The sequence below is a fragment of the Palaemon carinicauda genome, chromosome 17 (genome assembly GCF_036898095.1).
Source record: "Palaemon carinicauda isolate YSFRI2023 chromosome 17, ASM3689809v2, whole genome shotgun sequence".
Lineage (NCBI taxonomy): Eukaryota > Metazoa > Arthropoda > Malacostraca > Decapoda > Palaemonidae > Palaemon > Palaemon carinicauda.
This window is the reverse complement of record NC_090741.1, coordinates 41,978,068-42,193,067: the sequence shown is the minus strand read 5'-3', so window position 1 is coordinate 42,193,067 and position 215,000 is coordinate 41,978,068. Positions and strand designations below refer to the sequence as shown.

The following is a 215,000-nucleotide window of genomic DNA, read 5'->3' as shown; positions in this document are numbered from 1 at the left end:
ATATATACATATATATATATGTGTATATATATATATATATATATATATATATATATATATATATATATATATATATATATATATATATATATATATTTATAACAAGGATTAATGAGGTAGAATCATTTAAGTATTTATGAACTATGATCTCCAATACAGGGTCTTTAGAATTAGTTTAGTGAAAGATTGAAAAAAGCAAATCAGACAATGGCTATGTTAATTAAAATTTGGAAATCAAATCACCTGAAATTACATATAAAAATCAGACTATATATCAGTTTAGTGATATCGATGTTACTCTATGGATATGAGTTATGGTATGAAATAATCTCCAATAGATTTAGTAGATTTGAAAACAAAGCACTCAGAAGTATATTGGGAGATAAAGAGCAGTAGAAATGAAACTATAAGAGAGATTACTCGAGTGCCATATGTTGATGAGATCATGATGAGGGGTAGATGGAGTTGGTTTGGCCATGCTCTTTGCACTCCCCAAGAGATTAGCTCACCAAATGTTCAGTTGGGCTCCACAAGGCACTAGAGGAGTTGAAAGACCCAGGTCTACATGGTTGAGGATTATGAAGCGCGAAGTAGGAGATGATGAATGGAGAAGTATTCAATTAAAAGCTCAAGAGAGAGACAACTGGCGAAATCTAACCGAGGCCCTTTGCGTCAATAGGACTAGTCCAGCTTTGCTGATCATAGCGATGCGCAAATCCTTTCACCATTATTATTATTATTATTATTATTATTATTATTATTATTATTATTATTATTATTTGCTATGCTACAACCCTAGTTTGAAAAGCAGGATGCTATAAGCCCAAGGGCTCCAACAGGAAAAATAGCCCAGTGAGGAAAGGAAATGAGGAAAAACTACATGAAAGGTTTAAGAACAATAAAAATATTAAAATAAATCTTTCATATATAAACTATAAAAACTTGAAAATAACAAGAGGATAAAAACTTCGAAATAATGAGAGGAAGAGAAACAAGATAGAATATAGAATAGTGTGCCCGAGTGTTATAATATAGGGACATATATAGGTACATACATATATATACAGTATATATATATATATATATATATATATATATATATATATATATATATATATATATATACATGAATTATATACATATACATACACATACTGTACATATGTATATATATATATATATATACATATATATATATATATATATATATATACAGTATATATATATATATATATATATATATATATATATATACATATATAAAAATATATATATATATATATATATATATATATATATATATACATATACATATACATAAATATACTGTACATATGTATATATATAGATATGTATATATATGTATATATATATAAATTATATATATATATATATATATATATATATATATATATATATATATATATATATATATATATATGTATATATACATATGATTATATATATACAGTATATATATATATATATATATATATATATATATATATATATATACATATTTATACTGTCAGACATCTTTATCCGCAGTAATTACTGTTCAAGCATAACCAATATTACGGAATTCTGCGGATATTAGACAATTATAGACTTTGTATATTTTCACTTAAGAAATGTATTATCATTTTCATTATTACTACTAATTAAGCTACAACCCAAGTTGAAAAAGCAGGATGCTGTACAGGGGTGTGGTGGCGTTTTGTTTTTTTTCGGGTGAGGGGGTGGGTGGGTGGGGGGGGGGGGCGGGGCTGAAGTTTGAAAAGGCTCTGCCTATCATTAATGTTGACCAGATTATCATTAAGAAGAACAACAGGCTCAACGCTTTTATATTAATATAACCAGTTTAAAAAAAAAAAAAAAAAAAAAAAAAAACAATAGAGCAGTGGATGTTCTCTACTGTAATAATAATGATAATAATAATAATAATAATAATAATAATAATAATAATAATAATAATAATATAGTTCAGTGCACTAGAATATTATACTGGCAATATTATTATCCCCTCTCTCTCTCTCTCTCTCTCTCTCTCTCTCTCTCTCTCTCTCTCTCTCTCTCTCTCTCTCTCTCTCTCTCTTCCAGCGGTCTGTTATATCACATATAATCAGTGCTGTATAGGCCTACCCATGGTAGAACCCCTAGGTTTGGAGCTTCTTTAGGCCTCTCAACTTACCCCAAGTACCTCCAGCATATTTCACACTCTCTTTCGTACGATTTATTACAATGATATTACAAATGAATTAGATAATCCATAGTTTTCCCATTTAACACAACTAAAATAGTTGCATAGGTCTCTGCTCTTGCTAGAACCTAGGTTTAAGCATATAGTCAGCCTTATAGATAATGCGGCCCTAAATATATATAATCTTTTTAAAAGATAAAACTTTCAGTTATGTTTTATGATTAGCCCACACTCCCTTGTCTTGTATACAGATCATGCTTTGGATATTAGCTATCAATTTTCGTATTCACCTTCTTTAGATTTCACTATCTTAACATGTGATTTCCTATTGATAGGTGGTCTAGACTCTAGTAGGTTAACTTCTATAGTTTAAGACCTGACCAAATTTCCTTCCTCCCAATCTTCCGTATTTTCCATAAGTGAAGAAACTTGCGATTAAATAAGTTGATACTGTAACTCCTGAAATATCCCAGAGAGGAAAGGAAAATAATATATTTTAAGAAGGGTCACAATGGTTTGATTTTGGAGTTTCCTTCTCATAGAAAAGCTGCTTACTATAACTAAAGATTCTTTTCTACCCTTACCATGATGAAAGTAGCCACTGAACACTTACAGTGCAGTAGTTAACCCATTGGCAATCTCTGTGTTGTCAGGTGTATGAGGACAGAGGAGAATGTAGACAGAATATGCCAGATTGTTCGGTGTATGTGTAGGCAAATGAAAAATGAGTCGTAACCAGAGAGAAGGGTCTGATGTAGTACTGTCTGGCCAGTCAAAGGACCCAAGTCCCAATAACTCTAGTGGTAGGCTATTATCTCAACGGGTGGCTGTTGTCCTGGCCAACCCACTACCTACTCTTTGTTATCTGCTACCTACCTACTACCTACTACTGAGACTTTCAAGAAGAAACTGAAGACTTTTTTTCTAACAGTTTTAATAATGTGAATTTGACAATTAACATGGAATACTATGATACTCTTAAATACCTAAAAATAAATAGGCTTACCACAAACATCTCGTTAGTCCTGTCTGAAATGCATTTGGTTTCATTGTGTGTTAGGACCAGAAAAAGTCATTAAACATATAGTAAGTAAAAAGCACAATCTATTGTAATCTATTGGAGATATCAATGGTGAGATTTTGTCAGCAACTTTGCCTTAATAGAACATTATTATTATTATTATTATTATTATTATTATTATTATTATTATTATTATTATTATTATTATTATTATTATTATTATCCAAGCTACAACCTTAGTTAGAAAAGCAAGATGCTATAAGCCCAGGGGCTCCAACAGGGAAAAATAGCCCAGTGAGGAAAGGAAATAAGGAAATAAATAAATGAAGAGAACAAATTAACAATAAATCATTCTAAAATAAGTAACAACGTCAAATCAGACATGTCATATATAAACTATTAACAACACCAAAAACAAATATGTCATAAATAAACTATAAAAAGACTCCTGTCCGCCTGGTCAACAAAAAAGCATTTGCTCCAACTTTGAACTTTTGAAGTTCTACTGATTCAACCACCCGATTAGTCCTCGCAGAAAGAGTCTCCTATGAAAAAATATATACAAATATGCCATTTGTTCTAGCTCCATGGAAAAAAAAAAATAAATGACAAGGAATCGATGCGCGACAGCGTCACAGTCGTAGTTACAGTACTATGACAATGCGATCTTACAATATCAAGGTCTGAACAGTTATATGTTTAAGCAAGAGTAAATATCTCAAAATGATACTATATTGTACTTATTCCAAGGACCTGCGATGTAATTCAGCTGTACTATCAGTCTTATGACTTTATTTATCATATAATGATCTGGCAATGATGAATAATAATTTATAAAATTCTATATTAAGAACTACTGGTTTTGAGATTATCTTGTTTCTGCACTATAAAAAAGTAGCAAAACTAGCATTCTAAAGCTATTTATCCATTATAGATAAACTTGCAAACCAGCATGAAAATAAAGTGAAAACTTAAATGGTTAACTTACGTGCATTTAGAACTATTTAGGTGTTCGTGTTATTACGTAAATGACCACATGAAATAGTTTTTTCTTCACTTGAGAATGTCAAGTTTTGATGAGTATAAGAGGAGAAGGCTGAAAAGATGAATCCCTTTTATTAAACTAAATAGGATGAAGATCCTTTATAGAATACCAAAGGAGAGCTCTTCTCTACATGGGCTTGGACTGAATCTTTATTATTAATTATTATTAATATCTTGTATGTAAAATTTTCTCCAATAAACATTAGAATTATCATTATAAATAATTATAATTATTATTATCAGTATCACGTAGAGTTCGATCCTCCTTTCATATGGCCTTCACAACCCTTATAGACACTGCCATTGTAAACAACCCGAAGAAGAATCGTCAGAAAACACCCGATTTGTCCTGAGTTTAACTTTTATAATCGCCATCGCTCGCGTCTGTTGGTACCAAGGTGAGGTGGTGATTCTGGAAATTAAATGCCAAGTACTTGAAGTGAACCATAATGATCTTTAAGACCCTATTTAAGTGTTCTCTTGTTTACCATAAGTGTATTTGTGTGTGGGCGATATTGTGTCAAAGCCTCCCCTGTCTAGTCTAGCCTACGTCATTGTTTTTCTTAGATAATCTGTTTATATATTCACCCCATTTGTTATTGACGTCACTTTCATTAGCCAGGAACATTGTGTTTGCTTATTGTTTTATGATATTGCGACCATAATTTGCATAAGGCCTCCCACAACCAAGATTTAGCATTTCATAGGTTAGGTTAGTCGTAGATTATGATATTGGTTCTCTCGTCTCATTGGGTCTGTTAAAGGTGGATTTTAAAGTCTTAAGTATATACCTGTGTATTTTTATTGACTCTTGGAACCATTAAACCCTCACTACTTCTTTAACTCGATTTTATAATGATTTATTGTTAATTTGTTCTCATCATTTATTTCCTTTTCTCACTGGGCTATTTTCCCTATTGGAGCCCTTGGTCTTATACCATCTTGCTTTTCCAACTAGGGTTGTAGCTTGGTTAATAATAAGAATAACAATAGGACGAAGTATGTATAATGACAGATGGGGCATGTAACTATGTCGAGCAGAGTTAATTCATGGGGTTGCATGTATGATAGCGGCCAACAGTATGTATGACGATTGACTAAGAGTACAGCTGTGTAAGGGGGCCGCAGGGGGTGTTAGGTAAGTAGGTAAGGTCACGGCTTGCAGGTTAGGTTAGGGGGCGAAGTTTAGTTTAGTTGGTGTCCATATTTTATGCTCGCTGGAGGAACTGGCCGCTGAAATACAAAGGCTCCAAATCATAATATGTAAATCTTATAAATAGCTTTATATGTTATATCATATCAATACAAATGATGTTTTCCATATAAAGAAAATATATTTGACAAGTAATAAGAAAGAAATAGCCTGTCCAATGATCTACATTCACCCCAATGGACCTATGAGGAAAGGAAATTAAGAAATAAACTTTATGAGAAGTAAGAAATAGAGTATAAAATGTCTTTAAGGTCAGTAACAACGGTAAAATATATGTCATCTATGAACTATGAATAAAGAATTATGTCACCCCATTCAACATGAAATGTCAGCTGCAAGTTTGAATTTCACAAAGTTCCACAGATTCAATTTAGGTTATGACATATCTTTTTGATTAAGTTAAATGTAATTAAACTTTCTTTTCGGTATATATTGACACATCACCAACCACTCTCACGACAAAATTTTTATTCTCATTCTCTCAACGCTCTTCTTGTCGAATCTCTTTTCTATATGTCACTTTTATTAAGATGGTTATTTAAGCCACCCATTTTCTCATGTTTGACTCTTTGGGCTGGTAAATCTCCCTCCCTTTAATAATGATCATATTAGAACTGGGCTGGAAATGCAGGCATCTTCTAAATGACCAATTAAGTGTTTTTCTTTATCACATGGCCTTCCATCATTGTGGCACGTACTCTATTTTCTTAGTTTTTATTATTATTAATATTATTATTATTATTATTATTATTATTATTATTATTATTACTTGCTAAGCTACAACCCTAGTTGGAAAAGCAGGATGCTATAAGCCAAGGGGCCCCAACAGGGAAAATAGCCCAGTGAGGAAAAGAAAAAAGGAAAAATTAAATATTTTAAGAACAGTAACATTAAAATAAATATTTCCTATATAAACTATAAAAAACTTTAACAAAACAAGAAGAGAAATTAGATAGAAGTGTTTGGTAATATCAGTGTTGTCAGGTGTAAGAGGAAAGACGAGAATGTGTAAAGAATACGCCAGACTATTTTGTGTATGTGTCGGTAAATAAAAAATGAGCCGTAACTAGAGAGAGGGATCCAATGTATTACTGTCTGAGCAGTCAAAGGATCCAATAACTCTCTAGCGGTAGTGTCTCAACGGGTGGCCCTCTATTGATGCACTTGTTTAGGTATGAAGTAATTGTGCCCTGATTGCCAATAAAACTATTCCTAATACTGTATATGCTCATTTCCATTTGATTTAAATATGAAGAAGCCACTGATGAATTGTGTAGCCATAAATTATGGCAAATGGCCAAACTGCAGTAGCTACTATACTCTATGTAAAGGGAAAAATATGCAGTATTTGGAGGTGACAGGAATTTTCTTATTCAAAGACCAAGAAATGGTGCTATTGTTTCTACGGTTTCTGTATTAAGGTATTTTTTACCGAAAAGAAAATTTTCAGCCACAAAAAAATATTCCGTTTTATTAATCACTTCCTTTTCCATAACTGGGAGCATCGGACTATAGTGGATAACCTTGTGTTCACACCTTAGTAAGGCAAGACACTTGAGTTAAGATATGAAAAGAGCATCCTTGGGGTCATAGCCCCTCCCCCATGGTGTGTAAGGACACAATGCCCAGTATTAGGTTAGGTGGGGATTCTAAGGATAGGTCATATTCCTACTTTTGATTCCCTGGCTAAATATGATTTTTCAGGCATGAAAATATGTCTGGATTTCCAAATGCCAATCATGTTTTAATCCTAAGGGAAAATGGAAAATAAAAATAGAATGGTTTTAAAGGGAAAACAACAAAGTTATGACAAAAACTTTATAAGAAAGTAATTTGGCAAGAACATCGAGAGGATGTGAATAAATGTCCCATCGTGGATGCGGGCAATATTAATGTTAGTATTTCCCTCTTTTTCTATACTGTACTATCTGCCGTACATAACAGTGGGTAGGGCATGGGGATTACTTTCCCTCGTCTAAACTACAGGGTAGGCTACAACATAGCATGTGTAGGACCTCGATTTAGTATGTATGGTAGGTTTGCGGATAGGTCATACATTTCATCTTATATCCCAATATAAAATTTTTTATAGAATTAAAGTTTCTTATTATAACTCCAAACCACAATACATGATTTTACAAGACTTACAGTATTTTTTAATTTGATATAAAGATTATTGAAACTCCTTTAATTTCTTCCATACAGTATTGTAATATTTGCCTTGAGCAGCAGGCAAAGCCTAAGATGTACTTTATTGCATTTTAAAATGTTACAATGTGAAGAAATAGTGGTTGCAGAAGTGTGAAGCCCTCCCAGTTTATTAAGTAAGGACACACTGATTGAAGTCATGTTAGGTGGAGGTACCTTAGGCTAGGACATATAGATTTCATTACAACTAAAGCACAACGGTGGATGTAGATGACTGTCATAGAAAACAGGATTAAAATTCCCATTAGTTCCTACACAGATACAAACTCTAGTCCTTTAGGAGTATGATTTCAGTGGAGCTTAAACTTGGCGGTTAAAAGTTTTAATGATGTTTCAATGCAGTAGTTGCTGCCGTATAATGGAGGATGCCTTGTCCCTTGTCAGCTCACTGTGAAGATGCTTTGATTTCAGCCACGGAGTATGCCCTAAACTTGGCCTATTAATTTTTCCTTTTTCTTTTAAAAATTGTCTCTTGGTGTGTGTGCCTTGAAATGGATAAACCACAAATAGGCATGCAGTCTTGCTCTGAAGTTTCCGGACAGCGGTGTGGGACTTTTATGAGGAAGATGAACATCTTTCTTGCAGGGTGCATGACTGCTTGCCCTGTGAAAAGTGTAGGGAGAGGTCATCCTCCCAGTAGCAAGAGTTTGGCAGGAAGAGGAAGAAGATAAACAAGTGAGATTCATCACCTTTGGGGTCTTCCTTGAAGTCAAAGAAATCTGCTGGTTGTCTTCTTTCTCCTCTGGGAAATCAAGCTTCTGATCCTTCTCTGTCCCCCTCTTCTGGACGGAATTTCAAGTAGGAAGACATCACTGAATTAACCCTTGGGTAAGGCCCGAGCGAGACCAGTATCCGTTGGTGTTGTTATTTCAGGTGATGTCTCAAGTCAGTAACAACATCCTAAGGTTACTGTGGCCTTCCTCATGGCTGGAATGTATTCTGTCCAAGGAAAGACTTTTAATAGCGTTAGCTTCCTCTGAAACAAAGTCTTCTCCTCCTGACCTTGTTTTGTTTGCTGCACCAGTGGATAAAGTCCTTGGGGTGACCCGCTCCGTTCTGCTACCCCCTGTAGATGCAGTTGATCAACAATCCTTGCCTTCAGGGTCACTATCATCTACCTTTGAACAGGAAAGGAAGCTCTTGAAACCTTCTGCGCCTCTGTGCCCCTTTCCAGCTACCTCTTTGCCTGCTAGACCTACGGCCAGGTCATCCTACTGTTCAGAAGCACAACAAGGATGTCACTGCTACTTCAAGGGATCCTCCTCCTGCTGTCAAGATGTGTATTATTACATCTTCAGAGGAAGAGATCTTTCCTACGGGAAATTACAGGGGCAGGTGCGCTCATTTTCAAGAGCATTCATCGGTTAGCCCTAGCCCTCCTGGTGGAGTGCACTCACCTGAATGTGTGTGCACAGTCTTCACTTAACACACATTTGTCAGCCTAGCATTCACCTGCTCATGTGTGTCCCTTTGTGCATGCTCATGATGATGAGTAATCTTCTGTTCATGCGTTCTTTCCTGCTAGAGAGCACTCTCTTGTTCTCGTACGTGCGCTCGTGATGATGAGCAATCCTCTGTTTGTGCACGCTCGCCTGTTTGCTCCCGCAATCAACTTAGTGTAAATTATTCAAACTTAGAGGACTCCCCTGCACATGTGCTCACGGCGATGGATATTTACCTATTCACGCTTGCCACTTGGTGCGCATTAGTCAGAAGACAAACTAACATTTGTGGGCCTGAGCATGCTCATCTATCCATGTGCAAGCGTGCTCACCTATTAATGCGCACTATGGGGTTAGCATTTCCGCCCCTTTTGGAGCACAAATGCGTTCACTTGGCAACAAATAAACACGCCTTGCTATTCAAGTGCTTAAACCACCTAACACGCTTTTTTCAAATCAGGAGGATATGCAAGTCAGAGTATGCTGTTATGTTAGCGATAAATTGGCTAGTAACACAAGTGCTCACTCTCTTATTGACTCATGATCTTTTGAATATGAGCGATTACTTACGATTGTGCACTCTTCTAATAAGGTGAACTCTGGTGGATGTCCTCGTGCGCATTCTTCTTTAGACATTTATGTGCATCCTGTGTGTGCTTGAGCCATCCAGTTAAAGAATACACACCAGTTCCTGTGGCTTTGTCTGTTCGCCTGCTCTAGCAATCACCTCTTGACACAACTATCTCCTAGAAATATAGGGAGTATGATGCTTATATACTCTTAAAGGTTTAAAGGCTGCTCATGAATGACAGGGGCAAGGGACAGTGCCATTGCTCTATCGAGCAGGACAATGCCCTAGAGACTGAACATATATACATATTATCAGCATATAAGCCCCCCTCTCCTCCCAAGCTAGGACCAAGGAAGGCCAGGCAATGACTGCTGATGACTCATCAGATAGACCTTTAGGCTCCCTCAAACCTCCCATCCTTAGCTCACAAGGATGGTAAGGTTCCAGCGACCAAAGAAACTCTCGATTTTGAGCGGGACTCGAACCCCAGTTTGGATTTCACCAGTCAGGGATGTTACTACATCGACCACCACAGTTCCAGAAAATCTTAACGCTCGTGTGCTCTTCAAATAGCTCTCGGTATTTTGCCTGGTTTTCTACATACATGCCCTCTCATTATGGAGACATAACCCTGTGCAAGCGCTCTCTTCACGCCCTCATGTGCGCTCACCTTAACCTTATGCATTCCCCTGTATGCTTGTATTCACCTTATTGGAGGCGCTTACTTGTTGACGCTATCTCCCCAGTTCAGGTACACGCATCCACACATGCTTCTGTATACGATAAGTTGTCATCGCATGTAAATTCCCCCATTACAGGGTCCTTAGAAGAAGAAACTTCACACTCGGTTTGTAAGACTGACCTCACCCAGAGATACAAGGCTAGAGAACAATCCTCCTTTGGAGAGCTTTCATTATATAGCAAGGTCTCTGCTTCTTTCTCCTCTTTCTGACAGCACTCATGGTCAGAGGAAGTGTTCCAGAGTTTGCAGGAAGAACACAGATTGCTCTCCACAAGTTTTTAGAGACGAGGAGACCAGGCATGAGGGAGATGTCTATAAAAACTTATATAACGAGCCTGTCAAGACTTAACTCCTTGAGGTTGTCCTCGAGGGAGAGGTCTCCTTGAAACTATAAAAGAAAACTTCGGCACCAGGAGTTTGGTAACTCTAGGACTCGTCGGTCCACAATTCAAGGTAGCACAGGAACAAGGGTTCTAGGTCCACAAAAGATGACCCTTTTGAAGATTGGTCCCTAAGGAGATCAAGATTTCACCAACCCCCTCAAAATCACAAGGATTTTCACCCTCTTTTGAGAGGTAAGAAGCCTCTTGAGACTACTGAATAGACCTTTCAGCTCCTGATCCAGGCCCTGCCCCAGCGTAGTCAGAAGACTAGGAGTCTTAGTCAACCTTTATAAGAGTCTTGGTCCTCATCAGGAAGATTAACTGCTCAGGAGAGCTAACCAAAGTGCCAAAGAAGGGCAGGAAGACTTCAGTTGAGAAGCTCTTTGGGGCTCCTCAGGGAACTAAAACAGCTTTGGAACTTCCTTGGTCAGATCTGGCCAGGAAAGCTATATACAAAATGAATTTGCAAGACTCCTCCTGAAGAAACCTTCTTAGGATGAGTCACTCCACAAAGATTTTGCCACAGGCACTCTCCAGGCAGAAACAGAGACAATTTTACATCATGGAGGAATCTACTTCTCTTCTGTTATTGGACATAGGTGTCACTACCTTGACACCTGGAACTTTGATAAAGAGATTGTGGGCACAGTCAACTATCTTTTCAGTTCTGGGGATGGCCTTGGTACCTCCCAATTGTCCAAATGCTAAATGATTTCCATATCTGCTGATACTCGATGAGGTAGTGAAAGAACTACTTAATGGTCTACCCTCTTTTGTTAGTTCCACCTTCGGAGGTACCACAGCTCAGTGGCATTCCATCTACTTTATGATTGGTGACTGTCCATGATCTCCTCTAAGCAATAGCCTTTTTGTTAGGCACTTCATAGGAGATGTTTGGATACCTTTGAAGGTCGTCTGCAGCTGTCCACCATGGGAAGTGTGTTATTTTCTGCAATTGTTGTCTTAGAAGCGATACTTCTCTGGTCAGAGACTATGCAGTCCTACCCTCTCCAGGATTTTAGGGACGTGGAGTGAGATGTCAGCCTAGTCCTCAGGTTTCTAATGCGTGCTCAATATAAGCCCTTGAGGCAGGCATCAGACACAGATCTGACCCTCAAGACTGCCTTCATACTAGCTTTAGTCATGGTGAAAGCCAGGATCCAAGAACCAGCTACTCATGAATCCAGTTCTAGTCCTTCTCTGTCCTTTCTGTTTGAGAGAATATAGCGCTACAGGCCGGAACACTAGAGACTTATCATCACTGGAAGGGTATAAAGAAGATACCGGTACCCAAGAACACTGGTGTGTTCTTTCTTCTTGAGACCCTCAGAAATGATTAATCTGCAACCAGCAAGGGGATGGAAGGACCATCTTGGGCTTGAGCTCAAAATCTGGTATTGGCTCCACCCTATTATTCAAGAAGAACCTGTCAGTGGTGCAAGTCTTGAAGGCAGGAATCTGGAAACATCAGATAACCTTTACTGCCCACTACCCTCTGAACTATACCCACAAGTCCTTGGATATCTTTACTGTTGATCTGGTGGTAGCTGCTCAACAGACTGCAGTAAACCTCGCTCCCCCGTTGGACAAGAAGTTTCTTTTGACCAAGATGGTGGTCTAGATACAGCCGTAGAATGAAAGATAGGAGGACTGGCCAACCTCTTTCTTTCTTCCCCTCTGGGTTGCAGCAGTTATGCTATTATTGGTTAAACCTATATGCTCCCCCAAACCCCCCAGCGACCAAAGGAACTAACGAGTTTGAGCAGGTCTCGAACCCCAGTCTGGTGATCACCAGTCAGGGATGTTACCACATCGGCCACCACAACCCAGGTAATCCTCATATTTGAACAAATTTTCTTTCCAGACAAGTTTGGTTAAGAAGTATCCCTCCTTTCCACCCATACAAGGGTAGGGGTGGATAAAATGCATGTAAACCCATTTATCATAGTTACCATATACCATACATTCAAACAACATTTAAACCTCATGGATAGGTTTTCCTGTGACCAATCATCATTTGTACGTAGTATGGGCATAACCTCCACCCATCTGTAACTATTATTACTTTATTGATATTTAACAGCCATACCAGCCAAGCCAAAATCATGCTCCTATTAAAGGACTCAAGTTTATTCAGTTAGGAAAAATAAAGATAAAAATTTTTGATTGTTTTATACAAATGAATATAGGAATTTATGAGACATATGTTGGTTAGCTCATTAGTGGCAGCTAAATCTCTTGACTAAAAACAGTGATTGGTAGTGAGTTCGATGGTCATGAACTGAGCTCTTCGGCAACCCCAATCTCAAAATGCATCATGTTTGCATCTAGATGATCTAAATTTTAATAACTAATGAAAAGCAATTTAGAACTAAACTATTTAATGTTATTAACAGTTCTCTTCTTTTCCAGGCTTATAAACTAAAAAAAAAATGCATTAGTTTATTGTTGTGAGAAGACACTGCATCGTGCTCCAACATGGGAGCTGTAATTGTAAACTTCCCATGGGACGACAGCTCTCCCGAGCCACTCCTGGATGCCTGTGGAAAGTTCGTCATCCAACATCCAGAAACCTTTTGCGAACTGGAGCCTGAAACGGGATTGTGGCGTCTACGCTCTGGATTGGCCCTGCCAATGGAAATATGCGAAAAGCTCATCACCTTGTGGCAAGAGATGGCCCCGGAGGGTCTCGATGACAAATTTATTAATATATTCAAAGATGTGGTTTTGACGAGACTAAAGAGAGTGACGGTGAGAAATTCTTCCATCTCGGACGAAGGTCTGAATCACCTACTCTCTCATCACTTAATAGAACTAGACATCAGTAACTGTAGCAAGTTGACTAAAAGAACTTTAAAAAATGTTAATAGAGAGGGTGTGGGGGAATGTTTGACTTCTTTGGTGATTGGTAAGACAAGAAATATTCTGCCAGACACAGTGTTTTCAAATCCTTTACCAGATTCCAGTGATAGTTCAGACTCTAGTCCAGTCAGTGAAATAGAACAACGGGGTTACATCTTACGAACTCCAAACCTCAGGCGACTTGTTGTGCGAGAACTCTATATTCCAATGGAGCCCCAGTACTTTGCTTTGCTCTTGAAACCATTGTCTAAACTAACTCACTTAGACTTGTCCGGATGTTTCTTTTTAAACGATGTGAAATATATCCTCGATATGAAATGTCTGGTGTCACTGATCCTGCATAGCGTGCAAAGAATCCAGGACACCGTTTCTACGATAATGATGATGAAGTCCCTAAGGTAAGAGTTGTTTTGTTTGGTATTTTCTAACATTTTGTAATTGCAGTGCTGAGTAATTTCATTTATTGCCATCTATATATGTATTCCTTAAATGTAACTTTGTTAATTTCATATTGGTTTGGATCTGCTTGAAGAAAATAAAATTGCATATTAAAGAGACATGAATTGTGCAAGGTACAGTACAGTGTTGAAAACATTGCTTTTTGAACATCTGACTTACCTGGTAGTTATATATATGGCTTAGTTCCTGACGTCACGGCAGAAATTTCAAAACTCGCGGCAATCGCCGATTGGGTAGCCAGGTGTACCACCAGTGTGCCCTCTCCCCAGGAACCTGGAACCATTCCAACTATTTCTCAGATCTTCCCTGCCGCCTTAACGGGGACATCGTTGGAATTTCGCTCGCTTTGGCCTGTGTTTTTTGCAGTTTATTTTGTGAAGTACAACGGTGACATCGTTGGAATTTCGCTCGGTTTGGCCTGTGTTTTTTTGCAGTTAATTTGGTGAAGTACACTTTGGCTTTGGCTTTCGCTCGTGTGGTTTTTTTTACTGAGAGTGAGTGGTTGGAATATGATCGCTATGTTCGTAAGCTTGAAAGGGATAGGATCAGGAGTTTTTCCCCCTACTGTAAAAACTAACGAACCAACTCTTAAAGACATGATGGTGGAAGGAAATCATTCCGCCAGAACTATGATGTCACAAGTCATGTGACGTAAACTCTACGAAGAATGACTTGCAAAATATGTAAATTCATTTCTTTTTCTTGCAAGGAATGTAAAGAAAATACTAACTTACAAAGCAAAAGTATTTAATTTTTATAATGTAAAAGGAAATATATTATTTTTAAGAAAATATTTGTCCTCTTAGTATACTTTCTTTAGATAATCATCGATCTATTATCAGAGATTAAATAAAACTAGCGTACAGTCAAATTTACGCTACGTAGTACTCATGACGATCGATACAGTCCCACAAAATACTATGTATCGTTATTTAATATTTCGATATTGGGAATACTAATATTAATCGTTAGCCTGTTGGATTCTTATTCAAGCCCTTAGCGAAAGAGTAGAATCTCTCGTAGCTGGCAGGTCTAGATTATGGTCTGATGTGAGAGTTAAAAAGTGCAAGTTTCAGTGCTAAAATCAGTGCAGTGGAGGGTGCGGCTGCTCAGATATGTCGTTCTCTTAGCCCTGGACCTCTTCCAAGCTCCCCAACCCCTGGGAGAAGGAATGTCGACAGGCGAAGGAAGGCGAGAGGCGTTAGCTCCCGAGCAGTCGTCCCCTTGAGCGTACCTGTTGATGCTTCCCAGGACGTTCGCCCTCGCCATGGGAAAGCTGAAGTAAAAGTGTTATCTTCGCCGTTGGTTAACGCAGCTCACAGACGGGGCTGGCGTCTTATGTATTTCCCTTCCTGCTCAGATGGAAGTCCTCCGGCCAAGCGGCCATCTACTTCGGTAGGAACCAAAAGAGCAGCCTGCAGACTATAAGAGAGTTGCTCGTCATGACGTCGAGCGTCAAGATTCTAAACGCCATGACACCAAGCGTCAAGAGGGTCATGACGCTGAGCGTCAAGGAATTGGACTCTATCACGCCAAGCGTCGAGTAGTTGGAAGTCATGACACTGAGCGTCAAGAAGTTGGACGTCGTGACGCCGAGCATCAGAACCTTGGATGTCATGACGCCGAGCGTCAAGAACTTGGACGTCGTAACGCCGAGCGTCAGAGCCTTGGATGTCAAGCTTCTAACGCTGCTGTAAGAGTTAGACATGATGTTGACCCATAATAACTATTCAAAATTAGTGTGAATCATGCAATATGAGGAAGAACATTTTGTTATGCTGCACAGAGACTCTTCAACCACCTTCCACTTGATGTCAAGAATAGCGAAAATGAGGCAGCTTTCACGAGAAACCTGAAGCCTTATCTCTTTGGAAAGTGTTATACAGTAATAGTGATCTGAAAACTATTAAGCCTGAATACAAATGCTACCGAATAACTGTAAAGATACAAAGCAAAATATAAAACTGGAAAGAAATTATTTTCACACATCAAGGTCCGCCTGAACAGACTCTTTAGTTTCTGATGGAGGGCGAGAAATAAACCTCTAAAAGTAAAAGTAAATCATGAAGCCGAGCGTCAAAAAACGCGGACGTCATGGCTCCGAGCGTCATGTTTTTGGACACCATGACGCCAGGCGTCAAGATTTTGGATGTCATGACTCCAGGAGTCACGAAAAGACGCTCGGGAAATCTTCGAAGGAGTCTTATGCTACGAAGATGGTTTTGTCTCGTTCATCCAAGAGAGCCTTAAAGGTTATGGGAGACTGGATGCAATCTAAGAAAGACCAGGGGAAAAACAATCCGGCCAGATTAGTATCCAGTTCGAGTATTAGGTACGAAGCTCTCAGCCTGGGAGTCCCTGCCTCTGCCCAAGGGGACTGCTCGAGTCTGGTGGACGCCCCTCGTTGGATGGCCATGAAAAGGACTTAAGTCTTTTGGTCAACTTCTGAATTGGACCACCAGCTCAAAGGCATTTTCAGAGCCTTCGAAGTTCTTAATTTCCTCGATTGATTTCTGGGAGTCTTCGGGAAAAGGTTGGATTCTTTGAAGGATGTTGACACAGAAGGTCTCGTCCATATTATGTCATGTATGGGCAAGGCGTTGAGAAATGGGGCCAATGAGTTAGCGGCACTTTTCTCAGCAGGTGTCATTAAGAAAAAGGGCCTAAATGTGCTCTTTTCTGGCGAATTGGGTTACGCCCATGCAGAAATCTGAGCTGCTTTATGCACCTCTTTCTTCGCTCCTTTTCCTGCAAGATCTGTTAGGAGAAGTCATTTCCGCGTTAGCCCAAAAGGCTACACTGGACTTAGTGTCCAAAACAGCAAGGAAGGTTCTACCTACATCCTTCTCAAGCTGCAAACCTAACGAGGAAACACCATCTCATCAGTTTTCTCAGCCCTTTTGAGGGAAAACTTTCAGCAGGGGTAGTACCAGACCCGAGGGAAGGAGAGCAAAGAAGAGAGGCTCGACACCAGGGCGAAGCAGGGTCTGACTGCTTTCGCCTTCAGACAGCAGTAGGAGCCAGGCTAACCAACTTCTGGAAAGTGTGGGAGAGGAGAGGAGCAGACCTTTGGTCCGTTTAGTTGCTCAAGGAGGGATACAAAATCCCTTTCATTGGAAAACCTCCTTTAGTAGTGACTCCCTTAGATCTCTTGGCCAGATACAGAGAGGACACAAAGATACAGGCGATGCAACATCAAATGTGTCTATTATTAGAGAAGGTGCGAGATTTACGGTCACCAGGATTTTACAACCGCTGGTTCCTGGTTCCCAAGAACTCGGGGGGGATGGAGACCAGTCCTAGATGTAAGTGCACTCAACGTCTTCGTTCAGAAGACAAAGTTCACTATGGAGACAACAAAATCAGTCCTAGCAGCAGTCAGAAAGGACAACTGTATGGTCTCTTTAGACCTCCAGGATGCTTATTTTCACATCCCCATCCATCCAAAGTTCAGGAAATTCCTAAGGTTCATGTACAAGGAGGAAGTTTTCCAGTTTCGGGCTCTTTGTTTCGGCCTAAGCACCGCGCCTCAAACCTTTACGAAGTTAATGTCAAATGTAGCGGGAATGCAGCATTTAAGAGGTATCAAAGCCTCTCTGTATCTGGACGACTGGCTACTCAGAGCTCATTCCTACGATCGCTGTCTGGTGGATCTGCAGATGACGTTGAAGTTATCAGAAGAACTGGGTCTTCTGGTAAACAGAGACAAGTCTCAACTGACTCCCTCCCAAGAGATTCTGTATTTGAGGATGGAGATTCGGAGTAGAGTTTTTCGGGCTTTTCCGTCTGCCTCAAGGACGGAACAAACCCTGGTGAAGCTTCAATGCTTTCTAGAGAAGCAAAAGTGTTCGGTGAGGGATTGGATGAGTCTTCTGGGAACCCTTTCCTCATTGGAGCAGTTTGTCTCCCTGGGAAGACCGAATCTTCGCCCTTTTCAGTTCCACCTCAATCTACATTGGGACAAGGGAAAGGAGCTGGAGACAAAATGTATCCCCATTTCAGAATCCACAAAGCGATGCCTTCAGTGGTGGAACGACCCCATCAAACTGCAAGAGGGTCTTTCTCTGGAACAGAGGAACCCAGACCTTGTGTTGGGTTCCGACGCCTCGGACTCGGGGTGGGGAGCAACACTGGGAAAGTTGGAGATCTCGAGTTCCTGTACAAAAGATCAGGAGATCCTCCACATAAACCAGAAGGAACAGTTGGCAGTCCTGTTTGCCCTCAAAGGCTTCGAAGGGTCAGTCCTGAACAGAGTGGTACAGGTCAACTCAGACAACACTACAGCATTGGCCTACATAGCCAAGCAAGGCGGAACCCTCTTGAGGTCCCTTTACGAGACTGTGAGAGAACACTGTTATTGGGCAAGAGAAAAGAATGTAACCTTAGTAACAAGATTCATTCAAGGGGAAAGAAACGTGATGGCAGACAATCTCAGCAGAAGAGGTCAAGTCCTGTCTACAGAGTGGACGCTTCATCAGGAAGTCTGCAAGAGCCTTTGGCGGACTTTGTGTCGTCCTTGTATAGACCTGTTCGCAACCACGAAGAGACTGGAGACTTACTGTTCCCCAATGCCAGGTCCCGAAGCAGTTCACATCGATGCTTTCCTCATGCACTGGTCCCACCTGGACGTGTACGCGTTTCCTCCGTTCAAGATTGTGCACAAAGTAATGCAAAAATTTGTGTCACACGAGGAAACCAGAATGACTCTAGTGGCCCCCTTTTAGCCCACAAGAGAGTGGTTCACAGAAGTACTGGAATGGATGGTGGACACACCGAGAAGCCTCCCATTGAGAGTAGATCTACTCAAACAACCCCACTTGGAAAGGTACCATCAAAACCTCCAAGCTCTACATCTAACTGCCTTCAAACTATAGAAAAACTCACGAGAGCTAGAGGTTTTTCGAAGGAGGCAGTTAAGGCGATTGCGAGAGCAAGGAGGTCTTCCACCATCAAGGTTTACCAATCCAAGTGGGAGGTTTTTAGAGAATGGTGCAGAGTCAACTCTGTTTCCTCTTCCAGTACCTCTTTGACTCAGATTGCTGACTTCCTTCTATACCCTAGAAGGAAATGTAACTTTTCGACCTCAACCGTCAAGGGTTACAGGAGCATGTTAGCGGCCGTCTTCAGACATAGGAATTTGGACCTATCCAATAACAAAGATCTCCAGGACCTTCTCAAATCCTTTGAAACGACTAAGGAACGACATCAGGAATTGCCAGCTTGGAATCTGGACATAGTCTTGAAGTTCCTTATGAGTAACAGGTTTGAGCCTTTACATTCAGCCTCGTTTAAGGACCTCACCATGAAGACACTCTTTTTGGTCAGTTTGGCGACAGCAAAAAGGGTCAGTGAGATTCATGCCTTCAACAAAAATGTAGGCTTTAGAGATAGCAAGGCTATCTGCTCCTTACAGCTAGGCTTTCTTGCTAAGAACGAACGCCCTTCACAACCCTGGCCCAAGGCTGTTGGAATTCCGAACCTTTCGGATTTGGTTGGAGAGGAATCAGAGAAGGTCCTGTGTCCAATAAGAGCCCTGAAGTTCTACCTGGAAAGAACGAAGAATTTACGGGGTAAGTCTGAAACACTTTGGTGCTCAGTCAAGAAACCTTCGTTACAGAGATCTAAGAATGCACTATCCTTCTTCATCAGGCTCTTAATAAGGGAGGCTCATTCACATTGTAGTGAGTCAGACCTCAAGCTTTTGAAGGTCAAGGCACATGAAGTTAGAGCTGTGGCAACTTCTGTAACCTTCAAGCAGAATAGGTCTTTGCAAAGCATTATGGACACAACATTCTGGAGGAGTAAATCTGTGTTCGCCTCACACTATTTGAAACATGTCCAGATTCTTCATGAGGACTGCTACACCCTGGGACCATTCGTAGCAGCGAGTGCAGTAGAGGGGGGGAAGGATCTATCACTACATTCCTGTGATCTAATACCTTTTTCTTCTCTTGGAACTATTGTATTTTTATGGTTGTTTGTGGAGATTGGACGCAGTCTTCCACAATCATTGATTTTAGTCAGGTGGTCAGTTTGTTCCTTGGGAGCGCCCGGAACAAGGGTATTGGAGGAGGTCCTGTCGCATAGAGGTTATACACCGGTTTGACAGCTCCTAGAGGTCTTCAGCCCCCTGGGTGGATCGCTGGATCTCGTAAGGAAAGCGGACATGATGAGGCAGGAATTCTTTGAAGTCAGCTTCCTTAACAGGTACGAACCCTTAAGCTTGTTTATTAACTCTTAGGTAAATTCCAACAATGTTGGCTGTGTCTCACCCTCCACCAAAGGTGCCAATTAGCTATATATATATAACTACCAGGTAAGTCAGATGTTTAAAAATTATATTTTCATAATGAAATAAATTTTTGAACATACTTACCTGGTAGTTATATATAATTTAATTCCCACCCGCCTCCCCTCTCGAGACCTAAGGGCATGGAAGATCTGAGGAATAGTTGGAATGGTTCCAGGTACCTGGGTAGAGGGCGCACTAGTGGTACACCTGGCTACCCAATCAGCGATTGCCGCGAGTTTTGAAATTTCTGCCGTGACGTCAGGAACTAAGCCATATACTGTATATAACTACCAGGTAAGTATGTTCAAAAATTTATTTTATTATGAAAATATCATTTTTCATGTTATAAGTGCACCTGAGTCATCTGATATTTGTTCATGCACATAACATAAACCCTTGTCCTTTAATAAGTTTTAATGTTGAAGCTAAAACGGCCGTTAGACTTTTAATAATGTAAACATAGTTGGTCACGGGGTGGCTGGTAAGCCCCACCCACAAAACAGACAGGGCAACCCTCACTTTGACTTTGGCTGCAGCTGAGAACAGACATACACTGCTGTGCTCATTGACTTCTTATTTCAGTATGTGTGTGATTGGTTTGTAATGTCCACTCCTATGCCAGACATGGGGTTTTGCCTTAGAAAAGAAGGCTGCAAGTGTGTCTGCTACACGAGTAAGCTGTAGGTTGAACCCCCATGTGCTTTGTGCATTTTGTAATGGGGCAAGACTTTGCAGTCATCACCCTGTGAGGAGTATAGGGAGTGGCCTCCTGTGCAGTGGGCAGAATTTTCAAAGAAGAAAAAGAAGTCTTAAGAGGGACTTTAGTATTAGCGGGTATGCCTAAGCTGATGCCAAAGAAGCTCTTTAGCTCCTTATTCCCCTCTTCTGAAATGAAGCTGGCTGTTTCCCCTAGTTTCTTCCAAAGCCTTGTGCTCTTGGGGAAAAGAGACATCTCCCCACCCTTCAGGAGTGGTTCAAGGAAGGTAGTTGTATGGTCCTCCCCTAGTGGGAACAAGACACTCCTCCCTCTCACTGTCTTCTCCCACCACTGTGATTACTATTGATGACCCTGGAGAGAAATTGGATTTGTGTGAGTTGTGGCCTTTGTTTTGAAGAAACTTCTAGGGTCACGGAATTCCACAAGAGCCTAGAAGTCTTTTGCTGCTGCTCCGGTTAGCTGGTTCCCCCTACAGAGGATGTATTTGAAGAGTCCCGTGTTGATGACCCTGTTCCTATTGACATATCCCCTGTGAAGGTGCTGTCTCCAGTGGTGAATCCCTTGACTGCTGGGAAGAATGACAAAGCACAGATTTTTGTCGTGTCCTTGTCAAACCAAGATCGCGACACTCTTGACGTCTTTAACGATAGGCCTTAGTTGCCGAGAATTCACTATGATTTAGTAGTTTGTCCAAATGAGTTCCTTTGGTCCTTTCTCGCTTGAGAAAGTTTTATGTTGATTCAGAGTTGCACCCTAGCCCTCTACCCATTAACCCCGATGTAGCTGCCCTCATTCTGGGTGTACCTAACGATAAGCTAGCGACCCCCCCCCCCCAACACCTTTTTAGCTTCTGAAATGCAGAATATGGATAGCCGATATGTTAGCCATTCAGGCCTGCTCCTGGCTGGAGCACTGGTCTGGAGCAGTGTCGCACTTTGCAGTTTCAGATAATGTGAAGAATCCAGACGTAATTAAACAATTCGAGGACTTGTCCTGATCTGGGGCCTTTGAATTCCTTCTGCACCAGACAGTCTTTCTGAAGGGAAACTGTGTACTGAAGCTCTGAGATGCTGTCTTAACCAAATGTTCTTAACAGTTGTCTCCTAGAGGTGCACTCTAACTGTAAAACTCTAATGTTGTAGACTTTCCATCACCTTCCCCCTACAAAAGTTGCTATGACAATTGAGAAAACACAGAAAGCCAACCAATCTTCATTTATGAAAAAAGCATGGGGCCTTAGAATGCCCACTCCTTAACAGCCTCCAAAACCCTCTCCATTCAAAAAGGCTTAGCAGTGTTGGCTCCTGCCACCTACAGACTTCTAACATCCAAAGAAATTGGACCTGACTCCCAACTCATGCCCAAGAGGTCACTTCTCCATACAGAAGGGCAGAGGTCGTCGTGGCTCCTGCTAGAGAGGGCAGATTCCCCTACTTACTACTAGTAGGGGAATGCCTGCAGAGTCATTGGGACAGGTGGTGTTTTTTTGGGGCTGTCGGATGGTAGAGGTTCTCCGTTTAGGGTATTGCCTCCCCTTCACTGACTGTCATCTTCATTAACTCGAACTCGATGATCCCATTATACTATTTGAGAGGATGTTAAAGAGATCTTCTCCTAGCTGTGGATGTGTCTCAGATGCTGTCCAAGAGGCAGTAGAGGTGGTTTCAGACATCCCCAGGGTTTTGTAGCCAACTCTTCAAGGCAGATATTAGATCTTTCAAAGACCTCTCCCAATTGAACCAGTTTGTGCTCCAAATGAGGTTCAACACCGTTCTTCATGCCATCAGGAAGACTGACTTCTTGTTGACCATAGACCTAGAAGATGCTTTTTTTCATATCCCCATCCATCCTAGATCCAGGAAGTATCTCTAGATTCCCTTTGAGACAAATCTATCTCTTCAAGATGCTGTGCGGTATAGTACAGTACTACCAAAATAAAATGTAGTGTTCTTCTTTTCCCACTTCTATGTGGGGTCGATGTTTCTGGCCAGCGTTTTCCATCTACCTGTGTCCTTCACCTCATCACCGGTTAATCCCTTTGATCGAAGGTCATCCTTGATACAGTCCATCCACCTTCGCTTTGGTCTCCCTCTCCTTCTCATTCCCTGTACCTCCATTTCCATCACTCCCAATATACTGTTCATCTCTTCTCATGACATGACCATACCACCTCAGTCTACTTTCTTGGATCTTATCTGATAGTTTTCTAACTCGTGTGGTACTCCTAATTACCTCATTTCTTATCTTATCTCTTCTTGTCACCCCACACATCCATCTCAACATTCTCATCTCTGCCACATCCATCTTCTTCTCTTCTGTCTTCTTTATTGCCCACTCTATCTCCCCCATCATTTCTCTCACCCACACCCCAACCTCCATGCACTCTCTCTATCCTTTCCCTACTAATTCCCGAGTTGCCGTTCGGATCTCCTCCTATAATTACCCTTTCCATTGCAGGAATTATTCCAAGCTCCTGGTCCATCTCCTCCCAGAATGTATCCTTCTCCTCCTCTGTACATTCAGTTTGTGGGGCATAGGCACACACCACATTGACTATTGTTGCTCCCAGTCCTAGCTTTAAACTCATAATTCTGTCATTTTTCCTATTCACCCAATCAAATTTTCCTTCAACTCTTTCGATAATATTATTCCTACTCCATTTCTTCTTTCCATATTTGCTCCACTGTAATATAGTTTACAACCTTCGCCTAGTTCTCTTGCGTTATTTCCCTTCCACCTGGTCTCCTGCGCACACAGCACTCCAATCTTCCTTCTCTCCATGAGGTCAACCAGCTCTCGCACTTTTCCAGTCATTCTCCCTACATTCAGAGTTGCTACTTTCATCCTCTCCTCAGATATTTTCCTCTGACCTTGCCTCTTTAACCCAGCCCGCCCATGACTGGGTAGCCCTTGCCGATTTTTCGGAGGGATCAGGTGAGGTCCCAACGCGTTGCCTAAGGGGAACGCCCTAGCATTAATTTCATTCTGATTATAGTCACTGACCATAGTTGTTTGGGCTAATTTTTCATGGCCGGATGCCTTTCCTGCCGCCAACCCTCCCCATTTACCCGTGTTTGGGACCGGCACCAAGTTGAGGCTGGCTTTCCCCCCCTCAGTGGTTGGGTTACCAAAATAAAACGTAGTATGGAATATTAAAAGATGAATGGCTATAATGTCATGTGCCCTGAATGGAAAACAAGAAAAGATAATATTGGGTATCTATCTTGATACAGAAAGAAATTAAAGTATAATTAAAGATAGATTTAACAGATAGGAAAATCGAGGTAAACCCTGTTGGTATGGTACATTACAGAATCATAGTTGGCAACACTATGAAATACAGTAATCCTAATTAAAGAAAAATACACTGGAATAGTACAATCCAAAACTTTTTTTATCACAGTGAAAATTAACTAAACCACCAGATAAATTGAGATAGTCAAAACCAGTACCTTAAAACATAGTATTCTAATGACCGGAATTTTGTAAATTGCTAAATGAATTCAAAACTCATTTTGATTGCACTTAAAAGCCTAAAGCCTCCTACAAGACTTTAAAAATGCTAGTGGGAAAATAGGCAAGTCTAAAAGAATATGGTAAAGAGACTGTGCTGCCAATTTATGCTGATTTCATCACCCGTTATCTTGAGAGTTTTTTTGCTAATAAGGGTGGGTCACAGGTTATTTTGTAATATCAGTACTGTATGTTATGACTTTTTTTTTGTATTTTTAACTTAATTCTGGTCATCCTGCAGTGAGTAGAGCACTACTTCTCTCAGAAATAAGACATCATTAGATTTATTGGGTACATTTTCTAATTGGGATGGGGGCATAAAATCAAAGGAAATATGAAATATTTTTTCAATACAGACTCTATTATTATAACGGGGTCCTAGAGGTGTCAGGTAGTAATCTGATATAGAATTATACCACCATCAAAATGTCTCTGAGAGGACTCTTTGAAAGCTGACAAGACTTAACATAAGGCACATAAATTGATGGGGCTGCGAAAGATCCTGCGAAAAACCAAGAACTATTGAATTTTTTATTTGGCTGCTATATCCCATAAAAGGCAGTGGTACTGTTAAAGTTGTAAGATTATTGTTAGAGTATTGTGGCACCATTTGGTATGAGTTGACTAAGTGTGGTATCTGAGGTGACTCAGGGAACACAGATATCAGCACAAATAATTTTAATTTCAACTTTAAAATGTAATTAAAAGAAATAGGCTTGTTGTTGAATACACCATAATAAATTCATGCCAGGTACTTATTTTTGTGCAATATTCCATATTTCATGAAATTACCATGATTGAAGCAGGTTTATTTATATGTATATAGTTATTGAGTGACCAAGCATTAATTTATTGATAGGGTACATGAAATTAAGAATGTAGTTTCTCATTTTTAAGGCCTTGTGTATTTTATTGAATTGATCCATTTAATTTAGTCTTTCCTTGAATGTTTCTTTCAGGTTTCTAGATATTTCCCAAGCCAACAAAAAGTATGGGATGTTCGAATCACCAGATACAGTCCTAGCAGATATAGTGTCCAGCTTACCCAACTTGACTGGTCTCGATATCTCGGGCACAAATTTAGCTGGAGATGGAACCTTCGATGAGTACAGAGATTGTGACGAAGTGAGTAATATTTACGGAAGATTCATTTCTGCACCAATACTAACCATCTTCCTTTAATAGGTGTATGATTTTAGCAAAGCTGGAAAACTCGGATAAAACTTTTAACCCTTTTACCCCCAAAGGACGTACTGGTACGTTTCACAAAACTCATCCCTTTACCTCCATGGATGTACCGGTACGTCCTTGCAAAAAAATGCTATAACATTTTTTTTTTCATATTTTTGATAATTTTTTGAAGAAATTCAGGCATTTTCCTAGAGAATGAGACCAACCTGACCTCTCTATGACAAAAATTAAGGTTGTTAGAGCAATTTAAAAAAAAATATACTGCAAAATGTGCTGGGGAAAAAATAACCCCTTGGGGGTTAAGGGTTGGAAATTTCCAAAGAGCCTGGGGGTAAAAGGGTTAACGAGGTGGTGGTAGTAGATGGTGGGTGGTGGGTAAGCCCCAACCACCATACAGGCCACTGAGTTGCCACTTTTGATTTTTGCTGCAGCGTAGTAAAGACATACTGTACTTCTTTGCTGCCTCATAAACTGGCTATGGTAATCTTTTCTTCTTTTCTTCCAGAATTGTATTTGCTGTGATGCAGGTTTTCCTTAGGAAGCCTGGCCATAACTACAGTGGGTTATTGAGCAAGCTCTCCGTGGATCCTCATCAACTCAGTACTTTTTGCAGGGGGCCTGACTGTTTATAGTTATCCCCTTGTGTCGAGTGCAAGTTGAGATCTCTGCAGTGGGTAGAATTCATTAAGAAGAGGAATTAGGCTAAGATATTTTTTGCCTTGGACGTGGCAACATCCAAGTTGTTGCCAAAGAAATTCTTTAGCTCCTCTCTTCCTGCTACGTGACCTAGGAAGACGGGTGACAGTCAAGCAGATGGATTGTGGTCGACCGTATGATAAATGAGTTCTTCCCTCAAGCTCATGCTGCTCACATGATGTATCAGCAGACCTCTCCACCATCATCAAGACCAGTCTCCGCATGTATGGGCTCTGTGCACACCATTTCTTCATGATCCTTCTCCACACATACTTGGATACCATATGATTGTACTCGTGACATTCGATTACAGGACACCTGTTACCTGTTTCTTCTTATCTCTCTAAGTCAATTTATCATGATCCTTCCATGCACTGAGGTCCTCCTGTTTGCCAAGACCGGTCCACATCACAAGATTTTTCCGTGCTGCGAGACTGGTCAACGACATAAGAACTTGCAATTTACCAAGACCTTCCAATACGTCCACGCGATGATTCAATGCAAGTGACTTCTTAAGACCACTCTGATTGCTCGTACAAGCATCCAGAAGCCGTGGCACAAATGTGCGATTGTTGGCAAGGCTCTTCACCTTCCAGCAACAAGCAAATAGGCCTTTATGCCATGCTATGCTCTCCTGTTTGCCTTTCAGAGGCTGAAGCACCTAGTGCTTTATCAACCTCTAAGGGCACAGAGGCTAGGGTAACCTCAGCCTCCTAAGAGTTAGACCTTCATGCTATTGTCTCTTCTTCTAGAGGGTACCACCCCATTACCCTTCTCAGTCCAGTGTGCAAATATGCAAAGGAGAACACTACTTTTTGGGTACATGTCAAGACATATCTCATTAGATATGAGTTTTTATAATGGTACCCGATTCCGGGCCATCACCAGTGGAAGCGGAGAGTACCGAGACGGAATCTACATTTGTCAAGTTATTGGGATTCATTTGTGAGTACAGTAAAATGTCTTTGAGGGTGGCAAACGTGGCTCCCATCAAGGGAGGAATGACAAGCAACGATCAATAGATGTCATTCCTCCTCAAGGATCAAAGTCAGCCCTTGAATGTCCATGGTTGGAATTTCCTTTTGCAGCTTTATGTAGATTCAAAATATAGACCAAGTCCACAGAACTTACTACACTAGCTGATCGAAGAAGATTCTCCTTCCCTTGCTCTCGACAACAACAATTCTACCTATTGGAAGATGAAGACCCTTTTCCTCTACTGATTAATCCAACAGTGTCTATGCTGACAGTATGGATCCCTGTGAAGAGGCTTAAGCACAAGGGTATAACGTTCTCAGCTCTTTGAGTTTGCTCCTATTGAAGTAGCTTCCATGGCCAGCCTCCAAGCAACATATGAAAATCTGCCTGCTGATCACTAGACTGGGGTTCAAGTCCCGTTCAAAGTTGTTAGTTTCCATGGTGTCTACAACCTCGCCATCCTTGTGAGCTCAGGATTGGTGGTTTGGGAGAATCTGTAGGGGTACCTGCTGAGTCATCAGCAGCCATTGCCTGGCCCTCCCTGGTCCTAGCTTGGATGCAATGGGGACGTGGACACTGATCACTCCTGCTTGTTAGGGCAATGTCACTGTCCCTTGCATCTGCCATTCATGAGGTGCCTATAAGCCTATAAGCATGTTTTGCCATGACCCAGGATTTGTTCTGTCAGGTTCAAAGGGGGAGACCTTCTTGGCACAATAATCAGCTAACCAGTAGGCAAACTGGGTCTTGAAGAGAAGGAATGCCATAGCTTCCAGCTCCACCAAGGAGGTGGAACAAGAGGAGGAACTTTCCCTTTTGAACATACTGTTCTTGGAAACTGCAGCCATGTTCCCACAGTAAGAAGTCGATATAGTAATGGAGAGGTGGAGAAAGGTGAGCCAGGACTTCCTTATTCATCTACCAACTGCACCAAGAACACCAAACTGTTGTTCACATGAATTTGGCTCTGGAGAAGACTCCTGTAATGTCTAGAGCCAGATCTGCATCTCCAGTCCCTTTCTCTTCTAAGAAAGACATGGCCAGTGCTCTGTCGTTTCAACCTCAACCTGGCCAACTGGAAGTGAGGGAGGAAGGGAACAATGCAGGCAGTATTCTCCTCCTACATCTGCTGAAAATGGTCAGCAAGGAGCAGAGAGTTGTTTCCAGTACAGATTCTACCTGCTATTCATCAACTCTTGTCCTCTCTTCCCTCCAATACCAATGATGTTAAAGAACTACTATCTTGGATCCTCGAAAGCCGTGGCCCCAGAGAAAGTGGTACAGGCAAGGGAACGGAAGAATGTGATAGAAGTTGTATGGGATAATTTTTAAGGCTTTTACAGTCTTCTTTACCTGGTTGAAAAGTCAATCTTTCTCCACTGAACGAGTTTATTCTTCAAACACCCTTTAAGAGAGAGACAGCAGCCACCATAAGGCAAGAGTGAAAGCTTTTGAAGGACTTGTCCAACAAATTTAAGATGAGAATCAGCAGCTGAAGCCCAGAGAGAAGTACAATACTCGAAACAAGGTAGAATAAAAGAATTAAAACATTTCTTCAGAATAGATTGATCACCAAAAATCTTAAAAGACTCTCAATTAGTAAATTTTTCATGCAATTGAAGAAGACAGACCTAATGTGTTCCTGAAAATTAAATTTTATGTCCAGAATTACACCTAAAGTTTTAAAAGAGTCACACAGAGTTGAAGAAACATTATCAATACTGAGATCTGGTTGTTGAGGAGCCACTGTCCTAGACCTACTTACAATCATACTTTGAGTTTTGTTAGGATTTATCTTCCTGCCCCATAATTTGCACCATGCACTAATACTAGCTAGATCTCTATTAAGGGATTCAGCCACCCCAGATCTACATTCAGGAGATGGAACTGATGCAAAGAGTGTAGCATCATCTGCATATGCAACAAGTTTGTTTTCTAGGCCGAACCACGTGCCATGTGTATATAGTATGAAAAGTAATGGGCCAAGAACACTACTCGGAGGAACACCAGATATCGCATTCCTATGCTCACTACGGGGCCCATTAACAACAACTCTTTGCAATCCATTTCTTAAAAATTCAATGATAATGTTTAGAAATGACCCACCCACTCCTAACTGTTTGAGTTTGAAAACTAGGGCCTCATTATTAATCTGGTCAAAGGCAGCAATAAAATCAAGGCCAATCATGCGACCTTCCTGACCACAATCAAGGGATTTCTGTACAGCATTGTAGATTGTATGAAGGGCATCACATGCTCCAAGTCCTTTACGAAAACCAAATTGCAGACCAGGAAACATGATTACCTTCAGCAAACCTATTAAGATGCCTTGCCAAAAGACGCTCAAAAACTTTTAATGATACAGGAGTTATTGAAATTGGGCTGTAACCAGTTGAACTTAAGCTACCACAAACATATTACATTGCGGAGTAATATTACCAATTCTCCAGCAAGTGCTAAAAGCTCCTCTTCTTGCTAACTTGCGCAAAATAACAGATAACTTTGGAGCTAAGAAATCTGCAGTTTTTATAAAAAAAAATGATAAATACCATTTGGGTCCACACCTCCATAAGCATCAAGGTCCATCAAGAGGGCTTTAATTTCATGAGAATGAAAAGCTAAATTAGATAGTTTAGTCTCAGGAAAACAAGAATGAGGAAGATCAAGTTTCTCATTACTGTACTCTGCTTACTGTCAAACACATCAGCCAAAAGGGTTTCCTTTTTTTTTTTCGGACAGTGAGTGACAGAGCCATCTGGTTCAAGTAAAGGAGGAATTGTTGCATCTACACCAAAGAATGCAGATTCAAGTGTAGTCCACTGCTTATGTTTCTGGGTTGTACCAAAAAGGGTTTCTTTTATGGTTAAATTGTATTAATTTTTCAGTTGAAGCATAAACTCTCTAAGCTGAGTATAGTTATTCCAAGTCAAATCTGATCTGTTACCCTTGCAAAGATTATAGGCCACCTACTTCTCCAAATAAGCAAGTTTTCAGTCATCATTGAACTGTGGTTTGTGATGATTTTAGACGTGCTTATTGGGAGGAAGAGGATGTGGAAATGCAAGTGTTAATGGAACATTATTTGTTCAGCCGGTGAATAATCTTCATACTCGAGGACAGATTATGCCTTTACTAATCTAGGGTGGGCAGAGGTCAGGATAATAAAAAATACAAAGGATAACCTGGGTCAATGGGCTTGGCTTTTTGTTGAATGAGATTAGCCTCTCGAAGAGGATAGGAATTTGATTTACGTATCAGCGTGGAGTATGAATACAGTGTATGTCGGCCTAACAATGGACGTAATATTTTTAGAGGGAAATGGATTTATCTCAAGGGATGTCTGTTAAGGGTCTAGATAAATGTCAGCTGAGTGGTAAGTAGGGATATGCTAGGAGCTAAACACCTGGACAAATTAAGAAAAATTCAAGTTAATGCTGGGACAAACAGAAATTTCCCGTGTGCAGGATGAAAAGTAATCAAAGCGCCCAAACTTCCTCCAGGTGCACAAAGTGTCAAGATAAGTAAAAGGTCAGTTTACAAGACAATGAGCACAGCAAGCTGTAGGGCACAGTAATATCCGGAATTTCAAGGGTTGGGAAAGCAATCTATATGAACATGGGTGGTGGATTAATCAGACAATGAACATTGATTTTTCAATATTAATCTTACCCGATAATCATGTAGCTGTCAACTCTGTTGCCGACAGAAATCTACGGTCGGGATACGCCAGCGATCGCTATACAGGTGGGGGTGAACACAACAGCGCCATCTGTGGTCAGGTACTCCAGTACTTCTTGTCAACACCACCTCAATTTTTCCTCTGTCGTGCCTCCGGCTAGACCTACATGGATACGCTGTTGATTCTGGAGTTATTGCTCACGATTTGGTGATGTATTTGCTCTAGAGTTTAGCCTTCGCTATTCAGGAAGCTTTATCATTAGCTTAGCAAGTTTTTGGAATTAATTTGATTTAATTTTTGATTTAATTTTGGTGACGAAGAGAGTATGAACTCTCTTTCACTTTTAATGGCCGACCCTTCCCTTAGACGGAAGTGTTGGTGTCGAAGAGAGTATAGACTCTCTTTCTTAATTTTGCTTAACAAAAGTTATAGATTTATTTTATATCTCTCCGCCTTTTATAGGCCTCTTCGATTAACTTCCTTTTATTATAAACTTATTAAAATTAATTTTTATATTTGTTTATATTCGACCTTTCCTAATAGTAGGCGGTCTTTTCTTGGAACCGAAGTTAATTAACATTGAGCCCGTCATTTCGTTTTTACCTGTTAACATATTATGCTATTTTAATGTTTTTGAAAGAATTTCTTTGATAGTCTCGTACTGTTTTCAAAGTTGAACTAACGTTTTGTTTTGTCTCTGCAGTTGTTGACGTTCAGAACGTTCAACTTGCGCTCTATCGTTACGATAGAGAGAGAGTATTCACGGTGTCACGTTGCAGTAAGAGTAAACCGATTCTAGCGTTTTGTTCATTCTTTCTTAGCTTAAATGGTTTTAATTCTAATAAAGGAACTTTTTATTTGGGAAATCTTTCAGTTTTTTTTTTTTCCTTTAACAATAATATGTTTTAACGATATATATAATTGGGCTCATCTCTCAGGTTCTAAGTCAAGAGAGAGAGAGGGAGAGATAGAGACGGAGGGAGAGAGAGGAGGATAAACGTTTCGTTCAAGCGGGTAACGTTGTTATCGTTTTTGCTCTTCTCCCTAGTCTCTTTAGGGGAAGAAGGTAAACGTTTCTAGAGTTTTATTCTTGTTCTCAGGCTTTATGCGGTGAGAGATTTTAAACGTAGTTTATTTGATCTAGTGTTTAGTCTCTTTTCCAGCCACTGAATTATTTATCTTTCATTATGTTTTTCTGTTACATTGTAATACTGTTTTCGCAATTACTAACTTTTAATGAAGGATAGAATTGCGTGTTTCAGGTACAAACCACTTAAAGTTTCGAGTTCAGTGAAATAAGTGCAAACAGAAAATCAAAAGTGATAAAGTGATAAGCGCAAAGTGTTACAGTGTTGCGTTCGAGGGTTCGTCTGTTCGTGCCAGTTGTTCGCCTAGTCTGGGACCTCTTACAAGCTCCCAAGCCAGGGGAGAAGTAACGTCGAAGGACTTATGGGTTCATCAGGCCTTGATCGACGAACAGACGTTTCCCTCCGTGGTTTCGGGTGTAACCAACTCACGTAGCCGACGTGATCACCCCACCCACACAAAGACGAGAGAGCCCATTTATTCCTCGTCTGCGGAAGAGGTTTCTCGCAGAAACCATGGACCAAATCTTGCAGCTTTTAAGTGCAAGTCGGTCCCTTCCGCGCAAGTCCAACTCCTAGGTGGAGCCATTAGCACTGGGTCAGTTCGGACTTGCTGCAGTACGACAACTGCACACCTCCCAGAGAGGCAAGGTGGTACCGCAACAGGCAGTAACTCCGTCTGTTGCCGCACCAGCTGTTTTAGACCCTCAGTCTCAACGGACAGTAGCTCCGTTTGTTGTTGTCTTTCTTAGACTCTAGTGGTCTATGCTGCAGACAATGCAGTCTCAGCTTGCGGTGTTGATGCAGGAGTTTCAGGCAGAGAAGGTTAGCACACCTCCTCCTGCGAGCGCTCCTCCACCTCTGCGCAGTCCACCCTGCCAGACGTATGATGTTGAGGCTCCTCCTGCCTCCATGCGTGAGCTGCCGCATTGGGAGTTGCCAGGTACCAGCGCTATGCGGCAACCTCCTCAACCCTTGAGGCAGGAGCCTCAACTCTTGAGGCAAGAGCCTCAACTCTTGAGGCAAGAACCTCAACTCTTGAGGCAAGAACCTCAACTCTTGAGGCAAGAGCCTCAACTCTTGAGGCAAGAGCCTCAACTCACCTCCTCTTCCCTTGAGGCAGGAGCCTCATGCGTTGCGGCAACCTCCTCAACCCTTGAGGCAGGAGCCTCAACTCTTGAGGCAAGAGCCTCAACTCTTGAGGCAAGAACCTCAACTCTTGAGGCAAGAGCCTCAACTCTTGAGGCAAGAGCCTCAACTCTTGAGGCAAGAACCTCAACTCTTGAGGCAAGAGCCTCAACTCACCTCCCCTTCCCTTGAGGCAGGAGCCTCATGCGTTGCGGCAACCTCCTCCATCCTTGAGGCAGCAGCCTCATGCGTTGCAGCAACCTCCACCATCCTTGAGGCAGCAGCCTCAGGCTATGCGGCATCCTCCTCAACCCATGAGGCAGGAGCCTCATGCTATGCGGCATCCTCCTCAACCCATGAGGCAGGGACCTCATGCTATGAGGAGCCTCATGCTATGCGGCATCCTCCTCAACCCATGAGGCAGGAGCCTCATGCTATGCGGCAACCTCCTCTACCCATGAGGCAGGAGCCTCATGCTATGCGGCATCCTCCTCAACCCATGAGGCAGGAGCCTCATGCTATGCGGCATCCTCCTCAACCCATGAGGCAGGAGTCTCATGCTATGAGGAGCCTCATGCTATGCGGCATCCTCCTCAAACCATGAGGCAGGAGCCTCATGCTATGCGGCAACCGCCTCAACCCATGAGGCAGAAGCCTCATACTATGCGGCATCCTCCTCAACGCATGCGGCATGAGCCTCATCCCTTGCAGCATGAGCCTCATCCCATGCAGCATGAGCCTCATACCATGCAGCATGAGCCTCATCCCATGCAGCATGAGCCTCTTCCCATGCAGCATAAGCCGCACGCCATGCAACATGCTCTGCTTACCTTACAGCATGCTCTACATACAGCATGCTCTGCATACAGCATGCTCTGCATACCTTACCGCATGCTCCTCAGTCACACATCTTTGGTTGTTGCCAACTCACTAGACTGTCAAGCAGTTTCATAACGTTGCCTTCTAGTCTGCTGCTTTTGCACCAGTGAAACCCTCACTGAGAGAACTTAGCTTTTCTCGGATATGGTTCCTGTAGATGAGAAAGTGCTATTCTCCCTCCTTCTGATATTCCCTTGAGGACTCTGTCATTTGGAGAGGAGCCTTTAGCTGCTTAGCCTCCTATGGACTTTTATTTAAGCATAACATGCTTCCAGGGAGGGTAATGGTTCCACTTCAGTCGCTAACCCCGTCTGTTACCACACCTGCTCCCATAGACCTTGAGCTTTGTTGCAAGACATGCAGTCCAAGCTTAGTCCTTGTTAGAGGATTTTTTTTTGTTTACGGAGTCAGTGTGTCACTGGGAAGACGTTCAACAACCAGCAGAAGTGACTTGTTGTGACGCAGTGCGGCAACCTCAGCAACCCGATAAGGAGTTGTCTGTACGACCCAGACAGTCTAGACAGCTTCGGGTTGTCGCTGTACTTCCTCGCTTCCCCATGGTTGACAGTTCACAGACTGTGCAGCAGTACCATGATCTTGTGTCCGGCTCCGTCAGACGACTAGCTTTTAAGAGCTCCCACAAGTCGTCGCTGTCTGGAGATTCTCAGATGGACTATGGATCTGACCAAGGAACTGGGCCTCCTGGTCAATTTTGAGGAGTCCCAGCTCGTCCCATCCCAGACCATTGTCTACCTGGGTATGGATCTTCAGAGTCGAGCTTTTCGGGCTTTTCCGTCGGCCCCAAGGATCTACTAAGCCCTAGAATGCATCCAGAGCATGCTGAGAAGGAACCGATGCTCAGTCAGGTAGTGGATGAGTCTAACAGGGACACTTTCATCGCTGGCCCTGTTCATCGAGTTAGGGAGACGCCACCTCCTCCCCCTTCAGTATCATCTAGCGGCTCACTGGATAAAGGACATGACGCTAGAGACGGTCTCAGTTCCTGTTTCCGAAGAGAGGAGGTCTACTCTCACGTGGTGAAAGAACAGCTTTCTTCTCAAGGAAGTCTACCTTTGGCTGTTCAGAAACCCGACCGCCGTCTCTTCTCTGACGCATCAGACACGGGCTGGGGTGCGACTTTGGACGGACAGGAATGCTCGGGAACATGGAATCAGGAGCTAAGGACACTTCACATCTATTGCAAGGAGCTGTTGGCAGTTCATCTGGCCTTGATAAACTTCAAGTCCCTCCAGCTTAACAAGGTGGTGGAGGTGGACTCTGACAACACCACAGCCTTGGCTTACATCTCCAAGCAGGGAGGGACTCATTCGTGGAAGTTGTTCTAGATCGCAAGGGACCTCCTCATCTGGTCAAAAGATCGAAAGCTCACGCTGGTAACGAGGTTCATTCAGGGCGATATGAATGTCATGGCAGATCGCCTTAGCCGGAAGGGTCAGGTCATCCCCACAGAGTGGACCCTTCACAAGAATGTTTGCAGCAGACTTTGGGCCCTGTGGGGTCAGCCAACCATAGATCTGTTCGCTACCTCGATAACCTAGAGGCTCCCGTTGTATTGTTCTCCGATTCCAGACCCAGCAGCAGTTCACGTGGATGCTTTTCTGCTGGATTGGTCCCATCTCGACCTGTATGCATTCCCGCCGTTCAAGATTGTCAACAGGGTACTTCAGAAGTTCGCCTCTCGCAAAGGGACACAGCTGACGTTGGTTGGCTCCGCTCTGGCCCGCGAGAGAATGGTTCATAGAGGTACTGCAATGGCTGGTCGACATTCCCAGGACTCTTCCTCTAGGAGTGGACCTTCTACGTCTACCTCACGTAAAGAAGGTACACCCAAACCTCCACGCTCTTCGTCTGACTGCCTTCAGACTTTCGAAAGACTCTCAAGGGCTAGGGGCTTTTCGAAGGAGGCAGCCAGAGCGATTGCCAGAGCAAGGAGGACATCCACTCTCAGAGTCTATCAGTCTAAAGGGGAAGTCTTCCGAAGCTGGTACAAGGCCAATGCAGTTTCCTCAACCAGTACCACTGTAACCCAGATTGCTGACTTCCTGTTACATCTAAGGAACGTAAGATCCCTTTCAGCTCCTACGATTAAGGGTTACAGAAGTATGTTGGCAGCGGTTTTCCGCCACACAGGCTTGGATCTTTCCACCAACAAAGATCTACAGGACCTCCTTAGGTCTTTTGAGACCTCAAAGGAACGTCGGTTGTCCACTCCAGGCTGGAATCTAGACGTGGTCCTAAGGTTCCTTATGTCATCAAGATTTGAACCTCTCCAATCAGCCTCTTTTAAGGACCTCACATTAAAAACTCTTTTCCTCGTGTGCTTGACAACAGCTAAAAGAGTAAGTGAGATCCACGCCTTCAGCAGGAACATAGTTTTCACATCTGAAACGGCTACATGTTCCTTGCAGCTCGGTTTTTTGCTAAACGAGCTTCCTTCACGTCCTTGGCCTAAGTCGTTCGAGATCCCAAGCCTGTCCAACTTGGTGGAGGACGAACTGGAGAGAGTACTTTGCCCAGTTAGAGCTCTTAGGTACTATCTAAAAAGGTCATAACCTTTACGAGGACAATCAGAAGCCTTATGGTGTGATATCAAGAAGCCTTCTCTTCCAAGGTCTAAGAACTCAGTTTCTTACCTATTCAGGCTCCTGATTAGGGAAGCACATTCTCATCTGAAGGAAGAAGACCTTGCTTTGCTGAAGGTAAGGACACATGAAGTGAGAGCTGTGGCTACTTCAGTGGCCTTCAAACAGAACCGTTCTCTGCAGAGTGTTATGGATGCAACCTATTGGAGAAGCAAGTCAGTGTTCGCATCATTCTATCTCAAAGATGTCCAGTCTCTTTACGAGAACTGCTACACCCTGGGACCATTCGTAGCAACGAATGCAGTAGTAGGCGGGGGCTCAGCCACTACATTCCCATAATCCCATAACCCTTTTAACCTTTCTCTTGAATACTTTTTATGGGTTGTACGGTCGGCTAAGAAGCCTTCCACATTCTTGTTGATTTGGCAGGTGGTCAATTCTTTCTTGAGAAGCGCCGAGGTTAAAGGTTGTGATGAGGTCCTTTAGTATGGGTTGCAGCCCTTTATACTTCAGCACCTAAGAGTCGTTCAGCATCCTAAGAGGACCGCTACGCTCAGTAAGGAAGACGTACTTAATAAAGGCAGAGTAATGGTTCAAGTCGTCTTCCTTACCAGGTACTTATTTATTTTATGTTATTTTTGAATAACTAATAAAATAAAATACGGGATACTTAGCTTCTTTGTTAACATGTATGCTGGTCTCCACCCACCACCCTGGGTGTGAATCAGCTACATGATTATCGGGTAAGATTAATATTGAAAAATTTTATTTTCATTAGTAAAATAAATTTTTGAATATACTTACCCGATAATCATGATTTAATTGACCCACCCTTCCTCCCCATAGAGAACCAGTGGACCGAGGAAAAAATTGAGGTGGTGTTGACAAGAAGTACTGGAGTACCTGACCACAGATGGCGCTGTTGTGTTCACCCCCACCTGTATAGCGATCGCTGGCGTATCCCGACCGTAGATTTCTGTCGGCAACAGAGTTGACAGCTACATGATTATCGGGTAAGTATATTCAAAAATTTATTTTACCAATGAAAATAACATATTAAAGAGCAACATGACCAAGAAGAGAGGGATTGAGAAATTATGCATTTTGTTATTAGACTCGGGTATGTAGGTCTAAAAGTTATAGAGTTGTAAGAAATTGAACATTGCAAAGAGTCTTGCCTGCAATAAAGAGGAGACAATGAATTGTAATAGAAAAAATGTTAGTTCATTTCGAAAGGATAATTATGATATGCACTTCAGCATAGTATATATTAATATGAAACAGGTAATATTCATAATGTTCTGTTTTGATATCTTCACACCTAATTGTCCATCTTAACTAGATTTGCGTTGCATCTTTAAAGAGTAAATTGTGAAAATCAAGTTGCTCAATGCAAATCAGTACCCTTATTCAATTTCTTGACAATTTATTGTCTTTTTAAACTGCCTGTCAAATATATTCACCTTCAACCCTATCTCTACAGTTCCCATCCATCATTCAAGTATAAATTCTTAGTAGCAGGCAAAACTGTTTTGACAAAATGATGGAAATTTTCTGTACATTAATCAGTTTCAATGTATACACTATAAGCCTTTTTCAATATTAATCTTACCCGATAATCATGTAGCTGTCAACTCTGTTGCCGACAGAAATCTACGGTCGGGATACGCCAGCGATCGCTATACAGGTGGGGGTGAACACCACAGCGCCATCTGTGGTCAGGTACTCCAGTACTTCTTGTCAACACCACCTCAATTTTTCCTCTGTCGTGCCTCCGGCTAGACCTACATGGATACGCTGTTGATTCTGGAGTTATTGCTCACGATTTGGTGATGTATTTGCTCTAGAGTTTAGCCTTCGCTATTCAGGAAGCTATATCATTAGCTTAGCAAGTTTTTGGAATTAATTTGATTTAATTTTGGTGACGAAGAGAGTATGAACTCTCTTTCACTTTTAAATGGCCGACCCTTCCCTTAGACGGAAGTGTTGGTGTCGAAGAGAGTATAGACTCTCTTAATTTTGCTTAACAAAGTTATAGATTTATTTTATATCTCTCCGCCTTTTATAGGCCTCTTTGATTAACTTCCTTTTATTATAAACTTATTAAAATTAATTTTTATATTTGTTTATATTCGACCTTTCCTAATAGTAGGCGGTCTTTTCTTGGAACCAAAGTTAATTAACATTGAGCCCGTCATTTCGTTTTTACCTGTTAACATATTATGCTATTTTAATGTTTTTGAAAGAATTTCTTTGATAGTCTTGTACTGTTTTCAAAGTTGAACTAACGTTTTGTTTTGTCTCTGCAGTTGTTGACGTTCAGAACGTTCAACTTGCGCTCTATCGTTACGATAGAGAGAGAGTCTATCACGGTGTCACGTTGCAGTAAGAGTAAACCGATTCTAGCGTTTTGTTCATTCTTTCTTAGCTTAAATGGTTTTAATTCTAATAAAGGAACTTTTTATTTGGGAAACCTTTCAGTTTTTTTCCTTTAACAATAATATGTTTTAACGATATATATAATTGGGCTCTTCTCTCAGGTGCTAAGTCAAGAGAGAGAGAGAGAGAGAGATAGAGACGGAGGGAGAGAGAGGAGGATAAACGTTTCGTTCAAGCGGGTAACGTTGTTATCGTTTTTGCTCTTCTCCCTAGTCTCTTTAGGGGAAGAAGGTAAACGTTTCTAGAGTTTTATTCTTGTTCTCAGGCTTTATGCGGTGAGAGATTTTAAACGTAGTTTATTTGATCTAGTGTTTAGTCTCTTTTCCAGCCACTGAATTATTTATCTTTCATTATGTTTTTCTGTTACATTGTAATACTGTTTTCGCAATTACTAACTTTTAATGAAGGATAGAATTGCGTGTTTCAGGTACAAACCACTTAAAGTTTCGAGTTCAGTGAAATAAGTGCAAACAGAAAATCAAAAGTGATAAAGTGTTAAGCGCAAAGTGTTACAGTGTTGCGTTCGAGGGTTCGTCTGTTCGTGCCAGTTGTTCGCCTAGTCTGGGACCTCTTACAAGCTCCCAAGCCCAGGGGAGAAGTAATGTCGAAGGACTTATGGGTTCAGCAGGCCTTGATCGACGAACAGACGTTTCCCTCCGTGGTTTCGGGTGTAACCAACTCACGTAGCCGACATGATCACCCCACCCACACAAAGACAAGAGAGCCCATTTATTCCTCGTCTGCGGAAGAGGTTTCTCGCAGAAACCATGGACCAAATCTTGCAGCTTTTAAGTGCAAGTCGGTCCCTTCCGCGCAAGTCCAACTCCTAGGTGGTGCCATTAGCACTGGGTCAGTTCGGACTTGCTGCAGTACGACAACTGCACACCTCCCAGAGAGGCAAGGTGGTATTGCAACAGACAGTAACTCCGTCTGTTGCCGCACCAGCTGTTTTAGACCCTCAGTTTCAACGGACAGTAGCTCCGTTTGTTGTTGTCTTTCTTAAACTCTAGTGGTCTATGCTGCTGACAATGCAGTCTCAGCTTGCGATGTTGATGCAGGAGTTTCAGGCAGAGAAGGTTAACACACCTCCTCCTGCGAGCGCTCCTCCACCTCTACGCAGTCCAGCCTGCCAGACGTATGATGTTGAGGTTCCTCAAGCTACCTCCATGCGTGAGCTGCCGCATTGGGAGTTGCCAGATACCACCTCTGTGCAGCAACCTCCACTTTCCTTGAGGCAGGAGCCTCTTGCCACGCGGCAACCTCCTCAACACTTGAGGCAGGAGCCTTATGCTTTGCAGCAACCTCCTCTACCCTTGAGGTAGGAGCCTCATGCGTTGCGACTACCTCCTCCATCCTCGAGGCAGCAACCTCTTGCGGTGCGACAACCTCCACCATCCTCGAGGCAGCAACCTCAACTCCACCTCTGCGCAGTCCACCCTGCCAGACGTATGATGTTGAGGTTCCTCAACCTACCTCCACGCGTGAGCTGCCGCATTGGGAGTTGCCAGATACCAGCGCTATGCAGCAACCTCTTGCGTTGCGGCAACCTCCACCATCCTTGAGGCAGCAACCTCAACTCTTGCGGCAGCCACCTCCACTCTTGAGGCAAGAACCTCAACTCTTGAGGCAAGAGCCTCAACTCTTGAGGAACCTCATGCTATGAGGCAGCCGCCTCAATGCATGCAGCAACCGCATTCTTCACAGCATGAGCCTCTCTCTGCGCAGCTACCTCCTCAACCCTTGAGGCAGACGCAACTCTTGAGGCAGGAACCTCACAGGAGCCTCATGCTATGCGGCATCCTCCTCAAACCATGAGGCAGGAGCCTCATGCTATGCGGCATCCTCCTCAACCCATGAGGCAGGAGCCTCATGCTATGCGACATCCTCCTCTACCCATGAGGCAGCCTCATGCTTATGAGGAGCCTCATGCTATGCGGCATCCTCCTCAAACCATGAGGCAGGAGCCTCATGCTATGCGGCAACCGCCTCAACCCATGAGGCAGGAGCCTCATACTATGCGGCATCCTCCTCAACGCATGCGGCATAAGCCTCATCCCTTGCAGCTTGAGCCTCATCCCATGCAGCATGAGTCTCATACCATGCAGCATGAGCCTCATCCCATGCAGCATGAGCCTCATCCCATGCAGCATAAGCCGCACGCCATGCAACATGCTCTGCTTACCTTACAGCATGCTCTACATACAGCATGCTCTGCATACAGCATGCTCTGCATACCTTACCGCATGCTTCTCAGTCACACATCTTTGGTTGTTGCCAACTCACTAGACTGTCAAGCAGTTTCATAACGTTGCCTTCTAGTCTGCTGCTTTTGCACCAGTGAAACCCTCACTGAGAGAACTTAGCTTTTCTCGGATATGGTTCCTGTAGATGAGAAAGTGCTATTCTCCCTCCTTCTGATTTTCCCTTGAGGACTCTGTCATTTGGAGAGGAGCCTTTAGCTGCTTAGCCTCCTATGGACTTTTATTTAAGCATAGCATGCTTCCAGGGAGGGTAATGGTTCCACTTCAGTCGCTAACCCCGTCTGTTACCACACCTGCTCCCATAGACCTTGAGCTGTGTTGCAAGACATGCAGTCCAAGCTTAGTCCTTGTTAGAGGATTTTTTGTTTACGGAGTCAGTGTGTCACTGGGAAGACGTTCAACAACCAGCAGAAGTGACTTGTTGTGACGCAGTGCGGCAACCTCAGCAACCCGATAAGGAGTTGTCTGTACGACCCAGACAGTCTAGACAGCTTCGGGTTGTCACTGTACTTCCTCGCTTCCCCATGGTTGACAGTTCACAGACTGTGCAGCAGTACCATGATCTTGTGTCCGGCTCCGTCAGACGACTAGCTTTTAAGAGCTCCCACAAGTCGTCGCTGTCTGGAGATTCTCAGATGGACTGGATCTGACCAAGGAACTGGGCCTCCTGGTCAATTTTGAGGAGTCCCAGCTCGTCCCATCCCAGACCATTGTCTACCTGGGTATGGATCTTCAGAGTCGAGCTTTTCGGGCTTTTCCGTCGGCCCCAAAGATATACTAAGCCCTAGATTGCATCCAGAGCATGCTGAGAAGGAACCGATGCTCAGTCAGGTAGTGGATGAGTCTAACAGGGACACTTTCATCGCTGGCCCTGTTCATCGAGTTAGGGAGACCCCACCTCCCCCCCTTCAGTATCATCTAGCGGCTCACTGGATAAAGGACATGACGCTAGAGACGATCTCAGTTCCTGTTTCCGAAGAGAGGAGGTCTACTCTCACGTGGTGAAAGAACAGCTTTCTTCTCAAGGAAGTCTACCTTTGGCTGTTCAGAAACCCGACCGCCGTCTCTTCTCTGACGCATCAGACACGGGCTGGGGTGCGACTTTGGACGGACAGGAATGCTCGGGAACATGGAATCAGGAGCTAAGGACACTTCACATCTATTGCAAGGAGCTGTTGGCGGTTCATCTGGCCTTGATAAACTTCAAGTCCCTCCAGCTTAACAAGGTGGTGGAGGTGGACTCTGACAACACCACAGCCTTGGCTTACATCTCCAAGCAGGGAGGGACTCATTCGTGGAAGTTGTTCTAGATCGCAAGGGACCTCCTCATCTGGTTAAAAGATCGAAAGCTCACGCTGGTAACGAGGTTCATTCAGGGCGATATGAATGTCATGGCAGATCGCCTTAGCCGGAAGGGTCAGGTCATCCCCACAGAGTGGACCCTTCACAAGAATGTTTGCAGCAGACTTTGGGCCCTGTGGGGTCAGCCAACCATAGATCTGTTCGCTACCTCGATAACCTAAAGGCTCCCGTTGTATTGTTCTCCGATTCCAGACCCAGCAGCAGTTCATGTGGATGCTTTTCTGCTGGATTGGTCCCATCTCGACCTGTATGCATTCCCGCCGTTCAAGATTGTCAACAGGGTACTTCAGAAGTTCGCCTCTCGCAAAGGGACACGGCTGACGTTGGTTGGCTCCGCTCTGGCCCGCGAGAGAATGGTTCATAGAGGTACTGCAATGGCTGGTCGACATTCCCAGGACTCTTCCTCTAGGAGTGGACCTTCTACGTCTACCTCACGTAAAGAAGGTACATCCAAACCTCCACGCTCTTCGTCTGACTGCCTTCAGACTTTCGAAAGACTCTCAAGAGCTAGGGGCTTTTCGAAGGAGGCAGCCAGAGCGATTGCCAGAGCAAGGAGGACATCCACTCTCAGAGTCTATCAGTCTAAAGGGGAAGTCTTCCGAAGCTGGTACAAGGCCAATGCAGTTTCCTCATCCAGTACCACTGTAACCCAGATTGCTGACTTCCTGTTACATCTAAGGAACGTAAGATCCCTTTCAGCTCCTACGATTAAGGGTTACAGAAGTATGTTGGCAGCGGTTTTCCGCCACAGAGGCTTGGATCTTTCCACCAACAAAGATCTACAGGACCTCCTTAGGTCTTTTAAGACCTCAAAGGAACGTCGGTTGTCCACTCCAGGCTGGAATCTAGACGTGGTCCTAAGGTTCCTTATGTCATCAAGATTTGAACCTCTCCAATCAGCCTCTTTTAAGGACCTCACATTAAAAACTCTTTTCCTCGTGTGCTTGACAACAGCTAAAAGAGTAAGTGAGATCCACGCCTTCAGCAGGAACATAGTTTTCACATCTGAAACGGCTACATGTTCCTTGCAGCTCGGTTTTTTGCTAAAACGAGCTTCCTTCACGTCCTTGGCCTAAGTCGTTCGAGATCCCAAGCCTGTCCAACTTGGTGGGGGACGAACTGGAGAGAGTACTTTGCCCAGTTAGAGCTCTTAGGTACTATCTAAAAAGGTCATAACCTTTACGAGGACAATCAGAAGCCTTATGGTGTGCTATCAAGAAGCCTTCTCTTCCAAGGTCTAAGAACTCAGTTTCTTACCTATTCAGGCTCCTGATTAGGGAAGCACATTCTCATCTGAAGGAAGAAGACCTTGCTTTGCTGAAGGTAAGGACACATGAAGTGAGAGCTGTGGCTATTTCAGTGGCCCTCAAACAGAACCGTTCTCTGCAGAGTGTTATGGATGCAACCTATTGGAGAAGCAAGTCAGTGTTCGCATCATTCTATCTCAAAGATGTCCAGTCTCTTTACGAGAACTGCTACACCCTGGGACCATTCGTAGCAACGAATGCAGTAGTAGGCGGGGGCTCAGCCACTACATTCCCATAATCCCATAACCTTTTTAACCTTTCTCTTGAATACTTTTTATGGGTTGTACGGTCGGCTAAGAAGCCTTCCACATCCTTGTTGATTTGGCGGGTGGTCAATTCTTTCTTGAGAAGCGCCGAGGTTAAAGGTTGTGATGAGGTCCTTTAGTATGGGTTGCAGCCCTTTATACTTCAGCACCTAAGAGTCGTTCAGCATCCTAAGAGGACCGCTACGCTCAGTAAGAAAGACGTACTTAATAAAGGCAGAGTAATGGTTCAAGTCGTCTTCCTTACCAGGTACTTATTTATTTTATGTTATTTTTGAATAACTAATAAAATAAAATACGGGATACTTAGCTTCTTTGTTAACATGTATGCTGGTCTCCACCCACCACCCTGGGTGTGAATCAGCTACATGATTATCGGGTAAGATTAATATTGAAAAATGTTATTTTCATTAGTAAAATAAATTTTTGAATATACTTACCCGATAATCATGATTTAATTGACCCACCCTTCCTCCCCATAGAGAACCAGTGGACCGAGGAAAAAATTGAGGTGGTGTTGACAAGAAGTACTGGAGTACCTGACCACAGATGGCGCTGTGGTGTTCACCCCCACCTGTATAGCGATCGCTGGCGTATCCCGACCGTAGATTTCTGTCGGCAACAGAGTTGACAGCTACATGATTATCGGGTAAGTATATTCAAAAATTTATTTTACTAATGAAAATAACATTTTTCCAGAAACCTAAGGAATTCAATGGTATGACGGACACGGAAGACTTGTGTGACATCCCAGGGTTGAAGAGCCGAACAACCAACCCTTTCGAATTTCTAGGATTATATAACACTGCGTATGACGCTTGCCATAGAAATCACATCCCTGCAAAAGTGGTAAGTTTTATTATGCCATTTGAAATACAGCCAGTTTCAGTTTAGCTATATTTTGAATTGAAATGTTAATCTTTTGTGTTTAAATCTATGTTCTTGGTGCTTTTCATGTTTATTATTATGTTGATAATATTCTGCTATACAGTATTGCATCATTAATTAACATATGAAAACTATGCATATAAAAAAAACATTCTTTTTACCTTAGACATGCATAATTTGAATGGTCCACATCAACTTTTTTTGGTTTTTGTTGATGAGTCATATTGTTGGTGGGGGCCAGGTAATATTTTAAGTTTTATTTTGAGGGAACAGCCTGATACAATGGTAATTATAATTAGCCAGCAGTGTAAATTTCCACATACTCTACTATATTTCTGATATAAAAAGATAGTAATTAGGTAATGTTGGTCTGCTCTGATATTAATGATAACCCTTTTACCCCCAAAGGACGTACTAGTACGTTTCACAAAACATATCCCTTTACCCCCATGGACGTACCGGTACGTCCTTGCAAAAAACTGCTATTTACAATTTTTTTTTTTTTTTTTTTTTGATAATTTTTTGAGAAATTTCAGGCATTTTCCAAGAGAACGACACCAACCTGACCTCTCTGTGACGAAAATTAAGGCTGTTAGAGCAATTTGAAAAATATATACTGCAAAATGTGCTTGAATAAAAAATAACCCCTGTGGGTAAGGGTTGGAAAATTCCAAATAGCCAGTAAAAGGGTTAACTTCAAAAGAGTTTCTGGATAGTTTGATATGGATTTTTGAAGTTACATTTAATCTTTGTAGATGATTGATTATTTTTCAATATTAAACTTAGCCGGTGATTATAATAGCTGCAACTCTGTTGCTCGACAGAAAACTCTAAGGTAAAATTCGCCAGCGATCGCTACACAGGTTGCGGGTGTGCCCAACAGCGCCATCTGTCGTCCAGATACCCAGTACTCAATGTAAACAAAGAACTCAATTTTCTCTCTGTCGTGCTACCGACAAGACGTACTTATTCGCTGTTGCTAACTGGATTTGTTTTCACAACTAGTTGGTGAAGTACACTATTCTAGTTTTGAGCTTTCGCTGTGCAGGCTTTTTCTTCGCAATTCCTTGAACTCTTTTTGATTACGGATTCTTTGTTGATGACTTTTTGATAGTTTTTGAATTCCCCTTTGACCAATTCAAAATGGCTGACCCTTCACAAGTCCCGAAATTTAGGAAGTGCAATGCTAGGGACTGTTCAAGGCGTCTTCCGAAGGCCTCTATCGACCCTCACACTGTTTGTTCCAATTGTCGGGATAAATCCTGTCAATTGGAAGATCGATGTGAGGAGTGCGTTGGGCTTTCGGAATTCGATTTTATCGAATTCCAAAAGTATACACGTAGGCTAGAGAGAGATAGAGTTAGGAGAAGTTCCTCTCGTTCTGTTGACATTTCCTCTCCTCATGCCCCACAACCTATTCCTTCCCCTGTAGTGGTTGCTCCTAATCCCCCTTCTGGCACTCAGGAACCTTCGATGGCTGATATGATGCGTGCCATCCAAGCTCTGGGTGAGAGAGTTGAGTCCCTGGCTAGTGACCGTAATCAGCTCATGGCGGATGTGAAGGAGCTGAAGTGTAAAAGTGCAGTGGGAAGTGTTAAAGTGAGTGATAGTGTTGTGGATAGTGTTGCGCTTGAGGGTTCGTCTGTTCGTGCCTGTCGTCCTCCTAGTCCGGGACCTCTTGCAAGCTCCCAAGTCCAGGGGAGAAGCAATGTCGTACGACAAATGGGTTCGAGAGGCTTTAATCAGCGAACAGACGTTCCCTCCGTGGTATCGGGCGTATCTACCCAAGATCGCCCCTGCCTAACAAAGACGAGAGAGCCCATTTATACCTCGTCTTCGGAAGGTGTTTCTCGAAAGAAACCATGGACCAAGGTCTCACGACCGTTAAAGCGCAAGTCGGTCCCTTCCGTGCAAGTCCAACGGCCCAGTTGTAGCCACTGGGTCAGTTCGGACTCGCTGCAGTCATCCGATGACTGCTCACCTCCTAAGAGAGGCAAAGCGGTACCGCTTCAGACTGTTACACCGTCTGTCGCCGCACCTGCTCCTGTAGACCCTAAGTGGTCTTTACTGCAAGACATGCAGTCTCAACTAACGTCTCTTATGCAGGACTTTCGTGCGGAGAAGGTTGCTGCCGCACCTGCTAGTGCAGCTCCTTGCCTACAACCACCCACACGATCGGTTGTGCGTCCTGGGGACGCTGAGGTAACCTTCTCACGCACTCCAGTTGAGAGAGTTCCGCCACCCATGCGTTCCAGTGTGATCTGCCAGCCGCATGTTGACGTTCAGCGACGCACGGAGGTATCCGTAGACGTTCGGGAGGTTCAACAACCGTCAGAGTTGTTGTGTTTTGACGCGGTGCGTCAACCTCCGCAACCCAGTGTGGTTGCCACTGCTCACCCACATCGGTCTAGACAGTCTGGAGTAGACGCTGTGCGTCCCCGCGCTGCTATGGTTGTTGCCAGCTCACAGACTGGGCAACAGTTCCATGACGTTGCGTCCGGCTCAGTCATGCATGCACCCGTGCGGCCGGACTCAGCCAACCAGCCGTTACCCACTCCGTTGCCATTCCCTCATCAGTTATCGGATGAGGGACTTTCTGATGATGATGGTGCTGCACATGAAGATGAACCGCACTCAGAACTGGACGAGCCTAAGTCTTCGCAACCCTCTTTGGACTTTAGGAAAGTTTTGGCCCTGTTCAAAGAGATGTTTCCGGACCAGTTTGTGTCTGTAGCTCCGCGTTCGCCTCCGTCAGAGTTTGTGTTAGGCATGCCGTCAACCACTCCTGCCTTTACTAGACTTGTCCTCGCACGCTCGTCCAAGAGAGCTTTGCGAGTGATTGGAGAATGGCTGCAGTCCAAAAAGAGTTTAGGGAAGACAGTTTTTACGTTTCCCCCTGCTAGACTCTCTTCTAGATCGAGCGTCTGGTATGCCACGGGAGAAGTTCTCGGCTTGGGAGTTCCTGCCTCTGCCCAGGGCGACTTCTCAAGTCTTGTAGACTCTCCCCGCCGCCTAGCCATGAGACGCTCGAAGATATGTTGGTCATCTTCGGACCTGGATCACCTTTTGAAAGGGATATTTAGAGCCTTCGAGGTATTTAACTTCTTAGACTGGTGTCTAGGAGCTCTAAGCAGAAAGATCTCTCCGACAGAGAAGGAGACTTCCTTGCTCATTATGTCTGCATGGACAAGGCCGTACGTGATGGGTCTAATGAGCTTGCTGCATCCTTTGTGTCCGGAGTCCTTAAGAAGCGTGAAAACCTGTGTTCATTCCTTTCAGCTGGAGTTACACCATGCCAGAGATCCGAACTTCTGTTTGCTCCTCTTTCTAAGTGCCTTTTTCCAGAGGACCTAATTAAGGAGATTGCCGCTTCTTTGATACAGAAGGATACTCACGATCTTGTTGCGTCCTCTGCTCGCAAAGCCACCCCTTTGCCTACCTTGTCAGCTAGACCAAGGATGGACACTCCAGCGTCCCGTTTTATTCCGCCCTTTCGTGGCAGAGCCTCCAGCAGAGGAGGTGCTCGTGCCGAAGGGAGACGTGGAAAGAAGAAAGGAACCAAGTCCTTTAAGGGCAGAGTCTGACTGCCAGCTTCTTCAGACAGCAGTGGGAGCCAGACTCAAGAACTTCTGGCAGACCTGGGAAGAGAGAGGCGCAGATGCACAATCTGTGAAGTTGCTCAGAGAGGGGTACAAGATCCCGTTTGTACGAAAACCCCCTCTAGCAACGTCCCCCATCGATCTCTCTCCCAGGTACAGAGAGGAAGACAAGAGACGAGCATTGAAACAGGAAGTGTCTCTCTTACTAGAGAAGGGAGCGGTAGTCAAAGTCCTGGACCATCAAACCCCAGGATTCTACAACCGTCTCTTCTTGGTGTCCAAGAAGACAGGAGGGTGGAGGCCGGTGCTAGACGTCAGTGCGCTGAATGTCTTTGTCACAAAGCAGACGTTCTCCATGGAGACCACAAAGTCGGTTCTAGCAGCGGTCAGAAGGGAAGACTGGATGGTCTCGTTAGACCTAAGGGACGCCTACTTCCACATCCCCATCCACCCGGACTCCCAACCTTTTCTGAGATTCGTTTTCGAAAAGGTTGTCTACCAGTTTCAAGCCCTGTGCTTTGGCCTAAGCACAGCTCCTCTTGTGTTTACGAGGCTGATGAGGAATGTAGCCAAATTCCTTCATTTAGCGGACATCCGAGCCTCCCTCTATTTGGACGACTGGCTTCTCAGAGCTTCTTCCAGTCGTCGCTGTCTGAAGGATCTAAAGTGGACTCTAGATCTGACCAAGGAATTGGGTCTCCTTGTCAATATGGAAAAGTCACAAGTGGTCCCATCCCAAACTATTGTGTATTTAGGGATGGAGATTCACAGTCTAGCTTTTCGGGCTTTTCCGTCGGCCCCCAGAACAAGCCAAGCCCAGTTATGCATCCAGAACATGCTGAAGAAGGAACGATGTTCAGTCAGGAAGTGGATGAGTCTGATAGGGACGCTATCATCCCTGGAACAGTTCGTAGCATTAGGAAGACTACACCTCCGTCCTCTTCAATATCACCTAGCATTTCACTGGAAAAAGGACAAGACGCTAGAAGCGGTCTCGATCCCCATTTCCGAGAAGATGAAGTCTTGCCTGACATGGTGGAAGGACAGTATCAGCCTCAGAGAGGGTCTGCCCCTGGCTGTTCAGACTCCCAACCACGTTCTCTTCTCGGACGCATCGGACGTAGGCTGGGGCGCGACATTAGACGGTCGGGAATGCTCGGGAATATGGAACTCGAGTCAAAGGACAATGCATATCAACTGCAAGGAGCTACTGGCAGTACATCTGGCCTTGAAAAGCTTCAGGTCTCTCCTTCAAGGCAAAGTGGTGGAGGTGAACTCGGACAACACCACGGCTTTGGCGTAAATCTCCAAGCAAGGAGGGACCCACTCACTGACGTTGTACGAGATCGCAAGGGACCTCCTCACCTGGTCAAAAGTTCTAAACATATCACTAGTTACGAGGTTCATCCAAGGCAACTTGAATGTCATGGCAGATTGTCTCAGTCGGAAGGGACAAATTCTTCCAACAGAATGGACCCTCCACAAGGATGTATGCAAGAGTCTTTGGGCCACCTGGGGCCAGCCGACCATAGATCTCTTCGCAACCTCGATGACCAAGAGGCTCCCAATATATTGCTCACCAATCCCGGACCCAGCAGCAGTTCACATAGATGCCTTTCTCCTAGATTGGTCACATCTAGATCTATATGCATTCCCTCCGTTCAAGATTGTCAACAAGGTACTGCAGAAGTTCGCCTCTCACGAAGGGACAAGGTTGACGCTAGTTGCTCCCCTCTGGCCCGCGAGAGAATGGTTCACCGAGGTACTTCGATGGCTAGTAGACGTTCCCAGAAGTCTTCCCCTAAGGGTGGACCTTCTACGTCAGCCACACGTAAAGAAGGTACACCAAGGCCTCCACGCTCTTCGTCTGACTGCCTTCAGACTATCGAAAGACTCTCGAGAGCTAGAGGCTTTTCGAAGGAGGCAGCCAGAGCGATTGCTAGAGCAAGGAGAACATCCACCCTTAGAGTCTACCAATCGAAGTGGGAAGTCTTCCGAAACTGGTGCAAGTCAGTACAGTGAACCCTCGTTTATCGCGGTAGATAGGTTCCAGACGCGGGCGCGATAGGTGAAAATCCGCGAAGTAGTGACATCATATTTACCTATTTATTTAACATGTATATTCGGACTTTTAAAACCTCCCCTTGTACGTAGTACTGTTAACAAACCACCCTTTAATGTACAGAACACTTAATGCATGTACTACAGCACCCTAAACTAAAACAGGCACAAATATTAAAGGCGATTTTATATCATGCGTTTCCTAAACACCTAAAAAGCACGATAAAAAATGGCAACCAATGTTTTGTTTACGTTCATCTCTGATCATAATGAAGAAACAAACTCATTTAGTGTACACATATATGTATAGGTTAGTTTTTGCATCGATTATATTGATTATACAGTACTGTATGTTGATTTTTTTATTACCAATGTTTTAGTTTACGTATTTTTCTTAGGACTTCCAAATGAAATCTTTTTCTTTATGACGCCGCCTGAAACGACGGCGTGTACGCTCAGTAAACAACCACGCTCAGAACAAACAAGGCATTTAACGCGCATGATGATAGTGATAAATAATGATACAGTACATACAGTATTTACAGTAAAAGCATTTACAAAATATGTTACCTTACAAATATAAATTATACAGTACTTGTACGTAGCAAAGCAGGAAAACAATTTACGAGAGAGAGAGAGAGAGAGAGAGAGAGAGAGAGAGAGAGAGAGAGAGAGAGAGAGAGAGAGAGAGAGAGAGAGAGAGAGAGAGATTGTTTTACGTACGTAAATGTAAATTTTAAACAAAAAAAATATGATAGGTTACAACATATAGACTTTTAAAACCTTCCCTTTAACTTAATGCATACAGTACGTACATTACTAAACTATAAAACAGGCAGTAAGAATATTAAAGTAAAAAATAAAGATTGTTACTGTACTCACCACGAAAGAAGTTGAAGAAAAACTTGAATGGTGATGGCGATGAATTTGCTGCACAGTAGAAATGATGATGATGAAGCTGATGATGTGTTCTACTGTGCAGTCAATGATAGTATTTTACGTCTCTTCAGACGGAGGTGTCTTTTCCTGGGACACCTCTTCAACTTCTTCCTGGGAAACTTCTTCAATTTCTTCCGAAGGCGTACTAGCAGGAGGAACTGGCTCTTTTTTGCGAGGCTGGAAGAACATTGTGATCGGAAGTTGTTGCCGCTGCTTCTTTTTTCGATCCAAGAGCATCCTGTAGGGAGTCATGATGTCATCGACCTTGTTGGAGAATTGTATCGAGCGAACCATATCCTCGTCCCACTCTTGTAACATTTCTTTCGCCTCCTTGATATGGTTGCAGAACTTGGCAAGCCGTTCTAATGTTAAGCCCGTTTCTTCGACATTTTCTTGGGTCTCTTCCTGGGTACCCTCACTCTCTTCCTCACTTGCCGATTTCGTCAGGTCTTCGAGGTCTGCGTCAGTTAGGGGCTGGGAATGGCAGTCCAACAACTCGTCGACGTCTTCAGTCGTCATGTCGCCAAACCCGTCACCTCCAATTATGGCAGCCAACTGCACAGATTTCCGTATTGCAGAGTGTTGGATTTCCGACGGAGTAAATCCCTTGTCGTCGTAAACAATATCGGGCCACAGCTTCTTCCAGCTCGCATTCACGGTTGCAGGTTTCATCTCTTGAAGTGCCTTCTGAATATTCTGCAGGCACGTGGCTATGGTGTACTGCCGCCAGTACGCCTTCAAGTTGAAATCTTCATCCTCGTCATCTTGGGCAGCATCCACACACGCAACGAGGTCCGCCAAGGTATTCTTCGTGTAGAGGGCCTTGAACGCCCTGATAACCCCCTGGTCCATCGGTTGAATTAATGACGTGGTGTTGGGTGGCAGGAACTCAACCTGAACGCCCTCACGCGACAGGTCAGTTGCGTGTCCACCAGCGTTATCCATAAGGAGAAGGATCTTGAATGGCAAGCCCTTCTCTAAGAGATATTCATGGACTTGCGGGATGAAACACTGGTGGAACCAGTTGGAGGTCAGCATCTTCGTAATCCATGCTTTTTGATTATGCATCCAGTACACGGGAAGGAGATTCTTATTTTTATTTTTCAAAGCGCGAGGATTTTTCGACTTATAAATAAGCCCCGGCTTTAACAAAAATCCAGCAGCATTGCCACACATCACGAGGGTAACGCGATCCTTGAATGCCTTAAAGCCAGAGGCTTTGGCTTCCTCTTTGAACAGGAAAGTTCGCGACGGCATTCTCTTCCAAAACAAGCCAGTCTCATCCATATTAAAGACTTGTTCCGGCTTGTATCCACCTTCGGCGATAATATTCTTGAACGTCTGGTTCACGTAAGTTTCAGCAGCGGCAGTGTCAGCGGAAGCAGACTCCCCATGCAGGGAAACGCTTTTCAGGGCGAAGCGTTTCTGAAACTTCGCGAACCATCCTTTGCTTGCGGAAAAACGTTTCTGAGGCTGGGAATCAGTGGATGTCCCTGGTTGAGGATCATCTGCATCATCATCATCTTCAGCATGGTTGCCGTCGTCGTCTTTAGGTTCCTTTGCAGCAAAATTCTCATATAAACTCAAAGCCTTTGTTTGGATGGTGTTCGTATCCAAGGCTATGTTCTTCTTCCGGCAGTCGGCAATCCACACAGCTAAAGCACCTTCCATGCGTACGATCGTTTTATTACGCGTTGTAACGACTCGCTTCGCTGATCTGCTAAAGGTGATTGCAGCCGTCTTTCTAATGTTCGCCTCGTCCTTTTTGATATAGCGAACGGTGGATTCGTTGATGCCAAAATGGCGGCCGGCGGCCGCGTAACTTCTACCATCTTTTAACATGTCGAGAAGCGTAACCTTCTCAGCTATCGTCATCATCCTTCGGTGGCGTTTAGGCTCACTACCAGCCTTACTAGAAGCAGAACGCTTGGGAGGCATTGTACAGTAGGATTTAACAGAAAGTTCAACAAAAAGTTCAACTTAAAACAGTCGCACACAGCACAGATTAAACTTCACAAACTTAAGAACGTCTACTCAGCGATACGCGGAAAGAGAAAGTGAACGATCCAGCCCCGCGAGAACTTTGATGCTGCGGGTAGAAGATGCGGGCAAAACACCAATCACAGGCTAGATAACAAAACTTGAGTTCTGATTCGTCATCTATCAGCGCTTGAACCAATCACAACCCGTCTTACAGTACTATGATGCGTTGGTTACTCATAGAAGATGCCCCGCGCATACTGAACGTACGTAGATTAAGTACAATACCGTAATAATAATAAATAATGATAATAATACTGTACAGTAATAATAATAATAATAATGATAATAATAATAACAATACTGTAATAATTTTATTAACAACAACAACAATAATAATAATAATAACAATAATAATAAAAATTTACGTACGCTATTTTACGCCTCTCTCTCTCTCTCTCTCTCTCTCTCTCTCTCTCTCTCTCTCTCTCTCTCTCTCTCTCTCTCTCTCGTACGCTTATTCGAAATGTGATTTTTGCAACAAAGAATATTATTGGATGCAGTACTGTACTACGTACGTATACATACAAAAGATTCATGGAAAAGAAGCACATCCATTACAGTACACACCATTCTAATATGGTATGACTGCATCTGATTTGCGTTTCATGTTCGATTTAATTTTACTACGTACTGAATTATCGTATGATCACATTCTCTTTTCGTGTTTTATTTCTTTCTGTGCTGAATTATATATCATATGTAATGCAATGAACAATCAGTAAGAGCAGATATTACTAATTACAGTATTAATGGAATTACAGGTAACAAAATATCGTATTTGGTTGTCTTCAGATTTCGCGGTATTTTCGAATTTTCCGGAAAATCCGCGATATGTATATATATATGGGTTATGGGAAAACCCCGCGAAGTGGTGAATCCGCGATTGTCGAACCGCGAAGTAGCGAGGGTTCACTGTATCCGTATCCTCGACCAGTACCTCTGTAACTCAAATAGCTGACTTCCTCTTATATCTGAGGAAAGAACGATCTCTTTCAGCTCCCACTATCAAGGGTTACAGAAGCATGTTGGCATCAGTCTTCCGTCACAGAGGCTTAGATCTTTCCAACAATAAAGATCTACATGACCTCCTTAAGTCTTTTGAGACCACGAAGGAGCGTCGTTTGGTTACACCTGGTTGGAATTTAGACGTGGTACTAAGATTCCTCATGTCAGACAGGTTCGAGCCGCTACAATCAGCCTCCCTGAAAGATCTCACCTTAAAGACTCTTTTCCTGGTTTGCTTAGCCACAGCTAAAAGAGTCAGTGAGATTCATGTCTTCAGCAAGAACATCGGTTTCTCATCTGAAACGGCTACATGTTCTCTACAACTTGGTTTTCTGGCCAAAAACGAGCTGCCTTCTCGACCTTGGCCAAAATCGTTCGATATTCCAAGCTTATCGAATATGGTTGGAAATGAACTAGAAAGAGTCTTATGCCCTGTGAGAGCTCTTAAGTTCTATTTAAAACGAACTAAACCTTTACGAGGCCCGTCTGAAGCTTTATGGTGTTCAGTTAAGAGACCATCTTTGCCTATGTCAAAGAATGCTTTATCCTATTTTATCAGACTGTTAATACGAGAAGCTCATTCCCATCTGAATGAGGAAGACCAAGCTTTGCTGAGGGTAAGGACACACGAAGTTAGAGCTGTCGCAACTTCCGTGGCCTTTAAACAAAATAGATCTCTGCGAAGTATAATGGACGCTACCTATTGGAGAAGCAAGTCAGTGTTCGCGTCTTTTTATCTTAAGGATGTCCAGTCTCTTTACGAGGACTGCTACACTCTGGGACCATTCGTAGCAGCGAGTGCAGTAGTGGGTGAGGGCTCAACCACTACAATTCCCTAATTCCATAACCTTTTTAATCTTTCTCTTGAAATGTTTTTTTTTTTTTTATTGTTGTTTTTGGGTTGTACGGAAGGCTAAGAAGCCTTTCGCATCCTGGTTGATTTGGCGGGTGGTCAAAGTCATTTCTTGAGAAGCGCCTAGATTAGGGGTTTTGATGAGGTCCTGTTGTATGGGTTGCTACCCTTGATACTTCAGATCCTAGGGGTCGATCAGCATCCTGAGAGGATCGCGAGGCTCCGTAAGGAAGACGTACTTAAAAAGGCAGAGTAATTGTTCAAGTCGACTTCCTTACCAGGTACCTATTTATTTTGTTTTGGTTATTTTGATAACTTCTAAAATGAAATAAAAATTCTTAGCTCATAATAATGTAAACATATAATGCTGGTCTCTACCCACCCCCCTGGGTGTGAATCAGCTATTATAATCACCGGCTAAGTTTAATATTGAAAAATGTTATTTTTATAATAAAATAAATTTTTGAATATACTTACCCGGTGATTATAAATTAAAGGACCCTCCCTTCCTCCCCAATAGAGACGCAGTGGAACGAGGAGAAAATTGAGTTCTTTGTTTACATTGAGTACTGGGTATCTGGACGACAGATGGCGCTGTTGGGCACACCCGCAACCTGTGTAGCGATCGCTGGCGAATTTTACCTTAGAGTTTTCTGTCGAGCAACAGAGTTGCAGCTATTATAATCACCGGGTAAGTATATTCAAAAATTTATTTTATTATAAAAATAACATTTTTTAACTTTCCAGGTTACAGGTGAAGCAAACGAAGAGCAAATTCTGGCGGCAACTGCTGCGTACCTTGACAGACCTGAGGTCCTTGTCAAAGCTCTGAATGAGCTCTTTCATATATTCCGATTTGAGACGTGCAATGATCAACCAAGAGCTCTAAATCTAATTCTTCTTTCTATGATTAGACATAGGCATGAAAAACACATCCAGATATCTGGAAGGTAAGTGGTTTGAAAGCACTGTTTTCCAGCTTCTATTTATAGTTGCTGTCCTGAGTCAGTTATTGTCTTTAAAGAGATACCGTTATTAATGATAGAAAAATGTTGATTTTTCTTTGTACATGAAGTACAGTAATTCTTTAGTGTGTAATTATGTAGATCACTAATATGTTCTGACTTATTCTTGAAATGATATCATTGCCGAGATCAGCATTTGGATCGCGGTTAGTCGGGAATATTTTTACACCGTTTCATGAGAGTCATTGTGTAGGTGATATAATATTCTTCATTAGATGAAGTCTATATTTCAAGGCACATAAAAAGCTGTAACTATTTTCGCTTATATAGGGAAGTAAGTACTGGGACTCAATTCCCCTTATATACTAGAGAGTGCAGCAATTGCATCATGAATAGAATGGAGAGAAATTTTGTACTACAGGTAGTCAACGATACCTCCCAACAACAGAGAGATCATAGACATGTGACTGGTACAGAAATTTTGTGTTACTTGATGCAGCATTAAACAAAATTGCTGACAATGGACACAAGGAAAAGTGTAAATTCTGATAGGGTAATGACTATAATGTTTGACATATGGCCAGATTACAGCGAGTTTGTGTTATGAATTAGGAAGGGGCGTAGAGAAGTAGTGGCCAGAAATCTCAAATACCAAGTAGGATTGGACATATGAGAATAGATGAGGAACATTTGAACTGAAAAGGAATAGATGTGGAAGTAACAGGATGCAAACCTATGGGGGAAGGCTTAGGTAATCATGCAAAAAGGCCTTAAATGAGATTCTAGACCTCCTGGGGATTCAGACGGAAAGAGCAGTGTGCAGTATATAGGAAGATCTCATTTTGTTTAAGAGAAAAGCCACATAAAATTGTTTGAAAGGTGATGGTTATGTGAGAGGACAATTAAGCTTCCAAGAGGAGAGTAAGATATACACCATAAAGAAAGGCAAAGTAAAGTTTGTAGGGCTTAAACAAATGAAGGAAAAGATTTGGTTATATCGTACTCTCGTGGTTTTCAGGGCAGAGTAACTTATTGTGTTAGTAGTTTGGTTTTAGTTATCACTGTCACATTTATTCAAATTATTTATGAAGCTGTTGTATTTGCAGTGCATCACTGTTTTACATAGCAAAGAGTGAAGAGAAAAATAGCCTAAGTGTGCGAGCCAGGCAGAAAATGATAACCGTTTTGCTTGATGCAATGGAGACTCACATCGACGACTCTACAATGATGCGTAACGGCTGCCTCACACTCTGTCAGTTTAAGATACCCCAGCATGTGGTGAGTAAGGATATTGTCACTTATTCTCAACTTTCTCAATTATGGAGGAAGTTGGAAAATTTTATACTATAAACTTGATATCATCATTAATTCTGTTTCATGCACTATAATCTTTTGTTTTTTCTAATTCTGTTTCATGCGCTATAATCTTTTGTTTTTCCCTGCCTTTAAGCAGTTGTTCGAGTATCGTCGCTTAGTTCAGTTGCTTCTACGTTTGATACGGGGCAGAGGCGATGGAGACGATTTTGTTCGGCGCATTGCCATATATCTTTTAAACTCGTTGGCGTGTCAGGTTGACGGAGAGCAGAAGGAGTTAGTTGGAGACCTGGGTGCTATTGAGGTAAGATAAATGGAATATATTTTGTAGTTACTATAGGTTGCAATTTGATTCTGCATGGATAAAAATCTTCATCATCTTAATAGGAGTTTGATTTCAGCAAAGCTGAAAACTGCTGTTAACTTTTATAATAAGGTGTCAGTAATTACTGGCTTATCAGTTCCTCCTTTTCTTAAACCAGATGGCTTTGTCACACACTGTCCAAAGGAATAGGCAACCTTTTAGCTGTTGTTTGACAGTAGGTATAGTAATGAGACACTAGATCTTCCTCATTCCTGTTTTCCTGGGCTAAAGTAACTAGTTTAACTTTTCTGTCGTGTGAAATTAAAACACTTGTTGGACCTTGATACTTTTGTAGGTGTAGACCCAAATGGTATTTTTCTTTCGTGTTTTGTAAAGACAGCTGATTTCTTTGTTCCTATGTTCTCTGTTATTTTATTAAGTTGTAAAAAGAGGTTCTTTTTCACCTCTTGGAGAGTTGTTAATGCTACTCCATTAAGTAAATGTATTTATGGTAGGTCTAGCTTTGCTGAGTACAGTACAGTGGTACCTCTACATACGATCTTAATTCGTTCCAGAAACTGCTTCATATGTTAAAACAATCGTATGTTGGAGCAAATATGCCCATAAGAATACACTGTAATTTGTATAATTCGTTCCACACCCCAAAAATCTATATTAACTCCTTAATAAATTACTACATTGTCACTTTACCTTAGAGACAGGCCAACGCAGGTGTAGGATTTGCTACGCCAGGAGGAGACGGACGATCGGCGAGAAGGTAGACATGGTGTTAACATGTTCTTTAAATAAATACTCTCTCTCTCTCTCTCTCTCTCTCTCTCTCTCTCTCTCTCTCTCTCTCTCTCTCTCTCTCTCTCCCTCTCTCTCTCTCTCTCTCTCTCTCTCTCTCTCTCTCTCTCTCTCTCTCTTTTGTTCTTCTTCACTGTTAGTGTTAGAGACGTCTATTAATTTTTTCTGAGAGAGAGAGAGAGAGAGAGAGAGAGAGAGAGAGAGAGATTAAACAAAAATGTGTTGTGTACATATGATTTTTAACAGCGTCGAGTTGAAAGACAATTAAATGTAACTAAAAAAAACAATATCAGCGAATCTGAATTCCTTTATTAACTAAAACAAAAATGGATACAAACACACTCGTGTGCGTATGCGCAAACACACACACACAGGAGACACGATCGGCGAGGAGGTAGAGATGGTGACTGCGATAACGTACCGTAACTTACACTACGGAAACTTTAATGCAACTTAGCTTATTTATTTTTTTTATTTTTATATTTCATATTTTTTAAATTTTTTTTCTTTTGATTTTTAATTTTCATCACTTTCAGTGAAGAGTTACGGTACGTTATCGCAGTCACCATCTCTACCTCCTCCCCGACCGTCTGTCTCTTACTGCGTAGCAATTCTTGCACCTGTGTGTGTGTGTTTGTGCATACGCACACGAGCGTGTTTGTATCAATATTTGTTTTAATTAATAAAGGAATTCAGATTAGCTGTTATTACTTTCTTAGTCACATTTAATTGTTTTTCAACTCGTTGACGCTGTTAAAAATCATATGTACTCTAAATGCATTTTTGTTTAATCTCTCTCTCTCTCGGAAAAAAAAATAATAGACGTCTCTAACACTATAACAGCGAAGAACGAGAGAGAGAGAGAGAGAAAGAGAGAGAGAGAGAGAGAGAGAAAGAGAGAGAGAGAGAGAGAAAGAGAGAGAGAGAGAGAGATTTTATTTAAAGAACATGTTAATGCTATGTTTAGAGAGAAACAGAAAAAGAGAGAAGACTTTTTTTAAAAGAGCTTGTTAATGCTATCTTGGTTTTCTTTGCTTCACTTTTTTCTTTCTTTCTGTTCATCACGCTGGCCCTTCTCACAAATGATCGTTGCCAACAATCTCTTTGTCCTTTATCCCTATCAACAAAAGGCGTTCTATCTCTTCCAGGGTATTGCTACGATGTCTTGTAATAATGGTGATCCCCTTCGATGGTTTATCTGCTTTAATGGCTGCCTTCTGCTTGATGATCGTCGAGATCATAGGCCTATTCCGGCCATATTGTTTAGCCATATCACTCACATGCACACTGCTCTCATGTTTTTCTATAATTTCTTGCTTCAATTCTAATGAAAGAATTGCCTTCTTCCTTTTCTCACCACTACCTGTACTGAAACATAGCTTCTTAGGCACCATGATTATACGTAAAATCAAAAAGGAAATGTGATAAAAGGAAGAAAATAAGCACTGTTGATAACAGACCAAACAGAGGACAACCACACGATATACACAAGAACAGAGAAACAGAGCACTCGACGCTCAATGGTGTCCCTCTTACGTGCTGCCATCTACCGGCGTAAACAAGATCTACATCGGATGTTGGAGCATTACTTCGGGTGTCTAGACAGAAATTTGGTCGAATTTTACCTCGGATGTTGGAAAATTCCTATGTTAGGACAATTGTATGTAGAGGGTCTACTCTACTGCTCATTTTCATAACTTTCATATTATCTAAATTTTTTTTAAGGCCTTTTGGATAAACATCTAAATAGGTATGTTGAAGGTAATTGTTCCCTAGTTTGCAGTTTGGCTATTCCAAAGGCCTTGGAGCATGTGTTGCCTTCGTAAAATTTCCAGTGTTGTACAGAAATACCTTGATTGTGGTTTAAAGGTATAAAGGCCACTCATGAATGGCAGAGGCAAGGGGTAGTGACAATGCCTTAGCTAGCAGGACACTGCCCTAAAGACTGACCATATATACATATGATCAGTGCTCAAGGCCCTCTCCACCCCAGATAGGACCAAGGAGGGCCAGGGAACGGCTGCTGATGATTCAGCAGTTAGACCTTTAGACTCCTGCAAACTCCCCATCTTTAGCTCACATGGGTGGGTGAATTTGCTGTGACTACAAAAAACTATTGAACTTGAGCAGGACTCAAACTGCAATACAGCAGATAAAAAGGCAGGGACATTTCCAATAGGTCACCACATCCCGGTCAGGAAGTTCATATGATTGGCCTAGATTTTAGTGGTGCATTTTACAGTGTTAATCATGAAGCCTTTGTTTTCCAACTCAAAATAGTTTGGTAGGGTTATGGTTTCTTTACATAATTATTGAAATTTTAGGTAATAGATTGCAAAGATTAGTTGTTGATGGGCACCATGATGAGTATAGGAATGTAATATACAGTACTGTATATGCGCATATGTGGTTTTGCCTAGAAAACAAGCTTGTAGCATATACAGATGGTGCTACTCTCTTTGCATCAATTCCTTCTCCTGAATGCAGAATTATGGTTTCTGAATCCCATAATAGAGATCTGGCTAAAATTAGTGCATGGTGTAAATTATGGGACATGAAATTAACCCTTAACAAAACTCAAAGTATGATTGTAAGTAGGTCAAGGACAGTAACTGCTCGACATCCATATCTATGGTTTGATAAGGTGTTTTAAGTACACTACAAAAAAAAGTTATTTTGGAAAATCGGTCCATCTTTCTGGGTTTTTATATAGTGAATTTTGCCATTTTTTAATGTTAGGAAATGAAACCCTATTTTTCAATATTAATCTTACCCGATGATCATGTAGCTGTCAACTCTGTTGCCCGACAGAAATCTAAGGTCGGGATACGCCAGCGATCGCTATACAGGTGGGGGTGTACACAACAGCGCCATCTGTCGAGTAGGTACTCAGGTACTTCTTGTCAACAAGAACTCAATTTTTCCTCTGTCGTGCCACCGGCAAGACCTACTTGGATACGCTGTTGTTTCTGGAGTTGTTTTTCACGATTTTGGTGATGTATTCGCTCTAGATTTTAGCCTTCGCTATTCAGGAACCTTTATCATTAGCTTATCAAGCTTTTTGATTAAATTTGGATTAATTGTTAATGAACTTTGCTAGATTTTGGAATTCCCCCTTGACTATTTCTACAATTCAAGATGTCTGACCATTCTCAAGTCCCTAAGTACAGGCAGTGTAGCGTTAGGGCTTGTTCTAGGCGTCTTCCGAAGGCCTCCATAGATCCTCACACCGTTTGTTCCAATTGTAGGGGTAAATCCTGTCAATTGGAAGATCGATGTGAGGAATGCGCTGGGCTTTCGGAATTCGATTTTAACGAATTCCTAAAAAATGCACGTAGGCTAGAGAAGGATAGGATCAGGAGGAGTTCTTCTCGCTCTTTTGATTTTTCCTCTCCCCATGCCCCTCAACCTATTCCTTCCCCTATAGTGGTGACTCCCGACCCTGCTACTAGTGCTCAACCCTCCATGGCGGATATGATGCGTGCCATTCAGGCTCTTGGTGACAGAGTGGAGTCATTAGCTAATGACCGGAATCAACTTTTGGCAGATGTCAAAGAGTTGAAAGCGCAAAGTGCAGTGGGAAGTGTAGTGAGTGCAAGTGAAGTGAAAAGTGTCAGTGTCAGTGTTGCGCATGAGGGTACATCTGTTCGTGCCAGTCGTCCTCCCAGTCCGGGACCTCTTGCAAGCTCCCAAGCCCAGGGGAGAAGCAATGTCGAAGGACCAAAGGGTTCGGCAGGCCTTGATCAGCGTACGGATGTACCCTCAGTGGTTGCGGACGTATCTGTCAGAGATCGTCCCATCCACAAACAGACGAATGAGCCCTATCATTCCTCGTCTGTGGAAGAAGTTTCGAGGAAGAAACGTTGGACCAAGGTCTCACGACCTCTCAAGCGTAAGGTCCCTTCCGAGCGAGTCCAACGGCCCAGGTGTAGCCACTGGGTCAGTTCGGACTCGCCGCAGTCTTCCGAAGACTGCACACCTCCCAAGAGAGGTAGAGTGGTTCCGCAGCAGGCAACTACTCCGTCTGTTGCCGCACCAACCACGGTAGATCCTAAGTGGTCCATGCTGCAGACTATGCAGTCTCAGCTTGCTTCCTTTATGCAGGAGTATCGTGCTGAGAAGGTTGACACTGCACCAGTTAACCTACAACCTGCCACGGTTGTGCGCTCAGCAGATACTGCGGCTGCCTGCTCCCACACTCCACCTGTGAGAGCTCCACCACCGATGCGCAGTCCACCCTGCCAGACGCATGTTCATGCTGCACCCTCCGTTGACATGCGTGAGCTACCGCATCAGCAGTGGGAAGGTGCTGTCGAGCTGCCGTGTTTTGACACAATGCGGCATGCTCCGCAACCCATGCGGCATGCTCCGCAACCCATGCGGCATGCTCCGCAACCCATGCGGCATGCTCCGCAACCCATGCGGCATGCTCCGCAACCCACGGCAGTCCCTCCCACGCACCAGCACTCTGCTTTTGTTGTTGCCAGCTCGCAGACTGACCAGCAGCGGCATGATGTTGGATCCGCAGCAGCTACGCATGCACCCGTGCTGCCGGATTCAGCCGTTCAGCTTTCTGCTCCACCTTTGCCACTTCCTCCTCAGCTTTCGGATGATGGAGTATCTGATGACGAAGCTGCGCATTTGGACGATCCGCACTCCGACTTAGAAGAACCCAAGTCTACGCCTCCCTCCTTAGACTTTCGGAAAGTCCTTGCCTTGTTCAGGGACTTGTATCCGGAACAGTTTGTGTCTGCAACCCCTCGCTCTCCTCCCTCCGAGTTTGCTCTGGGCATGCAGTCAGCAGCTCCTGCCTTCACCAAACTTGTACTCGCTCGCTCATCCAAGAGAGCTTTGAGGGTTATGGGAGAGTGGTTGCAGTCCAAGAAGCAGCTGGGAAAGACTGCTTTCATCTTTCCGCCTACCAAGCTTGCTTCCAAATCTAGCGTCTGGTATGCCACGGGAGAGGAACCCGGCTTGGGAGTTCCTGCCTCTGCCCAGGGCGACTTCTCAAGTCTGGTTGACTCTCCCCGCAGGCTGGCTATGAGACGATCTAAGATTTGCTGGTCCTTTTCTGACATGGATCATCTGTTGAAGGGAGTCTTTCGTGCTTTTGAGATCTTCAACTTCCTCGATTGGTGTTTGGGAGCGTTAAGCAGAAAGACTTCCCCTTCGGATAAGGACTCTGCCATGCTTATCATGTCTAGCATGGACAAAGCCATTCGGGATGGGTCTGGTGAACTTGCGGCTTCGTACGTGTCGGGAGTGCTTAAGAAGAGAGAACATCTTTGCTCCTTCTTGTCGGCTGGGGTCACTCCTTGCCATAAGTCGGAGTTGTTGTTTGCTCCGCTCTCCAAGTGTCTCTTTCCGGAAGAGCTGATCAAGGGGATGGCTGCCTCGTTGATCCAGAAGGATACCCATGACCTGGTGGCGTCCTCCGCACGTAAGGCTAAAGCTTTACCTTCCGTGCCTAGACCTAGGATGGACACACCAGCGTCTAGGTTCATCCCGCCCTTTCGTGGCAGAACCTCCAGCAGAGGAGGTACCCGTGCCGACAGTCACCGTGGCAAATCAAAGAAGGGTTCCAAGTCCTCAAAAGGCAGAATCTGACTGCCTACCTCTCCAGACAGCAGTGGGAGCCAGGCTCAAGAACTTCTGGCAAGCTTGGGAGAGCAGAGGTGCAGACGCTCAGTCTGTGAAGTTGCTAAGGGAGGGATACAGGATTCTGTTCTGCCGCAGTCCCCCTCTAGCAACGTCTCCCATCAACCTCTCTCCCAACTACAAGGAGAAGGACAAGAGGCTAGCGTTGCAACAAGAGGTGTCGCTCTTGCTACAAAAGGGAGCGGTAGTCATAGTCCGGGACCATCAATCCCCGGGCTTCTACAACCGTCTCTTCCTGGTAGCGAAGAAGACAGGAGGTTGGAGACCGGTGCTGGACGTCAGTGCTCTCAATGCTTTTGTCACCAAGCAGACGTTCACAATGGAGACGACGAAGTCGGTCCTAGCAGCGGTCAGGAAGGAAGACTGGATGGTCTCGTTAGACCTGAAAGACGCGTACTTTCATGTCCCCGTCCATCCAGACTCCCAACCTTTCCTAAGGTTCGTCTTTGGAAAGGTCGTGTACCAGTTCCAAGCCCTGTGCTTTGGCCTAAGCACGGCACCTCTTGTGTTTACCAAACTGATGAGGAATATTGCCAAATTCCTTCACTTGGCAGACATCAGAGCCTCCCTCTATTTGGACGACTGGCTTTTAAGAGCTCCGTCAAGTCGTCGCTGTCTGGAGAATCTCAGATGGACTATGGATCTGACCAAGGAATTGGGTCTCCTGGTCAATATAGAGAAGTCCCAACTCGTCCCATCCCAAACCATTGTCTATCTAGGTATGGAGATTCACAGTCTAGCTTTTCGGGCTTTTCCGTCGGCCCCAAGGATCAGTCAAGCCCTAGAATGCATCCAGAGCATGCTGAGAAGGAACCGATGTTCAGTCAGGCAGTGGATGAGTCTAACAGGGACACTTTCATCGCTGGCCCAGTTCATCGAGTTAGGGAGACTCCACCTCCGCCCCCTTCAGTATCATCTAGCTGCTCACTGGAGAAAGGACATGACGCTAGAGGCGGTCTCAGTGCCTATTTCCGAAGAGATGAGGTCTACACTGACGTGGTGGAAGAACAGCATTCTTCTCAAGGAAGGTCTACCATTGGCTGTTCAGACCCCCGACCACCGTCTCTTCTCGGACGCATCGGACACGGGCTGGGGTGCGACACTGGACGGACAGGAATGCTCGGGCACGTGGAATCAGGAGCAAAGAACACTTCACATCAACTGCAAGGAGCTTTTGGCAGTTCATCTGGCCTTGATAAACTTCAAGTCCCTCCATCTAAGCAAGGTGGTGGAGGTGAACTCCGACAACACCACAGCCTTGGCGTACATCTCCAAGCAAGGAGGGACTCATTCGAGGAAGTTGTTCGAGATCGCAAGGGACCTCCTCATTTGGTCAAAAGATCGAAAGATTTCGCTGGTAACGAGGTTCATTCAGGGCGACATGAATGTCATGGCAGATCGCCTCAGCCGGAAGGGTCAGGTCATCCCCACAGAGTGGACCCTTCACAAGAATGTTTGCAGCAGACTATGGGCCCTGTGGGGTCAGCCCACTATAGATCTATTCGCTACCTCGATGACCAAGGGGCTCCCGATGTATTGTTCTCCGATTCCAGACCCAGCAGCAGTTCACGTGGATGCCTTTCTTCTGGATTGGTCCCATCTAGACCTGTATGCGTTCCCTCCGTTCAAGATTGTCAACAGGGTACTACAGAAGTTCGCCTCTCACGAAGGGACACGGTTGACGTTGGTTGCTCCCCTCTGGCCCGCGAGAGAATGGTTCACCGAGGTACTGCAATGGCTAGTGGACGTTCCCAGGACTCTTCCTCTAAGAGTGGACCTTCTGCGTCAGCCGCACGTAAAGAAGGTACACCCAAGCCTCCACGCTCTTCGTCTGACTGCCTTCAGACTATCGAAAGACTCTCAAGAGCTAGAGGCTTTTCGAAGGAGGCAGCCAGAGCGATTGCCAGAGCAAGGAGGACATCCACTCTCAAAGTCTATCAGTCAAAATGGGAAGTCTTCCGAAGCTGGTGCAAGGCGAATGCAGTTTCCTCAACCAGTACCTCTGTAACGCAGATAGCTGACTTCCTTTTACATCTAAGGAATGTAAGATCCCTATCAGCTCCTACGATCAAAGGTTACAGAAGCATGTTGGCAGCGGTCTTCCGCCACAGAGGCTTAGATCTTTCCACCAACAAAGATCTACAGGACCTCCTTAAGTCTTTTGAGACCTCAAAGGAACGTCGGTTGACCACACCAGGCTGGAACCTAGACGTGGTTTTAAGGTTCCTGATGTCAGCAAGGTTCGAACCGCTTCAATCAGCCTCTTTTAAGGATCTCACATTAAAGACTTTTCCTCGTTTGCTTAGCAACAGCTAAAAGAGTCAGTGAGATTCACGCCTTCAGCAGGAACATAGGTTTTACATCTGAAACGGCTACATGTTCCTTGCAGCTTGGTTTTTTAACTAAAAACGAGCTTCCTTCTCGTCCTTGGCCCAAGTCGTTCAAGATCCCAAGCCTGTCCAACTTGGTGGGGAACGAACTAGAGAGAGTACTTTGCCCAGTAAGAGCTCTTAAGTACTATTTAAGACGTACAAAGCCATTACGAGGACAATCAGAAGCTTTATGGTGTTCTATCAAGAAACCTGCTTTACCGATGTCTAAGAACGCAGTTTCTTATTACATCAGGCTTTTGATTAGAGAGGCCCATTCTCATCTGAAGGAAGAAGACCTTGCTTTGCTGAAGGTAAGGACACATGAAGTTAGGGCTGTCGCTACTTCAGTGGCCTTCAAACAGAACCGTTCTCTGCAGAGTGTTATGGATGCAACCTATTGGAGAAGCAAGTCAGTGTTCGCATCATTTTACCTCAAAGATGTCCAGTCTCTTTACGAGAACTGCTACACCCTGGGACCATTCGTAGCAGCGAGTGCAGTAGTAGGTGAGGGCTCAACCACTACATTCCCATAATCCCATAACCTTTTTTAATCTTTCTCTTGAAATGCTTTTTATTGTTGTTTTTTGGGTTTTACGGAAGGCTAAGAAGCCTTCCGCATCCTGGTTGATTTGGCGGGTGGTCAAATTCTTTCTTGAGAAGCGCCTAGATTAGAGGTTGTGATGAGGTTCTTTAGTATGGGTTGCAGCCCTTCATACTTCAGCACCTAGGAGTCGCTCAGCATCCTAAGAGGATCGCTAGGCTCAGTAAGGAAGACGTACTTTAAAAGGCAGAGTAATGGTTCAAGTCGACTTCCTTACCAGGTACTTATTTATTTTATGTTTGTTATTTTGAATAACTGCTAAAATGAAATACGGGATACTTAGCTTCTAATGTTAACATGTATGCTGGTCTCCACCCAACCCCCTGGGTGTGAATCAGCTACATGATCATCGGGTAAGATTAATATTGAAAAATGTTATTTTCCTTAGTAAAATAAATTTTTGAATATACTTACCCGATGATCATGAATTTAAGGACCCTCCCTTCCTCCCCATAGAGAACCAGTGGACCGAGGAGAAAATTGAGTTCTTGTTGACAAGAAGTACCTGAGTACCTACTCGACAGATGGCGCTGTTGTGTACACCCCCACCTGTATAGCGATCGCTGGCGTATCCCGACCTTAGATTTCTGTCGGGCAACAGAGTTGACAGCTACATGATCATCGGGTAAGTATATTCAAAAATTTATTTTACTAAGGAAAATAACATTTTAATGACCAGGCGTAGTCTTATTTGAAATTTTAGCCACAAGAAACAGGGACCTTAGGAAAGTGTCCAAACGAGAAAATGTTCTCATGCGGAAAAGTGTGTTCACACACTTCATACTTTAATCCAGCCCATATTATTATTATTATTATTATTATTATTATTATTATTATTATTATTATTATTACTACTATCCAAGCTACAACCCTAGTTGGAAAAGCAAGATGCTATAAGCCCAGGGGCTCCAACAGGGAAAAATAGCCCAGTGAGGAAAGGAAATAAGGAAATAAATAAATGAAGAGAACAAATTAACAATAAATCATTCTAAAAACAGTAACAACGTCAAAACAGACATGTCATATATAAACTATTAACAACATAAAAAACAAATATGTCATAAATAAACTATAAAAGACTCATGTCCGCCTGGTCAACAAAAAAGCATTTGCTCCAACTTTGAACTTTTGAAGTTCTACTGATTCAACCACCCGATTAGGAAGATCACTCCACAACTTGGTAACAGCTGAAATAAAACTTCTAGAGTACTGCGTAGTATTGAGCCTCGTGATGGAGAAGGCCTGGCTATTAGAATTAACTGCCTGCCTAGTATTAGGAACAGGATAGAATTGTCCAGGGAGATCTGAATGTAAAGGATGGTCAGAGTTATGAAAAATCTTATGCAACATACATAATGAACTAATTGAACGACGGGGCCAGAGATTAATATCTAGATCAGGAATAAGAAATTTAATAGACCGTAAGTTTCTGTCCAACAAATTAAGATGAGAATCAGCAGCTGAAGACCAGACAGGAGAACAATACTCAAAACAAGGTAGAATGAAAGAATTAAAACACTTCTTCAGAATAGATTGATCACCGAAAATCTTGAAAGACTTTCTCAATAAGCCTATTTTTTGTGCAATTGAAGAAGACACAGACCTTATATGTTTCTCAAAAGTAAATTTACTGTCGAGAATCACACCTAAAATTTTGAAAGAGTCATACATATTTAAAGAAACATTATCAATACTGAGATCCGGATGTTGAGGAGCCACCGTCCTTGACCTACTTACAATCATACTTTGAGTTTTGTTAGGATTCAACTTCATACCCCATAATTTGCATCATGCACTAATTCTAGCTAAATCTCTATTAAGGGATTCACCAACCCTAGCTCTACATTCAGGGGATGGAATTGATGCAAAGAGAGTAGCATCATCTGCATATGCAACAAGCTTGTTTTCTAGGCCAAACCACATGTCATGTGTATATAGTATGAAAAGTAATGGGCCAAGAACACTACCCTGTGGAACACCAGATATCACATTCCTATAATCACTATGGTGCCCATCAACAACAACTCTTTGAGATCTATTACTTAAAAAATCAATAATAATGCTAAGAAACGACCCACCCACTCCCAACTGTTTCAGTTTGAAAACAAGGGCCTCATGATTAACACGGTCAAAGGCAGCACTAAAATCAAGGCCAATCATACGAACTTCCCGACCACAATCAAGGGATTTCTGTACAGCATCGGAGATTGTAAGAAGGGCATCACATGCTCCAAGGCCTTTACGAAAACCAAATTGCAAACTAGGGAGTAGATGATTACCTATTAGCTCGTGTTACCTCCTCTGGCTTGAATATACGCAGGTTACCTCCTTTGGCTTGAATGTACTCAGGTTACCTCCTTTGGCTTGAATATAAGCGCACGACGCCAACTTGCGATACTCAGGATTAAATGGTCAATGGCCTCCTGGTCCAGTCTTTGTCACTCCTCAGTGAGGGCAGCTATGAGCTTATTTCCATTGGTTGGTGGGGGAAGATGTCTGCACGACTATCCCGAGCTGATCCTAAAGGTGTTAATTTGGATAGAGATTCTGGAAGTAGGCAGACTGGCCAGTCCATATGACAGATTCCTTCTGTATCCAGACAGTCCTGCACCACCCTTGCTCGATGGATTGGTGCGTTTTCATCAATTGACATAAAATCCAGGTTTACAGCACCAGCATAGGCACGAACAATAGGGAGAATAATGTCATTTTGGTACATCTGGGCATTAATCGGCCCTTGCTGAAACACATGAAGGTCTGTGTGACCCCCGACACTGATCCCAGCCCACACCGTAACAGGGATCACCAAAATAATTGTGCTCCACAATGGCACACTGTGCAAAATGTACCCCACGGGCCCTCTACACTCTGGCGTCTGTCGTTTATGGTGACAAAATCTGGACTCGTCAGAGAATACACATGACCAGGCCTCGATCTTCCAGTCCACGTGTGCATGACCAAATGCCAACCTCGTCTGACGGTGTCTAGGGGTCAGTCTTGGGGTCACAGCCAGATGTCTGGCATTCAGACCATCGGCATGCAGTCAGTTTCTCATAGTTTGAACTGTGACATGAACACTGGTGGCATTTTGGAGATTGTTTCGCAGTTCTTGTTGAGTTCAAGCAGTTTTATTGAGCGGTTGTCCTCAGATATTGATGCTTACGGGCAGTTAAAGTATGGGGCCGGCCTAAATTTGGTCCGTCATGATACAGGGCTGATTTTATAATGATCAGGTTGACATAAATCTTGATTCATAGTTTATATTATTATAATTATTGTTATTATTATCATTATTATTATTATTATTATTATTATTATTATTATTATTATTAATACTTGCCAAGCTACAACCCTAAGTGGAAAAACAGGGTACTATAAGCTATATGACATCTATTATACTGTAATATTATTACCGATCTTGAAATATTTTATATTTTTACTTAATACTTCTCGTATATAGTTTATTTCCTTATTTCCTTTCCTTGCTGGGGTTTTCCCTGTAGGAGCCCTTGGACATGTAGCATCCTTCTTTTCCAACTTGGATTGTAGCTTAGTAATAATAATGATAATAATACCAACACCTTTGCTAACATCATATTGAAATCATACTCCTATTAAAGAACTCAAAGTTTGTTTAAATTTGGTTAGGAAAAATAAAAAATTCTTAAAAAATTGGGATATTTATTTCCAAACTGAATGGATGAATGGCTCAATTGAACATTTATGCTCATGGTGCACATGTTCAGCAAGATTGAAATTAAAGACCTGCACCAAGAAGTTTTGTTGCACGCACCTGAGCAAGACCTTTGGAGATTAACCATCAGGGTTATCCAGTTTCAAAGTCAAAGTCAAAATCTTTATTTCCATTATTACAATGGTTATTCTTTTGTTAAAACATAAACAAAAACTATGATGAAAGTACGTACTTCATTACCAAGATGAATAATGAAAAGAAGTTTGATTATTCTTGCCTTAAATTGATAATACAGTATTATTACTTTTTTGAAGCAAGAGCTTCTCATTAGTAAAGCTAAATGGAAGAGAAGTTTCTGATATTGAAGTATCTTGCAATATGATTAGACAGGACTTTGTGTGAAGAGGTGTGATAGATGGCATAATTTTCTTAATAAAGCCATTAGTTCTTTTATTCATTCTTATGTGATACATATTTATACTAGAGGTTCCATTTGCTATTTTACCTTTCAACTGTTTAACCTTTCTCTTTCTTCATAACAGACAATGTTGAAACTAATAAATGATCGCCTTCAACACCAATTGCACGATGATGTGCTTGAAATAGCTTGGTCAGCAATGTGGAATGTGACTGATGAAACTCCCATTAATTGCCAGCGTTTTCTCGATGGCCAGGGCATGACTTACTTCCAAAAGTGTCTTAAGGTACGAAGATGAGATGTCAGGGCTTTGAAAGCCAGATCTTGAATTAGTTTATTATTGTTATATATTATCTCATTTATGATGTGTATTGTGTAAATTACTTTTTTGCTAAATTAGACCATGATAGGCGGACCAAATTTTTTGTCATTTCATTCCATGAGCTGACTCTTGCCTTCCTCTTACTCATATCAAGGATATGTGCATTTATAAATACAGAAGAAAATGTTTTAAAAAGTTTCTTTCAAGAAATAGATACTTAATTTTGTATATTCAAGATTCATGCCTCATAAATATAAAGGATTTTATTTCTCCATAAATACGAACCATTGTCTTTAATAGGAGTATGATTTCAGCGAAGTTGAAGATTCCCATTAAAACTTCTAATGAGGGGTTGGTTGTGGGTGGCTGGTGGAGGGTAGGCCCCACCCACCTGACAAGCAAATATGCCCTCACTTTGATTTTGGCCATAGTGCACAACAGATGTACTTTAATCCCTTATAATCTAGCTGTTTCAATGTTTTGCTTTTTCTTTTAGATTGAGTAAATGTACTGGCAGATTGATATGTTTGAAGGATATTAAAGGAAGAAGACAAGGTACTGACATTGTTGTCTGAGGGATATTAAAGGAAGAAGACAAGGATATGCAATTGGTTCCAGATAAACTGTGACCGTTTTCTTTCCAAATCTGCTTTCAGCCACAACATACTTGTTTCTATTGGCCATCAAGATTGTTGCTGTTAATTCCCTCGCTAATGTAGCTTTACGACAGCGTAAAACTAATGAAGTTAGCATTTGTTTAAACATCTCTATTACTCTTTTGGAGGAATGAGGTTTTGGTACTGCCAAGTGGTGAGGGCAGGGGCACCGCCCTTCTTCCCTGCTGTGTCTTACCAACCCATAAGGGGTGCTAAGGGTGTATCACCTGGTAGTGGTGTCTTTCCCAGGTGGGAGCATCATCATTGGCCTGCTCGATCCCAGAAGAAGGCAAATTTGAAAATTCTCCTTCTCTTCTAACTCATCTTTATAAGATTCTTTATGCTGCAACCTCTAGATGAAAAGCAATTAGAAAACATCATAGAAGAATTTTAGGAAGACTGATCGATAGGGGTCGCGTATGTATGACACTGACCGATCTCTCACCACGTGCACTTGGGAGATAGTATTGTACTGAGAACCAACCCTTTCTAGTATAATGTTGTTACACGGTGCAAGTACTCACGCCTGCTCGCACTCAAAAGGTAGGTCAGGATGAAGGGCACCCCGCTCTTCCTCCTCTCTTCTCCTGCAGATTCGAGGAACCCTTCAAGATCTCCATGAAGAATAGGACAACCCTGAATAAAGTCAGCAGTGGTGGAAGTGGAACCTACATCGATCCTCTCACCTGAAAAATCAATGAGTTCTTCCCTCTTACAAGTAGAGTGAGTGTGACAATGATACGAGATTGTCTTATCATAGATTGTTTTGTCACCTATCTCTGTGTAACCAACCCCACAGGGATCAGTCACCGTGAGATAGGCTTCCATGCGCCTGAGCTCCTCACACTCTGTCTTCATGCACTCGGTCTCCATGCACTCCATCAATGCATGATCATTCTTCCACTCAATGTGGACACCTCACAGCTGTTCTTTAGTGTCACAAAACACCTATCATTTACTTCATCCCAATGGTCCAGTCTTTGTATTTAGATCTTACAACAAGCAGAGATCCACCTCTGCATCAAGATCTTTAGACACACCGAGACCAGTCCACGATACAAAATCTTCCCTCGCACTGAGATCGTCTCCCATATTTCAAGACCTTCCAATGCTTCCACACAATAGGGATTAGAGACAGGTAACTTTCCAGGACTGCTCTGGGCACATTTACAAACACAGAGGTGCCACATCCCATTCATGAGATTGTCGGCATGACTGCTCTCCACCAGGTAACTTGCACTCAAGCGATACACCAGCGCTCCATTTAAAGCCATGCTCCCCATGCTATTTAAAGGCTAACCAAATAGTGTTTCCTCAGCCACTGAAAGCATGAGAGCTAGGGACACTTCAGCCTCTGAAGGGTAGTTTAATCTTTAAACGATCATTCCTTCTTCCTCATCTGAATATTGTTCAGGTTCCGTGCTTTGTCTGATATGCAAATTCTCCTAAGGAGAATGAGGAATCTACTGAGATACACGTTGACAAAAAACAGACTCCCAAAAGAAAAATAGTCTTAGCATCACATCATCTACCCAACGGCTCCTAATTCCGGCCAGTGTTAGCTGAGAAACCGGAGACTGAATTTATGTTTGTAAAATAACCTCAGGGAGACTGCTGTATTAATTGTCATGAAAGGGATGACATCCATTGATTGGTGCCTCAACACCCCCTCAAATGACAAATTCTGCCCTTGAATTGCTTCATTTAATCAAAGTCTTGAACAAGAAACTGCACCACATAAACCAACGTTCTCCTCACGAAAGGAAAAGATTTGTGCCAAACTATTTTAGGTTTTGATGACTGGTAAGTGTGCATTGAGAAGAATTCAAATGAAATTTCAGGCTAAATATCGGAGCAAAAATTATGTGTCCGGGGGAAACATCAATAAGAAAATTATCCCTAGACTTTTGCCTCAGTGTTGGTGTGTAAAAAGAGTCAGAGAGAGACAGAGAGGGGGAAGGAGGGGTTGTGAAGCACGCCAGTGATCTGTGATCTGGTAACAGTGGAGTAATCCCAGTAAATCCATGTGCCTTTCTGCATCATCCATTTCTTCCAAATACTATATCTTTTCTGGTTGAAAGATTGATTTTAGAGGCACACCAGGAGTTGCATTCAAATTGGAGAAAAGACTTGAAGGTTAGAGTGCTTGATATTAGAACTGCAGCTACATCATTGAAATTTGTAAGGACCTTTCTTTGAAAGGAGTTTTAGCTGTAGCTCAGGGCGTACCTATTGGTATTTGCTAAACATCATTTTAAAGAATCTTGGTTCTCTTATCGAGATTACTAGCTTTAGGTACCTAAGCAACTATTGGGGATGTGGTTTAAAATAGTTTAGTTTCCTTTAGTTTATTAATACATACATACATATACCAAGGTACTCCAATTTTGGTGGGTAGCCGACATCAAACAAATGAAACAGAAAAGGGGACGTCTCCTCTCTATGTTCCTCCCAGCCTGACAAGGGACTCAACCGAGTTCGGCTGGTACTGCTAGGGTGGCACAGCCCACCCTCCCACATTATTAATGAATGAACTTGATTACTCTTGCAGGTATTTAAAAGAACAATCTAAGAGTGTCAAGTTATAATCTTAGTTATAACAGTTTGGTATTGAGGCACTATACTAAGAGGAGTCTGGTGTATTAGTATTTTTTAGGGTTTTAAATTTCCTTAGTTCTGACGAAATACAAACCTCCTTTACAAAGGAGTATGACTTCATTGAAGCTGGAAGCACTGCTGTTAAACTTTAAACAAGGTGTCAGCTGTTACCAGTTGATATGTGGGGAAGAAACCCCTGCTCATTCGCTAGGACTCCACTTTGATTTCAGCAGTCTCAGGAGTCAGACCTCTCCCCATTGGCTAGACACTGGAAAAAATATTTTTTGATTGACACTATAGCATCTCGGTGATATTCTGTTTATTAGCTGCTTAGCTATTATATATCTTTAAGAGGTGGAGATGGGATCTGGGTAAACCACATTGTTTATATTCACAAACCTTTTGTTTCTATTTTCCCTAGACAGTATCACTGAGAACTCTACACTCACTTCCCACTGTTGACCCGCTGGCATTATCAAGCCACTGGTTAACGAGGTGTCATGATGTTTATCTGACACATTTCAGGCTCAGATGTAGCAATTTTGGTTGTTAAACTTCCAGCCAGTTGGAAATGGGACTTCGACCAATTGTAAGGCGAGTCCCATGGGAAAAATGATGGTTTGTATTTATGTCGGAACAAATGACAAATTTGGAAGTAATTTTTATTTTCCCTAACTCTACAAATGTGAATTCTTTACACAAGTTTTATCCCCCATCGCCTACCCCAGGAAGTATGTCTGCAATCAAAGTGGGGTAGTAGTCTGTTGGGAGGCGGTAGTTCTCTGCTATCGACTTGTAACAATCTCTATTGTTGTTGACACCTCATTTAAAGTTTTAACCCTACTTTGTTCCAACACGAAGTACTTACCTCGAAGTACTTTCTTAAGGATCTCCTCCCATCCGACCAGAGTTTTGTGTAGTATACCCTAAACCCATTTTCTATGAGGGGTAACCTCAGGCGGAGTGATACGCGCCCTGAGGCTAACCCCGGGTCAGAGAGCATGCCTGCTCAGGTCTCAACCTCCAGTAAGTTCTCTGGTCGCGTCGCGATATCATCTCGCCGCTCTCCTAATCCCATTGTGACTGTGTGTCCCCGACCCTTTGTGTCTCACGCGGTACCCACGTGGTCCCCTTGTGCTTTCCCTGTGCGTGCTTGTGTCTTGTAGTGCTTTCTCCTACATCATGGAGCATTCTCACAGTTGTCCTGGGCCTATGGCCGGTAAATCGTGTGGAGCGTTCCTCTCGAAACCTGAAGTTGACCCGCACTCCTTGTGTTCCTCATGCAGGGGCAGCGTTTGTTCCCCTTCCGCCACGTTTCCGGAGTGCGAGTCGTGGAATGAGGTGCAGTGGGTGCGGTATAGCACCAAAAAGAAGAAGGCGACGAAGAAGTCGCCTAAGAAGCCAAGCGTCCCTTCCTCCCTTGCTTCGCCGGGCGTCTCGTCGGACCGAGCTTCCCTTGCAACCTTCCCTACCCAGAGTAATGGACGAGGTAAGTCCGTTGCGGGGAAGAGGCTCGCGGCCCTTCCCCAAGAGTCTGACCTTCAAGACAGTGGAGTTGTGGCGTCGTTCCAGGCGAGTGAGGGGCCTGAGGGAGGGGCTGGAGTGTGTTCGGGAGACGGAGTCCTGGTGCTACCAGGTCACGTCTCCTCAGATGACGCCATGTGGGGGAAAAATTTAACTAATTCTTCTCCAGCCTCTTGGGCGTGTTTTTCAGGTGCTTCAGCAGCCGAGGGCGATGTCGAGAAGGAGCTTTACCCGCCGTCGGACCCCACTGCGTGGGTTCCCCCTAAGACGCCCTTCAGGTCACCGATGAGGATGGAGGAAGACTTCGGGACCTGGTCCCCCACGGGAGAGCCTCCTCTCCCCCCCCCCCCCCCCAGCGCCATCGGCCATATTCCCGGAGGTGTTTTTGCAGGCGTCGTCTTCCACGGAGCGTCGCAGGAATCCTCCTACACCAGCGAGGGAGGCGAGGTCTTCGAAGAGGGCCTACAAGTCGTCGGTCTCCTCAGTGGAGGAACTTTCCTGCTCTTCGGAGGACGAGGCGCTGAGGAAGCTCAGTCTCGCAGGAAGATGTCGCGCCACGAGAGTCGGCGCCTAGGATCCCCCAAGAGCAGTGAGTGGGTGATGGTCCACCGCGACATGCTGCTGGAGCTAGCTGCGGTGCCGTTCCCTTCAAGTTGGTGTCCGAGGACGAGCTCCCCGGATAGATACTCCTCCGGCAGCAGTGGCACCCGACGGAGGGACTCATCATGGCAGGTTCCAGTCGACAGGCGTAAGACCGCGAAGGTTCCAGCTCCATCCGCCCAGCGGAGAGAGTCGCCCCTTCAGTCTGGCAGGTGAGTCCTGACCTCCAAAGGCCACCTAGCTCGTCATGAGCGCGGCCCTCGGCTTTCCTCGACGGGCAGGCCCGCAGATACGAGAACCTCCGGAAGAGATGATGGACCTAGGACGGAGGTCCCCGTCCCGACGGCGATGCCCGTCCTTCAACGTGAACCCCAACGAGACCGTCGGTCCAGGACTCCGCCACGTGTGAGGTCCTCCGTCGGAGTACCCCCGCCACATGCGTCGGCTCGCCCTTCGGAGGATCTCGACGACCATGGAGAGGGGTCGGCAGCGGAGGTATCGGCCTATCGGAGGGTGATAGGCCTCATCAGGAGCCACCACAGGCTGGACGTGTCGGAACCCTCCTGCGAAGATGCATGGCGTTCCAGCCTCAACAGGATAGTGGACGCTCCGGTCCAGCAGGGGCCCTCCTTGGCTCTTCCTTTAGCGCGGGACGTTAAGTTGGGTAGAGCCCACTTGGATAGGATCGTGGCCAACCACGCCGAGGCACCCAAGAACCAGAGCACTTCCAAGCTGCTCCAGGGCCTGAAGTCCCAGAGCAAGTTTTACCTCCCAGAGGGACAGCGAGCAGGTGCCTGTGCACTGAAGCCAGCACTCACCGTGTTGGGGCAGGGAGCCTCAGAAGAAAGGGCGTCCACGGTTCCGATCTGCTTCTCTCCTTCGGAGGCGGTCATAATGGAGGAGATTTCGAAGGACTTAGTCAACGTCTCCTCTTGGCTGGACTGGTGGGTGTACGGTCCTCTTACGATCTGACGGTACCGGAAACCCTGGCCTTACTCAAGGAACTTATCAGTTCGGGAGGTAAGGCCCTGAAATTCCTCTCCTTCCAGTCGCTAGCTTTGGCCGCCAACTGGGTCCTACGGAGGAGGGACACCGTATTAAGCAAGCTTACTAGGAGGCTTCCAGACAGAGAGGCGAGGTCTCTGAGGAACCTGACCCTGTGGGACGACGCGATCTTTTCCCCGAAGGCAGCGGAGGAGTCAATGGAGAGAGTTAGAAGGTTGAAGGAACCGTACGAGGCCAGGCCCCACCCGGTCAGAAGGCCGGCGTACAGAAGGTCCTCCGTCGACGCGCCTCACCCTCCTCAGGTCTCTCCTAGCCAGCCCAGGAGAGACAACTCGGCTACGGCCTGGTCCCAGTTGTCTCAGCCCTCCCGTAAGGGATCAGCCTTGACCCAAGCCGCCTATAGGCCGTCGTTCGCAGCGTCCAGAAGAGGGCGTTCAGGCCGCTCCTCAAGGAGAAGATAGGGAGGGAGGCCCTCTACTCCTGCCGAAGCCTCAGGTGGGGGGATGCCTCAAACATTCTTGGCAAGCATGGGAAGACCATGGGGCAGACCCGTGGACCATGACAGTACTGAAGGAAGGGTACAGGTTGCCCTTCCTAGTGGACCCTCCACCTCTGATGCCAGACCAGCAGGCGGAGTGGCTAGCCCCCAAGGATCCCTTGAAACAGACAGCTCTGCAGGGAGAGGTCTCAGCGATGTTGGCAAAAGGGGCATTGGAACTTGTCCAGGACCCAGGTCTGGGGTTCTACAGCAGGCTGTTCCTGGTGGAGAAAGCGACAGGAGGGTGGAGACCGGTCATAGACCTCTTAGCCCTCAACAAGTTCGTCTGCAAGACCGACTTCAAAATGGATACTCCGAAGTCAGTCTTGGCGTCCTTGAAAGAAGGGGACTTCATGATGTCAGTAGATCTCAAGCATGCTTACTTCCAAATCCCGGTTCATCCCTCCAGCAGGAAGTACCTACGGGTAAAATGGGATACCCAAACGTTGCAGTTCAAGACCCTCTGCTTCGGGCTGTCCGCTGCCCCCCAAGTTTTCACGAGGGTCTTCACAATGGTCTCAGTCTGGGCACACGAACAGGGCATTCGCCTGATTCGTTACCTAGACGACTGGTTGTTACTTTCAGCCTCAGAGGAAGTACTGAAGGAGCAAGGCGCGATGTTGTTGTGGTTCTGCAACGTTCTGGGGATCACCAACCTAAAGAAGTCCCAACTGATACCCTCCACCAGGATGACCTACCTCGGAATGGTTCTGGATTCCCGGTTAGTGAAAGCCTTCCCCTCCGCGGACAGGCTGGACAACTTAGACCAGGTCCTCCGCCCCTTCCTGACGGACCAACCTAGGAGAGCGAAGGACTGGCAGAGGCTGATAGGCCACCTTGTGTCGTTGGAGAAACTGGTCCCCCAGGGCAGGCTAAAGCTCAGGGAGGTCCAATGGAACCTGAAGGAAAGCTGGAACCAAACGGACTCCCCCCACAGAGTGGTCCCGGTGTTCCCGAAGATGAAACGGGTCCTAGAATGGTGGAGTTGCAGGACGAACACCCTCAAAGGGATGCCCTTTACAGCCGACCCTCCGGAGATGCTACTGTTCACGGACGCATCGAAGGAGGGGTGGGGTGCCCATCTCCTAGGGAAGTCACCAAGAGGGAACTGGACAGCCCTAGAGAAGACCCAGCACATAAACGTACTAGAGATGAGGGCAGTACGAAGAGCGTGCCAGGAGTTTGTACACCTACTCTGGGGAAACACCGTGGCGTTGATGTGCGACAACGCCACGGTGGTAGCTTACATAAAGAAACAGGGAGGCCTAAGGTCGAAGGAGCTGTGCATCCTCACGTTACAACTTCTGGAGTGGAGCAGATCAGAATCTGAGCAAGGTTCATTCCAGGGAAAAGGAACGTCCTCGCCGACGGCCTCAGCAGGATGGGGCAAGTGGTAGGGTCCGGATGGTGTCTGCACCCGGAAGTACCCAGGACTGTCATTCAGATATGGGGTTCTCCGGTGATGGACCTCTTCATAACAAGGCTGAACACCCAACTCCTCGTGTTCTGTTCTCCTGTACCAGACCCAAAAGCGGCGTTCGAGGACGCCTTCCAATATCCTTGGGACAATCTCGACGTGTACGCTTTTCCCCCCTTCGGGATGCTCAGGCAGGTCCTCAACAGAGTAAGAAGGGCGAACAACCTGTGGATGACTTTGGTAGCGCCCTGGTGGCCGGAGAGAGAATGGTTCGGGGACCTAAGGGAGTTAGCACAACAGCCGCCCTGGCCCCTTCCGGACAGGCCAGACCTTCTCCGGCAACCACACTTCCAAAGATTCCACGAGAATCCTCGGTCCCTTCGCCTTCACGCGTGGAGGTTATCGAGCGCCTCCTGAGGAGGGAGGGCTATTCGTCGAGTACAGCAACGAGGATGTCGGGCTACCTGAGACGGTCATCAGCAGCGGTCTACCAGGCTAAGTGGGCCACCTTTACCAAATGGCGCACCGCTAGGGACATCAGGCCCCTGAAGGCCTCCATCCCGCAGGTAGCGTACTTCCTAGTTTACCTCAGGGACGTGGTCAACATGTCCATCCCAGCCATCAAGGGAGTCCGCGCTGCTCTGGGCCAAGTTTTTCTCCTGAAAGGCATAGACCTGGGTAACTCCAGACATATCTCAATGCTCATTAAAAGTTTTGAGCAATCATGCCCCCCGCAAGCTGTGAAGGTGCCACAATGGGACGTGGCAAGGGTCCTGAAAATGTTATCCGAACCCCCGTTCGAACCCCTGAAAGACATTGTGGACAGGGATCTCATTCTCAAGACAGTTTTCTTGCTGGCGTTAGCGTCAGCTAAACGGGTAGGCGAGATACATGGTCTGTCCTACGAAGTGGCTCACTCAAAAGGTTGGCGAGAAGTCACGTTCAAGTTCGTCCCTTCCTTTGTAGCTAAGACCCAGAATCCTGCCGTGTGGGACCCCAGATTTGAGGGTTTCTCAATTCCGGCAATGCCCCGGTCGGACGACGCGAGGGATTTGCGCCTGTGCCCCGTCAGGGCGGTGAGGAAATACTTGGAAAGGACAGCCAAACTCTGGCTCGGGATCAAAAGCATTTTTGTTTCCACAGGCCTCGTGAAGAAGCCAGTCTCGAAGAATACCATCTCCTTCTGGTTGCGGCAGGTCATCATCAGGGCCTATAGTAAGGCAGGAATCCCCCTGCCGGGGAAGCCCAGGCCCCATGACATTAGGGGCCTTAGTACTACATTGGCTTTCGAGAAGAATATGGCAGTGGGCTAGATCCTAAGGGCAGGCACCTGGGCCAACCAGTCTACCTTCACGGCTCACTATTTGAAGGACTATTCAAGAAAATCCCTGGACGGGTTCTCGATAGGTACCGTCGTTTCCGCGCTCCAAACGGTTTCAAGGCATAGCCTCAGTGATAACCGGGGGTAACAAGCACAAGAGACACAGGTTCGTTCCTTAAACCCCCTTGTACTTTCTTTCCCTTTTTCCACTTCAAGTGGGCTCTGAGAGGGCCCTGAGCCAGAGACGAGTACCTCAACGGGGGGAAGACATGTCCCTTAGGATTTCTTGCACAGGCGAGTTTCTTAGACACTATGGTGGGTTTTTGTGTAGTTTCCTCTTGATCGATTTTCTATGGGGTCAACATGACCTAGCCTCCTTTCTAGGTCTCTGGATATTCCTCAGCACGGTCTCAAGAACTTTTTAGGGCCACGCCCACCTCCTAAAGTATAAGTCTCCTAAGAAAGTAGTTCGAGGTAAGTACTTCGTGTTGGAATAAATCACAAATTTTAAGTAATTTGTATTTTTCCTAACAGTACTTACTTCGAACTACTTTCGGGTAATGGCCCACCCTGCCTTCCCCGAGTGTCCCCTGTTATTCTTAGAGACCTTAGCTATCAAGAACTTACTGGAGGTCGAGACCTGAGCAGGCATGCTCTCTGACCCAGGGTTAGCCTCAGGGCGCGTATCACTCCCCCTGAGGTTACCCCCCATAGAAAATGGCTTTAGGGTGAACTACACAAAACTCTGGTTGGAGGGGAGGAGATCCCAGATACTCCTAAGAAAGTAGTTCGAGGTAAGTACTGTTAGGAAAAATACAAATTACTTAAAATTTGTGATGTTTCCAACTTTGCTGAAGCAATGCTCCTATGTAAAGAACTCAGATCTGTATAGTTAAGAAAAATATAAATTACTACCAAATTTGTCACAGTATTTCTTTCCTTCATGACATGCTTCCGTGTAATTTTAATGATAAAATTTATTTCTATATTTGATTTATATTCACATGCATATCTCCCCTCCTCTCTGTTAACTAATGATTTCAAGCGGATAGCATGTTAGTTGCAAGTTTGAGACTAACTAAAGCAGGTGAGGTCAAACCTTACTTCTAGTTACTATCTCACCAAATGTCATTTTGATGGGCAAGAGGCATGGGCTCTTGAAGGAGAGAATGGGAAATTGTAGTTTTTTTGGGGTGGTATCTCTGTTGAGTTAGCTGGAAATAACAAATTTTATAATTGATTTTCCATTTTTTCAGTAACTAATCCTGAGTCTAGAAATGTTATTTACTTACTGGTCATGTTAAAGGATTATTGTTATTATTGTTACTACCACTATCCAAATTATAACCCTTATGGGAAAAGCCAGATGTGACAATCCCAAGGGTTCCAACAGGGAAACCAGTATAGTGTGGAAAGAAAATTTAGAAGTTGCTAATTAAATATAAATGAGAAATCATAAAAAAAAAAAATATGCAATTGAAGAAGAAACAGACTGGGTGTTTCTCAAAAGTACTGTAGATTTGCAATCAAGAATCACTACTTTTTTGTTGATTTTATTTTGTTTTTCAGGAATTCCCCGATAAACATGAGTTGCTACGCAATATGATGGGCCTTCTCGGTAACGTAGCTGAAGTTAGGGAATTGAGGCCTCGTCTCATGACCCCTGACCTCATGACTACTTTTGCTGACCTCCTAGATTCAAATTCGGATGGTATCGAGGTATGTTATATTATTTTTTCTGAAATGACTTAAGCATTTTAGCTTTTATTTTAGAGGTAATGAAATTTTCTTCATTTCAGGGCACAATATCTTTGATCATAAAGGATCATAAATTTTCAGTTAAAAATTGTTATAATGATAAAGGGGACTGAGGAGGTGAATAATTTTTTTGTTAATTTTTTATTTACATAGATCATGTGAATGAAGCAAGTACTTTGTGTTTCCTATTTTGCTCTGAGTGTACAAATAGGCCTCTAGTATGAATTAGGAGCATTCAAGTCTTTGCTCTGTGGGCTCAAAAGTGGTCAGGAAAATCTATATTCCACCTCTATAAGCATAAAGATGCTGAAAATGATTACTACAGATTTTTCAATATTAAACTTACCCGATAATCATGTAGCTGTCAACTCCGTTGCCCGACAGAATTCTATGGAGGGATACGCCAGCTATCACAATACTAGAAGGGGGTGTATTTACCAGCGCCACCTGTGGCCAGGTACTCAAGTACTTCTTGTTGACACCTCCTCAATTATTCCTCTGTCGTGCTTCCGGCAAGACGTTCTGGGATACGCTTATGTTCTTGGAGTATTTTCACGACTTTGGTGAAGTATTTCTCTTTGATTTCGGCTGTCGCTTTACTGGAAAACTTCTATATTAGCTTAGTTAGCTTTTGGAATTAATTTGATTAATTTTGGTGACGAGAGAGTATGAACTCTCGTTCACCTTTCAATGGCCGACCCTTCCCTTAGACGGAAGTGTTGGTGTCTAAGAGAGTATAGACTCTCTTTCTTAATTTTGCTTAACAAAAGTTATAGATTTATTTTATATCTCTCCGCCTCTTATAGGCCTCTTCGATTAACTTCCTTTTATTATAAACTCATTAAAATTAATTTTTATATTTGTTTATATTCGACCTTCCTAATAGTAGGCGGTCTTTTACCGAAGTTAATAAACTTTGAGCCCGTCATTTCGGTTTTACCTGTTAACATATTATGCTATTTCCGCCACAGAGTTTGAAAGATTTTCTTTGACAGTCTCGTACTGTTTTCAAAGCTGAACTAACGTTTTGTTTTGTCTCTGCAGTTGTTGACGTTCAGAACGTTCAACTTGCACTCTATCGTTACGATAGAGAAAGAATGTTCACGGTTTCACGTTGCAGTAAGAGTAACCGTGTCTAGCGTTTTGTTCATTCTTTCTTAACTTAATGGTTTTGATCCTAATAAAGGAACTTTTCAGTTTTTTTTCCTTTAACAATAATATGTTTTAACGATATATATGATTGGGCTCTTCTCTCAGGTTCTAAGTCAAGAGAGAGAGAGAGAGAGAGAGATAGAGACGGAGGGAGAAAGAGGATAAACGTTTCATTCAAGCCTGCCAGGCGTACGAGTAACGTCGTTATCGTTTTTTTTTTTTTGCTCTTCTCCCTAGTCTCTTTAGGGGAAGAAACTAAACGTTTCTAGAGTGATCTAGTGTTTAGTCTCTTTCCAACCACTGATTTATCTTTCATTAGATTTTTCTGTTACATTGTAATTCTGTTTTCGCAATTACTAACTTTGAGAAAGGATAGAATTGCGTATTTCAGGTACAAACCACTTAAAGTTTCGAGTTCAGTGAAATAAGTGCAAACAGAAATCAAAGTGATAAGTGATTAGTGCGTGAGGGTACTTTTGTGCGCGCCAGTCGTCCTCCCAGTCCGGGACCTCTTGCAAGCTCCCAAGCCCAGGGGAGAAGCAATGTCGAAGGGCATAAGGGTTCAGCAGGCCTTGATCGGCGCACAGAAGTATTCTCGGTGGTTGTGGGCGTGTCTTACCGAGACCGTCACTCCCACCCGCAGACGATTGAGCCCTTATTTTGCTCGTCTGCAGAAGAGATTAGGGGAGAAAATAAAGGCAGAGTAACGCTGGTCTCAGGTCTCAAGACTTCTTAAACGTTAAGTCCAGACCTATGCCAGACGTACGAAGTTAAAGTTCACAACCCGAATGCAGTCATTGGGTTAGCTCTGACTCTCCTCAGTCATCAGTTGATTACACTCCGACTAAGAGGAGTAAGGTTCTGCCACAACAGATCTCTGCTGTTAAGGCTTTACCTCAGCAGAACTTAGTGTCTGCCGACCCCAAGTTAACTCTACTGCAGTCCATACAGTCACAACTTTCGGTCTTGATGCGTGAGTGTCGGGCTGAGAGTGTTGCACCGCCTGCACTCCCTCCACCTGTTCTCGCTGCACCTGTGCTCGCCCAGCCTGCACCTGCTCCGCCTGTGCTCGCCCAGCCTGCACCTGCTCCGCCTGGTCGCAGCACCATCTGCCAGGCGTACGATGTTGTGAACTCTACTACAGTCCATGCAAGCACAGCTTTCGGACTTGATGAGTGAGTGTCGGGCTGAGAGTGTTGCTCCTCCGCCTCCGCCTACACTCCCTCCTCCTACACTCGCTCCGCCTGATCACAGTACCATCTGCCAGGCGTACGATGTTGTGGACTCTACTACAGTCCATGCAAGCACAGCTTTCGGACTTGATGAGTGAGTGTCGGGCTGAGAGTGTTGCTCCTCCGCCTCCGCCTACACTCCCTCCTCCTACACTCGCTCCGCCTAATCACAGTACCATCTGCCAGGCGTATGATGTTGTGGACTCTACTACAGTCCATGCAAGCACAGCTTTTGGACTTGATGCGTGAGTGTCGGGCTGAGAGTGTTGCACCTCCTGCACTCCCTCCACCTGTTCTCGCTGCACCTGTGCTCGCCCAGCCTGCACCTGCTCCGCCTGTGCTCGCCCAGCCTGCACCTGCTCCGCCTGGTCGCAGCACCATCTGCCAGGCGTACGATGTTGAACCACTTTCGGAGTTTGCTGTTCACAGTGTTGTTCAGCCTCAGCCTTCTTTAAGGCAACCCTTGCTTTGGGATCAGGAGAGTTACACTCTTCCTCCTCCTCCCCTTGCTGCTCCACCAGTGGTGCAACTCTCGGTTGGGGTACAACAACCTCTCCCCTCCGTGAGTCTGTCTGCTCAACCAGCGCTGCACCGAGTTCAACCCTCATCTAGGCAAGCTCATCTACACCATGCACTTGCGCCTCAGGAGCCTCAGCTTGCTAGAACTTTACCTTGTTCTGCGCAGCCTCAACCTTCTCATGCTCCACTCATCTCTCAGGAACAGGAACGGACTACTCCGCCTCCGTCCTCCGCTCAGCTGGTGCAATCCTTGGGTGCAACTCTTGCTAGGAGTCAACCTCCTTCACCCTTGCACCTGCCTTCTGCTCCGTCTGTTGTTCAGCCTATGCAGTCTGAACCTCAGGTTTTCCCTCAAGTTGAGGAAACCTCTGTTGTTGTTCCAGCTCGTTCTGACTCTGCTGTTCAGCATACCATGGTTTAACCCCATGCAAGCATGCATAAAGCACTCTAGCACTGGTCATGGAATTTCTGAGAAATGTTAAACGCCATGCACACGCTCTGCTTTCCTTTCAGCAGGCTCTGCTTACAGCAGGCTCTACTTACTACATGCTCAGCATTCAGCATGCTCTGCATTCAGCATGCTCTGCATACAACATGCTCTGCATACAGCATGCTCTGCATTCAGCATGCTCTGCATACAACATGCTCTACATACAGCATGCTCTGCATACAGCATACTCTGCATACATCATGCTCTGCATACCTTACCGCATGCTTCTCAACACATCTTGGGTTGTTGCCAACTCACTAGACTGTCAAGCAGTTTCATAACGTTGCCTTCTAGTCTGCTGCTTTGCACCAGTGAACCCTCACTCAGAGAACTTAGCTTTTCTAGGATAAGGTCCCTGTAGATGAGAAAGTTCTTTTCTCCCTCCTTCTGATATTCCCTTGAGGACTCTGTCATTTGGAGGGAGCCTTTTGCTGCATAACCTCTTATGGACTTTTATTTAAGCATAACATGCTTACAGGGAAGGTAATGGTTACACTTCAGCCGCTAATCCCGTCTGTTACCACACCTGCTCCCATAGACCTTGAGCTGTGTTGCATGACATGCAGTCCAAGCTTAGTCCTTGTTAGAGGATTTTTTGTTTACGGAGTCAATGTGTCACGGGGAAGACGTTCAACAACCAACAGAAGGGACTTGTTGTGACGCAGTGGGCAACCTCAGCAACCCGTTAAGGAGTTGTCTGTACGACCCAGACAGTCTAGACAAATTCGGGTTGTCACTGTACTTCCTCGCTTGCCCATGATTGACAGTTTACAGACTGTGCAGCAGTATCATGATCTTGTGTCCGGCTCCGTCAGACGACTGGCTTTTAAGAGCTCCCTCAAGTCGTCGCTGTCTGGAGATTTTCAAATGGACTATGGATCTGACCAAGGAACTGGGCCTCCTGGTCAATTTTGAGGAGTCTCAGCTCGTTCCATCCCAGACCATTGTCTCCTTGGGTATGGATCTTCAGAGTCGAGCTTTTCCGACTTGTCCGTCGGCCCCAAGGATCTTCCAAGCCCTAGAATGCATCCAGAGCATGCTGAGAAGGAACCGATGCTTAGTCAGGCAGTGGATGAGTCTAACAGGGACACTTTCATCGCTGGCCCTGTTCATCGAGTTAGGGAGACTCCACCTCCGCCCCCTTCAGTATCATCTAGCTGCTCACTGGATAAAGGACATGACGCTAGAGACGGGCTCAGTTCCTGTTTCCGAAGAGATGAGGTCTACTCTAACGTGGTGGAAGAACAGCATTCTTCTCAAGGAAGGTCTACCATTGGCTGTTCAGTCCTCCGACCACCGTCTCTTCTCGGACGCATCGGACACGGGCTGGGGTGCGACACTGGACGGACAGGAATGCTCGGGAACATGGAATCAGGAGCAAAGGACACTTCACATCTATTGCAAGGAGTTGTTGGCAGTTCATTTGGCCTTGATAAACTTCAAGTCCCTCCAGCTTAACAAGGTGGTGGAGGTGAACTCCGACTACACCACAGCCTTGGCTTACATCTCCAAGCAGGGAGGGACTCATTCGAGGAAGTTGTTCTAGATCGCAAGGGACCTCCTCATTTGGTCAAAAGATCGAAAGCTCACGCTGGTAACGAGGCTCATTCAGGGCGATATGAATGTCATGGCAGATCGCCTCAGCCGGAAGGGTCAGGTCTTCCCCACAGAGTGGACCCTTCACAAGAATGTTTGCAGCAGACTTTGGGCCCTGTGGGGTCAGCCAACCATAGATCTATTCGCTACCTCGATGACCAAGAGGCTCCTCTTGTATTGTTCTCCGATTCCAGACCCAGCAGCAGTTCGCGTGGATGCCTTTCTGCTGGATTGGTCCCATCTCAACCTGTATGCATTCCCGCCGTTCAAGATTGTCAACAGGGTACTTCAGAAGTTCGCCTCTCACAAAGGGACACGGCTGACGTTGGTTGCTCCCCTCTGGCCCGCGAGAGAATGGTTCACTGAGGTACTGCAATGGCTGGTCGACGTTCCCAGGACTCTTCCTCCTAGAGTGGACCTTCTGCGTCAACCTCACGTAAAGAAGGTACACCCAACCTCTACGCTCTTCGTCTGACTGCCTTCAGACTATCGAAAGACTCTCAAGAGCTAGAGGCTTTTCGAAGGAGGCAGCCAGAGCGATTGCCAGAGCAAGGACGACATCCACTCTCAGAGTCTATCAGTCTTTATGGGAAGTCTTCCGAAGCTGGTGCAAGGCCAATGCAGTTTTCCTCAACCAGTACCAATGTAACCCAGATTGCTGACTTCCTGTTACATCTAAGGAACGTAAGCTCCCTATCAGCTCCTACGATCAAGGGTTACAGAAGTTTGTTGGCAGCGGTTTTCCGCCACAGAGGCTTGGATCTTTCCTCCAACAAAGATCTACAGGACCTCCTTAGGTCTTTTGAGACCTCAAAGGAACGTCGGTTGTCCACTCCAGGCTGGAATCTAGACGTGGTCCTAAGGTTCCTAATGTCATCAGGATTTGAACCGCTCCAATCAGCCTCTTTTAAGGACCTCACATTTAAAAAACTCTTTTCCTCGTGTGCTTAGCAACAGGTAAAAGAGTAAGTGAGATCCACGCCTTCAGCAGGAACATAGGTTTCACATCTGAAACGGCTACATGTTCCTTACAGCTCGGTTTTTGGCTAAAAACGAGCTTCCTTCCCGTCCTTGGCCTAAGTCGTTCGAGATCCCAAGCCTGTCCAACATGGTGGGGAACGAACTGGAGAGAGTACTTTGCCCAGTTAGAGCTCTTAAGTACTATCTAAAGGTCAAAACCATTACGAGGACAATCAGAAGCCTTATGGTGTGCTATCAAGAAGCCTTCTCTACCAATGTCTAAGAACTCAGTTTCTTACTACATCAGGCTTCTGATTAGAGAAGCAAATTCTCATCTGAAGGAAGAAGACCTTGCTTTGCTGAAGGTAAGGACACATGAAGTGAGAGCTGTGGCTACTTCAGTGGCCTTCAAACAGAACCGTTCTCTGCAGAGTGTTATGGATGCAACCTATTGGAGAAACAAGTCAGTGTTCGCATCATTCTATCTCAAAGATGTCCAGTCTCTTTACGAGTACTGCTACACCCTGGGTCTATTCGTAGCAACGAATGCAGTAGTAGGCGAGGGCTCAGCCACTACATTCCCATAATCCCATAACTTTTTAACCTTTCTCTTGAATACTTTTTATGGGTTGTACGGTCGGCTAAGAAGCCTTCCACATCCTTGTTGATTTGGCGGGTGGTCAATTCTTTCTTGAGAAGCGCCAAGGTTAAAGGTTGTGATGAGGTCCTTTAGTATGGGTTGCAGCCCTGTATACTTTAGCACCTTTGAGTTGATTCAGCCTCCCAAGAGGAACGCTGCGCTCAGTAAGGAAGACGATCTTATTAAAGGCAGAGTAACGGTTCAAGTCGACTTCCTTACCAGGTACTTATTATTTCATTGTTATTGTGGATAACTGATTATATGAAATATGGGATACTTAGCTATCCTTTAATCTTGTACACTGGTTTTCACCCACCCCCCTGGGTGTGAATCAGCTACATGATTATCGGGTAAGTTTAATATTGAAAAATGTTATTTTTATTAATAAAATAAATTTTTGAATATACTTACCCGATAATCATGATTTAATCGACCCTCCCTTCCTCCCCATAGAGAACCAGTGGACCGAGGAATAATTGAGGAGGTGTCAACAAGAAGTACTTGAGTACCTGGCCACAGGTGGCGCTGGTAAATACACCCCCTTCTAGTATTGTGATAGCTGGCGTATCCCTCCATAGAATTCTGTCGGGCAACGGAGTTGACAGCTACATGATTATCGGGTAAGTATATTCAAAAATTTATTTTATTAATAAAAATAACATTTTTTTTGTTATAAGCTCAAACAATCTCATGTTTAGAAGGATTATTGATGTTATATGATCCTTAAAGGGTTTAAGATATGTTTGCTCCTACACTAATACAAATCTTTGTCCTTTAATATTGAAGTATGTTATCAACATAGCTTGGAGTCGCCTGTTATGATTTATAATGCGGTGTCGGTAGTTACTGTATAGTACTGGCTTGTGGCAGGGAAGCCCTTCCCCCTTGCCAGCACACTGAGTACAGTACAGGTACTCATAGAACGACCTCTTGTTCAATGTTAATTCAAAGGTAAATTTTATTGAGACAGCGATATTTATTTAGCGACCATCTTAAAATTACGAATATGCAGTAGCAGTACAGTCGTGTGTGTAAATGTGCGCAGGATGTGTTCGATATGTTGGGCGAAGGCAATTGGCAGCCAATCTATCATCTCAGTAGCTCTCCCAGTCCCAGCATCACGTGTTCTTATCTACATCTCATATTGTAGCATTCGATTGTGTATTTTTAGTCACGCTTTCGTACGTATTCTCGTATTTCTCAAGATGTCTGAGAAAAGGAAGAGTGTAACTCCTTCAGGATTTGCTAAGAAGCAAAGAAGATCAATTACTGTTTGGAACTCAATTAAAAATAATAAAATAAATTGAAGGCAGAATGAAAATGAATTTGATTGCAATTGGTATGAGCTTCGCCTGAAGAATAAGAGGTCTTCTGAAAAGACCGACCAACAAAACTTTTTGTTGCCAACGTTCTCCCTGCGTACGCCTCTCCGTAAACCTGAGAAGGGTACATACCACTCCAAGGACAGTATATTTCAAGAGGAATAGCATGTCCCATAAGCTGAGGAGGCGACGGGCTTTCTTTCCACCCGTCAGTAACTACCGACATATTGTTACACATTATAACAACAAATTTCCTATGATAACATACTGTTAAAGTATACAGATTTGTATAATAATGAGAAATACAAATTAGGCTACTTTAGAAATTTGTGATTGTTCTGACTACTGTATAATTGATACTTGAGGAGTGGGAAGAATTTTTAATTTTCCTGAAAATTATTTAATACTTGAAAATAGTCATTGATAATACTAAAAGAATTCAGATCTGTTTTCACTTTCTCTTGTATAGATTTGCATATTTTTTTAGTATTCTTGAAATTAACAATGCATTTTCTCAATTTGTACTTTGGCCAAAGTGAATCTGCAAGGATTTAGGTGATGAAATATTTAATAGCATTTTATTCCATTCATTTACCATGGTTTGACTCTTTAAGATATTTCACAGGTTAGTTATAATGCAGCAGGTGTTTTATCACACATTGCAAGTGGTGGAGTCGAAACTTGGACTATAAAAAAACCCACAAGAGCTGAAGTCTTGGAGAGAATGGTTGCAGCCATTGAAAGATGGGATTTGAAGTCGAAGAGAAACATTAATTACAGGTTTGTCAATGTACAATAGAGCTTTATGACTGTTTACAGTTATTTTAATGTTAAATTTGTGTGTTAAGAGTATGTACGTTTAAAATGTTAAGTAAATAATATGCTGTAAGATAGTGACAATAATTAGACAAAAAATACTTTATTTTATGAAAATTTACTTTTGCAAGCATATTCAAGAGAAGAATTGTAAAACATCTTGAAAAAATATATATACAAGATGATGTATCATAAAAATGAGAGGAAAAATATGTGAATATTTAACTACTTAAGAAGTGGAATACATTGTTTTCATTTAGAACATAATCTTTTGAATATCTGATGCTTTATATATATGTGAATATTCACCAAATCTGATTTTGGATAGGTGTTTAATTTTTCATTTATAATTTTGCTATTGAGGTCAAAATCATTTAACAAGTTTGATTATTGTTATATTATTAGATTACTAAACTAAATCATTCATATATAAGCTATGAAACGAGACTTACGACCTGTACAACAGAAAATAATTTGGAGTTATTTTGAACTTCTGAAGGACCACCAATTCAACAGCCAGATTAAGAATATTTCACAATCTAGCAGAGCTGGAATAAAACTTTTAGAATACTGTGCAGTATTGAGTCTTACGATAGGGAAGGCAAGACTTATAATTAACTTCATACCGCGTCTTAAACCTTGAGAAGATGGTATAGGCTTACTGTATTGAAAATATTTAGTAATCTATGTAAATAATATGTTTATGCTTTGGCAGGTCCTTTGAGCCAATTTTGAGGCTTCTGGAAGTTTACCACACACCACAGTGTCAGCATTGGGCAGCGTGGGCACTTGCAAATCTGACAAGAGTTTACCGTAAGTATGAAACACTCACTCATATGCATTTTTTCCGAAACCAGTATGCCTCTAAACTAAAGCATTTTATTATAATCATGGTTGCTATTCAATTGTTGTAAGTTGCATTTACTAAGGAGAGTAGGAGAGATGAAAAAAGATAGTTGAGTGATCAGTCCTCAATCAAAATACGCACCCTTATTTTTTAAAACAGTAGAGTTGCCAAGCTAGTCTCTCTTTCTAGACTATTTACACACTTGGTTAGTGAACTAATTGCAATGACCCTTTATTCAAGATAGTTATCTTGTTGATTGATGTTATATGTATCCTACTGACTTTTTAACTCTTATTTTCTCCTTCAGGAATGTTGGTGATTATTTCATTTTGTTTGATAAACTTTATAGATGCCTTCTCTATTGAATATTGATATACAAAATTCATGAGCATAACAAAAGAAGTACAATACATACATACATATACCAAGGCACTTCCCCCAATTTTGGGGGGTAGCCGACATCAAACAAATGAAACAAAAAAGGGGACGTCTCCTCTCTACGTTCCTCCCAGCCTGACAATAAGTAATATAAATTTGTTTTGGCCAGCCCATTTGAGGGTCAGGTACTCTGACTTGGTTAAATGATAATAATAATGAAGACAATTAACATTTTACCTCTCTTTAACCCTTTTACCCCCAGGCTATTTGGAAATTTCCAACCCTTAACCCCCAGGGGGTTATTTTTTTCCCAGCACATTTTGCAGTATATTTTTTTAAATTGCTCTAATAGCCTTAATTTTTGTCATAGAGAGGTCAGGTTGGTCTCATTCTCTTGGAAAATGCCTGAATTTTCTCAAAAACTTATCAAAAATATGAAAAAAAAATTTTTATAGCATTTTTTTGCAAGGACGTACCGGTACGTCCATGGGGGTAAAGGGATGGCTTTTGTGAAACGTACCAGTATGTCCTTTGGGGGTAAAAGGGTTAAGATAAAGTTAAATCAGCCATTTCTTGCATGATTATGGTACATTTTGATATATTGTTTGAAATAGAATCAAGGCCCTCAAATGTCACAAGAAGGATGAAATGTGTTATAAACATGATGTAAATACTGTGTTATGCGTTGCTGAAAGGTTACCATGGATAAGCACCAATCATTATGTTTCAAATGAGTTAATTAATCCACATGAGGGTCCTGTTTGATCATCTGCTCTGATGTGGTTGTTATATTGTCTAGTTTTTTGCTCACAGAAGGTTGTTATCCCAGGGTAGGGAGCATGAAGGATTGATTAATAGGAGTTGGGTTTTTGGTACTGTATTCCATCAGTCCTCTTTGGGTCCATCTATCATAATTCAGGCTTAACCCTTTTACCCCCAAAGGACGTACTGGTACGTTTCACAAAAGCCATCCCTTTACCCCCATGTACGTACCGGTAAGTCCTTGCAAAGAAATACTATAAAAAAATTTTTTTATATATTTTTGATAATTTTTTGAGAAAATTCAGGCATTTTCCAAGAGAATGAGACCAATCTGACCTCTCTCTGACAAAAATTAAGGCTGTTAGAGCAATTAAAAAAATATATACTGCAAAATGTGCTGGGAAAAAAATAACCCCCTGGGGGTTAAGGATTGGAAATTTCCAAATAGCCTGGGGGTAAGATTGTCTTATTATGGCTAGGTTATAGTAAAAGAAATAAAGTAGCGCCTTTATGAATTTACCACACATCTTACAAAGTGGTTGAATTCTGTTTCTCCTTTTAATTACCCTGGTGTAAGCTTCTGACTATTTTTTTTTTATCTAGTTGTGACCAAATGAAATACTCAGTGATTGCCTTAGTGTTATAACCAACATGGCTGGTCCTGAATTTCCGACTTTACATCATCCTGCTCTAGTGTCTTGGGGATTAATACTAAGAAGGGTATCCTTGGCTTGATTTGTTATGGGATAATCATACCCAAATAAGAGCTTTAGCTCAGAGAATTAATCCTTCAGATGAAAATTAATACGATATTGCTTCAAAACAAACCTTGTCTGATACAACTGGGGAATGTAAATGATGGACTATCTCAAATGAGATTATACCCTGCATTTATGTATTCATTAAGGTAGATTGTATAGGTTATCTATTTACCTTTCCATCTAAAGTAATTATGAATCTTTAATCTAACCTTGATACTTACGGTAGTGTGAACCCAATTTTTTTTCACCACTGCCGATCATTGATTCTTAGTTGTCTGTTAAAGTTTATAAGTTAGCTTAAAGGAGGTCTTTTTAAATAGATAATTGGTAACTTTATTATTCCATTACTCCACTGTTCTCACACTTTGCATTGGACACTTTGTACTGTATTTGTGTATGGGTGCACAAGGATACCAGCTAATTGCTTGATTTTATTACTATTATCACTTCCTTAGAATGAAAGTGTCCAGGATTCCTTTTTTCAGCAAACAGAAACAGCTAATTATGAATCATGGTTTTCCATGAAAAATTTATTGTTTTAGCAATTTATAGATTCCCGGTAATTTAGATTTAAGGAATTTTTGGTTTAGGAATTGATGAACCAATCCAGTCTTACTCTAACTAGATTTTATAAATGATTATGGTTTTAGCAATACAGTACAGTAATACCTTGGTTTATGTGTAACTTTTTTGTTTTGTTTCATTTGTTGATGTCGGCTACCCCCCAAAATTGGGGGAAGTGCCTTGGTATATGTATGTATGTATGTATGAGTAACTCGTAATACAAGCAAATCGGTATACATGCATTTTATCAGTTTTTGAGAAAAAAAATCCCCCCCCCATATATGCATTTTTTTTAACAAGTCCTGTACAAATGAGACTATCCAGCAATGCCCAGATTTTCTCTGGTGTAATGAAATACTGTCTGCAAATCTCAAATTGATATGCTTTAAATGTTTAATATAAGTTGAGATATGTTTATGAATAATGTACTATATACAGTAATCCCTCGCCATATCGCAGATCAGCTATCGCTCCCTCAGTATGTGGCAGAATTAGAAATATATATTTAAATTTATATTGCAGAGTCCTCTTTATATTGTCTATAAGTTTTTTTTTATTCATATTCTATTATTTTTTGTTGAAAATAGTAATTTTTATGCTTATAATAATGAAAAAAAATATACTGTAGCTTTCTGTATACACTTGTGGATTTTCAGCTATGGGGAGGCGCCTTAGAGCGTAACACTGGTGATAGCCAAGGGATTGATGTACAGTTTTAACTTATATGTCTATGCAATCGGTTAAAGAAAAAAAATAATCGAGAATAGGTCCTTGGTAACATCTGTTTTTATATAATTTTCTTATAAAGGAGGGTACAGACAAAAGCCAATAGGTATTAAATTTGGCAGGAATAAACCTTCTCCCTCAGATTATTCTGGGAAAATTGAATCTCCTTAGCAGATCAGTTCTGAGGGAAAAGTCATTTTCTTCCAGATGAATTGTCTCTACGTCTGTTGGTATGTCTATGAATTTAGAAATGTGGAGGTCGACCGAACTTAGACATGTTTGCAACATCACAAAATGAAAAATATAGAAATATTTTGTTCACTAGTTCCTGAACTCAGATCCCTTAGCATGTAAGATAGATTTGCTGTTAGAAGATAGGTCAAGTCTGGATTGTTCCATTTCCTCTGCTCTCCATGATTCGACAGATGGTGATAAAGTTCAAAACTTTTACAATAGCAGAATGAAGCTGGTTGTCCTTTTCTGGCCACAAATGGATTGATTCACACATCTGTAGCCTTTGTTATCTTAGTGTTCGAGAAGGTTGCCTTACAAACCAATCTTCTCAGACGACTAGTTTCTTAGCAGATTCATCCAAACCCATTTGTGCTACATATAGCCACATGGAGACTGACCACTGTATTCTCAGAAACAAAGGGTTTTCTTGACCCTCTAGATTGTCTACCATATGTTTGAAAAACATACTCTGTAGCTAAGACACTAGAATGTTTATTTTGGTTGTAAATTTAGAATTGTATCAATGACTAGAACTAATTTGGATGATAATGTTAAATTTTTACATTTCCTTCTTATATTGAAAGAAACTTTTAATTTCAGACATTAAGAGATGTAGATTCATCTTTAATTGTTTACTAAAACATTTAGGATTAGATCTATCCATTTCAGTTATTTTACTGGATGTGTTCAGGGCTTTTAGTATTGAAAGACCTCTAGTAATCAGGATTTTTTACTTTTGATGTGGTTTTGAACCTTTGGAATATCTTTTGATCAAAGCTAAAACACTCCTTTTTCTGTTGGGCACTGGCTTCAGTGAACTACAACCTCTATCTTCTGTGGAAGGCTTTAGTGAACATAATGATATCTATTTTACCTACTTCCAGAGCTGAACATTTAATTTAGGACTGATAATTTGCCATAATTCTTTCAAATCCCCCTTTTGGAAAAGAATATGAGCATTTCTTCTGAAAATATATTTCCTTGTCTTGTGAGGGCTGCTGAGTATTATTTAGAATCATAAACATTAAATGTAGTGATCCTAATTTGTTTTGGAGATTAGAATCCAAATTATCCTCTGTCCTAAAATGCAGTCTTTTCTTGTTTGGTCAATGAAGCTCGCAAAGAATCAACCGAAGTCTAATGAGAGGTTGAATGTTAGAGTATATGATATTAAAACTGCAGGTATATTCTTTATTTTTTTGCAGAAATCTTTCTTGTGGAAAAGTAATGGGCAGGCGTACCAAATCAATTTCACTAAACTTTATTGTGAGAATCTGGGTTTGTTAATCAAGATTGCTTGGCTTGGCTTTAGGCTCTATAGTGGCTGCTGGTAATGTGGCCTAATAACATTTTTGGAATTAGTTGATTCATATCTTTCTTAATTCAAAGAAGGCTAATCTTTAGTTACCAAAAATACTATTATCCACAAGTCCTCTTAAAAAAGATAAGTTTGTTTTCCCCCAAAGTCACATTAAACCAAATTCAAAATCATTTTTCCCCAAAGTCATATTAAACCAAAACTTGAATTTCCCCCCACATTCTCCACTCCAAAACCAAAATATCAATATCCATTTCCTCCCCAAATCACATAAAAAAAAGTAAAATCCATTTTCCCCAAGACACATCAAACCAAAGTCAAATTTCTTTCTTCCAAAATACATTAAACCAAAACATAAATTTCCCCCAACACTCTCCACTCCAAAACCCAAAATATTAATATCCATTTCTTCAGCAACATTCATATATCTGCATCCCAGCATCTGAAGAGAAAGAGATAGTCTCGTATTTCAAAGTGTATTTTGAGAGGGTATGTTACATATAATCTAAACTACTTGTGAGTCTAGAATGTTTATTAGTCTTATTATTTGAAAACAATGAATGACCTATCCCTTGCCTTCACTGATGACCCACCTCCATCAGTGTGTGAGAATCACCAATGTGACCATAAGTGGAATTTCATAAAATGAACAGAATTTCCATAATGAAATGTATTTTAATACTCAATGTTCATATATGGGCCCACCCTCCTCCCCACTGACTTTTAGTGTTATGAGGATAGGGAATAGTTTCGACTTTGAGGTTGAAAATATAAAGGATTTGTGGCTTGTACAAGCCATTGGTAGTTGCCATTAACTGCTAAATTTAGATTGTCTCATTACTACACTAGTGACATAAGTTTGTAGAATGGAAAGAAAAGGAGGTAAATGTAGATAAAATAAAGCTTCCAGAGAGAAACATTATGAACATCACATGAGTGTAGAAATAGAAAAAAAAAATTATTTAAAAAATTCAATACTTCTTGAAATGCCTGACTTCTCTCTCAGACAGTGAGATGAAGTTACAATTAGAGGAGGTAATAGAATGTCATTCAGAGTTGTATCAAATAAAGATATATTTCTAAAAATATTCACTTCAAAACACCACTAAATACCTTGGCAGTTACATATCAACCTGGAAATGAAATTCTGTATTATTAATGCTATTTAACCTTAAAGCTGGAAGAGTAATCAATTGCATAAAAGTGTGTTACATCTCACAGACAAATATATCAACCTGGAAATGAAGTTGTAATATTAATGCTATTTAACCTTAAAGCTGGAAGAGTAATCAACTGCATAAAAGTGTGTTATAGGTCACAGACAAATGTATTTGAATAAAAGAAGCATTAGGTGTGTACTTAAAAATAGATCTGGATTAATATTGAATTGTTTTAATATAATGTTGAAATAATGTCTTATGTATAGTTAGTGACTTTTTTTTATATGTTTTGCTGTGCTGATTTATTCATATTCTATTTGCAGCTGATAAATACTGTTCATTAGTGGAAGAAGAGGGTGGCATCCAGTTGCTGGAGGCTCTCTTGCAGTCATCAAAGCCGTACAAGAGAATCCAGAGCCTAGCGAGAATTGTTATTTTCCAGTGCCAATATTATAAGGTATTGTAATTTTTCTTAATATGCTCATCATATAGTTTGGCTTTTGGCTTTTCCTTTTCCCCAGTGCAGATAGTAAATTATTCTTTGTAGAGTACCTCCAGTCATGAGCCTTTTTAGATTCAGCCTTTTTCTTGCTCCTGAACTTGGTTTCGCTTCAAATTTTACCTTGCATTTGAGAATGAGTCAGTCCTTTGGGCAATCTTGTATGAAAGTTGAAAACTATGTTACATAGTTTCTTCATTAAACTTCTGTAAAAATGGATTAATAACAAATACCCCTCAACCATCCTCATTCCCAATTTTTTTTATGGGTGTTGAGTAAAGATTACTCATTCTTAGTAATCTTTAAGCAATTTCTTTTTGCCTTACTATCTGGAACCTTTTGTTTGTTCTGACTTACATTGGTTATTGCTCAGAGATTACGAACAAAAATTTTCTTAATTACAACTAGTTGTTAACCTGAAATCGATGGTGCTCAGTTATTTTTTATTTGGTTTTGTTATTCATATAAGTGTGTTGTAAGTTTGATTATAATAGTAATTCTGGTAGTCATGGTATTTTTATACATCATACTGAAATGCTTTATATTAGTCCTTACTTTCTTGATGTTTTTGCAATTGGCAAATTCCAGTTTGGTATTTCAACACTTCCAGGAAATTTTTAAGCCTTTGTTTCAGATATCTATTAGTGAATTTTGCACAAGTTAAAGGACAACTGTATTTAATCCTGAAGGTTTTGAATGACTAGGGAGAGTTATTTGTCATCTTTATCATCATTGTATTTTTATGTCTGGTTGAGTTAACTACATTGTCATCAGATTTGGTTTTAGTTAGGTATTAGATTTTCTTTTACAATTTTCACATGATATCTTGCAGTGTTCAGGTCTTAGGCCATGCTCTTAGGGGTCTTCCAAGTGGTTTTCTTGTTACTTCCATCTCTCCTAATTTTGCAAACAAGTACTTCGCATCCCGTCTCAATCTTTGAAGCTCCTGTAATCTTTCAAAAGTTTTAAAAGTCTGAGAAAAAAAATTTAGTTAGAAAAAAATTACTTCATCCTTTGAATTACTGGTTTATAAATAACAATATCCCCTTAAGGTACTATTTTAGTAATACATTTTGGCCTTTGTTTCAGGAAAATGGATCACTTGATGACATGGAGCTTGACACGGAGTGTTAGCACAGTACTTACACGGCTCAACCAAAGTATTTATGTTTATAAGTCAGCAGTAAATGTTGTCGGTTGGGATTTGTGACTTAGTCTGTTGTATTTATTTTATGAATTGCTGTGGATTTATATTACCAGTTTTTTTTCTGCTCTCATTTAGTTGATTATTTTCATCTTGGATGTATTTTATGTGAGGAACTGAATTCTATTTCATTCGTTTTAACTGTTGCCACGGTGTCATCACTGAGTTACCTCCCCAACTTGTTATAAGGTAAGGGTAATTTCTCTTTTGTAATGTTTTGATAATCTTGAGCAGCTTAAAGTAAGATGTGATCATTGCGCAAAGTTCTGCAAGTTCAAAAAGTTATGCAAAAAAATTAGTCTTCTCTCAAATGAGTATTCATATAGAAACATATCCTGGAGCATTATCAATTAAACGATGGTTTTCTATTCTGGGAGAATATTTGGAAATGCATTTGCGGAGAGTATCCAGAAGTTTTGAATAATGTGTAAAAGTTTGTGACATTTTCATTTTCTCAGAGCTCCACCCAAAATTTATTTATAGGTTTGTTATTTTGTTTTGAGTGAAAAAAATAGTCTAGGGGTGTTCTGGTGATTATAGGCACTAGCACAACCTCATCTTCACTTTGATTGTGAAAGGAGATATGCAAATTTGAGTTTTCTGCCAGGAGAAAATATATTGCTGGAACTGAACTCATGCTCTCTGGTTCATAACCTTCTCACACATTATTTGAGCAGTTTGTAGAGCATGTAGTCTAGCCTTCTGTACCAAGTGTGACTGCTTCAATTATATACAGAATATAAAGAAAGGATTTTGGAATTTGCCTTTTTATTGTTAGTATACTGTATATTCCTACATTTCTCAGTACAGTTTTTAAGGTGAAATATCCTCATAGATATGATCAAGTATCATATATTTCATTCTATCTTATATCGAGAGACCAGCTTCTGCAAACATGCATATTAGAACTAGTTTGAGTCTTTATTGCAAATTCACTCAAAAAGAAATGCCGTTCACTGTCCACTTGTACAATAACTGCTTAAACTTGTGATGCCATGAATTAATAACGGTTGAATATAGTTTTTTCTCTATACAGTAGAGTTATATACGGACAATTTTAGTTATATACTGTATACTAAGAGGAATTTTCCAAATTGTTCTCGGGTACTTAAGCCCTCGAGGACTTTAGGTATACCCCTTGAATTCTTACTGGGAATTTAATTTCCATTGATTAATTTTTTATTATTTTTTTTCCTTCATTACTAATGTTGCTGTGATGAATAACTAGCTTGAAGCCATTCTAAATGGTGAAGAAAATTTATAAAATGGGGTCAGTGTTTATAAGTTGAAAGATGCACGATTACGTACAACACCAAATAGGAACCGTGACACCTTACCAGATATGTTATTGAAAAGTACATTTTTGGTCACTGTCACAGAAACCCCTAAGTTTATTACCTACTTATATATGCCCAAGAGAATAAATCCAGTGCCAATATCAGGTTATGGAAAGTACATTTAAATTTTTGTGTTACGATTTTATAGTAACGATGTACGGTAGTTGCAAATAAGGCCGAATGAGTTTGACATGTTAATCATATCTGATATTTTTCATTTAGATTTAGTTAGGGGTTTGTAAGATAACCTTCACCTTTCATGATACTAGAAGTGCATTTTTATATCCATAAATAATTACCTAATTTACTTGTTTCAGTAGCCTCACTTTTATAAGTCAAGTTTACCTTTAATAAAGTTTTAAAAAACTGTACAGTACGGTATATAACAATACTACAGCACAGTAATTATATGTGTATAATAGTACATGAACATTCTAAAACACATTATACATGACAATTGTAATTTCAAATCAAACCTGTTTTTGCTATATACATAGTGAAGAGGTTTTAAGATTTAAAATTCTGCCGTGCAACTGTGTGATGCGAGTATTTTGATTACATGATTAACAAATCCTTCTTTGATCTGTTATTGTATATGAATTATTTGCTATTTGCTTCTTCTTCTTTTTCTGCATCTTTTCCCACTTTGATACAGACAAAGAAGAACCAAATAAAAAAAAATAGAAATTAAGGGTAGGCTTTAAAACCTTTATTCTAAAGGAAAAGAAAGGGTGAACATAGTACAGTATACCCTCACTAATCCAGCTCATGGGGGGAACAAATTTAGGTTGGTTTGCTGTTACGCACCACAAATCCTAACCTGGAGTAACTTTTAAATTAGATAGTTCTTCATATGACCAATATACCCCATATGAAAAGTGAATATATACTTTAATCCAATAATTCATGCACAACAGGCAACCTTAATTAGGTGTGTTATTTACCTTTACCATTAATTGCAACCTACAGTTGGAAAGCTATATGCAACAACAAACTTATTTAATGTATGGCTAAGCTATGAAATTGTCATAAATTCAACCAATGCTCTATAAGAAAAAAGAATATGCAACTAACATTTGTAGGTTTGGCTGCCATAAATAATCAATTATGAATCTTCTATAATATAAATGTGCACTTCATTTTGTCATCTTTTATCAGGCTTCACATTGCACCTGTCAAATTATTATTATTTTTTTTTTCTCAAATAACGTTACACCAAGTTACAATTTTATCAACAAGATATAGTATGAGCAATTTCCTTGTTAATCACAACTGTTCAGTATGCCCATGAGTGTTACATCAGCATTATGGTGACAGGGCATTGAGGCTTTTCCCATTACAAAGAAATGTAGATTAAGGAATCAGTTATACTGAATATTGTTTTAGGATTTTTAAGGGGTTCATTTCAAATATTTTAATTACATAGTAAATACTTGAAAGTTTTTGTAACCAAAAATTTACATTAATATTTTCAGTTGAAAGAGTAATTTTACAATCCAAAATTGTGGTGTATGATCAGCAAGGGTGTAATGGATTAGCGAGGGTGTAATGTAATATATTTTCACTATTGTTATGTATTGTTTGACTATAATTTTGTCTTTTAATAGATAGCGTAGAGCATTTGTATGTTTTCATGGAGATACAATCGATTATGAAGCAAAGATGAGCAGCAGTAAGAGAGTGGAAACAGCATGTATATAGTAGAGAGAGAGATTGCCAGACTACCGCTAAATAAGTGTCCCTTTATGAGAGAACAAATTATCCACCACTCAATTCAATATAAATATAGCATCTGACAGAAAATGGAAGGGGAGATTTTCTTAATTTATTAAGATTTATAAATTTTGTACAATGAGAAGATCATGTTACGACTGAAGAATGGGTGGAGACTTGTGCTGTCGAAAAGATGGAGACAATGATTAAGATGGTCGAGATGTGTGGTGAAAAGGGATGAAGAATGTTAGGAAATGGTAGGACTAAGGCTTGTTTGTAGAAAGACTCGTGGAAAACAGAAAGATGATGACTTAACCTGATGGGACTAAGGAAGACAGAGTTTAGGATAGAAAAATGAAGAAGTCATTTCATGTATTAACTCCATTAAAGGAAGAGCTGATGTATTATTATTACTAGCCAAGCTACAACCGCGGTTAGAAGAACCGAATGCTACGAGACCAAGGGCTCCAACAAGGAAAGCAGCCTAGTGAGGGAAGTAAATAGTAAATAAAATATATATAAATAATAAATAAACAAATATAGAATATAAAACGAAAATCATGTCGACCTGTTCAACAGAATAGTATTTGCAAAAAGTTTTAACAGAAGTTTTTGATGATGCTGTTCTTACTGTTATGCTTTTCACATTTGAAGTAATTTAAATAGATATCTTTAATCACATAATTTATTATTTTTGCTTCTGGGTTTTGTTTGAATGATATATTATTTCCCTCGTTTTTGTGGATTTTATAAATGCCTCATTTTTAAACTTGACAATCTGATTTACACTTGAATGATGATGGATATGTGCTTTTGTTCATCAATGCCAAACATAGAATTTAATTTCTTGAGAAAATGTCAAAAGATATTACCTCATGCTAACTGTACAAACAGGTAAAGATGGCCCACACAGCTTCCACAGTAGAAGAACAGTTGACAGCAGAACAGGGTGTCTCCAGGGCAGGAAGATTCTGCTGCTCTCATGTACTTAGCCTCACTCAGTATACAGTATTGAGGATGGCTTTGAGCTTGGGCACTATTTGTTGACCTAACAGCAGCAGTCTATGACACTGAACCACAGGCTGCTGCTTCTGAAACTGCCCAAAGTAATTGGCTATTTAAGGACTGTGCATATCATCTAGTTATTCCCGAGTAGCAGATGGCAAAAATAGAAAAACTGCCTCCCATAGGGGTGTTCCCCCCCACCCTCATGCTTTTCAACATCTACTGTATATCAATGATCAACCTCAGTTTAGAGATATCCGTAGATTTATTTATGCAGATGATCTGTGCCTAGCCATCCAGTCAGATTCATTTACTACCATTGAGAGCAAATTATCAGATGCTTTTGAAAGGTCTTTACTACAAGCAAAAATTCCTAAATGCCAACCCAGACAAAACACAGGTATGTGCTTTCCATCGTAAATTTACCAGACAGAAAGCGAGTTGAACATCTCTGGAAATGATGAGAAACTGGAGAATAATAGCTTCCTTGTCTATCTAGACATTACATGAGACTGAACGCTATCTTCTAGGAAACATGTAAGGAAAGTAAAAGAGAAGGTAGCTACCAGAAATAACCTCCTTAGCAAACTTTCCAATTCAAATTGCGGAACAAATTCTTAAACCCTAAGACAAACAGCGCTGGCACTCAACCATTCCACTGCTGAGTAATACTCACCAGTCTGGAAATGTCATGTCATTTCCATAAAGTTGACTCCGAGTTCAGTTAAGCATGTTGCATTATTACTGGTGCCTTAAGACCAACACCCCTTCCAGTCCTCTATAGATTGGCAGGCATTGCACTACCGAACAGCCCATTTCGAAGACACAAAAATATAAACGAGAATGATGAAAGGCACCCGCTCTATAATCACCAGGGTGTTAGACAGATTAAAAACCCCCAAGAGCTTCATAACCACCACTAGCATCAACCCCATGGAGTCAGCAACTTATCACCTAGAACGCTGGAGAGATATAGACCACTGCCCACCTGACGAGGCCATCCAGAGATCATACGATTCTCTTCCCCATGGAACATACCTCTGTAGAAAGGATCAGGTTACTCTTAATTGAGTGTTGGAAGGACTGGAGACAATCTTCATAAGTGGGGTCTCCCCCCCCCTCTACTGAGTGCCCATGTGGTCATCCCATCCAGACAATCAACCACATACTTCGTGGGAGTTAACAGGGGCTAATCTGTACACATTTGTACCTCTATGAATGTGATCAGGCTGCTATGCAGTGGATACAATGTTGGTGCTATAAAATATGATGATGATTACGATTGCCCGATGCATACCAGCGTGCATTTGCTTGCTGGTTCAGTGTTCCTTGATTCGTATATTGATCCACCCATTTGCGAGGAAAGTTTGTTACCTACCTTTAAGTTTAAGCCTACTTAATTTTAATCTCCCTTATTTTTGTCCTTATTAGGACTCTACAGATAGAGGTAAGTTGTATATCTAATTATGTTCTACTTTCCTAAAAAAAATTAACATAAATACTTGTATAATACTGTACCATGGACCCAGCTTCCTCTCTTCCATTTTGCTGTCCAACCTCTTGTAATTTGCTATATAGTGCAGCTATGGGGTTTTTACTTAGTTGCACATGTCCTCTGAATGGCATCCAAGGGCTCAGCACCAGACTATGGTCTACTGTACTTACTGGAGGGACTCCCATTACATTAGTAATGAAGTATGTTGGGGAAGATCTGCATATTTTCCATGGCACATTCAAGTTTTTACCCAGTATATAGGCAAAATTAAGCCAAGATAAATAGTGAATGTTGGACCATTTCTTAATAACTCAAATTTTCACAATAGATTATCAGAGTCTTGTTTCATGAGCATTTTGGTAATGAGGATCCTTTGCAGAGTTAGATGTAATTTTTTTACCTTTTGATATAATGCTGTCAAACTTTAACCTTATTTTCTCCTATTTTGCCATATATTCTTTTCTAAACAGAAATAGTTCGAGGGCATTTGCAAGGTTACATGTGGGGGAAAAAAGTTTAGCCTTTAAAAGTGTCACTCTAACCCAAGTTAGATCTTAACCTACTATTGTTTTATTTTTTTTAGTTTTGGGCATTTATGCTGAACCCATTTGTTATTTGTGAATTTTAATGTCATGATGGAAATCTATGATGTCTTTAATTATTATGGAAATGATGAGTTGACTGTAGTGTGTAAGCCTTATTTCCCAATGGAAAACTAATGATTAGTTTATAATAAGCTAGCATGAAATATGGTTGAGTCTGAATTTTGTTGAAATATGTGTATACCAAAACTTTTTTTATGGTTTGGTACCTATTTTTTCTTGTTAATCTCCTGAAAATGACAATTATTTTGCACTTGCATATTATTTTATAAAATTTTATACTGTACCCTTAAATATCATCAATATCTATATGCAATTATATTTTTTCTTTATGCAAAGGGGAAGTGCAAAAAAAACACATGGCATGCTATGCCCCATATAATATTAAAACTGCTTAAGTGAAGAAATCAATATAAAGTGAAAGAAAAGGTTGAATTGTGGCTATAAAAGACTCCAGAAATAAAGGATTTTTGTCTTTAGGGATCTGGAGAACCTAAAGATGTCAGATTGTATAATTTTGTTCACAACTTACAAGTTATCAATGAGCATGTAACTCCATCTACTATTCAGCACACCACCTACTTGTAATCTAGCATTTGGTATAGTAATATCTCAATTTTTAACCCTAGTAAATATCCCATTCTTGACGAGCATTTCAGAAATGATAATGAAGTTTCATTACTTACTCTAATGGTAGATTTTGACATAAGAAACATGGCTAGGGTATAGATATTTTTGCTAATTTTTTTTTTTTATCCAGTGTGAACTTATTTTGTGATGCAGGGGAAGAATTCTCCAAAATGTTTGACCTTATAAATATTGTGTAGGATTATACTTCTCAATGTGTGATTCTTTTTCTGTGGGTAATTTTACACAACTGGTGTCATTTTTCCACAATATAATTAGCAGGTTTCTGGTTGACGCATGAAGAAAATTATTTATTTAGTTTAATACTGGAAAACACAAGACTTTTACCGTAATGAAAAGCAGAATTTACATATTATGGCATTTGAAGTGCACCAATGTTATCCATTCATAATGGTCCATACTATTGCAACTCCCATGATGTCTTGTAAACAATTGCAAAGTGATTATATCTTATTTGAAGTGTATACGTCATTAACTGATGAGATATATGCATCTTCATAAGAACTTATCAAAATGTAGACACTATTCTTTATTCTTTTTGCAACTTTTATATTAGATATGATCCTAAACCACGAATAATACAGTAGTCATGTCAGAAGATTCTTTGCTGTGCTTTGGGTAACACTGAAGAATGACCAAACTGCATTGTTCTATACTGTAGATAAATAAATAGAAAGCCATGATACTCAAGATACATTTTTGTGCAACAAAGTTCTTCTATAATCATGAACTGGAAAAAGGGAGATATATGATGCTTGTCAGTAATCTTTACAATTTGTGCATTTTGTAATTCATTTCGTAATTTATTTGCTTGTGTGTGATTTTGTACTCTACAGTAATTGGATTTCCTATTTTGATCAGAAAATATCCTAGATTTCTTGTGGTTTTAACCCTTTTACCCCCAAAGGACGTACTGGTACGTTTCACAAAAGCCATCCCTTTACCCCCATGGACGTACCGGTACGTCCTTGCAAAAAATGCTATAAAAAATTTTTTTTTTCCTATTTTTGATAATTTTTTGAGAAAATTCAGACATTTTCCAAGAGAATGAGACCAACCTGACCTCTCTATGACAAAAATTAAGGCTGTTAGAGCAATTTAAAAAATATATATAGTGCAAAATGTGCTGGGAAAAAAATAACCCCCTGGGGGTTAAGGGTTGGAAATTTCCAAATAGACTGGGGGTAAAAGGGTTAAGAAGCGAGTAGGTTTATATCAAGTGCATAAACCAATTTCAATTAAGTTTTACTATTCTTATATTGGGTCCCATATTTGATCACGTCCCTCTTTTTAGACATGGAAGCTAAATTTTAGATATACAGGCACTTATGTTTTTATCTTTTTTCTTTGTAAATTACCTCTTCATTGGATTCCCATCACTGTTCTCCCAGAATTATGTTCCATTATTATATTTGCTCAGGTGAATATTTCAACACGGTAATTTCAAAATGATTGAGAGCTTAGTTTGATTGTAAATATTGTATAGTGAAAATTGACACTTGAAAGTTTTATGCATTAGAATACGCAGTGTACCAACTGATCAAGGTATGGAAGGTAAAGAAGCTTTTACAAAACAAATTGCAAAATACGTTTTTGTTCATAAGATGACCAGGAGGCACTACGTATCGTGGTTGCTCCTATTTGAATTTCCTGCAGTAGTTTATGATATTGATTTTAAACAAAGTTTTTTAATAGTAATCTGTTTTTATATTTGTCCTCACAGGAATGATGAATCATTGCCATAGTCTGTACCTAGAACCACAGAATAATATTGAATTTGGTTATCATTAGTAATACCTCAGGTTTACAAGTAACTCAGAATACAAACAAATAGATGTACTAGCATTGTATAGGTCTGCAGGCAAAAATTTCCCTCCGTATGAGCATTTTTTGTGGACAAGTACTGACGAGACAAGCACGAATTCAGTCAAGTGATGGCCATACGTCACACATGCAGTGTTCATGTGATTCTTACCCTATTTTCATGCCATTTTAAAGAAAAGGCAAAAGCAAGTCATATCTAGGTATGGTTTTTGTCAGAACTGAATTTAAAAGTGTAAAAAAACATGTTACAAAGTTTTTTAAAGTGATTCAGTTGGTGATAGTGAACGTTGTGAAAGATAGAACTCTCTTCTTTAATTTACCAGAATCTCCCTCCAAGCAGTAGCCACCTACTCAAAGGTAAGGTTCTCAGTCGGCAACAAGGGGATTAACTGGATTTTTGAGAAGGGATGCATTGGTCTCCCCATTATCAAAACAAGTTAGCTTTGGAGTCTTCTTTAGACCCTGATCAGGACTGGTCACTTCTCAGAAAGGGCCATTGTCACAGTCCTTTAAGCCACCCTACCTGTTCCCTCCTGGCAGTGGAGCAGCCCAGCAGAAGAAAGATGGGTTGTTGCCAGTGTTCCCACCAAACAGCCCATTCAAAGATGCAAAAACGCGAATGATGAAATGCACCTGCTCTATGATCACCAGGTGGTTGAACAAGGACTGAAATCCTGCAAGAGCTTCATAACCACCACTATCCTTGACCCCATGGAGTCAGCAACTTACTGCCTTGAATGGTGGAAAGAAACAACCACAACCCATCTGGTGAAACCATCCAGAGCCAATGACAGTCTCTTCTGCATGGAACAGACCTCTGTAGAAAGGATAGGGTTACTCTTATTCAAGCAAGAGCTACAGTTGGAAAGACTGGAGACTATATTCTTAGGTGTGGTCTCACCCTCCTCTGCTGAGCGCCCGTGGGGATCCCATCCAGATAATGGACCACATACTTCGTCGGTTACAGGGGGCTAATATGTACAGATTTGGACCTTGAGAATGTAATCAAGCCACTATGCATTTGAGACAACATTGGCGGGCGGGATAAGATATGATGATGATTGTTTCCCCCTTTAGTACAGCTGGTTGGGCAACTTGGCAGATATAAGGCTGATCCTTGGGTAATGGGAGTCCTTCAGGATGGTTACTTGCTACCCTCTTCAGCCTCACCCTTCTGATAGTTCTCATCCAATCCTTCAACATTGCCAAGAAACCTGTCCTTATAGACAGAGGTAGGAAGGAGCTGCCTCCGGCCCCATACAGTTGACTCTTCCTGGTGGAGGAGTCAACTGGGGGCTTGAGTCTCACCACAAAATAAGTTTGTATGTTAAGCAAAGTTCAGGATAGAAACAGTGCAGCCTGTATCAAGTTCCATCTGAGAGGAAGACCATACTTTTAGTAGCTGTATAGCAGTCCTTCTAAAAGTACCTCCACTCTCCCTCTTTGGTAAAATGTACCAGTTCAAGACTCTGTGCTCCAGACTATACTTCTACTCGGATGTTCACATTGGTACTAGCTTGGGCCCATTCGCAAGGGATACGACTGTTAGTGTATTTTAAGTGGATGATTCCGGACTCCTTCATGGAGCAGTTGCTACAGGATCGAGTTCACAATTTTGCTTTTGCCACAAACTGGGGTGTGATAATCGAGGAAAAGTCAAATATCTTGTCCAAGATCACACTAATTCAATCTGCTCAGGCTAGCTATATCAAATGTGGCTCACCCCTAATCACCTGAGGACTTTCAATGACATTCTTGAACTTTGTTATAAATCTAACAGCTAAATGCATAATAATCTACAAACACTATCTTATAAGGCGGACTTTAGGAGCTCAAGCTGATTGGTTTTTTTTTTGGCCTTCATTCAGAGCTAAATTGTTTTAAGACTAAGAGTTGGTTACAATTTCCTTTTGAAAGGAAAGAAAATGGAAATTATTTTTATAAATATGGGGAGAGGGGCTTCCATCTCATCTAGGGACTTTTTTTTTAATGTTCAGAGGAACGACAAGCAGCTCTTATTGGCGATTAGGTTTATGTTCCCTCTTATGATCAGGTACAATCAACCCTTGGAAATGGGGTTAAAGTTACTGGCTGATCACTCGGGGGTCCTTTGCTTTTAGGCCTCTTGCTCATATAGAACTTTAACAGGCATGTCTTCCACATTCCTTCTCTTACTTAGCTCGTGCTATGACTTGTGGAGGTGTCTGCTCTTGTGTGGAAAGGCAAAACTGATTATAAGTGGATGGCACATGAGCCCAAGCTCATGGCTGGTGGTCGTGCACTTCTGTCTGCTTCTCATTTATAACAGGGCCCCTGTGGTGGCACACTGCCCCAAGTTGTGGACACGTTTGGTGATGGCGCTCTTTAATCTAGCATTCTGCTGGGAGATTCGAAATCAAATCTCTTGGAACATTAGTTCTCGAAGAGATACAGGGGCACTTAGCTGGTTTAGAAGCCAAACCAGTATCCTCAATTGGGTTATGGCCCAAAAAACTCCTTATAGCACTCCCAGAGGAGTTGGCAGAAAACTCGGAGACAAAGTCTCTCATCATAGGAGTCAATGCTCATGTGTCATGTAGATGGTGAGGGTCGGGATTTCCAAAATTGAAGATTGGAGCTTAGCTCCTTCTTAGGGGGAGGTCCTCTTTTCTCTAGGGAAAGTCTACCACCTTGTGAGCTTCTGCGATCATAAGGTCGTTGGTCGTCTTCGGTTTGCCTTCAGAATAGTTAACCAGAGAAGGGCCGAAGTGCAAGTTTCGTAGTCGGAAATCAGGATGTAACCAACTTTCCCGACCTCGAGGGAAAATGAGTGCATTTGGAGCTCTTCTTAATACTACAACGAAACCTGGCCCATTGGGAGGACGACCACTCCCTACAAACATCACAAAGGGAGTGCGAAGTGCAGCTATGCCTTCTACACGACGAAGACAAAGGGCGAGGATCAACCTCAACCTTCCCCATAAAGGTGCTACAGTCTCGATCAGACAGCCCTCTACATGTCCGCATTCTGTCAGTTAGCTTCACACTCAAAATGAGAAAGAGAAAAAATTCTAAAATTTCAGGCTGGTTGGAGAGCGTTGAGAACATGTCTGTGCAGCTCGAAAGCCAGAATCTGAATAACTTCTCTGAGCGCTGTCAGACCAGTATCACCAGTGGATACTGGGTGGTGGTTGCCAGAACCTCAATAATTGTTCATTAGCCATTTCCAGCTTTCACCAGAGTCTTTCCCTAATAAAGGACGAAAGTTTGTATTTGCATAGGAACAAATATAAGAATCAAAGAAAAATTTTTAAAATATGAAAACCCTTTGTTTCAACTGGAGCTTTGGTAAATATTGTTTGTATAAACTGCATCCACTCAACCACTGCCACTTTTATTCCTCATCCATCTTTTAGCAGCAACTTTGGCTGGCTACATTAGTGGCAATTTTTTTTTCTTAAATATTCACTTCCTAGTTTGGAGTAATAGAGAAGTCTTTCAAATTTGTAAAGGTGAGATTTTGTACAGAATGCAAAGTAATTAACTTAATGTTGGCAAAAGGGGATCCTTCTTTGAAATGTATAGGCCTACCTTGTGAAGGAATTGCAAATTCCTTATTTATATAGTGTGAGACTTTACCCGATGATCTTATGAATATAATGGGTTTTAGACAATTAGAATAGTACATACATACATACATATACCAAAGGCACTTCCCCCAATTTTGGGGGGTAGCCGACAACAACAAGAAACAAAACAAAAAGGGGACCTCTACTCTCTACGTTCCTCCAGCCTAATCAGGGACTCAGCCGAGTTCAGCTGGTACTGCTAGGGTGCCACAGCCCAACCTCCCACATTTCCACCACAGATGAAGCTTCATACTGCTGAGTCCCCTACTGCTGCTACCTCCGCGGTCATCTAAGGCACCGGAGGAAGCAGCAGGGCCTACCGGAACTGCGTCACAATCGCTCGCCATTCATTCCTATTTCTAGCACGCTCTCTTGCCTCTCTCACATCTATCCTCCTATCACCCAGAGCTTTCTTCACACCATCCATCCACCCAAACCTTGGCCTTCCTCTTGTACTTCTCCCATCAACTCTTGCATTCATCACCTTCTTTAGCAGACAGCCATTTTCCATTCTCTCAACATGGCCAAACCACCTCAACACATTCATATCCACTCTAGCCGCTAACTCATTTCTTACACCCATTCTCACCCTCACCACTTCGTTCCTAACCCTATCTACTCGAGATACACCAGCCATACTCCTCAGACACTTCATCTCAAACACATTCAATTTCTGTCTCTCCATCACTTTCATTCCCCACAACTCCGATCCATACATCACAGTTGGTACAATCACTTTCTCATACAGAACTCTCTTTACATCCATGCCCAATCCTCTATTTTTTACTACTCCCTTAACTGCCCCCAACACTTTGCAACCTTCATTCACTCTCTGACGTACATCTGCTTCCACTCCCCCATTTGCTGCAACAACAGACCCCAAGTACTTAAACTGATCCACCTCCTCAAGTAACTCTCCATTCAACATGACATTCAACCTTGCACCACCTTCCCTTTTCGTACATCTCATAACCTTACTCTTACCCACATTAACTCTCAACTTCCTTCTCTCACACACCCTTCCAAATTCTGTCACTAGTCGGTCAAGCTTCTCTTCTGTGTCTGCTACCAGTACAGTATCATCCGCAAACAACAACTGATTTACCTCCCATTCATGATCATTCTCGCCTACCAGTTTTAATCCTCGTCCAAGCACTCGAGCATTCACCTCTCTCACCACTCCATCAACATACAAGTTAAACAACCACGGCGACATCACACATCCCTGTCTCAGCCCCACTCTCACCGGAAAATCAATCGCTCACTTCATTTCCTATTCTAACACATGCTTTACTACCTTTGTAGAAACCTTTCACTGCTTGCAACAACCTTCCACCAACTCCATATAACCTCATCACATTCCACATTGCTTCCCTATCAACTCTATCATATGCTTTCTCCAGATCCATAAACGCAACATACACCTCCTTACCTTTTGCTAAATATTTCTCGCATATCTGCCTAACTGTAAAAATCTGATTCATACAACCCCTACCTCTTCTAAAACCACCCTGTACTTCCAAGATTGCATTCTCTGTTTTATCCTTAATCCTATTAATCAGTATTCTACCATACACTTTTCCAACTACACTCAACAAACTAATACCTCTTGAATTACAACACTCATGCACATCTCCCTTACCCTTATATAGTGGTACAATACATGCACAGACCCAATCTACTGGTACCATTGACAACACAAAACACACATTAAACAATCTCACCAACCATTCAAGTACAGTCACACCCCCTTCCTTCAACATCTCAGCTTTCACACCATCCATACCCGATGCTTTTCCTACTCTCGTTTCATCTAGTGCTCTCCTCACTTCCTCTATTGTAATCTCTCTCTCATTCTCATCTCCCATCACTGGCACCTCAACACCTGGAACAGCAATTATATCTGCCTCCCTATCATCCTCAACATTCAGCAAACTTTCAAAATATTCCGCCCACCTTTGCCTTGCCTCCTCTCCTTTTAACAATATTACTATTGTAAAAGCTTTGCAATCTCTTCAACCCCTTATATATTAGAAGCTGCTTTATTGCCGGAAAATGTAGTTGTATATTCCCAAATACTTTGAGCTTATTTTTACTTTTGTGATGTCAAGTCACTTAAGCAGAGAATGTGCCTGTTAGAAGTTTTTTCATCGAAACGTCATTTTCATCGAAACGTCATAACAGTTAACTATTCAATGTACTGTAAAGAATTTTTTTTTTTTTCAAGAAAGTTAGTTACATTTCCTTTCATTGATACAAAGACTTTTGACCAGTCATATCACAGAAGAGGTTACTGGACAATTAGAAAAGGTTTTTAATAATTTCTTTAATAATTTACAACACTTTCTGCATGAAGTTAAATTGTATGGTACATGTCAAAGGCAACTGCAATTGACTCTTTCAAGTAGACAATATCTGCATTACAGGGAAAAACCTACAGTATATGACTTGTGCAGCACATATTGTTACTATATAAGTTGAATTAAACTTAATTTATCAATCTGTGGTACACAGAATGAAAGTACATTACATCTATTCATTTTGGCAAATGTTGATTGGACACCTTAGGTTTCCTTACTTACTAAATACCAGTGTGTAATGACTAGCTTATGTTAAACTAATTTTTGAATACAGTAAAAATAAAGACATTTCAAAATTGGGATGCAAGAAAAGCCTTTCTCCAGTATTTCCATCTCACTTTAGTCATTAATTATCAGACTCTTCACTTAATCCCATGATCGAGCCTTTTACCTTATTGTCAGTCTTTTAACTTATTGTCCGCCTTTTAACATGAGACCATGTCCGAATCAGAATAAAAATGGTTAATTCTATAAATTACATTAATATACAGTTGAGACAATATTCCAATAATGGAATACAGTACAGTACATCTTTACCCAATAAGGGACAAAAAAAAAATCTCGACTTGAAAGCAAACTAAACTAATACACTAAATTTTTAAAAAATATTCATAGCTCTCAGAATATCAAGAAAATCATGTAGTATAAAAGAATTACTTGTATGCACTGTAAAAAAATAAAATCCACTTGGCGTAAAATAATATTTGGCATTTTCCCATGATACAATTACTATAACAAAACTAGTCTCTATTTAAAGGGTGGGAGAGACATGAAATACCTACCTACAATTTCAGGTCTACAAATCAAATGGATATACAGTAAACTGTACCAGTTACTTTTATGCATGGATGGTAACATGAAATTATCATTTTCTACACATCTTTAACACTGCATACAACTAAGGAGTTTCTGAAGTAATTATAGGTATAATTTTCCTTCTACACTAATTACTTTATTGCAAAGAAGAAATATGAGTGCTTAGGGCTACAAAGAGGCTAAAGGATTACATCATGACTTGATCATGAATATCCTGTAGGAAGACTAATCCATTCTTATGCTAGAAATGTGGCAAGATACCAAGGATAGCTTGACTAATCATTCTAAGCTGAATGCCATTCAACCATTCATTAAGAAATCACAAAGTTCAAATCACCCTGACAGTGGGGCAATGTAGCCCGGATACATCATCACAAGTACAGTAATACTTTCATAACTACAACTCTTATTGCCTGCACCACAAGCCCTTACAAATGACCTTTTTGAACAAGGTCCTTTGCATCCCTTATTTGAATATCTTTTCATTTACACTCTTAATAAGGATATTGCTTTCAAGAGAAAAAAAAAATGCCAAAAACATGGTGGATTTTGATACCATTACACTTTGTGATAATCCTAATTGCTTGCAGAAACTCTTCACCCCAGGTTGAATTGCTTTCAGTCTTGTACTCTTCACCTAGTATCGTGTCACCTATCTGACCATTTCTCTTATTTTTGCCTTGCTACCATTCAAGTTCTCATTTAAAATCCACTTAAAGTTTTAAAGGCCGCTCATGAATGGAAAATGCAGGGGACAGTGACATTGGCCCTAGAGACTGACCATATATACATATGATCAGTGCCCAAGCCCCCTCTCCACCCAAGCTAAGACCAAGGAGAGCCAGGCAATGGCTGTTGATGACTCCTCAGATAGACCTACAGGCTCCCCCAAAAACTCCCCATCCTTAGCTCACAAGGATGGTAAGGTTACAGCAACCCAAGAAACTAACGAGTTTGAGTGGGACTTGAACCCCACCAGTCATGGAAGTTACCACATCGGCCACCACAACCCTATAGATAAGCCCTATAGAACTGAGAATTATTATTCAATTACCTTAAAATAATGATTATCTTTGCAAGTCCAGTTTGGACCCTAGCTGGAAAAGCAAATTGCTACACTACAATCAAGGGGCATAAACAGGTAAAGCAGCCTACTACAGTATGGAAAAGATGTAAAGAATAGAATATAAAATAAGATTACCATAAAATAAAACATTAAATATTAAATAAGCATCTGTAATAGGTTTAATAGGTAACCTATGAAATAAGACTTATGCCCATCTACTCCAAAAAAAAAAATAGGGCATGCGCCCAAAGTTTGAAAATTTTAAAATCCCGATTCTACAATTTAGTAAGATCATTCCACTAGTACCCCTACCACCCTTATAATTACCACAGCTGCTATTAACATAATAATTACCAATTTTAAAACTTCAAAAACTAAGTTAAACTTACGGAAAAGCTACTAAAAGTACCCACATTATTCCAACTTTTTTTTTCTATAGACTTAGTTGCAGTAAGACTGTTGAAAGATATTTACACATCATATGTAATGACTAAAAAAAAAAAAACATTGTTACACTAATTTGGTAAATGCTAAACTTATATGAAAAGCTGTTGAAAGATATTAATATGTTACGTTCCCTTTCTAAATGTTTAACTTTTTCTCTTCTCTTGCACTTATATACATACAACTAAATCTTTATACTCTCAAATTCCCTGCATCCTTATTCATACAAGTGTAAAATACTACTTAGGCATTTCCCCATGGTTTATAACTTTGCTAAGTGGATGTCTTTAAAGTCAGGATAGTTTTTCAGGCATTCACACTCTTGAAACATAGCTCATCTATAATAACCCTCAGATTACAGCAAAAAAACAATACTTTATATCTCTTCATGCAAACAAAATGTTGAAAAAAAAAAAAACCCAAGATCTGCTACTTGCAAACTAGATTTTAAATTGCATTTTGTTATTCCACGACTTACACAGTACGTGGAGTATGGGGAAAATATTTTCATAATGGTTCTATAAAGTGAAATAAGAATCTTTTAATACCATCAGCTCAATGGAAACACTGGACAAGAGAATATCTAACAATTGTTTCAAGAAGCCAAATGAGAATGACAATGTTTCTCAGCTTCTAGCCTACTGATATGGGAGGAAAGAGTAGAACTTACGAGGTATTTTGTACTTCTACTTGATCCTTGAAGAACTTCCTGACATGCTCTCAACACTCGAGCTTACTCATCAGGAGGAGGCTCCATTTCGTCTTTGGTTTTGGGCTTTTGGTTCCAGAATATATCTAATGACTAGAAAACTCTTGAGCTTGATACCAAATGTTAAGTTACTTTGTCTTTGGTCTGACGCTTTTAGCTCCAGTATACGTGTTCCAGTCAAGGCCATCGTAAGGTAGTGGAGATTCTACAGTAGGAAAGAGCCAAGTCATATACCATCGTTCCCCAAGGCTTACCTGTGAAATGTTTTAACATAGGATAACAATAAGTGGAAAACAATTACTTCACTATAAACATTCTGACAGCTTATGCCTTACTGTTATTCTTAAATATGGAATACAATATATAAACTAAAATTTGCATGCACACTGCTTCATAACATAACAGTAATGTTATCATGTCATTAATGTATATGGTTTACTTATTTATCATTCAAAACCCTTAATCCTTGATTAACAAAGAACAAATGGAAACTTAATACTGCCTGAAATTGGCAGCAAAACCAGGCTTACCTTAATATTATGATTTCTTCCAAGATCATACTTCTGACCTTTACGGTTGTTGTTTTCGTGAGTCGTCGTGTTTTTCATTATAAGGCCAGTATAATAATAAATAAGAACAGACATGAAGAGAAATCCTATCACATTAATGGAGAAAAGGAAGGCATATAGGGTGCTAAGTGATGGTTCCCACAGAAGCCAAACACCTGGCAGCAAGAGCCGCACCAATGCCCACATGTTGAAACCACCTGAAAAAATTTTTTATATACAGTTGAATAATTTCACAGAACCAAAATACATCTAATCTGCCTGTCAGTAAAAGAAGTGAATACTTTTAACCAGTAGTTAGTAAACTGTCTGCAGAAATATTCACTCTAAGCACAGTCTCAATACCAAAATATACATAAAACTAGTCTCCTTCTTTTACTATCTTAAATATACTTTTAGGCATACAATCTTATGGCTTCGCCTTGAATTTTTTTGCCTTGTGAAAAGGGACAAAATAAAGCAACTCAAAATTGAAAAATATAAATAATTTAAAACTTAGTATTTTTCTCAACTATACAAACCTAATCCTATTAAAATAGGGAATATGTTTCAGCAGGAGCTGGAACGGCTGTTGAACTCGTTAACGAGGTAATTAACGACAGATGGTGAGCACGGGTGAGAAGCCCTGCTCCTCCAACTGTCGGAATCATGTAACTTGACCTTTGGCTCAGGACTGAGAGGTGGTTGAGGTGGGAAGTACAACTCTAAAGGACTCAGGTTTGGATAGCTAGGATAAATACAAATTAATTCTAAAATTTATTTTCTAATACACTTATACAAACCTTTCATTCTTTAAAATAGGAAGACTCACTGATTTTGTGGGTCAGAAGCCCCTTGAACCGAACTGGTTGGTTGTTTTTCTTCGCTGTTAGAGCTAATTTACCTTGTCTTGTACGGGATCCAAGGAGATGACTAAAAATCTCGTACTGTATCTATCTATCAAATAGATTAGATGAATAGACTCATAAGGCCTGGCCTGTCCAAGAAGATTGATATGCAGTCCAATGAGGGAACATTTCTGAAGCGAATATCAGTTCAGAATACTATTATTATTACTATCCAAGCTACAACCCTAGTTGGAAAAGCAAGATGCTATAAGCCCAGGGGCTCCAACAGGGAAAAATAGCCCAGTGAGGAAAGGAAATAAGGAAATAAATAAATGAAGAGAACAAATTAACAATAAAGCATTCTAAAAACAGTAACAACGTCAAAACAGACATGTCATATATAAACTATTAACAGCATCAAAAACAAATATGTCATAAATAAACTATAAAAAGACTCATGTCCGCCTGGTCAACAAAAAAGCATTTGCTCCAACTTTGAACTTTTGAAGTTCTACTGATTCAACCACCCGATTAGGAAGATCATTCCACAACTTGGTAACAGCTGGAATAAAACTTCTGGAGTACTGCGTAGTATTGAGCCTCGTGATGGAGAAGGCCTGGCTATTAGAATTAACTGCCTGCCTAGTATTACGAACAGGATAGAATTGTCCAGGGAGATCTGAATGTAAAGGATGGTCAGAGTTATGAAAAATCTTATGCAACATGCATAATGAACTAATTAAACGACGGTGCCAGAGATTAATATCTAGATCAGGAATAAGAAATTTAATAGACCGTAAGTTTCTGTCCAACAAATTAAGATGAGAATCAGCAGCTGAAGACCAAACAGGAGAACAATACTCAAAACAAGGTAGAATGAAAGAATTAAAACACTTCTTCAGAATAGATTGATCACCGAAAATCTTGAAAGACTTTCTCAATAAGCCTATTTTTTGTGCAATTGAAGAAGACAGAGACCTTATATGTTTCTCAAAAGTAAATTTACTGTCGAGAATCACACCTAAAATTTTGAAAGAGTCATACATATTTAAAGAAACATTATCAATACTGAGATCCGGATGTTGAGGAGCCACCGTCCTTGATCTACTTACAATCATACTTTGAGTTTTGTTAGGATTCAACTTCATACCCCATAATTTGCACCATGCACTAATTCTAGCTAAATCTCTATACCTTGCGTATGATGATCAAAGGGTTGGTATAAATTCCATCATCCTCCCCTTCAGTTGAGAGGAAGCGAGAGATACTTCCTTAAAATTAGAGAATGAAACTCATAAGTGTAGCTTACCAGCATCAAATCAGATCCAAAGAGAAGGTTTTGATCACTTCGTCCCCCGGAAAAGGGGTAGAAAAATTAAGAAGAGGCCATCCTTCTACCTTTCCTTCCAGACTTGCATCTATAAGTTACCAAAAACAAGATTATTGTACTGTGTGGGAGCTGAGCTAGCTACATTACTACTTGAGCAGCCACCACAGGACCAAGCTCAAAGGACTTCAAGGTATACCCTGTATGTAAAAGGCCATAAAGGTGGTCTGGCATTTCCATACCCCAGCCTTCAATACCTGGCTGACTGAAATATTCTTCTTGAAGACTCAGGTAGGGCCTGCACCACAAACTTCGTGAGCGCTGGTCGTAGCTGGTACCTTGACCCTTTCAGCAGTTGAGGAGCATGCTTCACGGTTTGTCTTGAGAAACCAGAACGAGATTGTGTTCCTTGACACCTCTTTCTTGGTTCTGCCAATGTTACGGAAAAATGGCGGACATTCCAACCTGAGGTGTTGGGTCCTCTTCAGAATGCACCACTGAACCTTTATAGAACAAGAAAGCATCTCTGCTCGATCACCACCTGACTCTTCACAGAGAGGGAATGGGAAGGTTTCTAACTGGGAGTCACGCATTGGCAGGTTCTGAGTTTTGGCCACATAGCTAGCCACAAACTTAAAGATCATCTTCCACCTCTCAGCATAGGTGACTAGGTATGAGAGACCGTGCAACTTGCTTGCTCTCTTCAGTGATGATGATCTCAAAGGTAAGCATCAGAGCCTAAGAACGAGGGTCACTTACCACTCCAGGGACCTGATATCCAAGGGTAGGCAAGATTGGTTGAAACAAAGAGAGGAGGTTTTATACTCTTCAGTCAAATGACTGTGCACAAGGCCAAGGGGTAGTCTTTGATAACCACAACTGAGAGAGGAGGTTTTATACACTTCATTCAAATGACTGTGCACAAGGCCAAGGGGTAGTCTTTGATAACCACAACTGAGAGGCGCTTCTCTCGACAAAGGAAGACAAAGATATCCCAATCTGTGCTACAGATGCTCCAACTGGAGAAGTATCCCTTCTATGACACCAATTACACAAGATGGCCCACTTTCCCTAGTAGACAGCCAGAGAGGACCATTGCAGGTACCCAGACATCTATGCAATGCCTCGTGAAAAGCCTTTCGCTTTCAGATGCTGGGTAGCCTCTAAACGTGAAATTTTAGCAACTTCACAAATTGGTGCTACTTCTGAAGATGCAGTTGATAAAGGCCTATGGGCTTCAACAAGTAACACTAACAGATCAGGATATCACTTGGCACATGACCATCTGGAAGCCACCAGGGTCATTCTGAGTCCTAGTGTAGTCAACACTTGGTTGATTAGTGGATGGATCAGACTGAATGGACAAAAGATGTACGCATCCAGGTAATCCCATGGATGAGTAAAGGCATCTTGAAACACAGCTCATGAGTCAGGAACAGGGTAGCAAATCACGGAGAGCTTCCTGTTTAACCACGTAGTGAACAAGTCAATCCCTGGAGAACCACATATGGCAAGAAGCATCTCCACTATGCAGGGATGTAGCAACCACTCCTACCCTACAACCTACCCCTAGTGACTGAGTGTATCTACTAGTTACTATTACATTCCTCTTCCTCGTTATGTACCTAGCTGACAACTCTGCTTTCCCAGCTCCCAGAGAGGGCACTAGAACGTGTCTCCTTGCTTGTTTATGTAATCCACGACGGTGGTATTGTCGCTCATCAACACTAATTAGTGCCTCCTCAAATGCTTGCTGAGCAAGAAAAACTGCATGCATTTCCAGGATGTTGATATGCAGATGCATTTCTTCTAACTACAACCCTGAGATGACCAGGTTGTTCAGTTATTCTGCCCCACCCCTCTTTGACACATCTGAGAATTGCTGCATGTCCAGAGGCAGAGAGTCGATTGGAACTTTCTTGGCAAGGTTTTCTATGTTTAGCCACCATGTAAGCTCATCCCGAGCGTCCTGCCCCACTGGAACAGGGAGGAAAGGGAGGGTAACCAGTGATCCTTCAAATACCACTTATGAGATCTCGGGTGGAAGCACTAATGAGGTGTGAGTTTTCGCAGTGAGGAAAGGTAGCCAAGAAGACTCTGCCACAGATTTCTGTCATGAACAGAAACAATCCAGCTACCTTCCTGAGCTTGCTGATGTCATCATCTGATGGTAAGACTCTCACTTGGGTATGAGATTCTACTTCTCCCAACTTATCACAATCCCCTGATCATGACAAAATACGAGCAGCTGATCTTCATCCCATAGCAACTACCTAACAGAAGAGGCCACGAAGAGCTGACTTTTGAGATACATCAACATATGCATCCTTGCAAGTGCGCCCCAAGATACTACTAAGGTGAACACCTGAGGAGCAGTAGACGGTCCAAAGCTCAGAGTTTTGAACTGGTACACTCTGCTGTAGAGGGGGGAGCAGAGGTAACTTTGAGAGGTACTTGAAAATAGGCATCCTTCAGGTCCACTGAAAGCATAAAGTATCCATCGCTGATGGAACACGGCACAAAACGTACTGTTTCCATCCTGAACCAGGAAGAATCAAAGACTTGTCTCAAACAACTTTGAGCATATTCTTCTCCAACATCCCTTCTACCCCTATTTGCATGGACAGGGCTTTTGGTGATATTGGAGGAACGGACAAGAATACTATCAGCAAGCGAGATGGGGGGGTGGGGAATCACCAGTCTTGAAAGGGTAGTAATAACCATCTAGAAGGACACTCGCTACCCACAATTCAATCCAGTGTTTCTGCCAGGTTGCCCAATGGCATGACAGTCTTCCACTACTCTCAACAGCAGGAGAGGGGTAAGGCCGACATCAGCGTTTCCCTTTCCCTCTCTTTTTCCCACCAGCCCCATTACTGGAAGGATTAGGATGGATGGCTCGAGGAAGAAGTTGCAGGTGGTCCTGATCAAGATCTAGAAAATGCTACAGGGCCATCCTCGCACCCAATCCCACAGGCATGGCAGAACCTGAGGGTTTTGCAGTGGCTCCCGTCAAAGAGCCAGGCTCCTTGAGGAAACTCTGCGCTGGATCATGGAGTCCTGCAGAGCAGTCCACCACTTCACCACCGTCTGCATGTGACTTCTCATGCAGAGACATAGCTACCTGCATTGATGCATTCCTCGTCATCAGAGCTACCACTGACACAACTTGTTTTGAGAATTGGGAGTCCAAAGCATCCCTCCTCTTTAAAACCCAATAGGCCCACTTGACTGGTGATCCAGGAAGGTCACTGCCTTCCCACCAGAAAGCACAAGACTTCTGTACTTCTCCAGAGACTCCGCGGTTGATAACCATGTTGACTTGGCATATGACCAGCTTTGAGGGAGGCCATGGCAGATAATGCCATAGCTGTCGACTTGGATGCCAAGAAGAAGCTGCCTTGAGTCCCTCCACCGATGGGTCAACCTGCAGAGGTGATGTGAGTGAGTGATAGAATTGTCCCAACACTATGGTGGAGCACAGACTCTTGTGTTGGCAGCCTGGCAGCACGTTTTAAAGAGATAAGCAGTCATTTGTAGTGTTTTTCTATTGAAATGGTAATGATAACCATACTTGGTCGGCATCGGCACACAGAAGATGGAGAGGGGGTTTGGGTGCTGATCATATGGTATATGGTCAGTCTCTAGGGCATCATGCTGCTTGCTAGGGCAATGTTACTGTTCCTTGCCTCTACCATTCATGAGCAGCCTTTAAACCTATCATGGATTTATAGATACAGTATATGTGTACATGTAAATCTATATCCTAGAGTTTCCGAGGGCAGATAAGTTTCAAATTTTTCAGATTTTCATTCTTTGTTAAAATGTTATTTTGATTATAAAATAAATTTTTGAATATACTTACCCGGTGATTATATAGCTGCAACTCAGTTGCTCGACAGACAACTCTACGGAAAAACTCGCCAGCGATCGCTACACAGGTTGCGGGTGTGCCCAACAGCGCCATCTGTCGACCAGATACCCAGCTCTCAATGTAAACAAAGACTCAATTTTCTCCTCGTCCCACTGCGTCTCTATTGGGGAGGAAGGGAGGGTCATTTAATTTATAATCACCGGGTAAGTATATTCAAAAATTTATTTTATAATCAAAATAACATTTTTCAATATTTAACTTAGCCGGTGATTACATAGCTGATTCACACCCAGGATGGTGGGTAGAGACCAGTAATATATGTTTACACTTTTATGAGCTAAGAGTTTTTTATTTCATTTTAGAAGTTATCAAAATAACAAAAACAAAATAAATAGGTACCTGGTAAGGAAGTCGACTTGAACAAATACTCTGCCTTTTAAGTACGTCTTCCTTACGGAGCCTCGCGATCCTCTTAGGATGCTGATCGACCCCTAGGATCTGAAGTATCAAGGGTTGCAACCCATACAACAGGACCTCATCAAATCCCTAATCTAGGCGCTCTCAAGAAATGACTTTGACCACCCGCCAAATCAACCAGGATGCGAAAGGCTTCTTAGCCTTCCGGACAACCCATAAAAAAACAACATTTCAAGAGACAGATTAAAAGGATAAGGAATTAGGGAATTGTAGTGGTTGAGCCCTCACCCACTACTGCACTCGCTGCTACGAATGGTCCCAGTGTGTAGCAGTTCTTGTAAAGAGACTGGACATCTTTCAAGTAAAATGACGCGAACACTGACTTGCTTCTCCAATAGGTTGCGTCCATTATACTTTGCAGAGATATATTTTGCTTGAAGGCCACGGAAGTTGTTACAGCTCTAACTTCGTGCGTCTTCACCTTAAGCAAAGTTCGGTCTTCCTCACTCAGATGTGAATGAGCTTCTCGTATTAACAATCTGATAAAGTCTGACCAAGCATTCTTTGACATAGGCAAGGATGGTTTCTTAACTGAACACCATAAAGCTTCAGATTGGCCTTGTAAAGGTTTAGTACGCTTTAAATAGAACTTAAGAGCTCTAACAGGGCATAAGACTCTTTCTAGTTCATTGCCTACGATCTCTGATAAGCTGGGGATATCAAAAGATTTAGGCCAAGGCCGAGAAGGCAGCTCATTTTTGGCTAGAAAACCAAGTTGCAGCGAACAAGTGGCTTTTTCTGACGAAAATCCGATGTTCTTGCTGAAGGCATGAATCTCACTGACTCTTATAGCCGAGGCTAAGCATACCAGGAAAAGAGTCTTAAGAGTGAGATCTTTCAGGGAGGCTGATTGTAACGGCTCCAACCTGTCTGACATGAAGAATCTTAGTACCACGTCTAAATTCCATCCAGGGGTAGCCAAACGACGCTCCTTGGTGGTCTCAAAAGACTTAAGGAGGTCTTGCAGATCTTTATGTTTGGAAAGATCTAAGCCTCTATGCCGGAAGACCGATGCCAACGTGCTTCTGTAGCCCTTGATAGTGGGAGCTGAAAGGGATCGTCCTTTTCTCAGGTATAAGAGAAAAACAGCTATTTGAGCTACAGAGGTACTGGTCGAGGATACAGAAACTGACTTGCACCAGTCTCGGAAGACTTCCCACTTCGATTGGTAGACTCTAATGGAAGACGCTCTTCTTGCTCTAGCAATCGCACTGGCTACTTCCTTCGAAAAACCTCTAGCTCTCGAGAGTCTTTCGATAGTCTGAAGGCAGTCAGACGAAGAGCGTGGAGGCTTTGGAGTACCTTCTTTACGTGTGGCTGACGTAGAAGGTCTACCCTTAGAGGAAGACTACTGGGAACGTCTACTAACCATCGAAGTATCTCGGTGAACCATTCTCTCGCGGGCCAGAGGGAAGCAACTAACGTCAACCTTGTCCCTTCGTGAGAGGCGAACTTCTGCAGTACCTTGTTGACAATCTTGAACGGTGGGAATGCGTAGAGATCCAGATGTGACCAATCTAGGAGGAAAGCATCTATATGTATTGCTGCTGGGTCCGGGACTGGAGAGCAATAGATTGGAAGCCTCTTGGTCAGCGAGGTTGCAAAGAGATCTATGGATGGTTTTACCCCAAGTGGCCCAAAGTCTCTTGCACACATCCTTGTGGAGGGTCCATTTGGTTGGAATTACTTGCCCTTTCCGACTGAGACAATCTGCTATGACGTTCAAGTCGCCTTGGATGAACCTCGTTACTAGGGAGATGTCTTGACCTTTTGACCAGATGAGCAGGTCCCTTGCGATCTCGTACAACGTCAGTGAGTTGGTACCTCCTTGTTTGGAGATGTACGCCAAGGCCGTGGTGATGTCCGAGTTAACTTCCACCACTTTGCCTCGAAGGAGAGACTTGAAGCTTTTCAAGGCCAGATGTACTGCCAACAGCTCCTTGCAGTTGATATGCATGCTCCTCTGACTCGAGTTCCACAGTCCTGAGCATTCCCGACCGTCTAGTGTCGCGCCCCAGCCCACGTCCGATGCGTCCGAGAAGAGAACGTGGTTGGGAGTCTGAACAGCCAGGGGAAGACCCTCTCTTAGGTTGATATTGTCCTTCCACCAAGTCAGACAAGACTTTATCTTTTCGGAAACCGGGATCGAGACCGCTTCTAGCGTCTTGTCCTTTTTCCAATGAAAAGCTAGATGGTATTGAAGAGGACGGAGGTGTAGTCTTCCTAGTGACACAAATTGTTCCACGGATGACAGCGTCCCTACCAGACTCATCCACAGCCTGACTGAGCAGCGTTCCTTCTTCAGCATCTTCTGGATGGATAGCAGGGCTTGATCTATTCTGGGGGCTGATCGTCTTGTTGTTCAGCAACGTCCTCATCAGAGGGTTCCTCATCCGAAAACTGATGAGGAAACGGCAACGTCTGGCTCGCTGAGTCCGGTCGCACTGGTGCATGCGTGACGGAGCCGGACGCAACATCATGGAACTGCTGCACAGTCTGTGAACTGTCAACAACCATGGGTGCGCGAGGAAGCACAGCGTCAACCCGAGACTGTCTAGACCGTCTGGGTTGTGCAGTCAACACCCTACCGGGTTGCTGAGGTTGACGCACTGTGTCAAAACAAGTCACCTCTGCTGGTTGTTGAACGTCCTGAACGTCAACAACCACCTCCGAGCGTCGCTTAACGTCAACGTGCGGCTGGCAACCCACACTGGGTCGCATCGGTGGAGGAACCACCTCAACTGGCAGACGCGAGTAGATTACCTCAGCGTCAACAGGGCGCACAACCGACCGGTTGGAAGGTTGTTGGCCAGAAGGTTCGGTAGCAACCTTCTCCGCATTAAAGTCCTCTATCAAGGACGCAAGCTTGGACTGCATGTCTTGCAGCAAAGCCCATTTAGGGTCTACGGGAGCAGGTGCGGCAACAGACGGGGTTAGCGACTGAGGCGGTACCGCTTACCATCCCTGAAAGCCTTGTTATGCATGACATAATTGTACAGCAAAACTTCAAAAGCTCGAAAACAGCTGTGAAGTTGACCTGTAAAAAACTTGGAGCGTCTCCTGGCCAGGCGCCAGGGAGAGTCTACGAGAATTGAGAAGTCTATCTGGGCAGAGGCATGAACTCCCAAGCCGAGAACTTCTCTCGTGTCATATCAGACTCTCGCTCTATAAGCCAGTTTAAAAGAAGGGAAAGCAAAGGCTGTATCCCCCAAACTCCTCCTGGTGAAAAACCAGTCGCCTAGCCAACGTAAAGCTCTCTAGGAGAGCGAGAGAGCACTAGCTTAAAAACAACGGCTTCGAAGTAGCTAGGCCTAGTGTAAGCTCTGACGTTTAGGCGAACGAGGAGCAGCAGTTACAAAAAGATCCGGACAAAGATCCTTAAAAAAATCATCATGATTTAAATAAAGTCCATAGGGGGCTAAGCAGCTTTAGGCTCCTCTCCATCTGACAGAGTCCTCAAGGGAATATCAGTAGGAGGGGGAACAGCAACTTCCTCATCTACAGGGACCTTGTCCGATAAAAGCTGAGTCTCAAGCAAAGGAGAGACCTACCGTGGTGGCAATGCTTTACAAGCAGAGTCCACACTCACTGGTGCATTAGTAGCGGACCAGAACGCAACGTCATGTAACTGCTTGACAGTCTGTGAACTGTCAACAACTGAACTGTCAACCACAACAGGTGCGTGAGGACGCACAGCGTCCACTCGAGACTGCTTTGACTGCCTAGACTGAGCAGTCAAAACAACTCTAGAATGCGGAGGTTGACGCACAGCGTCAAAACAAGTCAACTCCGATTGTTAGTGAACGTCTTGAACGTCAACAGGAGCATCAGCAAGTGGCCTAACGTCCAAATGCGGCTGAAAAACCACACGAGACCGCATCGAGTGTGGTTCTAAACAACCTGACTGACGTGACTAAGCTACGCCAACGTCAACAGTAAGCATAAAGGAACGTTAGGTTGGCTGAAAGCCAGGATATCGATGAGATAAACGGCTAGACTCAACGGACTAATCGGCAGAATAGTCTTCCATAAGGGAGGCAAGCATATACTGCATGTCTTGCCATACAACCCATTAAGGATCAACGGAAATGGTTGTGGTAAGAGACGAGGGTAACGTCTGTGACCACAACACTTTGCCAACAAAAAAAAAGACTCTCGGAGTCTGTGTTACGCTTTTGTTAGGCGGCGAGCAGTTATCCGATGACTGCATAGGGTCAGAGCTGTCCTAATGGTTGTAACCAGGACGCTGGACCTGTCCTGAAAGGACTGACTTTTGCTTAAGGGCTTCGAAACCTTGTGACAGGTTTCTTATGCGAAAAGACTTCGGATGACGAGGAGAAACAACGTCTCTCTCGTCTTATGGTAGGGGAGATCTTGGTAAGATACACCCGATACCATAGAGGGAAAACGTCTGTTCGTTGATCAAGGCCTCTCGAACCCATAAGTCGTTTGACATTACTTCTCCCCTGGGCTTGGGAGCATGCAAGAGGTCCCGGACTAGGTGAACGACAGGCACGAACAGACGAACCCTCGGACGCAACACTGTAACACTTTGCGCATATCACTTTATCACTTCGATTTTCTGTTTTGCACTTATTTCACTGAAATCGAAACTTTTACTGATTTCTACCTGAAACACGCAATTCTACCCTTCATTAAAAGGTAGTAATTGCGAAATCAGTCGTATAATGCAAGCTCATTAATACCAGCAAAAAACAGAAAACATATTTTAAGATAAAAAAATCAGTGGCTGGGAAAGAGACTAAACACTAGTTCATATAAACTACGTTTTCAATCTCTCACCGCACATAGCCTGGGGACGAGAATAAAAAACTAAAAACGTTTTATCCTTCCTCCCCGTACAGAGACTAGGGACGAGAGTAACTCGAGAACAACGTTACCCGCTTGAACGGAACGTTTTCTCTCCTCTCTCTCCCTCCGTCTCTATCTCTCTCTCTTGATTTCGCACCTAAGAGAAGAGCCCAATTATATTTCGTCAAAAAAACATGTTATTTGACTAAAGGAAAAAACCGAAAGGTTTTTCAAATAAAAAGTTCCTTTAAAATAGAATTTAAAACATTTAAGCTAAGAAAGAATGAACAAAACGTCAGAATCGATTTACTCTTACTGCAAAGTGAAACCGTGATACACTCTCTCTCTATCGTAACGATAGAGCGCATGTTGAACGTCCTGAACGTCAACAACTGCGTAGCATAAATAAACTAAACGTTAGTTCATCTTTGAAAACAGTACGAAGACTATCAAAGAAATTCTTTCATAAAATATTACATTTAAAAAGTTTTAAATCCTTAGCTCTTTAAAAGCTAATTACGATATAAAGGGCTCAACGTTGATTAACTTCGGTTTCCAAGTTAGGACCGCCTACTCTCAGGAAAGGTCGCATATAAACAAAACATTAAAATTTATTTTTATATGTTTATAATAAATGGAAAGTTAATCGAAGAGGCCTAATAAAGGCGGAGAGATATAAAATATATAGAGGAAAATCTATAAATAAACACACTTCCGTCTAAGGGAAGGGTCGGCCATTTAAAAGTGAAAGAAAGTCCATACTCTCTTTGTCACCATAATTAAATCTATCCAAAACGAGTTCAAGATTTAAGATGAAGATAAAACACCTGCATAGCGAAAGCTCAAAACTAGAATATAGTACTTCACCAAATAGATGTGAAAAACTCCAGTTTAGCAACAGCGAGTAAAGTACGTCTTGTCGACACCTCGACAGAGAGAAAATTGAGTCTTTGTTTACATTGAGAGCTGGGTATCTGGTCGACAGATGGCGCTGTTGGGCACACCCGCAACCTGTGTAGCGATCGCTGGCGAGTTTTTCCATAGAGTTGTCTGTCGAGCAACAGAGTTGCAGCTATATAATCACCGGCTAAGTTAAATATTGAAAAAAGTAATTCTTTGGGCTTGAAAATTAAAAGTAAATTACTGTAATAAATAAAAATACAGAAATTTGGTTTGGTAGTGAGAACACAATGTATAGAGTTTGTTTACTTCGTTAGGAAGACAAAAATGTGTTGTGTGCTGTACAATGGGTGACACAAAGAATCGAGCATCCATATGAAAAACGAAACTTGAAAAATGAGGAGAGTAGCCTAGCTTGCTTAGATGATTCCATACAATGCTCTCTATTGGTTGGAAAAGGAAATAACCAATCAGAGCATGCTCATCAGCATATCCTTAGCATTAATTGGCTGTCAGACCACAGGATCACAGTAAAGTATCATACACTGTCCAGTTTGCTTATGCATATGTGCGCGACGTCGCTCTACGTCTTTATGCGCCGTGAGGTATTCTTTATCATTTATTGCTAAGATTGAGAGTTGCTTACAAGCCCTACGATGCACCTTCTACAGCTTCTGGCAGTGAATCCAAGCATCTTAGGAAAATTCTTACTAAAGCTGAGAAGATGAAACTCCATGACATGTCTAAGGAAGGGAGAAGCTATACAGATAGGCCTCCATTATGGCATCAATAAATCCACCATTCTCTACATCAAGAAGGACCAAAAGAATATAAGGACGACACCAATGTCACTTTTAACAAGACAGCGTAAAGGGTTGTAACTTCCTGCAATAGGGCCACCATAAGGATGAAATTTACGATACGTATCTTCAATGTCGAGTGTTCTGATTTTAGCTTAATTTATTTACTCATAAGGATGTGTCAAGAGTAAAAGTAAGTTTTAGCTTAAAAAGTGTTTAGTGTTTTGAGATTTCTTAAAAGCTTAGAATTATAGATAATAAAAAATATGAAAAACTAAAAACAATGAAACAAAGGGAGTTTTGACAAAGGAAAAACTTATTTTTGGGCCGGTGCTGTATTGTCTCCCAGGACTTTCCTATTAAATGCTAGAACAGGGAATACAATACCACATAAATACCAAAGAGACGTTGGCTTCCCTGCTCCTGGTCTAGGGCCAGTGTATCAATGCGTAAAGCGTGGACTCAGTGTTTATAGACCTCACAACTTCAGACTCATTTGAACTTGCCACAGCACCTCAATAATTGAAAGTCATCTGCTAAGAATGACAGCATCTTATACACCTTCCCAGAAAGGAACCATCACTCCAGTCCTCGCCATTGTACTTACGTCACAACCAACAACCGCCATTCAAGCTTATGTTGTTGAAAGAGACAAAACACTTTTTGTGTGATCATCACTTCAAGAACTTTGTTAAGTACCCATAGTCAGGTATTTTTCTCTTTTAACTGACTATTATCAATGTAAGCAAGTTTTGTTAGCGCAGGCATTACAGTGTGTTCATTTGTTTGTTTCTGCCTTTCAATCATTTGCTGTGTTTCCTATATTTCGTAGACATTTTGTCTCTTAGTGAAGTAAAGTGGGGTTGTTGATTGCCGGCACCATTTTGTTAACTTCATTCATTATTAACAAGTTTCAATTATAACATTGTTGAAATAAACTGTAGATTTCTATATCTACTTCACATTTTTTTAGCTATCGATGGGAGTCATTTAGCGTAACACCCATGATAGCAAAATGTTTACTGGTCCATCGTCCATGTAGTAAGAGTGATGGAGGGTGCCAAGGTTTCTCCATCAACCGGGTGAACAGGAAGTACAAGGGAGCATACACTCTTGTCGCTCCTGGCTAATAGGTTAGCCAGGGAAACCTGAGCCATGGCTCCGCTGAGAGATAAAACACGCAGCTGTGACTCCGGTGAACTACTTGAGTGTCCACTCCCCAATCGAAAAAGAGGTGATATTGTAAGGAGTCCATTTCTTACGACAATGACTGATCTTCCTGAACATCTTTGACCTCTTCCTGTTCTATTTTACAAGAAACGTCAGAATCAGTCAAAGTCAAAGAGGAGGACAAGGAAGAGGAAGTAGAATGCACACATTTCTTCTTCTTTCCAACCCTCATCTCTTGCTTTGCAAGCAGAGGAGTCAAGGTGTGAGTGACCAGCAACAACAATACAACCCCAAGGAGAAAACCACATGGGTTACTCTAACAGGGAGAACAACACAGGAACAGTGTCAATGGGGAAGGGGTAGGCACAGTCACAGAGACTTGTAACACAGACATATGTTGGGTCACCGGCACACGAGGGAGTATGTGTTACAGGCCACAGACCTTAAAAAAGAAGGGTCGGGGTGACGGGCACCGGGTAACCCGGTCTGACGTAATGCACGAAGTAACACCTGGCAACAGGCCACACGCTCTTTCAGGCCTGGAGAAAACTTAACGCCTAACTTTAGGCATAATACCCTCAGGTGCTGGAGCTTTTTTTGACTGGCAATGGTGACTCAAGAGGAGCCTTTACAGTCTTTTTGTGCTTAGGAGGGGTACCACTGGGGTCACTGACACTGGGGTCACACCAACTACGCATTTCACCACTGTGTCATCACGGGGGTCCTCTGGCACTGGAAGAAATGACTAATAGATGGTCTTAGTTATAAACTCCCTCAACAAAGTCATGGATGACCTATCTGAAAGACCTAAGAAGGTCCAAGCCTTCTTTCAGTCAAACTCGTTGTCAGCAGTCTGCATGGCAACGGGAGAATAGCCTCCAACTTCCGGTGGGGTGCAGCAAACACTGAAGGAACCTCACACACCACAGAACCTGAAAAGTCCACTGATCTAGCTCCGAGGGCTCCTTGCTCCTGATGCACAAGAGTGGCGATAGCAGAGGCACTCAAAGAGAGGACGGAAGAGGCGGAGAGGCACTCAAAGAGAGGACGGAAGAGGCGGAGAGGCACTCAAAGAGAGGACGGAAGAGGCGGAAGAATTCTTTGATGTCTTCTTGGGCATGGACCAGACAGAACCCATAGGAGGCTTAGCTCTCTTCCTCCCCTTCATAGCATATGCCTGCCACTGTACAGAAGGCCATGACCTATACTCAGCACATAGAGATGATTGTGAACAATCATACCCTCTACATAAAACAAAGAAATACAATAGTGTGGATCGACAGCTAGTTTAGTCCTAAACCAGTTGCAACATATACCCTTTCCCATACAAGTATGAATTTCTTGCTTCACATCCATAGTCACAATCAACAGCCAGCATAAAGGAAAAATGAAAAAGTCTGGTAAGAGAACAACCATACATCATCACTCGTTACGGCCATAAACAAAAGTGACGTGCTTCCGACAGGTGGAGGGGTGGGGCTTCTCACCCATGCTCACCACCTGTCGTTAACTTCCTTGTTAACAAATTCAAAGTCCGTTCCAGCTCCCGCTGAATATATATTCCTTATTTTAAAAGATGAAAGATTTGGATAAGCATAAGAACAAAGAACAGATAATGGCAGGAAGTCAACTGTATAATCAAGACTCCATACCTTTGATTTCAAAACCCTATTAATCATTCTTCATAAATAAAAAAAACAAATACTTAGAACTAAACCACTTTCAAAAAACATAGATGATGTGTTTGTAGGGATGAAATATATGCAAAGAATTTAGAATTATAGAAAATTAAATAAAGTTTTTTTATATCTAACATACTATCATGCACTGCAGTTGCTAGACTTCTACAGCTCACCTGAAAGATCTTTTAACAGTGCAAACTGGTGATATTAAAGACATTGGAAAAGACCAAAGAAAATAAGTGAAATGAAAAAAATCTAAAAGCAAGGTAGTCATTCGTTAATGGATTACTGATAATAACTTATAGTATTAGGAAAATTTTAAAATTGTAATTCCCTTCAGGGTGTAAAAGTGCAGTTTGCAAAAAATTATATTTTCATTATAAAATAAATTTTTGAATATACTTACCCGGTGAATATATAAATAGCTGACGTCTCCGACGGCCCGACAGATTCCAAAAAACTCGCGAGCGATCGCCATGAAGGTAGCGGGTGTGCCCACCAGCGCCGACTATCGGCCAGATACCGCATATACTTCTCAACCACTCCAGTTCTTCTCAGTCCGCAGGGTCTCTATCGGGGAGGAAGGGAGGGCCTTTAATATTATATATTCACCGGGTAAGTATATTCAAAAATTTATTTTATAATGAAAATATAATTTTTAAATATTAAACTTAGCCGGTGAATATATAAATAGCTGATTCACACCCATGGTGGTGGGTAGAGACCAGTATTATAACAATAAAGGCGTAAATGCTCAAGAGTTTTTGACAAATATTTCACAAAAAACAAACTTAAGTATAGGTACCTGGTAAGGAAGCTGACTCTGATGATTACTTTGCCTCATTAGTCCGCTTTCCTCACGAAGCCCAGCCATCCTCTCAGGATGCTGAAAGACTCCCAGGAGCTGTTATATCCAGGCCAAACACCCCTATAACAGGACCTCATCAATACCCTTAATCTGGGCGCTCTCAAGAAACAACATTTTGACTACCCACCAAATCAAAAAGATTGCGAAAGACTTCTTAGTCTCCCGTACAACCCAAAATAAGATTAAAAATTTCAAGAGTAGATTAAAAGGATATTGGGATTAAGGGAATGTAGTGGTAGAGCCTTCACCCACTACTGCACTCGCTGCTACGAATGGTCCCAGTGTGTAGCAGTCCTCATAAAGAGTCTGGACATCTTTCAAGTAATACGAAGCGATTACCGACTTGCCTCTCCAAAAGGTCGCGTTCATAATACTTTTAATGGATCTATTTTGCTTAAACGCTACTGAAGTTGCTATCGCTCTGACTTCATGAGCCTTGACTTTAAGTAAATTACGATCCTTCTCACTTAAATGAGAGTGTGCCTCCCGAATCAAAAGTCTAATAAAATAAGACCACGCATTCTTAGACATGGGCAAAGAGGGCTTTTTAACGGAGCACCATAAAGCCTCTGAACAACCTCGTAGCGGTTTAGCTCTGGATAAATAAAATTTAAGAGCTCTAACGGGGCACAGCACTCTTTCAACTTCATTCCCCACAATCTCAGAAAGACTGGGGATTTCAAATGATTTAGGCCAAGGACGAGACAGAAGTCCATTCTTGGCCAAAAAACCAAGTTGAAGAGCGCATACTGCTTTATTAGTGGAGAAGCCGATGTTCTTGCTAAAAGCATGTATCTCACTAACCCTTTTAGCCGAAGCCAAGCTCACCAAAAAAAAAAGTGTCGAGGGTAAGATCATTCAGGGAGGCTGAATTTAACGGTTCAAACCTGTCTGACATAAGGAACTGTAGGACCACGTCCAAGTTCCAAGCAGGAGTCGAAATATGACGCTCCTTGGAAGTCTCGAAAGACTTAAGCAGGTCTTGGAGATCTTTGTTATTAGAAAGATCCAAACCCCTATGCCTGAAAACAGAAGCTAACATGCTTCTGTAGCCTTTAATGGTGGATGCAGAGAGGGAGCGACCGTTTCTCAGATAAAGCAGAAAATCTGCAATCTGCGCTACAGAGGCACTTGGAAGAGGAAATAGAGGAGGACTTGCACCGGTCTCTAAATACCTCCCATTTCGACTGATAGATCCTGATGGTAGAGGATCTTCTAGCCCTCGCGATCGCTCTAGCTGCCTCCTTCGAAAACCCTCGAGCTCAAGAGAGTCTTTCGATAGTCTGAAGGCAGTTAGACGAAGCGTGGGGAGGCTTTGATGAAATCTCTTTACGTGAGGCTGTCGCAAGATATCCATCCGCAACGGCAGACTTCTTGGAACGTCTACCAGCCATAGAAGTACCTCTGTGAACCACTCTCTCGCGGGCCAGCGTGGAGCAACCAACGTCAACCTGATCCCTTCGTGAGAGGTGAACTTCTGCAGCACCTTGTTTAGGATCTTGAAAGGTGGAAAGGCATAAACGTCCAGGTGAGACCAGTCCAGCAGGAAAGCGTCTATGTGGGCTGCCTCTGGATCTGGAACTGGAAAGCAGTAAGTCGAGAGCCTCTTTGTCAGTGAAGTCGCAAAAAGATCTATGGTGGGTTGACCCCATGTCATCCATAGCTTCTCGCACACAGTCTTGTGCAACGTCCACTCCATGGAGATGACTTGTCCTCCTCTGCTGAGGCAGTCCGCCAAGACAATCATTTTTCCTTGCACAAATCTCGCCAAAGGAGAGATGTTACTTGCCTTAAATGGAGTTCCTTCTGATCCGTGGACCAAAGACCCGAGCATTCCAGACTGTCCAGTGGAGCTCCCTAACCCAAATCCGATGCATCTGAATACAACACATGGTTTGGGTTCTTGATCGCAAGAGAAAGACCTTCTCAAAGTCTGATGTTGCTGTCCCACCAAGTCAGACATGTCTAGACTGAGTTGGAGATTGGGAAAGAGATACTCTCTAAGCCCTTCTCCTTGTTCCAATGGTTTAGGTGAAATTGGAGAGGGCAAAGGTTGAGTCTCCCCAGAGAGATAAACTACTCCAGCGATGAAAGAGTTCCCACGAGGCTGGCTCAAACTCTTACAGAGCAACTGTTTTTCTCTTGCAAGTGACGGACTTTTAACAGAGCTTGTTCCATTCTTGTGGGAGACGAAAAGGCCCGAAAAATCCGACACTGTATCTCCATTCCCAAATAAAGAATAGTCTGGGATAGAGTACTGTAAGTCACGACTTCTCTACGTTCACTATGAGACCTAGCTCCTTGGTTAGGTCTAATGTCCATTAGAGGCTCTCCAGACAGCGATTTAATGACGACGCCCTGATTAGCCAGTCGTCAAAATAAAGGGAGGCTCTGAATCCTCAAAAAATGTAGAAAGCTTGCTACATTTTGCAAGGGCCTTGTAAAAACAAGAGGAGCAGGAATGAGGCCGAAGCACAGTGCTCGAAATTGGTACATTACTTTCCCGTCCATAAACCTCAGATGTTGTTGAAAGTTTGGATGAATCGGGATGTGGAAGTATGCATCCTGAAGGTCGAGAGAGACCATCCAGTCGCCTTCCCTTACTGCTGCCAAGACAGATTTGGTAGTCTTCATCGTGAAGTTTGTTTTGACAATGAACACATTGAGCGCACTTACATCTTAAGTACTCCTGCAGTGAACGTGGCTGCCAGATCATTGGAGCCATCCCTGATAGTCTTGTTCCTGCAGTGAACGTGGCTGCCAGATCATTGGAGCCATCCCTGATAGCCTTGTTCATGCATGACATAATTGTACAGCAATACATTGACAGCTGGAGAGACCTTCTTACTTAAGGCTCCCAGGGACCAATCCAACAAATAAAAACTTCAAACGCTCGAAAAAACTCCTAACAGGAGATGGTCTAGCTCTGAAGCAGACCATAAAATCTTGGAGCGTCTCATGGCTTAGACGACGAGGAGAGTCCACTAGGCTTAAGAAGTCTCCCTGGGCAGAGGCAGGTACTCCTAAGCCGAGAACTTCTCCTCGAGCTTCTCCTGTGTTACACCAGACGCCCGAGCGAGAAGCTAATTAAGAAGGAGGAAAAGCAAAAGCAGACTTTCCTAAACTTCTCCTGGATTCCAACCAGTCTCCCAGTAAGAGCATGGCTCTCTTGGAAGAACAAGAGAGAACTGACTTCGTAAATGTAGGAGTCGAAGAAAGTCATGCCAAGAGTAAACTCAGACGGCGGAGCAGCCGTTACAAAACGAGTAGGACAAAATTTCACTAAAGAAATTCATAATTAAAATACAAGGGATTGTTGGACCACCCTAGGTTACTCCTCTTCTGAATGACTCCCCAAAGGTACATTAGTTGAAAGGGGGTCATCAACTTCTTCAGAAGGCACATCATCTGATAAATCTAAAGTCTTGCGAGAAGGAGATTTATATTCAGAATGACGTGAAGGAAAAGCCTGACAGGCTACATCAACTTGTATATGAACAGAAGTTAAAGTTGGAGGGTCGATGTCACGTTGTGACTGCAGAGAATGTTATTCTACTACACGTCGTGACAGAAGTAACTGACGTTCAAACGTCCCGTAGTAACAGCGGTGACTGCTGTTCGATGCTATATCGTGACTACGATGACTGACCCTCGACGTCACGTCATGTCTACGGTGTCTACCGCTCAACGTCACGTCGTGTCTGCGGTGTCTGCAGCTCAACGTCACGCTGTGACTGCGGTGGCTGACGTTCAAAGCGATCAAAGTTACATCGAGATTTATGCTCCGCATCTCGTTTAACAGCAAAGCTGTCACTAGGGATAACGTCAGCGTGGCGTAACAAAGCTCGTCTAGAAGGTTGAAGACCCGAATCACGTATCCCAGAACCGTGACGTACAAAAAGCAAAGGATCCTTTCGCACAGGAACAGGATCGAAAGCTTCTATTGAAGAAGAAAGCTTTAACAGCATATCTTGCAAAACACTTAACTTCGGATCAACCTGTGACTGCGGTGGCTGACGTAGTAAACAGCAGTGACTGCTGATCGATGCTATATCGTGACTACGGTGACTGACACTCGACGTCACGTTGTGTCTACGGTGTCTACCGCTCAACGTCACCTCGAGTCTGTGGCAGAAACGTCTGTACATGAACATCATCGCTATGAACGGGACTCTTATTATGACTACAGCTAGGACGTTGAACTTGTTCTGAAGGAACTAATAAACGTTTCAACCGTCTCGAAACTTTACGCCCAGGCTTTTAAAGAGACGAATCATCGGAAGACGAGGAGAAACTTCGTCTCTCCTGTCTTATGGCAAGGACGTGCTTGCCGAGCAACGTCTGATACCTTTGAGGGAACGTCTGTTCGTTGGTTTACACTCCTCACTCCCTTAGGTCCTACGACATTCCTTCTCCCTGGTGCAGGGGAGCCTGAAAGAGGTCTCGGACTAGGCAAGTGACAAGCACGAACAAACGAACCCTCCGCAACACAGAACATGTTTTTTGCACTTACTTCACTGATATCGCATTTAATAATTTCACATTAGACATGAAGCACGCAATTCTCCCTTAAATCAAAAGGTTAGAATTGCGAAATGAGTCGTATAATGTAAGCACATTAGTACAAAATGAAACACACATGCAAAAATCAATAAACATATACATATATATCGAATAAAATGGAAATATACAAAGTTAAAAGGATCAGTGACTGGGGATGAGACTAAACACTAGTTCACTAAGGACTACGTTTTCAATCTCTCACCGTACAGTGCCTTGGGACGAGAATAAAAACTAAAACGTTTTATCCTCTCTCCCCGTACAGAGACTTGGGACGAGAGTAAAAAACTGAATCGAGAACAACGTTACTCGCTCCCAAACTCCTTGTACAGCGACTTGGGACGAGAATAAAGATCGGATATATATATATATATATCTCTCTCTCTCTCTCTCTCTCTCTCTCTCTCTCTCTCTCTCTCACACAAGAGAATGGCCCACTCACCCTTCGTCAATAACAGGTTATTTGACTAAAGGAAAAAATTGAAAGGACTAAGAACTTGAAAATTAACATGTTCCTTTAAATTAGTATCTAAAACACTTCAGTTTGAAAGAAGAATGAACAAAACGTCAAAATCGATTTACTCTTTCTGCAAAGTGAAACCGTGAATCTCTCTTTCTCTATCGTAACGATAGAGCGCAAACTGCGTAGCATAAATAAACCAAACGTTAGTTCATCTTTGAAAAACAGCACGAAGACTATTCAAAGAATATATTTCTTAAAATATTTTCTAAAAAATATTCATCTCATCACTCCTACAGAGCAACTGTTTTAATCTAAACAAAAATAAAAGTTCAATGGGCTCAACGTTGTTTAACTTCGTTTTCCAAGTTAGGACCGCCTACAAAGAATAGGTAAAGGCCGCATATAAACAAAAACATAAAATTTATCTCGATGTTTAGTATAAATGGAAAGCTAATCGAAGAGGCCTAATAAAGGCGGGTGAGATATAAAATATATAGAGGTAAATCTATAAATATCAACAATAATTTATAAAGTGATAAAATAATTACTAAAAGCCTTTAACACACTTCCGTACACTGAGGGAAGGGTCGGCCATCTTTTCTCTATGGAAAAACCAGAGCGAGATTAAAAAAAAAAGCAAGGGCAAAACTTTTCCTCTCCTTTCAAAAGCATTTCTTTTGAAGATAGTATTGAATAATCCAACACGGCGAAAGCAATAAAACCAAAACCAAGTACTTCACCAATTCGGTAGAAAACTCGAGGTCTAGAGCGAGCGGAACCAATGTTGTCGGTGACACCGACAGAGAAGAACTGGAGTGGTTGAGAAGTATATGCGGTATCTGGCCGATAGTCGGCGCTGGTGGGCACACCCGCTACCTTCATGGCGATCGCTCGCGAGTTTTTTGGAATCTGTCGGGCCGTCGGAGACGTCAGCTATTTATATATTCACCGGCTAAGTTTAATATTTAAAACTAGGAGAGATATGCCCTGTAGTGATACCACTAATAATGTAAGAGTGGTACAAATGGAATAGTAAGGATTTAGAGAATACAATGGCCTCTATACTCGGAGTGTCCTCAACGCTAAGCAATTCATATCTGGTATACGTGTCGCGATAAAAGACTTTTGAGCTTCAATAGAGCAGCATTAATTTATGCAAATGTCCACTGTCAGTTATATTTCAAGAACAAAAATACAAATTAAATTTTGCATGCTAACCTAACCATCAAGATATACAAATGTATAAAAGATTAACTGTAACAGCACAAACATGAATCACAGAGGATGCTCACATGTCAGAAACACATACAGTACCTGAATAATTAGATCTATTTTTCTTGCTATTATTATTATTTACTATTATTATCATTATTATGATTATTATTATTACTATTATTATTATTAATTGCTAAGCCACAACCCTTGCTGGTAAAGCAAAATGCTATAAGCCCAGGGACTCCAACAGGGAAAATAGCCCAGTGAAAAAAGGAAACTAGGAAAAATAAAATATTTTAAGAACAGTAACATTAAAATAAATATTTCGTATATAAACTATAAAAACTTTAACAAAACATGAGGAAGAGAAATTAGATAGAATAGAGTGCCCAAATGTACCCTCAAGCAAGAGAACTCTAACACAAGATAGTGGAAGACCATGGTACAAAGGCTATGGCACTACCCAAGACTTGGAGAACAATGGTTTGATTTTGGAGTGTCTTTCTCCAAGAAGAGCTGTTTACAATAGCTAAAGAGCCTCTTCTACCCTTACCAAGAGAAAAGTAGCCTCTGAATAATTACAGTGCAGTAGTTAACCCCATGAGTGAAGAAGAATTGTTCACAGAAACTACTAAATGTACGAGTATCTCCTTGTAAATTTCCTCAATTATGATATTTAACACTCCCATTCTATCTCATCAAGGTTAATTCTGATAAATACTGTTCCTTTTATAAATGTTTCTTTGATAATTACTATAGCATTGTCCATAAATGATAGAAATTCAGCTTAAAAACTGAACAATGATAGAAATTCAGTTTAAGTAAGTCTGCTATTTTAAAATCTCTACTTGCAGTTCAACTGCTAATATTTCATAAAAAGAAAACTATTAAAATATGAGCTTTGTGCTTTTTAAGAACATGGTAGCCTGCACTTACCTACATAGGGCCAGATGAAGAAAGCATTCAGAAATGAACAATAAAGAGTGGATCCCCACATGTAAAACAAGAAAATGTAAAAGTAACGGTGGTTTGCATGCCCCACGCAGCACCCCGTAAATACGCAATGGTGCTCTTTCTTTAGGATACAAACATTGCAAGTGGGGCAATGACGAGACCTTGGGGGTGCGGTGCTCTCACAGTTTGCGCAAACATGCCATCCCGGAGGTACCTGGTAAAACAAAAATCTATAGATAAATCTCAAGAGATGCTTTCCATCCAACAGTTAACTTTTTAATTAATAATTAATACCTGTATAAGTAGTCTTGGTAAACCAAAAAACATGAATATAGTTAAGAAATCTATTAAACCAAGCATCACTAATATCTAATAAGTTTAGCCAACCTTCAACAGTTTCGTTAAAGCTTCATAAAGATTATTTTCCTATACACACACATAAATAGATACTTTATTTATAATATTACAGTACAATTAATTCTCAATTATTTGGATAACTGGCTTATTTGACACATTTATGGGCATCAGATGTTTTCTATGATCAAAATTTAGCATGAACTCAGGGTATGACAATTTAAATACCTACAACTTTATTAATTAATTCTTAAAAGATTGAAAGATGGTATACACTAAAATAGGGTGGGCTGTGGCACCCTAGCAGTACCAGCTGAACTCGGTTGAGTCCCTTGTTAGGCTGGAGGAACGTAGAGAGTAGAGGTCCCCTTTTTGTTTTTGTTTCATTTGTTGATGTCGGCTACCCCCCAAAATTGGGGGAAGTGCCTCGGTATATGTATGTATGTACAATAAAAATCACATATCTTAGTCATTTGTATTTTCATAACTACAAATCTAATAAGACTATGTTTTCAGCATAGATCGAACTCGAGGTTATAATTATAACAAGGTGTCTGTAGTTACTGGTTAGTTGTGAGGAAGCCTTGCCCTTTGCCAACACACTGAGTAGCCACTTTGTCTTCCCCTAGGACTTGTGGAGTGGTTAAGATGGGAAGTAAAACTTGAAGGACTCAGGTTTGTAAAGATAAGATAAAAAGGAGGAAGGAAGTCCCTATAAACAAGCTGGTTGGTTTAAAATCCTGGGATGTCCGAACACTTTTACCTGGAGAGGTGTGAAAGTGTTGATTCCTGTCTATCTTCCACCACCTGAGAAAAGGTTTTTGGCCAGCGACAGACAGTTACCGATGAATCTCCATCTTAAAAGGACATGTCTGAAGCGTGTGTCCAATTAAAAGTAATGGGATTGTCCACATTCAGGTCCACCCTCCTTGAAAAGAGGATGGGGGATATACTACTATACCTACTTATATACAAACACTATTCAGTATGGGAGCTTACCTGCAAGAATGTCTGATCTTGTGAATAATGGCATGACCACTGCACCTTAAGAGAGAGGAAAGAATTGAGGAAAGGAGGGCAAACTTTCTTACCTTTCATCCTAGACTTACATCGCGAATGCTATCTTAGTCGCTACCTCAGGTCCTAGTGAGAATGTATTCAAGGACTTGTGGGTATACTCCTGCAGAGATTGGGCCATGAAGAATGCTGGAGTTTCCACACACTAGCCTCCAACACTCAATGCATTGACAGGTTCTTTTTGAAGGCTAGTATAGAATAAATTACTCTAACTTCTTGAGCGCAAGCTCAAGCACATTCTTCTGGAACCTTAGCCAAAGCAAGATACACTATCCTAATAATTTCTTGAAGCCAGAAGGATATAGTATCCTTGGAGATCGGCCTCTTGAGACTGCCTGTACTTACGAAAAAATTTTGTAGCCGTGGTCTAATGGGCTGTGCTCCTGTATAGTAACATAGCACCCTCAGTGGACAAAGAAGCAACTCCTCTGGATCATTGGTCGCACCTTCAAGGAAGAAATGGCAAAAAATTCAAACCTAGTATCTTGATTGGATCAGATCTTGAATTTTCAAACAAACTAAAGAACGAAGGTACTGTATGACTTGTGGCATATGAAATGCCGTGAAGTTCGCACACTCGCATCATCGAGGATAACACAAGGAGGAAGGTGGTCTTGAGAGTTGGATCTCAATCTGATGCTTGCTTTAAAGGTTCACAGTGGGCTCACTTGAGGTCCTGGAAAACTAAAAGTGACATCCCACAAAGGTGGATTAAGTTCTCTCGGAGAACAAGAATGCTTGCAGCTCCTCATGAACATAGATAACTCCCATGAATAGTAAAGCTCTACTGTTCCCTTTAAATATCTGCCTCAAGGCTAACCGATAGCCATTTCCCGCTGAAACTGAGAGGAGCTTCTCCTGGCAAAGGTAGACAAGAAAATCTTGACCTGGTAAATGTTGCCAGAGGATCTGCTCATATATCCAGTGCCTCACTAAAAGCCTTTCACTAGAGAGGAGATGTTGGATAGTCTCCATCTTTGAAGTGAAAGGGGTGTCACAGTATATTGAGGTACCTCTGCAGCTGGGACTGGAAAAGAAGATGAAGGTCACAGTGGTAGGTCTCTTGGTACCTCGACTAGGAGCAACAGCAGGTCTGGGTACCATTTGGCCTATGGCCACTTGGGAGCCATCAAGGTTATTATTAGAATTGAGGTGGTCAGCACCCTGTTGATTATCCTTTAAATCAGGCAGAATAGAAGAGAAGTATAAATGACAGTGTTGTCTCTCGGGTGTTAAAAGGCATCCCCTGGATCCAGTTCTGGGAAACAAAGCATCAGAAGTTTCTTGTTGAGGTGAGTTGTAAACATTTCAATTTATAGGGAACCCACATCGAGACCTTGAGAAAATCTTGGTGTTCGTGAAAGGAAGATCTCGTAGCATGTGAAAGCGATGAGAATGATTATAGGTTCCTCATTCTTCAGTATCCTGGACTGGGAAAGCTGGAACAAAGATGTCAGAAGTTCTGTAACCCAAGAGTCACAGAGGAACAGCCATGAGAGATGCAATCGTGAGGTCTCCAAACTCCTGGTTTATGATCAGCGATCGAAGAAAAATTCCGTAATGACCGGTCGCGTCAGAACTGCTCACAATGTTGAGACTGGTGGCAATATGAAAGGCCAGGTCTTGCTTGTCATCTCTGGAACTCTCCGAAGAGGGAACGGGAGGAAGGTACCGCTTATCCTCCTGTACGGGGCTGTGCATGTTCGGTTCCATACAAGAATGAGCAGTGATGGCAGGCTTGTGTACTGTACCTCTATACCACACACTGAAAATTATTAAACTTCCAGATATGAAACCTCTTGTCTCGTGTACGAGGTGAAAAAATAACAGGATTATATTTTCAAGTGAAAACGCTCTCAGTACGTACTAGTGGGTATCTTGACAATCTTCAAAGTCTTCCCTGAAGTGTCACAAGAATGTCTCGGCACAGGAAAGTAACAAGCAAAGCTGCCAACATCCTGACCACCAGTGATTGTGCTTGGTCTTGCTTTAGGCCTAGCACTGACAGCTGGGGCAAAAGCTCCTGTATCTCATACCAAAACACCTTCCTAAGGATGGTATGGTTTTGGTACAGCACTGCTCCTCCTACGAAATTATGTAGAGGAATAGGTCGATGTCTTATGAGACTAGGACTCTCTGAAGAAGGAGGGAAAGGGAAGCACCCCTCATCCTGACCAAAGGTGTGTGTACTCGTTCTTTTATGGGGTCAAGTATTGGATCAGGGGCGTGAAGACCTGTACCTTGTACCAACCCATTTACCTATGTTTGGTTGGAGGGTGGTACAGCACCCGCCTTTTCATGCATACATGGGGTAAGGTCAGACAAAGTCACAAGAGACTTTGAAAGATTGGTCTTCATAGGTGGTTTCTTCTTCTTTTTAGAACTGTTGGTATTGTGCCCGAAGGCTCAGCAGCTCAGGAAAATCCTTCTTGTATAATCTACTACTGGACTGAGAAGGGAATAAGAGCAAAACTCTGAAGAGAATGGGAAGACAACTTGAAGGTCTGACTCCTCAAAGGCCAAGGTACTCTTAGCTTTCAAGCTCTCAGAGACTGAAAAAGCACTAGTTACTGTACTTCAGTTTCTGACGAGCGATATAAGAGCGTGGCACTGGGTAGCAGGTAGACACATTGAGTGAGTGCCTGTTGGTATTGAGGATTCTTGCCGATAATAGTGTACGCAATGCGATGTTTTGTGGGAAAAGGCTAAAGAACAACGAGAAAGAGGGGAGAATAAAAGAATCAGCGAGTGCTAGTAACTGACTTGTGAACACCTGTACAGTATCACATATTACTCAGAGCTGGTTAAGGTCTTGGTACTGTACATACTACTCCTCCTGGTACAGAACATCCTCATTAACACGGAGAGAGATCATTGGGGACACGCAACTACTTTCACTGGACATCTTAGACAAGGTGTTCTTCTATGGATGAAGTTGCAGCACTAAGTTGAGGGCAATGCATTTGGTACGAGGCTGAACACAGGTGCAAAAGTAGCTCATACTGATGTTTGTTCCTGAAGAGACCCTCTAAGCATGCACTGCTTCCCTCACTCTCCTTAAAAAGAGATTATCCAAAGGAAGAAAGAATGGAAGAGTCCTACATTTCTACCGGCAGTGCGCATACCCGTCCTTGTAAGTAACAGAGCACAGGTCACAGGTGCGAGAGCATCTGTACCTCATACCAATACGCCTCTCTCACGATGAGAACGTTCCTGGTACATTGCCAATCGCCTCGCACACAAACCATAAATGTACTGGCATCCCTTCCTCATGTGTAATGTTCTCAGTACCACCCTGTCTCTCACATAGGGAGAGAACCAGAAGTCACACAAATGTGACTCTTATCCATCAGTCTTCTTGGGCTTCGTAAGACATCTGTTGTCTATCTAGAGTACTTCAGGAACTTTCTGAAAAATGAAAAGGAAGACAATTGTTGCCCTATTCTTGATGAAGAAGCAAGCAATACCAAATATTAAAGTGAGCTATGTACTGACACAATTCTGTGTTGGGTGCAATCCCAATAAGTACCATTCCTCCTGGTATGTACCATTCCTCTTATGTTCTGTTATTAGACAGCTATGTACCCTTCTCATGTAAGTAAGGAGAGGGCAATTGGGGAGAGCTGCAGTCGATTATACTGGAACAAGGTCTTTTTCTTCTGGGAAGTAGTTTTAACATTGATATCCTAACGCATGGAGGTTGATCATAAGTACGTACCCAGAGCATGTGGACTCCAGGTATGTAGAAGTCAGTCAGCTGAATGCAGGTGAGGACTGTCTGTCTAGATGGTCTGCCTACATCATCACACATCTCGCTGATGACATTACTCATACTTACTGTATATCAATCATGAGGACCGAGAATACATTTCATGCATATCTCGTAAACATAGCTCAAAACTCCTCTTCTGACTGCTATTTTTACTGATGTCTTTAGAAGAGCACCTAATTTTAGGTACAGTATTAACCATGGAGCAATGGATGGGAGTTTCTCTTCTTAAATATCCTAACACTGAATTATGTCGTCAGTCAGGTTTTCAAGCAGTTTGGAAGAATTTACTCCAAAATTTCTACGAGTTACATTCCCCCAATATTTTTAACATTGTGTTTATGCAGGAGTTTTTGAGTTTTATGGCATACTCCAATCCAAGCTCTTCTCTTCTGAGGTCTGAGCGGCCCTCATGATCTACATATATGCTCTTATCTGGGGAAGTTTTGAAGGCACCAGTGCAGATTCTAACTCCCATGTTATAGAAAATATAAAGTTCCTTCAGCTTTAATGAACAGGTAGAAGAGTAAATTTGACAAGCATTGTCAAGCCTGGATCTATAGACTGAGTCATATAACTTTGAAGTTTTTTTTTTATATCAGCTCCCCAATCAAAATTTATACAGTACTACTTTCAGCGTTTTTATGGTTGTTTCCCTTTTATCTTTAGATTTTCGATATGTCTAAACGAATTCAGTTTTTCATCAAAAGTCATACCAAAAAATGTTACATTTTTTTTTTCTTATGGTAAATTATTATCCAGAGTATAATTTCCTCAGTTCACCTGTATACTGAAAACCTTATCACAACAGTTTAGGAGGCAAAAATTTTTTTAACTAATTTCCAAGGGCCATTTACTAATTACATCAATGGATTTTTACATGTATTAACAGGTAGACACAGCATCATATCCCATGCAATACAATGCAAAATAATCAACAAATATTGAGCCTCTTACAGAATTCACTACTTTCATTAAACTGTTGATTGCAATAGCAAAACAGGCGAGGCTAAAAACACATGCCTGGAGAACGCTCTCCTCCAGGAGCAACGGAGGAGATACAACGACCAACCTTTACTTTTATAAGCCTAATAATTTTTCCTTTAATATCCATATCATGCATTTTCTCAATAATATCAAGACGTCAAGTGGTGTCACATGCTTTTTTCATGTCAAAGAATACCCTAATTGTCTGATACTGATTGGCAAATCCTTGCTGGATTTGGTTGGACAGCTTCTATAGTGTCAACTGTAGAAGTGTGAAAGAACTGTTTTCCCTGACTAGAGAAATTGTCCATTACATAAATCTGAGCAGGCCTTTAATGAACACACAAATTATAGTACAGCCAGAAGAAATTTGAGAGATCAAAGTAAAACTAAGGTAGGGTTCTTATTATTTATTCAAAGTTACAAAAGCAAAGACTAATTATAATTGGTCTTTGCTTTTGTAACTTTGAATAACTAATAAGAACCCTACCTTAGTTTTACTTTGATCTCTCAAATTTCTTCTGGCTGTACTATAATTTGTGTGTTCATTAAAGGCCTGCTCAGATTTATGTAATGGACAATTTCTCTAGTCAGGGAAAACAGTTCTTTCACACCTCTACAGTCATCAGATAAACTCTGGTAATTACCAGAGTTTATCTAATGACCATCCAAATTTCTTAACGGAGGCAGTTTTAACTAATCAAAACATTAGGGAATGAAACTGAGATCACAACCTCTTATAACAAAAGAAAAGATCTATTAACTAGGCCTAAGAAGGGGCAAAATATTTCTGATAACGGATTTATTAACCCCCCAAATTGGAAAAGGAGTAGGGCATTTTATCTCCAAATTTAAAGGTTTAAAGGTCGCTCATGAATGGCAGAGGCAAGGGACAGTGACAGTGCCCTAGCAATCAGGACAATGCCCTAGAGACTGACCATATATTATATGATCAGCGCCCAAGCCTCTTCTCCACCTAAGCTAGGACCAGGGAGGGCCAGGCAGTGGCTACTGATGACTCAGCAGATAGACCTATAGGCTCCCCCAAACCCCCCAACCTTAGCTTACAATGATGGTAAGGTTGCAGACACTAATGGCACTAACGAGTCTGAGTGGGACTCGAACCCCCGTCCGACAAACACCAGATAGAGACGTTACCAATCAGGCCACAACAACTTCAAATCCTGTAAATGAGACATCAAACAAATCTGAGGCCTTAGATCCATTTGAACCTCTACTCACATCACAACCTTTGAAAAAGAAGGCTGTCTTTCTCTTGTTTAGATATCAAGGAAGTTAGCAAATCCAACTCTAGAGACTTCCTAAGATTATTGTCCGAAGAAGCTCCTTAAACTGTAAACTTAACACCTTTCTGGGAACAGGAAGAGACAGGAAAAGAAGGAGAGCCCTCTTCTGCTTCACACACGGCAACAGTTAAACCCTCTTCCTCTAATGGTGCACATCGATGTCTAAGCAATATGTTGTCATTGTTATAACAAGGCCACACAAGTGAGAGAATAAGTAGCAAACAGAAGTGATCTTTAACATGAACAAGAAAGTGGACACCAGCAGAATACACAGACAACCGTCAAGTCAGCTACAGCTATCGGGAAAACTGCAAAACCTTTCTTCTTCCCTCACACACACTGGCCTGGCAACAATTATTTATAAAGAAACTAAAGATTAAAGCAGCCAGTACTCTCCGGCAAAAAACAAAGTGAGAGCTCAGTGGCCTGTTGGGTGGGTGGAACTTTCCCGCCGCCACTTTGGTTAAGTTTTAACAGCTAAATATCACTTTTCTGAAATCATACTCCTATTAAAGGACAAGGCTTTGTATTCATGTAAGAACAAATAGACTTTACTTTTCATAAATTATTTTTATTTTCAAATTTGAAAACTGTAACAAATCAGTCAAAAATGTAATTCCCACGACACAAGCAGTCAATTGGATAATATATCAATAATTTATCAACGTTGAAGATTCTGATAATGTTGCTTAGGTGACTTAATTATACAACTGTCTAAGGTATTTAGCATAATCCTACCAATTATTCTCCACACTTCTAACAGCAGTTTAAGATACGGCCACATGATAGTTAATAACAGAGCAATTGAGGCTAATATCAACAGAGTACAATCCAATACTTTAATAAAAACTAAATAAATAAATACAAATGAAATATATACCTGAGATGGTAGAACCAATCCTTGAGTTGATGTGTCAACCAAAATGATGGCAATGAAATTGCCAATGATGTTGACCACAATAAATGTACCCGCAATCGCATGAAGTACATTCAGTGTCGTGTTGTATATAGTAGGCGCTACTATAAAGACCTGAAAAATTGGACATCTAATTATTATAGGCAAAGGTCTTGAGTAGTACAAAAAATATCATTGACAAACATTCCCATTTAGGAGATAAAATCTCTGGAAAGTAAAGATCATAAATATCACAAATTTTAAGTAATATGTTATTTTCATTAGTAAAATAAAATGTTATTTTTATTAATAAAATAAATTTTTGAATATACTTACCCGATAATCATGTAGCTGTCAACTCCGTTGCCCGACAGAATTCTATGGAGGGATACGCCAGCTATCACAATACTAGAAGGGGGTGTATTTACCAGCGCCACCTGTGGCCAGGTACTCAAGTACTTCTTGTTGACACCTCCTCAATTATTCCTCGGTCCACTGGTTCTCTATGGGGAGGAAGGGAGGGTCGATTAAATCATGATTATCGGGTAAGTATATTCAAAAATTTATTTTATTAATAAAAATAACATTTTTCAATATTAAACTTACCCGATAATCATGTAGCTGATTCACACCCAGGGGGGTGGGTGAAAACCAGTGTACAAGATTAAAGGATAGCTAAGTATCCCATATTTCATATAATCAGTTATCCACAATAACAATGAAATAATAAGTACCTGGTAAGGATGTCGACTTGAACCGTTACTCTGCCTTTAATAAGATCGTCTTCCTTACTGAGCGCAGCGTTCCTCCTGGGAGGCTGAATCAACTCAAAGGTGCTAAAGTATACAGGGCTGCAACCCATACTAAAGGACCTCATCACAACCTTTAACCTTGGCGCTTCTCAAGAAAGAATTGACCACCCGCCAAATCAACAAGGATGTGGAAGGCTTCTTAGCCGACCGTACAACCCATAAAAAGTATTCAAGAGAAAGGTTAAAAAGGTTATGGGATTATGGGAATGTAGTGGCTGAGCCCTCGCCTACTACTGCATTCGTTGCTACGAATGGACCCAGGGTGTAGCAGTACTCGTAAAGAGACTGGACATCTTTGAGATAGAATGATGCGAACACTGACTTGTTTCTCCAATAGGTTGCATCCATAACACTCTGCAGAGAACGGTTCTGTTTGAAGGCCACTGAAGTAGCCACAGCTCTCACTTCATGTGTCCTTACCTTCAGCAAAGCAAGGTCTTCTTCCTTCAGATGAGAATTTGCTTCTCTAATCAGAAGCCTGATGTAGTAAGAAACTGAGTTCTTAGACATTGGTAGAGAAGGCTTCTTGATAGCACACCATAAGGCTTCTGATTGTCCTCGTAATGGTTTTGACCTTCTTAGATAGTACTTAAGAGCTCTAACTGGGCAAAGTACTCTCTCCAGTTCGTTCCCCACCATGTTGGACAGGCTTGGGATCTCGAACGACTTAGGCCAAGGACGGGAAGGAAGCTCGTTTTTAGCCAAAAAACCGAGCTGCAAGGAACATGTAGCCGTTTCAGATGTGAAACCTATGTTCCTGCTGAAGGCGTGGATCTCACTTACTCTTTTACCTGTTGCTAAGCACACGAGGAAAAGAGTTTTTAATGTGAGGTCCTTAAAAGAGGCTGATTGGAGCGGTTCAAATCCTGATGACATTAGGAACCTTAGGACCACGTCTAGATTCCAGCCTGGAGTGGACAACCGACGTTCCTTTGAGGTCTCAAAAGACCTAAGGAGGTCCTGTAGATCTTTGTTGGAGGAAAGATCCAAGCCTCTGTGGCGGAAAACCGCTGCCAACAAACTTCTGTAACCCTTGATCGTAGGAGCTGATAGGGATCTTACGTTCCTTAGATGTAACAGGAAGTCAGCAATCTGGGTTACATTGGTACTGGTTGAGGAAAACTGCATTGGCCTTGCACCAGCTTCGGAAGACTTCCCATTAAGACTGATAGACTCTGAGAGTGGATGTCGTCCTTGCTCTGGCAATCGCTCTGGCTGCCTCCTTCGAAAAGCCTCTAGCTCTTGAGAGTCTTTCGATAGTCTGAAGGCAGTCAGACGAAGAGCGTGGAGGTTGGGTGTACCTTCTTTACGTGAGGTTGACGCAGAAGGTCCACTCTAGGAGGAAGAGTCCTGGGAACGTCGACCAGCCATTGCAGTACCTCAGTGAACCATTCTCTCGCGGGCCAGAGGGGAGCAACCAACGTCAGCCGTGTCCCTTTGTGAGAGGCGAACTTCTGAAGTACCCTGTTGACAATCTTGAACGGCGGGAATGCATACAGGTTGAGATGGGACCAATCCAGCAGAAAGGCATCCACGCGAACTGCTGCTGGGTCTGGAATCGGAGAACAATACAAGAGGAGCCTCTTGGTCATCGAGGTAGCGAATAGATCTATGGTTGGCTGACCCCACAGGGCCCAAAGTCTGCTGCAAACATTCTTGTGAAGGGTCCACTCTGTGGGGAAGACCTGACCCTTCCGGCTGAGGCGATCTGCCATGACATTCATATCGCCCTGAATGAGCCTCGTTACCAGCGTGAGCTTTCGATCTTTTGACCAAATGAGGAGGTCCCTTGCGATCTCGAACAACTTCCTCGAATGAGTCCCTCCCTGCTTGGAGATGTAAGCCAAGGCTGTGGTGTAGTCGGAGTTCACCTCCACCACCTTGTTAAGCTGGAGGGACTTGAAGTTTATCAAGGCCAAATGAACTGCCAACAACTCCTTGCAATAGATGTGAAGTGTCCTTTGCTCCTGATTCCATGTTCCCGAGCATTCCTGTCCGTCCAAAGTCGCACCCCAGCCCGTGTCCGATGCGTCCGAGAAGAGACGGTGGTCGGAGGTCTGAACAGCCAATGGTAGACCTTCCTTGAGAAGAATGCTGTTCTTCCACCACGTTAGAGTAGACCTCATCTCTTCGGAAACAGGAACTGAGCCCGTCTCTAGCGTCATGTCCTTTATCCAGTGAGCAGCTAGATGATACTGAAGGGGGCGGAGGTGGAGTCTCCCTAACTCGATGAACAGGGCCAGCGATGAAAGTGTCCCTGTTAGACTCATCCACTGCCTGACTAAGCATCGGTTCCTTCTCAGCATGCTCTGGATGCATTCTAGGGCTTGGAAGATCCTTGGGGCCGACGGACAAGTCCGAAAAGCTCGACTCTGAAGATCCATACCCAAGGAGACAATGGTCTGGGATGGAACGAGCTGAGACTCCTCAAAATTGACCAGGAGGCCCAGTTCCTTGGTCAGATCCATAGTCCATTTGAAAATCTCCAGACAGCGACGACTTGAGGGAGCTCTTAAAAGCCAGTCGTCTGACGGAGCCGGACACAAGATCATGATACTGCTGCACAGTCTGTAAACTGTCAATCATGGGCAAGCGAGGAAGTACAGTGACAACCCGAATCTGTCTAGACTGTCTGGGTCGTACAGACAACTCCTTAACGGGTTGCTGAGGTTGCCGCACTGCGTCACAACAAGTCCCTTCTGTTGGTTGTTGAACGTCTTCCCCGTGACACATTGACTCCGTAAACAAAAAATCCTCTAACAAGGACTAAGCTTGGACTGCATGTCATGCAACACAGCTCAAGGTCTATGGGAGCAGGTGTGGTAACAGACGGGATTAGCGGCTGAAGTGTAACCATTACCTTCCCTGTAAGCATGTTATGCTTAAATAAAAGTCCATAAGAGGTTATGCAGCTAAAGGCTCCCTCCAAATGACAGAGTCCTCAAGGGAATATCAGAAGGAGGGAGAAAAGAACTTTCTCATCTACAGGGACCTTATCCTAGAAAAGCTAAGTTCTCTGAGTGAGGGTTCACTGGTGCAAAGCAGCAGACTAGAAGGCAACGTTATGAAACTGCTTGACAGTCTAGTGAGTTGGCAACAACCCAAGATGTGTTGAGAAGCATGCGGTAAGGTATGCAGAGCATGATGTATGCAGAGTATGCTGTATGCAGAGCATGCTGTATGTAGAGCATGTTGTATGCAGAGCATGCTGAATGCAGAGCATGCTGTATGCAGAGCATGTTGTATGCAGAGCATGCTGAATGCAGAGCATGCTGAATGCTGAGCATGTAGTAAGCAGAGCCTGCTGTAAGCAGAGCCTGCTGAAAGGAAAGCAGAGCGTGTGCATGGCGTTTAACATTTCTCAGAAATTCCATGACCAGTGCTAGAGTGCTTTATGCATGCTTGCATGGGGTTTAAACCATGGTATGCTGAACAGCAGAGTCAGAACGAGCTGGAACAACAATAGTGTGGTTTCCTCTTCAAGACTCCGATGAGGGAACACCTGAGGCTCAGTCTGCAAAGGCTGAATAAAAGACAAGCAGAAGGAAGGCGCATGGGTGGAGGAGGCTGACTCCTAGCATGAGTGGTTGAACCCAAGGGTTGCGCTTGCTGAGCGGTTGGCGGAAGCGGAGTAGCAAGTTCCAGTTCCTGTGGTGTGAGCGGAGCGCGATGAGGAAGAGGCTGCGCAGAACAAGGTAAATGTCTCGCAAGCAGGTGTTGTGGTGCTTGCCTTATGGAGGGTTGAGCTCGCTGCAGCAAGAGCTGAGGAAACTGACTCATGGACGGGAGAGGTTGTTGTACCTCAACCGAGTGTTGCATCACTGGTGGAGCAGCAAGTGGAGGCGGAGGAAGAGAGGTATAATCCTCCTGATCCCAATGTAAAGGTTGCCTTAAGAAAGGCGGAGGCTGAACACCACAGGGAACAGCAAACTCAGCACGTGTCTCAACATCGTACGCCTGGCAGGTGGAACTGCTGGCAGGTGGTACTGCGATCAGGCGGAGCGAGTGTAGGTGGAGGGAGTGTAGGCGGAGGCGGAGGAGCAACACTCTCAGCCCGACACTCACGCATCAAGTCCGAAAGCTGTGCTTGCATGGACTGTAGTAGAGTCCACAACATCGTACGCCTGGCAGATGGTACTGTGATCAGGCGGAGCGAGTGTAGGAGGAGGGAGTGTAGGCGGAGGCGGAGGAGCAACACTCTCAGCCCGACACTCACTCATCAAGTCCGAAAGCTGTGCTTGCATGGACTGTAGTAGAGTCCACAACATCGTACGCCTGGCAGATGGTACTGTGATCAGGCGGAGCGAGTGTAGGAGGAGGGAGTGTAGGCGGAGGCGGAGGAGCAACACTCTCAGCCCGACACTCACTCATCAAGTCCGAAAGCTGTGCTTGCATGGACTGTAGTAGAGTTCACAACATCGTACGCCTGGCAGGAGGTACTGTGATCAGGCGGAGCGATCATAGGCGGGGGGGAGTGTAGGCGGAGGCGGAGGCGCAACACTCTCAGCCCGACACTCACGCATCAAGACCGAAAGTTGTGACTGTATGGACTGCAGTAGAGTTAACTTGGGGTCGGCAGACACTAAGTTCTGCTGAGGTAAAGCCTTAACAGCAGAGATCTGTTGTGGCAGAACCTTACTCCTCTTAGGCGGAGTGTAATCAACTGATGACTGAGGAGAGTCAGAGCTAACCCAATGACTGCATTCGGGTTGTGAACTTTAACTTCGTACGTCTGGCATAGGTCTGGACTTAACGTTTAAGAAGTCTTGAGACCTGAGACCAGCGTTACTCTGCCTTTATTTTCTCCCCTAATCTCTTCTGCAGACGAGCAAAATAAGGGCTCAATCGTCTGCGGGTGGGAGTGACGGTCTCGGTAAGACACGCCCACAACCACCGAGAATACTTCTGTGCGCCGATCAAGGCCTGCTGAACCCTTATGCCCTTCGACATTGCTTCTCCCCTGGGCTTGGGAGCTTGCAAGAGGTCCCGGACTGGGAGGACGACTGGCGCGCACAAAAGTACCCTCACGCACTAATCACTTATCACTTTGATTTCTGTTTGCACTTATTTCACTGAACTCGAAACTTTAAGTGGTTTGTACCTGAAATACGCAATTCTATCCTTTCTCAAAGTTAGTAATTGCGAAAACAGAATTACAATGTAACAGAAAAATCTAATGAAAGATAATTCAGTGGTTGGAAAGAGACTAAACACTAGATCACTCTAGAAACGTTTAGTTTCTTCCCCTAAAGAGACTAGGGAGAAGAGCAAAAAACGATAACGACGTTACTCGTACGCCTGGCAGGCTTGAATGAAACGTTTATCCTCTTTCTCCCTCCGTCTCTATCTCTCTCTCTCTCTCTCTCTCTCTTGACTTAGACCTGAGAGAAGAGCCCAATCATATATATCGTTAAAACATATTATTGTTAAAGGAAAAAAACTGAAAAGTTCCTTTATTAGGATCAAAACCATTAAGTTAAGAAAGAATGAACAAAACGCTAGACACGGTTACTCTTACTGCAACGTGAAACCGTGAACATTCTTTCTCTATCGTAACGATAGAGTGCAAGTTGAACGTTCTGAACGTCAACAACTGCAGAGACAAAACAAAACGTTAGTTCAACTTTGAAAACAGTACGAGACTGTCAAAGAAAATCTTTCAAACTCTGTGGCGGAAATAGCATAATATGTTAACAGGTAAAACCGAAATGACGGGCTCAAAGTTTATTAACTTCGGTAAAAGACCGCCTACTATTAGGAAGGTCGAATATAAACAAATATAAAAATTAATTTTAATGAGTTTATAATAAAAGGAAGTTAATCGAAGAGGCCTATAAGAGGCGGAGAGATATAAAATAAATCTATAACTTTTGTTAAGCAAAATTAAGAAAGAGAGTCTATACTCTCTTAGACACCAACACTTCCGTCTAAGGGAAGGGTCGGCCATTGAAAGGTGAACGAGAGTTCATACTCTCTCGTCACCAAAATTAATCAAATTAATTCCAAAAGCTAACTAAGCTAATATAGAAGTTTCCAGTAAAGCGACAGCCGAAATCAAAGAGAAATACTTCACCAAAGTCGTGAAAATACTCCAAGAACATAAGCGTATCCCAGAACGTCTTGCCGGAAGCACGACAGAGGAATAATTGAGGAGGTGTCAACAAGAAGTACTTGAGTACCTGGCCACAGGTGGCGCTGGTAAATACACCCCCTTCTAGTATTGTGATAGCTGGCGTATCCCTCCATAGAATTCTGTCGGGCAACGGAGTTGACAGCTACATGATTATCGGGTAAGTTTAATATTGAAAATTTTTGAATATACTTACCCGATGATCATGTAGCTGTCAACTCCGTTGCCCGACAGAAATCTACGGACGGGATACGCCAGCGATCGCTATACAAGAGGGGGGTGTACTCACCAGCGCCATCTGTGGTCAGGTACTCCAGTACTTCTTGTCAACACCACCTCAATTTTTTCCTCGGTCCACTGGTTCTCTATGGGGAGGAAGGGTGGGTCAATTAAATCATGATCATCGGGTAAGTATATTCAAAAATTTATTTTACTAATGAAAATAACATTTTTCAATATTAATCTTACCCGATGATCATGTAGCTGATTCACACCCAGGGAGGTGGGTGAAAACCAGTATACATGTTAATCAAGAAGCTAAGTATCCCGAATTTCATTTTTATCAGTTATTCAAAATAACAAATAAAACGATAAGTACCTGGTAAGGAAGTCGACTTGAACCATTACTCTGCCTTTAATAAGTACGTCTTCCTTACTGAGCGCAGCGGTCCTCTTAGGAGGCTGAACGACTCTTAGGTGCTGAAGTATAAAGGGCTGCAACCCATACTAAAGGACCTCATCACAACCTCTAACCTAGGCGCTTCTCAAGAAAGAATTGACCACCCGCCAAATCAACTAGGATGCGGAAGGCTTCTTAGCCTACCGTACAACCCAAAACAACAATAAAAGCATTCAAGAGAAAGGTTAAAAAGGTTATGGGATTATGGGAATGTAGTGGCTGAGCCCTCACCTACTACTGCACTCGCTGCTACGAATGGTCCCAGGGTGTAGCAGTTCTCGTAAAGAGACTGGACATCTTTGAGATAGAATGATGCAAACACTGACTTGCTCCTCCAATAGGTTGCATCCATAACACTATGCAGAGAACGGTTCTGTTTGAAGGCCACTGAAGTAGCCACAGCTCTCACTTCATGTGTCCTTACCTTCAGCAAAGCAAGGTCTTCTTCCTTCATATGAGAATGAGCTTCTCTAATCAGAAGCCTTATGTAGTAAGAAACTGCGTTCTTAGACATAGGCAGTGAAGGTTTCTTAATAGCACACCATAAGGCCTCCGATTGTCCTCGCAAGGGTTTTGACCTTTTAAGATAGTACTTAAGAGCTCTGACAGGGCAAAGTACTCTCTCCCGTTCGTTACCCACCATGTTGGAAAGGCTAGGTATTTCGAACAATTTAGGCCAAGGACGTGAAGGAAGCTCGTTTTTAGCCAAAAAACCGAGCTGTAAGGAACATGTAGCCGTTTCAGATGTGAAACCTATGTTCCTGCTGAAGGCGTGAATCTCACTTACTCTTTTGGCTGTTGCAAGGCAGACGAGGAAAAGAGTTTTTAGAGTGAGGTCCTTGAAAGAGGCTGACTGGAGAGGTTCAAATCTTGATGACATAAGGAACCTTAGGACTACGTCTAGATTCCAGCCTGGAGTGGACAACCGACGTTCTTTAGAGGTCTCAAAAGACCTAAGGATGTCCTGCAGATCTTTGTTGGTGGAAAGATCCAAGCCTCTGTGGCGGAAAACCGCTGCCAACATACTTCTGTACCCCTTGATCGTAGGAGCTGATAGAGATCTAACATTCCTAAGATGCAACAGGAAGTCAGCAACTTGGGTTACAGTGGTACTGGTAGAGGAAACTGCATTGGCTCTGCACCAGCTTCGGAAGACTTCCCACTTAGATTGATAGACTCTGCGAGTGGATATCCTCCTTGCTCTGGCAATCGCTCTGGCTGCCTCCTTCGAAAAGCCTCTAGCTCTTGAGAGTCTTTCGATAGTCTGAAGGCAGTCAGACGAAGAGCGTGGAGGCTTGGGTGTACCTTCTTTACGTGAGGTTGACGCAGAAGGTCCACTCTTAGAGGGAGAGTCCTGGGAACGTCGACCAGCCATTGCAGTACCTCTGTGAACCATTCTCTTGCAGGCCAAAGGGGAGCAACCAACGTCAGCCGTGTCCCTTCGTGAGAGACGAACTTCTGAAGAACCCTGTTGATGATCTTGAACGGCGGGAATGCATACAGGTCGAGGTGGGACCAGTCCAGCAGAAAGGCATCCACGTGAACTGCTGCCGGGTCTGGAATCGGGGAACAGTACAATGGGAGCCTCTTGGTCATCGAGGTAGCGAACAGATCTATAGTTGGCTGACCCCACAGGGTCCAAAGTCTGTTGCACACGTTCTTGTGAAGGGTCCACTCTGTGGGGATGACTTGACCCTTCCGGCTGAGGCGATCTGCCGTAACATTCATATCGCCCTGAATGAACCTCGTTACCAGCGTGAGCTTTCGACTTTTTTACCAAATGAGGAGGTCCCTTGCGATCTCGAACAGCTTCCTCGAATGAGTCCCTCCCTGCTTGGAGATGTACGCCAAGGCTGTGGTGTTGTCGGAGTTCACCTCCACCACCTTGTTTAGCAGGAGGGACTTGAAGTTCATTAAGGCCAGATGAACTGCCAACAACTCCTTGCAATTGATGTGAAGCATTTCCTGTTCCTTGTTCCATGTCCCCGAGCATTCCTGTCCGTCCAATGTCGCGCCCCAGCCCGAGTCTGATGCGTCCGAGTAGAGATGAAGGTCGGGGGTCTGAACAGCTAACGAGAGACCCTCCTTGAGAAGAATGCTGTTCTTCCACCACGTTAGAGTAGCCCTCATCTCTTTGGAAACAGGAATAGAGACCGTCTCGAGCGTCATATCCTTGTTCCAGTGAGCTGCCAGATGGTACTGAAGGGGGCGGAGGTGGAGTCTCCCTAACTCGATGAACAGGGCTAGCGATGAAAGAGTCCCTGTTAGACTCATCCACTGCCTCACCGAGCATCGGTTCCTCCTCAGCATGCTCAGGATGCACTCCAGGGCTTGGTTGATTCTTGGGGCCGACGGAAAAGCCCGAAAAGCTCGACTCTGAATCTCCATCCCCAGGTAAACGATGGTTTGGGAAGGAACGAGCTGGGACTTCTCTAAATTGACCAAGAGGCCCAGTTCCTTGGTCAAATCCAAAGTCCATCTGAGACTCTCCAGACAGCGACGACTTGTGGGAGCTCTTAAAAGCCAGTCGTCTAAATAAAGGGAGGCTCTGATGTCTGCCAAGTGAAGGAATTTCGCAATATTCCTCATCAGTCACGTAAACACAAGAGGTGCCGTGGTCAGGCCAAAGCACAGGGCTTGGAACTGGTACACAACCTCTCCAAAGACGAATCTCAGAAAAGGTTGGGAGTCTGGATGGATGGGAACGTGAAAGTAGGCGTCTTTCAGATCTAACGAGACCATCCAGTCCTCCTGCCTGACCGCTGCTAGGACCGACTTCGTCGTCTCCATTGTGAACGTCTGCTTGGTGACATAAGCATTGAGCGCACTGACGTCCAGCACCGGTCTCCAACCTCCTGTCTTCTTGGCCACCAGGAAGAGACGGTTGTAAAAGCCCGGGGATTGATGGTCCCGGACTATCACCACTGCCTCCTTCTGTAACAGGAGCGACACCTCTTGATGTAACGCTAGCCTCTTGTCCTTCTCCTTGTAGTTGGGAGAGAGGTTGATGGGAGATGTGGTCAGAGGGGGATTGCGGCAGAACGGAATTCTGTAACCCTCCCTTAGCCACTTGACAGACTGAGTGTCTGCACCTCTGCTCTCCCAGGCTTGCCAGAAGGTCTTGAGTCTGGCTCCTACAGCTGTCTGGAGAGGAAGGAAGTCAAAGCTTGCTTTTCGTGGACTTGGCACCTTTCTTGGACTTGCCCCGGTGACTGTCTCCACGGGTACTTCCTCTACTGGGGGCTCTGCCACGAAAGGGCGGAATGAATCTGGTAGCAGGTGTATCAGCCACAGGGGTGCGGTAAGATCTCGGCACGGAAGGTAAGGTTTTAGCCTTACGTGCTGAAGAGGCCATGAGGTCATGCGTATCTTTCTGGATAAGAGCCGCAGCCATCTCCTTGATTAACTCCTCCGGAAACAGGAACTTGGAGAGAGGAGCAAACAGCAACTGTGACCTCTGGCAAGGGGTGATACCAGTCGATAAGAAGGAGCATAGAAGTTCCCTTTTCTTGAGGACTCCTGAGACAAAAACAGACGCAAGTTCGCCAGAACCATCGCGAATTGCTTTGTCCATACAGGACATGATCAGCATGGCCGAGTCTTTGTCAGAAGGGGCAGTCTTCCTGCTTAAGGCCCCCAGGCACCAATCGAGGAAGTTAAAAATTTCGAAGGCGCGAAAGACTCCCTTCATCAAGTGGTCCAGATCAGAAAAAGTCCAGCAGACCTTCGAGCATCTCATAGCCGACCTGCGGGGAGAGTCAACCAAACTTGAGAAGTCGGCCTGGGCAGAGGCAGGAACCCCCAAGCCAGGTTCCTCTCCCGTGGCATACCAGACGCCCGACTTAGAAGCCAGCTTAGGAGGAGGAAACACAAAAGAGGTCCTTCCCAGTTGCTGCTTGGACTGCAACCAATCCCCTAAAATCCTCAAAGCTCTCCTTGATGATCTGGCGAGGACAAGCTTGGTGTAGGCAGACGTAATAGGCTGCATGCCTAGAGAAAACTCGGATGGAGGAGAACGAGGGGTTGCAGATACGAAGTGTTCAGGGTATAACTCTCTGAACAGAGCCAGGACCTTACGAAAGTCTAAGGAAGGCGGCGAAGACTTGTGTCCCTCCACATCAGAAGTAGGATCATCCAGGTGAGCAGCTTCATCCTCAGAAACCTCATCGCCTGAGAGTTGAGTAGCAAGAGGTAACGGTAGAGCGGTATGCTGAATGGCTGAATCCTGCAGAACGGGTGCATGCGCACTTGCGGATCCATCATCATGCCTCTGCTGAAGAGACTGAGGGCTGGCAATGACAAAGTCATGAGGCTGGGGTGAGGGAGGTTCTGCGGTGGTCTGAGGAGCAAGCGTGGTCAGAAGCGAATGCTGTAAGGCATGAGGCTCATGCTGCATGGTATGCGGCTCATGCTGTATGGGAAGAGGCTCATGCTGCGAAGAATGCGGCTGCTGAATGGTAAGAGGCTCGTGCTGCATGCGTTGAGGAGGCTGCCTCATAGCATGAGGCTCCTGCCTCAAGGGTTGCGCCTGCCTCAAGGGTTGAGGAGGTAGCTGCGCAGAGTGAGGCTCCTGCCTCAAGGGTTGAGGAGGTTGCCGCATAGCATGAGGCTGCTGCCTCATGGGTAGAGGAGGTTGCCGCATAGCATGAGGCTCCTGCCTCATGGGTAGAGGAGGTTGCCGCATAGCATGAGGCTCCTGCCTCAAGGGTTGAGGAGGTTGCCGCATAGCAAGAGGTTCCTGCCTCAAGGGTAGAGGAGGTTGCTGCATAGCGCTGGAACCTGGCAACTCCCAATGCGGCAGCTCACGCATGGAAGCAGGAGGAGCCTCAAGAACATACGTCTGGCAGGGAGGACTGCGCAGAGGTGGAGGAGCGCTCGCAGGAGGAGGTGTGCTAACCTTCTCTGCCTGATACTCCTGCATCAAAGCCGCAAGCTGAGACTGCATAGTCTGCAGCATAGACAACTTGGGGTCCACAGAAGTTGGAGCAGAGGCCTGTTGAGGCACCGCTTTACCTCTCTTAGGAGGTGTGCAGTCATCAGATGACTGCGGCGAGTCCGAACTGGCCCAGTGGCTACACCTGGGCCGTTGGACTAGCTCGGACGGGACCTTACGTTTGAGAGGTCGAGAGACCTGGGTCCACCGTTTCCTCCTGGAAACTTCTTCCGCAGACGAGGAATTTAAGGGCTCAATCGTCTGGGAGTGGAAGTGACGATCTCTATCAGATACGCCCGCAACCACTGAGGATACAACTGTGCGCCGATCAAGGCCTGCCGAACCCTTTTGCCCTTCGACTTTGCTTCTCCCCTGGGCTTGGGAGCTTGCAAGAGGTCCCAGACTGGGAGGACGACTGGCACGCACAGAACTATCCTCATGCGCAACACTGACACTGACACTAGGCACAGCACTGGCACTAACACTTCCCACTGCACTTTTCACTTTAAGTTCCTTGACATCTGCCAAGAGAAGATTGTGGTCACTAACTAAAGACTCCACCTTATCACCAAGAGCCTGAATGGCACGCAACATATCCGTCATATCAGGCTGAGCACTCGTAGCAGGTTCGGGGGTCACCACCACAGGGGAAGGAAAAGGTTGAGGGTCATGGGGGGAGGAATAAACCAAAGAGCGAGAAGAACTCCTCCTAACTCTCTCCCTCTCTAACCTAGTCGTATACTTGAGGAATTCATTAAAATCGAATTCCGAAAGCCCAGCACATTCCCCACATCGATCTTCCAACTGACAGGATTTTCCCCTACAGTCGGAACAAACGGTGTGAGGATCAACAGAGGCCTTCGGAAGACGCCTATTACAAGTCCTAACACTACATCGCCTAATTTTAGGAGCTTGAGAGTGGTCGGACATCTTGAATTTAGAGAACAGTCAAGGGGGAATTCCAAAGTAAAGCAAAGATCGTTAACCAATAAATCAATTTAATTCCAAAAGCTATCTAAGCTAAGGGAAAAGCTTCCTGTACAGCGAAGGCTAAATTTTAGAGCAAATACTTCACCAAAACCGTGAACAAAGACTCCAAAATCAACAGCGTATCCATGTAGGTCTTGCCGGCGGCACGACAGAGGAAAAATTGAGGTGGTGTTGACAAGAAGTACTGGAGTACCTGACCACAGATGGCGCTGGTGAGTACACCCCCCTCTTGTATAGCGATCGCTGGCGTATCCCGTCCGTAGATTTCTGTCGGGCAACGGAGTTGACAGCTACATGATCATCGGGTAAGATTAATATTGAAAATTGTATTTTTCCTAACAGTACTTACCTCGAACTACTTTCTTAGGAGTATCTGGGATCTCCTCCCAACCGACCAGAATTTTGTGTAGTTTACCCTACTCCCGTTTTCTATGCGGGGTAACCTCTGGCGGAGTAATACGCGCCACGAGGCGACCCGGGGTAAGAGAGCGTTTTTCCTAGTTATATAAACCTGAGTCATTTGATAAGAGTATGGCCCCAGAGAAGCTGGAACTACTGTTAAAATTTAAGAAAGTATTGCAGTTATAAATCAACTACCAGCGGGTGGTGGAAAGCTTCGCTCACCTGTCAGTAAACAAGACTAACACTTTTGACCTTTGGACCTAGGACTTGTGGGGTGGTTGAGGCAGGAAGTGTAATGCAAAGGACTCAGGTTTGCATAATTACGAAAAATCACAAATTTTTAAGTAATTTGTATTTTTCCTAACATACTTACCTAGAACTACCTTCTTAGGAGTTACTGGTAACTCTACCTAACCGACCAGCTTTTTGTATAGTTTACCCTCTTTCCGTTTTCTAAGGGGTCAACCTCAGGCGGTGTGATATGTGGCCTGAGGGTTTGCATAATTACGAAAAATACTAATTACTCTTTGTGATTTGTTCCCACATGAATAAAAACCATCACCCTTCAATAAGAGACTCGTCCTTAGGAGAGAGGAAGTCCCTATGAGCCATATTACTGGCTGGTTCAAGTTTCCACGGAATTATCAAAGGACCTGATCCTGTATAGGAGCAAAAAGGACTCCTGCTAACAGTTTGTTCACAGGATGCCACAGGCAGTAGGTTAGGATCATACTGAGAATACATGGTCAGCCACAGGAGAACCTATAGTACTGTATCTTTACATGGGATTGTAGGTAGTAGGTTGGGCCAGGGCACCAGCTACCCGTTGATATACTACCGCCAGAGTTATTGGGTCCTTTGACTGGCCAGACAGTACTACATTGAATCCCTCTTTCTGGTTACAGCTCATTTTGCCCTTGCCCACACATACACAGAATAGTCTGGCCTATTCTTTCCACATTCTCCTCTGTCCTCACACACGAGACAAGAAAGAGATTACCAAACAATTCTTCTTCACTCAAGGGGGTTAACTATGGCACTGCAATTGCTGTGGCTATTTTCCTCTTGGTAAGGGTAGGAAAGACTTTTTAGCTATGGTAAGCAGCTCTTCTAGGAGAAGGACACTCCAAAATCAAACCATTGTTATCTAGTCTTGTGTAGTGTCATAGCCTCTGTACCATGGTCTTCCGCTGTCGTGGGGTCGAGTTCTCTTGCTTGAGGGTACACTCAGGCACACAATTCTATCTTTCAGTATTCCTCTTCCACTAGTTTTTTTTTAAAGTGTTTTATAACTTATATTTGAACGAGTTATTTTAATGTTGCTACTGTTCTTAAAATATTTTATTTTGATTGTTCATTACTTCTCTTGTAGTTTATATATTCCCTTATTTCCTTTCCTCACTAGGTTGTTTTCCCTGTTGTACCCTTTGGGCTTATAGCATGCTGCTTTTCCAGCTAGGGTTGTAGCTTAGCTAATAATAATAATAATAATAATAATAATAATAACAATAACTAAAGAGGCACTCAGTAGAGTGCAGACCTCCACCACAGCAGCTTATTTTTCGACCATTTGCTTGACTTTGACCTTGATAAGTATCAATTGGCGTGGATTTTCTTTCAATAAAATATGAAACAAGTTTGAAGTCTCTGTGACCAAAGATCTCCAAACTTATGGCCGATTACAGGACATGGACGTTTTGCTCGTCCGTGACCTCGACCTTCGACCTTCCAAAATTTAATCATTTCCAGTTCTTTATGCAACAGTTTAAAATCGCTGCAAGTTCCTTACTTTACAATTAAAATTGCAGCCGTATGGTTTATGTCCACAATTTGACCTTTTGCTTTACCTTGGACTCGTCCTTGAACTTTGACCTTAACATTTATCAATTGGCATGAATTTTCATACTCAAATATGAACTAAGTTTGAAGTCTCTGTGAGACCGACGTCCAAACATATGGCTAGAATATGTGAAATGTTATTTTGATAATAAAATAAATTTTTGAATATACTTACCCGGTGATTATAATAGCTGCAGCTCTGCTGCTCGACAGAAAACTCTACGTTAAAAATCCGCCAGCGATCGCTATGCAGGTAGGGGGTGTACTTCAACAGCGCCATCTGTCGTCCAAGTACCCAGTACTCATTGTAAACAAAGAACTCAATTTTCTCCTCGGTCCACTGCGTCTCTATTGGGGAGGAAGGGAGGGTCCTTTAATTTATAATCACCGGGTAAGTATATTCAAAAATTTATTTTATTATCAAAATAAAATTTTTCAATATTTAACTTAGCTGGTGATTATAATAGCTGATTCACACCCAGGGGGGTGGGTAGAGACCAGCAATATATGTTTACATTATTATGAGCTAAGGATTTTTTATTTCATTTTAGAAGTTATCAAAATAACAAAAATAAAATAAATAGGTACCTGGTAAGGAAGTCGACTTGAACAATTACTCTGCCTTTTTAAGTACGTCTTCCTTACGGAGCCTCGCGATCCTCTTAGGATGCTGAGCGACCCCTAGGATCTGAAGTATGAAGGGTTGCAACCCATACCACAGGACCTCATCAAAACCTTTAATCTAGGCGCTTCTCAAGAAAAGAATTTGACCACCCGCCAAATCAACCAGGATGCGAAAGGCTTCTTAGCCTTCCGGACAACCCAAAAACAACAATAAAAAACATTCCAAGAGAAAGATTAAAAAGGTTATGGAATTAGGGGATTGTAGTGGTTGAGCCCTCACCCACTACTGCACTCGCTGCTACGAATGGTCCCAGAGTGTAGCAGTTCTCGTAAAGAGACTGGACATCCTTAAGATAAAAAGACGCGAACACTGACTTGCTTCTCCAATAGGTTGCGTCCATTATACTTCGCAGAGATCTATTTTGTTTAAAGGCCACTGAAGTTGCGACAGCTCTAACTTCATGTGTCCTTACCTTCAGCAAAGCTTGGTCTTCCTCACTCAGATGTGAATGAGCTTCTCGTATTAACAGTCTGATAAAATAGGATAAAGCATTCTTTGACATAGGCAAAGATGGTTTCTTAACTGAACACCATAAAGCTTCTGACTGTCCTCGTAAAGGTTTAGTTCGTCTTAAATAGAACTTAAGAGCTCTCACAGGGCATAAGACTCTTTCTAGTTCATTTCCAACCATATTTGATAGGCTTGGAATATCGAACGATTTCGGCCAAGGACGAGAAGGTAGCTCGTTTTTGGCTAGAAAACCAAGTTGTAGAGAACATGTAGCCGTTTCAGATGAAAATCCGATGTTCCTGCTGAAGGCGTGAATCTCACTGACTCTTTTAGCTGTGGCTAAGCAAACCAGGAAAAGAGTCTTTAAAGTGAGATCTTTAAAGTAGGCTGATTGTAGCGGCTCGAACCTTTCTGACATGAGGAATCTTAGTACCACATCTAAATTCCAACCAGGTGTAGCCAAACGACGCTCCTTCGTGGTCTCAAAAGACTTAAGGAGGTCCTGTAGATCTTTATTGTTGGAAAGATCTAAGCCTCTGTGACGGAAGACTGATGCCAACATGCTTCTGTAACCCTTGATAGTGGGAGCTGAAAGAGATCGTTCATTCCTCAGGTATAAAAGGAAGTCAGCTATTTGAGTTACAGAGGTACTGGTCGAGGATACAGACACTGACTTGCACCAGTTTCGGAAGACTTCCCACTTCGATTGGTAGACTCTAAGGGTGGATGTCCTCCTTGCTCTAGCAATCGCCCTGGCTGCCTCCTTCGAAAAGCCTCTAGCTCTCGAGAGTCTTTCGATAGTCTGAAGGCAGTCAGACGAAGAGCGTGGAGGCCTTGGTGTACCTTCTTTACATGTGGCTGACGTAGAAGGTCCACCCTTAGAGGAAGCGTTCTGGGAATGTCCACTAGCCATCGAAGTACCTCGGTGAACCATTCTCTCGCGGGCCAGAGGGGAGCAACTAACGTCAACCTTGTCCCTTCGTGAGAGGCGAACTTCTGCAGTACCTTGTTGACAATCTTGAACGGGGGGAATGCATATAGGTCTAGATGTGACCAATCTAGGAGAAAGGCATCTATATGAACTGCTGCTGGGTCCGGGATTGGTGAGCAATATATTGGGAGCCTCTTGGTCATCGAGGTTGCGAAGAGATCTATGGTTGGCTGGCCCCATGTGGCCCAAAGTCTCTTGCACACATCCTTGTGTAGGGTCCATTCTGTTGGAATGATTTGTCCCTTTCGACTGAGGCAATCTGCCATGACATTCAAGCTGCCTTGGATGAACCTCTTTACTAGCGAAATGTTTAGACCTTTTGACCAGGTGAGGAGGTCCCTTGCGATCTCGTACAACGTCATAGAGTGGGTCCCTCCTTGCTTGGAGATGTACGCCAAAGCCGTGGTGTTGTCCGAGTTCACCTCCACCACTTTGCCTTGAAGGAGAGACTTGAAGCTTTTCAAGGCCAGATGAACTGCCAGTAGCTCCTTGCAGTTGATATGCATTGTCCTTTGACTCGAGTTCCAAGTTCCCGAGCATTCCCGACCGTCTAATGTCGCGCCCCAGCCTGTGTTCGATGCGTCCGAGAAGAGAACGTGGTTGGGAGTCTGAACAGCCAGGGGCAGACCCTCTCTGAGGCTGATACTGTCCTTCCACCAAGTCAGGCAAGACTTCATCTTCTCGGAAATGGGGATCGAGACCGCTTCTAGCGTCTTGTCCTTTTTCCAGTAAACAGCTAGGTGATATTGAAGAGGACGGAGGTGTAGTCTTCCTAACGATACGAACTGTTCCAGGGATGATAGTGTCCCTATCAGACTCATCCACTGCCTGACTGAACACCGTTCCTTCTTCAGCATGTTCTGGATGCATAACTGGGCTTGGCTCGTTCTGGGGGCCGACGGAAAAGCCCGAAAAGCTAGACTGTGAATCTCCATCCCTAAATACACAATAGTTTGGGATGGGACCACTTGAGACTTTTCCATATTGACAAGGAGACCCAATTCCTTGGTCAGATCTAGAGTCCACTTTAGATCCTTCAGACAGCGACGACTGGAAGAAGCTCTTAGAAGCCAGTCGTCCAAATAGAGGGAGGCTCGGATGTCCGCTAAATGAAGGAATTTGGCTACATTCCTCATCAGCCTCGTAAACACAAGAGGAGCTGTGCTTAGGCCAAAGCACAGGGCTTGAAACTGGTAGACAACCTTTTCGTAAACAAATCTCAGAAAAGGTTGGGAGTCTGGGTGGATGGGGACGTGGAAGTATGCGTCCCTTAGGTCTAAAGAGACCATCCAGTCTTCCCTTCTGACCGCTGCTAGAACGGACTTTGTGGTCTCCATGGAGAACGTCTGCTTTGTGACAAAGACATTCAGCGCACTGACGTCTAGCACCGGCCTCCACCCTCCTGTCTTCTTTGCCACTAAGAAGAGACGGTTGTAGAAGCCCGGGGTTTGATGGTCCAGGACTTTGACTACCGCTCCCTTTTCTAGTAAGAGAGACACCTCCTGTTTCAAAGCTCGTCTCTTGTCTTCCTCTCTGTACCTGGGAGAGAGATCGATGGGAGACGTTGCTAGAGGGGGTTTTCGTACAAACGGGATCTTGTACCCCTCTCTGAGCAACTTCCGAATGTGGTTCATCAACGTGAGCGGCACCATCATCATCCGAAAGTCCATCATCCGAGTATTGAGGAGGAAGCGGCAATGGAGTAGGTAACGGCTGGTTAGCTGAGTCCGGTCGCACGGGTGCACGCGTGACTGAACCGGACGCAACGTCATGGAACTGTTGCCCAGTCTGTGAGCTGGCAACAACCATAGCAGCGCGGGGACGCACAGCGTCTACTCCAGACTGTCTAGCCTGATGCGGGTGAGCAGTGGCAACCACACTGGGTTGCGGAGGTTGACGCACCGCGTCAAAACAAAACAACTCTGACTGTTGTTGTGTCTCGCGAACGTCAACGGAAGGCTCCGTGCGTCGCTGAACGTCAACATGCGGCTGGCAGGGTACACTGGAACGCATGGGTGGCGGAACTCTCTCAACTGGAGTGCGCAAGAAGGTCGCCTCAGCGTCCACAGGACGCACAACCGAGTGTGTGGTTGGTTGTAGGCAAGAGGCTGGTGCAGCAGCAACCTTCTCCGCACGAAAGTCCTGCATCAGTGACGTTAATTGGGACTGCATGGTCTGCAGCAAAGACCACTTAGGGTCTGCAGGAGCAGGTGCGGCGACAGACGGTGTAACAGTCTGAGGCGGTACCGCTTTGCCTCTCTTAGGAGGTGAGCAGTCATCGGAAGACTGCAGCGAGTCCGAACTGACCCAGTGGCTACAACTGGGCCGTTGGACTTACGCGGAAGGGACCGACTTGCGCTTAAGTGGTCGTGAGACCTTGGTCCATGGTTTCTTGCGAGAAACCTCTTCCGCAGACGAGGAATAAATGGGCTCTCTCGTCTTTGTGTGGGTGGGGCGATCTTGGGTAGATACGCCCGAAACCACGGAGGGAACGTCTGTTCGCTGATTAAAGCCTCTCGAACCCATTGGTCGTACGACATTGCTTCTCCCTTGGACTTAGGAGCTTGCAAGAGGTCCCGGACTAGGAGGACGACAGGCACGAACAGACGAACCCTCAAGCGCAACACTATCCACAACACTATCACTCACTTTATCACTTCCCACTGCACTTTTACACTTCAGCTCCTTGACGTCCGCCATGAGACTCAACTCTCTCACCCAGAGCTTGGATGGCACGCATCATATCAGCCATCGAAGGTTCCTGAGTGCCAGAAGGGGGATTAGGAGCAACCACTACAGGGGAAGGAATAGGTTGTGGGGCATGAGGAGAGGAAAAATCAACAGAACGAGATGAACTTCTCCTGACTCTATCTCTCTCTAGCCTACGTGTATATTTTTGGAATTCGATAAAATCGAATTCCGAAAGCCCAACGCATTCCTCACATCGATCTTCCAATTGACAGGTTTTATCCCGACAATTGGAACAAACGGTGTGAGGATCGATAGAGGCCTTCGGAAGACGCCTTGAACAGTCCCTAGCATTACACTTCCTGAATTTAGGGACTTGAGAAGGGTCAGCCATTTTGAATTGGTCAAAGGGGAATTCAAAAACTATCCAAAGTCATCAACAAATAATCCGATATAAAAAAAAAAGAATGCAAGGATTTATTGAAGAGAAAGCCTGCACAGCGAAAGCTCAAAACTAGAATAGTGTACTTCACCAAATAGTTGTGAAAACAAATCCAGTTAGCAACAGCGAATTAGTAGGTCTTGCCGGTAGCACGACAGAGAGAAAATTGAGTTCTTTGTTTACAATGAGTACTGGGTACTTGGACGACAGATGGCGCTGTTGAAGTACACCCCCTACCTGCATAGCGATCGCTGGCGGATTTTTTCCGTAGAGTTTTCTGTCGAGCAGCAGAGCTGCAGCTATTATAATCACCAGCTAAGTTAAATATTGAAAATTGGACATTTTGCTTGATTATGACCTTGAACTTCCAATTTTAATCATTTCCAGCTTTTTACATAACACTAGCTTTTTAAGGATTTATAATTTATATTTGAAAGATTTATTTTAATTGTTGCTACTGTTCTAAAAATATTTTATTTTGATTGTTCATTACTTCTCTTGTAGTTTGTTTCCTTATTTCCTTTCCTCACTGGGATGTTTTCCCTGTTGGACCCCTTGGGTTTATAGAATGCTACTTTTCCAGCTAGGGTTGTAGCTTAGCTAATAATAATAATAATAATAATAATAATAATGATAACTACTGTAGAGGGGCACTCAGTAGAGCAAAGAACTCCGCCACGGCAACTTATTTCTCGACTATTTGCTTGACCTTGACCTTTACATGTATTGATTTGCGTGGATTTTCTTTCACTCAAATATGAACCACGTTTGAAGTCTGTGTGACAATGATGTCCAAACTTATGGCTGATTACGTAACATGGACATTTTGCTTGTCCGTGACCTTGACCTTTCACCCAAACTTTAATCATTTCCAGCTCATAACATAAGTTTAAAATTGCTGCAAGTCTCATTACCTTAAAACTAAAATTGTGGCTGTATGGTTGATGACCAGAATTTGACCTTTTGCTTGACCTTGAACTCACCATTGACCTTCAATCTTAACATGTATCAAATATGTTATTTTTATTAATAAAATAAATTTTTGAATATACTTACCCGATAATCATGTAGCTGTCAACTCCGTTGCCCGACAGAATTCTATGGAGGGATACGCCAGCTATCACAATACTAGAAGGGGGTGTACTTACCAGCGCCACCTGTGGCCAGGTACTCAATCATTTGTTGTTGACACCTCCTCAATTATTCCTCGGTCCACTGGTTCTCTCTGGGGAGGAAAGGGAGGGTCGATTAAATCATGATTATCGGGTAAGTATATTCAAAAATTTATTTTATTAATAAAAATAACATTTTTCAATATTAAACTTACCCGATAATCATGTAGCTGATTCACACCCAGGGAGGTGGGTGAAAACCAGTGTACAAGATTAAAGGATAGCTAAGTATCCCATATTTCATATAACAGTTATCTCAAATAACAATGAAATAATAAGTACCTGGTAAGGAAGTCGAATAGAACCGTTACTCTGCCTCTTTATTTAAAGTTCGTCTTCCTTACTGAGCGCAGCGTTCCTCTTGGAGGCTGAATCAACCCAAAGGTGCCAAAGTACACGGGGTTGCAACCCCTACTAAAGGACCTCTACCAAACCTTTAACCCAGGCGCTTCTCAAGAATGAATAGACCACCCGCCAAATCCAAGGATGCGGAAGGCTTCTTAGCCTACCGTAACAACCATAAAAAACAACAATAAAAGTATTCAAGAGAAAGGTTAAAAAAGGTTATGGGATTAAGGGAATGTAGTGGCTGAGCCCTCACCTACTACTGCACTCGCTGCTACGAATGGTCCCAGGGTGTAGCAGTTCTCGTAAAGAGACTGGACATCTTTCAGATAAAATGATGCAAACACTGACTTGCTCCTCCAATAGGTTGCATCCATTATGCTCTGCAGAGAACGGTTTTTATTAAAGGCCAACGAAGTAGCTACAGCTCTTACTTCGTGGGTCCTTACCTTCAGCAATGCAAGGTCTTCCTCCTTTAGGTGAGAATGTGCTTCTCTGATCAGAAGCCTTATATAGTACGAAAGCCCATTCTTGGACATGGGTCTCGAGGGTTTCTTGATGGCACACCATAAAGCTTCTGACTGTCCTCGAATAGGTTTAGACCTCTTCAGGTAATATTTGAGAGCTCTGACAGGGCAAAGAACTCTCTCTAGTTCGTTACCTACCATGTTGGAGAGGCTAGGTATTTCGAACGATCTAGGCCAAGGACGTGAAGGAAGTTCGTTCTTTGCTAGGAATCCAAGCTGAAAAGAACATGTTGCAGATTCGGTTGTAAAACCAATGTTCTTGCTGAAGGCATGAACCTCACTGACTCTCTTAGCTGTTGCAAGGCAAACGAGAAAAGCAGTCTTGAGGGTAAGATCCTTGAAGGAAGCTGACTGGAGAGGTTCGAACCTAGATGTCATAAGGAACCTTAAGACTACGTCTAGATTCCAGCCTGGAGTGGAAAGACGACGTTCTTTAGACGTCTCAAAAGACTTGAGAATGTCTTGAAGGTCCTTGTTGGAAGACAGGTCCAAACCTCTGTGACGGAGAACTGAGGCCAACATGCTCCTATATCCTTTAATCGTAGGTGTAGAAAGGGATCTCTCATTCCTAAGATGTAGAAGGAAGTCAGCTATTTGGATCACAGAGGTATTGGTAGAGGATATTGAATTGGCTCTACACCAGCTTCGGAAGACCTCCCATTTAGACTGGTAGACTCTACGAGTGGAAACTCTTCTAGCTCTGGCAATCGCACTGGCTGCCTCCTTCAAAAAGCCTCTAGCTCTAGCGAATCTTTCGACAGTCTGAAGGCAGTCAGCCGAAGAGCGTGGAGGTTTGGGTGCAACCTGTCTACGTGTGGTTGACGTAGAAGGTCCACTCTTAGAGGTAGAGTCCTGGGGAAGTCGACTAGCCATTGCAGTACCTCTGTGTACCATTCTCTTGCAGGCCAAAGGGGAGCAACCAGCGACAGCCGTGTCCCTTCGTGCGAGACGAATTTCTGCAGAACTTTGTTTATTATCTTGAACGGAGGGAATGCGTACAGGTCGAGATGGGACCAGTTCAGAAGAAAAGCATCCACATGAACCGCTGCAGGGTCTGGAACAGGGGAACAATAAAGCGGAAGTCTCTTGGTTATGGAGGTGGCAAACAGATCTATGGTAGGTTGACCCCACAAGGTCCAAAGTCTGTTGCACACACTCTTGTGGAGGGTCCATTCCGTGGGAATGACCTGATTCCTTCTGCTGAGGCGATCCGCTGAAACATTCATATCGCCCTGGATGAACCTCGTGACCAGAGTGAGGTTTAGACCTCTTGACCAAATGAGGAGGTCCCTTGCGATCTCGTAAAGGCTCCTCGAATGGGTCCCTCCTTGCTTGGAGATGTAAGCCAAGGCTGTGGTGTTGTCTGAATTCACCTCCACCACTTTGCCTAGCAGGAGGGACTTGAAGTTCAACAGGGCTAAATGAACTGCTAACAGTTCCTTGCAGTTGATGTGGAGTAATCCTTGTTCCTTGTTCCATACTCCTGAGCATTCCCGTCCGTCCAAGGTCGCACCCCAGCCCGAGTCCGATGCATCTGAGAAGAGATGAAGATTGGGGGTCTGGATGGCCAATGATAGACCCTCCTTGAGAAGGAGATTGTGCTTCCACCACAGGAGAGTGGTCTTCATCTCTTGGTTGATAGGGATAGAGACTGCTTCTAGAGTCGACCCCTTGTCCCAATGAGCAGCAAGATGGAATTGAAGAGGGCGGAGGTGGAGTCTTCCTAGCTCGACAAACAGGGCCAGTGATGAGAGGGTCCCTGTGAGACTCATCCACTGTCTCACTGAGCAATTGCTCCTCTTCAGCATGCTCATGATGCACTCTAGGGCTTGGTTTATCCTGGGGGCCGATGGAAAAGCCCGAAAATCCTGACTCTGAATCTCCATTCCCAGGAACACAATGGATAGGGAGGGAATGAGTTGAGATTTCTCTATATTGACTAATAGACCTAGGTCTCTGATTAAGTCTAAAGTCCAATTGAGGTTCTCCAGACAACGACGACTCGTGGAGGCTCTCAACAGCCAGTCGTCTAGGTAGAGGGAGGCTCTGATGTTCGATAAGTGTAGGAATTTCGCTACATTCCTCATCAGATGAGTAAAGACCATAGGAGCTGTGCTTAGGCCAAAACACAGGGCTTGGAACTGATAGACAACCTTTCCGAAAACGAATCTCAGGAAAGGTTGGGAGTCTGGATGAATGGGAACGTGAAAGTATGCATCTTTCAAGTCCAACGAGACCATCCAGTCCTCCTGTCTGACCGCTGCTAAGACCGACTTGGTCGTCTCCATCGTGAACGTCTGCTTGGTGACATACTCGTTGAGAGAGCTGACGTCCAGCACCGGTCTCCAACCTCCTGTCTTCTTGGCCACAAGAAAGAGACGGTTGTAGAAGCCCGGGGATTGATGGTCCCGGACTATAACCACTGCCTTCTTCTGCACAAGAAGCGACACCTCCTGTTGCAATGCTAGCCTCTTGTCCTCTTCTTTGTAGTTGGGAGAGAGGTTGATGGGCGATGTGGTCAGAGGTGGTTTGAGGCAGAATGGAATCCTGTAACCGTACCTCAGCCAACTGACAGACTGTGCGTCTGCACCTCTCTTCTCCCAGGCTCGCCAGAAGATCTTGAGTCTGGCTCCTACTGTTGTCTGGAGAAACTGAGAGTCAGTTCTTTCCCTTAGATGTCCTGGATCCTTTCCTAGACTTGCTCCTGTGAGAGTCTGGGCGGGAGCTTCCTCGGCTGGGGGCTCTACCACGAAAGGGCGGTATGAACCTCGTAGCCGGGGTATCAGCCACTGGGGAGCGATAAGTCTTGGGGACTGAGGTGGCAACCTTAGACTTACGAGCCGATGAGGCTACAAGATCGTGCGTGTCCTTTTGTATCAGGGCAGCAGACAAGTCCTTAACTAGCTCCTCGGGAAAGAGGAACTTTGAGAGAGGAGCAAAAAGGAGTTGTGACCGTTGGCAAGGTGTAATGCTGGCGGAAAGGAAGGTACACAGTTGTTCCCTTTTCTTCAACACCCCTGATACAAATAACGACGCTAGCTCACCCGATCCATCTCTGATGGCCTTAACCATGCAGGACATTATTAGCATGGCAGAATCTTTGTCCGCAGGAGAGGTTTTCTTGCTGAGGGCCCCCAGGCACCAGTCGAGAAAGTTGAACATTTCAAATGCTCTGAACAACCCTTTCAGTAAATGATCCAGGTCTGAGAAGGTCCAACAAACCTTCGAGCGTCTCATAGCAGTTCTCCGAGGCGAGTCCACCAGACTTGAGAAGTCAGCCTGGGCAGAGGCAGGTACTCCTAAGCCTGGTGCTTCCCCTGTGGCATACCAAACGCAACCTTTCGAAGCGAGCTTCGTTGGAGGGAACATGAAGGAAGTCTTGCCAAGGTGTTGTTTAGACTGCAGCCACTCCCCTAAGATCCTTAAAGCCCTCTTGGAGGATCTAGCTAGGACAAGCTTAGTATAGTTGGACTTAGCTTGTTGTACGCCCAGCGAAAACTCAGATGGTGGAGAGCGGGGAATAGCAGAGACGAAGTGGTCTGGGTAAATCTCCCTGAGTAGAGCCAAGACCTTACGAAAATCAATCGACAGTGGAGAAAGCTTAGATTCGTCCACGTCTGATGAGGGATCAAGGTGTGCCTCCTCATCATCCGACACCTCATCAGCAGAGGGTAGCGAAGCGATCGGACCAGAATGCTGAACCGCAGAGTCAGAACGGGTAGGAACAATAACAGTGGTTTCCTCTTCCAGTAACTGTTGAGGGAAAACCAGAGGCTCAGACTGCAAAGGCTGAACAACAGACGAAGCAGAAGGCAGGCGCATGGGTGAAGGAGGTTGACTCCTAGCAAGAGAGGTTGAACCCAAGGATTGCACAAGCTGAGCGGAGGACGGAGGCGGAGTAGTCCGTTCCTGTTCCTGTGAGATGAGCGGAGCATGATGAGGTTGAGGCTGCGCAGAACAAGGTAAAGTTCTCGCAAGCTGAGGCTCCTGAGGCGCAAGTCCAGGGAGTAGAGGAGCTTGCCTTGAGGAGGGTTGAGCTCGCTGCAGCGATGGCTGAGCAGACAGACTCACGGAGGGGAGAGGTTGTTGTACCCCAACCGAGAGTTGCACCACTGGTGGAGCAGCAAGGGGAGGCGGAGGAAGAGTGGAATAACTCTCCTGATCCCAAAGCAAGGGTTGCCTTAAAGAAGGCTGAGGCTGAACACCACTGGGAACAGCGAACTCCGAAAGTGGCTCAACATCGTACGCCTGGCAGATGGTGCTGCGACCAGGCGGAGCAAGTGCAGGCGGGGCGAGCACAGGCGGAGCGAGAACAGGCGGAGGGAGTGTAGGCGGAGGAGGAGGTGCAACACTCTCAGCCCGACACTCACGCATCAAGTCCGAAAGCTGAGCTTGCATGGACTGAAGCAGGGTCCACTTGGGATCGGCAGAAACGATAACAGACTGAGGTAAAGTCACAGTCGGGCTCTGTTTTGGCAGAACCTTACTCCTCTTGGGCGGAGTACAGTCGACAGATGACTGAGGCGAGTCAGAGCTGAGCCAATGACTGCAACCTGGCTGAGCACTCGCGGACTGGACTCTACGTTTAAGCGGTCTCGAGACCTGAGACCAACGTTTCTTCCCTGCTAGTTGATCAGCGGACGAGAATAAGACGGGCTCAATCGTCTGCAGGTGGGAGTGACGGTCTAAGGAAGACACGCCCGCAACCACCGAGGATAGTTCTGTGCGCCTAACAAGGCCTGTCGAACCCTTAAGCCCTTCGACATTGCTTCTCCCCTGGGCATGGGAGCTTGCAAGAGGTCCCGGACTGGGAGGACGACTGGCTCGCACAGAAAAATCCTCACGCACCACACTGGCACCACTAGCACTTGGCACTGCACCGACACTAGCACTCGTCACAGCACTGGCACTAATTCCACCCACTGCACTCTTGACCTTCAGTTCTTTAACTTCGGCCATCAGAGACTTATGGTCACTTACCACTGATTCTACTTTATCGCCTAAAGCCTGAATAGCACGCAAAACAACTGACATATCAGGCGGAGGGCACACAGTAGGTTCGGGGGTAGCCACTACAGGGGTAGGAAAAGGTAGGGGATCATGAGGTGAGGAAAACATAGAAGAGTGAGAAGAACTTCTCCTAACTCTACCTCTCTCTAACTTAGATGAATATTTTAAAAGACGGACAAATTCCAATTCCGAAAGTCCGGCGCATTCCTCACATCGATTTTCTAATAGACAGGGCCTGTCCCTACAGTCAGAACAAGCGGTGTGAGGATCTACCGAGGCCTTCGGAATACGCCTATTGCAAGACCTACATCGTCTATGGGAGGGGGCTTGCGAAACGTCAGACATCTTGTTTCAAAGAGTTAGCCAAAGGGTGATCCAAAAACAAGCAAAATTCGTTAACCGTTATATCAGTATTATATAAAAGCTATCTAGCTAATATAAGAAGGATTCCAGTAAAGCGACAGCCGTTAATCTGAGAGAATACTTCACCAAATATCCGTGAATAAACTCGAAGACCATAAGCGTATCCCAGAACGTCTAGCCGGAAGCACGACAGAGGAATAATTGAGGAGGTGTCAACAACAAATGATTGAGTACCTGGCCACAGGTGGCGCTGGTAAGTACACCCCCTTCTAGTATTGTGATAGCTGGCGTATCCCTCCATAGAATTCTGTCGGGCAACGGAGTTGACAGCTACATGATTATCGGGTAAGTTTAATATTGAAAAAGCGTGGATTTTTATACACTCAAATATGAACCAAGTTAGAAGTCTGTGACAACGATTTCCAAACGTATGGCTTATTAAGTGAATTGGGCATTTTGCTTGACCGTGAACTACTGTAGACTTTGACCTTCCAAAATTTAATAATTTCTATCTTTTTACGTAACATTTAATCTCTTTAAGTTTCATTACTCTACAATTAAAATCGTGGCCAGGAAGATATTCACAAACAAACAAACATACAAACAGGCGGTAAAACAAAACCTCCTTCCAACTTCGTTGGCGGAGGTAATGATAATAATAATCATAATAATAATAATGATGTCCTAATGTATTTGTAGCTATCAAAAGAAATGGGTTTAAATATATTCTATCCATCCTCACTCTCATCTAGGAAGATGGTAGAGAGATACTTACTTAACAGACTATCTGTAAAGAAAGGTTGCTTGCTTATGAAGCTAACCTGCACCTGACATCCAGTGTAGCTCATAGTAGCCATGACTGCTGCACCATAATAAAGAGAGGGAAAAAAAGAAGATAAGAAGGCCGGTCAATCTACATTTCATTCTAGGCTATGTCGAAACTGCTTTCTTAGACGAGATGTGTTGTTGTCTCGTGAAAGAGCTAGGCTGGTTACAAAATCTGTTGAACTGCAATCACAGGACCAAGGGTAAAGGTACCCAGGGATTTGTAGGTATATTCCAGCAGGTAAGGGGGAGGGGTTAACGGTTGTCTGGCATTAGCAGACTCCTGTTTTAATACCTGAGCCAATGACAGGTTCTTCCTGAGTACAGTAATGCCTCACAAGACGAAATTAAATCGTTCTGAAGTGGCTTTCGTAACGTGATTTTTTCGTGTTGTTGTCATGGGTACACACAATACTTTTAAAGAAGATGCCTTAAAAATGTTATTTTTATTAGTAAAATAAATATTTGAATATACTTACCCGATAATCATGTAGCTGTCAACTCCGTTGCCCGACAGAATTCTATGGAGGGATACGCCAGCTATCACAATACTAGAAGGGGGTGTACTTACCAGTGCCACCTGTGGCCAGGTACTCAAGTACTTCTTGTTGACACCTCCTCAATTATTCCTCGGTCCACTGGTTCTCTATGGGGAGGAAGGGAGGGTCGATTAAATCATGATTATCGGGTAAGTATATTCAAAAATTTATTTTACTAATAAAAATAACATTTTTCAATATTAAACTTACCCGATAATCATGTAGCTGATTCACACCCAGGGGGGTGGGTGAAAACCAGTGTACAAGATTAAAGGATAGCTAAGTATCCCGTATTTCATATAATCAGTTATCCACAATAACAATGAAATAATAAGTACCTGGTAAGGAAGTCGACTTGAACCGTTACTCTGCCTTTAATAAGATCGTCTTCCTTACTGAGCGCAGCGTTCCTCTTGGGAGGCTGAATCAACTCAAAGGTGCTAAAGTATACAGGGCTGCAACCCATACTAAAGGACCTCATCACAACCTTTAACCTCGGCGCTTCTCAAGAAAGAATTGACCACCCGCCAAATCAACAAGGATGTGGAAGGCTTCTTAGCCGACCGTACAACCCATAAAAAGTATTCAAGAGAAAGGTTAAAAGGTTATGGGATTATGGGAATGTAGTGGCTGAGCCCTCGCCTACTACTGCATTCGTTGCTACGAATGGTCCCAGGGTGTAGCAGTACTCGTAAAGAGACTGGACATCTTTGAGATAGAATGATGCGAACACTGACTTGCTTCTCCAATAGGTTGCATCCATAACACTCTGCAGAGAATGGCTCTGTTTGAAGGCCACTGAAGTAGCCACAGCTCCCACTTCATGTGTCCTTACCTTCAGCAAAGCAAGGTCTTCTTCCTTCAGATGAGAATGTGTTTCTCTAATCAGAAGCCTGAATAGTAAGAAACTGAGTTCTTAGAACTTGGAAAAGAAGGTTTATGATAGCACACTATAAGGCTTCTGATTGTCCTTGTAAAGGTTAAGACCTTTTTAGATAGTACCTAAGAGCTCTAACTGGGCAAAGTACTCTCTTCAGATCATTCCCCACCAAGTTGGACAGGCTTGGGATCTCGAACGACTTAGGCCAAGGACGTGAAGGAAGCTCGTTTAGCAAAAACCGAGCTGCAAGGAACATGTAGCCGTTTCAGATGTGAAAACAATGATCCTGCTGAAGGCGTGGATCTCACTTACTCTTTTAGCTGTTGTCAAGCACACGAGGAAAAGAGTTTTTAATGTGAGGTCCTAAAAAGAGGCTGATTGGAGAGGTTCAAATCTTGATGACATAAGGAACCTTAGGACCACGTCTAGATTCCAGCCTGGAGTGGACAACCGACGTTCCTTTGAGGTCTCAAAAGACCTAGGGAGGTCCTGTAGATCTTTGTTGGTGGAAAGATCCAAGCCTCTGTGGCGGAAAACCGCTGCCAACATACTTCTGTAACCCTTGATCGTAGGAGCTGAAAGGGATCTTACTTTCCTTAGATATAACAGGAAGTCAGCAATCTGGGTTACAGTGGTACTGGTTGAGGAAACTGCATTGGTCTTGTACCAGCTACGGAAGACTTCCCCTATAGACTGATAGATTCTGAGAGTGGATGTTCTCCTTGCTTTGGCAATCGCTCTGGCTGCCTCCTTCGAAAAGCCCCTAGCTCTTGAGAGTCTTTCGAAAGTCTGAAGGCAGTCAGACGAAGAGCGTGGAGGATTGGGTGTACCTTCTTTACGTGAGGTAGACTTAGAAGGTTCACTCTAGAGGAAGAGTCCTGGGAATGTCGACCAGCCATTGCAGTACCTCTAAGAACCATTCTCTCGCGGGCCAGAGCGGAGCCAACCAACGTCAGCCGTGTCCCTTTGTGAGAGGAGAACTTCTGAAGTACCCTGTTGACAATCTTGAACGGCGGGAATGCATACAGGTCGAGATGGAACCAATCCAGCAGAAAAGCATCCACGTGAACTGCTGCTGGGTCTGGAATCGGAGAACAATACAACAGGAGTCTCTAGGTTATCGAGGTAGTGAACAGATCTATGGTTGGCTGACCCCACAGGGCCCAAAGTCTGCTGCAAACATTCTTGAGAAGGGTCCACTCTGTGGGGATGACCTGACCCTTCCGTCTGAGGTGATCTGCCATGACATTCATACCGCCCTGAATGAACCTCGTTACCAGTTAGCTTTCGATCTTTAGACCAGATGAGTAGGTCCCTTGCGATCTAGAACAACTTCCACGAAAGAGTCCCTCCCTGCTTGAAGATGTAAGCCAGGGCTGTGGTGTTGTCAGAGTCCACCTCCACCACTTTGTTAAGCTGGAGGGACTTGAAGTTTATCAAGGCCAGAATAACCGCCAACAACTCCTTGCAATTGATGTGAAGTGTCCTTTGCTCCTGATTCCATGTTCCCGAGCATTCTTGTCTGTCCAAAGTCGCACCCCAGCCCGTGTCTGATGCGTCCGAGAGGAGACGGCGGTCGTGTTTCTGAACAGCCAAAGGTAGACTTCCTTGAGAAGAAAGCTGTTCTTACACCACGCGAGAGAAGACCTCCTCTCTTCGGAAACAGGAACTGAGACCGTCTCTAGCGTCATGTCCTTTATCCAGTGAGCAGCTAGATGATACTGAAGGGGGGGGAGGTGGAGTCTCCCTAACACGATGAACAGGGCCAGCGATGAAAGTGTCCCTGTTAGACTCATCCACTACCTGACTGAGCATCGGTTCCTTCTCAGCATGCTCTGGATGCATTCTAGGGCTTGGAAGATCCTTGGGGCCGACGGAAAAGTCCGAAAAGCTCGACTCTGAAGATCCATACCCAAGGAGACAATGGTCTGGGGTGGGACGAGCTGAGACTCCTCAAAATTGACCAGGAGGCCCAGTTCCTTGGTCAGATCCATAGTCCATTTGAAAATCTCCAGACAGCGACGACTTGTGGGAGCTCTTAAAAGCCAGTCGTCTGACGGAGCCGGACACAAGATCATGGTACTGCTGCACAGTCTGTGAACTGTCAATCATGGGCAAGCGAGGAAGTACAGTGACAACCCGAATCTGTCTAGACTGTCTGGGTCGTACAGACAAACTCCTTATCGGGTTGCTGAGGTTGCCGCACTGCGTCACAACAAGTCACTTCTGTTGGTTGTTGAACGTCTTCCCCGTGACACATTGACTCCGTAAACAAAAAATCCTCTAACAAGGACTAAGCTTGGACTGCATGTCTTGTAACACAGCTCAAGGTCTATGGGAGCAGGTGTGGTAACAGACGGGATTAGCGACTGAAGTGGAACCATTACCTTCCCTGGAAGCAAGTTATGCTTAAATAAAAGTCCATAGGAGGCTATGCAGCTAAAGGCTCCCTCCAAATGACAGAGTCCTCAAGGGAATATCAGAAGGAGGGAGAAAAGAACTTTCTCATCTACAGGGACCATATCCTAGAAAAGCTAAGTTCTCTCAGTGAGGGTTCACTGGTGCAAAAGCAGCAGACTAGAAGGCAACGTTATGAAACTGCTTGACAGTCTAGTGAGTTGGCAACAACCAAAGATGTGTGACTGAGAAGCATGCGGTAAGGTATGCAGAGCATGTTGTATGCAGAGTATGCTGTATGCAGAGCATGCTGTATGTAGAGCATGTTGTATGCAGAGCATGCTGAATGCAGAGCATGCTGAATGCAGAGCATGCTGAATGCAGAGCATGCTGTATGCAGAGCATGTTGTATGCAGAGCATGCTGTATGCAGAGCATGCTGTATGTAGAGCATGTTGTATGCAGAGCATGCTGAATGCAGAGCATGCTGTATGCAGAGCATGTAGTATGCAGAGCATGCTGTAAGCAGAGCATGTAAGGTAAGCAGAGCGTGTGCATGGCGTTTAACATTTCTCAGAAATTCCATGACCAGTGCTAGAGTGCTTTATGCATGCTTGCATGGGGTTTTAATATCAACATAATATATACCTTACATTCATAACTCATGATTCATATTTTTGCCATATTTTGCGATATTGTTAAAAATATATTGCCAGGAATACAAATATATTTTTATAAGTAATACAAATAACCTCCATTATCATAAGGTTTGAAAATGGAGGTAAGGGATGCTGAACAGCAGAGTCAGAACGAGCTGGAACAACAATAGTTGTGGTTTCCTCTTCAAGACTCTGTTGAGGGAACACCTGAGGCTCAGTCTGCAAAGGCTGATCAAAGGAAGTAGCAGAAGGTAGGCGCATGGGTGGAGGAGGCTGACTCCTGGCATGAGTGGCTGAACTCAAGGGTTGCGCTTGCTGAGTGGTTGGCGGATGCGCAGTAGCAAGTTCCTGAGGAACGAGTTGAGGTTCCTGCGGTGTGAGCTGAGAGCGAAAAGGTAGTGGCTGCGCAGAACGCAGTAAAAAAACTCGCAAGTTGAGGCTCCTGAGGCGCAAGGCTAAGGTGTTGAGGTGCTTGCCTTGAGGAGGGTTGAGCTCGCTGCAGCGAGAGCTGAGGAGACTGACTCATGGACGGGAGAGGTTGTTGTACCTCAACCGAGTGTTGCATCACTGGTGGAGCAGCAAGTGGAGGCGGAGGAAGAGAGGTATAATCCTCCTGATCCCATTGTAAAGGTTGCCTTAAGGAAGGCGGAGGCTGAACACCACTGGGAACAGCAAACTCAGAACGTGGCTCAACATCGTACGCCTGGCAGGTGGTACTGCGATCAGGCGGAGCGAGCGCAGGCGGAGGGAGTGTAGGCGGAGGCGGAGGCGCAACACTCTCAGCCCGACACTCACGCATCAAGTCCGAAAGCTGTGCTTGCATGGACTGTAGTAGAGTCCACTTGGGGTCGGCAGAAACTACAGTAGGCTGAGGTAAAGCCTTAACAGTCGAGCTCTGTTGTGGCAGAACCTTACTCCTCTTAGGCGGAGTGTATTCAACTGATGACTGAGGAGAGTCAGAGCTAACCCAATGACTGCATCCGGGTTGTTGAACTCTAACTTCGTACGTCTGGCATAGGTCTGGACTTTACGTTTAAGAGGTCTTGAGACCTGAGACCAGCGTTTTCTCCCCTAAATTTCTTCTGCAGACGAGCAAAATAAGGGCTCAATCGTCTGCGGGTGGGAGTGACGGTCTCGGTAAGACACGCCCACAACCACCGAGGATACTTCTGTGCGCCGATCAAGGCCTGCTGAACCCTTCTGCCCTTCGACATTGCTTCTCCCCTGGGCTTGGGAGCTTGCAAGAGGTCCCGGACTGGGAGGACGACTGGCGCGCACAGAAGTACCCTCACGCACAACACTGACACACTTTGCGCTAATCACTTATCACTTTGATTTTCTGTTTGCACTTATTTCACTGAACTCGAAACTTTAAGTGGTTTGTACCTGAAACACGCAATTCTATCCTTTCTCAAAAGTTAGTAATTGCGAAAACAGAATTACAATGTAACAGAAAAATCTAATGAAAGATAAATAATTCAGTGGCTGGAAAGAGACTAAACACTAGATCACTCTAGAAACGTTTACCTTCTTCCCCTAAAGAGACTAGGGAGAAGAGCAAAAACGATAACAACGTTACTCGCTTGAATGAAACGTTTATCCTCCTCTTTCTCCCTCCGTCTCTATCTCTCTCTCTCTCTCTCTCTCTTGACTTAGAACCTGAGAGAAGAGCCCAATCATATATATCGTTAAAACATATTATTGTTAAAGGAAAAAACTGAAATATTTCCCAAAATGAAAAGTTCCTTTATTAGGATTAAAACCATTAAGTTAAGAAAGAATGAACAAAACGCTAGACACGGTTACTCTTACTGCAACGTGAAACCGTGAATATTCTCTCTCTATCGTAACGATAGAGCGCAAGTTGAACGTTCTGAACGTCAACAACTGCAGAGACAAAACAAAACGTTAGTTCAACTTTGAAAACAGTACGAGACTATCAAAGAAATTCTTTCAAAGACATTAAAATAGCATAATATGTTAACAGGTAAAACCAAAATGACGGGCTCAATGTTAATTAACTTCGGTACCAAGAAAAGACCGCCTACTATTAGGAAGGTCGAATATAAACAAATATAAAAATTAATTTTAATAAGTTTATAATAAAAGGAAGTTAATCGAAGAGGCCTATAAGAGGCGGAGAGATATAAAATAAATCTATAACTTTTGTTAAGCAAAATTAAGAAAGAGAGTCTATACTCTCTTAGACACCAACACTTCCGTCTAAGGGAAGGGTCGGCCATTAAAAAGTGAAAGAGAGTTCATACTCTCTTCGTCACCATAATTAATCAAATTAATTCCAAAAGCTAACTAAGCTAATATAGAAGTTTCCAGTAAAGCGACAGCCGAAATCAAAGAGAAATACTTCACCAAAGTCGTGAAAATACTCCAAGAACATAAGCGTATCCCAGAACGTCTTGCCGGAAGCACGACAGAGGAATAATTGAGGAGGTGTCAACAAGAAGTACTTGAGTACCTGGCCACAGGTGGCGCTGGTAAGTACACCCCCTTCTAGTATTGTGATAGCTGGCGTATCCCTCCATAGAATTCTGTCGGGCAACGGAGTTGACAGCTACATGATTATCGGGTAAGTTTAATATTGAAAAAACAAAAATATCTATTCCAAAAGTGTGAGCAGCGAGGTGAGACAAGATTCGCTTACGGCCCTGCTTGGGCAAACCTGTCATCACTTCACTGTCGTCAGTGTTTTGGAAGTAAACCAAGTCTCGCCGATGGCGCCTGCCGTGATAAGGCAACTGTCCTGTTTTGACTATGATGTCTTCGTCTTAATTAGTGGAGTCAGCATATTTTGAGAAACCGAGCCTGAGGGAAATCCTTGTTTAGGATATATGTTACGACTTAACACGTGGTCCAGACTGCATCAGAAATTTCTTCAAGAAACTTCCATAGCGTGATCAAAGTTGAAGTCATGCTAATATAGAACAATGATTTGTATTTGTGTAAGAACAAATTACCTTTAGACTTTATTTTACAGTCATAAACCTACATAGAGAACCACTACAGTACATTAATATAAGAACTATATACCGTATTATAAATCTAATTCCCATTTGCATTAATTTTCATCAAGCCCTCTTCCACAATACCTATGAAGTACTTACAGTCTTTGATTTTTAGGATGTACAAACCTCAAAACAGTACACAGCAGGTATGGCAAAGGACATAAACACCAGAGCACTGAGATCTGCAAAGGTTCGGGGCATGAGTTTCTTTCTGAACCGCATCCCATGAGTCATTTTCGGGGACCTGAAAATATTCATATCTTAAACATGGTGCCGGAACTCTCCTTATGACTTAAAACACCATGTATTTACTGGGGGGGGGGATTCCACACAGCCTAACATAAGCCAGCTATTTGACTAAGGCAAATATTTTAAGGGAACAAATAGGATGAAATACGGGAGTTATCCGCAAAACTATATACTAACTCTGTTTTCTATGACAAACCTCACCGCGACCACCGCTGTCTTAGTTGAAATAAAATCAATGGGATATGCCCTACCCTGATATATCACCACCTACCCTGACTATGATTGCCAAGTACATAATTACAAGGGAAGCTATATTCTTCTGTAACCCACCTTTTCATTCACAGAGCATAATTTAAAAAATGGTACATCATAGGCCATGTCAAACCTTTGGGTAAATATATAAAGTACCTTAATTTCTAGCAAAATTGGAATTCACAACAAGAAATAGACAAGTGCGAGCTATTTTGACATGCTGTGTTTTCGAACCACGAATCATTAGCTGGCTTTTTGAACCAATTAAGAGCTTATAAATATTCATGTTTAAGTTTCTGGATATTTTATACAACAACCATTTTTCCCCCTTCCTCTTTTAGTTAATTCCAGCATGAATGCACGACCAGAGGATATCTCCCAGACAGGAACTGAATCAGATTTAAAGAAATTTCATCTATTTCAGCAGTTGATTATATTTAAAACACTTTAACCCTTTTACCCCCAAAGGACGTACTGGTACGTTTCACAAAAGCCATCCCTTTACCACCATGGACGTACCGGTACGTCCTTGCAAAAAAATGTGATAAAAAATTTTTTTTGGATATTTTTTTGAGAAAATTCGGGCATTTTCCAAGAGAATGAGACCAACCTGACCTCTCTATGACAAAAATTAAGGCTGTTAGAGCAATTTTAAAAAAATATACTGCAAAATGTGCTGGGAAAAAAATAACCCCCTGGGGGTTAAGGGTTGGAAATTTCCAAAGGGTTACTGTAATCACTTTGCAGCTGTTGCTGCTCATCTGCAAGTAAAAATCATCATGAAAATAACGATCCACATGGCTTGAGTACACAGCACATCCATTAACTCTTGCCAATATCATATGAGACTGTTTTTTTTTTCTTTTGAGTAAAGCGAGTCACACCTGAGCAAAGACCATTTGAGGGATATGATATAAATTATAGCTAATTATGCTTTAATATCACACACATTACATGAATGTATATTCTTATAACTAATTATCTTGTATCATTTTGCTTTTCTTACTAAAGCTACAAATCACTTTTTTGGGGGTTTCCCCATCTAAATCACCCCTTTTCCACTGGACTACCACAATTATTTTTATATATAAGTAGGAAAATAAAAACAGATGGGTTGCCCCAATATTAGTGGTCAGAACTGGATAAAAAAAAAAAAAACATGATAACTAGTTAAAAAATGTTATTTTCATTAGTAAAATAAATTTTTGAATATACTTACCCGATAATCATGTAGCTGTCAACTCCGTTGATCGACAGAATTCTACGGACGGGATACGCCAGCGATTGCTATACAAGAGGGGGGTGTACTCACCAGCGCCACCTGTGGCCAGGTACTGCAGTACTTCTTGTTGACACCACCTCAATTTTTCCTCGGTCCACTGGTTCTCTATGGGGAGGAAGGGTGGGTCAATTAAATCATGATTATCGGGTAAGTATATTCAAAAATTTATTTTACTAATGAAAATAACATTTTTCAATATTAATCTTACCCGATAATCATGTAGCTGATTCACACCCAGGGAGGTGGGTGAAAACCAGTGTACATGTATATCAAGAAGCTAAGTATCCCGTATTTCATATTATTAGTTATTCAAAATAACAATGAAATTATAAGTACCTGGTAAGGAAGTCGACTTGAACCATTACTCTGCCTTTAATAAGTTCGTCTTCCTTACTGAGCGCAGCGTTCCTCTCAGGAGGCTGAACAACTCTAAGGTGCTGAAGTATAAAGGGCTGCAACCCATACTAAAGGACCTCTACACAACCTCTAACCTAGGCGCTTCTCAAGAACGAATTGACCACCCGCCAAATCAACTAGGATGCGGAAGGCTTCTTAGCCTACCGTAACAACCCAAAAACAACAATAAAAGCATTCAAGAGAAAGGTTAAAAAAGGTTATGGGATTAAGGGAATGTAGTGGCTGAGCCCTCACCTACTACTGCACTCGCTGCTACGAATGGTCCCAGGGTGTAGCAGTTCTCGTAAAGAGACTGGACATCTTTAAGATAAAATGATGCAAACACTGACTTGCTCCTCCAATAGGTTGCATCCATAATACTCTGCAGAGAACGGTTCTGTTTGAAGGCCATCGAAGTAGCTACAGCTCTCACTTCGTGGGTCCTTACCTTCAGCAAAGCAAGGTCTTCATCCTTCATGTGAGAATGAGCTTCTCTAATCAGAAGCCTTATGTAATACGAAACTGCGTTTTTGGACATAGGCATCGAAGGTTTCTTGATGGCACACCATAAGGCTTCTGATTGTCCTCGTATAGGTTTTGACCTTTTAAGATAATACTTTAGAGCTCTGACAGGGCAAAGAACTCTCTCTAGCTCGTTACCCACCATGTTGGAGAGGCTAGGAATTTCGAACGATCTAGGCCAAGGACGTGAAGGAAGTTCATTTTTTGCCAAAAACCCGAGCTGTAAGGAACATGTTGCTGTTTCGGATGTGAATCCTATGTTCCTGCTGAAGGCGTGAACCTCACTAACTCTTTTGGCTGTTGCAAGGCAGACGAGGAAAAAGAGTTTTGAGAGTAAGGTCTTTGAAAGAGGCTGACTGGAGAGGTTCAAATCTAGGAGACATCAGGAACCTTAAGACTACGTCTAGATTCCAGCCTGGAGTGGACAAGCGACGTTCTTTAGAGGTCTCGAAAGACTTAAGGATGTCCTGTAGATCCTTGTTGGAGGAAAGATCCAAGCCTCTGTGGCGGAAAACTGATGCCAACATACTTCTGTACCCTTTGATCGTAGGAGCCGAAAGAGATCTAACATTCCTAAGATGTAACAGGAAGTCAGCAACTTGGGTTACAGAGGTATTGGTAGAGGAAACTGCATTGGCTCTGCACCAGCTTCGGAAGACTTCCCACTTGGATTGATAGACTCTACGAGTGGAAATCCTCCTTGCTCTGGCAATCGCTCTGGCTGCCTCCTTCGAAAAGCCTCTAGCTCTAGAGAGTCTTTCGATAGTCTGAAGGCAGTCAGACGAAGAGCGTGGAGGCTTGGGTGTACCTTCTTTACGTGAGGTTGACGTAGAAGGTCCACTCTTAGAGGGAGAGTCCTGGGAACGTCGACCAGCCATTGCAGTACCTCTGTGAACCATTCTCTTGCAGGCCAAAGGGGAGCAACCAACGTCAGCCGTGTCCCTTCGTGGGAGACGAACTTCTGAATCACTCTGTTGATGATCTTGAACGGCGGGAATGCATAAAGATCGAGATGGGACCAATCCAGCAGAAAAGCATCCACGTGAACTGCTGCCGGGTCTGGAATTGGGGAACAGTACAATGGGAGCCTCTTGGTCATGGAGGTGGCGAACAGATCTATCGTTGGCTGACCCCACAAGGTCCAAAGTCTGTTGCACACGTCCTTGTGAAGGGTCCATTCTGTGGGGATGACTTGACCCTTCCGGCTGAGGCGATCTGCCGAGACATTCATATTGCCCTGAATGAATCTCGTTACCAGCTTGAGGTTTAGACTTCTTGACCAAATGAGGAGGTCCCTTGCGATCTCGTATAGCTTCCTCGAATGAGTCCCTCCCTGCTTGGAGATGTATGCCAAGGCTGTGGTGTTGTCGGAGTTCACCTCCACCACCTTGTTTAGCAGGAGGGACTTGAAGTTCATTAAGGCCAGATGTACTGCCAACAACTCCTTGCAATTGATGTGAAGCGTTTCCTGTTCCTTGTTCCATGTCCCCGAGCATTCCTGTCCGTCCAAGGTCGCGCCCCAGCCCGAGTCTGATGCGTCCGAATAGAGATGAAGATTGGGGGTCTGAACAGCTAACGAGAGACCCTCCTTGAGAAGGATGTTGCTCTTCCACCACATGAGAGTAGTCTTCATCTCTTTGGTAACAGGAATAGAGACCGCTTCGAGCGTCATATTCTTGTCCCAGTGAGCTGCTAGATGGAATTGAAGGGGGCGGAGGTGGAGTCTCCCTAACTCGGTGAACAGGGCTAACGATGACAGGGTCCCTGTTAGACTCATCCACTGTCTCACCGAGCATCTGTTCCTCTTCAGCATGCTCAGAATGCACTCTAGGGCTTGGTTGATTCTTGGGGCCGACGGAAAAGCCCGAAAAGCTTGACTCCGAATCTCCATTCCCAGGTAAACGATGGTTTGGGAAGGAATAAGCTGGGACTTTTCTAAGTTGACCAAAAGACCCAGTTCCTTGGTCAAGTCCAAAGTCCAATTGAGACTCTCCAGACAGCGACGACTTGTGGGGGCTCTTAACAGCCAGTCGTCTAAATAAAGGGAGGCTCTGATGTCCGCCAAGTGGAGGAATTTCGCAATATTCCTCATCAGTCGCGTAAACACCATAGGTGCCGTGCTTAGGCCAAAACACAGGGCTTGGAATTGGTACACAACCTTTCCAAAAACGAATCTCAGAAAAGGTTGGGAGTCTGGATGAATGGGGACGTGAAAGTAAGCGTCTTTCAGATCCAACGAGACCATCCAGTCCTCCTGCCTGACCGCTGCTAGGACCGACTTCGTCGTCTCCATAGTGAACGTCTGCTTGGTGACATAAGCATTGAGCGCACTGACGTCCAGCACCGGTCTCCAACCTCCTGTCTTCTTGGCCACCAGAAAGAGACGGTTGTAGAAGCCCGGGGATTGATGATCCCGGACTATCACCACTGCCTCCTTCTGTAACAGGAGCGACACCTCTTGATGTAACGCTAGCCTCTTGTCCTTTTCCTTGTAGTTGGGAGAGAGGTTGATGGGAGAAGTGGTCAGAGGGGGATTGCGGCAGAATGGTATCTTGTAACCCTCCCTTAGCCACTTGACAGACTGGGCGTCTGCACCTCTTCTTTCCCAAGCTTGCCAGAAGATCTTGAGTCTGGCTCCTACAGCTGTCTGGAGAGGAGGAGAGTCAGTGTTTGCCTTTCGAAGACTTGATACCTTTCTTGGACCTGCCCCTGTGACCGTCTGGGCGGGTACCACCTCGGCTGGGGGCTCTGCCACGAAAGGGCGGAATAAATCTAGTAGCAGGAGTATCAGCCACTGGGGTGCGGTAAGTTCTAGGAACTGAAGGAGCAACCTTAGCCTTCCGTGCTGAAGAGGCCACAAGATCATGCGTGTCCTTCTGAATAAGAGCCGCAGACAATTCCTTGATAAGATCCTCAGGAAACAGGAACTTAGAAAGAGGAGCAAAAAGTAACTGTGACCTTTGGCAAGAGGTGATACCAGTGGAAAGGAAGGAGCAAAGTTGTTCCCTTTTCTTGAGGACTCCCGATACAAACATAGAGGCAAGTTCGCCGGAACCATCGCGAATTGCTTTGTCCATACAGGACATGATTAGCATGGCCGAGTCTTTGTCAGATGGGGCAGTCTTCTTGCTCAAGGCCCCCAGGCACCAGTCGAGAAAATTAAAAATTTCAAAGGCGCGAAAGACTCCCTTCAAGAAGTGGTCCAGGTCAGAAAAGGTCCAGCAGACCTTAGAGCGTCTCATAGCCGACCTTCGTGGAGAGTCAACCAAACTTGAGAAGTCAGCCTGGGCAGAGGCAGGGACCCCCAAGCCTGGTTCCTCTCCTGTGGCATACCAGACGCCCGCCTTAGACGTCAGCTTAGGAGGTGGAAACATAAAAGACGTCTTTCCCAGCTGCTGCTTGGACTGCAACCAATCCCCTAACATTCTCAAAGCTCTCTTTGAAGATCTAGCGAAGACGAGCTTAGTGTAGGCAGACTTAACAGGTTGCATGCCTAGAGAGAACTCGGATGGAGGAGAGCGAGGGGTAGCAGAAACAAAGTGATCCGGGTAAAGTTCTCTGAACAGAGCCAGAACCTTGCGAAAGTCGATGGAGGGTGGCAATGACTTGGGTTCCTCCACGTCAGATGAAGGATCATCCAGGTGAGCAGCTTCATCTTCAGAAACCTCATCACCTGAGGGTTGAGAAGCGAGAGGTAAAGTTAAAGCGGTCTGCTGAATGGCTGAATCCTGAAGAGCGGGTGCATGCGCACTTGAGGATTCATCCTCAAGTCTCTGTTGAAGAGGATGAGGGCTGGTAATGACAAAGTCATGAGGCTGGGATGAAGGAGGTTCTGCGGAGGTCTGAGGAGCAAGCGTGGTGAGAGGCGACTGTAGTAAAGCATGAGGCTCATGCTGCATAGACTGAGGTTCAAGTTGAATGGGAAGAGACTCAAGCTGAGGAGAAAGTGGCAGATGCATGCGTTGAGGTGGCTGACTCATAGCATGAGGTTCCTGCCTCAAGAGTTGCGCTTGCTTCAAGGGTTGAGGTGGCTGCGCAGAGAGAGGCTCTTGTCTCACGAGTTGAGGTTCTTGAGGTGCTTGCCTCGAGAGTTGAGGTTCTCGCCTCGAGGAAAGTGGAGGTGGCTGCTGCGAGAGTTGAGGTGGCTGCCTCAAGGATGGTAGAGGTTGTCGTACCTCAAGAGGTTGCTGCCTCGAGGATGGTTGAAATGCAAGATACTCCTGCCTCAAGGGTAGAGGAGGTTGTAAAGCATAAGGCTCCTGCCCCCATTGTTGAGGAGGTTGCTGCGTGGTAAGAGGCTCCTGCCTCAAGGAAAGTGGAGGTTGCTGCACAGCGCTGGTATCTGGCAACTCCCAACGCGGCAGCTCACGCATGGAGGTAGCTTGAGGAACCTCAACCTCATACGTCTGGCAGATTGTACTGCGCAGAGGAGGAGGAGCGTTCGCAGGAGGAGGTGTATTAACCTTCTCTGCCTGAAACTCCCGCATCAACACCGCAAGCTGCGACTGCATAGTCTGCAGCATAGCCATCTTAGGATCAACAGAAGTTGAGGTCTGTTGAGGCATAGCTTTAACAGAAGTTGAGGTCTGCTGAGGCAACGCCTTACCTCTCTTAGGAGGCGTGCAGTCACCTGATGACTGCGGCGAGTCCGAGCTAGCCCAATGGCTACACCCTGGCTGTTGGACTCGCGCGGACTGGACTTTACGCTTAAGAGGTCTTGAGGCCTGAGTCCAGCGTTTTCTCCCCGAAAAATCTTCTGCAGACGAGGATATTAAGGGCTCAATCGTCTGAGAGTGGAAGTGACGATCTCTATAAGATACGCCCGCAACCACTGAGGATACTACTGTGCGCCGATCAAGGCCTGCCGAACCCTTTTGCCCTTCGACATTGCTTCTCCCCTGGGCTTGGGAGCTTGCAAGAGGTCCCGGACTGGGAGGACGACTGGCACGCACAGAAGTATCCTCACGCGCAACACTGACACTGACACTAGCACTAGGCACAGCACTGGCACTACCACTTCCTGCACTTTTCACTTTAAGTTCCTTGACGTCTGCCAAAAGGAACTTGTGGTCACTCACTACCGACTCCACCTTATCACCTAAAGCCTGAATGGCACGTAAAACATCTGACATATCAGGCTGAGCACTAATAGTAGGTTCGGGGGTAGCCACCACAGGGGGAGGAAAAGGTTGAGGATCATGGGGGGAGGAATAAAGTAAAGAGCGAGCCGAACTCCTCCTAACTCTCTCTCTCTCTAACTTAGTGGTATACTTGAGGAATCGAATAAAATCAAGTTCCGAAAGTCCGGCACATTCCTCACATCGATCTTCCAACTGACAGGATTTTCCCCTACAGTCGGAACAAACGGTGTGAGGATCAACCGAGGCCTTCGGAAGTCGCCTAATACAAGTCCTACATCGTCTTTGGGGAGGAGCTTGAGAATGGTCGGACATCTTGAATCAGAGAACAGTCAAGGGGGATTCCAAAATAAAGCTAAAGATCGTTAAACCATAAATCAAAATTAATCCAAAAGCTATCTAAGCTAAGGGAAAAGCTTCCTGTATAGCGAAAGCTGAAATCTCAGAGCAATACTTCACCAAAACCGTGAACAAAGACTCCAAAATTATAAGCGTATCCATGTAGGTCTTGCCGGAAGCACGACAGAGGAAAAATTGAGGTGGTGTCAACAAGAAGTACTGCAGTACCTGGCCACAGGTGGCGCTGGTGAGTACACCCCCCTCTTGTATAGCGATCGCTGGCGTATCCCGTCCGTAGAATTCTGTCGGGCAACGGAGTTGACAGCTACACGATTATCGGGTAAGATTAATATTGAAAAATATATGGTTCATGTATTTATCCAGAAATTAAAAGTACATATTTATCATCATTTAATGTGAATGCTGTTAAGGTTTAGAAAGTATAAGGCTATACACTGTAGACCTTGAATGTTGTTCTGTAATGGAAGAAATCACAGGACCTTACCGGAATTTTGACAAAATATTCAATTCGAGGAGTATGTCAGGTAACATTATTTAGGGCCTTTGTATGATGACGGACAGGACCTCTCGCGTATATGAATCACGATAAAACCTAACCTACCAGCTGCGTCCTTACCTAGCTTGAGAGCTAGTGTTCCCCCCCACCCACCCCCTGACGACCCCACTAGACTGCCGTAATCTTACTGATAGGGTTGAAAATAGGGGTTATGGGGAATGGCCGTCATCATACATACTCCCCATATTATTTTCCGAGGTTCCCTGGTACGTATAGATTCTATTCTATGAAACATCTTGAGGATATTAAATATAATGTAGGGGGATATTTCTTATTAGTCAAGGTTAAATGAAATTACGATTTTCTTTTTTTTTTTACGAATTCTTAATTGATACAACCTCCTACAAACTCTCCTATTAATTGGGTTACAAAAGGATGTAATAAGTCACCAGCAGTGCTTTCATTTTCCCAGGTAATTACCTGAGATCGAGTAATTTTTATTGAATTAAGGAAATTTCTAGAGTAATGATAATTCCAAGGTAATTTTAAGGTAATTTTTTCATCAGGTAATCTTTTGATTATAGAGTAACATCGATGGATCTAAAATTTATCTATCAGATTTCACACAAAATAGAGAAATTTTGTTAATCATAATTGTTTTACGTTTTATGAATTTTTTAGTGTTTCAGGTAAATTTTCAAAATTCTAAGTAATTTCTGAGGTAATCGCTTGAATATATAAGATAATTGATGACTGACAGTTCCGTTTAGATTAGTCCTAGTTCCTATTCCCACCAGGTACAGGTTAGGCTAGGTTGACAAGATAAGGGTATCCTATATGAAGCAGGCCTCATTATGACCCGTAAAACTTTTTTTTTCTGGCTAGTACAGTGGTAACGTATTCGCTTAGCATTCGCATGGCAGCAGACCGATCCTAGCCCGGGACAGTGAGTTTAGGCTGTTTACTGGAGAGGCCACTGCTGTGGTTGGGCACCACAGTGGAGGGGGAGGCCTTGCCCTGCTGATGTTCTGGTGAGCATCTATTCTGATGGAACTGAATACAGACACCTTAAATTAACTAAACAGAATCCCCCAAAATAGCGTAATCAATGCCTGAAGGAAAATCGCTTATTTTCGGTTCTGTGATGTTCTTATACGCCCAATGAATATCAATATTGGCTTTTCAGATATTAATTTACCTATAATAACGAGCTTTACAAAATACATTACCTTTACGGCGCAATAAAGCTTCGTGGAGAATTAAAGTTGCTCTCATCAATGACCCTATGTCAATAACAGAAGAGATTTAACGCAGTGTTGCCAACTGTGTTGGACATAAATGAGCTAGATTGAGGTCTAAAATACGCTAGAAATGCGTTAGAAAGAGTTTTCTCCCTGTGTGTGGATTTTGGTGATGATATACTTCGCATAGAAGATGAACTAACAACAAAATCAAGGTAACAATTTGCAATTATTGCGAATGTTGGATATGGGTTTGTTATACCAGTAATACACACACACACACACACACACACACACACACACATATATATATATATATATATATATATATATATATATATATATATATATATATATATATATATATTTCAGAAATCCAATAGAAAATGCATCGAACCAATTAAATTTGCGCCAAAAATACGCTATGCTCAAAATATATCTATACGCTGTTTGTGATGCCAATGCACTAGATCTAGCGCATTTCGCGCTAAGTTGGCAATATTGGACAGGGGGTTTGGTATCTGCATTTATCGTACGTTAGCGTAAAAGTTATTATATCTTCCCGTGAGTATCGTACAAATAAGCATTCTTTCTTTCTCTGCTATCGTATGCCTCTCTACACTTTAACAGTGCCAATAATACGATGAATTATTACAATGAATACATTCAAGTCTGAAAGAAAAATCTCAGAATTACATCATATTCATACAATTCTAATTCCGGTGTCAATGACCTTTGATAACGAAAATGTCAAAAAAAAAATTCAATCAATCAATCTCAACCCATCTTGATTCTTCAAACAATTTCATTCCCAAATAGCCGCTTTATGTAAAATGCTCTTGGTTGAATACATTGTGTTTGAAATAGAATTTTGCAGATTTTACTTTAATATTTGTTTTCCCGATTTTATTCTGTTCCCTGTAGGACTTACGGGATTTGTTTACTGTACAATATAGCGTAATCAGCGTTAGGTGTCAGATCCCAGGTATCACAATATTTCATGAATAAAAAGCAGTTCTCCATTTTTTTCTTGAAACTCTTTATATCATCCATCCTTCGAATGTCTAATGGCAGCTAGTTATAGACTACAATCTTCTGCCCACATACCTGAAAGCTCTAAAACCTAAGATATTGACCGCAATTACTTAAAACAATCCGTAATTATTCTCGTGTCAACCATATTTGTTAAAAAAATCATATAAAATATTTTTGGACGTTCAGTTCTGATAAATTGATGAGTCGTTGTACACATCTTTAAACTATTCTAGTTTTAATATGCAGCCGGCGTAGTTCAATCTAGTTTAATATATTTTGTCCTCTTTTTATTAAATTTTATAACTTATTAAGTTATACTTTAGGTAGGTTGTAATAAGGTTACGGTAATCAATTCTGACAATGACCCAGTTAAACATAAGTTTTTTTTTTTTTTAACTGAACATTCTTCCAGATATTTCTTTAAAAATAAATGTTAAATTGGCATTCATTTATTCTTACATAATTCATTTAAGCACCGCTAAATTACAGTCTAGTAATACACCTAGGTCACGAATTCTACTAGATATCGGGACAAAGTTGTCATTGATATTCATTTGGATGTTGCCAAAGTTTCTCATATATTTGTCTTTCTTTCCTGCCACCATAAACTCGGTTTTATTGTAATTTACTCATAGTCCTTTAATTATTATCCATTCCCTAACACTATTAAGAACGTGCTTCAAATCCTCGGTTGTACCATGACTCATCTATTGAGAAGTAAAATTATGTATCTGGAAATTGCTTGATATTCATTGTAATACTTTGATAGACTAGTAGCATAAATACAGTATACCAAGTATACTTCCCTTTGTGGCTGCTTCCTAGGTTTTTTTCTTACATAAATTCCCTTTTCTTCCTTCTAAATAAGTTATTATATTGGTACATTACGATTTTATATTCCTTATATGAAATTTCATCTTTTCCCTCTTTTCCCTCTTTCCCTGTTTTGTTATGCTGCACCGAGACTCTTCAACGACCTTCCACTTGATGTCAAGAATAGCAAAAATGTGGCAGCTTTCAAGAAAAACCTGAAGACTTATCTCTTTGGAAAGTGTTATAATAGTGATCTGACAACTATTAAACCTGAATAAAAATGCTACAGAATAGCTGAAAAGATACAGAACCAAATATTAACTGGAAAGAAATTATTTTCACACACCAAGGGCCGCCTGAACAGACTCTTGTCTGATGGAGGGCGAGAAATAAATCCCGAAAAGTAAACCTCTTAAAGTTGTGCCTTTTTTTTTCTCTCCTCTAAAGTCTCCCCATCAAACCAAGAAGATATATAACAGTTAGGCTACAGTCTTTTCCATCAATGGGAACATGTTATATTAATTTTCATTCCCCATGTTGTATAGACCTATAGGCTGTATAGCCTCCCCCAAACAACGCCCGCCCCCCATTCTTAGCTCACAAGGATGGTGAGATAGCAGCGACCAAAGAAACTAACGAGTTTTGAGCGGGACTCGAATCCCAGTCTGGCGTTCATCAGTCAGGGACGTTACCACATCTCTTCCTCTTGTTTTGTTAAAGTTTTTTTATAGTTTATATAGGAGAAATTAATTTTAATGTTGTTACTCTTCTTGGAAAATCTTCAAGTAGTTTGTAGAGTATTGACTTTTCAGTTTATTTTTTTTTAACTCGCCATCTTTACTACCTAAACATGTTCTTTCATCTGTTATACATAAAACATTACCGGTGTTTCGTCTTTTCAAGATCAAATCTGTGGCCATGTGGGCGGAAATTAAGATAATTGACGTGCTCCAAATTACCTAAAACTTGATAACTTCAGGTAAAACCACTGAAACTCCACGGGAATAGCAGCACTGAGATTATTCTATTTAATGGAATGCAGGTTCCTAACATAATTCCAAAAGGATGGCCATAAAAGAAACAAGGAAACTAGCAAATGAGAAAACGTTTCTCTTATTTCTTAATCATTGAAACTTGAATCTTCCAATCACTTAAAAGCTTTTTTTTTCCACTATTGTAAAACTAGCTAGTTTTATTTTCAAGTACAGTATTCGACAAATCTTATCCTGAACCGTTTTAAAATTTCTGATGATAAATGGTTTCTGATGTCTTTGAGGATCTTTCTAATAAACGCCCAACCCGATTTTTTCAGGGCCTTCAAGTCTTCAACACGTTGTATCTATCAAATGCCCATTGTAAGAGACCACCGAGAAAGTGCAGTGAGTGCGTATGGTGTTATAGACAGAGATTTTAGCCTTCTGTAAGCGTTATAAACTTTATAAATGCTGTTTGAAGAAAGATCTGCTAGTGATTTGAGCTTTCCGGAAGCGTTGGAATATTACAGAGGTTCTCTGGGCAAAGATCTGCATTTCCACGTATATCGAAGATAGACAAACATTTGCCTTGTTTGACCCCAGCTTTGAAGTCAATCCTTATGAGGACTCAAAGTAATCAGATATAATGGTGTGACGGGCTTATTGTGATTTGAGGAAATTTTATTTTAACAGTTAGTATTTTTACGAGTTGTTTACAGACATTTTGAGCTGCCAGTTCATTTGAACCTTCACTGACAGTTCAGTCTGATGTGTAGATCCCAGGACATTTTTTTGGACAGTTCCTGTAGAATTATTTATTGACTATGAATCTTTAGTTTAAAGGCCGCTCATGAATGGCAGAGGCAAGTGACAGTGACATTGCCCTATCGAGCTGGACAATGCCCCAGAGACTAATCATATATACACATGATCAACGCTCAAGCCCCCTCTCCACACAAGCTAGGACCAGGGAGGGCCAGGCAATGGCTGCTCAGGACTCAGTAGACAGACCTACAGGCTCCCCCCATCCTTAGCTAACAAGGATGGTGAGGTTGCAGCGATCAAAGAAACTAACGAATCTGAGCGGGACTCGAACCCAAGTCTTGCGTTCACCAGTCATGGACGTTACCACATCGGCCACCACAACCCTTTTAACCCTTTATGAAGTCTAAGGTTCTGTAAGATAAGGAACTGTCAGGGTTTGAGGGCGAAATATGAAGAACTTAAGCTCCTAATTCACGAGCAATCCCCCATAATTGTATGTCTACAGGAAAGTATGCTTGATTCTAACACTCCTAGTCCTCGAGAGTATGTTAGCTATAGAACACCATATAATCAACAAGCAGGGAGCCATGGCGGAAGTCTCATGTACATTCGTCGAGATGTTCCCCAAATACCCATGTCTATACGTACAACCCTGCAGGCAGTTGTTGTACAAATTGATATAGGGAGAAAATATACAATATGCTCTCTGTACTTACCTCCAAATGATAATATTTTATATGATGATTTAGCAGAGGTCATTCAACAACTCCCTCAACCTTTTCTCTTACTGGGAGATATGAATGGTAGACATCCTTTATGGGGTGATGTTTTGGCCAACACAAGGGGCAATATTATCTCATCAATTGTGGAGAATGAGGATGTGGGACTCCTTAATACAGGAGAGCCCACACACTTCCATGTTCAGACAGGTACTTTGTCATGCATTGACCTTTCAATTGCAAGCTCTAACTGCCTTCTTGATTTTGATTGGAGGACATTAGATGATTGGCATACTAGTGATCATGCATCAAACATTATAAACACCAACAAGGGTCCGCCTTTGCAAAGATCGCCACGTTGGAATCTAGACAAGGCAGACTGGGTTAAACTTTCCGAGCTAAGCGAAATCGAAGGGAGAGCAGAACAGTTTGAAAGTGTTGATGATGCCATAGACCTACTGAATGGAACTCTTCATACAGCAGGAGTCAATTCAATTCCCAAAACAACAGGGTTATTCAAACGACGACCAGTCCCGTGGTGGTCTTCAGAACTAACTGCACTCCACAGAGCCACAAGAAGATCTCTAACACGATTGCGTAGACGCAGAACTGATGAGAATTTAACTATGTACAAGAAATGTAGAGCACAGTTCCGTCGTGCCATGAAAGAAGCAAGGCGCCAGTCATGGATGTCTTTTGTTTCCTCCATTAACAGTAGAACACCACCATCTTCTGTGTGGAGGAAAGTAAAAAAGATAGCTGGCAAATTCACCCCCAACCCACCACCAGTGTTGAAGGTGAATGGCCAGTATGTAACTGAAGCAAATGAAGTTAGCAATGCCCTGGCTAATCCTTTTTCAAATGTATCCAGCAAGTGTGAAGGAGCCCCTGGTCACCAGTATAGGAGCACTGAAGAAAAGAAAATTTTAAATTTTGCAACAAGAAGGGAAGAGTCGTATAATTCTCCTTTCACTGAAAGAGAATTTGATTCCGCACTTGCTCATTGCAACGATACAGCCCCTGGACCCGATGGAATTCCATATGCAATGATTAAACATGTCCATTTTAATACAAAGCTATTTATTTTAAGCATTATTAATAGAATATGGCATGATCATAGTTACCCAAGTGTTTGGGAACTAGCCATTATTTTAGCTTGTTTAAAACCCGGTAAAGACAAGTTTTTAGCAGCAAACTATCGTCCTATTGCATTGACATCTTGTTTATGTAAAATCATGGAGAAGATGGTCAATGCAAGACTGATATGGTACCTTGAAAAGAAAGGTATTTTATCACCGATTCAATGTGGATTCCGAAAAATGCACTCAACGACTGATGTGTTGATACGACTTGAGTCTTCTATTTGTGAAGCCTTTGCTTCCAAACAGCACCATGTTACAGTATTTTTTGACCTTGAAAAGGCATATGATACCACATGGAGATATGGTATTCTTAAAACCATTCATGAATTGGGATTGAGAGGAGAGCTGCCACTATTTATTCAGGCATTTCTTACACGTAGAGTTTTTCAAGTGAGAGTGGGGGAAACTCTATCAGAGAGTAAGTGCCAGTAAGAAGGAGTTCCTCAGGGTAGTGTGCTGAGTGTAACCCTTTTTGCACTAGCAATTAATGGGATATCCTCAGCCATTCCCCAGGATGTTCTCTCAACATTATTTGTGGATGATCTCTCAATATCATTTGCTGGCACTAGAATGGCAATGGTTGAGAGAAAAATCCAACTCTCTATTGATAAAATTATCCAGTGGGCTGACATGAATGGATTTAAGTTCTCGACAAGTAAAACTACCATTGTCCATTTTTGTCGTATCCGGGGAGTACATCCAGACCCGGATATATACATTAAAGGTCAACGGATACCATGTGTATCGGAAACCAAATTTTTAGGTTTGATATTTGATTGTAGACTTACATGGGTTTCTCACCTAAAAGCGCTAAAAGCTAAATGTGTTGAAGCTCTGAATATCTTAAAAGTATTGTCCCATACATCATGGGGGGCAGACCGCAATACTATTTTAAAATTATACAAGGCCTTGATTTTTTCCAAAATTAGTTATGGTTGTGAGGTATATTCTTCAGCCACCCCAAGCCGGTTAAAAATATTAGATTCGATACATCATGCAGGTATTAGATTGTCTACTGGAGCTTTTAAAACCTCGCCTATCCCAAGTCTCCTTGTTGATGCTGGAGAGTTACCTCTAGACCTTTACCGAATGTCTTCCATTCTTCGGTATTGGTTTAGATTGCAAAGACTCCCTAACTCTCTAGCCTTTCAGACTGCAAGCCTTGTAAGACAAGCATCATACTTTGAGTTGCACCCAAAATCTCCTCAACCTTATGGCTTTCGGGTGAAACGATTATTAAATAGTCTGGATATAATTAGAAATAAGGTACTTCCATTCAAGGTATCATCAACGCTCCATGGAAGTTACCAGAGATATCTTTTTGTAAATATTTTATTGGAGATAAGAAGAATATGTCAGACCTAGAAGCCAGGTCTCTTTTTAATGAACATGTTAAAGAACATAGAGGATCAACTTTTATCTATACTGATGGCTCCAAATCTGATGCTGGCGTTGGATTTGGAGTACATAGTAATGGTTTTAATTGTAGAGGTGCACTTCCTCTGACCGCTTCCATATTTACTGCCGAACTGTATGGCATATTAACTGCTATTGAGAAAATAGCGTTGGAGAAGGAGGGTAATTTTACAATTTTTAGTGATGCAAGGAGTGTCCTTTAAGCTATGGAAGTTTTTAATTCTAATAACCCTCTAGTTTTAAAGATTTTAGAATGGCTTTTCCTTATTGGACGGAGAGGTATAACAGTTCAATTTTGTTGGGTTCCAGCACATGTAGGTGTGTCCGGGAATGAGAAGGCAGATTCACTGGCTAAGGAGGCTGCATCAGAGTTGCTGCCAAGAAGGTATCCCATTCCCTGTAATGATTTCTTACCTGACATCAAGAAATTGGTTTGCAATAAATGGCAACAGCAATGGGATAGTCAAGATGGCAATAAAATGAGGGAAGTAACAAATGACATATCTCCTTGGAGGTATAATATGATGCCCCGAAAATGGGAGACGTCTCTTTGTCGTCTCCGTATTGGTCACACTCGGTTGACACATGAGTTTCTGCTGAAGGGCCAACACCAACCGTATTGTGACAACTGTTTAGTACCTCTAACAGTAAGGCATTTGTTGACCGAATGCCCCAATTATAACATCTTGCGGAATAGATATTTGTTTGAGGCTCAAGGTGAGGGTGGCAGGTTCATCCTTGCCAAGATTCTTGGAAATGATGTGTCCTACCATGCAAGTGGCATTTTTAGATTTCTTTCAGAAGCAGGTCTTCTGAAAAATATTTAACTTTTATGACATTCAATTTTTATGATCTTAATTGAATACTCTTTAATTTTTTATTTTATTTAATTTTTTACTTTTGTATACATAAATTAAATGTTACCGGCGTCAATGACCTTAGATGTCAGGATGCCTGAAAACTTTAAATCATTCATTCATTCTGTAAGATAACTTATTTTTTTCACTTTTAAGGGCTGTACATGCCCACTTATATAAAATGTGTCCCAAATGAGAAAGTGGCGTTATCAAACTTACTGATTCATTTCGGTAGTAAACCCCATTCAGTTTTTTAGTTAAATAAATTATTTTCTTAATTAGAAAATAAAATAAAAATATAAAAATGGTCCTTCAATTACTATAGCCATCAATTGATTGAAATAATAATAATAATAATAATAATAATAATAATAATAATAATAATAATAATAATAATAATAATAATAATAATAATAATAATAGGGAAGTGGGGAATATGGGGAAAGGAAGAGTACCCCTGGATACAATCCAGTTTATAGCTCAAAGGCAGGTACTCGGGATGGGAAAGATTAAGGAAATAGGGAGAAAGAGAAGTACAGGAGAAGATTAAAAGAGAGGGGCAGACCCTCTTGCGATATTAGGGAATTGGTATTATTATTTTAGTCATTATATATATTTTTCGTGTGAGTGTATTCAAGTAAATCAAAACTTACTGAAAGCCCAAAATGTATTTCACCAATGTATTCTGAGTATTCAATTAGCCAATGATCATTATAGATTTCAAACCAAGATATTACGTGATGTAAATCATTAGTCGCTTATCTATAATCATACGTATTAATTCAAACTCAATAAAAAGGTTTTCACCAATAAAAAAGGAAGCCCATAATAATTACCATGATCTGCTAACGTAACAATTTTAACTTTGATATTTTTTTTTCTGAGTAGTCGTCTATCTTCCGGGTGCATCCACACATATATTACCCTGCTAACACTTGTGTACTTGATCAATAAACCACACACGCGCGCCCACAAGCACACACACACACACACACACACGCGCGCCCACACACACACACACACGCGCGCGCGCGCGCCCACACACACACACATATATATAAATATATATATATATATATATATAAATATATATATATATATATATATATATATATGTATGCATATACACACATATATATATATATATATATATATATATATATATATATATATATATATATATATATGTGTGTGTGTGTGCAATATATATATATATATATATATATGTATATATATATATACAGTATATATATATATATATATATATATATATATATATATATATATGCATATATATTTTTATCTTTATTTTCTTTTTATTAATTTATTTATTATTATCACATTATCAATTTACTAATGGCATGGATATTTCCACATTCGTTATTTCTGCCAGTTTGGATGAAAGGTAGAAGGGATCACGGTTGGGAAATATTTGCATTCAAAGCTATAGGCCTATGTGAAAATATCGGATGATCTCAGCCATCCCGAAGATGGTTAGGACCTTTTTGGCGGAACTTTTCTCAAAGGTTGGGTCATCGGAATCCGGCAGGATCCCATCTTTGAGGAAGGACTCTCGGCTTCTGGCCGGAAGCCTATTATTACAGATACTGGGAACATGTTTCCATATTTTCCTAGTCTCAGTCCCAACAAGCGGGTGTAGCTTACACATGTGACTCTCTATATCTGTTTTGGTGCTATATCCAGCTGTGACCAAGTTGTGGAATGATCTTCCTAATCGGGTAGTTGAATCAGTAGAACTTCAAAAGTTCAAAGTTGCAGCAAATGTGTTTATGTTGAACAGGCTGACGTAAGTCTTTTTATAGTTTATATATAACATATCTGTTTTGACGTTGTTAATAGTTTATATATGACATATCTGGTTTGACGTTGCTATTTTTTTTTTATTATGATTTATTGATAATTTGTTCTCATCATTTATTTATTTCCTTATTTCCTTTCCTCACTGGGCTATTTTTCCCTGTTGGAGCCCTTGGGCTTATAGCATCTTGCTTTTCCAATTAGGGTTGTAGCTTGGATAATAATAATAGCAATAATACCACTACTACTACTACTACTACTACTACTACTAATAATAATAATAATAATAATAGGGTATGGAGTGGACCATCTGGGAAGTATAGTCTCAGCGTGCCGATAGTGGAGCATGCAAATTTCCTTTACAACGTATGATACTTTCTTAGTACTCTCAAACAGGTAAACCAACGAAACAAACAACAATGCAAAAAATAAAACCCAACTTTTCGAAAAATAACGCCCCATCTGTATATGCTAACTCCCCCCTCCCCAGTACCGTTGACGACCTCTGGCAATTCATTTAAAGAACCTTCTGTTGACTTCGGAGCTAATAAGGACTACCCTTTCAATACTCGAAAATAAAGTAATTTTGGCAACGAAGGAAAACTAAAAATCCTGCCTTTAACTTAAATTACATTAGACACTTTTTGATGTGCTATATAAAACATTTGAATGTTCCGGCTTAATCCGAGAGATAAGAATGCGACTTGAAGATGACAAATGGGATTCTTGGATATCCTGTAACATCCATAATAAAACATTTAATGCAATATCTAATGTTATGAATATTGAAATTAATAATTTGAATATAAAGGGTGCTCTGTGTGATGGGGTACCTAAAGATTTTGCTGTGTAGGCCTACAAACCTTGTTACTCAATCAATAGGGGGTACATGTGTCCATTAACAGTGTGTAAAATGCATAACGTTCCTAGGACGTAAATGATTATCCTTACTTTCCAGGATGCTGATGTGTCTTTCAACATTATGATTGAAAATGAAAGCATTAAAGTTCGACTTTTCAAGCAAAAGCCACTACAATGTTTCAATTGTTTTAAATTTGGACACCCTTCTAAAGTTTGCAAAACTGAAGAAAAAAAATATGTAGCACTTGCTTCGAGCATTACCATGGCGAGTGTTGGAGAGTGAGGCCAGGTGTTTAAACTGTCATTGTAATCATGAATCTAGTGACAAGGAGTTGCCAGCAATATAAGTTAGAAGACGCTGCCTTCAACAATCCAGTATTAAACATATAAGTGTGGGCCTTGCCAAGAGACTATTGAATAAATCAACAAGCTATGCCAAGGCACTGAGGTCAGAATGAAAAATGCTGCAAGAGACATCTGGCTCATCTATTACTGCCAGCAGTTCCCCACCCCCACAAAAAAAAAGAAAAAAAAAAAAACGACATCTTCTGGTAACATGCTGTATGATGGGGCAAGAATATCGCCTCCTAAGGCTTTACCTTCCTCTATAAAACCTTTGTCCCCCATTATTAAGGATAATACTAACTTCTCTCAGGTCCACAGTCCAGATATCTGAACTGTGTTCAGCTCTATCATTGCCTGATTTGATGGAGGTTTCACTTAAAACCGAGTTATCAGGTGCACCTGTAGTGGGAGAGAGATGCCGAAACCTGATAAACACCACCTTTTAATCGGAAGAGAGAGAGAGAGAGAGAGAGAGAGAGAGAGAGAGAGAGAGAGAGAGAGAGAGAGAGAGAGAGAGAGAGAGAGAGAGAGAGAACTCTATCTCTATCATCTCCTTTAATTAAAAACACCAAAGTTATGACATTAAATAGATATGATGTTTTGTCTGTTGATATTTCTCATCAACAAGAAAACAACTTAAATTAATAAAAAAAAAATCATGTTTAGGTCCATCATCCCCCTCAACAATTATGTCAAAAGAACATGAAATAGGCAATTTCAAAACCTAAATCATCACGACCCTTTTTTTAAGAAAAAAAAATTTAAATAAAAAACTGCAACTGGGAAGATCTCATCCAAGATGTACTCCAGAAAATAAACCATAGTTTTTCCTCCATTTTGTAATGGAATTGTCAGGGTTTAGGGGCCAAATATGGATAACTTAAGCTCCTAATTCATGATCATTCCCCTACAATTGTATGTCTACAGGAGAGCAAGCTTGATAATAATACTTCATGTCCTCATGAATATGTTAGCTACAGAACACCACATGATCAACGAGCAGGGAGCCATGGCGGAAGTGTTATATGTACAGTAAGTTCATGGAGCTGTTCACCAAATATTTTTGTCTATTCGTACACATTTGCAGGCAGTGGTTATATAAATAGATAAAAGGAGAAAATACGTAATTTGTTCTCTTTACTTACCACCAAATGTTAACGTTTTGTATGATAATCTAGTAGAGGTGATTCAACAACTCCCTCAACCTTTTCTCTTACTAGGAGACTTAAATGGTAGACATCCTTTGCTGGGCGATGTTTTAGCAAACGCAAGGGGGATAATATTATATCATCAGTAATGGAGAATGAAGATGTAGGCCTCCTTAATACAGGAGAGCCCACAAACTTTCACATCCAGACAGGTACCTTATCATGTATTGACATTTCAATTGCAAGCTCTAACTGCCTTCTCGATTTCGATCGGAGAACATTAGATGATAGGCATACTAGTGATCATGCACCAATCATTATAAGCACGGTTAAAAAACTTCGATAATCCACCTATACAGAGATCGCCACGATGGAACCTTGACAAGGCAGAATGGGATAGATTTCCTAAGCTAAGCAAAATGTAAGGAAATGCAGAACAGTCTGAAAGTGTTGATGATGCCATTGACTCACTGAACGGGACTCTCCATATAGAAAGAATCAATTCAATTACCAAATCCACAGGGTTTTACAAACGGTGAACACTCCCCTGGTGGTTTTCAGAACTAACTGTCTTTCACAGAGCTAAAAAGAAAATTTTTGACTAGATTGCGTAGGCATATAAAAAATGTAGAGCACGGTTCCATCGTACCATGAAAGAAGCTAGGCGCCATTCTTGGATATCTTTTGTTCTCTCAGTCAACAGTAGAACACCACCATCTTCTGTATGGAGGAAAATAAAAACGATAGCAGGCAAATTTACCCCAAACCCACCAACAGTGTTGAAGTGTGTGTAGATAAGACACGGACTATTGCCGCTGGGCAGCCCGTAAGTGTTGAAGGTGGATGATCAGTATGTGACTGGAGCAACTGATGTTAGTAATACCTTAGCCAATTATTTCTCCAGTGCATCATGCAAGTGTGCAGCAGCTTCTAGTCACTAGTATAGAAGTACTGGAGAATAGAAAATGCTAAATTTTACAACATAAAAGGAGGAACCTTACAATACTCCTTTTACTTAAGGGAATTTGATTCCGCACTTGCTACCTGCAATGATACAGCCCCTGTACCCGATGAAATTCCATATGCAATGATTAAGTATGTACCTGTTAATATCAATTTTTTTTTTTAAGAATTATTAGCAGAGTATGGCATGATCATAATTATCCATGTGTTTGGGAACAAGCCATTATTTTAGCCTTTTTAAAACCCGGTAAGGGTAAGCTTTTAGCAGCAAACTATCTTAGACCGAACTTTTACCGAAGTCTTCTATTTTTCGGTAATGGTTTAGGTTGCAAAGACTTCCTAATTCTTTAGTCCATCAGGCTGCAACTATTGTAAGGCATTCAACATATTTTGAGTTGCACCAAAAATCTCCTCAACCTTGTGGTTTTCGGGGGAAACAATTATTATACAGTCTTGATATAGTCAGAAGTAAAGTGCTTTTAAGATATCATCAACCCCTCCATTGAAATTACCAGCGATATCTTTTTGTAAATACTTAATTGCTATAAAAAGAATGAGACTGACTAGTAGCCAGATCTCTTTTTATGAAGCATGTATCAGAACATAGAGAATCGACTTTTGTATATATAGATGGCTCCAAATCTGATGCTGGTGTTGGATTTGGAGTACATAGTAATGGTTTTAATTGTAGAGGTGGAATTCCTCTAACATCTATATTTACTGTCGAACTATATGGCATACTAACAGCTATTGAAAAAAAAAAAAACAGCATTGAAAGATAAGGGCACATTTACCATTTCTAGGGATGCAAGAAGTGTCCTACAAGCTTTTGAAGTTTTTAATTCTAGTAATCCTTTAGTTTTAAAGATTTTTGAGTGGCTTTTTATTATTAGACTGAGAAGTATAAAATATCGATTTTGCTTGGTTCCGGCACACGGTGTGTCAGGAAATGAGAAGGCAGATTTACTGGGAAAGAATGCAGCCGCTGAAGTGCTACCAAGAAAGTATCCCATCTTTTTTTTTTTTTTTTTTTTTTTTTTTTTTTTTTTTTTTTTTTTTTTTTTTTTTTTACTGAGCATTAAGAGTTTGTGTTATAATAATTGACAAAAGCATCGGGATAATGTGGATGGGAATAAGATAAGAGAAATAACGAATGTTACATCTCCTTAGACTGCTTAGAGGTATAACATGGTGCCCCGAAAGTGGGAAACTACTCTTTGTCGTCTCCGCATTAGTCACACTAATTTGACTGGACAACATCGCCTATATTGCGATGTCTGTTCGGTACTCTTGACAGTGGGGCACTAATTGTTGACTGAATGCTCCACTCTTAACACCTTAAGAAATTGATATTCGTTTGAGGCTTAAGTTGAGGATGGCAGGTTCATCCTTAACAAGATTCTTGGACATGACGTGTTGTACTATACTAGCGGTATTTTTACATTTCAGAAGCAGGTCTTCTGAAAGCTATTTAAATTTTATATGGATATCTTTACTTTTATTGTTGCTGTAGCCTGATTGGTAGCGTCTCTGCCTGGTGTTTGCCAGTGGGGTTCGAGTCCTGCTCAGACTCGTTAGTGCCATTAATGTCTGCAACCTTACCATCCTTGTGAACTAAGGTTGGGGGGTTTGGGGGAGCCTATAGGTCTATCTGCTGAGTCATCAGTAGCCACTGCCTGGCCCTCCCTGGTCCTAGCTTGGATGGAGAGGAAGCTTGGGCGCTGATCATATAATATATATGATCAGTCTCTAGGGCATTGTCCTGCTTGCTAGGGCAATGTCACTGTCCCTTGCCTCTGCCATTCATGATCGACCTTCAAACCTTTAAATTGAATTTTCTTTTCTTTTATTTATTTATAACAAATGGTATCAGCGTAAATGACCTTAGATGTTAGGATGCCAGAAATATCTCAATCAATTTTAATTGTTTATTACTTCTCTTGTAGTTTATCTATTCTATTGTTTAATTCGTAATTGAGCTATTTTTCGCTATTGGAGTCCTTGGGCTTATAACATCCCATTTTTTTCAAGTAGGGTTGTAGCCTAGCATGTAATAATAATAATAATAATAATAATAATAATAATAATAATAATAATAATAATAATAATATCCTCAGTCTTCGCCCTTAAGATCTAACTTAATGTTACTCTTAGAATTTATACCATCACCAAACTAAAGTATACAAAAATTACATCGTCACCTCTAAAATAAAGGACAAAATAATTGATTTCTACAGGACAATATAAAAGGGCTTTAATTCAAAATTTCCCTGCACTGTGAAACAATTGTTTAATGCAATTAGCAGCGAGAGGCAATGAATAGTAGCTGGGTGGCAGATGAAGTAGAAGAAATAAGTGGATAGGCCTAGGGGCCGAAGGAACAACGTAAAAGGGCTCTAATTCAAAATTTCCCTGCACTATGAAACAATTGTTTAATGCAATTAGCAGCGAGAGGCAATGAAAAGTAGCTGGGTGGCAGATGAAGTAGAAGAAATAAGTGGATAGGCCTAGGGGCCGAAGGAACAACGTAAAAAAATTGTATTCTATACAATCTGACCACTTGATAATTATACATGATTTCTTTTGCGCGAGGACTTGCAAGCGCTTACTAGAAAAAAACCTCCTATACGAAGTCTTAATTAAAGTCTGACCCATACGACTTCCGTCCATGGGCCGGTCCTTAGGGAGTGGAAAATCTTAAATCCGTAGCACTTAAGTTGGTGCGCGTATTTCCAGAAGACTGGGAGAGTACTCTTGGATGACAAGGCCTCAATTTCGCTGTGGCGTTTCTTTTTATTCAAACCTTCGCCTGAAAGAAAGTAAAACACTTTTAGTAAAGATTAAATAGTTTTTAAAACTTCCTAGAGATTGAAAACTTTTATATTTTAGATTTGAAAAAAAAATCCGTTAGACCTTGGTCTATTTTGAGTCCTGATTTTTAGAAAGACGCATGAAAAAGAATTCTAAAAATCTACTTGTCGTGTGTTCTGATAACGAAATATTTCGTTCAAATGATCTCGTGAATTAAGAAATAAGTAACCTGAGTTTTTTCACTTTTTATTTTGTTATTGTTGGTTGTGGAAACAAAATAGACTAACTCTCCTGGTGCGCATCAAGTTTTGGAAACATTATGTTGATGAAAATTTCTTTACTATATATCAATTTCTCTATTTTCCAGACGCAGTGACATTGTGGAAATACTCATTCTCTCTGAAATAAAATTGAATATAAACAAGTTAATTGGTTGACCTGAACAAGAAAACATCAAATCGGCCACCGCGTAACAAAGATTTGAACATTACGAAACACTACAACTGATTCCGAAGAATAAAAGTTAATTTGTTGAGTTTCTCAGTGGAGTAAAAGGTACCTTTTCCCAATGGTTGAAAACTCAGTCTAATTTATCTAGGTAAAAATAAAATAGGTTACTTTTACAAGGGTTAAAAAGCCTGGCTGCTTTTAAAACGGTTAAAAGCCCAAATTACTTTTATAAGAGTTAAAAAGCCTAACTGCTTTCACAATGGTTAAAAATCCTGGCTACATTACCAACCGTTTGAAAAGCCCAGGCTACTATCAAAAGAGTTATTGCCTTGCTGTTTTTACAACGGTTAAAAAGCTTGGCTACTTTCCGAACGGTTTAAAAACCAACGCTACTTTTACAAGGGTTCAAAAGCCCAGTCTACTTTTACTAGGGTTAAAGAGCCTGGCTACTTTGCCAACGGTTTAACACACCAAGGTTACTTTTACAAGGGTTTAAAAGCCCAGGCTACTTTTTCTAACTTTATAAAGCCTAGCTGTTGCTACAATGGTTAAAAAGCCTGGCTACCTTACCAACGATTTAAAAAGCCAGGTCACTTTTACAAGGATGGCAAAGCCTGGCTGCTTTTACAACGGTTAAAAAGCCTGGCTACTTTAACAACGGTTTAAGGAGCTCA

The 215,000-nt window shown here is 42.6% G+C and overlaps 3 protein-coding genes across 5 annotated transcripts in view; 1 reads left to right on the top strand and 2 right to left on the bottom strand.

Moving 5' to 3' along the window:
* Positions 1-4,508: 4,508 nt before the first annotated feature.
* On the top strand, positions 4,509-102,623 carry LOC137656696 (protein zer-1 homolog). 2 transcript variants are annotated; one of them, XM_068390901.1, is made up of 13 exons: positions 4,509-4,663; positions 13,237-14,084; positions 25,628-25,793; positions 45,239-45,388; positions 56,675-56,877; positions 57,999-58,170; positions 58,346-58,510; positions 72,188-72,349; positions 83,614-83,763; positions 92,339-92,493; positions 93,245-93,342; positions 99,603-99,736; positions 100,868-102,623. In XM_068390901.1, the coding sequence occupies exons 2-13, from the start codon at positions 13,303-13,305 to the stop codon at positions 100,910-100,912; spliced, it is 2,382 nt and encodes a 793-aa protein (XP_068247002.1). In that variant the 5' UTR covers positions 4,509-4,663; positions 13,237-13,302; the 3' UTR covers positions 100,913-102,623. The 2 variants fall into 2 exon arrangements, with proteins under 2 accessions (XP_068247002.1, XP_068247001.1); XM_068390900.1 differs by having other exon boundaries at positions 58,343-58,510.
* Positions 102,624-115,453: 12,830 nt separating this feature from the next.
* On the bottom strand, positions 115,454-198,320 carry LOC137656695 (probable palmitoyltransferase ZDHHC24). Its single transcript, XM_068390899.1, has 6 exons — positions 198,198-198,320; positions 188,400-188,517; positions 151,479-151,628; positions 143,087-143,318; positions 119,140-119,375; positions 115,454-118,863 (listed from the first exon to the last, which is right to left on the bottom strand). The coding sequence occupies exons 2-6, from the start codon at positions 188,505-188,507 to the stop codon at positions 118,738-118,740; spliced, it is 852 nt and encodes a 283-aa protein (XP_068247000.1). The 5' UTR covers positions 188,508-188,517; positions 198,198-198,320; the 3' UTR covers positions 115,454-118,737.
* A 14,775-nt stretch (positions 198,321-213,095) lies between these two features.
* The window catches only part of LOC137656041 (uncharacterized), a 19,423-nt gene continuing 17,518 nt past the window's right edge, over positions 213,096-215,000 (bottom strand). For both annotated transcript variants that reach the window (XM_068390216.1, XM_068390217.1), the window contains one exon: positions 213,096-213,874. In XM_068390216.1, coding sequence (XP_068246317.1) covers positions 213,705-213,874 — 170 coding nt within the window. In that variant the 3' untranslated portion in view covers positions 213,096-213,704. The remainder of the gene's footprint in view (positions 213,875-215,000) is intronic.

What these genes read in the sequence shown, in the direction of transcription:
- LOC137656695 (XM_068390899.1), bottom strand. Translation starts at nt 188,507, where the DNA reads ATGACTCATGGGATGCGGTTCAGAAAGAAACTCATGCCCCGAACCTTT. An exon ending in CTGCTGTGTACTGTTTTGAG is followed by an intron (nt 151,629 to 188,399) that starts GTTTGTACATCC and finishes CCAATTTTTCAG; the next exon opens with GTCTTTATAGTAGCGCCTAC. An exon ending in CTTCATCTGGCCCTATGTAG is followed by an intron (nt 119,376 to 143,086) that starts GTAAGTGCAGGC and finishes AAATTTTTTCAG; the next exon opens with GTGGTTTCAACATGTGGGCA.
- LOC137656696 (XM_068390900.1), top strand. Translation starts at nt 13,303, where the DNA reads ATGGGAGCTGTAATTGTAAACTTCCCATGGGACGACAGCTCTCCCGAG. An exon ending in ATGATGATGAAGTCCCTAAG is followed by an intron (nt 14,085 to 25,627) that starts GTAAGAGTTGTT and finishes TGTTTCTTTCAG; the next exon opens with GTTTCTAGATATTTCCCAAG. An exon ending in AGTACAGAGATTGTGACGAA is followed by an intron (nt 25,794 to 45,238) that starts GTGAGTAATATT and finishes ACATTTTTCCAG; the next exon opens with AAACCTAAGGAATTCAATGG.